The sequence below is a fragment of the Triturus cristatus genome, chromosome 6, assembly GCF_964204655.1.
Source record: "Triturus cristatus chromosome 6, aTriCri1.1, whole genome shotgun sequence".
In the NCBI taxonomy this organism is placed as follows: domain Eukaryota; kingdom Metazoa; phylum Chordata; class Amphibia; order Caudata; family Salamandridae; genus Triturus; species Triturus cristatus.
Window position 1 is genome coordinate 823020386 of NC_140589.1, and position 288358 is coordinate 823308743.

At 44.4% G+C, this 288358-nt stretch overlaps 1 protein-coding gene and 1 pseudogene across 1 annotated transcript; one reads left to right on the top strand and one right to left on the bottom strand.

The window, feature by feature from the left end:
* The first annotated feature begins 7846 nt into the window (after positions 1–7846).
* LOC146817928 (uncharacterized) lies at positions 7847–133864 on the top strand. The gene is made up of 18 exons (XM_085609711.1): positions 7847–8006; positions 70750–70877; positions 71025–71147; positions 90000–90165; positions 91692–91790; positions 93741–93871; positions 94828–94974; positions 99003–99089; positions 100213–100288; positions 111293–111345; positions 115890–115964; positions 121376–121465; positions 127105–127173; positions 127512–127580; positions 129108–129194; positions 131953–132039; positions 132757–132834; positions 133721–133864. The coding sequence occupies exons 1-18, from the start codon at positions 7847–7849 to the stop codon at positions 133862–133864; spliced, it is 1869 nt and encodes a 622-aa protein (XP_085465837.1).
* A 109239-nt stretch (positions 133865–243103) lies between these two features.
* LOC146817929 (endogenous retrovirus group FC1 Env polyprotein-like) lies at positions 243104–247249 on the bottom strand (annotated as a pseudogene).
* Positions 247250–288358: the final 41109 nt, after the last annotated feature.

A 288358-nucleotide genomic window follows, 5' to 3' on the forward strand; every position in this document is an offset into this window, starting at 1 on the left:
TCACTTCCCTGTTTGCTTGCGGCCACGGCGTGGTGATTGTCCTGTGCCTGATGGCAAGGGATGTGAGGAAGACTGAAATTCATGCCCCTGAAAAGGTGGACTGTTGTCCGACTTTACCTCCTCTCTGAGACCCATCGGTGCAACGGTCTTGTCTAGCACCGCTTTGACTTGAGGAAACGCAATGGAAGATACCAGTTCCACAATTGGGTACTTAGAGTGCGAGTCTACCACCACCACAGTGCTTCATCCATTGGGGAAACTCCAAATATCAATGCTGACTTTTTTCCAGGGCTCTAGGCTCAGTTCTTGTGTGAGAGCGGGTGCTGGTAGTTGATCTCCACTCGTTATAGTGCATGAGTGGCAGTTGTGCACTGCCAGGTCAATGAGGGCATCCATTCCAGGGAACCATACCTTTCTGTGGAACTGGGCTTTATTCTTCACCATGCCTTGGTGCCCTAGGTGAGACAGAGTGATTACCCTGCTCCACAGACCTTTCAGGACTACAATCATTTGGCCCTGTAGTAGTAATCCATGCTGGCCTTAACTGAGTTTGTGCCGCACCCTCCAAAGCTTTTGTCTTTTGACTGGACATCTGTGGTTAGTGATCTGGATCCATCGAGTAAATGCCGTTATTTACTCTGGACCAGTGCTTCTTTGGCCCTTTCCAGAGTCCCTTCTTGGCTTGTCACTTTCATAATCTCAAGGGTTAACGCCATAGGGCAGGCATCCTGTATGATCATCCGGACAAACTCCTTGGTCCGCTCTTCCTCCTGGATTGAACGCGGGGCAGAGGAAGGTGTGACAAGTAGTCGGCTGGGTTGTTAGCGCCTGGGTGGTAAACGATGTCAAACTTGTAGGCCTGTAGCTGTACCGACCATAGCTCGATCCTTGGGGGAGCTAGCCGGGTAGTGCCCATGAACAGAGGAAGAAGAGGCTTATGATCCGTCACTACTCTAAACTCCTGTCCACAGAGCTAGAGTTGGAGATGCTGACAGGCCTACCTGATTGCCAGAGTTTGCCGCCCGATATGTGCGTATCACATTTCAATTTTTAACAGGGCTCTACTGGCGTATACTGTTGGTGTTCACTCTCTTTTAGTGCCTTCGTATGCTATTGGTGTCCACTCTCTGTCAGTGCATTCATGCATGAGCACGGCCCCAAGGCCAACAGGGCTAGCCTCAACAGTTAGCTCTGTCTTCTTCTTTAGGTGGAAGTAAGCCATGGTGGTCTTGTCCATGAGGGCATCCTGGATTGCTTTGAAGGCTTTATCTTTCATGTGGTTCAAGTTCCAGGACACCCTGGTGTGTGTGAGTGCCCATAGGGGTTTGGACAGGGAGGCAAAGTTGGGGATAAAGTGTCTGCAGTACGTGACCATTCTGAGGAAGCTGTGGACTTCCGTCGAGTTTCTGAGGGTGGGTGCTGTTTGGATGGCCAGGGCTTTCTTCAGATCCACTTCTCCTAGTAGAATATGTATCCGAAGAACTCAATGGAGTCTTGATAGAAAGAAAATTTGTGCTTGTTCAAAGTCAAACCCTGTCTGATAGTTGTTGCAGCGTGTCTCTTAGGCAAATGTGATGCCCTTCCAGGCTGTTCAAGGATATGAGGATGTCATCACTTAAGTTGATGACCCCTAGCAGTCCGGACAGGGTCTCCTTGATCGCCTTCTGGAAGACTTCCAGCATGGACGTCACGCCGAAGCTCAGACTCTTGTACCTCTGAGGCCTATTTGCATAGAGAAGGTCATGATGTACCTACTCTCAGGGGCTAGTTCCAGCTAATGGTATCCGGAGTTAAGGTCGAGTTTAGAGAATCACTTGGCTCGGTTAAGGTTGGCCACGATGTCGTCCATCATGGGCATCATATGGCACTCCCTCTAGATGGCCTGGTTCAGGAGTCGCATGTGCACGAAGAGCCTTATCGCTCCTGGCTGCTTCAATTTGAGAGCTATGACCAGAGGCGACATTCAGGGAGTTTGGCCGGTGACCTTTTCAATGATCCCAAGGTCTTTCAGCGCTTGCAGTTCTCGTTCAACTTGAGCCCTCAGATGGAATGAGACTTTCCGGTGTCGTAGGTCAGTGGGTTTAACTGACGTGTCAATGTGTAGCAGGATCTGTTGGTGCTTTAGCTTGCCTAGCCCTTGGAAGAGCTGAAAGAATTCCGTCAGATTGGAGTCGGCATGAGACTTGTGTATTTGGCCTTGAAGATACCTTATTACAGCTCCATGGCCCCCATCTGGGACTCACCAGGATCACCGGGTTGGGCCAAAGATATTCTAGCCAGACCACTGAAAAAGGCAGGCCTAACCAGATGGAATCACATTTTGCCTGAAGCACAATTAATAAGCTGGGATACTTGTAATCAGCTAACGAACCAACAGATATCTAGATTCAAGTATATTCAAATACAAAGCTGGTGTCAAGACCCTATCACTGTGATAGGAAAACAGAACGATCTGGAAGATGCATTTATAAAAGAAGTAACTATTAAAAAAGAGCTGGCTTTGATTTATTGGCTGATGGTTGAATTGGAAGATGGAGCTTTCACTCTCCCAACAGAACTATGGGGAAGATGCTTGCCGGGGCCGTCGCTGGAAAATATGTGGCAAGTATCAATGTCTATGCTTTTTAAAACTGTTAAATCTGCGCATCTAAGAAGAAATCACCTTTTCTCCATCCATAGAGCCTATTGGACACCACAGAGGCTGTCTAAGTTTGGAAGAGGAGGTGATGTGGCATGCCCTAAGTGTGGGAGCCTGAAAGAGGATGATGTTCACATGTTCCTAGAATGCCCTGAGATCCAGGTATTTTGGAAAGACGTGAGTAGTGCTCTGTCCAAGATGCTAGACATCAACATTAAGGTAAGCATCTCGATGGTCATCTTCGGATGTGTGGATTCCTTGGAAAAGGTCACGGTTAATAATTCTAAGCTGTTCTTCTATGCCATGTTACTGGCTCGCAGAGAGATTTGTAAGCAATGGCTAGCTGTTTTCCTTCCTAAATTCTCTGACTGGGTGCTTTCCATTAAATACGTGGCTGGGCTGGATATGAGAGCTTTTAAGAATCACCATTTCTGGTCTCCCGCGTTGGAGTGGTGTGAGCAGCAAACTCTTTCTAATATCCGATGATTACGCCTGCTAAGCCTCGTCCGGCTATCTTGGCATTTCTCCATTTGATGCTTCCTATTCAGCGCTCAGACGCTTGGGGGAATGCGGTGGAGTGAAAAGCGAGAAGGCGAGGTGGATTGCGATGCTCCCAAAAACCCGGGCCATAAAACGATAGAGCTGAGCATCCTCTCCTCCCCTTCCTATTTCCGGTTTTTCCAGCACAGAGGGCCGTGGCTATGTCTAGTTAGGTGTGCAAATGGAATCTGGTTATCTTTTCTTGAGGCATATGAGGATAAAAATAAATAAATAAATAAATAAATGGGGCAGGATCATCTTTGACTGGAACATATAGATTAACTAATGTTAACCTCAGTTGATTAATCGGACAGTCTACCCAGCACCATTGTCCTTCCGTATCTGACTGCCATTTATGAATCCTTACTAAAGCTTTCTTATTTATATAAATTTCCACTGTGCTGCCCCCACAGGAGTGAAATATTCGTATTCAGCCCATATTTTAATGTAGAACTTGGGTAACCTATTAAGAGGAATATGAGTTGCTTGCAAAACAAATCACTGCAGGTTTATAGCTTTTTATGCAAGTTTTGACTGCCCATTTGTCAGTCATAAAGCTTTATTCGATACATTGCAAAAATGACTATAAAAGCACATGTAGTCTGTAGACTACATAACATCACCATATAAAATAATTACAGGCTACAATAATACAACTGAGCCATCTGGATAATTAAAACATCATGCTTTTCCTTACTTGAAAACATTTAAGAAGGTAGGTAGCAGTAAAAAAACAAATATCTACTTCATACATATTAAAAAGCAATTTTATTGAATCGTGCACGGTACGTACACCATATTTTACAAAAATAGGTTTTAAAAAATGTGTTTGTAAATGATGGAACAATTTACATATTGCCATCACAGGGGCAGGGACCAACAGGATGTAATTTAGAGGAGGGGAAGGCTACCAGATTATGTACAATACCCAACCTTAATCTGGGCAGTACAAACCGGTGAGATGCTCTAGTTACATTACTGAGATAGATTTGATAGCCATCACCATCCACAAATTTGCTATAAAATATACGAGTAACTAATTGACCAGTACTTTCCTTCCGTTTCTCCCCCTGGTAGGTCATAAATATATTCTTCATCTCAGATTTTGACAAAACTGAGGCAGCATAACAATCCCCAATAATATCTATACCATAGATATCTCGGAAACTGGAAACTGCCCATTTATTTCCTAGCATTGTTTAATACATTAGCGTTAAGCAAAAACAACTCACCTTTCTACTCCTTTAAGAACAGAGAGACTGCCCCTCCCTAAGAGTCCTAATTTCTAACCAACTAAAATGATTAAAACCCTCCCCTCCTTGGCTATAGCAGGATTTCCACCCATCTTCCACTTCACGCACTCCCCAAACCCTCCTTCGACCTGTAGGCCACCAACCCCATGACTAGGTGCTGTTTCCTCCCAGATCCACCCAGCCCCACTTCCTCCGTCTTGTTACTTTTCTTCCGTCAGCCAGCTAATCTATTTGGCCTAGATATAAACTCAATCAATGCAACAAGTGCCAAAAATCAAACCCGCAGATTAATTAATTAATTAATTAATTCACTTTATTAAAAGGCGATCATGGACATGGTAGTCAGCTGACCCCAGCAGTCCACCATTCCTGTGATGGTCACCAATTAGAGTAAGTTACTGAATGTGCATAGGAGATTCGTAGCTGGGTGACTGATACCCAGTTATGTTGTACAGATTCTGCTGTCTCCTTTCACTTAGATATGTTTGAAACATTGAAAGTTAAAATGTCTTAGTGCAGCCTAAAACAGGATTGCTGAAGACCCTCTTACTCTGTCAGTTTTCACATTTATACTGCAGAGGCTTTTCTTTTGAAAGTATCCCACACATAGAAACTTTCAAAATTAAAAAATTAAAGGCACCTGCGAAATGAAAGTAAAACATCAACATAGTAAAGGGCGGGCCTATAGCACGCCACTGAATGGAATATTTAAGTATGTTTGTGACCGCCATGTTCAGGAATAAGAATGTTGCACTTTAGGCAACACCTCAAAGTGGGATGACGTAATTTACAGCTGCCTAGCCAAGCTTTGGATGCATTTTTTGTTTGTAAAAAGTCATCCATATAAAAAGCATCCATTTCTCTTGTCCTATACCCAAACACATCAGCGTTTTTCAACATTTAGTTGCAGTCATTTATAAAGTGTATGCCAATAAAAAATTGTGACTGCACATAGAAGGAGCAGCAAGCACATAGTAAATGATTGAAAGACATCGATGTAGTGACCGGCTGGTCACGTTCTAGTCTTTGTAAAATATGTGTTTTCACCCACCACTCCTTGAGGACTGGCTTTAACACTTACCCCACACCCATTCATCACAGGTGTCACTGGTCAGGTGACCCTGCAAATAAAAGGGGCTGGGGGCACGTGCCCTGAACCAGTTTCAGACAGTATACTACTGTGTCTGCGTGGTGATTATAACTGCATGGGGGCCAAGGGCCCCGACCCTTACATTGGCGACGAGCGGGTTGCACCCATGTGCAGCAGCGGCCCTGATACTTAGTGAGGGGGGAGTGTAGCCCGCGTAGAAGGCACCCCCCTGCCAGCGGTCATAAGCAACATCTGGTTACCCGCTAGGCATGTAGTGAGGCCTGGGTATACTGAGACTACAGGCGAAGTGGAGAAGCCGGGCACATGTAGCAGCCCCTACCCTGTCTGTGGTGGAGGCCCATTGTGGATTAGCACAGCGTAGAGGAGCACTGCCCGCCGGTGAGCAGGCCACATCGGGCATGAGGGGCACCCCCTGATGCATGAAGACAGTGGCCGGAAAGTGGACTGTTCACAGCGAGGAAGTCAGAAGGGCATCACCGGGCAGACAGAGCAGCGAGTGATGCCACGCAGGTGATGGTAGTGTGAATCAGGCCCATGGCCGTGTCACCGCATGAGTATCACCTCCCTCAAATTCACCAAGACTGTGCCTACAAAATAAGGCAAGGCCCGCAGCGGGAGTAAAGCTGCAGCAGCCTGGAGAAGAACCGGTGCCGCAGCAGAAAATAACGCAGCCCCCAGGGAGAAATTGACTTCTGCAACCAGGGAAGAACAGGGGAGCAGCCGTTCCCCCGAGAATAGATGCATCGCCCTGTCGTCACTCACCCAGTCCTGGTGAGAGGACAGCCGGCCTGAGGAGGTGTGGATGCCCTGTGGGTGAGGAGAACAGCTTCCCTGCAGCGCATGCTGGAGGAACACTGGTGGAGGTGATGTGGCAGGCGAGAGGTGTCCCCATGTCTGACCCTGGTGCCACGGAGCTGCACCAGTGTGGAAGCCCAGCACCTGTCTCTGCGGTGGCCCACAGGTGAGAGGAGGGTCTACAGAAATACCCATTGCTGGACTCACCGTCATCTGAGGAGTTGTGTGAAGCCCAGCCCCAGTGGAACACCTGTTATGCCGCCTCACAACCGGCAATTCCAATGCACCAGAAGGCCTGAAGCGTTTTTCAGCCTATTCCGACCCCAGTGAGGAAGAGAGTGGCATCGCACTAGGACCTGGGAGCAGAGCTGCAAGAGCATGCGGTCTGAATGAAGGCCCCCGAAGGATTTAAACTGCCCAGGCTGAGAGAGATGTGGTGGGACGAGATTAGGTCCCAAGAAGACTGGTTTTAGCACTGCCATACTCCAAGGCAGTGGGTAGAGAAAACAACGAACCGAATAATAGCTAAGCAACTGGACCTCGAGGGGAAAAACAGATGGGGCTTATGAAGAGGACTGCTGTGGAAGAGAAAAGGCCCACAGCACTTCGAAGGCTGCCTGGCACATGGTTGAAGCCGGTGGCAGCACCCAGGAGGATGGATTGTGAAGGGGTGAGGGACAATTTATCCCAAGGTAGGGAGCCCCAGGAAGCTCAATGCTGCCAGCCAACGAAGCTGCCATGAGTCCACTGATGCCAAGAAGCCGCCAGGCAGCATGTCCACAAAGGACAGAAGAATGTGCACTACAAGCACACCCCCAGTGGTTGTCAGAGGCCACTGCAATAGACGAGATAGGGTTGCGCCCCCCAAGTGAAGACTGAGCACGCAGGGCGCCAACAGGGGGGTTCTCCTGAACTAGACTGAGAGCATGAAGGAGAGTGGTGCATCCGGGGCCACATCTAGAAAGCGGAAATAACAGGCAGGAGCCTGGGAGTGAAAGAGCCCTATGAGGTAGAGGAACCGTGGCGTCACACAGTATGACTGGCCTGTGAAGCCTGCCTAAGTGGAGACAGAAGCGAGCACCACGATGGCGCAACCTCAACGCCCATGCACGACGTCGTCAAGTTAAGAAAGGAAAGAATGTGCTGCGACGACAATGCCTTGAGGTGCAAGGAGTGAATCCTCAAGTGAAGAAGAGACCTGCGAGAGATCACGAAGAGGAGACCTGTGAGAGGTCCACGAAGAAGAGACATGTGAGAGGTCCACAAAGAGGAGACCTGTGAGAGGTCCATGAAGAGGAGACCTGTGAGAGGACTACGAAGAGAGGACCTGTGAGAGGGCTACAAAGGAAAGAAGTTTCTGGTCTTACCTTTAGGACAGGATGTGACCAGGGAGGTACCGGTGAAAGGAAGATCACTGCAAGAGGCCTGGTCGGGAGAGAGAGAGTGGTGCAGAAAGTCAGTCCTAGGGGTATGGCGTGACCAGGAAGGTCCAAGTGAAGTGCACGTCACATGGAGACACCTGGTCTGAAGGAAGAAAGGTTTGTCAAGACTGAACAAGGCTACATCTGGAAAAGGAAGAGGAGACAAAGGGAAGAAAAGATGGAAGAGGAGAAGAAAACTGTGGCACGAAGCCACAGCACTACAGAGTGGAGGAAAAGAAGAGAATGGTGTATGGTATACACCTGGCACACCGAGATTACAGTCTAAGACCTGTGAGTTTTATCGCAATCAAGTGCATTCCTAAGAAAATCCAAGGAGCACTGGACATCTAGAGTGGACAATGTGCCTAGGAAACACCCAGAGGTTAATGAGGCATATTTGGCACCATGGGAGGCTGGTCGCTCCGGAACCAGCTGTGGGCGCTGTTGAACCTGAGCAATCTTGACCATTGGACAAGCCACCCTTGGGATTGCACATGAGGATCGGACGTGGCCCTGTTGGGCGTTCTTCAGTGACCACTTGACAATGCCTATTAGAGGCCTGCACAGCCCAGGCAGTCCTGTGGAAATCCAGGGGCAAGGGCCTCAAGGAATTCCGTGAGAGGGGAGTCCTGCCAAGAGAGATGTATCTGCAGCCGCTCTACAACAAGTAACAGGAAGTAACTAAAGCATGCATGGAGACTGGGTTACCCCAAAGACTGTCCTGTAGATGCCTGTGCTCCAGAGTCTGGATGGCAGGAGTACACCGACCCTGGAAACAACTACCCTTGAGGTGGAGCAAGTGACTTGAAGGTGGGACTGATGGCGTTTTCCCCATTGCCCTATAGTGTGGCATGGGAGGTATACTGCGCAGCCCACACAGCCCGTGGAAGCCCGGTGAAGAGGACCTCAGGGGACTCACATGAGAGGGGAAACCTGGTAAGAGAAGAGAATCTTGGTGAGAGAGGGAAGCCGGAAGTTGCTCCAGCATCGGGCAGCTGGAAGCACTGCAGCATCTGAGGAAGAATCTTTAACAGTCGCCGTGACGTTGTCTGTCATTGGAGGCTTGCTATCCATGTAGCCAGGGCTCCTTTGAAGATGTGTCAGTGACAGACTTCACTATTGCTCCACATGCACCCTCATAGCGAACATTGTAAATAGACTTCCACACAGTGAGACTAGGTGGGACAGGACCCACAGTGCCCAGGAAGACTGTGACAACTTAGATTCGCGAGCGAAAAATCTGGACTTTATTTACACTTCCATTCGTGCCCAGAGTAGTCTGGTTAAAATGATGCCTGGTGCTCCCAGCTGCACCTGTCCATTAATCCTGTCCTGCACGCAATCTGAATAGACTTAGTGGAGTTTTGTTTTGCTGTTTTTTTCTCTCCCACAGGTTGGACTTGTTGTCCCACTTTTAATAAAGTTTGGGAGGGATGTAGTGACCGGCTGGTCACCTTCTAGTCTTTGTAAAATATATGTTTCCATCTGCCACTCTTTGAGGGTTGGATTCAACACTCACCCCACACCCGTCCATCACAGGTGTCACCGGTCAGGTGATCATGCCAATAAAAGTGGCCGGGCGCTCGTCCCTGGGCCAGTTCCAGATAGTATACCACTGTAACTGCGTGGTTGTTGTAACTGCATGGGGGCCTAGGGCCCTGACCCTTACAATCCTATGCTGCGAAACCACGTCAGGTAAGTCTCACTAACAGAAATAAACCCCAGTTTGGGGTAGGATTTCTGGAAAGGCATTGTGGCAAACCCTCAAACCACTGGTTTACTTAAGCCGCATTTCAATTTTTACACATAAACATGGTGCTTGTCTTCTCCTTTCTTAAAATTCAGTGCCATTGTAGCAACAAAGCTTTGGCAATCCCAATAGGTGTTATGACTCCACTGACATGAAAATATGACTGCCCTCCTCCCATCTGTGCTGCTGACAAAAAAAAACGTGTACACCTGAAAGTTCAAACTCAAGCAGCTGGATAAATAAACAAAAATGTTCACAGCTGTGTGAAGGGCAAGCACGTTTTTGTGGAAGCACACAACTTCCACCCAATTGAAACACGTACTTCTGACTTCCATCTTGTGGGCGGAGCCAAAGCTTCTCTCCTGGTGATTCTCACATAATTGTCTGGGGATAGCTGCACTGAGAAGCCAGGCCATAAAAATAGTATTTGAAACAGATATCGAACGTCAAGCAGAGCACAGTATAATCGAAAATGCTTAAAAGCCAGCAAACTGAGAGAGATCCGGCTCTGCACTGGCAAGAGGGTCAGCCTCCTCCCAATGAGGAGTGGATCAGGGAGATGGACCACTGAACAGCAATGGAAAAGCTGGTATAAAAAGTGCGGGGAGCACAAAAGGAATGAGATAAGATCTGTACGCCTTGGCCTCAGAGGGGCAGGGGCTTTAGACAACTATATAAAATGGCCCTAGTGGAACAAAGTTATAAAGAATGGAGTGGGGTGGCTGGGGATACGGCACAGAAGCAAACATTGATTTGTCGATTGGCAGCATGTGAGTGAGCAATTATTATGTTACTTATGACCAATAGGATCAGAGCTTGCTGGCATGCTATGTATTGTATTTTGAACTTTAAAAAATCATTAAATAGAGTTATGAAAAAAAGAACCAGCAAACAGATCAGTGATGGCATTCAGCATTTTGGACAGGTACAGCAGGAAGGATGGGATTGCACAGCGCCTATTGCATGCCCATTCAAAACCTTTTTGAAGAGATTGTGCCTGTGTGCCTGTCTGGAGCATGATTACTTAGGCAGTGGCTGCTCCAATTAAATAACATATGCAAAAGAAAAATTGATGGACGGAATGCTGGACAATATAAACATTCACCCCCAGTCACAAGGATGTGGGTTCAATTCACACCACCTAAGTTCAGACACTGTCATATGCAAATCAGTCTTGACTCCTTTCCTCAAGGGAACAGTCCAGCCCGAAATGCCAAGCCAGATCTTCCTTGGACTAGAAACAAGCATCCTGGGACCGGTTTAAGGGTAACACCCCTCATCAGCTAGGCTAGCTTGAATCCAGTGGCAAAGTTAGAAAGGGACCCAGGTCTGGGCATACCCTGCCCAATTGGGCGAACAAAGCAAACACAAGAAGATGATGGACGGATCATTGAAACTTTTCAGACACTCACCCCCAGTCACAGATCTAAATAGACACAAATGATACAGGGGAGAGACATAGGGAACGACAATACTAGTATATGACCAAAAAATTTGGACAGGGCTCCTGTAAATGAAAGACGGGCAAGAGAGAACGTGAGAAATGGAGGAAGAAGTGACAAATCAATTTAATGTGAAATATTTATTGCGCAAAGTAAGTTGCTTTTCATTTAGTTAAATGGACTAAATTAGTTTCATTTTATTTTAGGAATTAATTTTATTCTTTTATCAAATGTGTTGTCATCTCCTTATGTGCACCTTGATCCTTTTATTGCAGGACGTGCATTGTGTTATAAATAAATAATGAGTGGGGAAGAAAAGGGAAAAGTATATAAGGGAAGATTTTGTGTGACATAGACAGGAAGGGAAATGGAAAAGACTCTTTCTTTTGATAATTTTCTCATATGGGTGTGACATTTTGGGGATGCAGTGTCTTTTGGTTAGAAGAGAATTAACATGCACATAAAATAAAGGTCGATTATGCCACATTCTCACAATAGAGTGGATGTCAGGACTAAAAACGTTCACCTTAATCGGAATCTAGTGGAATTGCTTCTTGTGAGAAGTTGGCCTGGTATATGCTGGTCACTAGTTAAAGTGGCCAACTTGCACCAGTACAATTCGACTCTTATGGTAGATAGGTTTAAGACCTTTTAAAGAAAGCTATCCTAGTGGTAGCTGTGGAGAGCAGCCTTCAGGCTAAGTCTTTAAAGGAATGTAAAGCAGCTTGTTTTACCTTATAATCTCTTGACTCACTAAATGAAAGGACACCACACAGGTATATATATAAAATATATATGTATTTATTTCTAACACACTCTACTAATCTCTTTATGAGATTAGAAGTCAAGGACATATGCACAAATCAACATTTCACAACAAGTTAAGCACAAATATGACTGGGGCCCTCGGGGCGTACCAGACCATATACTAAAAAAGAGGTTTAGGAATATCGACTTGCAAGGGAACAAGGCCTAGGGCCTGTAGAAGCGCTGGGGCCTCACTAATCCACCCAAGGCAGTTAAGTAAAGGACCCACGGGAGACGCATGCAGTGTGAGAACACAGCCGCGGACCCCAATAGACTTCAATGGAGCAAGTCGCGGTTGGAATTTTAAAGTTTTAGGATACTTTGGGAGAGTCTACAAGCAAGTCACTTACAAGGTAAGTAGTTCTAGAGCCAACACCCACAGGAGCACCGTAGTGCTGAAGTTACCTCACCCAGGGATGCCGGGTGCATAGGTGTCTTATGGTGTCGGGTCACAACGTCGTTTTCTTTGGGAGCCAAAGAAGATTTGCTGCTTGTGAAGACAGGAGAAATAATCAGTGGAATCCAAGGCTGGATTCAGAAGAAAGAAGATCTGAAAGCAGAGGAGACAGTGTTCAAAGTCACTTGCCAGTGACCCGGGGACAGGAAGCTGGATGCCCACAGTAGTCGGGTGATTTCAGGTGATCACAGGTTTCTTGACTCTTCAGACACGAGGTCCAGGAGGCATCAACGACAACCAGGAGCTGGATTCAGCATGTCCCACAAAGTCTGCAGCTTACTGAGGTGTCGGCAACCGGATTGGAGCCAACAAGCCTTGGCAACAGCAAGTTTTGTGGAAAGGGAAGAAAGTCAGCGGTGCAGACCAGCAAGGTCTGAGGGACTCACCCAGCAAGGGTAAGTCAGGGCAGGCCTGGAGCAACCGGGGAAGCTCTTTGGTTCTGTAGAAAAGTCTTCTGGAGACCGACAAGCCAACCGGCAAGGGATCGCAAAGACGCCTCGGGAGGATTCACTCACCAGGAGCCCACGGTCACTCGGGACAAGGTAGGCCTCTGATCTTCAGAGGAAATCTTGCTGGAGGCTTAGGCCACACGTGGTCCAAAGCACATGTTCGTAGAACGTCGTGAAGGGGTTGCACTTGACAATAGTGCATGGTACCCGGGTATTGCTGTTCCTCGTCACTCATGGGGTCCGCTTGCCTCAGCTTCGCTGGGGACTCACGATAGCCTTGGAGAAGTCAGGAAATCTACTTCTGGGGCTGCAGGGACTTCGGACTCCAGCGGGAACGGGAAAGTTTGCAACTACTGATGCAAAGTTTTGGTGCCTGCCAAGCAGGGGAGTCACTCCTTGACTCCAAGGGAGATTCTTCAGTCTTCCAAAGGTAGTGGAACATCAAAGGTCCAGGATTCTTCTTCAGAGCGTCGTCCAGGGATATCTAGTTTGCAATGGCAAGGGTTCCCTAACTTATACTAGAAGGAAGGGAGGGACTAGCTCTAAAACCACTCCTATGGGAGGGTCAGGGGAGTGGGTGGCTACACCCACTTCCCTTTGTCCAGTTTCACGCCAGAGCAGGGGCTGGTAGCGCCTGAACCGGTTTGAGCTGGCATATGCACAGAGGAGCCTACTGCTCCCCCAGTGCAGGACTTCAAAGCACTCTAGGAGTGCACCCACCCAGCCCCAATACACTAAATCCTGTCTGGAAGGTGGTTACACCTCTCTGTGACAGGATGCCTATTGCTGGGCCTCCCCCACTGCGAGTTTCGGTCAGCAGCAGGAGGGCAGCCCAGTGTCTATGCTGGTGGCATCCATTTTGTGATGCCAGGGCTCTTCAGGATTCTACCGTGTTTCCACAGTGGGTACATGTCTATCCCGCTAGAAGGGTGGGATCATACTCCCACACCAGTTAAAAGCCAAAGAAGCGGAGATAAAAATATTGCCCTATCAACAACAGGGTGCTAACATGCAAAATCGCATGTTAGCACCCTTTTTCACTGCGCTTCCCTTTGCATCTCTAATGAGATGCAAAGTGGGCGTTCCAGAGCAAAATAACGCTAAGCAACATTTCTCCTATTATCAAGCTTCATGCTAACCCTGTTAGATACAAAAAAAGCAGCGCTAACCACGCTGCTTTTTTACGTCTGCTAATTTTAAGACTTAGCCATGTAATCCAATGGGAGGTGGATTACATGGCTAAGTCCACCATGGTCTATCAACAAAGATATCCCTATCCTTGTAGTTTAATCGCTGCATTACCAGCGATAACCTCCCAAAATGCAGATATCGCTGGATTTTTTATCGCCTAGGTGGTTAGCGTTGTTAATAACGCGATAACCAGGCGATATTATCCAGCGATAGCGGGCGTTAAAAAAATTAACGCTAAGCGCCCTTAGCGTTAATTTTTCCTGTTCCTTGTTAATATGCCCCTTAGCTCTTAGAGTACCAAAGCGACAAGAAATTTCAGCAGCAGAGAATGCCAGAGTGACAAATGAAAGGAGAGTGGGAAGGCAGTGAGCACACTTGAAAGAGGAGGAAAGACGAGAGGAGAAAGAGAAATAGAGGGGAATGCCAAAATAGACACAAGTGATACATGGGAGAAGCATAGGGACGAACAATACAAGTACATGACCAAGAAATTTGGAGAGAGCTCCAGTAAATGAAAGACGGGCAAGAGAGAAAGTAAGAAATGGAGAAAGAAGGGACAAACCAATTTAATTTGAAATATTTATTATGCAATGTAAGCTGATTTTCATGTACTTAAATGGACTAAATTAGTTTCACTTTATTTTAGGATTTTTTTTCTTTTATTAAATGTGTTGTCATCTCCTCATGTGCACCTTGAACCATTTATCGTAGGGCGTGTACGTATTATAAATAAATAAAGAGTGGGGAAGAAAAGGGAAGGGTATATCAATAGAAGACTTCGTGTGACATTGACAGGAAGGGAAATGGAAAGGACTTTTTCTTTTGCAAATTTTCACACTGGGTGCGACATTTTGGGAATGAAGTGTCTTTTAATTTCAAGGCAATTAACATGCACAGAAGATGCAGTGAGATAATACCACCTTCTCAGAATGGAGGCTGCTTCGAAGAGGGGATCTCAGGAGTTCAAACAATCGCCTTAATCAGAATCTAGAGAAATGACCTCTAACCTTGGGCAATTAAGTTAGATTTATTCAAGAGTTTTCTAAAATGTTTCATGTGTCCTTTCAGTCACTTCAGACTGCTTGACTGAGGAAAATACTATTTAGTGATGGGATGTGATTGGAATCAAATCAGGCAGGATCACTGACCAATTTCCTTAAGGTGCTATATTGACTCTGAAAAATCATCCTTTCTCAACTGAAAGTATCCACGTGTATCACAGTATATGTTAAGTAAACAGAGTGTGCCTGATAATGGAACGGACGAACAGAAGGACTGAGCCAAGCCAGTGAAGACCACATTGTTATAGGCATATAACACATTTGTGAATAAACTGAATGGGGAAGAAAAGGGACAGGTATATCAGTGGAAGACTTGGAGTGAGGTAGACAGGAAAGGAAATGTGAAGGACAATGTGAGTCAAAGTGGAGGTAGGAACATAAGTGAATTAGTAATTTCTGATCGTTCCAACAAAGCAAAGAAACCGTGTCATAGCATACAGGAAGATGTCAGATGATAGGCAGAAAGGGCAGGTTCACATCTCTTTCTATCTGCCTTTTCCTCAACCACCTTTTTATTTACAGATTTGAAAATATGAATTATTATAACATGGTTTTCAATTCCCTTTACTTATGTTAATTGTCTCTCATTGGTGAGACATTTTGGTGATGCAGTATCTTGGAATTAACATGCACAGAAGATAAAGTGAGATAATGCCCCCCTCTCTGATTGGAGGCTGCTTCGAAGAAGGGATATCAGTCCCAATGATCACCTTAATCAGGGATCTGAAGTGACTACCTCTAACCTTGTGCAAACAAGTTAGATTTATTGTGGAGTTTTATTAAATGCTTCAAGTTGCCTTTCAGTTCCTTTAGACTGTTTGACAGAGGACTATACACTTTTCTGATGAGGAGAATGAAGGCTAATCAGACAGGGTCACTGACCACTTCATTTCAAGCCCTATATTGAGTCTGCAAGAGCATTCAGTCGCAACTAAAAGTATTCATAGGTATCACAGAATTTATGTAAACAGGTGGGGGCTGGTAATGTTATGGAGGAACAGCATGATAGGGCCAGGCCATAGAATACAAGAGCATATAACACATTGTGGTAATGTTGTAACTTTACTTGCTGAGGACAGAGGTTGATGATTTTCACCTTGGTTCATTATCAGCATGTGTCTTTTTAAGCAGTGTTAAAAACAGAGGTGCAGATTTACAATAACTGGCGCATTCCTGCATATTTGCAGGGATGCGCCAGTTATTTTGCGTGACTCAAAAAACCCCTTGCGCCACCATGGATGCGCCGCATTCACAATGTGGCGCACCATGGCGCACGGATAGACAGATACATGACGCTTCTGTTGCCGTAAGGGTGACGCAGTGCTGTAGTTGTGTCGCAAGTGCGACACAACTCCAGCACTGCTCAGGGGTGCCCTATACCTTGTATGCTGCATCACTCCTTACGCCTGCTTCAAGCAGGCGTAAAGATTTTTATGCAGCTGGGATGTAAAAGTGACTCAGTGAAATCTTGTAGATTTCACTGCGTCACTTTTACGGGGCTTTCTTGCGACGGAACACCCACCCTGCATACATTATACCTGACGCAGGTATAATGTAGCGCAGGGCTTTACAACGTGACGCATCTCACTAGATGCATCACGTTGTAAATATGTTGCATTGTTTACGACGCCACTGCGTCACAAAAGTGATGCAACGGTGGCGTAAAACTGTCGCAAGGGGCTTGTAAATCTGCCCCAGAGCCTGTAGTCTAGTCTCGGAAGTCTTGCTTTCTTCACGATAGTGGGAGAAGGAACAGTGCAATTGATCTTTGAATAAACTTTTACATAATAGGAGGCTGGTCTCTTATGTAATTTTCAAAGCATATGGGCCAACAGAATTCACTGAAATGACGATAAGAGACATTTTGAAATAACTGTGCCTTACACAAGTAACCTATAGAAATAAAACAGAATTAAAATCTATCTCCATTTTTTTTCTCGAAACTAGGGAGAGGCCAATTGGCCCACAGTATCCATTGGAATTATACAAATCTCAATGTATTGTATTGTAATTGTATTGTAATTGCATTTATATAGTGCTTACTACCCCTGACGAGGTGTTGAAGCACTTTTTCGGCGAGTAGCATGTTACTCCAAAACCCATAAATGGTTAGTGGGGAATTAGTATAGTGAAATATGAAAGTAATCTGAGTGGTGGATATGTTAATCAGTTATGTGGATTGAGAAGGATAGTGGAGGGACAGAAGAGGGAAAAAGGTTTGCATTTATATAACACTTGCTACTCCTGATGGGGTGTTGTAGCGCTTTTTCGGCGAGTAGCACGCTACTCTGGAACCCATAAAGGATTAGCGGAGATTTAATATAGTGAATTATGAAAGCAATTTGAGTGATAGATATGTTAGTCAAGGAAATAATGGGCATGACCTCATCAGCCATGTCATGCGAAGTTACCACCTGCTCCTCAGTGTGCTTGAATTTAGCTGTTACTACTTCTGCTCAGGAGGGGGTGAGTTTAGTTTCTTTGCTGGCTCTTCTCTTTAGGGCAGAAACATTGCTACTTGGAGACCATCTATTCTTGTCGGTCTTGAGTAAATCCTTATCCACATTGTTTTGCAGGGTTTGGTGTGAAGTATCCACCTTCTTGTGAGAGACAGAAATCTTTGTGGATGAGGATAGACAAGTTTTGAATACAGTATCCTTTTTGAGAGACTCATCCTATCCACAGAGGTGGCGGCCTCACCCACATGGAGAAAGGGCTACTTTCTGGACTTTTGGATACTTTTTTGAATTTGGCGAGCTTGTTTAGTGGTCTGAAAGAGAGACATTTGCATCTTTTACCCAAGTTTCTGAATTAGCTTTTTTCTTCTATATTCATAATCACATTATTACCCAATTATAGATGAAGTCGACAGGATCGGTGGAGACTGGGATATGGGCAGCATCGATGTTTGCTGCAATAGATCTATCCAGCCTGCTGCTTAGTAAAAGGACACAGCAGTGATTGATTCTCTGATGGATGGTTCTCCATCCCCTGGGCTGAACACTAGACTTTTCATTCAAGTTCATGTCATGACTTAAGACTTTTTTCTCAATCCCGCTGAAGAAGGGAATCTATTCCTCTTTTTGAGGATCTACAAAAAAGACCACGGAAGAGACTTATAGATTGACAAATGCAAAGAGTTTAGGGACACAAATTAAAAGAGTGACACTGTGAGTATGCTAAAAAGAGGAGAAAAGAATAGGGGAAAAAGAGGGAAGGAGAGGGAGACTGGACAACAAAATGGACAAAGACAATAGAGATAGAGAAGGGTAATAGAGGTGCATGAGGAAGACATTTGGAGAGGGTTAAAGTAAATAGTACAAAGGCAAGAGTTAAAGTGAGAGATTGGGAAATATGACACATTACATATGTGAAAATATTGTGTCTTGTGAACTGATTTTCAGGACATGAAAATAGACTTAATTAGTTTTAATTTCTTTAGCAATTCTATTTTTCTTTTGTCAAATGTGTTGTCATCTCTTATGAGTACTTTGACGGTCTGTTTGAAGGGCATGTATGCATTATAAATTACAAGTGAGGATGAAAATGAAATGGTATCCCAAGGGAAGAAAGCAAATGAACAGTTTCAGAGTACACTGGGATATATCAAAAGAAAGAGGCTAGAAAAGGGGTGTTTGACCTCTCCTCATTTCCTCTCCCATCACCACGATCATTTCTTTCATAGATGGACATATTGAAAAAAGGAATTGTCAGAATGTGGTTTTCAATTCCTGTTTTACTTATGTGATTTTTCTCATGAGTGTGACATTTTGGGGATAGGATGTCTTTTCATAAGAAGGGGTTTTAACATGCACAGCGGCTAAGATGAGATAATGCTGGCACTGCTTCAAAAAGGGGATATCAGGAGTCCAAATGATTGCCTTAATCAAAATCTAAAGTAATGTAACTTTGAGCAAACAAGTACAGATCTATTGAGGAATTTTGTAGAGCACTGTGTTTCTTTTTGATTACTTCAGAGTGTTTGAGGAGAATACAGATGAGGTTGGAGTGTAATCAGGGAGAATCAATGAACTGTTCCCAACCGGTTGTATGTTGGTTGCTAGATAACCAAGGGTAGGGGAAGTCTGCATTTCTGTCCAGGAATTTCTCAGTGAGTTTGCATCACCCACAAATGCACATGTTAATGGGTGGTTGCCAAGTCCTCTGCAACCCATCTTCCACTGCAATAAAGTTGAGTTTTTCCCTGCCAATGCCTGGTGTAAATTTCTTTACAGAATGGCAAGAGCACACTTAAAAAATTGGTGGAGGTGCAGTTGAAGGAACTATTTACATTGAAAAAATATTTTCCCCATGAAGTAAAACCAAAAAAGGGTAAGAAATCTAATTTGCATTTCTGATGTTTGTGCACAGGCAACATGCACTGCGATATGTGTACATTTTAGAAGCATATGGTTGAACAGAATGTATTGAACTAAAGAATTAGATCTTGTTAAGGTCAAGAAAAAATGCAGATAACCTCATCAGCTATGTCATAGTCACCACTTGCCTCAGTGTGTCTAATCTAAGCAGTGTGAAAATGTCCACTTAGGGTGATGAGTATATTAAATAGAAGTCATAGAGGAGAGAGACAAAAGGGGCGAACATGCTGAAAATGTTAGTGTGATATGTTTAAGGGCAAGCTAGATAGCTTAGTAGGGGAAGGAGAGGATAGTGAGATAGGGAGCAAGTTTAGTAAAGTTGAGAAAAGAAAAAACAATCTAAATCTATCACCACTTCTGCTACAGTGATGCTGAATATTGAATTCTATTAGTTGCTACTGAGCCTCGGTATCCACTAAATCTCCTCTGGCCTCATAGCTCTTTTCTTGTTAATATCAAATGCGCTGAGAGCTCTACTCTTTATAAAACCCATAGCTCTCTTTAAAAAAACTCACTTACTCCCAACAGTTGATTTAACATTGTTTAGAGTGCCTCAAAAATCCTTCTTGGCTAACACAGGTGTTTATGGATTTGCCCTGAGTCACCAAGAGCAGGGCTGGGGAGTTTGAGCTGTGTGACTGCCTGCTGGCAGAGAGAGGCCAGTGCCAACTGAGCAGCTTTTTGTTCATAGTTTTAACACACCCAAATGTGTGCATACTCTTTGCCAGGCAGCACCCTCTCCGAAGAGTGCTTACCAAGGGAAGCCATCATTGGACTTCCCCCCCTGGACTGGGTTTGTACCTCTGAAAACATGAGTGGGTCTACAGACGAGTATAAGGCCTACTGCGCTAGGATGAAGTATTCCCATTCTGTTCATTATCAACCATGGGATCCCACCTCATATCCAACGCTCACCCCACAAAATCAAATGTGAGATGCAAGCATTAAATACTAAATTATTTGTCATTTTTTGTAAAATGTATACCTTTGAGACTGTTATCTAATCATGGTGTTTTTTGTAAAATTGTGGTTGTATAATACTTTGTGTTTGACTAAGCTTCCTCTCAAATATTTTAAAAGGAGTTCCCTGTATTTACATAAGCACATTTAAGATTAGAAGTACTAATTTCAATAAATTATATGTAGGTAATAAAACTTTACTTTGGTAACTACTGTATTTGTGGCATCTTTCTAATATCAAATATAAATGTAGCCATTCAGTCAAATGAGAAGAGAAGGGGACTCAAAACCAAAGTTGAGTGTTAGTTAATGGTATGGCTGGACAAGGCCCCATCCCAGTTTACTCCTTATGTATTAAGTCTTTATTAATTATACTGATACACAAATGTGTTAACCAGCACTATAACCGGACTGTCTGCATTGTGAAAAATGTGCACTTTAGGAATTTGGGTATTTATGAAATGCAAAAAATATATATATATCCACAGCACCAACCCATTTTGGTGTCTATCATTCTATTTCCCCCACGCAACACTTACCCAGCAATGGAGAACTCTGGAAGGTGTAGTTTCCAAGATGCTACATCAGGTGTGCGAGCACATGACCTGGGGTGAAGGGTGCCCCCACCAATGGGAGAATTGCAGGACATCTTAAAGGCGGGGTTGGGACCTTGACCTGGAAGCAGCGGCATCTGAGGAAGGCAATAAATGCCGAAATGCATAATGCCAAGCTGTCCATTAAACTGCTTCCTGACAGATTCCCCGAGTGGCCTTCGTTTCTTCCTGCATGGAGGGATTTTGGTGAAAAAAATAAAATAAAGAATATATATATATATATATATATATATATATATATATATATATATATTACCTACTGGCGGTCGCCAGTAGGTAGTTATAGTTAGGACCCCTTTTCCATAGGAAATCCGCAACATTCTATTTTGAATAACTTTGGCGCCGGTCGACGAATCCTCGCGAATTTCTCAAAATAGGTGGGGCGCTACGCTCCGCTCCTACCCTGAAAGTCTCGGGGGGATTCGTCAAGCGGGGGCTGAGATAAAAGGGGGGTCCCAAAACGCGTTTTTCCCATGCATTTTTCCATAGGACCTTTAGACAGGGCTACAGCCCGAACGGCTGAACAGAATTACATGAAATTTGGCAGAGAGGTAGTCCTCAGGTCAAGGAAGTGCCTTTTGTAGGTTTGGTGTAAATCTGTTCAGTAGATTCTGAGAAAATAGCCTTTAAATCAATATATATATCTGAGCCAGCTTACGGTACGCTTACCGTAAGCTTACCGTACGCGTACGGTGGCGTGCGCGAGCGCGATTCTGATTGGCTCTTAGATCTTAGTAAACATTCGAATCGGCCGAAACCAGGAAGCGGCGGCCGCCATTTTGTGTGTTTCACTCAGAAAAAAAAGAGTGATAACAAGAAAAGGGGGCAAGGAGGAGAGTTACAGACCCCCTTACATTTGTGAGGGGGTCAAAGAAGGACAGAAAAGTACAAAGAAAACATTTAGTGATTTTAAAAAAAATCACGGGGTACGCGTACGGTAAGCTCACCGTACGCGTACGGTAAAAAAAAAATAAAAAAAGAAATGAAATGCAGATTTAAGTGTTTAGATATTAGGGGGCTCTAAAAAGAGCCGTTGTGTTTATGAAGTGATTTTTTATTGGTACCTACAAGTAAGTACCGATGCAGAGTCTAAGGTTCAAGAGGAAGACTCTGTTCCCTTCATCATTGAAGTGCACACCATCTCCTCTATAAATGTCTTGCATGTCGTAACGCAAGTTATTGTGGTAAATGGAACCCATACCATAGTCACGGAGGAAAGCAGAAACAGATTTGTTGACGTGCTTTCTTGCTTTGTCAATTTGCGGACAGAAATGATTGGACCAGTTCCATTTTTGCCTTTGGCATATGTTGGAAAACACAAAGGCAGTTTTAGGGAAAAGAGAAAACAGTTGTGCAAAGGTGTCCTTCATAAGCATTTCCAGACCTACCCCAGTCAAAGTGCCTAGGTCATTGCCACCACAGTGCACTATTATGAGGTCAGGGTGTTGGATTTGCATGAAGGATTTCACCAATGGCATCAATTGGTGCCACTTTAACCCTCTCTGACCAATCCATTTAATGTCTACATTTGGTAAAGCAAGGTCTCTCACCATATCTGTTTTCTCTGCAAACTTTTCACTCCAGAAGACATAGCTGTGCCCTACAATCCACACTGTGAACATCTTTAAAGGAGATCTGGATGCACTCAGGAGGTGTAATTCAGTAGAATGGTAAAAAGAAATGAAAAACAGTTTGGAAATGGAGGCATACATATTTTTTTATAAAAAAAAAGAACTGATTGGCTGTTTCATACCATTATACACTAAAAACTAGGCTGTATGTGTAAATTTATAGAAGCATGTTTTGTATTGGTACAGAAAAATGTGTTACCAAAGAACAGTACTATGGATTTGCTGTAAGGTTTGAAAAGTCAAGCACTCTTGCTCTGTGGAATTGAAACATTGTTTGGCGAACTTCTGACCTAACTCCACACAGCAGTGTTCCATGAGCTGTTGCTATGGTAGCAGGCAGAAGTCAAGTTGGGGGAAGGGTACTAGGCAGAAGTCAAGTTGGGGGAAGGGTACTTTTGGAAAAGGGTTGGTTTTCAACCAATAGAAATGTGTGATTACATTTGAAAAAAAGGGGGAAGCACTGAGATTTGAAACTTACATGTATATGTGTGGAATAATAGAGGGAAACTTTGCCATTATCTGGTTCTGCTGAGAGGAGAGAGGTGTAGAGAACAGAGATCCTGGCTCTGATAATCTGCTGTTTGAGTGCCACATTTCTTTCACAACTAACTAATTTTAAAGGTGAGGTTAGAGTTTGAGAGGAGATGTATATGGTAAATTAAGAAATGAATAATAGAAATGTAATTCTTTTTGTTGAAGTTGCGTTTATTATTTTCTGTTTTGGGAGAAATTTAAATGTGAGGAACATGTAAAATAATATGGACTATGTTTTCACGATAAATTAAGGTGTATTGGTATAAAAAAAGAATAGTTTAAGGGTTTGAGGTTGGACTCAGTAATGCAAATACATTCAGCATCACTAAGGCTGGTTGCCCTTGGTGGAATGTAGGCAGTCACCCAGGTTACACATGTTGGGAAATATAGGCAGAGATTTATTGTGTACAACTCTGGTAATTTTATATTTGCATTAGTAGGAAAAAGGGGGAGCGATTTTTTGGTGCAGAAGCAGACTCTTAGCACACACCCAGCTCCTTTCCATGTATAATCATGCACAGTATTTACAAGCGAGTGGGGTTTTGAGGTTTCAGTCTGTAATGCAAATACATTCAGCATCACTAAGGCTGGTTGCCCTTGCTGGAGTGTAGGCAGTCACCCAGGATAGACATGGTGGTGGTCTGAAAAAGCAGTTTGGACATGTGCATTTAAAAAAATCTGAAAAGTGGATTCATAATGTGTCAGTCTGTAAAAGTGATTTTCACTTGCCAACAAAAAAGAGCAGTAAGTGTGCATTCAAATTGGCGAAGAAATTTCGTTTTGTGACTAATGTGAAAACATGACTCTGTGTGCAAATAGGAATTACAGGCAGAGATTTATTGCGTTTTGCTCTGGTGATTTCACAGTTGCATTAGTAGGAAAAAGGGGGAGCGATTTTTTGGTGCAGAAGCAGACTCTTAGCACACACCCAGCTCCTTTCCATGTATAATCATGCACAGTATTTACAAGCGAGTGGGGTTTTGAGGTTTCAGTCTGTAATGCAAATACATTCAGCATCACTAAGGCTGGTTGCCCTTGCTGGAGTGTAGGCAGTCACCCAGGATAGACATGGTGGTGGTCTGAAAAAGCAGTTTGGACATGTGCATTTAAAAAAATCTGAAAAGTGGATTCATAATGTGTCAGTCTGTAAAAGTGATTTTCACTTGCCAACAAAAAAGAGCAGTAAGTGTGCATTCAAATTGGCAAAGAAATTTCGTTTTGTGACTAATGTGAAAACATGACTCTGTGTGCAAATAGGAATTACAGGCAGAGATTTATTGCGTTTTGCTCTGGTGATTTCACAGTTGCATTAGTAGGAAAAAGGGGGAGCGATTTTTTTGGTGCAGAAGCAGACTCTTAGCACACACCCAGCTCCTTTCCATGTATAATCATGCACAGTATTTACAAGCGAGTGGGGTTTTGAGGTTTCAGTCTGTAATGCAAATACATTTAGCATCACTAAGGCTGGTTGCCCTTGCTGGAGTGTAGGCAGTCACCCAGGATACACATGGTGGTGGTCTGAAAAAGCAGTTTGGACATGTGCATTTAAAAAAATCTGAAAAGTGGATTCATAATGTGTCAGTCTGTAAAAGTGATTTTCACTTGCCAACAAAAAAGAGCAGTAAGTGTGCATTCAAATTGGCAAAGAAATTTCGTTTTGTGACTAATGTGAAAACATGACTGTGTGCAAATAGGAATTACAGGCAGAGATTTTTTGCGTTTTGCTCTGGTGATTTCACAGTTGCATTAGTAGGAAAAAGGGGGAGCGATTTTTTTGGTGCAGAAGCAGACTCTTAGCACACACCCAGCTCCTTTCCATGTATAATCATGCACAGTATTTACAAGCGAGTGGGGTTTTGAGGTTTCAGTCTGTAATGCAAATAAATTCAGCATCACTAAGGCTGGTTGCCCTTGCTGGAGTGTAGGCAGTCACCCAGGATACACATGTTGGGAAATATAGGCAGAGATTTATTGTGTACAACTCTGGTAATTTTATATTTGCATTAGTAGGAAAAAGGGGGAGCGATTTTTTTGGTGCAGAAGCAGAGTCTTAGCACACACCCAGCTCCTTTCCATGTATAATCATGCACAGTATTTACAAGCGAGTGGGGTTTTGAGGTTTCAGTCTGTAATGCAAATACATTCAGCATCACTAAGGCTGGTTGCCCTTGCTGGAGTGTAGGCAGTCACCGAGGATACACATGGTGGTGGTGGTCTGAAAAAGCAGTCTGGACATGGGCTTTTAAAAAAATCTGAAAAGTGGATTCATAATGTGTCAGTCTGTAAAAGTGATTTTCACTTGCCAAAAAAAAAGAGCAGTACGTGTGCATTCAAATTGGCAAAGAAATTTCGTTTTGTGACTAATGTGAAAACATGACTCTGTGTGCAAATAGGAATTACAGGCAGAGATTTATTGCGTTTTGCTCTGGTGATTTCACAGTTGCATTAGTAGGAAAAAGGGGGAGCGATTTTTTTGGTGCAGAAGCAGACTCTTAGCACACACCCAGCTCCTTTCCATGTATAATCATGCACAGTATTTACAAGCGAGTGGGGTTTTGAGGTTTCAGTCTGTAATGCAAATACATTCAGCATCACTAAGGCTGGTTGCCCTTGCTGGAGTGTAGGCAGTCACCCAGGTTACACATGGTTTGTGGTCTGAAAAAGCAGTCTGGACATGGGCTTTTAAAAAAATCTGAAAAGTGGATTCATAATGTGTCAGTCTGTAAAAGTGATTTTCACTTGCCAAAAAAAAAGAGCAGTAAGTGTGTTTTCAAATTGGCAAAGAAATTACGTTTTGTGACTATTGTGAAAAGAAATGTAGTAATATATTTAAATAAAATAAAGGAATTTTTTTTTAGTTTTTTTCAGGTATTGCTGAAGAGCAGTGAACAAAATTTAAGATGCCTACAAAATCCAGAGTTCAAAAAACGCACAAAAAAAACCTATATTTGAAGACAACTAGAGGACCAAAGTTAGTAGAAGATGCTCATGTTGGGAAAAAGAAAAAATCTTCTGGTAAGCAGAAAAAACTATTTCTAAAAAATATATTCAAAAGAATGAAAAATGTACAACATGTCTGTACTGGAAAGAATGTTAAGAAAAGAAAAGGAGAGGAAAAAATTGAGAATTTAGTTAATGCAAATATACCTTCTGCAACTGAAAAGATTTATATAAATAGAAAAACAGCGTTTAAAGAGATACGTAGAAAAATGTTTCAGAGAAGAGTTATGTCCAATTTGATGAAGGATGTGAAGAAATATAAGAAAAAGACAAAGTTTTATAAAAGAAAAAAAGAAATTGAAGCCATTGCAGCAAAGGCATTAGAATTAAAAAGGAAACTATTCATTTTAATTTTGAATAGGATGCGTACATTAGACAAAATGGTTAATGTACTGAAATCACATAGCAAAAGGAAAAGAGTAGTGAACAGAACAAACTTTTGTAAAGTGTTTTTAGGAAAGTGGATGCATAGTTCAAGTAGTGAACCTTTTTTTAATGAAGAGAGCTATTTTCAAAGTAATAGTTTGCTGCATGCAGTTGACACCAGAGGTCGTTCTTACGAAGTAAAAAATGGTTGCATAATGGAGAAGGTGTGGTAAATAATTTAATTACCGAGACTTAATTTGATACAGAAACATAATAAAATAGCTCAGTAAATAAGAGGCAGAATCCGTGGTATTAGAGGTTCGGAATGGGCTTTATTCCAATGGTCGATTATAATCGGTTGCTCCAGGTTCCATTACCACGAAGGTTCAGGAAGTGAAGTACATACGTTATTGACAATCAATTACTTTTATACAATAGGCATTACAGTGAGGCCAATACAAGAGGCGTAACAATTGATAGCAAAGATAACATTTCACATGCGTAGCAAAAATAGGCGTAACTGGGAGTGATTTAAAGAACGTCATCAGATGTGATGTCATAAGAGGGCGGTTACATGAAAGAATTTCGCAATGTCAGCAGAAATACTTGACAGAAATGCGCGCGCAGCAGCATGACGTGTGATTGACGTGCATCTAGGGGGTGGAGGGGACTTGACATTTAGCTCTACATGTGGCGACAGAAGTCTGGAGGGTCAAGTCAACCTAATCCCAAATCATATCTAACATCCTATGTTTAAAGAACTATGTTATCCAAAAGAGAGGCCTCTTAGAATAGAATCTTATTCTATACTGACTATACTGACTGTTAGTGCGTGTACAAGCGTCTAAGTGTCTACACTAGATGCGAGGGCAGGAATCTTCCATAGTAACAGGGCTATGAATTACTTGCATGAAGACAGAGAAACCGGGCCTTTGCTCGGTAGCTGGAAGAATGTTTACTTAAACTACTAGACAGGAATGCATTGGGCAGGGATCGGAGCAGATAATTTCGAAGGCGAAATACAGTTCTTGGCAGGCAGCAAGCTGATGTCAGGCTTCGTGAGCCGCGCAGGGAATGAGACAAAGTTCATGGTCACAGATGCAGGCTCGGACTGGAGCTTCAGAGACAGAAAGCAAGAAAAGCTTGATGACAGAATCAGGGCCTACTTGCCTGGACTGTAAAAATGACATAAGTGAACCATATAAAGGCGGTGGCCTTTTGTACTTAGGAGTGAAATATCCGGCCCATTCATGGCGGATCTGAAAGAGGACATGTTAACGGTGGACGCACATGTATTTGCGTCTTCATAACTGGAACTGGAGGGAACATACATGTACTTGTAACATGCACATAGAACCGTTGGGGTCCAAGATAGGGGACATAACTGACCAGAAAAATCCATATTTCCACATTCCCTCCTTGTCCCCTACTTGCCCGTCAAGAGACATCAATCTTCATCAATCCATTGATCTGTTCGTATAGCATCATTTGTTCTTCTTTCTTCTTCCGGGATTTTGAACGAAAATCTTGATGTGGAATGCACGATGTGGCACACAGACCACAGATCGCTGGTCCACATTGCAGGCATAAGCAGCAACTGAATAGTATGAGAAGGCCAATACCTAGGAAGGATAGAACTCTCCATCCCCAGGCTGATAACACGCTCCAAAACCAACCGGACCAAGTCCAGGTGCCTGGATTCTGGTGTATCTGGCTTACAATCTTATGGAGGCGGGTTATGGCTTTATATACAGATGGCGAATTTTCTGGTATGAAAATGCAACAGCTTGATCCGATGACCCTACAAGCTCCGCCCCTATCAGCCAGGATGACGTCAAGGACAAGACGATTTTGAAGCACAACAATCCGCATAGCAGACTGCTCTTCTGTTAAATTGCCTAAGGCGGAAATAGTTTCGTTCACTACTGCTTCAAGGGTTCTAGTTAATCTACATATCAGCTTACTATTAGTAACTGTACCTATATAGGGAAAGAGACCTTTATTGAAATCTGTGTATTTTTCCCATGCTGTTTCAGTGTAATCGACTATTGGGAGATCTCTCCTTTCTCTATTGTGTACTAAATGAGTATTTCTGTGATAATCAGGAGGAGCTAGGAAAACAGGTGGCAAAAGAAATCCAATGTAGCAGGTACCATCCCAATCTAGAGGCAAACGTACATATGCCGTCTGACCACATATGAAATAGGAATGGCGGGAAGCTCTAAATGTAGACTTGCCTTGATCACTAAATTCTATTACAATGGTGCATCTACTATGGCCCATATGTATGGAACCATTCTTTCTCACACATAATTCACCTTTTAATGAAAATACTGACATGGCGGGCAAACTTGGATTAGCTTCGGATTCGACATTCAAGATCAGGAGATTAAGCGTAAAATTACCTAATCCATATACTTCATTTTCTAGATCAGTTCCTGTTCTCTGGGGAAGTCCCTCCTTGTTGGGGTGGCAGACTTTAAGTAAAACTAAGTTCAGATTTCCCCATACCCAGTTATCTTGATAAACTGCAGAATTCGAATCTAGGGAATTGATTAAGCTAAACCATGCTCCACAGGAGCCGTTGTGTGTGAACGGATATGGATAGAGAGGTAGAATTCCTTTATAGTTCTGATAGGGAGGGAGTCGGCCACATATCCAACAATTTGTAGCATTGCTAACCTGATGGGAATGATGTAACATACTGATAAACGTGTTATTGCGCAGCGCAAATCTATATGACAATTCATGCGGAGGTAATTCACTAAAAGAATGTTCAGCAGTAACATTATAAACATGTCTAGAAATAGGATAATATATGTGCAACAATATACTTGCAGTAATTATTAAAAGACTTAAGGAAAATAAAATTAATAACGTCACTGTACAATGACTACGCAGTGATTTACAGTACGCCTGTCGTTTCAACATTTTTCGGGTGTTTTCTCTATTCAGGTCCAAGGGATACATGTCAGAGACAATTCAACCGCTTCACCTTGGAGAGGACTTAAACAATCAAATTGCTCGACTGATTGGGCCTGAGCTTTAGTTTATAATGTTCGGAATTACTTTTTTCCACAAAAGGAAGTTTTGAGTCAATGGGTGAAGACACACGAGGTGTGGTATTCACATCTGATTGTAGTCCATGAAATTTCTTGATATGACTTGAGTGAATCCAGCCTTTTCTGCCCTCGATCTTCACGGCTGTCCTTGTGGTGAGCAACACCAGCTGAGGCAACCTCCACCTAGGATCCAGCTGAGTCTTTCGATCAAAGTTCCTCACTAAAACGAGATCCCCCGGAATTACGTCATGGGGTTTCACCTCAGTGTTGTCAGGAAAAGCTGCAGCTACCTTTGAACGACAAGATTGTAGTGCAGACATCAAGGAAGCCAAATAATCTGTCAGCATATTACAGTCAATATCAGTTATTTTACGTGGTATAGGCGTCCCCCACATATTTGGTGGTCTGCCGAAGATCACTTCATACGGGGATAGCCCTGTTCGAGAGTGTGCTACCATTCTCATGTAAAAGAGTGCAACTGGTAAGGCTACTATCCAGTCGACACCTTTCTCTCTGCATATTTTGGACAATCTGATTTTCTAAGTTTGATTATGTCGTTCCACGAGACCTGCTGCCTCGGGGTGTCGGACACAATGAAACTTCCACTGATATCCTAACAAAAGTGAAACGTGTTTCATTAGTTCGGATGAGAACGGCTGGCCGTTATCTGAGTGAACAACACGTGGTAAACCGTATCGTGGGAAGAATTCTCGAACTAACTGTTTGGCAGTAGTCGGGGCAGTGTAATCTGAAACCGGGTATGCCTCCGTCCAACGGGAAAGAGCACAAACAACTACGAGAACATATTTTAATCCTCGACATCGTTCCATCTGGATATAATCCATCTGGAGGACTTCAAAAGGGTGATCAGGAGGCTGAAATCCACCCTGTTCTACGGGAACGCTTTTTCCTGGGTTGAACTGGCAACAGATCATACAGGTACGAACTTTTTGTTTGGCTGCTGCTCGTAAATGTTTATTAAACCAAATGTGTTGAATGCTATCTAGCATAGCTTTTTCTCCTAGATGTGCGGGACTATGGACAGTGTTAATAATGACTTGGACCATTGAATCAGGAAGGAACCACACAGACTTTTCCTTCATCATCCATCCTTGATCCGTTTGGATCCCTCCTAATTCAGTCCATCTCTTTACTTCTTCTGGTGTAGCATGTGTCTGTATATCAATTACGTCAAGAGTAGGATCTTTAACCGTCATACAATGTGCTGGCGTCGGGACTATTGTCTTTGTCATGTCGGATGTTTGAGTTTGAGCAGTCTGTTTAGCTGTTCTGTCAGCTAAATCATTGCCTTGAGAAATGATATCAGTAACTTTCGTATGAGCTTTACATTTCATAATCGATATTGCAGTGGGTAGATGTATTGCATCTAATAAAGCATGAATGAGGGGTCCGTGCTGAATGTGGGCACCGTGAGAAGTTAAATAACCTCTCTCTCGCCACAGCACGCCGAAGTCATGTACAACTCCGAATGCATAACGTGAATCAGTGTATATGTTGACTTTTTTATTTGTGGCTTGAATACAGGCTTGTGTCAGAGCGACGAGCTCTGCGGCTTGAGCGGACAAGGTATTTATGCAATTTGTTTCAATAATTTCAGTGTCTGTTGTGACTGCATAAGCGGCCACTAGTTCTCCTGTACCTTTTCTCATACATGAACCATCTACATACAACGTCAGGTCTGGGTCTGACAATGGAACATCGGTTAAATCTTGTCTGGGTTTCGTCGTGATTGTAATAACTTCAATACAGTCATGAGCTAGTGGGTCTGTTCCATTTACAGGTAAAAGTGTGGCAGGATTCAATGTGTTACAACGTCTGATTTCTATATGTGGCTGAAACAATGTGAGTTCGTACCCTGTAAGTCTTGCTATAGTCAAATGTTGTGTTTGCGTTCGATTCACAAGAACCTCCACTGCATGTGGTACTTGTACTGTCAATGGATGTCCTAATACTATGGCATCGCTTTGTCTGATTGCTAAAGCTGTCGCTGCCACTGATTTCAGGCACGCAGGCAGAGCCTGAGCTACGGGATCTAATGTACTAGAAAAATAAGCACATGGTTTGTGTGATCCTGCTTGTTCCTGTGTGAGTACTGACAAAGCAGTACCTTCGCGTTCTGTAACAAAGAGTGTAAACTGTTTACTGTAACATGGTGTTGCTAAAACAGGTGCTTGGCATAGAGCTTTCTTTAAGCTTTCAAAAGCTTGTGTATGTTCCTGAGTCCAAGGGAGAACAGTCGATGTGGCTGCCTCCTGTGTTGTCAACTGAATGAGTGGTTTTGCTAGAAATGCATACTGAGGGATCCACTGCCTACAATATGAAGTGAGGCCTATAAAAGCCCGCACCTCCTTTTGTGTCTTGGGTATTGGCATGTTAGCTATTAACTGAATGCGGTCGGGTGTAAGCTGCCTTCCCTCCTTGGACAGCGAGTGTCCAAGATAAACAACTCGCTGGACACAGAATTGCAGCTTAGAAGGGGACACCTTGTGCCCCTTTTCGGCTAGAAATCGTAAAACTGTCAGTGATGCTTTCTCACATTCGGGTTCGCTTCTCGCGGTGATCAGCAGATCATCGACATATTGAAGCAAAGCAGTGTTGACTGGCATGTGTATACTGTCGAGTTCTCGTTTCAGTGCTTGGCTATAGATGCTGGGGCTTTCTGTAAATCCTTGAGGTGCGCGTGAGAATTTGAAGCTACGTCCATTTAAACTAAATCCGAACAAATATTGGCTTTCCGGATCTATTGGGACGCTGAAAAAGGCATTTTTGAGATCAATTACAGTGAAGAATGTTGCTTCGGAATCAATAGCTGTCAGTAATGACGAGATATCTGGAACCACAGGGAATTGTGGCACAATGCATTTGTTCAATTCGCGCAGATCAATAACCAATCGATATACTGGCGGGGCCTTCGGATCTGTTCGTTTAAGAATCGGAATTATCGGTGAATTACATATATTGGAGTCGGTCTCCACAACCACTCCTTGGCTAATAAGCTCGTCAATGATTTGCAGTAAAGCCATTACAGCATCTGGGGGTAACTTGTATTGTCGCATTCGTGGTAGTACCACTCCTGCCTTTAGTGTAACTCGATATGGTGTAATATTCATGCAACCAACATCAGTAGGGCCTTGTGCCCATAGATGTGTAGGTAAAGTCTGCAGTCGGGGATCCATGTCTCTAGACACATAATGACCTTTGAAATCACGTAAAAACATTCTTACTCCTTCTGGAGAACAACATATTATAGCTCCTAGAGCTTTCAGTGTTTTTATTCCTAACAAGTTTTCTGGACATGATTTAGTAAGCAATAAATCTGTAGTTCGGGTCAAAGGTCCTATCGTAAGTGGAAGAGGCTGTGATACTTCATTAACAATATGTTTTCCTGAAAAACCAAGGGAAATATTCTGTGAGCCTGAGAGGGGTACCCCTGGAACTTCACTACGTTTTATAGTTGTTCGACTTGCCCCTGTATCGAGTAAAAATTTTCTGTCTTGACCTAATAATTCACTATGTACATAAGGTCCTTCTTGATCTACAGGGACCTCGATAAGGGGTAAGTCAACTTCCCTCTCTAGGCTGGTTCATGCGTATCGTTGGTAATCAGGGTAGTCATACTGTGCGGTCTGGTACAGCTGTCGTGTCGTGGTTTGTGTGGCAGCAGCAGGCAACGCTGGTGCGGCTGGCACAAACTGTATAGACTGTTGTGGAGCTGGCATGGACTGTGCATGCTGCGGGGCTCCTTGTTCATTCTGATCCTGTCTAGGTGGTCGTGGTCTTTCTTTTGTATTACCTATGGCGATATTATGTTTCAAAACTGGACAATCGTGTACGTAATGACCTGGCTTTTTACAATAGTTGCATATCCCTTTTATAGGTCCTGTTGAATCACCGGAATGTGTCGTACCCTTTTTATGTCCTTCAGCTGGAACTGTCTGGGAGACTAGCATTTTCATTTTCGTGTCTTTCATGCGTCTTTGTTCATGATCTTGTTCTTCTCTAATTCTATTGTGATGATACTGTAACATTTGTAACATTTGTGATGGGGTGTTACCTTGCCAGGTACTCTCGAATTTTAATACTCTATTCTTCACTTGGGGCAAGGAATTTTCAACTAATTTTGTCACAAACAGATGTGGGTATGACTCGCTACTTGCTTTTATACCACTATTTATACCAAAACATTTTTCGAATCGGGCATAGAAATCACTAGTGTCTTCATCTTGCTTTTGTTTACAGGCTGAGATTGCACCCCAGTCTTCCTTTTTCGTGGTTAATAAACGTGGCAGTACCTGTACTAGTAAACCTGGTAGTGCTTTAGTTTTGTCCCCAAGCCCCGAACCTGGACCTCGGGCCTTTTCTTCATTTTCTAATGCTGTCCAATCTATCTTTTGGTCTCCCACTTCCCACTCTTTTTCCTTGAGTTTTTCATAAATGCCAGCAGGCATCAATACCTTTAATATGGTCATAATGTCGGGATAGGTATACTCTCCCATGAGTAACATGTCTTTAATTTCTCGGTGGAAACCCGCTGGGTCTTTGTCATGACTGGGTACCACTTTCTTCATTTCCAACAATTCTATTTTCGATATTGGCGTATATACATATACACGTTTAAACTCATTGTCCTCACCCTTTATTGGGTGCACTTCTCGTAAGGGATTCTGTCTGTCCATGTAATACGTGGTTCTTTCCTTGATGGGCAGTGAGACATGTTCTGGGCATATAAAAAGAATGTACTGCTTTCTTGATTCTAGTATTTCTTTAATTAACTTAGTACCTGAACCTCTCCATCTATTCGTGAGTAATTCAGTCAATATATCAGGTAAGGGACCAGGATCTGAATGTTGGCTTTTATATAGTATAAGAAGTTGTTGAATCATATAAATCCCAGCTAAACGCTGTTCATCTGGGGTGAGATTCAAAAATGTGTGTGCTACTGTATCATCATCATACTTTCCGGGACTGTCAATCCAATGAACGGCTGACCTGGCTAATTCTTGTTCATCCATAGAATCAAGAAAATGATAACCCCTTCGTTCTCGCAGTAATTTGTCAGCGACTTGGAACGAATGCTCGGGGGACCTCATATTTATTTTAGGTGTTTGAAAATTCCTGTTATTTTCTAGACATATCGGACGTATCGGGTCAGTAAGACATCTAGTATTATTACAAGATCTTCCTCTACCTACATAGGCTATAGTTTCTGACTGTCCTGTGGGCAGTCTTGATCCTTCTTCCTCACTTTGCTCGAACTGGTCTACCGCTAATCTTTCTTCGTGTAAGCGTTCTATTTCTTTACGGATCTTTCGGCACATGGCTATTATACAATTTTGCTTATCATGTCTCCCTTCTGATATATTCTGGCTCCATCTGGTAAGAATTTGCATTGCTTCCGGGTCTACCCCCGGTCGGTCTTGATTTCTGATCACACAATTTATGAGGAAACGTGACAGTTCCCCCTGTATCTCCACTTTCTGGTATTCCATAGCTCTGTTAATACTTTCAGAATCTCGTCCTGTTTGGACAAATGATATATATTATCTAGATGCATAGTCATTCCTGGTAACTTCCCTAAATACACCGCGGCTCGTCTGATACGTAATGATGCCAGGGTCATTTCGTCCTCTTTTCCGGGCACAGGGTCATATCTACAATCTATAAGAAGTTCCTTAAGCGTACGGGCATTTATGAGTTTGGGGGTACGTGAATGTGCTGACTCTTGAAAAGTAAGTTTATTTATTCTGGGTGGCGTAGAAAAAATATTGGTAGCACCTCCGGTAGCCCCGTCTGGGGTATCGGGTGTGAAAGGATTCGTTGAACGTGATACAGCAACTATAGGTGTGGACACAGCTATGGAAGTAGCTGTAGGAGCAGATGTGGAAACAGATGTGCTTGCCGGAACTTGTGTCGGAATTTGGTGCTGTAGAGATACAGATACAGGATCTTGGCGTTGAACCTCCCCGGCCAACGGTCTATGTGGGGCGGGGTTAGCATACTCGGGAGCTGCGTCATCTAAATATGAGGAAAGAAAAACATCTTCTGCGGTTCTAGGATGCCCCTTGGGATGTACTTTTATTGGAAATAATGGGGGTGGCAAGTCTTTTGGTATCCCCGCAGTAGCCTTAGGTAATCCTTCGGCCAGAAGGGGATACATACCTTTCATAAGGGCATGTCTTTGTCTGTCTACTTGTTCTGATTTCACTCGTGCACCTTCTTCAATTAATAGATTTTCTCGGACTTCACTTGAATTCTCTTTACTCTTCTCTTCCTGTCTACGTGCTTTTTCTGTACGTCTATACGATTCTTTATGCCATAACTCAATGGCGTCTTTCTGTGATTGTCTAGCTTTCTTTTTCCATAATTCTTCCTCTACTTTCACGATGCACTCTGCATCCCAGGTCCCAGCTGCGGGCCACCTCTGACTTTCTGGTAATTCCTTAGTGTAGTCTACCCATAAGTCAAGAAATAATATAGCATCTAGGCCATGTTTATGATACATGAAGTACCCTGGAGTGTCCCTAGGAGGAATAGGAACAGCTTCTTCGAGTACCCCTTTTCTAGTTGTGATCTGTCTTAATTTCGAAAAGAGCGGCATATTGAGAACTGATCTGATACTTGATTTTGAACAAACTTAATACAATAAACACGATAATGAACAGTCATTCATACCACAATATGCAGAACGTATTAACACATTTAACATTTAACATTTAAATGAGCAAACAATGATGATGACGATCTTAGAAAGACATAATCACTTAAACATAATACTCGGCATTATCTGAATTATTCTGAATTTATATACTTGATATACTAGATATACTGCTAAACAGTACAGATACACTGCTGAAACAGTGCAGACCGGATTTGTGTACCCAAACCCGTCTGGACCGGCACAACTTATGTGCACGCCAGAACGCCTCCCCAGTAATGGTACTCACCGGGTAGCTCGGAACGGAAGGCCTCGGAAACTGAACTGAACTTGAACCGGACTGGACTCGACTCGACTCGAAAACTTCGGACACCGGACTCGACTTGGGACTTCGGAAACTGGTGGGCCTCTGTATACCTCGGATCTTGCTCTCTCAGCTAGGCTCTGGTCGGGATACTTCGCACTTCTCACCGCCTCGTCTGGGTGTTGATCGCAGCCTCAGTCGCCCCCGCTTGACCGGAGGGAGATACAGGAAATCCTGCTGGTACGCGTTATTGTCCGTCCAGCTGTGGCAGGAGACCGGGCCTGCAACGCACCGCCGGCGCGTGAGATGAGAAAGTGTCCCTGTTCGGGCGCCATTCATGTGGTAAATAATTTAATTACCGAGACTTAATTTGATACAGAAACATAATAAAATAGCTCAGTAAATAAGAGGCAGAATCCGTGGTATTAGAGGTTCGGAATGGGCTTTATTCCAATGGTCGATTATAATCGGTTGCTCCAGGTTCCATTACCACGAAGGTTCAGGAAGTGAAGTACATACGTTATTGACAATCAATTACTTTTATACAATAGGCATTACAGTGAGGCCAATACAAGAGGCGTAACAATTGATAGCAAAGATAACATTTCACATGCGTAGCAAAAATAGGCGTAACTGGGAGTGATTTAAAGAACGTCATCAGATGTGATGTCATAAGAGGGCGGTTACATGAAAGAATTTCGCAATGTCAGCAGAAATACTTGACAGAAATGCGCGCGCAGCAGCATGACGTGTGATTGACGTGCATCTAGGGGGTGGAGGGGACTTGACATTTAGCTCTACATGTGGCGACAGAAGTCTGGAGGGTCAAGTCAACCTAATCCCAAATCATATCTAACATCCTATGTTTAAAGAACTATGTTATCCAAAAGAGAGGTCTCTTAGAATAGAATCTTATTCTATACTGACTATACTGACTGTTAGTGCGTGTACAAGCGTCTAAGTGTCTACACTAGATGCGAGGGCAGGAATCTTCCATAGTAACAGGGCTATGAATTACTTGCATGAAGACAGAGAAACCGGGCCTTTGCTCGGTAGCTGGAAGAATGTTTACTTAAACTACTAGACAGGAATGCATTGGGCAGGGATCGGAGCAGATAATTTCGAAGGCGAAATACAGTTCTTGGCAGGCAGCAAGCTGATGTCAGGCTTCGTGAGCCGCGCAGGGAATGAGACAAAGTTCATGGTCACAGATGCAGGCTCGGACTGGAGCTTCAGAGACAGAAAGCAAGAAAAGCTTGATGACAGAATCAGGGCCTACTTGCCTGGACTGTAAAAATGACATAAGTGAACCATATAAAGGCGGTGGCCTTTTGTACTTAGGAGTGAAATATCCGGCCCATTCATGGCGGATCTGAAAGAGGACATGTTAACGGTGGACGCACATGTATTTGCGTCTTCATAACTGGAACTGGAGGGAACATACATGTACTTGTAACATGCACATAGAACCGTTGGGGTCCAAGATAGGGGACATAACTGACCAGAAAAATCCATATTTCCACAAAGGAGATAATGGTTCCAAGAGATGAGGTACAAGTGATGGCAGATGAGGCTATGGGGAGACGTCCTAAAGCCCCAGTGTACACTTGGAATTGTAGTAGTATTTGCACTGTGCGTCAGGAATCTATTGACAAATTTCGTGAGTTTCTAAGAGAATATAGTAAAAAAAGTATAAAACAGAAGATTAAGGTGCTTCAAAGTCTGGATCCATGCAGAGTGAGAGAGAATACTGGTTTGCAGGGTCATTCTCTGGCTTGTCTATCTAGAAAAGTGTGTAATAGTGTTTTCCATCATTTTAGGATGCTGGCTGTTCATCATACTGAAATGAGAAAGTTTGTGAGACGGTTGTATTTTGCCAAAAGTCCAGCAATAAAGTTAAATGAATTGAATAGGGCTCTGTTCCGAGGAACGGTATCAGATGTAGAGAAGGTTGTTGATGAAATTCAGTTTTGTTACTTTGGTCCTGAACAAAACAGTGCAGAGAAGGACACAGTAAATGAGGAAGAAGTGGAAGAGAATGTAGAACCCTCTGTAAGTAAGACATTTAATGATCACATAACAAAATTTGCAATAATCTGTAATGAAAGACCAAATTTTACTTGTATTTGTTGCCGCAGAACTCATTATAGAAAACAAACTAGGAATGTTGATCTCTACAGAAAGAGTGAAAATGAAGATAATTATAAGTGGAAGGATTTTGCCACATATATATTTTTTGAAAATTGTTTTGATTTGGGTGAAGATCAGCGTATTTGTAAATACTGTTACAACACGTTAGAGGAAAATAGAATGCCGACCAGAGCTGTACATAATAATTTAGAATTGGATGCTATTCCTGCTGAACTTTCTGAATTAAATACATATGAGTCTATACTCATTCAATGTGTTCATCCGTTCCAGACCATAGTACGTATGGAGCCCAAAACTGGTAAATTACCTCCTTCAGATTTACTGAGAGGTTTAAAAGGTAGAGTGGTGTATTTGCCCTTGGATTTGAAAAAAAATATGGAAACTATTGATGCGGATACTTTGGAAACTGAACCATTAGTTATTCTGGTTAATGGTGTACCTACACAGAATAAGAAGATTTGGCAGGAGCTGGTAGATGTGCGGAAAGTACAAAGAGCAAATTTGTATTTGAAAAGGAATAACAAATGGTATGAATCAATTTATATAGAAGAAGAAGAAGAAGAAGATTTACAAGAAGACACAGAAACACCAACTGGACAAATTGAAAAAGTGGACAAGTCAAAGGAAGAAGAAATTTATGAACATTTTAGCATACATCCTCTTCATTCAAAAGAAGTTATGGGAGACAATATTGATCTCTTTCAGATGAAGAAAGCAAAAGGAACTCCCGTGAGTGTATGGGAGGAGAGCTTGGAAGCTCGATGTTTTCCCCAGCTGTTTCCTAAAGGAAAAGGAGGACGATACGATGAACGTCCGGAACAGATTCCAGCTTCTGAGTATCGGACTACAAGACTATATGCTGAAGATCCCAGATTTCGACAAAGTATTCCTTATTTGTTCCATCTTTTATTTGAAAGCGACTTGTCTGCACTGTCTTATGCAGTAAATCACATTTTAAAAAGTGGAGTACATTTACAAAATGTGTCTGCTAAGGATTTTATGGAGAAAGTGCAGCACCGAGATGATCATTTGGAAACACAACTGATCAATCTGATGGCTTGTCAGCGTGGGACAAATGAATATTGGTACCGACGCCATGGTGAATTAAAATGCATGTTAAGGAATTTAGGAACACCAACATGGTTCCTTACCCTAAGCTGTGCCGAGTACGCTTGGGATGATTTACTGGATTTTCTACGAGAGGCAAATTCAAACATTAAAAACATCGAATACAAGACAGCAGGAGAACTGTGCTCATTGGATCCGGTTAATGTTTGCAGATATTTCAATCATAGATTTGAGGCTATGATGTCCTTCATCTGCAATAAAAAAAATCCACCTCTTGGAGAAGTAGTAGATTTCTTTTGGAGAAAAGAGTACCAGGCAAGAGGTGCTCCTCATATTCATATGCTGTTGTGGATCAAGGATGCCCCAAAGTTTGGAACAGATACTGATGAAGCAGTGTTATCTTACATTGAAGAATATGCAACATGTGCTATACCAAAAAGCACAGAAGAGAAAAAGTTAAAGGAGCAAGTTTTACGTTTCCAAAGTCATCGGTGTGGAAAATACTGTCGACGGAAATACAAGAGCAAAGATAAATACTACACTAAATGTCGATTTGGATTTCCTAGACCTGTTCTTTCAAATGGAAGAGTCAACAGTTTTATGTCAGCTGTGAGACATACTATCACAAGAAAATCACCTAAGAATACCTACAACCTAAAAAGAAAAGAAGAATCAAAAAATATAAATGACTACAACCCAGTCATTTTATCCATGTGGAACGCTAACATGGATATACAGTATCTAGCTGACAATTCCATTGCTGTTGCTCGATATGTAACGTCTTACATTACGAAATCAGAAAAAACAGAATTGAAGGAAATGTGGGAAGAGATTTCTCACGAGAAGACTGTCAGTAAGAAGCTGTACAGTTTCAGTTTGAAGATGTTATCGCATCGAGAAATTGGATCCTACGAATGTTCAGATAGGTTATCTTCTGCAAGTCTCTACTCGAAGTCAAGAAGAATAATTTGGGCAAGTTTAGGCCTTGCAGCAATGAGAAATCGGGTACTAAAATCTGTTGGAGAAATTGAATATTTGGCCGAGAATGACCCAGAAAGTACAGATATTTTGAAATCAAACATGTTGGACACATATTATCCCAAGAGAAGTCAACATCTGGAGAACATGTGTGTCTATGAAGTGCTGCAGAACTACATTTATTCACGGAAAGCCGCAGAAGACATCAACAATGGAAAATATAAAGTCGTTGGTGAGGAAGGATGTTTGGTGAAGCAAACAAAAGGAAGTTTGATAAATCACAGGAAGCTGAGTTGCGACACTACTGACAAGAAGGAATTTTACTACTTGGCTCTTTTACAGTTGTTTAAACCATGGCGTACAGAGGATGAACTACTGGGAGAATTTCAAAGCTATGAAGATTCTTTTAATGCTTGCAAAGACAGCATACAATGCAGTACATTCTCAAGTTATCTGCAAATGTTAAATGAAGAAATTGAACAGGAAACTACAATTGCAGCAGAAGTAGCTAGAGACAGTTCTCAGAACAGCCAAAGTTCAGGAACACTCAGTCAAGATCCCCTAGGACAACCAATCGTTGAAAATGAAGCATCAATAGCCATGAATGAAGTGGAAACGGCTATGAATCAAGCTCAAGAAGAATTTATAGACTTACAAAATTTGGAAAGACAACTGAACGAAGAGCAGCAACAAATTTATGAAGAGATCAGAAACAAAATTGATCACGGATTTCTACATGAAAAAAAAGAGTGCTCATGCACATCATTTCATCCAATCAGGATATATGTAAGCGGACAAGCTGGAACTGGAAAAAGTTTCCTTATAAAAGTCATCAGAAGCTACCTACAGCAAAAAACGGATTCTACTTTGTCTTGTGTGGTTACTGCTCCAACTGGGTTAGCAGCATATAACATAAAAGGAATCACTTTACATCGTTTGCTAATGTTACCAGTGGAGCATGAGAACAAAATACAATACAACAAGCTAACTGGAGAAGCATCCTTGGAAGTTTCAAGAGTATTGAAGAAGATGCAAGTTCTCATTATTGATGAGGTGAGCATGGTATCAAACTTAATGCTTGCCTTTGTGCATTTAAGAATGCAGCAAATTTTGAAGACAGACTATGACATGTTATTTGGTGGAAAACACGTCATAGTTTTTGGAGATCTTTTGCAACTTACTCCAGTTAAAGGACAACCAGTGTTTAATACTGTCACACATGAAGACACGAAGAAGTCATTGGGAAGCATCGGAAATACAAATATTTGGTCCTTCTTTGAGTACAAGGAACTTACTACTAATATGAGGCAAGCAAGCGATGAAGAATATGGAAGTATTCTGAAAGATATCAGAATTGGACTACTCACAGAAGTTGGCAAAAAAGCATTACAGAGTCGGCTGCTACATAATTTATTTCCAAAGGAAGAAATAGTTGCAGAGAAGATATACAAGAACATTGCAGAAAACAAAAGTGTCATCTGCTTAATGCCAACTCTACGTGAATGCTCAATATTCAATGAGGAGCTTTTGAAATTGGAAAAGGAAGAGATCAGGAAATTGGAAGCAGTGGACAAAATTGAGGATGGAAGAATTACTGTCACAGTAACAGGCACACTGAAAAATAAATTGGATTCACTAGAGAAGAACATCTCCAAAACAGCTGGATTAGAAAAAAATCTATATGTTTGCATGAACTGTAGAGTATTTTTAAGGAGAAATTTGGATGTTGAAAAAGGTTTAGTTAATGGAGCTATGGGAAGAGTTGTGGGTTTTATTAATTATCAGAAAAAAGATGGAATTGAATGTTTAAAAATAAAATTTGATCAGATAGAAGAAGTTAAAGACATTTGTCGTTGTACAGTTCGTTTCATGCTTGTGAAAGACTTATATGTACGTAGGAAGCAGTTTCCGTTTTCGCTAGCATATGCTGTAACTATTCACAAGTCTCAAGGATTGACTGTAGATTGTGCATTTGTGAACATTGGTTCAACTGTGTTCAAAGAAGGTATGGCATATGTTGCTTTGTCACGAGTGAAAACATTATCAGGTTTATTCATGATAGACTTTGATGACTCAAAAGTTAGTGCTGATACAAATTGTGTAAAGGAGTATAATAGATTAAGAAGAAGCTATGCTCCTCATTTAGGTCAGTATCCTGTGTTGGAGAAACGTGTAGTTTCTCGTAAAAGGAGAAATGAGAATATCTGTGATGACGATGTAGAGAGGAGGAAAAAAAAGAGGAGTGATGTAATTGCAAGCAAAAAGAGTAAGGAAAAAGAAGAACAGGTTGTAGGATGTCATTTTGAAAATAGCTCTGGTGTCAACTGCTACGCAAATGTAGTGCTGAATGTTGCATTTTATCTGGAAAGTTTGCAAGAGCAGATAATAGTAAATCAGGGAAAAAGATTCTGTTCTGAGCTGAGTCTCCTTTTTCAAAAGCTGAGTAATGATAAAACTCAAATAGAAAGTGCTACTAAAATTAGAAAACTTTTAGATGTATGTTCAGGACGAACACAGTTTTCTCAAAATGAACAGCAAGATGCACACGAATTTCTGATGTTTTTTCTTGAGGTACTGGAAGAAGAAGAAGTTGCAATTGATATTTTATTTGGTCTCTCTTATAAATGGGAACATAGTTGTGAAAACTGTTATAATATATGTGGCTCTAATGTTGATAATGAAAGGTTTATTTATTTGACATTGCCAGAGAGTAAAACAGTCACTTTTGCTAAATTAGTTAAAGATGCTAATCATAGCATGCAATGCGGTGAGTGTCAATCTGACATGTTTTCAACATTAATTTTAAAGGAATACGGACAGTATGTAATTTTAATGATGCAACGATGTAGAGCTGATGGTTCAAAATTGGATACTTTAATAAAGAAGTTTACAGGACAGCAATTATCAATTTCAGGAAAAACTTTTGTAACTGTTGCAATAATTTTCCATGAAGGACCTACTGTTACTTCTGGACATTACACAGTTTATCTTAAATGTGAAAAAGGCTGGACACTGTGTAATGATTCCCAATTGGTTTTCAAGCAACGTTTGCCTTTTGATTTAGCAAATTCCTATCTAATCTTCCTGAAACCTAAATTTTAGAGAGACTTGGCAAGATCTGGACAAAACCATTTTACAATTTTATTGGATTACCATTGGAATTTTCAAAAAAAATGATTTTACATATCATTTGGCCTAATGGAAAGGTAACCAATTGTAATGTGGACTTTTTTAATTTTTAATGAAACTTTGGAAAACCAAAAATTTTGAGAAAATCGGTAACATCTGCACAATTTAAATTTTGGAATGTTATTGGAGTGCCATTGGAAATTTTTTCAAAAAAGATTTTTAAAATTACTATATGGTCATGCGGAAAAGTAACCAATTCTACTGTGGACTTAATAAATCTTTCGGGAACCAAAATGTTACAGAGAATCGGTGAGATCTGTACAAATTAAACTTTAGTATTTTATTGGATTACCATTGGAAATTTAATCAAAATTTTTTTTTTAAATTACTATTTGGCCTAAAGGAAATGGAATCAGATGTATTGTGGAGTTATTTGAGATATAATATTGTGATTATACTTCTGAAACAAAAATATCAGACGGTATTTTAAAGAAATAAGTATTGTTTTTAGATGATATTTTTTTAGAATATTATGCATTTCTGTAATGTTAAGTTTAAGTGAGAAGAGATTCTGGGCTTTTTTAATACAATCTTTGAGATTGTTATTTTTTTTTTGCCCGCTGTTAAATGATGAATGCAATTGCTTTCACAATTTATAGTGAAATGCAATATATTCTGAAAACAGCAAAAAATAAGGCAAAAATATTTTTTGATAAATATGTAAATATGTGTACTGTATTATAAAATGTTTTAAAAAATATTAATACTTTTTTCTTTTTTTTCATTTGAGATGTCATCAGTGATGTCATGAGTGATGTCACTGACCATGTCATGAGTGATGTAATATGTGACGTCATCAGCAGTGCATTGCGGGCGCGCGAGTTATAGTTAGCTGAACTAACTATAACGGGGGAATTTCATTGGTTTTTTACGAGTAAAATGTCCAGCTAACTATAACATGTGTGAAACCTATGGTTTTTTCACTGAATTTCTAAGGTTTTTTAAATGCTAATTCCTAACTATAACGTGTGTGAAACCCATGGTTTTTTCACTGAATTTCTAAGGTTTTTTAAATGCTAATTCCTAACTATAACGTGTGTGAAACCCATGGTTTTTTCAGTGAATATATATATATATATATATATATATATATATATATATATATATATATATATATACATATACATATATATACATATATATATATATATTCACCACAGCACTCCCATGAAAGGAAAGAGGTCGCACTCTTTCCTTTCATGGGAGTGCTGTGGTGAATATTGGCAGTTGGTCCAACCGCGAGGTAACGCACCCGTCGAGCAGCGCCTGAAGCCAGGAACCATTGGGCCATTTTGGATATATATATATTACCTACTGGCGGTCGCCAGTAGGTAGTTATAGTTAGGACCGTGTTTCCATAGGAAATCTCAAAATTCTATTTTGAATAACTTTGGTTGACGAATCCTCGCGAAATTTTCAAAACTAATGGGGCGCTCCGCTCAGCTCCTACCCTGAAAGTTTCGGGGGGATTCGTCAAGCGGGGGCCGAGAAAAAAGGGGGGTCCCAAAACGCATTTTCCCCATGCATTTTTCCATAGGGACTTTAGTCGCAGCTACAGCCCAAACGGCTGAACAGAATTATGAGAAATTTGGCAGAGAGGTAGCCATAAGGTCCATGAAGTGCTTTTTGCAGGTTTGGTGTAAATCTGTTCAGTATTTCCTGAGAAATTAGCATTTAAATCAATATATATATCTGTACGCGCGTACCGTGTGCGCACTAAGCAAGTCCTGTGCGCGCACCTTGACGTGCGCGAGCGCACTTCTGATTGGTTGTTAGATGTCAGTAAACATTCGAATCGGTGGAAATCAGGAAGCGGCGGCCGCCATTTTGTCTCTCGCATAAAGAGGGGGTGATAAACAAAGGGGGAGAACGTGAAAAGGGGGCAGAGTGGGGAGATATTGACCCACTAGGCATTGTAAGGGGGTCACAGTAGGACCTTGTAGGGCAAAAAAAAGATTTATATTTTGAAAAAAAATATCGCCGAGTGCGCGCACCCGAAATTTTTTTAAAAACAAAACAATAATAAAAATTCGCAAAAAAGTAAAAAGATATAAGGTGGCTCTAAAAAGAGCCCTTGTGTTTATTGTGTGTTTTTCGGTACCTACAAGTAAGTACCGATGCAGTCTAAAGATCAAGAGGAAGACTCTGTTGCCTTCATCAGTGAAGTGTACACCATCTCCTCTATAAATGTCTTGCATGTTGTAACGCAAGTTGTTGTGGTATATAGAACCCATACCATAGTCTCTGAGGAAAGCAGAAATAGATTTGTTGACGTGCTTCCTTGCTTTGTCAATCTGCGGACAAAATTGGTTGGACCAGTTCCACTTTTGCCTTTGGCATATATTAGAATATACAAAGGCAGTTTGTGGAAAAAGCGACATCAATTGCACAAAGGTGTCCTTAATAAGCATTTCCAGACCTACCCCAGTTAAAGTGCCTAGGTCATTACCACCACAGTGCACAATAATAAGGTTAGGCTGTGGGAGATGTAGAAAGGTTTTCACCAAAGGCATTAATTGGTGCCACTTTAACCCTCTCTGACCAATCTATTTAATGTGTACATTTGGCAAAGCAAGGTCTCTCACCATACCTCTTTTTCTGCAAATTTTTCACTCCAGAAGACATAGCTGTGACCTACAATCCACACTGTGAACATCTTCAAAGGAGATCTGGATGCACTCAGGAGGTGTCTTTCAGTAGAAAGGCAATAAGAAATGAAAGACAGTTGAAAAATGGGGGCACACATACTTTTTTTTATAAAAAGAACTCATTGGCTGTTTCAAACCATTCTACACTAAAAACTAGGCTGTATGTTTAAATTTTAAAAAGCATGTTTTGTATTGGTTCAGAAAAATGTGTGAGCAAAGAACATTAGTTTGGATTTGCTGTTAGGTTTGAAAAGTCAAGCACTCTTGCTCTTTGGAAATGAAACATTGTCTGCTGAACTTCTGACCTCTCTGCTCACACCTGTGTTCAATGACCTGTTGCTATGGTAGCAGGCAGAAGTCAAGTTGGGGGAAGGGTACATTTGGAAAGGGGTTGAAGTTTTCAACCAATAGAAATGTGTGATTTCATTTGAAAAAAAGTGGGAAGCACTGAGATTGGAAATTAACATGTATATGTGTGAAAAAAGAGAGGGAAACATTGCCATTTACTGGTTCTGCAGAGAGGAGAGAGGTGTAGAGCTCTGATATTCTGACTCTGATAGTCTGCTGTTTGAGTGGCACATTTCTTAAACAACTAACTAATTTTAAAGGTGAGTTATGAGTTTGAGAGGGAAAGTATGTGGTGATTTTTGAGATAAATATTAGAATTGTGAATCTTCTTCAAAAGTTATGTTTTACATTTTGAGGTTTGGGAGATATTTAACTGTCTTGAACTTGTAAGATATTAAGGACTATGTTTTCACTATAAGTTAATGTGTACTGGTAACAATGAGGAATACTGTTTTGTGCCTACCATCAAACCATGAGTCTGTGTGCAGAGAAGAATTATTGACAGAGATTTAATTTGCGTTGCTGTTGAAAAGTAAGACTTGCAGTTGAAAGAAAAGGACAGCTTGTTTTTAATTGTGATGGTTAGGATTTAGCAGAAATCACTTTGAAGGAAAAGAGAGGAAAATGGCAGCAGATTTGAAAAAAGCATTAGTTCTGTAAGGATTGCAGACCCAGGAAAGGGGCAGCCTGTGCTTTGTGCCTACCAACACAGCATGAGTCTGTGTGCATATAGGAATTGTGGCCAGAGATGTATTTTGTGTTGCAGTTGTTTTGTAAAACATGCACTTGCAGGAAAGGAACAGCTGGTTTTCTTCAAATGTGGTGGTTAGCACTCAGCAGAAATCACTTAATCGCAAATTGGAGGTAAAAGCTAAAACATTTGAAACCAACAGGGTAGATTTCCCTTTCAAAATAGCAAAGGCACATGTAGATGCCATATGTTCAAAACTGAAAATAACCCTTAGCACACATGCACTGTTACATATATCTCTGCAGTCTTCATGCAGTTCTGGAAGTCTCTTTGCTCATCTGTCTTGCACCAGACAATACACAGTCTTCAGAAACACACTCTTGGCACACACGCAGCAGCTTCTCCAACACTCTCATGTGTAGTACTCAGCTCTGTGTGCTGTTTCAGATAGCACTGCGTAATGCAAACACATTCAACGTCACCAAGGCCTCATTTAAATTGATCTAGTCTAATCACTCACCCTGTAACACATGGTCATGGTCTTAAGGAGCTGTTAGGACATGTGCTGTTTTCTGCTTCTGTAAATGATAAGGGAAATGTGTCAGGCAGTAACAGTAATTTGGTACTATTCAGGGACACTGTTTTGTTCCAAAAAACATAGCATGAGTCTGTGTGCGCACAGGAATTGTGGGCAGAGATTTAATTTGTGAAGATGTTGTTCAGTAAGAAATGCAGTCCCAGGAAAGGGGCAGCGTGTGTTATGTGCCTAAAATGATGGCATGACTCTGTGTGCACACAGGAATTGTGGGCAGAGATTTAATTTATGAAGTTGTTGTTCAGTAAGAAATGCAGTCCCAGGAAAGGGGCAGCCTGTGTTATGTGCCTAAAATGATGGCATGAGTCTGTGCGCGCACAGGAATTGTGGGCAGAGATTTAATTTGTGAAGATGTTGTTCAGTAAGAATTGCAGTCCCAGGAAAGGGGCAGCCTGTTGTGTTTACACAAATTATCCCTTAGCACACATGCACTGTTACATACATCCCTGCAGTCTTCATGCTGTTCTGGAAGTCTCTTTGCTCATCTGTCTTGCACCAGACAATACACAGTCTTCAGAAACACACTCTTGGCACACACGCAGCAGCTTCTCCAACACTCTCATGTGTAGTACTCAGCTCTGTGTGCTGTTTCAGATAGCACTGTGTAATGCAAACACATTCAACGTCACCAAGGCCTCATTTAAATTGATCTAGTCTAATCACTCACCCTGTAACACATGGTCATGGTCTTAAGGAGCTGTTAGGACATGTGCTGTTTTCTGCTTCTGTAAATGATAAGGGAAATGTGTCAGGCTGTAACAGTAATTTGGTACTATTCAGGGACACTGTTTTGTTCCAAAAAACATAGCATGAGTCTGTGTGTGCACAGGAATTGTGGGCAGAGATTTAATTTGTGAAGATGTTGTTCAGTAAGAAATGCAGTCCCAGGAAAGGGTCAGCCTGTTGTGTTTACACAAATTATCCCTTAGCACACATGCACTGTTACATAACATACATCCCTGCAGTCTTCATGCAGTTCTGGAAGTCTCTTTGCTCATCTGTCTTGCACCAGACAATACACAGTCTTCAGAAACACACTCTTGGCACACACGCAGCAGCTTCTCCAACACTCTCATGTGTAGTACTCAGCTCTGTGTGCTGTTTCAGATAGCACTGTGTAATGCAAACACATTCAACGTCACCAAGGCCTCATTTAAATTGATCTAGTCTAATCACTCACCCTGTAACACATGGTCATGGTCTTAAGGAGCTGTTAGGACATGTGCTGTTTTCTGCTTCTGTAAATGATAAGGGAAATGTGTCAGGCTGTAACAGTAATTTGGTACTATTCAGGGACACTGTTTTGTTCCAAAAAACATAGCATGAGTCTGTGTGCGCACAGGAATTGTGGGCAGAGATTTAGTTTGTGAAGTTGTTGTTCAGTAAGAATTGCAGTCCCAGGAAAGGGGCAGCCTGTTGTGTTTACACAAATTATCCCTTAGCACACATGCACTGTTACGTACATCCCTGCAGTCTTCATGCAGTTCTGGAAATCTCCTTGCTCATGTCTCTTGCAGCTGACAATACATAGTCTGCAGAAACACACTCTTGGGACACACGCAGCAGCTTCTCCAACACTCCCATGCGTACTACTCAGGTCTGTGTGTAATGCAAACACATTCAACGTCACCAAGGCCTCATTTTCTTTGCTCTACTCTAAACACTCACCCAGGTTGCAGATGCTTATGGTATGAAGTAGCTGTTAGGAAATGTGCTCTTTTCTGCCTCTGTGATCTACAAGGAAAATGTGTAAGGCTGTAACAGCAATTATCACTTGATCTACCAGAGTAGTAAATGTGCTTTGAATTTGCAAATCAAATTCTGTTTTCTGGTTAGAAGCACACCATGAGGCTGTGTGCGCACAGGAATTGTGGCCACAGATATAATTTGTTTTGCAGTTGTTCTGTAAAACATGCACTTGCAGGAAAGGGGCAGCTTGTTTTTATTCAACTGTGGTGGTTAGCACTGTGCACAAATTAGTAAATCAGAAATGAGAGGCAAATGGAAAAACATTTGAAATTAATGAAAAGTAAAAAAAAATATTTTAATGAATTATAATTACAAAAAGGATTTTTTTTTAAGTTTCTTGCAGGTATTGCTGAGCAACAGTGAAAAAATAAAAAAATGCCTTTAAGGACAAGAAAGAGGAAAGAAAAGCAACAACAAGTATATCTGGACAAAACTGGGGAAAAAAAAATAGGAGGAGAAGCTGGTGATGGCAAAAAGAAAAAGTCTACTGGTAAGCAGAGCAGAGATTTCTTAAAAAAGATTTTCAAAAAACAAAAAAATGGCAAAAATAACTGTAAAACAAACAGTGTTTTATGTACAAAGCAACAACACAGTCAACAGCAAAAAAAAAAAAGCTAATGTACAATCAGAAGTATGACAAACTGATTTAACACGAAAATTAGATTTTAAAAACATTCGTCGAAAAATATTTCAGAGAAGAGTGATGTTAAATTTGCTAAAGGATGTGAAAAAATATAAGAAAAAAACAAAATTTATTAAGAAATTTTTTTTATAGAAAATATTGTAAGTAAGGCTTTGGAAATAAAAAGAAAACTTTTTATTCTAATTTTGAATAGGATGCGTAGATTAGATAAATTACTGAATGCAATGAAGTCACAAAGCAAAAGGAAAAGAGAAGTGAAAAAAGTAACTTTTGTAAAGTGTTCTTGGGAGAATGGAAACACAGTTCAAGTACTGAACCATTTTTTAATGAAGAGAGTTATCTTCAAAGTAATAGTTTGTTGCATGCAGTTGACACCAATGGTAGAGCATATGAAGTTAAGGATGGTTGTGTGATGGAAAAAGAGAAAATGGTCCCAAGAAATGAGGAAGAAGTAATGGCTGCTGAGGCTATGGGGAGACGTCCAAAAGCCCCAGTGTACACTTTGAACTGTAGTAGTATTTGTACTGTGCGTCAGGAATCTATTGATAAATTACGTGACTTTCTAAGAGAATATAGTAAAAAGAGTGTAAAACAGAAGATGAAGGTGCTTCAAACACTAGATCCATGCAGAGTGAGAGAAAATACTGGTTTGCAGGGACATTCTCTGGCTTGTCTATCTAGAAAAGTGTGTAAAAGTGTTTTTCATCATTTTAGGATGCTGGCTGTTCATCATACTGAAATGAGAAAGTTTGTGAGAACATTGTATTTTGCTAAAAGTCCAGCAGTAAAGTTAAATGAGTTAAATAATGCTCTGTTCCGTGGATCTGTATCAGATGTAGTGAAGGTTACTGATGAGATTCAGTTTTGTTACTTTGGTCCAGAACAAGAAAGTGCAGAAAAGGACACAGTAAATGAGGAAAATGAGGAACAGAATGTAGAACTCATTATTACTAAAAATTTTGAGGATGAAATGACAAAATTTACTATCACCTCTAATGAAAGACCAAATATTACTTGTATTTGTTGCCGCAGAAGTCACTATAAAATTCAAACAAGGAATGTTGATCTGTATAAAAGAAGTGAAAATGAAGATAATTATAAGTGGAAGGATTTTGCAACATATATATTTCTTGAAAATTGTTTTGAATTGGGTGAAGATCAGCGTATTTGTAAATACTGTTATAACAAGTTAGAAGAAAATAGAATGCCGACCAGAGCTGTACATAATAATTTAGAATTGGATGCTATTCCTGCCGAACTTTCTGAATTAAATACATATGAGTCTATACTCATTCAATGTGTTCATCCGTTCCAGACCATAGTACGTATGGAGCCCAAAACTGGTAAATTACCTCCTTCTGATTTACTGAGAGGTTTAAAAGGAAGAGTGGTGTATTTGCCCTTGGATTTGACAAAAAATATGGAAACTATTGATGCAGATACTTTGGAAACTGAACCATTAGTAATTCTGGTTAATGGTGTACCTACAAAGAATAAGAAGATTTGGCAGGAGCTGGTGGATGTACGAAAAGTACAAAGAGCAAATTTGTATTTGAAAGAAAAAAAAAATGGTATGAATCAATTTATATAGATGAAGAAGAAGAAGATTTACAAGAAGACACAGAAACACCAACTGGTCAAATTGAAAAAGTGGACAAGTCAAAGGAAGGAGAAATTTATGAACATTTTAGCATACATCCTCTTCATTCAAAAGAAGTTATGGGAGACACTATTGATCTGTTTCAGATGAAGAAAGCAAAAGGAACTCCCGTGAGTGTATGGGAGAAGAGCTTGGAAGCTCGATGTTTTCCTCAGCTGTTTCCTACAGGAAAAGGTGTACGATACGATGAACGCCCAGAACAGATTCCTGCTTCTGAGTATCGGACTACAAGATTATATGCAGAAGATCCAAGATTTCGTCAAAGTATTCCTTATTTGTTCCATCTTTTATTTGAAAGTGACTTGTCTGCATTATCTTATGCAGTAAATCACATTTTAAAAAGTGGAGTACATTTACAAAATGTGTCTGCTAAGGATTTTATGGAGAAAGTGCAGCACCGAGATGATCATTTGGAAACACAACTGATCAATCTGATGGCTTTTCAGCGTGGGACAAATGAATATTGGTACCGACGCCATGGTGAATTAAAATGCATGTTACGGAATTTAGGAACTCCTACATGGTTTCTAACCCTAAGCTGTGCCGAGTACGCTTGGGATGATTTACTGGATTTTCTACGAGAGGCAAATTCAAACATTAAAAACATTGAATACAAGACAGCAAGAGAACTGTGCTCATTGGATCCAGTTAATGTTTGCAGATATTTCAATCATAGATTTGAGGCTATGCTGTCCTTCATCTGCAATAAAAAAAATCCACCTCTTGGAGAAGTAGTGGATTTCTTTTGGAGAAAAGAGTACCAGGCAAGAGGTGCTCCTCATATTCATATGCTGTTGTGGATCAAGGATGCCCCAAAGTTTGGAACAGATACTGATGAAGCAGTGTTATCTTTCATTGAAGAATATGCAACATGTGCTATACCTAAAAGCACAGAAGAGAAAAAGTTAAAAGAACAAGTTTTACGTTTCCAAAGTCATCGGTGTGGAAAATACTGTCGAAGGAAGTACAAGACCAAAGATAAATTCTACACAAAGTGTCGATTTGGATTTCCTAGACCTGTTCTTTCAAAAGGAAGAGTCAACAGTTTTATGTCAGTTGTGCGACATACTATAACCAGAAAATCTCCCAAAAATACCTACAACCTAAAAAGAAAAGAAGGGTCAAAATTTATAAATGACTTCAACCCAGTCATTTTATCCATGTGGAATGCTAACATGGATATTCAGTATGTGGCAGACAATTCTATTGCTGTTGCTCGGTATGTGACATCTTACATCACTAAATCTGAGAAAACAGAATTGAAGGAAATGTGGGAAGAGATTTCTCACGAGAAGACTGTCAGTAAGAAGCTGTACAGTTTCAGTTTAAAGATGTTATCGCATCGAGAAATTGGATCCTACGAATGCTCAGATAGGTTATCATCTGCAAGTCTTTACTCGAAATCCAGAAGAATAATTTGAGTAAGCTTAGGCTTTGCAGGAATGAGAAATCGGGTACTGAAATCTGTTGGAGAAATTGAATATTTGGCCGAGAATGACCCAGAAAGTACAGATATTTTGAAATCAAACATGTTGGACACATATTACCCAAAGAGAAGTCATCATCTTGAGAACATGTGTCTCTATGAAGTGCTGCAGAACTACATTTTTTCACGGAAAGCCACAGAAGACATCAACAATGGAAAATATAAAGCCATTGGTGAGGAAGGATGTTTGGTGAAGCAAACAAAAGGAAGTTTGATAAATCACAGGAAGCTCAGTTGCGAAACTACTGACAAAAAGGAATTTTACTACTTGGCTCTTTTACAGCTGTTTAAACCATGGCGTTCAGAGGACGAACTACTGGGAGAATTTCAAAGCTATGAATATTCTTTTAATGCTAGCAAAGACAGCATAGAATGCAGTACTTTCACAACTTATGTCCAAATGTTAAATGAAGAAAATGAACAGGAAGCAAAAATTGCAGCTGAAGTAGCTAGAGACAGTTCTCAAGACAGCCAAAGTTCAGGAACACTTAGTCAAGATCCCCTAGGACAACCAATCATAGAAAATGAAGCTGCAGTAGCCATGACTGAAGTAGAAACGGCTATGAATCAAGCACAGGAAGATTCAATCGACTTACTAAATCTGGAACAACAACTGAATGAAGAACAAAAAGAAATTTATGAAGAAGTCACCAAAAAAATTGATCATGGATTACTACATGAAAAGAAAGAGTGCTCATGCACATCATTTGAACCAATCAGGATGTATGTGAGTGGACAAGCTGGAACTGGTAAAAGTTTCTTAATAAAAGTCATCAGAAGCTACCTACAGCAAAAAACAGCTTCAAATTTGTCTTGTGTGGTAACTGCTCCAACTGGGTTAGCAGCCTATAACATAAAAGGAATTACCTTACATCGCTTGCTAATGTTACCAGTGGAGCATGAGAACAAAATAGAATACCCCAAGCTAACTGGAGAAGCATGCCTCGAAGTTTCAAGAGTGTTGAAGAAGATGCAAGTTCTCATTATTGATGAGGTGAGCATGGTTTCAAATTTAATGCTTGCCTTTGTGCATTTAAGAATGCAACAAATTCTTAAGAGCGACTATGACGTGTTATTTGGAGGTAAACACGTCATAGTTTTTGGGGATCTTCTGCAGCTCACTCCAGTTAAAGGACAACCAGTGTTTAATACTGTGACACATGAAGACACGAAGAAGTCATTAGGAAGCATTGGTAATGCGAATATTTGGTCGTTCTTTGAGTACAAAGAACTCACTACCAATATGAGGCAAGCAAACGATGAAGATTACGCAAGTATTCTGAAAGATATCAGAATTGGACTACTCACAGAAGTTGGCAAAAAAGCATTACAGAGTCGGTTGCTACATAATTTATTTCCAAATGAAGAAATAGTTGCAGAGAAAATATACCAGAACATTGCAGAAAAAAATACTGTAATCTGCTTAATGCCAACACTACGTGAGTGCTCAATATTCAATGAGGAACTTTTGAAATTGGAAAAGGAAGAGATTAAGAAAATGGAAGCAGAGGACAAAATTCAGCATGAAAGAATTACTTTTACATTAACAGGCAAACTGAAAAATAAATTGGATTCACTAGAGAAGAACATTTCCAAAACAGCTGGATTAGAAAAAAATCTATATGTTTGCATGAATTGTCGAGTGATTTTAAGGAGAAATTTGGATGTAGAAAAAGGTTTAGTGAATGGAGCTATGGGAAGAGTTGTGGGTTTTATTAATTATCAGAAAAAAGAAGGAATTGAATGTTTAAAAATAAAATTTGATCAGATAGAAGAAGTTAAAGACATTTGTCGTTGTTCAGTTCGTTTCATGCTTGTGAAAGACTTATATGTGCGTAGGAAGCAATTTCCGTTTTCTCTAGCATATGCTGTAACTATTCACAAGTCTCAAGGATTGACTGTAGATAGTGCTTTTGTAAACATTGGTTCTACTGTGTTCAAAGAAGGTATGGCATATGTTGCTTTGTCACGAGTGAAAACATTATCTGGTTTATTTATGATAGACTTTGATGACTCAAAAGTTAGTGCTGATACAAACTGTGTAAAGGAGTATAATAGATTAAGAAGAACCTATGCTCCTCATTTAGGTCAGTATCCTGTGATTGAAAAACATGTTGTTTGTCGGAAAAGGAGATTTGAGAATATCTGTAATGTGGATGAACAGAACAAAAAAAAAAGGACAGTGATGTGATAGCAAGGAAAAAGAAAAAGGACAGTGTTGAAGAGGTTGTTGGTTGCCATTTTGAAAATAGCTCTGGTGTCAACTGCTATGCAAATGTAGTGCTGAATGTTGTATTTTATCTTAAAAAGTTGCTAGAACAGATAATAGTAAATCATGGAAAAAGATTGTGTTCTCTGCTGAGTCTCCTTTATGAGAAGCTGAGTACTGATAAAACTGAAATAGAAAGTGCTACTGATGTTAGAAATCTTTTAGATGTATGTTGTGGTTCTACACAGTTTAAAGAAAATGTCCAGCAAGATGCACAGGAATTCTTAATATATATTTTGAGTGTACTAGAAGATGAAGGAGTAGAAGTAGAAAACTTATTTGGTGTCTCTTACAAATGGGAACATTGCTGTGAAAACTGTATGAACACATGTAGTAGTAATGTTGATTCAGAAAGGTTCATATTTTTACCATTACCACAAAGTAAATCAGTGACTTTTAGTAAATTAGTTAAAGATGCCAATCACAACATGGAATGTTCTGACTGTAAATCAGACATGTTTTCCACATTATTTTTACAGAAATATGGTCAGTATGTAATTTTAATGATGCAACGTTGTAGAGCTGATGGTTCAAAATTGGAAATTTTAATAAAGAAGTTTACAGGACAGCAATTATCAATTTCTGGAAAAACTTTTGTTACAGTTGCAATAATTTTTCATGAAGGACCTACTGTAACTTCTGGGCATTACACAGTTTATCTTAAATGTGAAAAAGGCTGGACACTGTGTAATGATTCCCAATTGATTTTCAAGCAACGTTTGCCTTATGATTTACCCAATTCTTATTTAATTTTTCTGAAACCTAAATTTTGAAAACTAAAAACTGCATCTGAACAAAGCATTTTTTGTAATTTTAAAGGATTATAATTGAAGATATCACTTAAAAAGGATTTTAAAATTACTATTTGGCCTAAAGGAAAAGTAATAAAAACAATTGTGGACTCCTTTGACAGAAATTATTTTGGCATGTGTGCTTTTGCGACAAGGTTTAAAGACGGTTTGTCTAGAAAATTTTTATTCATCTAGAGAAGTACTTGTAATATATATGTAAAATTTCTAACAAGGTATATTTTAGTGAGGAAAGTTTTAGGGCTTTTTTTAAGCAATCTTTCAGATTGTTTTTTTTTTGCCCGCTGTTAAATGATGAATACAATTGTTTTCACTATTTTAAGTGAAAAATAAAAAATTCTGAAAACAGCAAAAAAAGGGCAAAAAATTGCTTTGTAAAATATGTAAAAACATGTAATGCTTTTTGTAATGTATGATTGAATATTAATACTTTTTTTCTTTTTTTGCAGAACTGGAAAGAAAAAATTAAAAAAAAATTCTGTTCCCTTGCAAAATACTTAAAATTTTTTTTTATAAAAAAGTTATTTTTTTAAAAAAATAAGTGACAAATATTAGTATTACTCAATCCTCCCTTTTCATGCTTCCATTTCTTCACCTCTTTTTGTACATTAAATTTAAAAAAAAATAAAAAAATGTTTTTAAAAAACCTTGGGTGAGCGCAGGGTGCGCGCACCCCAAAAAAATTTTTTAAAAAAAATCCCCCCAAAAATTTTTTGGGGTTAAGTTTATAAGTGGCTCTTAAAAGAGCCCTTGAGTTAATGGAGGGAAATAGGAAGAGAAAAACGAAAAAAAAGAAAAAACATCTATGGCCTACTGCAGTCATGGGCATCAAATTTTCTCTGAATGAGATCAAGACTGGTCTCACACACAGAAATAAGTTTACCGCAATCAGTGCAGCGTGTGGACAACCTCACAAAACAAGGTGGTCCAAAAAGAGGTGTGGAAGAAGGCAAAGGCACCACTGCAGAAGAAGTGCTCGGCTGAGCTGCCGAAGATGTGCTCGGCTGAGCTGCTGCAGATGTCGTCGGTTGAGCAGGTGGAGGGTTTGCTCCAGAAGCTCGACGAAAAGTCACTGGATGCATTTTGTCAACATGCCTCAACATAGTGTGAATGCTAAAAGAATACTTCTTGTTAGGATTCCCACGTGACAAGACTTTTTGACAAAGTACACATGTAACTTTAGGTGCATTTACCTTTTCTTGTCCCTCTGGAAAAGTGAAAAACTGCCATATAAAGCTGTCTTTCTGCTTCCTGCTCCTCTGCCTCTCAAGAGTGTCCTGGTCACTGTCTGAAGATGGTTGCTGTTCAGCCATTGTCTCTCAACAACAGAATAGCTCCTTCTCCAAAGGAATCAGAACTAATAATGAGGGGAGTAGGTGTGGTTTGGGAAGAATCTGGAACTGAAAGTACTTCAAACCAATCAAAAGTGATGATTCTTGATCACATGACTTGCCATGAGGGGATTGGGTGTGGTGTTGAAACAATCAGAAACTGAAAGTAATGATAACCAATAAGAAGTGTTGTTTTATTATGCATATACCCGAGGTGCGCGCACTGCGCAAGCTCCGGGCGCGCACCTCGTGATTACGTATGCGCGAACGCGTAGGTGTGCATGTGCATACGTCATATGCGCGTACGTAGCGCGCATACGTTGAACACGCGTATACGCGACCGTTATTGCGCGTAATTTTAGCGTATGCGGAAGTAAACCGCGTGGAGCACGTAGGACGCACGCACGCATGCGTACGTACGTACGCATACGTACTGGGTGCGCGCTCCCAGCGCGCACTATGACGTATATATGCGTACGTAAATAACGTACGACGGTATTCATAAAAAACTTACGAAATTGTACTAGGAGCGCGCTCAGAGCGCGCACTCCAAGAATTTATATTAAAAAAAAAGTGGAGAAAAATTAATTGCAAAAATTAAAAAAAATGTTCAACTTTATCCTAATTGAAATTTTTTAAAAAAAAGCAAAAACAAATAAAAAGATACAGATAATATATAAATGAATACATAGGAATTTTATTTTTAATATAATTTTTTTTTTTAATTAAATAATTAAAAAATTAGCATTTAAAAAACCGTACAAATTAACTGAAAAAACCAAAGGTTTCACACACGTTATAGTTAGGAATTAGCATTTAAAAAACCTTGCAAATTCACTGAAAAAACCATAGGTTTCACACATGTCATAGTTAGCTGGACATTTCACTCGTGAAAAACCAATGAAATTCCCCCGTTATAGTTAGTTCAGCTAACTATAACTCGCGCCCCCGCAATGCACTGCTGATGACGTCACATATTACATCACTCATGACATGGTCAGTGACATCACTCATGACATCACTGATGACATCTCAAATGACATCACTTATGACATCATCCTTGTGACAGAGTGGCAGACCTCCTCTCACCCTAATATAACCTTTGATACAAACATTCAAAAATAGAGACTAAAATGTTCAAAAAAATGGACATACCAATACCAGTTACAACAACCTCTTCAGTAATTCTAAGATCCACATACACATCCACACATTCACCAACAGTCCTGTACAGTCACTCATACATGTACTCACTCATCATATGTACTCATACACCTATACATCCTGTTACACAATGCCTCACATCCACAGAGTTACTGACACACATAGTCACTCATGAAAATAAAGAAACAAACATACATTTACTTGCATATACAGTTATACACACACCACCACACTTACTTCTACGGGAACTTACACATACTTAGTCTTTTAAACAATCACTTATAGAAACACATACTTATTCAAACAGGAACTCTTTCAATCTCTCACTCTCACATATACTCAGTTATATACACCAATAGTCACATATACTAGTTTAAAACATATGTAGTTACTCATAGAGACACTATTGAGACAGTCATTCACTCACTAACACACCCATGCACACACTCATCCACTCATACAGACCTGCAGACATGCTGTCTTCAACACATACAAACAGTGAGTCACTCATTCATGCACCTATGCACTACGTAATACCCCCCACCGAACCATACACACACTCACACTGATACTAAAAAAACCAACTAATAACCTATATAAACACCCATGTAGCTACTCACCAACCCATGCAGCCACTTATACACAAAGTGAGAGACTGATAAAGATATTTACATATTTAAACATTACTCACTAAGCCATGTATTCACTAAGATACACTTAATCAGTCAGTTATACAATCAATTTTTCAAAAACAAATCATCCATTTAGACTCTTATATACCCATTTAATCTTCCATCGACCTTGAGATATACATATATAAAACATATTTAATTTTCAGAAAAACACACATTCACTGGATGATGTCATCAGTGATGTCATTTGAGATGTCATCAGTGATGTCATGAGTGATGGTACTGACCATGTCATGAGTGATGTAATATGTGACGTCATCAGCAGTGCATTGCGGGGGCGCGAGTTATAGTTAGCTGAACTAACTATAACGGGGGAGTTTCATTGGTTTTTCACGAGTGAAATGTCCAGCTAACTATAACATGTGTGAAACCTATGGTTTTTTCAGTGAATATATATATATATATATATATATATATATATATATATATATATATATACACATATATATATATATACACATATATATATATGTATACAGCACCGATCCTGTTAACAGCAAAATAACAGGCGCTGACTCCGTGGAGATTTGACACGGGAATTTTAATCCAAACAAAAAGCCTTGACACGTTTCGACGGCAAGCCGCCTTGCTCACAACATCGGGGGCCATGAGATTACATTGTTATATACAAAAAGTCACTCAGCAGGTTGTCACAGCAACCATGTTTTAGAATGGACATTGAAGTTGAACACGATTAAGTGAAATAACATAAAGAAATTAACAAAACTGTTATAGAGTTCTTCCATATATGCACAGGTAGTGTAACAAAAACAATTATTTCTTTTTTGAAAAAAGCAATAACTCATTGCAATACACTGAGAAGAAAGACTTCACATCAGTCTGTACGTCAAAGCCACAACAATCGATGTATATACAAATTCAGACAAAGCGCATCAGTATTGAGTAGTGCGATATCTCGAATTGTGGTTGCCTCGGTGATGGCACTTAATTGGTAACTCTGCGATCAGAAATACCAAAGCTTAAAATGTAAATAGATAATTATTCTGACAAAATCCGTACATGTAGCCTTGGTTTAAAGAATGATCTTAAAGTATGTGATCGAGGCTAAATTATTGCCAGTACACAAAACTGATATTCTAAAGGGCCCTCAATGCGTGCTGTGCTACAATAACTGCAAGCCATAGTGGACTTTCTACAGTGCCTATGAGGGACACGAAGGTACAGCTGCAGTGGGCTTTTGAAGTGATTCACCAATACAAATAAACTAAAAAACGGTGTAGGTACCCAACTCAAAAATAGATAAACAAATTAGCAATAGATCATATGATGCGGGTTGCCCTAGTGACAAAACTTAAATCAAAGTGTAATGTTCCATAGACCCGGGAGTGTCTAGTGAGAGAGGGGGAAAAGACAGCAGTTGCTTATATATGTACTGATAGTGCTTCATCAGCATTCATCCCAAACGGAATCTTTTTTTTTTTTAAACTCTTTTTATTGACTTTATGCAAGATATACAGTGTGGGTACAGTTCCATCAAAACACTGACAGCGTGAACAACAGGACAAATCATACAATATAAAGAAGGATGAGAGGAGGAGGTTATGGTGAGGGGGGACCCTCGCCCTCAGGCTCATCTGGAGGGGTACATATGTAACCACGGTACGCCCAAACGGAATCTTGACGTTCATCAGGAGGATGTATCTAGATTCCAGCCTCCTGAGTGCCAGTTGTCCATTGCCTCCCCGTAGGTTCCTGGGAACAGTATCAATCACGAAATACGATAGGTCTTTCGCATTTGCACCGTGGCACAGATTGATGTGTCTAGCAACTGGGTAACTGGGGTCATCATTGGTGATCGCCCTGAGGTGTTTTAAAATTCTTACATGTACGGGCTGTATGGTACTCCCCACGTACTTTTTATTGCAGGTGCATTGAAGAATATACACTGCAAAATCACTTTTGCAAGTGTAACTCACTCGAATTCCGAAAGGTGTTTGTCTGAAAGGTGTTTCTACCATCTTGGTGTTGACGCCATGACAGCATGCTTTGCATTTAGAACACCTTTGGAAGCTCCTATGTGTCCTCAACCAGTCAGTGCCTTTTTTGATCACAGGTGAGTTGCATACTAATTCATTACGCATTGATTTTGCTCTCCTGAAAGATATAGGAGGGACTCTGGCGATGTTAGAGCCAATAACAGGATCGCTTCTAACGATCTGCCAATTTTTATAGAGTATTTTGCTGCGATTAGTGTGGTATGCGTTGTAGCCAGTGATGAGTTGTGGGGTACCTTCTAGAGTGGTCTTATTCTTCCTTTTGCTGTTGGTCTGACCAAACAACAAGTCTTCTCTCTTAATGTGTGAGGTCTTATTTTGGGCTATCCTAAGTGTTTCTAAACTATAACCATGTGATTCAAGGCTCAAGCAAAGGTCATTAGTGGCTCCCCTCCGACTCTCTGCAGTGCTGCAGTTGATCTTCATTCGAAGGCACTCAGCATAGGGAATGCTTTCCTTGAATTTAGTAGGGTGGAAACTACTAGCATGTAAAATGGAGTTGCCTTAAATAGGATTTCTGTATGTTCTAGAGTGCAGCTTCTCATTTTCCACAAATATCTCCAAATCAAGAAAATGTATAGTATCTATGCTGGTGTTGCAGGTGAATGATAGATTCAAATTGTTGGTATTTAGCTCTGATGCAAATCTGCACACCGATTCCTTAGACCCCTGTCAGAGAAAAAACAGGTCATCAATATACCTAACATACAGAATGACATTTTCAGACATTTCCCTACTGAAAATAGTCATGAGTAATAGCTCCTCCCACCAGCCAATATGCAGATTCGCAAAGCTGGGGGCAAAGCAGGTACCCATGGCTGTGCCTTGCAGTTGCTTATACGTAAGTTGATTAAAAATAAAGTTGTTATTGTCAAGGGAGAGGAGTTGGCCGAACGGCTAGAGCGCTTGACCTCGGACCTGGGGAACTGGGTTCGAGTCTTGGTTATGACGCTGAACATCCTATGATTCTGGGCAAATCACTTAATCTCCCTGTGCCTAACAAAATATGAATGTGTCCTCATGTAACGTAACTGGTGCTATGTAAAGCGTTCTTATACCTGATTGGATACGGGTCAAGTTTGCGCTATATAAAACTCTGCAAAAAAAAAAAAGGCACCATTCAGCCGTTCGGAGTAACATTTGTGTATGCTGGTATAGATGCATCGGTCTTTTGCCTAGATAGTATGCTAGGGCTTTTAAACCATCCCTATGCCTGATACTCGTATAGAGTGCATTAACATCAAGCATTATCCGGGTCTGGTGGCGCAGTGGACTAATGCATCCACTGTAGGGGCCTGTGTTTGACCTCATGGTCACAGGTTCTAATCCCGGCGGTTCCACTCAGCTTTTCATCCATCTGAGGTCGATAAAATGAGTACCATTGAGTTGGGTAAGAATATACATCTGTTATTCAGCGCCTTGAGACCCTTGGGTGATACGTGCGCTTTACAAATACACATGTTATGTTATGAGAACATATTGATTATTCCATGCAACATTGTAGATCTTTTTCAGTAAGCCTCCCATATCCCTGATATATGAGGGGAGTTCACAAACATATTGTTGTAGAAAGAAGTCTATATATCTAGAAGTGTTCTTGAATAGTCTCCCTATGGCAGCAATTATCGGTCTTCCAGGGGGATTACTTGCAGACTTATGTATCTTAGGTATAAGATACAATTGCGGTGTAATGGGATAATCAGTTTTCAAAAAGTCCAGTTCTTGCTTGGAAATCAGTCCTACACCTCTCCATTCATAAAGTACAGTATGACATTTTTCTTTTATTCCTTGTATACTCGTAGGGCTTATTCGACAATAGCACTCTCTTTCTTGAAGTTATTTTTGTGCCTCTTTGTTGTACATATCCAATGGCCAGAGTACCACGTTGCCCCCTTTGTCGGACCACCGCACTACAATATCCTGCCGTTCTTTAATTTGGTTAATTAAATTCGTATATTGTGATCTGCGATTATAGTCACTTCGTGTAAAGTCTTTGCTGGATTGGATTGCCAATTTTTTGAGATCTTTAATCACATTTTCTGCGACGATATCTAGCCCATCTCTTGGGATGATGGGTAGAAACACAGATTTCGGCTTATAGGGGGTACACATGCTGCCATAGATATCAATGCCCATTGTTGATGCTAACTGTGTGGGTGAAATTCTGATTGTTTGTTCACCATGTTGTAGTTCATTCATATCTTGAAGAAGAGTCTTATCCTCATCTGATGGACTTGTAGTGGTGTGGCTCAATTCCCCATTCTCTTTGGTGTTCTTCGTAACATTGTAAAAGTATTTTTGCAACTTAAGTTTCCTGACAAATTGGAAAATGTCTACGCGGGTCTGGACATAAAGTTAGTTTTCGTACAGAATGTAAGACCCAAGTATAACATCTTCTGTTCATCTTTATCTAAAGCCATGTTAGTAAGATTGATAACTGTGTTGTCAATGTCTCTGTTTGTTGTTACTTCCTTCGTGTTCGGCTGACTGTTTGTTTTGCCCCTATATTTATATTGTCCGCCCCAGCGGAAATCTTTGCAGGAGTTCTCTCTCCATTCATGATTCTACCGCCATGACATATGGTGGTGTACTTTTATGGGAGGAAGTTTTCTTCAAATGGAGTTAAGGTAGCCCAAAAAGATTAATGTTATCCATTACTCTTGATTTAAGGCGAGGAGTCTTAAACTATGGGAAGTAAGGCTTCCAATATAATTGATCTGAAGTTAATATACTGCTACTAAAAGCATTGCTCGGGCAGTCAAGCTTGCAAATATAATTTCCCATGGAGCCAGGCTGTTAGTTAAATTTTAAAGTTTAAATTCAGAGGAGAAGGGGCTCTAGGTGCTACTCGCACACAAATCACACAACCCAAAAATGTAGATATCACACACACACACAGACACACTCACTCTCTCTCTCTCTCTCTCTCTCTCGCTCTCTCTCACTCTCTATCTCTTGCTCTCACTAGTGGGTAGTGAGGGAGCTAAGCCTTCCCATTCAGGGATGAAGGCAAAATGCTAAGCACCCCATAACTATTGGTCAGCTGGCACTAACCGTTAGTTGTGCAGTTGTCTGGACATGGGGACAGTATTATTCCCATTGGGATGAGGGCAAACTTTCAGCAGAGCCCCTGGATTAGAGTGATAAGTATTTATTGAGCACTTTCCCTTTCCCTTTCCCTCTGCCTCGCCCCCTCTCCCTTTTCTATCATTCACACGAAGTAAAACATTTTTTAGATGGTTTCTTTTATTTTTGTATTAATGTTAGTTTGGCTAGCTGTATTTACTTTCTAGGAGTGATGGACTGTGTCTTGGGTGGAGGGCGGGGTAGCATGACCAGAGAGTGGGGTGAAACAGCACCCGACACTTCATAAATCGAAATGTGTTCCTAAATGTATCGGCTGTTGTATTTCATTCAGACTGTTTTGTTTTCAGTTTTCTGTAGACCCTGACTGGTCCACCTGTCTTCTCCAGGCACCCACAGACGAATCCCTTTCATATTATTTCGAGATGCCTTGGGTGAGTCAGTGTCAATTTATTGTTTAGAATATGAGCATTTTATAGTTGGAAAGGGGAGTCAGTGCTTATCTCCTGTTCCTTGGTAGAAACAGCCCACTCTTTGTGGTATCTATATGGTCCTGATATTCTCCCTGGTTCAGTGGTATTCCTTTGAATTAGGGGATTGATTGATGAGGTTGTTGTTTTGGCAGTCACTTCTAGATAGTTTTATGTCTGATATTGGCTTTTTTTTCAAGAAGAACTAGGGGCCTCATTTATGAGGCTTTGCCGTAGGGCAGCACAGCAGGCCTTCCTGCTGCGTTGCCCTAAGCATAAGAAAAGGGCAGGAATGCACCGTATCTATCAGATACTGAGCATTCCTGCCCTTTTCCCCAGCACCGACGCGTGATGGGCTGCCGTGCACCAACGCAGGCACCTTTGCACCACGGTGCAAGAGTGCCTGCGTTGCGGAGATGATTATTTTTGTGCAGTAAGGGAAACCTTCATGCACATAAACAATCACAAGAGGCTTTTTCCTCTTCTATGTGTGCTGCATTCTACAGCAAACATAGAAAAAGGGGAATCGAGGAGAAATAAAGATATTTCTCCTAGTTGTGCCTCCCTTATGCCTCCCGGATTAAGTTTTTGGCGCTGGCTCAGATTTGCGATTTCTCATAAATCTGGGCGAGTGTCAAAAAGCCATGGGTGTTGCTGGGAATGCCCCCAGCAACACCCATTGCACGCCCATTTAACGCAAAAAAGTGCATTAAAGGGAACAATATTTATGATGCAGCATTAAGCCAAAAGAAGTGCCTTAGTGCTGCCTCGTAAATATGGAGCAGGCTCCTGCGCCATGGAACGTCACAAAAAGTGACGTTCCAGCGGCGCAAGGGGCATCATAAATGAGGCCCTAGATTCTTGATGCAGAATCTGTTTTACCTCCTCAAAGGTACCCGTGCACGTTTATCTCACCTTCTCATTGTCAGTAACATGATTCACCTGTGTTAAACAGACATTGCTGGTAGAGCAGACCAACTTTCTGTCCCACTTGGATGTTTTATTTTTGGTTACTCATAAACATCTCTCTAGGCCTGGTAGCTTCTCTACGACGGTGAAGAGTTTGGGTCCACCTAGGCATGGTTGATTGTGTTTGGTAGTTGACGGTTGTATTTTAATAGTGTGTCTGATTTGGGGTCTGGCAGGGCATGTTTGATTCTCTGAAATTTGAGGGGCGATTTTCTGGTTGGCCCCGTAGTTTGTCTCACTGTGCTCTAATGTGCCTCCTTCACCTGGTCACCTATCTGGGGCTAGATTATGTGGGATTGTTCAGTCAATGTATAGGATTACGCCTTATAAGTTTTAATAGTTGGCTTGAATCGCATTGGGAGCCATTGCCGATTCCAGAGTATGGGAAATATCTTCTCAAAGCATCGAATGAGGTGCAGAAAAAGGATTAAATTCGTAGTTTAGACGAGTGAAAGGAGCAGTAGTAACACGCTAATGCCAGATTGTGAGCTATGTAACAGTTAATTAGAAACAACAAAAACTGGTTTTTTTCCCTCACGTTTCATTTGCAGAGATTCTGCTGCGGCCGTCGATCCTACAAGCTCCGTGATGGAAGTAAGGGGTCATCCTACAAGCTTTCTAAAAAATGTTGCTATGTGAAATGTATTGAGTTTGATTATCCTATGAACAGTTGTGCAAACCTATAATCTGTTTGTGAGGCCCAATAACACTGATGCTTTCAGACATTTACATTTTAGTCCAAAATTAAGACTCCTGTCCCTTCTTCAGAAACAATATTCAATGGCTGTAGAGGCCAGTGGTCAGCTTAATTGAGACAACTGGTCAGGATGATACAATCAGCCTCCCCTCTCCCTTAGTATACCATTATAGAAACTGTCAATATAAAGTATATTTTAAAAGAAACTGAGAAGCAATAAACAGAATGACAGCTTGCAAAATGGAACCTCCACACATTTTATAAAGACAAAGAAAGGAATCACCAACATACGCTATTTTATTTTATTGTCCTTCTCCGCCTATCAAGGAAAAGGAATTTAATCATAACTGGATAAACCAAGTGAATTAACAATGCTTAAATAGAGAAACCTCCCGTAGTCTTAACCTGTGCAAAAGGGTAATTTTCCCTGCTGGGTGGTAGTGATAGAGATCAGGGTGAATATATTATCCTTACTTCCACGGATAGAGTAATTTCACAGTTACACGCACATACACTCATCACACACTAGGGCCCATTTCACTAACATACGCTCAAATACTCTACCAGCACTGAACCTGTGGAAAGAAAACTCCTAAACACCCTGCATCTATATCGAGGTCGATAAGACCTGGTTATTGTAACTGCCCTGAAACATAATCTAAACAATCTATACCATAATAATCAAAACATAGTACTCAATAATTGACAAGAAATAATAACCAACACCGTATTCAAAAGTATGGTACTTTATCTAAATTAGTCAAAGAAAGTAAATCAGAATAAATCATTTTTCTCATAGTTACCTATTCTAGCTAAATGTCAGAACGGGTCAGGACAAGTCTCTCGGTAAAGTCTCTCAAGACGCAGTCCTCTCAGCAACGATCCTCATCAACGCAGATTCGGTACGCGGCAAAGGCAAATGGCAAGTGGCAAAAGCCCTCTCTAGGCTAACAATTCTTATAGTAAATCGAACAAAGGAAAGATTCATAAAAAATTATAACGTCCGCTGAACCGCTGAGCAGAGCGAGAAGGAAAGGATGTAACATCGCTACATTCGAAAATCTCCGCTCAGGAAAAATCACAAAATAAACAAAACGGAACAGGAACCAAGAAACACAACTGTATCTTGTGAATTCCACATTTCCTCGGCAATGAGATCATGGTTCAGAGTCTTTCTTTAAAGCTCCTTTGTTTCCCAAGGCTGCCAAGGACGTTTCATTTCACTTGGAGATCACCCAAAACTGCTGCTGTCCTCACGGAAAGTTTTAACCAGGCAAGCAAGGACTGTGGTCAGCTGACTTCAGGACCATATCCAGCAGGGATCTCTCTCGTCACAGTTTTCTACTCGAGGCCAGGCTTAACATATCGGCCATTTTTGTTTAGGCCACCATAGGCCACAATAGACCATCTTAATTAAAAGAGACAAAAACAACGTTACCACAGCATAGTGATTAAACAGTGTTAACCCCACTAATACCCTTATGTGTATGTAATTATCTAGCTCTTGCAACATAGAAAAGCATTAATTCGAAAAGCGTTTTGTGCTCAAAATAAACAGCACATAGCAACGTTTAAACAGGAAAACATGCACATAATTGTTAAACAGCACACCTATGCGTACCCACGTGTAATTCTCTCTTGTTAAAACAAACGGATTGATTAATATAAACACTTACACAAGACAAATAATTAATAAATTAATAATTAATAAATTAATATAACAAATAGACATGCCAAAGCTTCAAAACCCAGTTAATTTTCAAACAGAAAACTCTGCTCTAGCAGTAGTCAATGGCAATGTCTTGAGAGGGGTTCACGGGGCCCCATGTCGGGTGTAAGACTGAAAGTCCCTGGTGCAGTAACCATGTGTCATCCTTTTTTTCGTTTTGTCTGACCCTGTATGAATTCCTGTGCAGGAGGCTTGTGTCACAAGTTCACTGAGAGGTGCTCTACAGGAGTTTGGATGTTGCTCACTACCACAGTGCTAAACTCTGTTATGTGACTGTGGTACAGTCAAAGTAGTCCTTCTTTTCTCATCGGTGATTACTGTTTCTGCGACCCGACTGTGACAGGTATAGCAGTTGGGGATAGCTAATAATTGTGTGGTACAGCTCTTTTTAACTGTACGCCAGCGGGGAAAGCGCCTACAAGCTCTCCATATGTAAATCATAAACGGGCTCACTGATTGGGTCCCCTGATTTACGATTGTATGTGGTAAACCTGAGTTGTCCATGGGTACATAAGGGGTAGGGAATCTCTAAATTGGGGTTTGCCTTGGCTGTATGTAGTCCTTAAAGCTGTAGGGTGAACAACAGGGTTTACTGTTGGAGCTGCTGGCTACCTTTTTCTCTCCTTCCCCTCCTTGCACTCCACTTTCTTCCCCACTCCACCATCTCCCATGTTCCCCCAATTCATGTTCAGACAACTCTGCTTTGTATCGATATGAACAGATGGATACCAGCAGTAATAATGTGTCAAAACTATACTGAGTCAAAGTCCATGTCAGCTATTACTCTGTATGTACCTGCATTTTTGAAAACAATAAAACTATTTACACAAAAACATAAGCAGCAATTTGTCAGAAGACAGAGCATGACATTTAACCTCTGTCTTTGAAGCACAGCAGATGTGACAAGATAAATATAGAATTGAAAAGCAACTTTCTCGCGACCCACCAAAAACCGTCTCACAACCCACCAGTGGGTCGCGACCCAGAGTTCGGGAAACGCTATTCTGGGAACGTTTATCTAGGTACTGGTGACCTAAATCCTCTCCTGCATGATCCATCTTGTAAGCTTTCTGTTGGCCAGTCTATCTGTGTTACAGTATCATCATGTCACAACTTCTCAGTAATATATGTTCTCCTCACTTACCTGGCTGTTTGACTGGATTTCTTCCAGACTCCCCATCCTCTGATTTTAGAATTTGTTGCTTTGCCTTAAGGCCCTTTTCGTTTAGGGTTTAGCCTGTAGTGTGGCATGCCTTGTACATTGCAAATTAATATAGCTCTTACACTACAAGCTGTACATCAAATCTATCTTCCCTTCTCTTCTTAGCAGTTGAAAGTTCTTCAAGCAGCAATATGGATTTAGTGAAAATCTAAGCAAAATATTCAGTGTCTGTGAGCCATGGCTGGGCAAGGCAGGGGAAATCATGACCTGATGAACAGAGAGGAATATCCTTGAATATCAGAGCAATGCTTTTTTGTTTTTCTCAAACAAGCTCATGATTCAGAAGTTTGTTTGCGGAAAACAAAAGGTGCCTGATTGACATTCACTTGGTGCCTGATTGACATTCAGTTGTGACTAGTACATCAGTGCACTGGCAGATGCACTGTAGAAAGAGATCCCTGGCAATCAATTTGGGGATTTATAAATATGTTGGGCTATCTCCACTGGGGTAAGGGGCCAAGTTGAAAGACTCCACCAACTGGACAGCTGGCAGGTTTCCTGTCAAGACTGTACCCTTACTAGATTTCAGATTCAACCTTGCATTTGGGGTGATTTGACAGCGTGAGTGGGTTTGATTGTTGACATTTTTAAGAACCCAGACAGTCTGACTTCAATATTCAGCATGTCCATTTTTTCTAAAATTTGCCACAGTTCCTAAGATAAAGTATCTGAAGGAAATGGACAGACCCACCATCCTGAGAGTTCTAGATTATTGTGCTGCGTGCTACCCGGATAAAACTGCAACTGCATGCTGTGGATATTTGGAGCGTTCTGCGATAGTAAGTCTGCCCATAGGAATGCAGCCCTGTCCTAAATCCTCCCTAAGTTAGAGGGTGAGGGGTGGCAGTGGGGCCACAGAGACACTGGGCTTCTTAACACTTGGGAGCAGAAGTGATGTGTAAAGCCATATTTCTTTCCTATCTCAGCTCGTAGGGGAGCAATTGGTAGCAGTCATGGAGACCCTTCTCCTCATCCTCCGGCGTGAGACTGTTCTGTTTGAGACAAGTGTCTGCATCTTGAGAGCAACCACAAAGTTGCTGCAGCAACCGGTAAGTTGCCTGAAGCAAATTATAAAATGTAAAGATAGTCAAAAGTGTCTAGCAACATTTGTTTTCTAGCATGTACTTAAGAGAATGTAGACATATAAACAAATATAAGCATGTTTCTAGTATAATTCTTGGTTCTTCAACTGTAGTACTTTATTGGGAAATAGAGAAACTCCAAGCAATTCTGTCTACCCCACAAGCCCATTGTCCACATTACATTTAGATGACAAACACAATTTTCATAAATTTCCAATAAAATACTTGGTAGTGTTGGTCTTCACATTGGTCCATGCTTCAAGTAAAAGTCCCACAGAAAGTGCCAAAATCAACCTTTATAAACCCTTCTGCTCCCTGGGCTAGATCTCAGGTTCATTTCTCATTGAACAGCTTGTCAGAATTAAACTTTTGTACTTGATAGTAAGAACATAACCATTGTCAACGAATTGTAACAACATTCCTTACCAGTAATAATTAGTATTCCTATATTTAGTGTCCGGCTATAAACAGTTTTAAGGAGCAGTGCTTACTTTTTGAAAAAAAGAACAAGTGCCAGGGGGTATAAAGATAGAATATCGACGGGAAAATATCGACTAGCATTAATATCGTTGTAAGAATATCGACTGTGAAAAATATCGTAATAGAAAATATCTTTGTAAAAAATATCGTTTCTTGAGAATGACAAAAATATCGTCAAGAAAAAATATCGATGAACAGAATATCGTTGATCAAAATGTCGTTTTATATAATATCGACAGAAAAATATAAGTTGTTATAAAATTTCTAAAAAAATATGTATTATGTTTTTTAAAAACTTACAAAACTCCTACTAGTAATAATATGTGTTAAAAAATATTTTCTACAAAAGAATTGTTAAAATTTTAGTAGCGGGTTATTGGTATTATAGGGGATAAGGGTGGGTAGTAATTTAAAATTTTGTTTTTAAAAAAATTATAAAATATAAAAATATTAGAAAATAATTAAGAAATCGAAATTTTAATTAGAAATTTCAATTTGTTCACGAAATTAAATTTGTAATTAAATTTTAAAATTCCAAAAAAAAAGTTTTAGGAGCGGGTTATTGGTATTATAGGGGATAAGGGTGGGTAGTAATTTAAAATTTGGTTTTTACAAAATTTCTAAAATATAAAAATATTAGAAAATAATTAAGAAATCGAAATTTTAATTAGAAATTTCGAATTGTTCACCAAATTAAATTTGTAATTAAATTTTAAACTTCGAAAAAAAATTTTAGGAGCGGGTTTTTGGTATTATAGGGGATTAGGGTGGGTAGTAAATTAAAAATGTCTTGTTTTAAAAGTGTATAAAATATTAATAAATTAGAAATTTATCATGAAATCAAAATTTAACTTCGAAATTTTAAATTTTACATGAAATTTATTTTTTAATATTAATAAAAATATTAAATTAATATTGAAGAAGCGTTATTTTGGTATTATAGGGTAATAGGGTATACAAAATAATTTAGATAGAAAAATTTATATTGTTTACTAACCTGCACATTTCCTGACTTATGTTGGATTGGAGTTAGAATAGTAATTTGTTATGGTTTACTATCCAGCACTTTCCCTGACTTATGTTGGATTGGAATTAGAATAGTAATTTATTATGGTTTACTATCCAGCACTTTCCCTGACTTATGTTATGTTTGGAGTTAGAATAGTAAATTATTATGGTTTACTATCCAGCACTTTCTCTGACTTATGTTGGATTGGAGTTTGAATAGTAATTTATTATGGTTTACTATCCAGCACTCTCTCTGACTTATGTTATGTTTGGAGTTAGAATAGTAATTTATTATGGTTTACTATCCAGCACTTTCCCTGACTTATGTTGGATTGGAGTTTGAATAGTAATTTATTATGGTTTACTATCCAGCACTTTCCCTGAGTTATGTTATGTTTGGAGTTAGAATAGTAATTTATTATGGTTTACTATCCAGCAGTTTCCCTGACTTATGTTGGATTGGAGTTTGAATAGTAATTTATTATGGTTTACTATCCAGCACTTTCCCTGAGTTATGTTATGTTTGGAGTTAGAATAGTAATTTATTATGGTTTACTATCCAGCACTTTCCCTGACTTATGTTATGTTTGGAGTTAGAATAGTAATTTATTATGGTTTACTATCCAGCACTTTCCCTGACTTATGTTGGATTGGAGTTTGAATAGTAAATTATTATGGTTTACAATCCAGCACTTTCCCTGACTTATGTTGGATTGGAGTTAGAATAGTAAATTATTATGGTTTACAATCCAGCACTTTCCCTGACTTATGTTGGATTGGAGTTAGAATAGTAATTTATTATGGTTTACTATCCAGCACTCTCCCTGACTTATGTTATGTTTGGAGTTAGAATAGTAATTTATTATGGTTTACTATCCAGCACTTTCCCTGACTTATGTTGGATTGGAGTTAGAATAATAATTTATTATGGTTTACTATCCAGCACTTTCCCTGAGTTATGTTATGTTTGGAGTTAGAATAGTAATTTATTATGGTTTACTATCCAGCACTTTCCCTGAGTTATGTTGGATTGGAGTTAGAATAGTAAATTATTATGGTTTACAATCCAGCACCTTCCCTGACTTAAGTTGGATTGGAGTTAGATTAGTAAATTATTATGGTTTACAATCCAGCACTTTCCTTGACTTATGTTTTGTTTGGAGTTAGAATAGTTAATTATAATGGTTTACTATCCACCATTTACCCTGACTTACGTAGGATTGGAGTTAGAATAGTTAATTATTATGGTTTATTATCCAGCATTATCTATTTACTATTTTTAATAAGAATAATATATGTCATGTTTTAATATTCATTTCAACAATATAAATTAAAAACATTTTTATAACATTTTTACATACATATGACAAGTTTCTAAATTAAGAAATAAAAATGTTTAGATCTTTTTTTTTATTCATAGTTTAATTTGTTACTGCAAAGATTTTGAACATTTTATAAAACATTTAACATAATTTTTTTTTTTTTTTTTTTTTTTTTGAAAATTTTATTGAACAATAAATCAATTACAAGCATGGGCCTACAACCACCAGGGCCGGCCGCTAGATTCAGCAGGATCATACAGATGTTAAGGCAGTAGTCGACTCCCGGGGCCCAGCCCCGTACATGGCTCCGGATAGTCCTAAGGAAGCAGGATACCTAGGTTTAACATAAATAACAAATAAAAACAAAAGGCGAGGCGTAAGGGCAAAAGATATGGGTCAGGCTACATCCGGGGGACTCTACTTAGACCTTCAAATAGCTATCAGGAGAAAGGAGTACTGATAGGTCGGGGGGGGGTCACGGGAGAGGAACGTCTATATTCGGTTATTCCAAAAGTCGCAAGGAACCATCAAGGGTCAGGGGGACAAAGCAATATCGGTGTCCACTAGGGGGGGAATACAGATACCCCCACGATACGCGTTCCATTGCCCCCAGATTCTACCCCATGCCCCCGGTTTACCACGAGCCACATACACCGTCTTCTCCCTGAACATGCACCAGTCCATGTTCTCCTTCCATACGGACACGGTGGGAGGCCGCTGGGAACCCCAAAGCTGCGCTATATCTCTCTTGGCAATCATGTTCCCCAGGGCCGCCCACCGAGTCTGAGCCGCGTTATAATCATTGGGCTCCCACACATTCAGGACACAGCGACGCACCTCCGGCAGCAGCGCAACCCCGGTGACTTGTCCCATGACCACGTGCACCCGGCGCCAGTATTCCGCCACCTCGCGACACTCCCAAAGGATATGGAGAAAGGTGGCTCTGAGTCCACATCCCCGCTTACAGAGCCCGTCTTCAGAAAATCCCATCGAGACCAAACGGGGACCCGTCACATACACCCGGTGGAGAATCTTGAGTTGGACCAGGCGGAGACGGGCTGGAATGGCCACTTCCTTGGGGGACGACAGTGCGGACTGCCAGTCCTCGTCGTCCAGTTCCACCCCATCCCCCGTCCACGCCTCCCGGAGGCGCACCAAGAGGTCAGCCCGATTATTGATAAGTTTTTTATAAATTAATGAGATAGTACTGTCGGGGACATGACCATCGAGTATGCGGTCCTCGAGGGGCGAAGAAGCCGGGATCTTGGTCCCCTCCCCAAAAACAGAGAGCAGGGCGTGCCGAATCTGGGCGTAGCGGAAGAACTCCCTTTCCGTAAGTTCGTATTCGCTCTGGAGCGCCGCGAATGTTTTAACCGCACCCTTAATCCATAAGTCTCCCACTCTACTAATACCAATCGTGTCCCAACGTTCAAACCCCTTCGTTGTCCAGAGGCTTCCCAGGCGGTCGGAGGCAAACAGAGGAGTGGCACATGTTAATCGCTCACTCCAGCCCAAGGCTACATTGGCCGCCTTCCAGATCCGTACCGCAATCTTAGTAGGGCCCGTAAGGGTCCGTCCAGCCGAGCTGGAGTAAAGTGCCCTGTTATAGTTTCCGCCGGGAAGCAGGAATTTATCCATCTCATACGCCGGATTCAAGCCAGGCGCATACGTGGCATGGTTAATGGCCGATAGCTGTGAGGCCCAATAATACCTGCGAATGTCGGGAAGCGCGATGCCCCCGTCGTACCAGGGGAGAGTAAGCTTTGCCAGAGCGATACGCGCCCGTCCGTCCCACACCAGTCTTCTCTGCAGGCTCTCCTCCTCCCGAAAGTAGGACACAGGAATAACATCGAAGGAGTTCTGAAGTGCATAGAGGAATCTGGGAAGGGACATCATTTTAAACAGTGCTGCCCGACCCAGCGGGGACAAGGGCAGCTTACACCACCGAGCCGTGTCCTCCCTCAGACGCCGAAGTGGAAGCAGGAGATTCTGCTCATAGCGAGCCACCGGGTCCATCGAGACGTATATTCCCAAGTATTTAAAGCCGGACAGAGATAATTGGATCGGAAGCCGAGGCGGCAAGAGAGGAGGGTCACCGGAGATAGGATAGACACAGGATTTAGACCAGTTGATCGTTAGACCCGAATTTCTCCCAAAGGAAGTCAGAACATCAAAGAGAACATTAAGCGACTGCCGCGGCGAGGTGAGATACAGGAGAATATCGTCCGCATACAACGAGACCCGATCCTCGAAGCCCGGGGCCCACCGGATCCCTCTGATCGAGGGCTCCCAGCGGAGCCAAGCGGCGAGCGGCTCCAAGGCAAGAGCAAAGAGCAGAGGGGACAACGGGCACCCCTGCCTCGTACCCCTACCGAGAGCGAAGGGCCGAGAGACCCGCCCATTAACTACCACCTGAGCCATGGGTCCCGTGTAAAGAAGCTTCACCCAGCCAAGAAATCCCTCCCCAAAGCCGAATTTGGTCAAGACAGCCCAGAGGAATGGCCACTCGATGGTATCAAAGGCCATCGTGGCGTCTAAAGAAACCAGCACGGCTGGTTCGGAGAGGTACTCCGCCCTGGCGAGGGCGCCGTGAAGACGCCGCAAGTTAAGAGCGGTGTTACGGTGAGGGATGAAGCCGCATTGATCAGGATGAATCAAATCGCAAATGACGCTCAACAAACGATTGGCAAGGACTTTAGCCAGGATTTTAGGCTCTGCATTTAGCAGTGAAATAGGCCTGTAGGAGGCACAGCGATCTCGTGGCTTACCGTCCTTGGGGATCACGACTATCGTAGCCAGACGCTGGTCGTCAGGAAGGGAGCCTGCCTCAAGGGACTCCTGAAACATACGACGGAGGAAGGGCGCGAGTTTATCCGGGCGCAACTTATATAATTCAATAGGCAGCCCGTTGGGACCCATCGCCTTGCCCGAACGAAGGGACCGAATCGCAGTTGCAATTTCATCTACAGACAAGGGGGCGTCCAGCTGCTCACGGTCTTCGGCGGACAGGCCGGGCAAAGCAATATCCCTAAGCAGAAGGCAAGAGTCTTCTTCATCCCTATCAGTCACCGGGGAGTACACGGCCCGGAGGTGGTCAGCGAAACATTCCACAATCTCACCAGGCTCAGTCACACACACTCCATCCGAGACACACAGCACCGGGACCACACGATTCACTCTCTCCTTCTTATCCAGCCACGCAATCAACTTTCCCGCCTTGTCCCCGGCCTCATACAATCGACCCTGCTGCTCCCTATACATCGTTTTGGCAGCGTCAGTGACAAGAGACCTGTATTCAAACTGTTTCAGGCTGAGGGCATGGAGCCCGTCCGGAGTGACACCCGTCTCCAAGGCCGACTCCAGCCCCGAAATGTCAGTCTCCAACTTCACCACTGCCTCACTCTTGAGCTTCTTAGCCACCACTATCTGGGAGAGGGCGTGTCCGCGGATTACGGTTTTAAAGGCTTCCCACAAGGACATTGCGGACGACACCGACCCCTCGTTTTCAAGGAAGTATTGGTCCATAGCCTTAACCAGGCTGTCGCGAGTCATAGGGTCTCGCAGGTACCACGGGTTGATAGGAGCAATCCGCCCTGCTGACCGCGGCTCGGTGTCAAAGAGCAGCCACAGCGGGGAATGATCGGAAATACCCCGCGCTAGGTGCCTAACCTCTCGAATCCGACCAGTCTGTGCCGCGGGCATAAGGAAATAGTCTAACCTAGAAAGACTCCCATGCGCCCCAGAGTGAAAGGTGTACTGACATTGGGTCGGATGCATTAATCTCCAACTATCCACCAGGCCGAAGGTCTCCAGCAGGCCACCAAGCCATGCCTGGGCAGCGGGGAGGGCCCTGGGTGGGTGACGATTCAGGTCACCCGAAACCACCGAATTAAAGTCCCCGCCCATAAACAAAAGACCTTCCGGAAGTTCAAGCAGCATTCGACCCAAGTCAGCGAAGGTGGAGTTCTGGAGGCCCGGGGGGACGTAAACTGAGACCAGGGAAAGGGGCTGCCCCTCCCACCTCCCAGTCAGACACACATAGCGCCCTCTGTCATCCGAGATTACCCTAGTGATATCCAACGGAAGTGAGGATCGCAGGAGAATGCCCGCCCCCCTGGAACCAGTTGTGAAACCAGAATGGGCCACGAGGCGGTATCCCCCCTGTTCATTGCATGGCAAACATTGCCAACCAGATGCGTCTCCTGGATAAACACCACATCAGGAGTCAAACGACGCAAATACTGCAGTACTACCCCCCGTTTGATACGATCCCCCAACCCATTGACGTTCCATGACATCAGTCTCAACCCGTCCCCCCCCATCCCCTCCAATAGATCAAAGGCCCCCCAGTCAGTAGCACAGTTCCCGAATCTGGATAAAAATCAATACCTCGCTCTACGAACAAAAAACACACAGCAAAACAACCCCTCCCTCCCCCCAACCCCCCCCCCAAATCCAACTCCCCCCACCCTGCACCCCTGCGGGCCAGAAAACCCCCCCAACTTGCAGTGTGCCTGTCGCCCTACTAACCCCATTATACGAAAAGACCCCGGAGGAGGAAAGGGACCCGTCCCCGCCCGCCCCCCACACAGGTCCTAGTGAAACAAAATGAACAAAAGAAGTAAAACCCAGCTGAACAATGCAAAATGGCAAAATCAAGGACCAAAAGTCACTCCAAAGGGGACCCGTCACCTTCGGCGCCTGCAGAGGGCCCGGGACGGTCACCTCTGTCCGGCAGCGAGTCCAGCCAGTCACTCACGGCCCCAGGAGAGTCAAAAAAGGCAGTCCGATCCTCATGTTCCACTCGGAGTTTTGCAGGGTAGAGCATAGAGTACTTTAGGGCCAGTTCACGGAGACGACGCTTCACCCCCTGGAATCCCATCCGCTGTTTCTGAACAAGTTGGGTAAAGTCCGGATAAAAGTTAATGGATGAGTTCTCATGACGAACCGGGCCGTGGACCCGTGAGGCCTGCAGAATCGCATCTCGGTCTCTATAGTGGAACAGTTTGGCCACGATAGGCCTCGGGGGGGCCCCCGGCCGTGGCCGACCGCCCGGAACTCGATGGGCCCGCTCCACAGCAAAGAACTTACTTAGGCCTGCAGGGGCCAACTGTTGGAGGATGAGGTCCTCGACCAGGAGGTCAACCGGGCGGCTGTCGGAGGACTCCGGTACGCCTATGACACGGATGTTGTTGCGTCGGGCCCGTCCCTCGAAGTCCTCCAGCCGCCGGGCCATCCGATCGTTGACCGCCTTAATGTCACCAAGCGCGGCCTGCAGGTCCGACACATCCGTACCAAGGGTGGAGGTCCGCACATCGAGAGCCTGAACCCTCTCGTTAGTTTTGGAGAGATCTGCCCGAATTAGGGTGACATCAATTGCCACCGTGTCGATTTTACGGGCCAGGGCCTCGTATTGCGTGGCGATGGTTTCCCTGATGCCATCAATGGCGCCCATGATGTCCTGCAGGGAAAGCTCCGGAGAGACGGTCGTGCCACCACCGACGGCATCCGGGGGGGGGGCGGTCGCTCCAGGGGACCCTCTGCCCTGAGTGTAGCGGTCCATGTTGTTGGCCTGGACCGGTCCCCCGCGGAGGGAGGCCTTAGTCTTACGCCCCTCGGGGCCCCCCTTGCCCCCATGTGGTCACGGACACCGAAGGGGACCGCCGATCAAGAGTCGTAGGGGCACCGGCACCGCAGACCAGCGCCTCACCAGAGACCACAATATAGCGGTGCGGGGGGACCCAAGGCAATGGGCACACTAGTGGCAGGTGGAGACAAGGCCTCGCGCAGAGGCCAAGGAAACACCCCGCCACATCAAGTGCATTCGCAGGCCAGCCCCTCGAAGTCCGAAAGTGAAACCGAAAGTGGTAAAGCGGCCACTGGCACCGCACTGCAGCCGCTGTTGTTCAATTACGACACGGCTCCACGGTTCACCTTCGCCCCGGGCACCTCCGTCGGGTGGGTCCCAAAAGTTCGAACAACGACAACTCAGGATTCCCAGGTCCGATTCGAGTTCTGAAAAGAGATACGTGCTCAGCCGGTCTTCATCTGCCAGATTCCATAAACCACATCAGGATATTCTCAGGATATATTCCGAGGAGCAGCAAGGGTCCGGGGAGCCCTGTGCTCACGCGACCATCTTGGATGCGCGCTAGGCTCCTCCTCCCATAATTTTTGTTAACAAATTATATTGCAGTTTTGTACATAAATACAGTTTCAATTATGCATACATTAGTATATTACATTTTAATATTTTTTATTAAAATTTAATATATTACATATTTTTTATGATATTGATTTTATCACGATATGTACATAACATAAATTTACATTTTTTAACATCTGAGAAAAATATTTAACAATGAAAAACATTTTTTAATATACAATAAACAATTCATACATAATTCTATTGAACATATTAATGTATATTTTACAATATTCATTTGTTTTTTAAGAATAAAAAGTAAATTATTACTAAACATGGTAAATTTATATTTAAAGGATGGATTTAGCTATTAGGTCTAAGTATGCTAGACCTTCTATACTTGGGTACAGTCTAGTTTTTTGCTGGAGATATTCGTACATATTTAATGTTTGTTTACTTAGTTTAGGGCCAATTTTAGAAAGGGATTGCTCTATTCTGAGTTCTTGGTAGCTTTGTTCTTTTTTAATGCTTTGGATTAGTTTGTGAAGTGTTGGTTGACTTCTTCCTAAAGTGGCTTGGAAGGCATTATGCCATCCTTCAACTGCGTTGTTAGTTTTAGCTTTCTGTGCTATTGTACTAGCATACACATTCCACCATGGAATTTGAAATTTAGGTTGTCTACGGTGGCCTGAACGATGTAATCTTCCAACCCAGGTATCTTCAAAATAGTCTAAGAAGGGAGTTAGTATTTTCTCATTGGTGCGGTAGAAAGGGCTGTCAATTAATAAATTGTAGTAGTTAGCTACTTCTGTTGTTGGTACATATGCCAATGCAATCAACTTTTTTATTTGATAAGCAAAGTGACTGTTTGTAGAATATTCAATGCTTAAGGTAGATTTTTGTAAGTGCCTCCATATACTTTGGTTGTAGTGATAATAACAACCTTGTATTGAGGTATGGGGATATATCTTAAGGATAGCTTGAATCATGGCTATTTCAAAGTCAATTATAATTCTTTGAGGATAGTAATTATCTGTTAATTCTTTGATCTTTGTTAAAAGTTCAACGTAGGTAGTATTTGTTTTGTTTAGCAGCAGAGTATAAATTAGAGGGATATTTGTATCTTGGTATTCCCCATGGATGGTGTAAAGTTGATAGAAAGGTTTGGGACAAACTTTAAAAGTCCCGTCCATCATCCATGTTTCACATGATTTAAGTTTTTGCAAATTACTATTAGTAGCAAAAAGTAAAACTCGTTTGTCATGACTCTGGTTGTCATACATTAGGAATTTATCCTCATTATGTGTAATGGTATATTCAGGATATATTTTTATATCCTTAAAACTTTGTGGCGTTGGTGGAGTTGGATCTGAAGCACGTTTAGTTTTTGAAATTAATCTTTTTAAGTTGGGAATAGAAGGTAGCTGTCCTGTCACATGTTCTGGCACTTTGCTTAAAACATTTTTCAAAATACTAGTGCTTGTTTCTTGTGATCCTTTACTAGCATCTTTCAATGTTTCCAGTGCTTCTCTAACTTCCACTTCTGTTACATTTGGTGGGTGGTTATGCTCACGTACATTTACCACATTGTTATCAACAGTTGTTGCTCTACCATAGCATGCACTTGCGTAATATTTGCTACATTTCCAATGGGTCTTATTCGCTTTTACTCTTTCTTGGGTGTAGGTGTAACCCATGTAGTTCAGCATTAGTTTCCCTTTTTGCGAAGTAATGAAAGTAGCTCCAGTTGCCATGTCTAAGGTAGATCTGTGGAAAATATATATATGTATTTTTAAGAACATTGAAGACTATTTACAGAGATGTGTATAAGAGCAGGAAAAAGCGTGAACATATACTTACTATGTGGCTTCACTGGTAATTGTTTTATTCTTATTTCTCTTTCTGAATTTTCTTCTTTTTAAGTTCTGTAGTAGTGTTAAAGAATAATTGAAAGACATGATTTAGTGTTATAGGTGTTTGATTTTACTTTCAGAATTGTTATACATACAGTGACTATACTTACTTGATGTAGTAGAAGATGTTGGTAGTGTAGTTGTAGATAGGTAAATAATTTTGTAGAGTCTGTTGAAAAAATAATCATTGTGTTACTTATAGTATTTGGATGATAGTAGTTGTTAACATATGAAGTAAATAGTACATTTACTTAGCAAGTTTAAATAATTTTTATCAGCTATCTAAGTAGACATGGATAAGGTAGTTTATAAATGTTTTTACATCTAATTTTTTGGTCGTTGTTGATAAGTTCAACATGTTTTGTTTTCACTCTAAAGAAGAACAGTTTTTAAATTAGGGAGTTTATCTACTTTTTGCTAAGTTCGAATGAAAAAAGCAATGGGATTTTACTTACTTGAAGTGTAGTATGACGTTTTGTAGTTGTAGTCGTAGGTTTGTATTCTCTTCTCTCAGCAAGGTAACCGTTTTTCTCCAAGTTTGTGCCGAAAATGGTAAATTACGTTAAGTGTATAATTGTTTTTATATTAGTGAGTTAATTAATGGTAGCTTTTGATTGGTTCAATTAGTGAAATTTCAAAATCATTGGTCGAGAACGTAATTTCGAATTAGAAAACCGTTTTTTTCGTAAGAGTTTGTTGCATCACTATTTGTTTGTTAAAGTACATTGTAAAAAGTTGTATATGTGCTTTTTTGTTTTATATGTAAATAGTTTATATGTAGAAAATAATGAAATGTGTTTCACATTTAGGCCATCGGAGTGTATGATAGTATCAGTAAATGTAATTTTTTTTAACATATATTATATATTTTTATATCAATAAGTATTAGGAAAACTAAATAATTATATGTGTGAATAGTTTTGTAAAGTAAAATAGTAAAAACAAGTGAGTAAAATAAAAGAATCGTGCATATCGAGTTGGTAATAAAAAGACGATATTTTTTGTATATTTCTATAAGCAGATAGGTCGTCGATGTTAGTGTAGTCGATATAAATGTCTAAGGTAATGATATTTAAAATAAAGTCGATAATGTAGTAGTCGATATTTATGTTGTAGATATTAGTGTGAACGATATTAGGGTTGTCGATAAAAAAAAATCGATATTTGTGTGAATTCTTGTTTAAGTATAGGATGACGATATTAATGTAAGCGATATTTTAGTGACGATATTTATTTCTGACGATATTTATGTTAACGATATTCCATCATGGAACCGTGCCAGGGCACATGCCTATTGTAATTATTTATGTATATTGAATTAGTAAACAACTGTTGCTGTGTTCATCTTTAAATTAGATAAACTGCTCCATCATGTGGCAGACTGTCTTAAGTGCCGGTGTTGACGATTGTCGGTGCCAAGCACCAGAAGCCACCGACTCAATTTAAGCACCAATATGATCAGTTTAGGGCCACAGCATTTCGTGGACGGTTATACTGTGCCATTGAGTTACAATATGTCTTTGGTAATGTAGCTACGTAGTACCTTACTGCGCATACTGCCAGTGGAGACCTATCATTAGCAGAAACAGCTTCTCCAGTGCTGGTAGGAGCTTCACACAGGGGGCTTGTAACCCCAGCAGCACTCACACAGCCCGCTGAAGGTGACACTACCCAGTAACTCTCCACAAAACTGGTTTCACAGCGGAAGTCAGATTTCTTTCTTGTGTCACGCAAGCAAGTTCACCATACTCGTCTTTGTCAGGTATCAAGTGCACGATTACAACCATGACATTTTGATATAGGGAAAGGTCTCTGTGCTGCCACGGAGGAATGGCAAGGAGAGGGGTTTCCAACCAGTAGCTCAGGTGCTACAGGTAGCTCACTAGCACCCACAAAGTAGCTCTCAGAGGTGAAGCAAAGCCCAGGATCTCATTCAGAGAGAGAGTCTGTGCATATCAAAGACAGCACTGCTCAACCCAAGACCCTTAGAATGACAGCCACCCAAACCAATGGAAGGCCTTATGAGAACATTCAAACACATACTAAACACATATTGTGTTGTCTATGGGGTATGCCACGCAACCACCTATATCCACTCTAAGTCTACCATTTATCTATTTTCTGCAAACCCCCCTACCTTCTCTTTGAACACTGAGGCGCGACCCTTTTAACATAGAGACAAACCAAAAACCCAGCAGTAACTGCTAGAGTGATTTCTGCCATCCTTCACGTGATAGGATACCTTACTGCAAAACAAACCCTCCTCCAGTTCTCAAACTCTACATTGGACTCATGGATCACTTTGACCAGCATCCCCTTCCAAGATCTGCAACATGAGAAGTAGCGATCCTGACCCTAGTCTTAATCGCGTGTCCAGGATCGAAAGAAGTCCCCAGAATTAGTCATTGCATTGTCTTGTAGGTTACATCGTATTCCTAGATTTTCTGGCAGGCAGCTATTTTAGGGTCCCCTGCCTTAAAGCACAGTACACTGAAGCTTAGATTTGCCAAGGTTGTGTCTGCTTTTCAATGGTAAGCAAATCATTGCAATGCTTTTTGTTGCTTTATACGCCACATGAATGCCTGTACAAAGTTATTAAATAGTGCTCATCGCTACAATGCGGTTAATCCATGCACACATATACATACTAACCTCCTAATAATAGCCACCTATTAAGATTTTGGGCTACAGAGGCTATCTACCTTCTATCTTCTGACACACCCCATTATTCGAGGTTTACTATTGATGAATCTTGAGTTGCATGGTCTACTATTTGCTGCGGTAGGCATCTAGTAAACCACTTGAAACACGGTTGATGCTGCTTCCAATTCGCTGTAAAGTACACAGCCTATGCGTTTCTTCTTCTGTTAATACAAATACTTGGGGGCAGATTTATGTTCCCTGGCGCATCCCTGCAAATCAGCATGGATGCGCCAGGGAAGATGCGTCACGAAAGTTTACCCTTGCGCCACAATAGATGCGCCGCATTTACAATGCGTATGGGTAGGAAGTGCCTTCAAGGGGTTTGTTGAAAACTTAATTGTGTAACTTGTTTATAGGATAAATATATACCTATAACTGAGATCAATCTTATCTTTTAGATTCCAAAAGGTTATACACCATGCAATAGTCATATGTATAAGGATCTCTATTTACATTAATTTCAAAACAGTTATACAATCAGAATACAGAGAAATGAAAAAATGGACAAAAGGTGTGTGAGGAACAAAATTCATTTATATCAGTGAATGGTGATAAGGGTACATAAAAATGAGACAGTTGTATATCAAAGGGGAGACATGATTATACATCCAGTTATTACTCCACTATACAGTATATCAAACACTTTTTCAAAGATATATAACCAATTATCTAGAAAGAAGTGTGACAGTCGACGTTTCGGTCTTCATACGTGAGTTTGTGAGACCATCTTCAGGACAAGAAGTTTAAAAGTTGACCCCTATAAGTTAAAAAGTATATAATGAATATAAAGACTATACAAAACACACACCTAAGCCAGAAAAATAACAATTTGAGTAATCGACGTCTAAAGAAAAATCAATTATGACATTTCACAAATGTTGTATCAGTCAATTAAACATCCAGTGATTGTAAGACATACTACAATGATGAAACACTTTAGTCAAAGTAGAATGATCAATTATGTTAAGGCTCCATCTTACTAAATTATACTGCACTTTAACCATGATCGTTTAAACCATAAATTCATGTCGTTTCATTTCATAAACAGAAAGAGCTAAATATTCATTCTGTATCTTCACTAATAGTGGCATGTTCAGATAACATATTATAAGGAGAAAATTTGATTCGTCCTTTCCTTAAAACTAAATAAATTTTGGGTTATTTATAATTGCCTGCGGCCATGTTTGAATCGAATCGCGACAAAGTTTTGTAATAAGGAGGAAATCAATCATAATTACACTTAAAACGGTGAAATTATTCACGTTGTAATGTGAAAAGCTGTTATTAAATCACCGTAATACTCAATAACGGTCCAATATGTATTTTAACCAAGAGAAACATCTTTCAACTAATGCACGTAATCGAAGTAATTTTACCTCGTAATGTTTGATTTGATTATGAAATTCGCGGATATCTTCCTTTCTTTGTATCGAGATTTAAATTATAACCTCTCGGTGGGCGCTATATAAAGAAAGATCATATCGTAAATCTTCAATACTTTGGAGCAACTTAACGTGTATCTTAGCCAAAAATAATTAAAAGTGTATCAAAGTACCTTTTAGATTTGAGGATATTTGAAAAGCAAAACTGTCAAAGTTTTAGCGGTACTGTGTGGTTTCACCGGCAGAGAACGGCATTCGTGTATTTAAAAACTGCAAGAGGGAAATGACAGCGTTTAGTCTGTTGTTGTTACAGTTGTTAATAACCGCATACAAAGTAAGTGAAAGAGATATCTACCAACCTAGTAGTGGTCTTACTGTTGGTTCAGATACAATGTGAATGGCGCTGTATTCGCTTGCTGCGTGAATCGAGCACTGGGAATTGTTGCCACAATTGGGGGGCGTTTTACTTAAATCCCACGGAAATTACTGTAAAGGAAAATGGGTAGTTTTAAGTTAAATTGTACTACCTTGGGGGCATTGATGGCAGAAGCCAAACGAAAAAATATCAACTAACCTGGCGTGAGCACAGCAGTCATCTCAATTGAATCGCGGCATGTAGCATAGGATTTGCCGAGATCGGTTGGTCTTAAATATACGTGTTGCAGCGGTATAGAGATAGGACTTGAAATTAGGTCACATGGTATGTAGGTAACGAAAACGTGTCGGCCATGTTGGAATGGGGTAAAAGCATCATGCTATTCAGATTTTAAAGTAAATCGGCAGCAACGCTCGAATGTAGTATATCTGTCAAATTCTTTTAATGTATCGATGATATACTAATTATATTCTGTTTTCACCTATTCGATCCCTGTAATCGAAGTATATGGGATAAAATATTTGGATAAAGGTCAATTCTGTTGTATGTGTCCTAGACTTATTTGTGTCACGAAGTAGGCTCTCCAATAATATACCATATACCTTCGTGACACAAATAAGTCTAGGACACATACAACAGAATTGACCTTTATCCAAATATTTTATCCCATATACTTCGATTACAGGGATCGAATAGGTGAAAACAGAATATAATTAGTATATCATCGATACATTAAAAGAATTTGACAGATATACTACATTCGAGCGTTGCTGCCGATTTACTTTAAAATCTGAATAGCATGATGCTTTTACCCCATTCCAACATGGCCGACACGTTTTCGTTACCTACATACCATGTGACCTAATTTCAAGTCCTATCTCTATACCGCTGCAACACGTATATTTAAGACCAACCGATCTCGGCAAATCCTATGCTACATGCCGCGATTCAATTGAGATGACTGCTGTGCTCACGCCAGGTTAGTTGATATTTTTTCGTTTGGCTTCTGCCATCAATGCCCCCAAGGTAGTACAATTTAACTTAAAACTACCCATTTTCCTTTACAGTAATTTCCGTGGGATTTAAGTAAAACGCCCCCCAATTGTGGCAACAATTCCCAGTGCTCGATTCACGCAGCAAGCGAATACAGCGCCATTCACATTGTATCTGAACCAACAGTAAGACCACTACTAGGTTGGTAGATATCTCTTTCACTTACTTTGTATGCGGTTATTAACAACTGTAACAACAACAGACTAAACGCTGTCATTTCCCTCTTGCAGTTTTTAAATACACGAATGCCGTTCTCTGCCGGTGAAACCACACAGTACCGCTAAAACTTTGACAGTTTTGCTTTTCAAATATCCTCAAATCTAAAAGGTACTTTGATACACTTTTAATTATTTTTGGCTAAGATACACGTTAAGTTGCTCCAAAGTATTGAAGATTTACGATATGATCTTTCTTTATATAGCGCCCACCGAGAGGTTATAATTTAAATCTCGATACAAAGAAAGGAAGATATCCGCGAATTTCATAATCAAATCAAACATTACGAGGTAAAATTACTTCGATTACGTGCATTAGTTGAAAGATGTTTCTCTTGGTTAAAATACATATTGGACCGTTATTGAGTATTACGGTGATTTAATAACAGCTTTTCACATTACAACGTGAATAATTTCACCGTTTTAAGTGTAATTATGATTGATTTCCTCCTTATTACAAAACTTTGTCGCGATTCGATTCAAACATGGCCGCAGGCAATTATAAACAACCCAAAATTTATTTAGTTTTAAGGAAAGGACGAATCAAATTTTCTCCTTATAATATGTTATCTGAACATGCCACTATTAGTGAAGATACAGAATGAATATTTAGCTCTTTCTGTTTATGAAATGAAACGACATGAATTTATGGTTTAAACGATCATGGTTAAAGTGCAGTATAATTTAGTAAGATGGAGCCTTAACATAATTGATCATTCTACTTTGACTAAAGTGTTTCATCATTGTAGTATGTCTTACAATCACTGGATGTTTAATTGACTGATACAACATTTGTGAAATGTCATAATTGATTTTTCTTTAGACGTCGATTACTCAAATTGTTATTTTTCTGGCTTAGGTGTGTGTTTTGTATAGTCTTTATATTCATTATATACTTTTTAACTTATAGGGGTCAACTTTTAAACTTCTTGTCCTGAAGATGGTCTCACAAACTCACGTATGAAGACCGAAACGTCGACTGTCACACTTCTTTCTAGATAATTGGTTATATATCTTTGAAAAAGTGTTTGATATACTGTATAGTGGAGTAATAACTGGATGTATAATCATGTCTCCCCTTTGATATACAACTGTCTCATTTTTATGTACCCTTATCACCATTCACTGATATAAATGAATTTTGTTCCTCACACACCTTTTGTCCATTTTTTCATTTCTCTGTATTCTGATTGTATAACTGTTTTGAAATTAATGTAAATAGAGATCCTTATACATATGACTATTGCATGGTGTATAACCTTTTGGAATCTAAAAGATAAGATTGATCTCAGTTATAGGTATATATTTATCCTATAAACAAGTTACACAATTAAGTTTTCAACAAACCCCTTGAAGGCACTTCCTACCCATACATATTATCTGCCCAAGCCCTCAAGGGTATATTGGGTTATCCACTACACAGATTGCATTTACAATGCAGCGCATCGTGGCGCAAGGATAAACAGATGCGTGACGCATCTGATGGCACAAGGTTGGCGCATTGCTGGAGTTGCGTCGCAAGCGCGACGCAGCTCCAGCAAGGCTCGGGGGTGCCCTATTGTTACAATGCTGCGTCTATCCTTACGCCTGCTTTGAGCAGGCGCAGGGTTTTGACGCAGCATGGCCGGAAAAGTGACTGAGTGAAATCTTGTAGATTTCACTCAGCCACTTTTCGGAGGCGTTCCTGCGTCGGAACGCCCCCCCTGTGCAGGTACGCCCACATGTTGCGCAAGCTTTACAACGTGACGCATCTCCCTAAATGCGTCACGTTGTAAATGGGGCGCAACATAGCACAGGGTTTACGCCGCCGCTGCGTCACAAAAGTGACGCAACGGCGGCGTAAAAGTGGCGCAAGTCCGTTATAAATCTGCCCCTTGAACTTTAAAAAAATCGGACTATGTGTTTTGTGAGTCATTAATTTACTGTTCAAATTGTACTTCCTCGTTGACTCCCATTGAGACATTGTTGCATGAGGTTGTACTCATCCAGGTCTTAACTGAGGTTATGTGTTTCTCCTGTTGTTTGTTAATGCAGTAGGCATCAGGAGCGGGTATTTTAGGCACCACAATTGTTCCTAGACAACACCTATTTCCCTGAAATCTGGTTCACATTTTACAGTTCACTGCTGTATAGCCTATGGTCTTCAGGTATACAACTAGGGATTGTTTTTTGAAAGCATAGTCTGTGTTTATTGATAACTTATTTTGCATCCTCATGTTTAGCTGAGAGAGTTTTCAGAACTTCAGATATTCGGCTGCAGAGTGTTAGTTCAGCTTGGCAACACACTGCCCAATCTGGTGCTCCGGGACATCTTTACATTTTTCGAGCTGCGGACAGTCTCCCATACTGTTTTGGCTTGGTGCTTAAAAGAACTAATTCGACAGCAAGGTAAGTCACCATGCACTTGAGAAACACTTTTACATCAGAAGACTGAGCTAAGGGAGGGGGCAGATGGATTAGAATAGGTTCCCCCTGTGACACTGTTGATGCAAAGACCACACTATTAAAGGTGCAAGGTATTCAAAGCACAGTTGGGTAGTGACACCTCCAGATTTGGGTCTCTGGAATGGGACAACACAGCACTGTTTGAAAGACTACAAGATATCAGCCTCTTTAGTTCTGACAGTTAATATTAGAAACTGAGGGCCTTATTTATGAGAGGTGTTGCATTGCTGCGACAAAGCAGTGATGCAACACTTTTCAGTGCGCCCTCCTTGTGACACCATGGGTGCACTGCATTTACAATATGGCGCATCTTATCGCAAGGAGTTACAGATACGTCAGTATTAATGACCTATCTGTAGGCGCAAAAGTGGCGCATTGCTGGGGTGTGTCTGAAAACAGACGCAACTCCAGCAATATGTCGTTTCACATGGGGTAAGCCCCATTTGAAAGGGCCTGTGTCACCCTTACGCCTGCCATGAAGCAGTCATAGGTTTTGACGCATTGGCGTCCGAGAAGTGGCGCAGTGAAATCTAATAGATTTCACTGCGCCACACCTCTTACCCTTTCCTGCGGGGGAATGCCCACCCTGCATACATTATACCTGACGCAGGTATAATGTAGCACTGGGGTTTACAAAGTGCCGCATCTGCCTAGATGCGTCATTTCTTAAATATGGAGCAACGTGGTGCATTATTTGCACCACCGCAGCGTCACAAACAGTGATACAACGGTGGCGTTAATGTGTCGCAAGGGCTCATAAATAAGGCCCAAAGGTTTTAACAGCAGACAGATTGCTGAGTCTATTAGCCTGTCCACAGCCTGCCTCCCTGGAATGTAGAGTCCAATGATGGTCCTCAGCTTTGCATTCAGTACTTTTCTTTGCCTGTCTCACTCAGACATGTTTAATGAAGTTGCTGTTCTATATAACTTCCACTGGAATTTACCCCTTACATTATGTAGTCTTTATGCAATATAATGTAGTTACTCTTTAGCCCTATGCCCTTCAGTCTTATATTGTGACCTTTTATTTTGGGGAAATTAAATGAATGCTTGGAATAGAGAATTTATGGGCAACAAAGTGTGGCATCTTGTGCCTGGAACATCAGTAACCAGATACTGCTGTGAAATCACTGAATCAAAAGAGCCTCCTTTTAGACGTTGACTCTCGTGGGTTCCATGGTCATTTTCCACTATTGCCTACAGGCAAAACCTCCTGGCTCTCAGAAAGGAACGTACTCTCTTAAATCTGTGCATGCCACCTGTGTCAGTTCATAGCACACCCCAAGGCTCATGCCTCTATATTGTGCCACCACTGGGCTACGGTCTGTCTGTGTGCTGCCTGTGTCAGATCGAAGGACAACACAGGGCTCCCGCTCTGCTGTGCAAGCTGTGTCAGTTCAAAGGCATCACAGGGCTCCCACTTCTGTTGCAACCCATCTGAGTTGTATTCTTTTGTTGTCATCTCATAGAGGCTGTAATGAAGAGTTCAGAGGGTTTCATCCTTCAACACTTTCTACCTGTAATGGAGAAAGCAAGAACCTTCCCTCAGCGCTTGCAATTCAGTAGAGGTAAGTGTAAGCCTGTATGAGGCAGCTCCTCTGATGAGACTGGGTGGAGGGAAAGAAAGGAATGCCCATTACAAGAATTCTGCTCAATTTTATGAAGACACCAAGGGGCATATTTACAAGGGAATGTCGAAACGTGCCGTTAAGCACAAAATGCTAACCCCACGCTCCGCCATTCCGAAAACACAGGGATGCACCGTATTTACAAAGATATGGCGCACCTCTATGTTTTCTAGTGCTGGGGATAAATTAAGCTACCTAGCGCCAACGCAGGTACCCTTGCACCATTGTGCAAGGGTGCCTGCGTTGAGGAAATTATTGTTTATCTGGAGGAAGGCCCTTCCTGCACATAAACAATCACAAATGGAGATTTGTAATTTCTATGTGTGTTGCATTGTACAGCACACATAGAAGTTGCACATTGATTTTTTTTTATGGTATTCATGGTGTTTTGCTGTTTCTAACTGTGCTGCACAATGCAGCATACATAGAAACAGCAAAAATGAGGAGACATTAAGCATGTCTCTTTGTTTTGCCATGTTAAGGTCATGTTTCCCCTGGTCTCAATTTTGGCGCTGCCTCCTATTTACGCCACCCTTGTATATAGGTACAGCGTTAAAATCAATGGGCGTTGCAACAGAATGCCCACCACAACACTCATTATCCACCCCTTTCATGCTAAGTGTAGCATGAAAGGAGACCTTCTTTACAAGGCGGCTTTGAGCCACTGTAAATAAGGCAAAACGCCTCTCCTCATAGGAACGTCAGAAAAAGTGACGTTCCTGTGGCAATAGGGGCTTGTAAATATGCCCCCAGGTGTATTGCTACATAATTGTATGCACCATTATAATGAACAACTGCAGAGTTTGGCCAAGAATGTTTCCAGCATCTTCTGGATTGTGAAATCATCTCTTAAGAAACGATTTGTGTGTTTTCTTCATAAAATGAACAGATTTAAAAAATTGTATGTTAAATTGTAGCGCTCTGTGTTATTCTGAGTAACATACAAATAGTAACACGTTGATGCATTAGAATGTGTCAAGGCATTAAAAGCATCCCCCGCCCTCCCCTTTAATTTCATGAACCTGGAACATGTTTTGTGGAGAGAAAGTCATTGGTGGCAGGTTTTGGGCTGTGCATGCCAAGTGAGTGAGTGCTGGAATGAAGGATCCTGGTACATGTTGGAGACTGAAAAAAATGGTGCAAATGTTAGAATGTGCATGTCATTGTCCTTTTCTGCACTGCAAATGTTATGGACCTTTTATGTCCCTATCTGGTTTGTAAATGCATTATCTCACTCCACTAGCATATTATTGTATTTATACAGCTCTTACTGTACCCCTTGCAAGGCCTATAGTGTTTTTCCTGATTGATGTTATTTATGAAGGGCTCAGAGACGATCATGCCAATTGAAATGCAGAACAAGACAAGGTTATGCACTTGCTAACAGCATATTAAAGGGCCATGGCCGATCGGCTTTCCTGGCAGAGTTGGGGTCTCCTCAGCACTAGCGATAACAGGTCTCCTCAGCAACAGAGATGGATGTATGACGTAACAAGACGAGTCATTACAACGCGTGCAGTTACATCGCAATCGTTACAACGACTGCGATGTTACTACGCTATGCCATTACAACGCAAGTCTTTACATCGACTTGCGCTAGATGGCGTGCTAACATTAGAAAAGCGTAATTTACTATTCCAACTCCAGTCCACTTAACAGTAGGGAAGGTGTTGGGATAGTAAACTACACTATTTGTTATGTTAGCACGCCATCTAGCGCAAGTCGATGTAAAGACTTGCGTTGTAATGGCATCGCGTGGTTACATCGCGTTCGTTGTAACAACCACGATGTAACAGCATCGCGGTGTACTGACTGCGATGTTAACGATGTTTCCCAACAGGGATATCATAAATGCACAAATGAACAAAACAGATTTGTATTTCCCCGCAGCCCTTGAAGCCTTGGCTTCGGCATTCGTCCAGAGCACAGAAGCTGAACACGTGCCCCACTATGTGCATGGCTTTGCTCTGTGCAAGGCCTATCTTGATGCACCATGCAAGACCGCGGAAGAAACGTGCCGGGTAGGTTTGTAAATCTGTAAGTACTTTTGGGGAAGACAAAAAATGTCTCTTGAGTCACCATTCCCACATACATCAGCATATATGACAATGTACCAAATACAATATGTTATTTATCGCCATTAATTATTGGAGGGAGGCATGAGCCACTAGAGCTGGAACCTTGAATGGACCATGATGCCAATGCTCTCAGAATGGCAGTACATGGCATACTGCTGCCAGTGGGTGTGCATACATGGCGCTTCACTGAACAAAACAGCAGGACTGGGCTGCCCCCTCCAGGGACCAAGATTCCTTAGCATGGGGATGGTTACTGTCTTTAGTGTGCCAGTGAGGTATACACATTGGACTTGAACTTAAATGCCACCCAGAAAACTACATGTGGCTGAGATTAAGTCAAGCCTTCCACTGATCATTTTTTGGTTTTACCCCAGTGAGATGGCATAAGTGCCAAGGGTGCAGAAGGTGGAGATGCTGTAGCTCACTGCCATGGGCCTCATGCTTGACCACACTACTGAGTCCCAGTCAGCTTGAAATGGGTCTTGGTTGGCATCCATTCCTGTACTGAAGGGACGTAGCAGCTTGAAATGGCTGATTTACTAGAATGCAAGGATATATATCCCAGCATGAGATAAAATCAAGTTACATTAGTCTTATGAGTATGGGACAAGTTAATTGCCATAAAGTGAATGCTACACGGTGTAAGTTAGACAGGGAATGGCGACTTCTCCAGTTCGGTGGGTTATACAACAGTAAAATCGTTCCTTTTACATTTTCACCATGGTAACAACTGCCTGCTACAGACATATGCTTAAAATGTTTCCAATATTGTGACTTTTTTTTATGTCAATACATAAATATTCGTCACCACCACATGCAATTTTTCACCCAATAAAAGGGTGTCCCCTTATTTCAGGCATACCAGAGGCATGTAATGAAGTCTGTGTTACTTCCTATAGATCCGTGAGCAGGTGCTTCTGACAATGGGCCCAATTGCAACTTTGCTTCCTCCAGACCAGTTGGCCCTGGAAATGCCTTGCATGATCCGAGAAGTATTATACCTGCAAGCAAGCCTGACACAAGAGAAAACCTATCGCCTGATGAAGGTATGTCTTTATATCTGGAGCATAGTTATGCCTCCTAAAAATATACTGTATGTCTGTATGAATCATATTCATAAAATATTGTAGAGAATCACAATCATAAGGTGATGTGAAGTAGGAGGGTGCTGTATTTTGATTTGCCACTCTGCTCTCTTTAGCCTTTGACCCATTTGACCACCATAGGGCACGGATTCTCCGGGTGTCTCTTTTAATGTCTCGGATATCATAGTTTGGCCCTCATTGCAGCTTTGTGGTGTTTCACTCACAGATGTAATCTTCAATTGCCAGCTAAAACCCCAGGCAAAAAAAGCATGTACAGTAATTCTAATCCACACATGTAATTCCTCCAAAATGTGTAATCCTCGTTCTTTCCTCATACTGGAATTGCCACAAAATAATATGGATTATTAGGGGCAGCTCGTAATGAGGTCCTTAGTAGTACTTAAGGAATCTAGGAAGTCACCGAAATTATTGCATCTTGTGCAATATTTTCAAGCTGTTTTAAGAAACCATCTAAGAGACTGCCTTGCTAAGGGTCGTTTCACAATTGGATGGAAATTTGTGAATTTAGGAAATTCCTTCTGTCAAAAAGACAACATTTTAAATCAAGTTCATTCAGTTGTTGCTTTTTTCAGAAAGTCTGACCTCTGCCTCACTAAGAGTTACAATCATACTTGTTCACAATATATTCTGTACAACTTATTTTTCCTTTTTGTTTAGATTCCTCATTGAGAGAGAAATAATAACCAACTGGTTTTATTGTTGCTGTTGATAAGTGATTAGTTATAAGAATATATAGCCCATAAGAATTATAATCCTGAACCTCCCCCCCTAAAAATCAAGACTGCTTCTTCCACTTAGCTTTCAATATCTGCTTTGTTTTTCATGAGAGTATATAATTTGAAAAAAGGTTTTGCTATTTTTTAATGTTTGTCTTAGTATGTTTTCTTCACAGCTACATTTCAACTGCTCCTCACATGTGCCCCTCAAATGCCCTATACATAAGTTTGAAAGCTTGCAAACCTTTCCCTACAGACACTGCAACATCCCTGAGTACACTGAACATCTCTCCCAATTGTGAGCAGTCTTCTGACCGCCTGCTCTCGGAACAGTCTTTTTAACTTTACCCTCTGAGAATTCTGATCCTTTGCACACTTCTCTTGAGAATCAGTTACACATCTAATTCAATCAAGCTTCTGACCTTTTCACACAGATTATTCTAATCACATACTCCATGAGGATTCTTTTAACCTGCCCCCCTCAGAAAATTCTGAACACTTACTCCTTTCTGATGATCCTGATGGATTTTCTCCCTTAAGGTGGATCACTGACAGAATATCGATGCTGAAAATATCGACCTGACAAAATATCGAGGTCAAAATATCGAATACAAAAATATCGAATTCCTATCTTCAAACAGATAAGTACAAAAATATAGACTCAAAAATATCGTTGTAAAAAATATAGTTAGTCAAAATATCGAATTTTTTAAATGTCTTAAAAGTAATTAAAAATTAATAAATTAATAAATATAATTGACTAGAACATACTTACAAATACTTAAATAACCTTAAAATTAATAAATAATTAATGTAAGTAAAAAAAAATAAACATACATTTTTATTTTTTAATACATATATATATATATTAACGTAATATTAAGTTAAAAATATTCAATATTTTTACCGTAGGATAGCGGGAGGGTAAAATTTACTATTACCACTCCAGAGAGTGCAACAGTAGGGAAAGCGTTGGATAGCGTAGGGGTAACAATTACTATTCCCACTCCAAAGATTGCAACAGTAGGGAAAGCGTTGGATAGCATAGGGGTAACAATTACTATTCCCACTCCAGAGAGTGCAACAGTAGGGAAAGAATTGGATAGCGGGAGGGGTAAAAATGACTATTCCCACTCCAGAGAGTGCAACAGTAGGGAAAGCATTGGAGAGCGTAGGGGTAACAATTACTATTCCCACTCCAGAGAGTGCAACAGTAGGGAAAGCGTTGGATAGTGGGAGGGGTAAAAATGACTATTCCCACTCCAGAGAGTGCAACAGTAGGGAAAGCATTGGAGAGCGTAGGGGTAACAATTACTATTCCCACTCCAGAGAGTGCAATAGTAGGGAAAGCTTTGGATAGCGTAGGGGTACAAATTACTATTCCCATTCCAGTGAGTGCAACAGTAGGGAAAGCGTTGGATAGCGTAGGGGTGAAAATTACAATTTCCACTCCAGAGAGTGCAACAGTAGGGAAAGCGTTGGATAGCGTAGGGGTAACAATTACTTTTCCCACTCCAGTGAGTGCAACAGTAGGGAAAGCGTTGGATAGCGTAGGGGTAAAAATTACTATTCCCACTCCAGTGAGTGCAACAGTAGGGAAAGCGTTGGATAGCGCAGGGGTAAAAATTACTAATTCCACTCCAGCGAGTGCAACAGTAGTGAAAGCGTTGGATAGCGTAGGGGTAAAAATTACTATTCCCACTCCAGAGAGTGCAACAGTAGGGAAAGCGTTTGATAGCGGGAGAGTAAAAATTACTATTCCCACTCCAGTGAGTGCAACAGTAGGGAAAGTAATGATTTAATATATTAATAAAAATAAATTAAATATCAATACAAATAAAATATGAATTAAAATCAATTTCCAATTACATATTATTTTATATTTAATCAATTATAAATACAATTAAATATTAATTATTAAAAAACAATTACCTATTCATCATTAATTAACACCTAATTCATTTTCAATAACAAAAATTAATTAATAATAAAGATATATACCAATTAATAATTAATTAACAGTAAATTAATTATCAATACACAAAAATAATGTTAATATGTAATTAATTACAATTAAATTACTTCCCACGCTATTCCCCTATAAACACTCAACCCGCTACGAAAAATACATTAATAAAATTACCATAATTATCAATTAATCAATTAATAAAAATTAATTACCAATTAATAAAAAATAATTACCAATTAAAAATTAATTAACACCCAATTCCCCTATAAACCCAGAACCCGCTATGGAATTAAATTACACAAATATTAAATAACATAAAATACATTACTTAAAAAAAATTAAACATACATTACAAAAATAATATGCACTTTAAACACATATACTAACATACAAAACACTTTAAAAAAATCTATATCATTAAATATTCGATATATTTTAATGCCTATATTTTATACTTCGATATTTTGACAATCGATATTACTTACCTTCAATTCGATATTTTAACCACTATATTATGTCCATTCGATATTTTGTCCTTTCTATATTCTTACTTAACATACAAAACACTTAAAAAAAATCGATATTATTAAATATTCGATATATTTTAATGCCTATATTTTATACTTCGATATTTTGACGATCGATATTACTTACCTTCAATTCGATATTTTTAACCACTATATTATGTCCATTCGATATTTTGTCCATTCTATATTCTTACCTCGATATTATGTCCATTCGGTGTTATTTTTTCGATATTATGTCTAGTTACCCCTTAAGGTATCCTATCACCTCCGACCTTCAAAGATCTCAATGAGCTTTCCCTGAGATCATGCTAACCTCCACATATAATTCCTCATCAGTACCCCCACCAAGGACTTTATGCATATGTCTCCCTACAAGGAGATTATTAATTCCCACCTGAGAATGTCAATCACCTAATCCTTTGAGAGTGTGGATAATCTCTACCACAAGGATCTAGAACACCTCAGTCCCCTTGACCACTGTGAACTCCCTTTCTGAAGTTGGAGCTTGATCCTTCTGTCTACTTCCTAAAGTAGTGCTTCTCAGTTAGTGGAATGGGACATGCATCTAGTGCTGCCAGCAGACGGCTATGTTTGATTTGCATAGTGGGGTAAGATTTGTCATTTGTGATTCATAAACATGTAATCAGGTTGCAAGTGGATGTGGTAAATGAAACTGGTACCAAATGGATGAAACGTTTGAGAGACCCCATTACTAAAGGCTTCCGTCATCTTAATTCCATGTTCCTTTCCATGCAGCCCCTGGAACAGTTCCTACGAGCTGGAGTCGCCAAAGCCTGCAAGGAGGTTTCTTTACCGGAAGTGTTGACAGCACTGAACAATGTGGTAAGGGACTTTATTTAGGAGAAACTTCTGCCAAGAAATCATCTTATCTAAATATTATAGATAATCACTTTGGGGCAAAATTCCTGGTTTGGTAGCGAAGATGAAAAGCTAGGCCTGACCATTCTCTGGCAGCTCTTGGTAGAGGACTGCGAAAGCCCCCACCCGGTCCCCATAGCATGGTGCCAAGCATGTCACCCATTGGCTTTAGACCACATCGCTATAAATGTCACCCACTGTCTCCAAAGGGGATGGAGAAATTCACCAATGATTTCCATGGGATGTGATTGATATCATCACTCGTTATCATGGCAAAGAACTCAGAATGTTAGCCACAAGCTCTCCAGCAGGGGACTTAGCATATCATTCATTTGTTCTGCATCCGGAATTGACAATATTATTGATCTCCATTCACTGGGTAAATTAAACCAAATGGCTTTACTGCAAGAGGGCTGACAATGATGCCAACTACCTTTATACCAGTGGGTGCAAGAGTGACCAACAATCTCTAAAAGGGGCGCAGCATGTCAACATGTCTCCACTGCTAAGTATTCTGAATGCCATTAAAATTCTTAATTTTCTTTTTGGCACCAAAAATGTATTCTATATTACCTTTTCTTAAATATAGAACACAACCTTGTCTCAAGGTAAGTTACAGTCTCACCCCTGGAATGGGGGGGATAACTGACTGGACCTAGAATTACTGGGTCTTTTACCAGGTGTTTATTCCTGATTCCTGATTTTGTGTAAAGAAAAAAAAAAGACATTTTCCATCTGCCCGCAGCTCATTACACTGCAGCAACAAAGACCGGCCGAATGTCATGGGGACCTGAAAAATGAAAAGGCCTTTTAGAGTCTGTTTACTTTCGATAGCTACTACTACTACTACATGCTAGCCCAAGCTGGCACCTACTGCTGGCTGGTTTTTGGTTTAGTTAGGGAATATTTAGGTTGATAAGGAGCAATTTGGGCCCCTGAAAGAGATGTGAGTTTGGAAGGAGGGTCTTCACTACAAACAGCTCAGCGTGCTGGGGTTCAGTGATCCTCTTGCTGGGCATCTTATGGCAAGTGGGCTGTAAATGAACATGACCCTCTTCACTAAACATTGTCTCCTTTTCCTTGGCAGATCTCTGCCCCAGAACCTCTGTCCATTGATGGTCAAGCAGCACAACAGAAAGCAAAGGAGCTACTCCTCCTGATTGGTGAGTACCAAGGGGCATATTGTCAAGGGCCGGCGATAAATATCGCATAGCGCGCTTAGCGCTTGCATATTTATCGCCGTCTATCTCTGGCATTTATCGCCCGGTTAGCGCGTTATCAACAACGCGCATCGCCGAGGCGATTAAAATTCCAGAGATAGTGGGGATATCGCAGTTTTCCATGGTGGGAAACTGTGATATCCTAGATGATAGGGCCTGTGGGTTTAGCCACACAATCCACCCCCCATGTTAGGTATGCCTTAGTCAGGAATTTAACAGACGTTAAATTCCTGCGTTAAGGCATACTTAACGTGATTTTGAATATCGCTAACCCTCGTTGTCAATATGACGAAGCTGGGTTCGCGATATTTTCCCAAGAGAGTCTTGTCAGGCACGCCTCCTTTGCATCTCATTAGCGATGCGATGGGAGGCGTGCTGACAAGGGGCGCTATTGCCAGTAAACTGTCGCTAACAGCTGTTAGTGACAGCTTGCTGATAGGGCGATAAAAATATCACCGCTTTAGCGGCAAAAAGTACCGCTAAAGTGGCGATATTGCCCTTGATGATATGCCCCCAAGTCCTCAAACCTTGGGCGTGTATGCACTGTCATTTTCCTGTCTTTTTGACCATCACTGTTTGAATGTTCACCAGAGGCGGCCACGCCATGTCACGCCATCTAAGCAGATGTGTCACTTTGTAAACACCTGCGCTACATTATACCTGCATCAGGTATAAATGTATGCAGGGTGGGTGTTTCCAGCAAAAAAGCCTCGTAGAAATGTCGCAGTGAAATCTATGAGATTTCACTGCGACACCTCTAGGATGCCACTGCGTCAAATCCTTACGCCTACTTAACAGCAAGCGTAAGACTGACCACAGGCCTATTTACATGGGGCTTGCCCCATGTGAAAGAACACATTGCTGGATTTTTGCCTGTTTTCAGACACACCCCAGCAATGTTGCACTTTTGCCCCTACAGATACGCCAGGAATACTGACATAGCTGTAAAACTTTGCTACATGGAGCGCTGTACAGTAAATACGGGACATCCATGGTGTCACAAGGAGGGCTCACTGAAAAGTGTTGCATTGCTGTCTTCATGCAGCGATGCAAACACTTTTCATAAATGAGGCCCTTTGTTTCTTTCTATTGCCCAGACTGCCCATTTAGTGTTCTTAGAACTGTAGAATTTGCTTTTGGAGTGGGAACTGGCCAAGGTACGGCCATAGACTAGGCAGGAATTCATCTAGATCCGTCTACAAGAAACTAACAGGATGTTTTTCAGCTCACAAACAGTTGGTAAAAAGATTCTTGTTGGCCTAAGTCCATAATTTGTTAAAGTGAGAGGTTTGCTCTATAATGAACCCTAGGTTCTTAACTTTGCTAACTATCAATATCATTTTTATGAGAACATATGCTGTGTGTGTGTCTGCTCTAGTTGCTGTGAGATTCCATAGAGAATGACCTCTGGTTTACAAATTGATGTCCAATTCACCCAATGGCATGACTAGCAATAAATGTCCTTGTTTTTCCAGTAACTTGATAGGACCTGTTAGACCTGTCTGCTTCTGAGAGTCCCCTCACACCATGATTTATTTTGTTCCCCCGTGCCTCCTAAAATTTGTCGCTTTTTATTTGTCTACCAGGACCTTTTTGTGTGTTGTCCCATGGGGTTAGATGCTCCTTGACGCTCAGTTGCTCACCAAGTTCCTGGCACCTATGTACAAGGCGCCTGACGGAACCGGTGGCATTACACACTGAGGTTGTCAACCCTAAAATGGTGGACACCATTGTCCCCTATGAGAGTGACTCCCATTGGAGTCCTTCTGACCTCTGACCCTTTGGAGGTTTTGGCGCACTTTGTGTAGCCTGCAAACCTGACAGGAATCCCCTCAGAAGTTACAAGTACACAAAATGGCTGCCTTAGGAAGCCCAGTATGGTGGCTCCTAATGACCAAAAAGACACCTTGGAAGGGCCATGTCATTGACACAGCCAGGGAAGGTTCTAGAACCTTCTGGCTCGTGCTGGCACCCCAGGGCACTGGCTATAAAAGGCCCAGTCCCTGGCGGCCATGATGAGAAAAAGTGGAGAAGAGAAGAAACATAGAAGAGGACCTGACACCAGATTGACACCTGCCCTGTTCCCCCCCCTGAGGCAGCTGATAGCGCAGGCAGAAGTACAGCCGAGGTTGTTGGCGTGGACCCTGACTGGCGTTCCAGTCAGAAGCGCGAGCAGTGACCTCTCGCCTTCAGCGCCTGGCCAGCGAGTGCCCAATTGCCCCTCAGAGACTTTGGTCATAGTTAGAGCCTCCCCGCCTCCCCCAGTGGTGAGATCGCGACTGCGACCCTTGACAGGGCCCCTTCAACTTAAGTGCCTCCTGGCGGGCGTTCGGACGTCTCCGAACCCACCGCCGTCGAAGCGCTGATCGTGGACAGAAGGTGAGGTGCTGCGCTGGGGCGGGGAAAGGCTGGCCTTCATTTGGGCGAGAGTACCGTCTCTGCCCTGCCCGAGTGACTTGGGGACTGTTGTTGTGGGCGGGAGCCCCCCCCCCCGTGAGTGAGATCGGAGGGAGGATCGCGGAGCCCCTGGAACCCCCCTTCGCCCTTGGGAGAAGGGCCATACTGACTGGAGCGCTTACCGGCGCAGCTAAAGTGAGGTGGGACCGTCTCTTCCCCTGAAGTTGCCGCATTGTTCCGGGACTAAGGTGCGGCTCCAATTTTGAACTGTGCGCGCAGGTAGTTTGACCCCTCCGGCAGCCCGTTCAACGGTCTGAGGACTCGTGAACTGAAGCCGCCTTCGGAGACCCCGCCTGCGTTGACAGAAGCGCACAGACTCCTCCGGCCGCAGTAGTATTAAACCGGCTGGCCGCGGAGTGTAATTGCCGCAGTCATTGTATGTCTTTATCTTCCAGATACACGCGCAATATGCTTAAGTGCAACTAAAGGATTATCACGAGTATCTTGTGCCCAGAGAGCCCGAACCCGTGAACACTTCAAAAACTGTAAGAGCGCGCATTCCGCATTAAATGGCAATCTAAATGTGTTTACCCTGAAAGTGATTAATTGGTGGCAGCGATACCAGTATGACCCTGAGATATTTATGTGAAACGATCGGTATCTAACTTGCTATGCAACTGTGATGTTTTGCTGATATTTATTCCAGTCATTGCTGATATTTATTCCAAATGTATTGAATCCTGATATTTATCCAGTATATTTATTTATTAGAGTCCAACCATTTATTCCTACGCAACCAGTACACAGCTAATCAAACCCATGTAAGAAAGGTGAATGTGATTAACTAATTGAACTTCTTCCAACCCAGAGAACTTTTACATAAACGAAACATATTTTTCTATAACAGTGGTGTGGTGTCCTTCTTTTTATGTGGTGTGCAGGGAGTTATTATTTGGTCATAGCCGGCTTAACACAACAGCCTTCTACCGCCTTGTCACTCGAGCCAAGCTACCCCCCTTTGTGCTGGGCTTGCCCATCGCAGGTCCAACATAAAATTGGTGGCAGCGGTTGGGATTACGAGCCGTGCTGTTGTGAACCTCATAATAATTCAGTGTGCATCACAGGTACACACCCGGAGTATTCTCCCAGCGGCCTTCTAATTCTGTGATTTTGTTTTTTTTTAATTCTTTCCTGGAGGTGGGTGGAGGTGATCCTCAGAGAAAGTTCCTATCTTCATAACCTACTTCGGGGTGGTGGTCCACACTTTCAACTGACAAAAATGGAATTCAAAATGTCAGAGCTGGAGACCTATAGTGTGGCACAGCTCAGGGAGTTCTGTCAGGAAAGGGGAGTGTTCGTTAGGCGAGGAACCAAGAGAGAGGAGCTCCGTACTAGTCTGCGAGCCTGGGTGGAAGCACACATGGAGGGAACGGTAGAGGAGGAGGAATCAGACAGGGAAACTGTCATGGAGATGATTACAGAATGTCCCCTGGGGGTGGGTGCGATGTCTATCAGCCCCAAGGTAGCCTCACGGGAGGGCAGTAGTGTGTCATCAAGAGGGTTATCAGAAACCGAGTTAGCCGACAGGAGAGAGGAAAGACAGTTAAGGTGGGAGTTGGCCAAGCTGGAGATGGAAGGGAGGAGGATGGAACATGAGTTCAAGTTACGAGAACTCGACCTCAAGACCATTAACAATACTCCGGGGGGTGTCGAGTCCAAGGAAATTGCCAGGGAGCCCAGGCCCCATTTACCAAAGGACGTAGTCGCCAGTTATTCCGCTGGGGACGACATAGCCAAGTGGCTGGCAGCCTATGAGGTCTCCTTAAGAGCCCATGGGATCCATGAGAAGCACTGGGGTGGTGGATTATACCGGTACATGCCTCCGACAGGAAGGGATGCCCTATTGGCCCTAGACCGGGAGGAACAGGTAGACTACCCCGCCATGAAGGTGGCGCTCATTAGGAAGTTTGGGTTGACCCCGGAGAAATACCGGCAAAGGTTTAGGGGTAGCCACAAGCTGAGCTCACAAAATTGGGTTGACTTCCTGGATTTTGCCAAGAAAGCCCTGGAAGGGTGGGTCCAAGGTAGTGAGGTGGAGGACTATCAAGGGTTGTATGACTTAATCCTCAAGGAGCATCTACTCGAGAAATGCCTTCCCGAGCTGAGGCAACACCTGGTAGACAGCACACTTACTTGCCCCCGTAAGCTTGCTGAGGAGGCGGACATTTGGGCAAGTACCCGAGTGTCCACGAAGGGGACTGGAGGAGATTCTCAGAAGTCCGGACAGGGCACTCCCCTAAGGAAAGAGGGGGGAGATAACAAGAAACAGGAGTTCTCCAAAGGCCCCCAAAATAACTTTAAGGGGAAAAACACCTTTTCCAACTCTAAGGCTAACCCGCAGAAGAACCCTAACCCTGGCCAGAGTCAGCAGCCAAGGGTTGTTCATTGCTTTGAGTGCGGTGGTATTGGACATTACAAAGGAGACCCGAAATGCCCAAAGAGACCACCCCCTCCCGCTGGAGGAAAGGCCCCGGGAGTCGCTAGTGTAGCGCTCGGGGAGGAGATGCCCTTAAGTGAGGGAAGGGAGTGGGCGGGAGTCACCTTAGTGTCCCTGGGTGACCGGGAGATGGTTCCAAAGATCCAGGTGCCCTCGAATACTACCAAGTATGGGCAGTGGGTCACCATCAATGGCCATAGAGGGGAAGCTCTGAGAGATACAGGAGCCAGTATGACTATGGTAAGGAGTCATCTGGTGTCCTCGGAGCAGGTGGTTCCGGGCGTATTTCATCCAGCCGCACTGGCTGACGGCAGAATGGGCCACTATCCTGTGGCCGAGGTTCCCTTTGAGTGGGGAGGGGTTGCAGGTCCACTTCGAGTCGCCGTAAGCCCCGCCGTGCCAGTCGATTGTTTGCGGGGCAATGATATGGAGCACAATGCTTGGAAGGAGGTGGAATACCGGACTCATTCGGAGATGCTGGGTATACCTGATTGGGCCTGTGTGAGTACCAGGTCGGCGACTGCTCGGGAGGAGAAGCCGCAGGGGTCGGAGTCTGGAACAATGGCCCACCCCGTAGCTGCTGATGAGGGAGCATGCCGAGGACAGGAGGAGCCTGCCTCGACGTCCGTGCCCCGTGAGACGGATAGGCCACCTACGGAGGTGGACCCGGAGTCCACGGAGGAGGACATGGTTCCGTTGGAGAACTTACCTATCCCCGCTGATTGGCGAGTGGAGGGAGGTCCGTCCAGGGAGGAACTGAGCAGGGGACAAAGGGAATGTCCCACCCTCAAGGGTCTGAGGCAACAGGCTGAAGCCCAAGCAGCGGGTAACGAGTCTGGGAACTATTGTATTTACTGGGAGGATGGCCTCCTCTACAGTGAACCCAGGGCGCCAGTGCACGGATTGTCACGGGCCCTGGTAGTCCCACAGTGTTACCGAGCCTTCCTATTAGAGTTGGCTCATGAGACTCCCTTGGCAGGACACTTGGGTCAGGACAAGACCTTTGCCAGGCTTGTCCCCCACTTTTATTGGCCTCGAATGAGGGTGGCGTCCGACGCATATTGTCGGTCGTGTGTGTCATGCCAAGCCAGTGGGAAAACAGGGACGAAGCTGAAGGCTCCCCTGGAACCACCTCCCGTCGTTGGCACCCCCTTTGAAAGGGTGGGCATCGACATTGCTGGGCCCTTAGATCCACCGACAACATCCGGTCACAGGTTTATCCTGGTACTGGTGGATCATGCCACAAGGTATCCAGAGGCAATTCCTCTGAGAACCATCACTGCACCGGTGGTGGCAAAGGCCCTGATGGGGATCTTTACCCGAGTGGGTTTCCCCAAGGAAGTTGTGTCTGATAGGGGGACCAACTTCATGTCAGCATACATGCGGGCAATGTGGAAGGAGTGTGGAGTGACCTACCGGTTCACCACTCCTTATCACCCACAGGCCAATGGCCTTGTGGAAAGGTCCAACAAGACGTTGAAGGGTATGATCAGAAGTCTACCCGAAAGCCTGCGGAGGAAATGGGACGTCCTCCTACCCTGCTTACTTTTTTCCTACAGGGAAGTGCCACAGAAGGGAGTGGGCTTTAGCCCCTTCGAGCTTCTGTATGGGCACCCTGTACGTGGACCTCTCAGCCTGGTGAGGGACTCATGGGAAAAGTCTCCCCGGAAAGTTCCCCAGGACGTGGTGAGCTATATGCTGGCCTTCCGGAGCCAAATGGCTAAGTTGTGGAAGCAAGCTTCTGACAACTTGGAAGCCAGCCAGGCAGTGATGAAAGCGTGGTATGACCACAACGCTCACCCAGTGGAGCTGGAGCCTGGACAGAAGGTGTGGGTGATGGAACCGGGAGAGCTAAGCGCTCTTCAGAACCATTGGACAGGCCCATATGAGGTATTGGAAAAGATGGGCAAGTCTACCTACCTGGTGGACGTCAAGACCCCATGGCATCCACGTCGGGTGCTGCATGCCAATCGCCTCAAGCCCCACTATGAGAGGCCCGAAGTCATGTTGATCCTGGTGACTGATGGATCGGAGGAAGAGGACACTGAGCCTCTCCCCGACCTGTTGGCGTCTCAAGAAAAGGATGGGTCATTGGAGGGAGTGAAACTCTCACCATCCCTAACTCCGGAGCAGCAGGAGGAATGCCGCCAGGTCCTGGGGTCATTCTCTCCTCTGTTCTCCCTTGTCCCGGGTAAGACCCATCTGTGTGTTCATGACGTGGACACCGGCGACAGCCCACCTGTGAAGTCTAAGTCTTACCGGCTGTCGGACAAGGTGAAGGCCAGCATCCGAAGTGAAGTAGCTAAGATGCTGGAGCTCGGAGTTATTGAACGTTCAAATAGCCCTTGGTCTAGCCCGGTGGTTTTAGTTCCTAAAGCTGCACCACCTGGCACCACGCCAGAATTGCGATTCTGCGTGGACTATCGAGGACTTAATTTGGTCACGAAGACCGATGCTCATCCGATCCCTCGGGCGGATGAACTAATTGACCGGTTGGGAGCTGCCCAATATCTGAGTACCATTGACCTCACAGCAGGGTACTGGCAGATTCCTATAACTGGTGGAGCGAGGGAAAGGTCAGCCTTCTCCACACCTGATGGACACTACCAGTTCTGTGTGATGCCCTTTGGGCTCAAGAACGCTCCTGCAACCTTCCAGCGGCTGGTGAACATGATCCTCACTGGGAAGGAATCCTTCTCTGCTGCTTACCTTGACGACATTGCTGTCTTCAGTAGCAGTTGGGAGGATCACTTGCAGCACCTGCAAGACGTTCTCCAGGCCCTGGAACAAGCTGGTCTGACGATCAAGGCCAGCAAGTGTCAGATTGGGCAGGGGTTGGTGGTGTACTTAGGTCACTTGGTGGGCCGGGAAACGGTGCAACCCCTTCAGGCAAAGATTGAGGCAATCGTGGCCTGGGAACCCCCCAAGACCCAGACTGAGGTCCGAGCCTTCCTGGGCCTCACAGGTTACTACAGACGGTTCGTGAAGGGGTATGGCACTATCGTGGCTCCCCTTACTGAACTCACGGCCAAGAAGCAACCCAGGAGAGTCATCTGGACCGAGGCTTGCCAACGAGCCTTCGACACTCTGAAACAGGCATTGTGCAACGCTCCAGTTTTGAAAGCTCCAGACTTCTCGAAGGAATTCATTGTCCAGACAGACGCATCCGACATTGGCATTGGGGCGGTGCTATCGCAACTCAATGAAGAGGGTCTGGATCAGCCCATGATCTTCCTTTCACGGAGACTACTTCCCCGGGAACAGAGATGGAGTACCATTGAGCGGGAAGCCTTTGCGGTGGTCTGGGCACTGAAGAAGCTGCGACCATACCTGTTTGGTTCGCACTTCCTGGTTCAGACAGACCACCGACCCCTTCGTTGGCTCATGCAGATGAAGGGGGAAAACCCAAAACTGTTGAGGTGGTCTATCTCCCTACAGGGAATGGACTTTCGGGTGGAACATCGGCCCGGAGCTGACCACGCCAATGCAGACGGTCTCTCCAGGTATTTCCGCCTTAGTGTTGAGGACTCCCAAGGGGTTGGGTAGCTCTCCCCACTTTCAGCTGGGGGGGACGCGTGTTAGACCTGTCTGCTTCTGAGAGTCCCCTCACACCATGATTTATTTTGTTCCCCCGTGCCTCCTAAAATTTGTCGCTTTTTATTTGTCTACCAGGACCTTTTTGTGGGTTGTCCCATGGGGTTAGATGCTCCTTGACGCTCAGTTGCTCACCAAGTTCCTGGCACCTATGTACAAGGCGCCTGACGGAACCGGTGGCATTACACACTGAGGTTGTCAACCCTAAAATGGTGGACACCATTGTCCCCTATGAGAGTGACTCCCATTGGAGTCCTTCTGACCTCTGACCCTTTGGAGGTTTTGGCGCACTTTGTGTAACCTGCAAACCTGACAGGAATCCCCTCAGAAGTTACAAGTACACAAAATGGCTGCCTTAGGAAGCCCAGTATGGTGGCTCCTAATGACCAAAAAGATACCTTGGAAGGGCCATGTCATTGACACAGCCAGGGAAGGTTCTAGAACCTTCTGGCTCGTGCTGGCACCCCAGGGCACTGGCTATAAAAGGCCCAGTCCCTGGCGGCCATGATGAGAAAAAGTGGAGAAGGGAAGAAACATAGAAGAGGACTTGACACCAGATTGACACCTGCCCTGTTCCCCCCCCTGAGGCAGCTGATAGCGCAGGCAGAAGTACAGCCGAGGTTGTTGGCGTGGACCCTGACTGGCGTTCCAGTCAGAAGCGCGAGCAGTGACCTCTCGCCTTCAGCGCCTGGCCAGCGAGTGCCCAATTGCCCCTCAGAGACTTTGGACATAGTTAGAGCCTCCCCGCCTCCCCCAGTGGTGTGATCGCGACTGCGACCCTTGACAGGGCCCCTTCAACTTAAGTGCCTCCTGGCGGGCGTTCGGACGTCTCTGAACCCACCGCCGTCGAAGCGCTGATCGTGGACAGAAGGTGAGGTGCTGCGCTGGGGCGGGGAAAGGCTGGCCTTCATTTGGGCGAGAGTACCGTCTCTGACCTGCCCGAGTGACTTGGGGACTGTTGTTGTGGGCGGGAGCCCCCCCGTGAGTGAGATCGGAGGGTGGATCGCGGAGCCCCTGGAACCCCCCTTCGCCCTTGGGAGAAGGGCCATACTGACTGGAGCGCTTACCGGCGCAGCTAAAGTGAGGTGGGACCGTCTCTTCCCCTGAAGTTGCCGCATTGTTCCGGGAGTGAGGTGCGGCTCCAATTTTGAACTGTGCGCGCAGGTAGTTTGACCCCTCCGGCAGCCCGTTCAACGGTCTGAGGACTCGTGAACTGAAGCCGCTTTCGGAGACCCGGCCTGCGTTGACAGAAGTGCACAGACTCCTCCGGCCGCAGTAGTATTAAACCGGCTGGCCGCGGAGTGTAATTGCCGCAGTCATTGTATGTATTTATCTTCCAGATACACGCGCAATATGCTTAAGTGCAACTAAAGGATTATCACGAGTATCTTGTGCCCAGAGAGCCCGAACCCGTGAACACTTCAAAAACTGTAAGAGCGCGCATTCCGCATTAAATGGCAATCTAAATGTGTTTACCCTGAAAGTGATTAATTGGTGGCAGCGATACCAGTATGACCCTGAGATATTTATGTGAAACGATCGGTATCTAACTTGCTATGCAACTGTGATGTTTTGCTGATATTTATTCCAGTCATTGCTGATATTTATTCCAAATGTATTGAATCCTGATATTTATCCAGTATATTTATTTATTAGAGTCCAACCATTTATTCCTACGCAACCAGTACACAGCTAATCAAACCCATGTAAGAAAGGTGAATGTGATTAACTAATTGAACTTCTTCCAACCCAGAGAACTTTTACATAAACTAAACGTATTTTTCTATAACAGTGGTGTGGTGTCCTTCTTTTTATGTGGTGTGCAGGGAGTTATTATTTGGTCATAGCCGGCTTAACACAACAGCCTTCTACCGCCTTGTCACTCGAGCCAAGCTACCCCCCTTTGTGCTGGGCTTGCCCATCGCAGGTCCAACAGGACCATTATGATCCTCCTTTTCCCTTCTGGAGGACTGCTTATCATGCTACCAAACTCTAGCTGTAGGTTTGGGTCGGTCATCAATTTAAAAAGCTATGCTTGCTATTTATAGTATTCGGACAGGATGATTTGAGGCATGATCTCTTAAGTTAGACAAGGGGGGAGATAGAAGACATTTCTCCAAATGTATCCTCCATTTCTGTGTCAACCTTTTCCTGTTGCACTGCTACAGCGCAGACCAGGGTTCTGCTACAAATGCCTGCTGTATCCTAATAATGAGTGAAAGAAACAAATCACAAAGTAAAAATACCAAAGTTGCATTTCCTTTTAGTAAGAAATATTTCCTTGTAGTGTTCACTGACTGAACAGTCTTCATAGGTTGTTTTACATTTAACCTTATAATCGGAGATGACCTGAAAATAAAAAAGATAAAAGTTCCAACGGATGTTCCTTTAGATCAAGGGTCTGTCATCTGATTAGAAAATTGACGTTTGTCTATTATCTTTTTCCCCCCAAACTTTAGAGACACATCAGATCACACCATCGAACGCAGGCGATCAAGTGCTTGACATTCAAGTAAGTACTGTGATAATGTCTCTCCACTGAGCTTTTTCCATGTGTTAACATATAAGGGAAGAGGTTGCCATTTACAACACACTTGTTATGGCCTGCAATTGAGAAGCTATTTTATTTGTTCAGAGTTCTAAGGGGCATATTATCAAGGTCCGGCGTTAAAATTATCGCCTCTTTATCGGCAGAAAACTGCCGCTAAAGCGGCGATAATGGGCTTGATAATATGCCCTTGAGAATTCCCATAGAAGCCCATGTTCTGGTGTGAACATGGGCTTCTATTGGAATTCTCTGCGGCATATTATCAAGCCCATTATCGCTGCTTTAGCGGCAGTTTCCTACCACTAAAGCGGTGATAATTTTAACGCCGTTCTTGATAATATGCCCCTAATTTCTTAAATGATCACTTTAGCAGTGCTTAATTTGTAAAATAACAAGTGCCAGGGCTCTCGTCAGAAGGCCACAGCAGCTTGCATCACACATTGCCCCTGTCACTCTGCCAATGATAGTAACAACACAACTACCAACCATCCCACTCGTGCAAGTGTGACAATTCTGACTATTTCAGGCCTCCAAAGCTATAAGAATGGCTTGGGCGGCAGGAAATAGTCATTTTTATGTATATTAAATTGTTGCTGTGCTCATCTCTAAATTAGCCAGACAGCGCCACCTTGTGGCAGACTGTCACAAGAGCCGGTGTTGACAATGTAATGCCAGTGCCAAGCACCAAAAACAGCTGGCTCGTTTTAAGCAGTGGAACCCAACGCAGCGGTTCCTGTTGTATGAAGAGGCATTGCCTCCTTGGGGACCATGCTACGGTGGCATAACACGTGGTGACAGAATAATCACTTCCGGCACACTCTGGCAAGCTATCATATGTCAGCCCCATCCATATGTGTGATTCCTTTGTTGTAATCTCTGACCCATGGAGATTTTACTCAGTCTTTCATTCTTTTTTACGCCTTTTACAAAGATTATCTTGTAATTTCTGAACCGCATACCTCTTTTTATACATATTCTTAAGTACATTGGTCTGAATGGCCCTTCTCATAAGGATTGAAATGCACCATTCTTTGAACTGGGTCTGAATGACCCTTTTAACAATAATTACTGAATAAAATACCAATGGGCATGGTTAACATTAGGTAACAAATTGGAGCAGCAGCACACTTAGGCGAACAGACAAGAGGAGGGTGAAGGGCCAGAAATGTTTTCTCTTTGCCTCGCCAATGTGCAGGCATTTATGAACGGTTGACTGATTCATCCTAGAAAACATTAATGTCACATAATTGTTAAGCAGCAGAAGGGCTGTAATGAGGAGAGCTGCAGAATGGTTAGGTAAGTTTAAATACCCGCAACCGAGCCACACGTTTATCCAGTGCTTAATTTGACCCGGTGGTTTCCGGTGCTCACCACTGGCACTTCATTGGTTTTTGGTGCTTGGCACCGACACTTAATTGTGAACACTGCACGTATGACAGTCTGCCACGTGGTGGCGCTGCTCATCTAATTTGTAAATGAGCAGAACAACGGTTGTTTATGAATAAAGTATAGATAAAAAATTACTAATACCTGCCTCCCCAGCCATTCCATTAGCTTTGGGGACCTGGAATAATCTGAAATTAAGCACTGCGTTTATCCAGTTTCTTATGCATCATGATGCAAAACTAATAAGCCCTCACCAATTTGGACCCGTTGGGGAATGGGCAATGCAGACCCCTAGCCTAATTGCGAATGCCATCATGGTTGGTAGCAGGGTATATTTTATTATGTGGCGGTCAAATAGCACAAGATTGATGCTAAGCTCTGCATTGGAACATTGGTCACAGGCCCAACTCAGTAGGCCTGGTTATAACTGAAAATGACGATCAGACCCTTGGTTTTGGCAATGCCTGTTAAAACTTGTATGTATTGTTCATAGCGCTGCGTGCTGCTTTGCTATATGACATTGCAGTCTTGGTTCCTGATCAGGAGGCAATGTTGGGTGTCGCTCTTTTCTGATTCCGGCCCCTGCCACCTGGCACAGACTGCTAGGACAGCTTCATCTGTCAGGTCAGCCGTTAGAGGTCACAGAAGCAGCTCAAGACTGGGCAGATCTACAACTGATGAGTTAATTTGATTCCCTGCATGTAGGATTCTGTTATGTGGCAGGCACCAGAATTGTGTTGTGCTATATAAAATGTTAAGTCATGCTAATAAATGTGTGTTGCGCTGTATTGCCATTATTAGTATGGCATAATATAACATAGCACAAACTGGTGTTGGTATTTAGGATACATCCATCTAGGGGCGCTTACGCTTTAGGGTGCAGTAAAAGACAAAAGACTGGATTCTCTGCATGATCTCCCTTGCACCTTTGGTAAGCACCAATAGAGGGCGCTGACTACTGCTGCTGCTTGCTTGATGGGGTCATAAATTGCCTACCAGTATTATGGAAAATTCCCCATGGGCCCAACAAGCATGTGCGCCCTCATTGCGTGCCCACAGTGCACTTTGGTATTACAGAAAGGGATGCAGACGCTTGTGCAGTTCGTTCTGTAATACAGATTTGCAGTGCCAGGCCTATAGTCGAGGGCGTGCCCTCATTTGCATAGGGGTGTGGCCCCATGCAAATGAGGGAGTCCCTTTGCCCCTGTGTTATAGAATTGGGCGCAGAGGCAAAGAAGCTGTCAGTGCGCCCCTGATAGCTCCTCTCTGAAGGGGGAAAAGGGGGTCCTATGGACCCCACCAGACAACACCTTGTATGCAGGTGCAGTCACTCAGTGCACCCGCCTGAAAGGGGATCTCCCACCCCTCTTAAAAGTACAGGTGGGTTGCCGCCTGCACAGTGGAACACAGAGTAGCTGCTTCAAGGTCACGCCGTTTTTCATTTGAATGCTCAGCCCCCAGGGCAGCACGACTTTGCGGCTGCCCGAGGGGCAGCGCATTCAATGTAATAGGGCACACTTTCCCTGTTTGCGCCCAGTGCACATGTTTTAAGGTACGATATGGCGCAAACAGGGAAATTGCGCCCTATGTGTAATAGGGCCCTGGTGTAACCCATTATGCTTCCTTAATTTCCTATCTGAGGGGGGCATCTCCCCTACACTGCTACTGTTTCTCTCAAGTTGATATTGTTATTGGTCCTGCCTCCTTCATGGCGCATTGTTACTCACCGCTTACATCAGAAGGCCATTATTACCTATGCTACCTAAGTGTTCAGGCCACTGTCACCTCTCCTGCTTATCTCGTTGTGGGTTTATGATGGACAACATGAAGCTCTATTTACTAGCCTTTGGATGCCTAATTGTATCCTTGTGCTGCTTTTAAAAATGTTTTCTTCCTGCTCCCTTTACCATCAGTTTGTCAGTCTGATGCTTTCTTCAAAAAGTTACCTGGTACGGCTAGAGTTAAAAAAATTATGGTGGGGCGCGATGGCCTTATACTAACCATAAGGGTCAGGGGCATGACCGATGTGGCACTTCTCTGCTGGAAATCAGATCCTGGTTGTCCACGAGCAGGAAAGGGAAGGACTTCCCTTACTGCCCAGTGGAACACGATCCAACCCATCCTGGAGCTACTCTCATCAGCATGAGAGTAGCTCCAGGATTGGTTGGAGCAGGCTAACCCAGCGCTCATTTTAAGGCTAGGGTCCCGTGACAGCAATCTCCAGGCTGTTTCACAGCCTTTGGATTGCTGGCATGTCGGGTTGGCCGTCGGAAGACAGCTAGCCAATCCGACATGCACACTGTAGACCAGTGCTGTAATCCTGCATTTGCAGGATTCAGCCCGCCCCCACCCTCGCACTGTACACAGAGGGAGACGGTGCGGTGGCAAATAAATAAAATGGCATTGACATTCCATTTTATTTATTTGTGTTGTCCTGCTGCACTGGCATTAGGCGGGGCGCCGCTCCTCCGCTCTTCAGGAGGAGGTGCCAAGACTGCACCAGTTTTATATATACAAGTGATCCTTGACTTACAGGTTTATCTCCCTTGCTTTTCTTTAAACACTATAAATTGCTGCCCAAGTAGCCTTTTTTATTTGGGCTGGTTTGACACTGCAGCTGTGACTTTTTAAAATTATTTCTTCAAAATACACAGAGTGGGCTTTAGTTCCGTCTAGAGGAACCTTTCTATGTCACCTAATGCTACTGGCTGTTCTTATCATTCTGTCTCCTATGGAGTGTTTGCACTGGAATGCATCATTTACCTCTAAAAAGCTCACTGAATCATGACACGATTTTCTCAGAAATGCATTGAAAATATGCATGCTTTGAAAAATATTTTAGTCATGAATAAAAATGCAAGTGACTTTGTCATTGCTAGTTATCTTCACTGACACAACTGCTTTCTTATTGGCTGGAAAATCAAACACTGCTGTTCCTAATTACTACTTCGACAATCCATAGTCTGTAATCAACTTACTATCTAGGTAGAGTATATTTGATATTCTATAACAGTTAAGAGAATATGCGTTGCTGTCTTCTGAAAAGGAGTGTGGATAATTATGGTGGTCCCTGTATTGGGTCTCAGGGCCTTGACTGATGCCCTTTTTTGGTATCCTCACAGAAACCACTGGAACCTGTAAGGGGTGAAATGCAAAAGAACAGGTTTCTTGGACCTTACCGTTGCCTAACTGAGAGGGTAAGTGAAAGGAGATGTGAGTGAATGGGGGATGCAAGTAATGAACACATTATCAGTATTGTCTTCTGCCAGTGGTTTCACTATAAACTCATCATCATCCTTTAACCTGGCTCACACTCGGTGATAGAACAGCCTAGTCTGCAAAGTGGGTTTCTGTGCACCATCAACATATCTTCGATACCTCTGCATCCTTAGTCCATCCTCCTATCCACTGGCTCATGTCCTGCTGATAACACCTCCATCCTTCCTACCCTTATGGGCCTGCCTAATATTAACATCAAGCTCCTCCCTCTTGGTGGGCAATATCCACCTTTCCTTGGTCTTTCCCTTCATATCTGGATCAAAAGCATGGTTCCTTTCTCCCCATCCTCCCCTTTTCTACCCTGCCTTGTCCCCTCACTTCCCCATCTAAACTGAGGTCGAGTAGAACACATTAAACAATTTGCAATGATTAGTGATGGTCACTCCACTGTTTGTTTATTTTATTTTTATTTTTATATTGAATGTTTTATATAGCGCGGACAAGACCCTTGCGGGTATCAGAGCGCTTTACAACAAATAAAGGAAATAGAGGAAATAGACATATACATACAAAATATTATTGGTTATATTAGTACAAGCAATGGTAACTGTTCTAGCATAGCAAATATCTACAAGCCTGCATCTAATAGTTCCAGTGAATTTGGCCAGGAGAATCAATTTCACTTCATTTTTAAAGGATGCTGCGTGAGGGTTCTGTCTTGTTTTTGGGGGTAAGGCATTCCAAATCCTAGGGGCCATTCCTGAGAAGTAGCGGTTATACGTTTTCTTCTTGGTAAATCGTTGTGGTTTAAGTAGAAGGTTACAAGAACTCCTGTTGGTTCTGTTACCACCCAATAGTACTAATTTCTCTGCAAGGTATCGTGGGGTTTTGTGATGCAGTGCCTTGTGTGTCATACAGGCAATTTTCAAATGGATTCTGGCATCCAAGGGTAGCCAGTTAAGGGCACGCAGGTCCGGGGAGATGTGAAAGTTTCTTTTGGAGCCTGTGATTAGTCTGGCAGCTGCGTTGATTGATGCTCTTAGTGGGGCTGTCGTTGATCTGGGCAGGCCGCAGAGAGCGACACTCCCATATTCCACTCTGGGGATTACTAGAGTTTGGACTGCCTGTTTAAAGTCATTTGCGGGTATGAAGGGTTTCAGTCTTCTTAAGGTGTTCATCTGAAAGTTTGCTCCTTTAGTTGCTGCGCTGATGTGCTTCTGCATATTTAGCTTATTATCCAGAGTTATGCCTAGCGATTTGGCAGAATCGATCATGAGCGGTTGGCCGTCGAGTGCTGTTAAGTGCTTCATCCATTCCATGATGGTGGTTGTTTGGCTGGGGGCACTATTAGGAGGAATTCTGTTTTTAGGGTGTTTAATTTTAAGTGGCTATTTGCCAGCCAGCTCTGCGTTTTTTGGAGCGTTGAGTTGAGGGACTTGATGTCCTCAAGTGAGTGGACCTTAATGTAGAGTTGTGTGTCGTCTGCATACATGTGGTATTGGGCCGTTGATGAGTTGAGAAGCTCGTGAGTGGTTCCATAAACAAGTTGAAGAGTTTCGGGGAGAGGAAAGATCCTTAGGGTACTCCTAAAGTGACTGGAGTGGGTATGGATAAAGATTGATTGGTCTTGAATCTTTGTGTTCTGTTTTGAAGGAAGGAAGTGAATCCGTTGAGAACCGTTCCCGATAGTCCCATTCTATGTTTCAGGAGGTCTAATAAATTGTCGTGTTGGACGGTGTCGAAGGCAGAGAATAGGTCCGGCAGGATTAGTAAACATATGCAGAAACAATGGTTCTGTCGGAGTATAAACGAACTAACTTAATAGGTGCTGAATACACTTTTGATTATCAAGGACACACACAAACCCAAAGAAACAAGACAGAATCCAAGTCACTTGATAGAATGATATTAATTGATGTATCGAGAGCACCAAAATATTTACAGGGTAAACCAACCAAAAAACACATTTATAGTGAAACAATTAGTGAAACAGTGATACTTTGCACAAAACACATCACATATAACGAATATGTACAATGGACAATACATAAAAATAATCAACAAACAAGGTCCTATTTACAATACATAAGCCACTTAAGAGTTCAAATTTCCTTGTTGTCTAAGTGGATTTGCATGTGACGCATAGGACATGTAACGTCGACGTTTCGACCCGAAGATAATTGTGCCAATTAATACGCATCAAGGTGGGTCTTCATCAGGACAAACGAGGTTGGGGACCTGGGGAACCTACTTAGTTATGAGGAAAATGATTCCTGTTGTCACTAATGCAGATGGCCAACATCAAATGTGGAAATGATATTTAATTCCTCTGGGACGGGGATATTTGATTTGGAAGGGAGAGTGGTGCTGTCTCTACAATCGCCACGTATTTGAGTCCGTAAATGGACAACTTGCTCCGTCAACGGCTCAGCTGCAACCTCGTTTGTCCTGATGAAGACCCACCTTGATGCGTATTAATTGGCACAATTATCTTCGGGTCGAAACGTCGACGTTACATGTCCTATGCGTCACATGCAAATCCACTTAGACAACAAGGAAATTTGAACTCTTAAGTGGCTTATGTATTGTAAATAGGACCTTGTTTGTTGATTATTTTTATGTATTGTCCATTGTACATATTCGTTATATGTGATGTGTTTTGTGCAAAGTATCACTGTTTCACTAATTGTTTCACTATAAATGTGTTTTTTGGTTGGTTTACCCTGTAAATATTTTGGTGCTCTCGATACATCAATTAATATCATTCTATCAAGTGACTTGGATTCTGTCTTGTTTCTTTGGGTTTGTGTGTGTCCTTGATAATCAAAAGTGTATTCAGCACCTATTAAGTTAGTTCGTTTATACTCCGACAGAACCATTGTTTCTGCATATACTATCACACCCAGGTTCTGAGGGTTACTGGGTTGCCCCATTATCGTTAAGGAGGATTAGTAAACAGGCTTTCTTTTGGTCCAATATTTTTAATGTGTTGTCTATTATGTGGGTCATGGCAGATTCGGTACTGTGCCCTGATCAAAAGCCAGATTGCAATTTATCGAGCAGGTTGAAGTGATCAATGTAGTAGGTAAGTTGCGTGTGAACACATTTTTCTAATAATTTGGCCAGTGGACGGATGTTGGATATAGGGCGATAGTTAATTTAGGTCTACAATATTTACAAATGGTAGTGGTGGTCTTATTGGTAGCACATCACTCTCTATGTGCATTATCCATTAGTTCACAGTATTGGTGCCCCTCAACGTTAGAGATCTACACCCCACTACCTAAGGTGTCAGCCCTCTGTGGCCCAAATGAACTCAGTGGTAATATCAAAACATATACATAAACCTCGGCACTCTAATCAATTTGACATTAATTCATAAAAACTTTTCAATGTAGGTCAATTTGAACCACCAGCAAACAAAAAGTGTTTTACTTGCTGTTCAATTTAACATACATATGGAACATACAGATTAAATCTGTATGTTCCATATGTATATTAAATTGAACAGCAAGTAAAAAACTTTTTGTTTGCTGGTGTTTCAAATTGACTTACATTGAAAAGTTTTTATGAGTTATTTAGGTCTGCTGGGTCAGCCGATGGTTTCTTTAATATGGGGGAAACTTGACCAGCTTTGAGGATATCTGTGATGGTTCCTTGTAGCAAAGAGGTGTTTATAATCCTGGTCCATAGAGGCACTAATGTCGGTATGAAGTCTTTCAGGAGTGGGTCCGAGAAGTGATTGGAGGGATTTAAAGCTGTGAGCGTTTTTAGAATCGTTTCTTCGCTGTAGAGGTTGAAGGAGGACCAGTCAGCATTGTTTTTGAGGTCGAGCTTTGCGGAACAACTAAGCGGGTTCCTGAGGGGGGTCCTTGAGGCAATCATGTGAGGGTCGGTGAGGGCTAGGTCATTAAGTAGGTCTGTCTATATGTTTTCAGTTTTTGTTGAGAAATAGGACGCGAATGCCTCGCAGTTGGGAAGTGTTTCTGGATTAACTTGAGGCAAGTGGGAGACACCCTTAGAACCCTTGTTGCAAGCTAGAGCTGCATAATTTATAAAACAGTACTGATTGAAAGTAGATAGTAATAGACCTACAATCTTATTAAAAACAGAAACTTGACCATTCAGTTTACTAACACGTTTTTCATTCCTGATGATAGCTATGAGTTATTTCAGCCAATCACAGTGAGTTAGAATCTCAGCCGAATTCCATCTTCCCAGAATGTAAATTTCCTCAAGTGCTAAATATATTGAAAAACCAGAAAATCATTGCCTTCAGTTGTTTGTCTTGACTGATACATGAAAGATCATGCAGCCTGTCCAGTGCCAGCAATAGGATGAAATCATACTGTGTACTAATGTTTTCTAATGGTCGACAAGCTACTTAAAACTAAAGTGATAGATTGGAATATGTCCAGAGCACATGTAACACGTCACAATCAGGTTCTCAGAGTTGTCAAGCACTTCAAGTTGGGACTTAGGCCTACAGAGCAAAGTCTGGAGAGTGACCAGTCATTGTCGGACTTGCCATTTATATCACCTGGCATTTCCCCAGGGGGTCGGTGCAATTGGAGACAAGCATTAGAAGGACCATACCACTTAGTTCACTCTCTAGCTCCATGGGGTTTATCGCAGCAGGCACTGCGAGGGGCATAAGAAGAGATAATGCAATCAGGGAAAGAGGAGTGTTGTATGCCATGAATGGCCCCTAGAAGGATGTCAGGTGCCCTGCCCAGGCACCTACAGGAGATGTGTAGTGTTCCAAATTCATTTATTCTCCTTATCTTCTAAACCTTAAGAAACACAAAGGAAAGGTTGTGCTATAATTATTATCCCCCAGCAGAAGGACATGGCTCTTTAAACTACACTGTTCTGACATTTTAAGCTGAATGAAGGTCATAATAATTGTGAGGCAATCGCAAACATGTGCAAAATTAGACATAACTACAATTTTAAATGTTTATGATTTACAAGTAAGACAGACAGACAATAGATTAGAAGCTTATCTGATAAAACTTGGGCTTGCTTTCTTGGGTAAATTGATATCTAGCATGCCTTCTTCCCAAGTTTGAAATTGAAGAGATGCTAGTCCTTCCACTTGTATACAAAGTAGTACTATATATACACAACTCCACATTCATGTACTTAAAATGCATATACGTTTAATTATACAAGAATGGTAGATATTACGAGTGGTCAATATTTTTCTATATATAATTATCTTATCAGAATTATGGCTGTCAATACTTTTTGCAATATTAAAATCTTGATAGTCTAACAAATAATCAAATACAGAGATCTATGATTTGGGGGCAGAAAGGAAGAGTGGGTCTATTAGTGGACACTGCACTTTTTCTTGTCTAACATCCTTTTTTTGGATTCTTCACAGCTTCCCATATTGCCTTCCAGAAGCAACATGAGACAAAGGAGTTTGTCACTGAATAATAACCCAACACGACAAATTGCTGGGAGAGGATGGGTAAGTCAAAAGGTGTATTTTAATTGTATTGGAGTGTTTCAGTTCTCGTCTACATGTTATTTGTAGTTCTCTAACACAGTATCCTTTATAAGTATAATCTCATCACCCACCTTTGCTTGTAATCTATAATCAAACTGCCCTGTCTCTAACATTCCTGACCAAACCATAGCACTTCTAAAGTTCAGTCCATCTGCTTAGCATCCTCACTTGTTGCATTGACATTACTTCAAACCCACTAGCACTTTTAAGCCACCGTTACTGGCAGTATTTACACTTTCCTCTTCTTTCCTTTTGTGTTTGGATTAGAAGCCACACATATTTTCGCTACCCCAATTCTTTCTCTCTTTATTTGATCCCTTGCGTCCTCAGTGTACCAAAGAAGAGTATATAGGTCCAGTAAACGTACACTTCACCATTGACGATTGTGGAGCATGATAAGGGTTTTCACACCTGGTACATCTCTCCAGGCCCAAAGACCTGTGGCTACATCTGTATGGGCCCCGAGGATCACAGAGATGAAGCAGGTGTATCAAACACCTTCCCAAGGGCTACTGCATCAACAGTGTCAGTACATAAAACTGTAGTCAGGCCATAGACCTAGCAAGGACTTTGTGGGTGGGCTCTTCACCACCCTAAAGTCAAAACACACACACACACAAACGCACACACACACACACACACACCTTGTGCGTCTTAGATGATACATAGGTTATATGTCATGAGACATTGTTTGTCTGGCTAGTTTTACCAGATGCAATTTTTTGTCATTTGTATGCACGTGCTCATCATACTCCTTATGAGATTGCATAGGGTAGATAACTTTGCCATTTAAAAAACCTTTTGTATTGTGTTTGGTGCTGAGAGCCCTAGATGGTAATGCATAATTCAGAGGAATAGATGTCTATCTAACTTTAGGAGCAGCAACCTAAATGTTTTGTGCACCCTGGAGGAATGTTTGTGTTGTCTGTATTCCTTAGTATAATCAATCAACAAGAGTTTTTAGTGAATCACCAAAAATATATTTTCTATGCCTATGCATTGTATAAAATACTGAAGAATGTACATTCGGCCTTCTTCAACTGCATAGGTAAACTAATGATTGAAATAATTAGAATTCTCTATGGAATGCTGAAACTATCTCAGCTACTCCAAAGCCATAGAAGTGCCACTTTAACTTCTGTCCCTGTCCGAGTGCTAGATTCAGGGAAAGGCTGAAGCAGAGACAGGAAGCCAACCAATCACTCAATCAATCAGTGAATTTATAAAGCGCACTACATACCCGTGAGGGTCTCAAGGTTCTGAGGGGAGGGGGTGCTGCTACTGCTCGAAGAGCAAGGTCTTGAAGAGCTTCCTGAAAGTGAGCAGGTCCTGGGTCTGCCGCAGGTGGGTGGTGAGGGTGTTCCAGGTCTTAGCGGCGAGGAAGGAGAAGGATCTGCCGCAGGACGTTGTTCATTGGATGCGCGGGACGGCGGAGAGGGCGAGGCTGGCGGAGAGGAGCTGGCGGGCGGGGGTGTAGAAGTTGAGTCTGTTGTTCAGGTAGGCTGGTCCGGTGTTGTGGAGTGCTTTGTGTGTGTGGGTGAGAAGCTTGAAGGTGATCCTCTTGTTGACGGGGAGCCAGTGCAGGTCTCTTAGGTGGGAGGTGTTGCGGCTGCGTCGAGGGATGTTGAGGATCAGGCGGGCGGAAGCGTTCTGCATGCGTTGCAGCCGTTGTAGGTGTTTTGCCGGGATTCCTGCGTAGAGTGCGTTGCCGTAGTCCAGCCTGCTGCTGACGAGGGCTTGGATCACCGTTCTTCTTGTTTCGGTCGGGATCCACTTGTACATCCTGCGAAGCATGCGGAGGGTGTTGTAGCAGGAGGAGGAGACGGCGTTGACCTGCTTCGACATGGAGAGGGAGGAGTTGAGGATGAATCCTAGGTTGCATGTGTGGTCCGTGGGTGTCGGTGCTGTTCCCAGTGCGGTCGGCCACCAGGAGTCGTCCCAGGCAGAGGGGATGAGGCCAAGGATGAGGACTTCCGTCTTGTCCGAGTTCAGTTTCAGGTGGGTGCTCCTCATCCACTCGGCGACAGTCTTCATTCCCTCGTGGAGGTTGGTTTTGGCAGTGTGCGGGTCCTTGGTGAGGGAGAGGATTAGCTGGGTGTCGTCGGTGTAGGAGATGATGTTCAGGTCGTGCTGGCGGGCCACTGGTGTGAGGGGGGCAATGTAGACGTTGAACATGGTCGGGCTGAGGGATGAGCCCTGTGGTACGCCGCAGATGAGGTCAGTGGCTTCGGATCGAAAGGGTGGGAGGCGGACTCTCTGGGTTCTGCCGGAGAGGAAGGACGTGGTCCAGTCCAGGGCCTTCTCCTGGATTCCGGCTTCTTGGAGGCGTGTTCTTAGTGTGCGGTGGCAGACCGTGTTGAAGGCGGCTGACAGGTCCAGGAGGATGAGGGCTCAAGTTACGCTGTTGTCTAGTTGGCGCCGGATGTCGTCTGTAGCGGCGATGAGGGCTGTCTCGGTGCTGTGGTTTGAATCCGGACTGGGATGGGTCTAGGATGTTGTTGTGCTTGAGGTGGCGGGTCAGCTGTAAGGTGGCGATTTTCTCAATGACCTTCGCCGGGAAAGTGAGCAGGGAGATGGGACGGAAGTTCTTGAGGTCCTTGGGGTCTACCTTGGGCTTCTTGAGGAGGGCGTTGATTTCGGCATGCTGCCAGCTTTCCGGGAATGTCGCTGTGTCGAATGAGATGTTGATGACCTTCCGTAGTTGGGGTGCGATGGTTGCATCTGCTTTGTTGAAAACATGGCGCGGGCAGGGGTCTGACGGAGATCCCGAGTGGATGGAGTTCATGACCTTGCGTGTCTCGTCGTCGTTGACGTGGGACCAGGAGGTCAGTTGGTTGGTGCAGGTGGCGTTCGGGGTGGAGTCTGTCGTGGTCGGAGCGGACGGGGTGTTGAAGCTGTCGTGGATGTCGGCGATCTTGCGATGGAAGAAGGTGGCCAGTGAGTCGCACAGATCTTGCGAGGGCGGGATGTCGTTGATGTTGGCGCTGGAGTTGGAGAGTTCTTTCACTATGTTAAAAAGCTCTTTGCTGTTGTGTGTGTTGTTATCCAGGTGGGTTTTGAAGGAAGATCTCTTGGCTGTTCTTATGAGGTGGTGATGTCTGCGGATGGTGTCCTTGTGGGCTGCGTGGCTGTCTGGTGTGCAGTCGTGGAGTCATTTTTTCTCCAGCTTCCGGCACGTACGTTTGGAGGTCTGGAGTTCTTCGGTGAACAAGGCGGCTTTCTTGCTGTGGTGGTTGATGTAGGGTTTCTTTAGCGGGGCGAGGGTGTTGGCACAGTCTTCGATCCACTGTCTGAGGTTACGGGCAGCGGCGTCTGGATCGGTGGGGTCGATGGGTGGGTTCTGGGCGAGGGTGGAGGTCAGCTGGTCCTCGGTGACTTTGCTCCAGCAGCGGCGAGGCAGCTGTTGGGTGCGGTGGTGCGTGGTTGGTTTCTTGAAGGTGAAGTGGATGTAGCGGTGGTCGGTCCAGTGGAGTTCGGTGGTGTTGTTCAAGGCGACGTGGGAGCTTGTGGAGAAGACGGGGTAGAGCGTGTGGCCGGCGGCGTGGGTGGGTTTGGTGACGAGTTGTCGGAGGCCGAGGTTGTCGATCAGGGTGGCAGGGTTGGCGTCGTTGCTGTTCTCGAGATGGAAGTTCAGGTCCCCGAGGAGGATGTAGTCCGTGGAGGCGAGTGCGTGGGTGCTGGCGAGGTCGGCGATGGAGTCACTGAACAGGGCCTGGGGTCCGGGAGGTCTGTAGACGAGTGTTCCTCTGAGGATCGTGTTGGGATCGGTGTGGATCCGCAAGTGGAGGTGTTCGACGGAGTTGAGGGAATCGTCTGCGAGGGTGTGGACCTGGAGGGTGGCCTTGTGGACGATGGCTATTCCTCCTCCGATTCAGTTGGTCCGGTCTCTGCGGGAAATCTTGTAGCCGTCTGGGATGGCTATGGCGATGTCCGGTGCCGAGGAGTCGTTCCACCAGGTCTCGGTCAGGAAGGCAACGTCTGGGGCGGAGGTGTCGAGCAGGTCCCAGAGCTCGACGGCGTGTTTGCGTGCGGAGCGGGTGTTGAGGAGTATGCATTGAAGGTGGTTGGGTCCGGTCCTAGGAGGCTTGGTGGTTCTGTCGCAGGTGAAGTTGCAGGCATGGCAGAAGAAGGGTCCGTGGGTGCGTTTCGGGGCAGCCTGGAAGCAGCGGTGGTCTCGGCCGGTGTTGAGAGCGTGGAGGGTGTTGGCGTCGTATCGGAGTCTGGCATTGTGGAGTACGCGGGGTCCAGGAGTTCTGGCGCTGGGCGCGGTCCAGGCGCAGACGGGCTTGCCTTTGGCGCGCCTTCGGCACACAATCGGCGCAACCGCTACGTGCGTCCGCTGCACGTCCGAGCAGCGGCCGCCATATAAGGAGTGGAGGGAGGGAGGAGCAGCTGGGAGGCGGGAGCAGGGCGGCGAGGGGGCGTGGCCTCAGGGGCAGCGACGAGGAAGGAGTGGGACGATAGAGAGAGAAAAGTGGGGTTGGGGGGGCCGACTAGAGTGAAAAGGGGCAAGAAAGAAGGCACAAACAATACAAATAACAGTGAAACCAGAATGCGGAAGACAAGGAATCGAACAGAGCGCAGGGTCTGGCCCAGGTCACGGCGGTGATCCGAGGCAGGCAGCGGGCGTAAACACGCACAACACAGGAGCAGGCACTTAGCTGGTGGAGCTGTCCGGCAGCAGGGAGTGACCTGACCTGCAAGCAGGGTCAGGGGTCACACCATTGTATTTGGCTTGTTGGCCTTCCTGTAGGGGTGAGATTGATGGCCTTGATGCTAATAGACTGATTCCTCTCATGCTCCTCACTGGTAAGAACTATTAATTGCTCTTTCTCATTATGCCCCTCAAATAAATGGTGGACAATTAACGAAGGTGGCTGCCCTAAGACCATGGTATTAACTAGTGTTAACACCCTAACCAGAGAGCAATGGTAGTTCATACCACACAGTCAGTTCTAGAAGAGACCTCTGGAACATTTTATTAATTCATCAGTGAACACAAACACTTGGGCAGTTAGCCCAGAGAGTGACAGTCACAAAAATGTCTAAAGATGAATGAGTGTGGTACCCATAGATGGCACACGTTGCATACCCGAGCCGATATGTAGGAAAACTTGCCTCACTTTGCACATCTGGCTAACCACATCCTTTCAATGCCAAAATATATACAACTCTTGTCTTGAATCATCATATGCATCTAGTATTCACATTTCTTTTAATTAAATATGAGCCTGTCTACTTGTTTAGCTCATAGCAATGTGATTATGTGTCAAGGCAATTTTTCCCTTTTAGAGGTATTATTTGGCCACCGGCAAAGACTTCATGTATTTAATCTATACTCAGAGATTGTGTGTAGGCCAGCAATCCAACCACAATACTTTAACACTGGGGTATTCAAAGCTTGCAGATCTAGCAAATGTATGACTTTACAGGCAAGTAACATGGAAACAAAGAGTATCTGATCACACACCTCCTTAAACTTGGGTGTTATTGAAAAGTTTGATGAGGATCTTTTGTTGTGGCCATAGAGGGGGTGTTGGTATGGACCGTAAGGGTACTTTGGAGAAGGTTTCACCTCATGCCATTTTTTACCTTTAAAGCTGCCGTGCCGGCCTGCCACAGAGACAATGAGACAGAGCAGAAGCCTCGTGCCTTATTCTGGCGGAAGGGTAAGTAAGACAATCTCAAAAGCCAACAGGTGTGTGTGAGTATTTCCTTTGCTCCATTACATTTTTATCTTGTTGACTTCTAGCAATGAATCATCTACAAAACCAGTCTCAGCTCTTGCCCCCTTCTATAGCTAAACTGCTTAACTAAAGTGTCATTTGCTGTCCCACATGATTTACTAGAAACTAGGTGGGTGGAAACAAAGATATTGTGATCACCTCCCTACTTAAACTTCGGTGTTGCTGAAAAGTTTGATGATTTTCTCTTGTTGTGGTTACGCATGGGGTTTTGCTATGGATTTGGAGTGGACTTTTACCTTATTCCATTTCTTACCTTACAGCAGCTATGCTGGCCCGCCACGGAGCTAATGAGAGACAGCAGAAGCGTTGTATCTTATTTTTGCGAAAGGGTAAGTGAGATATGATATTATCAAAGACCTCCGGATGTTTGAATATTTCCTTTTCCACAATTCATTTTATCTTGTTGATTCCTAGCAATGGATCATCTACAAAGGCAGCCTCAGCCCTAATCCCCTATCCCCTACTTTAAACTGTACAGTCTCCTCTTTTCGCCATTGTCTTACCTGACTGCCTTATCCTTACACTGTTTTACACAACAGGAACCACATCAAAGGTCCCTCATCTTTTTCTTTTTCCCCCTCCAGACTCTTCCTTCTCCTCCTTCACATCCCCTTCCTGCACCCATGCCGCTGTCAAACCATAAAAAATGTTTAGGATGATTTTGCAGCTACTCTACCATTGACTCAATGATTGCATTTCTGCAGAATGCATATTTCTAGATCAAAGTGTCCACGACTTTCCCTGACATTTAGACTATTCATAAGCCATTACCAATGAAATGTCCTCCCTTTTGGCCTGCAGTCTGCTAAATAACATTTAAAATACAATTCTGTCAATAGTGATTTCACAGTTGACATAGCAAGGGCACCATACCCTTCAATCGAATGGGGATGATGATTCCATTTCAGTGCAAACTCATGTTTGAGATGTGCAGACCACTCAGCATTTCCCCTGTGATGTTACCAAAGCCCCTTATGGCTATTTTGGCCTTATTACAATTGGCATGTTATGCATTTTTTAATTCACAAGATTATTTTGGGTTAGTCAACTTGAAAAGCATACCAAACAGATAAATATTTACTGAAATTGTAAGTGAAATACTGGATTATGCAGTTTAATTGTCAGCAGTAAAGTGAAGAAAATAGACTTTTGTTGGAATATTTGGATTAGAGTAAAAAAGAAAATTTCCATTAAAGGGAGGAATTGTTGTAGCAGTTCTCTTCAAGATGCAGCTAAGAATTTTCACTGGTTGGAATTAGAATGTTTAGGGTTTTTGACCTCTGCTTGACCTTTTTCCCCTGCATTAGACTGCATGAAATTTGGCATTCAGGATCATAGTTGGTAACGCTAATTGAGTGCTTATAGTTGTGCAGGTGGTTCATGGACTTCAAAGTGTAAGTAAAATTAAAAAATTCCTTTTAAATGGAAAGTAGCTGCGGTCTGTGCAGGTAACAACAGTCGCGCTGGGTAATTTGGGATTTCGATGGACGATGCAGAGGGAAAAATAATTATTTATTTAATGTTCCCTCTGTATCGTCCCTCGAAATCCCCCCTTACCCGGCCCCACCGCTGTTACCTGCAGGGACCGTGGCTGATGGAAAGGTTGGCTAAACCATAACATAATGACTTATATAGAGACAGAGAGTGGGTGTCAGGATGTCACCTCATGACTGGAAGATAATCAGACCATGAGAACATTGCAAATTGCTAACTGTTTGTGACAATTTTTCTATTTAGTCAAGATAATGTTATGGACTGTAGACTGTTAATGGAGGAGAGGGGTCGTGGGCTAGTGTTAGGTGCTGTAAACATCTGGACTCGGTCTTGCTTAATGTACTTTTTTGTTATCTTCACAGCTACCAGATTGGCCTGCCGCCTTTAGATCCAGACCTGGGAGTGCACCGGTGATCACACTCATGCATCACATTGCTGGGAGAGAAATGGTAAGGGAGAGGGGGCTCTTAGTGGACTGAGTTTGAATGATGCCTTTGAATGTTTACTAGGGATGAAGAAATGCCTTCTGTTGTAGTCATCCAGTATGGCGTCTCATACGTATTTACAATTTATTGTGCCTGATTGGTCAAAAGCATGTGTAATTTCACACCACCAACACCAGCGCCATTTTGCAGCAACCAGCATTTTACCAAGGATGTGGCATTATGCCATGGATGACTACAAGCTGCGAAGAAATACAGCTGTTATGCAAGGCCCTGGATTTTATCATGGGAGTGCAATAGGGTTCTCTCATGAAAACCCACAATTTGGCAAGAATTACCACCATTGTGTCTGTGCCACCACTTTAGTAGGGTTGGAATGGGCAACATGCCATGGGTGCCCACAGGTTCCCAAGAATTACCACTGTTAAGGTGGGCAGCCTTTTACCACAGATGGACAATAGTTATCATTAGCATTGTGTGTCAGGGCCAGCATTGTACCATGGTGGGCAGTGAGCACAACACTCAGACACTCCTCATGCAAGCATGCAGATTTTCAGATATACATGCATGCACAGACACACAGTCAAGCACTCGTGCACACACAAAAATAAAAGCAACTTTGTTTTTTAAACGTACGTTCTGCTGGGTGCTGCTATCCTTACTTCTGGTGCTAATGCTTTCCCTCTCAAAGCTGGCTCTTGTTCCTATTAAGGTAAATATGATATTATCCTGGGAGGAGGGTTGGGTGGATAGGAGCTCCCTGGGTGCATACAGAGGCAGATGTGTGTATCCAACAGGAGTGCCTGAGGGAGAAAATAACATGAAATCCCGTGGGTGGGGAAGGAAATGGAGCAAGCAGGATTTATTTTGGAGGAGGCAAAGCAGTGCTTAATTTGAGCCTGTGGTTTCTGGTGCTCAGCACCACCAGCACTCAATCATCTACACCAGCGCATTTCATGAGCATCAGTTAAGGACACATTCTTTTATGGGGAGATTAAGTGATTTGGCCAGAATCACAGGAGGTTGAGCCGACACTGATTGTCATGTTTGAAGTGCCCTTGGCTGCTTCTTCATCTAACAGATACTGACTGATCATGAGGGATCCTCCAGGAGGGCACGAGGAGAAGAACAATTGTATTGGAGACTGTGATACATGTGAGCATGTTCAGTGGAGAGGGAACCTCTGACTGCTGCTGCACTGCAGACATGGCTGGAAGGTGGTCATTCGGTGCCCTCTGCGTATGTTTTGTTTGCAGATTAAGGGGGAGATTTACAAACATTTTACGCCGTGTTGTACGTCGGCGCAAAATCTTTTTTTTCTGATTTACTTTCTAGCACTAAACTTGTTTAGCGCTGGAAATACCATGAAAGTAACGCGAACATTACTTAGCGCCAAGGGGGCACACCATGGGTGGTGCATGGGCGTTCCCATGCAATCACCCAAGGTTTCTGATGCTAAACCCTATTTACTAAATAAAGAGGGGAGAGAACTTAGCATCAGAAAACTGCGCCCATTTGAAGTAGGCACAAGGAAGGAGAAATGCTCTCATTTCTCCTTCCTTTTTTGACTTTGTAGGTGGTCTGCACTTTACAGCACACATACAAAGAGGGAAAAGGGTTAAAGTTAATCTAAGCATGGCATTTTGTACTGTAAGGCTATCCTTCCAGTATGAAACCTATGCTAGACTCACATGGACACCCTCGCACTATGGCGCAAAGGGGTCTCCGTGGCGTACGGCTGCTGACTTCAGCACTGGCAGGGAAAGGGGAGGAGAGTGCCATATTTCTGTAAATATGGCGCTCTCCTCCTCTCTCCTTTTCACGCAGCGCAGCATTTGTGGATGCTGCATTGTGTTAAGGAACAGCAATGAGGTGCAAAGGTGAACAATGGTGTTGGATGGTGTGGAGTTCTCCTCAAACAGTGGGCATTAGTTAAAGTGAGTGAATCTACCAGTGGCGGCTCCTCCGCTAAAGCGGAAGTGCATCTCCCCATTGCTTTTAAGCAGTGTCACTAAAGGAAAAATAAAATGATAATGACCCTAAGTTATTATCATTTTATGTTTTCCTTGTTGCTGCAGCTTTGCACGCAGGACAGAGCGTGGTTGCTCTGGTGACAGAGCACGGGAGGGGAGCAGTGGTTTGCACTCCCTAAAGTGCCCTCTGGGGCCGGCCAAATATTCATGCACACCTTGCATGTTCTCCATGCAGGCTACATTACAGCCCGCATGAAGAACATGTCCAGCCTCCCATTCTCTGGCTGAGCGCTGATTCACGGTGCTCAGACCAATCACAACACTGCATTGCAGCATTATGATTGGCTATCGGGAGGCTGGGAGCCGGGTGCATCGTGCTTCCTGCCCTGGAAGCGGGGAAGAGGACCTAGAGAAGGCGGTGGTGACAGTGGGCAGCAGCGGCAGACAGGTAAGTGTATACGTTTTGTTTTATTTCATTCCCTCTTCCTCCCCCCCCACTACCCGACCCCCCACCGCCTTCAAATACCAGCTGCCTCTGGAATCTACATAGGATATTATTGTTAGAGTCATAGTGTCATAGGTAAATATTATTTCATCTGCTAACCATATGATGTCATAGATGCTGCATTGATTACTTTGTGGCCGTCGTCCTACTTAGACCAAGTTACTTGGAAATTCTGATCCAGTGATAGGAGAGGGATAATTTGTGGTTAACCAGAGGGTGTGGTTATAGTTAATGAAAATAAGCCTTGGACTGAGTAATTCCTTACACACTTTTTGTGAATTTGCAGATGTCACTCTTGCCATCAGGAGAGAGAATGAGACAGAGTGGCTCACTGATTTTGAGCTTCATACATTGCAATAATGGAAGGGACTGGGTAAGTGACAGAATGTCAGTAGAGGAGGGATTAGGCATACAATTTTGTGTTTCCTTTGTCCTCCATGCTTGCTTTTTTGCTATATGTGCTTTTTGAATTTACAGCTTATATCAGAGGGAAAATCATATGATTTTGCTTATGTAAATCAGGATACTTTTACTGAGATGAAAGAACTTTTAGACAAACAAGTGAACCACGTAGTGTATGTCTAAAAGTCCTCCACCGGGATAGCCACCCATGGACAACTTTGCCTATAGAACTAGAAGAGTGACAAAATGCTTGCTCTTCAAAATTAAAAAACAATCATGAATCTAGTTTCATTAGAAAAAAAGAAAAGTAAACATGCAACGCAGTGGCGTAGCAAGGGGGGGTGCTGTGGCGGTCCCGGGTGGCATGGGTTTTGGGGGCGGCAGCTCCCCTGCTCTTACATGAGTCATTGCCAGCACTTCAGTGCAGCCGCAGGGCGGCAAAGGCAGCGACCACCACAGGCGGCAAAGTGCCTTGCTATTCCACTGATGTAACGTCTTTGAAAAAGATAACCAGTTCAGTTGTACATGAAGAAACTCTGATTAACTATGAGATGTGATTGATCCATTGGATCCAGGGTTGAAGAGGGAGGGAACTTTCATCATGGGGGTTAGGGATCATGGGTGTTGGTAATGGAAGTGGGCATTGGACTAGGTTTTGCCTGATGGACCTTTCTTGGTACCTTCACAGCACCCACCCCTCACCACTTCAGAGGAAACTTTGATGCAGAGAACCAATCTCAATTCTGATACTACAGAGAGCGAAAGGGTAAGTGAAAGGGAGAATCAGTGAGCGGAAGTTAAACCATATATTCTAGTGCTTTCTAGTGAGGAATAACTTTTAATGGCCTCCTGCACTGGATTTTATAAACAGATATCAGTCATTTCAATGTAATTATAAACAATGAAAACCAGTAAATAACGTAATTTTTCCATCACAAACATTTAAATCAACATTTAATGCAATTTAAAGTAAATAACATTTACATTGCTTACAGATACAATGCCTAATTGTTTTAAAATCTACAAAGCGAACTTTTTTTAAAGTGAAGCATGCTTCAGAGAACTTGCCTGACATGTTCTTTAGCTTTGCAAGTGATGTGGCAATATGCATCCTGTAGAGATAGCAAAAGAAATAACCTGGTTGCACGGCTGCCTTGAAACGCTCTGACTATATCCCATGATGAACCCTACAACCCTATGACCTACTTAGATACATCCATCTATAGGACACATGCAAAACAAGCGATATTTCACTCCTCATACACCAATGCAGCACTCACATACACAGCTTACTCTTGGGGGACTTAATGGCCCAGATAAGACAGTCTACACAGGGCTCCAGAGAAAGAGTTGGTTTTCCCATAGTGCTTAGGGTACTAAGGCCTGTACTCCATGACTGCCAACAAGCATTAGGCATGCCATGTACTGGTCATAGATGTCACTAGTCACCAATGATAAAAGGCACTCAGATGGAGTACATAAATAGAGGAATGAGTATGTGGGTGGTTGTAGAGTGAAATGCACGGATGGATGGCTAGATGAAAGGAAATGCACATGAATGGATGAAGAGGGAGGGGATGTGTGTGTGGCGATGGTTCTTAGACTGGATTTTGCCTGATGTTCTTTTTTTTCTCTGTATTGTGTCTTCACAGGAGCAATCACACCAGGACACGCTGGAAACGAGAGAGAACACAAGTCTTGTACCTTATGATATTGGACGTCAAAGGGTGAGAATGAGGGTTCTGTTGTGGGTCATACCATGCCAGGGATTGTCAGTTATGTGTGCAACAGACTAGTGATGTTGTAGGCAGATGAGAATACAATGCTGAAAAGGATCAGCATGTTTAAAGGAACTTTGGTTTGCTGAATCTCACAAGTCAACCCAGATATCCACTGGTGCCATTTCAGACCTACATTTATGACAGAATTCAGATTTGTTCTAATAAGAAAATAAATATTTTATTAGTCTTCATGCTAGGAGATGTCTTCAGCTTTTGCTGTCACGTGCTGTGCAAGACTTTAATGCATTAATGAATTCCCTAACAGAGAAGAAGTCTTAGTTGTTGGTGTGATTGCATATGACTTAGGAGAGAAAATAATGATCATGAATCTAAATGTTCATTTCAAAAGGTGAAAAATCAGCCAATCAGGTATAAACATATTGAAAAACTGAGAGTGCCTTGGAGGGGCGCTTTCATTGCACTCGAGGGAGAATTCCCATTTACCATTTTATAGTGTGTAGGATTGTTGTCAGTTTGAATGTGATCTTGCATTTTGGTGGTGACAGCTTGTCCCAGCAATTAATTCCTTCATTTCTTCAGTTGGCAACCACTGACCTCTCCAGTGAAGCATTCATAGGAACGCATCAATATGTGCTACAAATTCTGCAGGCACTGGACGTGTTTAGTCACCCCATACAATCTAGAGTGGATTCTGGAATGTACCTCACTTTATACAGTCTAAAGTGGATCCTGAAACATATCTCACATCATACAATGTAAAGGTCTAGAATGTATCTCACTTCATACAATCTAAAGGGGATTCTGGAATTGGTCACACTACACACAATCTAAAGTAGATTCTGAAAGCAGTATGACACTGGAGAATCTATAATCCTTTTTCAAACTAGGCAGAGCAAACCATGGAGATTACTGACTGGTGAAAATAGAAGGATCTTTTGTGGTGGGCAGAGAGGTGATGTGAGTGTGGAGAGTGGTGCAATATTTCGACTGCATACCCGTAATACTTGTGTCTGCTTCTTCACAGCTGCCACTGTGGCATGACACCCCTGAAATGTTTCAGAGCAGCCCTATAATTGTGCTTCAGATTGATCCCTCTTCTGGAAGAGAAATGGTAGGTGAAAGGAAATATCAATGGATAGGCCTAAACCATACCATGAGTATTCATTTAGCCTCTTGCACAGGCTCTGTTGTCCTTCAGAAATGGTGTCTAAAATCCATCCTCATCTTGCACCACCTACTCCTCCTTCTATGTAACTTATATGTCCAATTCCTAAACTAAAATGGCTGCCTGACAGGTTTTTAACGCACCTCTCATCAAATTGATGTTTGCTCCATCCTTCCAAGCCCTGTCTGGATAGCTCATCTTTACACCATAGTTCTCTCCTTAGAGCTCTCCTTCTTCCTCTTCTTTCCCATCATACCACATCATAGCCAGAATTACTGTCTTTGCCAGTGCATGTTGGCACTCGTGTCCAAATTACAGATTGATTGTGAAACCATATTTAACATAAGCATTGTTTATACCTCATTTTAAAAGCTTAATAGAACACTTTTCTAATCTAAATCCATTAATAATCTCTGCACTATTTGTGTTAATTATGCAATAAACGACAGAACAAAATGACTTTGTTTTAAACATAGTAGATGCATAGTGAAACTATAATTACCTTATGTATTGTTTATACATCGTTTTAATAGTAATAGACAGCTTAACTGATATGAATCCAAAACCTTTTTTTTAAACAAATAAGCTATTTCTGCATTATTTGTGATAATCTTGCAATCATTTACATAACAAAATGGTTTTGTCTCAAGCGTAGTAATTTTACATTTGAAAAATAGACAGGATGCATGCTTTTACTCAATTAGAAAGGTAGTATGGAATGAAAAATTTCCTAGCTATCGTAACGGAAAGTTTCAATTCTATTAAGGACTCGGAGGTGAGGATTATGCCTTCTTTCTTCACTTTATTTATACAGCAGCACTGAAAGAACTAACAAAGTCTACGTTTCCCATGAACCATAGGGAAAAAAGTAGTCATTCACAATGTGTTAACAACCAATCAAAGAAAGGACAGCGTCCAATCAGGGCCTCTCAGGCTCCATATAGTCCTTTGTTAGTGTCCTGATCTTCTCTTTCGGAGCCCAAAGACAGCTAAACCATTGTCTTCAGGAGTCCTGTTTGTGGGTATCTGAACCTGCAACAAACGAGGAAGCATTACCAGAGGAAACTACAACCCTAGGTATCATTTATGTAAGGAAATAATACGGAATAGTCAATCATTTCCATCAATACATAAGAACAGCAAAGCACAACCTCCTCTGACATAGGAATGAAGGAAAAAGAACATACCTACTTCCATACGGGGAGGGACCTCATCCAAGAGCATAGGGCGCGATAATCCTCGCCTCCGAGTCCTTAATAGAATTGAAACTTTCCGTTACGATAGCTAGGAAATTTTTCATTCTATGTCAGGACTGGAGGCGAGGATTATGCTTGTTTAAAGCTTGCCCACAACCAGATGAGCCATATTTAGGATTGGCTTGAAGTAAAAACGCTTAAAGGTGGAATCTGAGGACCAGTCCGCCGCATTGAGGATATCCTCCATGCGGGCACCCAGACCAAACGCCTTAGATGCCATGGCTCCTCTTGTAGAATGCGCACCAAAGTGTCTGAGGCTAATGCCCGCTTCTTGCATCACCCAACGAACCCATCCGGCGATGGTGGGTGAGGAAACCGCTTTAAAGGGTTTCCGGAGCGCAATGAGAAGCTGACGCTCTCCCGGAGGACGGTACTCCTCTGTCACCTCCACATATGCCTTGAGGCAGCGAACCACGCAAAGCTTCGGAGAATCCGAAAATTCTGGGTAAGAGATGACTCTCGTATGGCACTTTGTACGGCGTAAAAGGGTAAACGTCACTCCATCCGGAGTGAACATCCGACCAGAGATATCCAGTGCTCGCACATCAGACACTCGACGGCAAGACACCAGGCACAGGAGCATTGCCAGTTTCGCTGACAACTCCTTACGGGATAGAAACCTATTGGGTTGCCATGAAAGGAAGAGATTCAAGACCTGATTAACATCCCATAAAGCCGAATACCGCGGTTCCGGTGGTAAGGAGAGTCGAATACCCCTTAAGAGTCTGCAAACCAAAGGGTGCTCCCCCAAAGGAGAGCCACCAACCGGGGCATGACCCGAGGAAATCGCCGACCTGAAAGTGTTAATAGATCGATAGGCCAATACGTTTGACGCCAAGTGCGCCAAGAAATTCAGCACATGGACCATGTCCGCGCCCACGGGATCATAACCCCTTCGCAAACACCAACGGGACCATCTGCTCCATGCGGACTTGTATCTTTTAACTGTACTGTCCGCCCAGGCTTTGGAGATGAGCTCCTCTGCTGCTCGCGAAAGGCCCGGGGTTTGCCATCTACTCCTGAAATCCTCCACGCCATGAGCCACAGCGAGTTCGTGGACACTAGAGGATGAGGAGTGCCGTACGGATCCTTGAGAAGATCCGGAAAGCGGGGGAGTAGGATTGGAAAATCGCATGAAAGTTCTAGAAGAACTGGGAACCACACTTGAGACCTCCAAAGAGGGGTGATTAGAACCAATTCCCCTTGCTGCCTGTGGACTTGAGCCGTTGACCGGGTGATCATCGCGAAAGGAGGGAACGCATAGCCTCGATCTTTGCTCCAATCTTGGAGAAACGCATCCGTGGCCACTGCCTGAGGATCGGGCCTCCAGCTCAAAAAATCTCGGGAGCTGGTGGTCTAGTCGGGATGCAAACAGATCCAACGTAAACGGACCCCAAAGGTCGCTGAGGGACGCAAAGACCAAGTGGTCCAGCTTCCAAAGGCTGGAGTCTCAGAAGTGGTGTGAGTGGAAATCTGCCTCCACATTGTCGCGTCCCGGCAGATACTCCGCCGTGACCGACACCTGACTGTCCAGGCAATATTGCCAGAAGCTCGCCGCTAGGTCCGAGAGAGGTTTCGACTTGGTGCCTCCAAGATGGTTGATGTAACGGACTGCCGAAACGTTGTCCATTTTTAAGAGTACACACGATTGTACTGAGTCTCTCGGCCAACATCTCACGGCAAATGAGCCGGCCAGAAGCTCGAGACAATTTATATGTAACCTCTGTTCGTCGGGAGACCACAAGCCCCCCGTGGAAAGGTCTCCGCAACGTGCGCCCCAACCAAGTCTGCTGGCGTCCGATTCGATAACCAAATCTGGAAAGAAACCGAAGATCGCTCTTCCGTTCCATGCCTCCATGTGCGTTAGCCACCATTGAATCTCACTCCGAGCTTCGTCGGATAAGCTGATCTTGTGGGAATACGGATACCCTTTCCGAAGAAAATACGCCTTGAGGCGTTGAAGGGCCCTGTAGTGGAGCGGACCCAGAAAGATAGCCTGGATAGAAGCTGACAGGAGCCCCACTACTCGAGCCAGCTGGCGAAGGGACACACGCTGTTTGGTCAGAACTCGACGCAACTCGTGGCAAATCTTTGCAAGCTTTCTGGTTGGCAGGCTTAGAGTGGAGGAAATGGAGTCGATGACGAACCCCAAGAAGGTTACGGACTGTGCCGGCTGAAGGAGGGATTTTTTCCCATTGATCACAAATCCGAGATCCTGAAGCAGAGTCACTGTCATCTGAAGTTGATCCGTCAAAAGACGGGGACAGGACGTCATCAAGAGGAGGTCGTCTAGATAAACGATCAACCTGACCACTCGAGCCCTCAGAAACTCCACCGCCGGTTTGTGCACCTTGGTGAAGCACCAGGGTGTAGAAGAGAGCCCAAAAGGAAGAGAAGTGAATTCGTAAACCTGATGACGCCAAGCAAACTGAAGAAACCGGCAATGCGGTTGAAAAATTGGGATTACCAGATAAGCGTCTTTCAGGTCCAAGCGGACCATCCAATCTTGAGGGCGGAGAACATCTTGCAGGAGGTGAATACCCTCCATCTTGAAATGGCGGTAAACCAACCACCCGTTGAACTCGCTGAGATTTATGACAGGGCGCTTGCCACCGTCGGTCTTGTTGACCAAAAAGATGTTGCTGAGGTATCCGCACGGGTGGGGCGTTGTAAGCGAGATGGCGCCTTTGTGAAGAAGGGAAGCCACTTCCTCGTCCACCAGATTTGCATCGTGAGTCGAAAACTGAATGGGTCGTGGAGGAACATGTTGTACTGGGTTCCCGAAGACCTCTATATGGAACCCCCTCACCGTCTGAAGTACCCAAGCGTCGCGGGTGATAGATAACCATGCCCCGTAACAGCTGGCCAGTCGCCCCCCTATGTTTTGTGGGGAAGAAGGGAGAACACTCACCAGAGTTTGCGTTAGACGCTCCTCCCCTGAATCCTCTGCCTTTGCCACGGCGTCCTCTTGTGGAGTAGAAATTCCCAAATTTTGACTGGTCTTGGTACTGTCCGGAGCCTCTTTGGTTGGCTTGATGATTCTGCCGACCAGTCGAGCGGCCCCTCCCTCGACCGGCCCCTCGAAAAAACTCGAGGAAACACTTTTTTGATGGTGGATTGTGCCCTGTCTAATGAGGTAAAAGTGTTGACATATTTACCCAGCTCTTTAATGAAGGGTTCCCCAAACAGTCCCCCTTGGGCAATGGCACCCGCCTCCGAATCTGCCAGGTCTCCGAGTTTCAGATCAATTTTAATAAGGAGGGACCTACGCCGTTCGGTGGATAGGGCGCAGTTAGCGTTGCCCAAAAATATCACTACCCGCTGAGCCCAGCCGGATAGCGTCTCGGGTGAAATCATGAAGCCCGAAGCTTTGGCTTCTTCAGCCATGTCCAGTATTTTCGTCCCGAAGACATCCAAGAGTTTATCTTGGCACGCTCTCCAAGATCTGTTGATGCCCTTTTTGGGATCTCTAATAAATTTCTGCAAAAACGTGGACATTCTAGGGTCAATTTCTGGGGTAAGGGCCACTTTTCCCTCTAGGGAAGGTCGGGGACATTCAGCTCGAAGACAATTGCGAGCTTCTTTCTCAAGCGGGCGTCTGATATGTTCTGCGACATACGTCGCGACTTTCTCGGCTGGGACCCAGCCCGAAGAGCGTGGGTGCACAATATCGTTAGGGTCCAACATGTCTGAAGGCGATGGAGGTGGTTGCGAGTCAGAGGGCACTGAAGGGACCTGAGGGACCTGAGAGGGCCGGGACGGGAGCCAATGTCTGGACGGACTGGAATCAGGGTCCCCTGAAGGACCTGGCAAACCTGATGAGAGAGCAGGAGTTAGAGACAGGGGGTCCCATGTACCTCTAACAGGTTGGCTATCAATAAAAGCCTGCTTTAGGTGTTCAAAAGCGTCCACGTCCACCCCCGGAGCGCAAGAGCGTTTAGGAGGGGGTAGGGCCAGGATTATCCTGGGAACTAGAGGATGGTGCAGGTTGCAGAGCAGCTCTACGCTCCAGACGCAAGAACGCCTGTTCTATTTTTTGCGTAAGCCTGTCTTCTAAAGGGGAAATGGCTTGGTCCACTGCCCTATAGATAGAGGTGTCAACCGCCTCATAGAACGCTTCACCCCATGGCATGTCCGCCAGGGGGTCCTCTTCCTCCTCAAGGTAATCCTCGTAATACTCCATTACGAGTGAGGTAGAGCAATCTTAAACCTTTGTGCTGCAACAGCAAAGTGTTAACAAAAGCTGGGTGTCAGCTTAAAATATTCTCTGGTGGCAGAAACCACAATTTTTTACAGGGTGACTGGCCCTAAGGGGACAAAAGCTGGTGAAAATCTGATTTAAATAACTGTAGTAGAAACTGGGCTGGTAATGTCCCCTTAACAAAGGCCTAATGGCCGGTACAGACCTCCCAAGGAGGCGTCAGCGCTACCCAGCAATACTGGACCCGAATCCCTTTATTGTTTTCTCAGCAGGGAAACGAGCGTAAATGAAAGGAAAACAGCCGCGAGCGAAGCGACTGGCTCACGGGCCTGATACAGACCGTTAAAGGCGTATTTCCCAGCACCAGGGCCCCTGAGTGAACAAAACGCGCGCGCGTCTCTGGAAAGACGGTTGGAAACGCCAGTGACGCGTCGTGCTTGCCACAGCCTCCCGCGCCCCCAGGCGGCGGGAGGTCCGGAGCGTGCACCAGCTAAACCACCGCGTAGGAGTGAGAGAGACACTCACTCCCGCGGTGCAAACAAAACCAAACACACGCAATAAGCGCTACATTTCAAAAATTAACACAGCGCGTCACACCAAGAAATTTCGAACTCAGAACGTCTGACAGCATAATCGCGGCGCTCGCAAAAAACGGCAGCTTCGTCTGCAAATAACCAACGCGCTTTAAATTCAACAGGAAATAGTAAAAGATTAGTATAACAAAACCCCCCAAACAGAATAAGAATCTGAGGAGACTTAACTGGCTGCGCAGCAGCGAAGAAAGAGAAGATCAGGAAGAAAGGACTATATGGAGCCTGAGAGGCCCTGATTGGACGCTGTCCCTTTCTTTGATTGGTTGTTAACACATTGTGAATGACTACTTTTTTCCCTATGGTTCATGGGAAACGTAGTCTTTGTTAGTTCTTTCAACGCTGCTGTATAAATAAAGTGAAGAAAGAAGGCATAATCCTTGCCTCCAGTCCTGACATAGAATCAGTTTGCCTCCTGTTTTGTCGATGTGCATATATCATTCGCTCAAAACTGCATAAAAGAAACAAAAATGGTGTGAACTTATTTGACCTAGACTTTCTGGAATTGCCCCATTGCAAACATTTTGTTGTATGGTCATGGCTCTTTAGCACTTTGTGACATTAGAAAGACAAGCCGTTGAAGCCTGACCGTGGGTATTACTGCCCACCCCTCCCAGGCTTTTCCTCCCTTATCACTTTGTCATTTTCTCAAAGCTGTCAAGATTCAGACTTGACCAGCTACTCAATCCCAGGTTTCTTATTTTTGGATTCTGTGACTTATAGTCCTGGTTTTATGTTGCTAAACAGGACTAAAAGCCCCAAAATGCAATGAAAAAACCCAGACTAAAGCAGCTAGAGCTAGTCACATATGTAACTGGGGAGCTTGGCCCAGCTGAGAAGTAAATGCCATCTCCATTTTGCCATGTCTAATCTCCTACAGCATGAACATTGATCCCAAGGTGGGTATTTTTTAACCGAAAATTATTAACACTTGTTTTGTTTCATAATTTTGAAAGTACTAAAGGCCAAATGAATCATTACCGCATGTACGCATTAAAATGCAGATAATGTAATTGTTTAACACAGTTCATGAATCACGTTTGCTATTTGGTGCATGATTACTTTGTGTTTTGTGTTCAAGTTATCTAAAAAGGTAAAACGTTTTTCTGTTTCATTAACCTTAAAAGAAATGTATATTTATATATGTCTGTCTTTTCCTTTTCCAGGTGACTGTGCTTATCTCCTAAAACCTGCTGGTTGTCTGCACAAGTATGCAGTACAATGAGAAATGTTTATGCTTTTTTGGAAATAATTTAGTTGAGTTACATATTAGAGAATGAAAATGTTGAAGAATACTGTAGAATAAAAATGATGTTTTAGAGATGCGTATGGGAGTCTAATAATTCTGTTGATGTTTAGATGTGTTTTTGGAAATTTGTGCCTCAGATTGCGCCTGACATTTACTGGATCCTGTAAGGGGAATGAGGGCTGGGCAAAGTTTGTTGTCCCAACTAAGGGCTTCATTACGATGTCGGTCGGAGTTGCCTCCAACCGACACCGTTGCGGTCTCAGGACCAACCGACCTCCTGTCGGCAGTCCCGACACTGTAATTACAATGCACCCACACATATGCGGTCGCATAATCCCATTTCTCTATGGGAGTTTGTGCTACAGCCATAAACCAGCCATAGCACAAGCACCCATAGAGAAATGGCAGAATCTGTTCATCCCTGCACTGCGTGGCAGGGATTAATAGGGGAGGGCACCATAGGTGCCCCCTAGGCCCCCAACCGGAAGCCGCAGGGGGCCCTGCTAGGGGCCTTCAATGTCACTTTTCGACAGACTTTCCATGCCAGAAAGCCCGATATGGAAAGCCTGTCAGAAACCAACATCGTAATCCCTACGGCGGAAACGCCATCCATAAGGAGTAGGGGAATACCTCCAACTGTCCAATGGGCTCCTTGAGCCCATCGTAATCCAGCCGGAATGACCGCCCGGTTTCACTTTCAACCGTCTGCATCGTAATGCAGCGATTGAACCTGAAACCGCGAATAGAGTCAGAAAGACTCCGACCTTTCAATCTTTGTAAATAGTTATGTCAGGAGATTTGTAAAGCGCCTGGTTACTCCAATAGTATGGTTTATTTTTTCAAATTTTTCACTGGAAACTCTGAACAGGATTTAAAAAGCTTATAGCATGTGGTCCTGCTTAAAATTAATATTGAGAACTAACTGCAGGTACTTAAAAGCACATAACAGTTAGAAATGAAGGAAAGTGCTTGCCACCTTCCATCTGACTAAGAACTGGAACAAATTCTCCAGCCATTTTGTCCTGTGCAACAACCTGCGGGGCATATTAGTCAAGCTTGCATGTTCATGTGCTCTTATAGATAAGCAGGGATGGGGAGAGGCAACACAGGGAATTCAGGGGGACAGGAATGTAAGCGGGACGCAACACATTGGAAGAAATAAAGAAATCACGTATCCACTGAAGAACTCAGGAAGAAAAAAAGTAGGTCCTTGAGCCATTGAAAGATGTAAGATATCCAGTCAAAAGAATGGTAAGGCAGCTATGCTCTAGAGGAGTGCTACACACAGAAAAACAGAATGCTGTCAAATAAGAAGCAAGCAAACAAGATTGACAAGAAAGCCAACAAATGTGAAGCAATTGATGTTTGGGGAAGTTCTCATTTAAGCTAACAGATTAGCCAAAAGATAGCAAAATCTTTTTTTTTCTCTTTAAAACAGGAAAAAAGTGAAGTTCAAGAACCTGTATGCCAGGGATTGTCAGTTATGTGTGCAACAGACTAGTGATGTTGTAGGCAGATGCGATTGAAATGCTGAGAAGGATCAGCATGTTTAAAGGAACTTTGGTTTGCTGAATCTCACAAGTCAACCCAGATATCCACTGGTGCCATTTCAGACCTACATTTATGACAGAATTCAGATTTGTTCTAATAGGAAAATAAATATTTTATTAGTCTTCATGCTAGGAGATGTCTTCAGCTCTTGCTGTCACGTGTTGTGTAAGACTTTAATGCATTAATGAATTCCCTAACAGAGAAGAAGTCTTAGTTGTTGGTGTGATTGCATATGACTTAGGAGAGAAAATAATGATCATGAATCTAAATGTTCATTTCAAAAGGTGAAAAATCAGCCAATCAGGTATAAACATATTGAAAAACTGAGAGTGCCTTGGAGGGGCGCTTTCATTGCACTCGAGGGAGAAGTCCCATTTACCATTTTATAGTGTGTAGGATTGTTGTCAGTTTGAATGTGATCTTGCATTTGGATGGTGACAGCTTGTCCCAGCAATTAATTCCTTCATTTCTTCAGTTGGCAACCACTGACCTCTCCAGTGAAGCATTCATAGGAATGCATCAATATGTGCTACAAATTCTGCAGGCACTGGACATGTTTACTTCACCCCATACAATCTAGAGTGGATTCTGGAATGTACCTCACTTTATACAGTCTAAAGTGGATCCTGAAACATATCACACATCGTACAATGTAAAGGTCTAGAATGTATCTCACTTCATACAATCTAAAGGGGATTCTGGAATTGGTCACACTACACACAATCTAAAGTAGATTCTGAAAGTAGTATGACACTGGAGAATCTATAATCCTTTTTCAAACTAGGCAGAGCAAACCATGGAGATTACTGACTGGTGAAAATAGAAGGATCTTTTGTGGTGGGCAGAGAGGTGATGTGAGTGTGGAAAGTGGTGCAATATTTCGACTGCATACCCGTAATACTTGTGTCTGCTTCTTCACAGCTGCCACTGTGGCATGACACCCCTGAAATGTTTCAGAGCAGCCCTATAATTGTGCTCCAGATTGATCCCTCTTCTGGAAGAGAAATGGTAGGTGAAAGGAAATATCAATGGATAGGCCTGAACCATACCATGAGTATTCATTTGGCCTCTTGCACAGGCTCTGTTGTCCTTCAGAAATGGTGTCTAAAATCCATCCTCATCTTGCACCACCTACTCCTCCTTCTATGTAACTTATATGTCCAATTCCTAAACTAAAATGGCTGCCTGACAGGTTATTAACACACCTCTTGTCAAATTGATGTTTGCTCCATCCTTCCAAGCCCTGTCTGGATAGCTCATCTTTACACCATAGTTCTCTCCTTAGAGCTCTCCTTCTTCCTCTTCTTTCCCATCATACCACATCATAGCCAGAATTACTGTCTTTGCCAGTGCATGTTGGCACTCGTGTCCAAATTACAGATTGATTGTGAAACCATATTTAACATAAGCATTGTTTATACCTCATTTTAAAAGCTTAATAGAACACTTTTCTAATCTAAATCCATTAATGATCTCTGCACTATTTGTGTTAATTATGCAATAAACGACAGAACAAAATGACTTTGTTTTAAACATAGTAGATGCATAGCGAAACTATAATTACCTTATGTATTGTTTATATATCGTTTTAATAGTAATAGACAGCTTAACTGATATGAATCCCAAACCTTTTTTTAAACAAATAAGCTATTTCTGCATTATTTGTGATAATCTTGCAATCATTTACATAACAAAATGGTTTTGTCTCAAGCGTAGTAATTTTACATTTGAAAAATAGACAGGATGCATGCTTTTACTCAATTAGAAAGGTAGTATGGAATGAAAAATTTCCTAGCTATCGTAACAAAAAGTTTCAATTCTATTAAGGACTCGGAGGTGAGGATTATGCCTTCTTTCTTCACTCTATTTATACAGCAGCACTGAAAGAATTAACAAAGACTACGTTTCCCATGAACCATAGGGAAAAAAGTAGTCATTCACAATGTGTTAACCAATCAAAGAAAGGGACAGAGTCCAATCAGGGCCTCTCAGGCTCCATAAAGTCCTTTGTTAGTGTCCTGATCTTCTCTTTCGGAGCCCAAAGACAGCCAAACCATTGTCTTCAGGAGTCCTGTTTGTGGGTATCTGAACCTGCAACAAACGAGGAAGCATTACCAGAGGAAACTACAACCCTAGGTATCATTTCTGTAAGGGAATAACACGGAATAGTCAATCATTTCCATCAATACATAAGAACAGCAAAGCACAACCTCCTCTGACATAGGAATGAAGGAAAAAGAACATACCTACTTCCATACGGGGAGGGATCTCTTCCAACAGCATAGGGCGGGATAATCCTCGCCTCCGAGTCCTTAATAGAATTGAAACTTTCCGTTACGATAGCTAGGAAATTTTTCATTCTATGTCAGGACTGGAGGCAAGGATTATGCTTGTTTAAAGCTTGCCCACAACCAGATGAGCCATATTTAGGATTGGCTTGAAGTAAAAACGCTTGAAGGTGGAATCTGAGGACCAGTCCGCCGCATTGAGGATATCCTCCAAGCGGGCACCCAGACCAAACGCCTTAGATGCCATGGCTCCTCTTGTAGAATGCGCACCAAAGTGTCTGAGGCTAATGCCCGCTTCTTGCATCACCCAACGAACCCATCCGGCGATGGTGGGTGAGGAAACCGCCTTAAAGGGTTTCCGGAGCGCAATGAGAAGCTGATGCTCTCCCGGAGGACGGTACTCCTCTGTCATCTCCTCATATGCCTTGAGGCAGCGAACCACGCAAAGCTTCGGAGAATCCAAAAATTCTGGGTAAGAGATGACTCTCGTATGGCACTTTGTACGGCGTAAAAGGGTAAACGTCACTCCATCCGGAGTGAACATCCGACCAGAGATATCCAGTGCTCGCACATCAGACACTCGACGGCAAGACACCAGGCACAGGAGCATTGCCAGTTTCGCTGACAACTCCTTACGGGATAGAAACCTATTGGGTTGCCATGAAAGGAAAAGATTCAAGACCTGATTAACATCCCATAAAGCCGAATACCGCGGTTCCGGTGGTAGGGAGAGTCGAATACCCCTTAAGAGTCTGCAAACCAAAGGGTGCTCCCCCAAAGGAGAGCCACCAACCGGGGCATGACCCGAGGAAATCGCCGACCTGAAAGTGTTAATAGACCGATAGGCCAATCCGTTCGACGCCAAGTGCGCCAAGAAATTCACAACATGGACCACGTCCGCGCCCACAGGATCGAAACCCCTTCGCAAACACCAACGGGACCATCTGCTCCATGCGGACTTGTATCTTTTAACTGTACTGTCCGCCCAGGCTTTGGAGATGAGCTCCTCAGCTGCTCGCGAAAGGCCCGGGGTTTGCCATCTACTCCTGAAATCCTCCATGCCATGAGCCACAGCGAGTTCGTGGACACTAGAGGATGAGGAGTGCCGTACGGATCCTTGAGAAGATCCGGAAAGCGGGGGAGTAGGATTGGAAAATCCCATGAAAGTTCCAGAAGAACTGGGAACCACACTTGAGACCTCCAAAGAGGGGTTATTAGAACCAATTCCCCTTGCTGCCTGTGGACTTGAGCCGTTGACCGGGTGATCATCGCGAAAGGAGGGAACGCATAGCCTCGATCTTTGCTCCAATCTTGGAGAAACGCATCCGTGGCCAGTGCCTGAGGATCGGGCCTCCAGCTCAAAAATCTCGGGAGCTGGTGGTCTAGTCGGGATGCAAACAGATACACCGTAAACGGACCCCAAAGGTCGCTGAGGGATGCAAAGACCAAGTGGTCCAGCTTCCAAAGGCTGGAGTCTCGGAAGTGGCGTGAGTGGAAATCTGCCTCCACATTGTCGCGTCCCGGCAGATACTCCGCCGTGACCGACACCTGACTGTCCAGGCAATATTGCCAGAAGCTCGCCGCTAGGTCCGAGAGAGCTATCGACTTGGTGCCTCCAAGATGGTTGATGGAAAGGACTGCTGAAATGTTGTCCATTTTTAAGAGTACACACGACTGTACTGAGTCTTTCGTCCAACATCTCACGGCAATGAGCCGGCCAGAAGCTCGAGACACTTTATATGTAACCTCTGTTCGTCGGGAGACCACAAGCCCCCCGTGGAAAGGTCTCCGCAACGTGCGCCCCAACCAAGTCTGCTGGCGTCCGATTCGATAACCAAATCTGGAACGGAACCGATCGCTCTTCCGTTCTATGCCTCCATGTGCGTTAGCTACCATTGAATCTCACTCGGAGCTTCGTCGGATGAGCTGATCTTGTGGGAATACGGATACCCTTTCCGAAGAAAATACGCCTTGAGGCGTTGAAGGGCCCTGTAGTGGAGCGGACCCAGAAAGATAGCCTGGATAGAAGCTGACAGGAGCCCCACTACTCGAGCCAGCTGGCGAAGGGACACACGCTGTTTGGTCAGAACTCGACGCAACTTGTGGCAAATCTTTGCAAGCTTTCTGGTTGGCAGGCTTAGAGTGGAGGAAATGGAGTTGATGACGAACCCCAAGAAGGTTATGGACTGTGCCGGCTGAAGGAGGGATTTTTTCCCATTGATCACAAATCCGAGATCCTGAAGCAGAGTCACTGCTGAAGTTGATCCGTCAAAAGACGGGGACAGGACGTCATCAAGAGGAGGTCGTCTAGATAAACGATCAACCTGACCCCTCGAGCCCTCAGAAACTCCACCGCCGGTTTGAGCACCTTGGTGAAGCACCAGGGTGTGGAAGAGAGCCCGAAAGGAAGAGAAGTGAATTCGTAAACCTGATGACGCCAAGCAAACTGAAGAAACCGGCAATGCGGTTGAAAAATTGGGATTACCAGATAAGCGTCTTTCAGGTCCAAGCGGACCATCCAATCTTGAGGGCGGAGAACATCTCGCAGGAGGTGAATACCCTCCATCTTGAAATGGCGGTAAACCAACCACCCGTTGAACTCGCTGAGATTTATGACGGGGCGCTTGCCACCGTCGGTCTTGTCGACCAAAAAGATGTTGCTGAGGAACCCGCACGGGTGGGGCGTTGTAAGCGAGATGGCGCCTTTGTGAAGAAGGGAAGCCACTTCCTCCTCCACCAGATTTGCATCGTGAGTCGAAAACTGAATAGGTCGTGGAGGAACATGTTGTACTGGGTTCCCGAAGACCTCTATATGGAACCCCCTCACCGTCTGAAGTACCCAAGCGTCGCGGGTGATAGATAACCATGCCCCGTAACAGCTGGCCAGTCGCCCCCCTATGTTTTGTGGGGAAGAAGGGAGAACACTCACAAGAGTTTGCGTTAGACGCTCCTCCCCTGAATCCTCTGACTTTGCCACGGCGTCCTCTTGTGGGGTAGAAATTCCCAAATTTTGACTGGTCTTGGTACTGTCCGGAGCCTCTTTGGTTGGCTTGATGATTCTGCCGACCAGTCGAGCGGCCCCTCCCTCGACCGCCCCCTCGAAAAAACTCGAGGAAACACTTTTTTGATGGTGGATTGTGCCCTGTCTAATGAGGTAAAAGTGTTGACATATTTACCCAGCTCTTTAATGAAGGGTTCCCCAAACAGTCCCCCTTGGGCAATGGCACCCGCCTCCGAATCTGCCAGGTCTCCGAGTTTCGGATCAATTTTAATAAGGAGGGACCTACGCCGTTCGGTGGATAGGGCGCAGTTAGCGTTGCCCAAAAATATCACTACCCGCTGAGCCCAGCCGGATAGCGTCTCGGGTGAAATCATGAAGCCCGAAGCTTTGGCTACTTCAGCCATGTCCAGTATTTTCGTCCCGAGGACATCCAAGAGTTTATCTTGGCACGCTCTCCAAGATCTGTTGATGCCCTTTTTGGGATCTCTAATAAATTTCTGCAAAAACGTGGACATTCTAGGGTCAATTTCTGGGGTAAGGGCCACTTTTCCCTCTAGGGAAGGACGGGGACATTCAGCTCGAAGACAATTGCGAGCTTCTTTCTCAAGCCGGCGTCTGATATGTTCTGCGACATACGTCGCGACTTTCTCGGCTGGGACCCAGTCCGAAGAGCGTGGGTGCACAATATCGTTAGGGTCCAACATGTCTGAAGGCGTTGGAGGTGGTTGCGAGTCAGAGGGCACTGAAGGGACCTGAGGGACCTGAGTGGGCTGGGACGGGAGCCAATGTCTGGACGGACTGGAATCAGGGTCCCCTGAAGGACCTGGCAAACCTGATGAGAGAGCAGGAGTTAGAGACAGGGGGTCCCCTGTACCTCTAACAGGTTGGCTATCAATAAAAGCCTGCTTTAGGTGTTCAAAAGCGTCCACGTCCACCCCCGGAGCGCAAGAGCGTTTAGGAGGGGGTAGGGCCAGGATTATCCTGGGAACTAGAAGATGGTGCAGGTTGCAGAGCAGCTCTACGCTCCAGACGCAAGAACGCCTGTTCTATTTTTTGCGTAAGCCTGTCTTCTAAAGGGGAAATGGCTTGGTGCACTGCCCTATAGATAGAGGTGTCAACCGCCTCATAGAACGCTTCACCCCATGGCATGTCCGCCAGGGGGTCCTCTTCCTCCTCAAGGTAATCCTCGTAATACTCCATTACGAGTGAGGTAGAGCAATCTTAAACCTTTGTGCTGCAACAGCAAAGTGTTAACAAAAGCTGGGTGTCAGCTTAAAATATTCTCTGGTGGCAGAAACCACAATTTTTTACAGGGTGACTGGCCCTAAGGGGACAAAAGCTGGTGAAAATCTGATTTAAATAACTGTAGTAGAAACTGGGCTGGTAATGTCCCCTTAACAAAGGCCTAATGGCCGGTACAGACCTCCCAAGGAGGCGTCAGCGCTACCCAGCAATACTGGACCCGAATCCCTTTATTGTTTTCTCAGCAGGGAAACGAGCGTAAATGAAAGGAAAACAGCCGCGAGCGAAGCGACTGGCTCGCGGGCCTGATACAGACCGTTAAAGGCGTATTTCCCAGCACCAGGGCCCCTGAGTGAACAAAACGCGCGCGCGTCTCTGGAAAGACGGTTGGAAACGCCAGTGACGCGTCGTGCTTGCCACAGCCTCCCGCGCCCCCAGGCGGCGGGAGGTCCGGAGCGTGCACCAGCTAAACCACCGCGTAGGAGTGAGAGAGACACTTGCTCCCGCGGTGCAAACAAAACCAAACACACGCAATAAGCGCTACATTTCAAAAATTAACACAGCGCGTCACACCAAGAAATTTCGAACTCAGAACATCTGACAGCATAATCGCGGCGCTCGCAAAAAACGGCAGCTTCGTCTGCAAATAACCAACGCGCTTTAAATACAACAGGAAATAGTAAAAGATTAGTATAACAAAACCCCCCTAACAGAATAAGAATCTGAGGATACTTAACTGGCTGCGCAGCAGCGAAGAAAGAGAAGATCAGGACACTAACAAAGGACTATACGGAGCCTGAGAGGCCCTGATTGGACGCTGTTCCTTTCTTTGATTGGTTGTTAACACATTGTGAATGACTACTGTTTTCCCTATGGTTCATGGGAAACGTAGTCTTTGTTAGTTCTTTCAACGCTGCTGTATAAATAAAGTGAAGAAAGAAGGCATAATCCTCGCCTCCAGTCCTGACATAGAATCAGTTTGCCTCCTGTTTTGTCGATGTGCATATATCATTCGCTCAAAACTGCATAAAAGAAACAAAAATGGTGTGAACTTATTTGACCCATTGCAAACATTTTGTTGTATGGTCATGGCTCTTTAGCACTTGGTGACATTAGAAAGACAAGCCGTTGAAGCCTGACCGTGGGTATTACTGCCCACCCCTCCCAGGCTTTTCCTCCCTTATCACTTTGTCATTTTCTCAAAGCTGTCAAGATTCAGACTTGACCAGCTACTCAATCCCAGGTTTCTTATTTTAGGATTCTGTGACTTATAGTCCTGGTTTTATGTTGCTAAACAGGACTAAAAGCCCCAAAATGCAATGAAAAAACCCAGACTAAAGCAGCTAGTCACATATGTAACTGGGGAGCTTGGCCCAGCTGAGAAGTAAATGCCATCTCCATTTTGCCATGTCTAATCTCCTACAGCATGAACATTGGTCCCAAGGGGAGTATTTTTCAACCGAAAATTATTAACACTTGTTTCATAATTTTGAAAGTACTAAAGGCCAAATGAATCATTAACGCATGTACGCATTAAAATGCAGATAATGTAATTGTTTAATACAGTTCATGAATCACGTTTGCTATTTGGTGCATGATTACTTTGTGTTTTGTGTTCAAGTTATCTAAAAAGGTAAAACGTTTTTCTGTTTCATTAACCTTAAAAGAAATGTATATTTATATATGTCTGTCTTCTCCTTTTCCAGGTGACTGTGCTTATCTCCTAAAACCTGCTGGTTGTCTGCACAAGTATGCAGTACAATGAGAAATGTTTATGCTTTTTTAGAAATAATTTAGTTGAGTTACATATTAGAGAATGAAAATGTTGAAGAATACTGTAGAATAAAAATGATGTTTTAGAGATGCGTATGGGAGTCTAATAATTCTGTTGATGTTTAGATGTGTTTTTGGAAATTTGTGCCTCAGATTGCGCCTGACATTTACTGGATCCTGTAAGGGGAATGAGGGCTGGGCAAAGTTTGTTGTCCCAACTAAGGGCTTCATTACGATGTCGGTCGGAGTTGCCTCCAACCGACACTGTTGCGGTCTCAGGACCAACCGACCTCCTGTCGGCAGTCCCGACACTGTAATTACAATGCGCCCGCACATATGCGGTCGCATAATCCCATTTCTCTATGGGAGTTTGTGCTACAGCCATAAACCAGCCATAGCACAAGCACCCATAGAGAAATGGCAGAATCTGTTCATCCCTGCACTGCGTGGCAGGGATTAATAGGGGGGGGCACCATAGGTGCCCCCTAGGCCCCCAACCGGAAGCCGCAGGGGGCCCTGCTAGGGGCCTTCAATGTCACTTTCCGACAGACTTTCCATGCCAGAAAGCCCGATATGGAAAGCCTGTAAGAAACCAACATCGTAATCCCTACGGCGGAAACGCCATCCATAAGAAGTAGGGGAATACCTCCAACTGTCCAATGGGCTCCTTGAGCCCATCGTAATCCAGCCGGAATGACCGCCCGGTTTCACTTTCAACCGTCTGCATCGTAATGCAGCGATTGAACCTGAAACCGCGAATAGAGTCAGAAAGACTCCGACCTTTCAATCTTTGTAAATAGTTATGTCAGGAGATTTGTAAAGCGCCTGGTTACTCCAATAGTATGGTTTATTTTTTCAAATTTGTCACTGGAAACTCTGAACAGGATTTAAAAAGCTTATAGCATGTGGTCCTGCTTAAAATTAATATTGAGAACTAACTGCAGGTACTTAAAAGCACATAACAGTTAGAAATGAAGGAAAGTGCTTGCCACCTTCCATCTGACTAAGAACTGGAACAAATTCTCCAGCCATTTTGTACTGTGCAACACTCTGCGGGGCATATTAGTCAAGCTTGCATGTTCATGTGCTCTTATAGATAAGCAGGGATGGGGAGAGGCAACACAGGGAATTCAGGGGGACAGGAATGTAAGCGGGACGCAACACATTGGAAGAAATAAAGAAATCACGTATCCACTGAAGAACTCAGGAAGAAAAAAAGTAGGTCCTTGAGCCATTGAAAGATGTAAGATATCCAGTCAAAAGAATGGTAAGGCAGCTATGCTCTAGAGGAGTGCTACACATAGAAAAACAGAATGCTGTCAAATAAGAAGCAAGCAAACAAGATTGACAAGAAAGCCAACAAATGTGAAGCAATTGATGTTTGGGGAAGTTCTCATTTAAGCTAACAGATTAGCCAAAAGATAGCAAAATCTTTTTTTTTCTCTTTAAAACAGGAAAAAAGTGCAGTTCAAGAACCTGTATGTGTTTTTAACAAAAAAGTGCATCAATAAAATGTTTGCTGCGCTGAAATCATTATCTTTTCAACTTTCAGGAAAAGTTTTATTTACCACTTTTGCATTTTTCTAAGTGGTAGCCCATGAAACCCCTAGGTGAGTCTGGAAAGTTCTGAAAACTAGACAAAATGTTCGATTCTGCAGCAGGTCATTTGTGCAGATCGCTCAAGGTTTTCCCAAAGAAACTAACTGTTGCAATAAAAAATCATGAAAAAATTGAAATAGCTGATTTTTTTTATCTGTACGTTTTTTTCCTGATGCCTGATTCATAAAAGTAATCTGCCATTTATATCAATAAGATCGTTCTGGCAGGTACATATAGTATTTTTTGATTGTTCAAACAACTATGATACCCAGAGCCAACAACTAATCTGCAGATTACAATAATTTCATTGTTTATCGATCATACTGCATTTTATATGGCAAAATCTAATGAATTAAAAATGGGTATGAAGAAACCCTATGCATGTTTTAATGCAAATTTCTAGTTTAAAAAAAAAAGTTAAGTAAGATGCCTATCACAATGGATGGTGGGGGGGTTGGAAGCAGAGCCTGGCCTGGCATTGTGCTACCCCCACGCAAGCTTGCTGCTACTCCTCCTTGCCATCCATTGTCCAAGTCCATGCCCCTGCTCCCTCATTAAAGCCCTGTGTGGCCGTTCTGCCACTGGCCTTCCAGCCTTCTCTGAAAAGTTAGCTTGCTGTCCCATCCACTTCCTCCCTATCCTCAGTTGTCTGAATGCATGCACTAGCCTCCTCCCTCCAGCCATGCATGGTCTGATGTGCTGCCACTTCCCTCTATTTAGCATGATGTCCCAGTCCACTCCTCCTGCCCTCCATTTCCCAATTCCGTGCCCCATCATTGACCTCCTGCTTAGCCTCTGTGCTTAGCTTGCTGCCCCTACTCTCCATCCCACTGCCCTCCGATGTCTGTGTGCATGCCTCTGCTCCATCCTTTTTGCCCACCATGTTCCAAGGACCTGCCCCGCCTATCTACTCTGAGTGTTCTATTGAGCTGCCACTCCCCTCCCACCTGCCTAGCATTGTCAGATGACTACAACCTGTCCCTGCCACCTCCAACCTGCCTGTCCACGTTCCATGCCCCTATCCCCTTCCTCCTGTCCTCCATGGTCCATTTTACTACCACACCCTTCTGCTCTCCCTGGTGTGTTGTGCTGCAACTGCTCCTCCTGCCTGCCCCGCGTGGTCTGTTATGAGGCCCGTTCCCCTGAACTCTCTAGTCTGTGCCCATCTCCTACCCTTCCCTTCTATCCTCCATGGTCCTTTGTGCATGCCCCTGCCCCCTCCTTCTTGCCCACCATGGCCATTGTGCTGCCACTAACCCTCCCGCTTGCCATGCATGGTCTTCTGTGCTGCCACAGCCCCTACCACCTTCCTTGTGTGCTCAGTTAGCTAACCCTGACCTCCTCCCACCTTCCCTCCATGGTCTGTGTGTATGCCATTATAGTCTCACTGTTGCCCTCCATGGTGTGTTGTGCTTCTAGTGCCCATCCTGCCTGACCTCCATGGTCAGCTTGCTACTCCTGCCCTGCCCCCTTGCCCCCTGCACTCTGTTTTCCATGTGCAGACCCCTATGTCCTCCTTCCTGGCTTGTCTGTTCCATTGTAATGCCCCTGATCCTTCCCTCCTGCCCTTTATGGTCTGTTATGCTGCAGCTTTCTCTCTTGTCTGTCCATTATGGTCAGCTTGCTGCCATTGCCTCTTTCCCCTCTGTTCCCTGTTGTCAATGTGCATGGTCCTGTCCCCTACCAATTACTTTTCATGGATTGTTGTGCTGCACTGCCGTCCCGCATGCCCTTTGTGGTGTATTGTGCTGCCGCAAACCCTGATGCCTGTTGTGGAAGGTCAGTTTGGTGCACCTGCCCATGTCCCTCCTGTCTTCTGTTGTCGAGTCCATGTCCCTACCCCAATTCCTCCTGCCTTCCATGATCTAATGTACCATACTTGCTAACATTTTGAACTTGGTAAGAGGGAGATTTTGAAAACAAATACTGGGGAATTGATTTTCCCCATTGACTTACATTGAAAAAGAGCAGATTGTAGACAGGAGACAGATAAAATAAAGCCCATTTGGCTTAAAAATTTTTGGCGTTTCCTGGCTGATTCGGGTCTGCTGGCATGTAAGGTTGTACGGCCACTGCCTCTTCCTTCTGCCCACAATGGTCTATTATATCGCCACAGCCTCTCTTGCCAGTCCTGCATTGTTGGTTTGTAACCCCTGTCCCTCTTTCCACTGCCCTCCATAGTTTGTTGTGCTGCCACTGCCCTTCCTGCCTGCCCAGTGTGGTCAAATTGTTGCCTTTGCACCCTCCTACCTGCGTTCAATTTTCCAAGTCCGTGCCCCTGACCTCTGCCTCTCAACAGTATCCTAATGAACAACTAGATTGCTAACATTCTATATTTATTACAAAAGTGTGGCACGCCTGACGTCATCTTGATGTAATCAAAACTGTAACACCTTTAGAAAATATAGAAATGAGAGGGGCTTATTTGCATCTGAATTATGGTTAGTGCTCTAAAAAACTAAAATGAGGACATATTTTCTGAGTTCTCAAATAGCGACAAAGCACTTTAAAATTATTTATCTTTATGTTTTTTTATCCGGTTGACCACCTGAATAAATGTTACACTTAGGGAAGAGGATGTGGTGTTACTTCCAGAGCTGCAAACTTTGCAAATGGGGAACCAGGTTGGAGTTTTTTGCTTCAGCTCGACATTCTGTGAATCTGGTCAAATAACTTAATCTCCCCATGCCTATAACCAAAATTAATTTGTCCATGTGTGAAGCACTCCAATACCTGACCAGTCTGCACTACATAAAACTGCAAAAAAAGAAAAAAAGAAAAAATGTTTTCCACACTTATGTCATTGGGCTATACATGGGCAACATCTGGGTGATAATTGTGCTACATTTGGGCTCCTTGTTCTCTGGTGGCCATCTTGGGAGACTTCAATTCAATTCAATAAACATTATTCAATCTGATTTAGAAACATAGATCATAAAAGTTTACATAAAAACAGTAAATCCTCTTTCTTAATACAATATAATGAGAATTCATTAAAGCCAGTAGGTAAACTCAGGTGTTACAAAACCCGGCTCAGAGCAACTTCAGTTTAACAGAATAGTAAAGTTCAATGTTTCGCAAGATCAATCTCAAGTACTTCATGCAAAATACGCAATAAGGGTTCCAAGTAAGATGCAACGACCAGTGTGCACTATAAAAAACTGCAAAAAAACAACAACAACAAAAATGTTTTGCACACTTCTGTCATTGGGCTCTACGTGGGCTACATCTGGGTGATATTTGTGCTCCATTTGGGCTCTTTTTTCTCTGGTGGCCATCTTGTGTGACTTGTTTGTTATGAAGTTTCCTAATTTTCTTATTTACTGCAGTCTCCTCAGTAGGAAATGCTTCCAGTTTTTACTTTGAGTCCATCAAGAAGTCATTCAGATGTGTTTGCCACAAATTCAGAATGTTAGCACTCTAGTTGCTCATTAGATCACTGTAGTAAAGCTACTTCTCACCAGGGAGTTAACTGGAAGTCTGTTGCTGGTATTGAAAGTGCATATTTCAGTCTGCATGTCAGAATTTTTATAATTGAATAGAAGAGGATTTGAGAAGTCACTCAAAATGTGCCCTCATTTTTCTTTCTGCAGCACTAATCATAATTTCTATTGCAAAATGAACCCCCTCATTTTGCTCCTTTTTAAATTAAATGTTTTAAGTGTTACTAGTTTATTCCAATCAAGATGGCTTCAGGTGTACCATACTTTTGTCATAAATAACACTGTAAGCGCTCTGGTTGTTCTTTAGAACACTCTGGGAAGCTGCTGTAGAACTGACAGTCTCTGCCCTTGTTAGATGTACATATTTTACTGAGAATGTCAGACTTCATACTCACATGACTGAGAAAGATAATGTGAACTTACAGAAAATATGCTCTCATTTTAGCTTCTGGAGCACCTTCCAAACCTCTGTGGGAAAAGCATGGGAAAATAGTTTTCTCTCAAACATGATTCATGATATCCCTGCAAAAGGCTTTTTCACAGGGTAAAATCACCTTAGAACACACCACAATTGCTAAAATGAGTATGGTACCATGAACAAATGATTTATAATGTAACTAAAGTCTGTTATCACCCTTTTTACGTTCTCCTTTTGGTGACCCTCAAAACCTTCCATTCACTACAATGCATTTTAATGGGGTGCTATCATGTATATTGGACCCAAAATGGCTGCCAACACTTCTTGGATGAAGTGCTGACAGCCAATCAGATCTCACGATAAGATGTGTGGTTAGGCTCCACCCAGATATTTAAATTTCTTTTTCCTTTAATAGCTAAAAAACTATTGAATAGATTTACACAATTTAAAGCAAAGAGTGCACTCTGGACCAAGAGCTACCTTTCCACCAAATGTGGTGTAATTCCGTTGAGCAGTTCGGGCTGTAGCCGCGACAAAAGTTTCCTGCAGAAATTAACATGGAGAAAACACGTTTTGCGACCTTCCTTTTTTCTCAGCCCCCGCTGAACGCATCACCCCGAAACTCTCAAGATAGGAGCTGACCGGAGCGCCTCATTAGTTTTGAACATTTTGCGAAGATTCGTCAAACGGCGCCAATGATATTGGCAAAAAAAAACGTTTTCTGACTAGAAACAAGGTCCTTACTATAACTACCTACTGGTTACCAACAGTACATAATAAATGTTATTTTAGATATTGTTGTAAAGAATATCGATTGAGAAAATGTAACTGTATGTAATATTGTTTGTAAGTGTTATTTTGTATGGAATGTATTGCAGTGTGTTTGATAATATGAAATTTGTGTTTTTTTTAGTTTTTATGTCTAAAAATAACAGATGTATATATTTCTTAGCAGCTGGATATTGGGTTTTTCGGGAATAACGGTGGGGAGGTTATTAAAAAGTGGACAATTTAATTTAAATTACATGCTTATTATTTTAATGAAATGGAAATTAGTATAATACAAATTTACATTTCCTTTGTTTCATTAATAATTTTAGTTAGTTTAAATAATTTTGAATATATATGAATTATAGTAAATGAAAAATATTTAATTGTGCATTTAAAATAAATGATACAATTATAACACATTTATGAAAATGTAAAATATATCAATCATGTATTTAATAATGCGAAATAAATTCCTCTTGTTTAATTGAAAATTTTACTTTAGGACTTTAAACAAATGTATATTTTTTAATTAAAATTAAAATATTTAATATATTTATTTTGTGAATGATAATGCAAATATAAATACATTTTAGTACAAATGTTATTCTTATATTTACAGGTATTTGAAATGTTTTCAAAATGGTGTTAAATTATAATATGATAAAATAATATGTACTATTATGATATATACATTCATAATTTGTTGTGTGTTATTGGCTTATTTAGGCAAAATTTGTTTACCAAAAATCAATATTCAGACTTTATTATGTTTAATATTTAAATAAATTCTGTTGCTGGGAATATATTGCATACAAATGATTACATTTAATTTATTTAAAATATATATATATATATATTTGGTAAAATCTTTATGACTGTTAATTTTGGAGCACAATTTATTTGAATGTTAAAATATTAGGAACGGTAGTAATTGTTTAAAAAAAATATTAATTGTTAATAGTGAGAAGAATAATCTATTATATGTAACTGTTTCATTGTGAAAATATAGGTTTATATTTTGGGTTAGTGTGTTTTTGTTGCAAGTTTTATTTTATAGTTTAAAAAGTATGTGTGAGTATGGAGTATTGATTGTGTATATAACATTTTTAGAGCATATCAATTTGCATAACATCTTTTATATTGTAGTGCATATAGTAAATGTGCCCCCCTTTAGTGTCCAACACTTTGCTCAGAATAGGTTACTGTTGAGTGGGAATAGTACATTTCACCCCTTTAGTATCTAACACCTCACCAAATTGATATAAATTGGAGTAAGAATAGTAAATGTTAGCCTGTTAGTGTCCAAAACCTTCCCAAATTTGGTTTCGATTGGAGTGGGAATAGTAAATGTCACCCCTTTAGGGCTTGATTATGAGTTTGGCAGTGTGAGATCGAGCCGACACGCCACTGCCCTGCTCCCAGACCGCCAAACAAGGCCGCAGCCCGCCCACCAGATTACGAGTGAAATCATGGTCTGGCGGGCGAGCAGCTTTGCGGTCCCGTGGAGGTGCAGTTTAAACATGCATATGTGAGCCTTAATGCTGCACCTTTGTGGGACCGACAAAGCACATTCCAGCACGGCATGTACCTTGAAGTCCATTCAGTGCTAGAACTGGGGGTGCATGCACACAGGGGGACACTACATGTAGCCCCCTACATTCACCAACTTGCATGGGGTAAGGGCGTCCCTGTAGGGCCCCCTTTGTTTCATGACCGCCAGCAGTTTCATGAAGTAACACTGGCAGTCCTAAAACTGCCAATATGCATGGTGTTGCCTCAGTGGCACCGTCAGCATATTGTGAGCCCCTGACCGCTGCCCCACCGCAAGGGACTGCGGTTCCCCGGTGGTTGCGGTGGTCCAATGGCAGTCAGACCGCCAAAGTTGTAATACCACCATACCACTGTGAGTTATTCAAGCCCTTAGTGTCCAACACCTCTAAACTGGTATAGATTGAAGTGGGAATAATAAATGTCACCCCTTTAGTGTCCAACACCTTCCTCAAATTGGTTTCAATTGGCGTGGGAACAGTAAATGTATCCCGTTTAGTGTCCAACATCTTCCCCAAATTGGCATACATTGGAGTGGGAATAGTAATTATCACCCATTTATTGTCCAACACCTCCCCCAAATTGGTTTAGATTGAAGTGGGTATAGTAAAGGTGTCCCTTTCTGTGTCCAACACCTTCAAAATGGTTGATGTTGAAGTGAGATTATTTAATTTTATAATTTTAGTTTGAAATCCTTTGTTTTAATTCTATTTGTATATAGTAGAAATAGTTTATGTAATTTAATTACTATTGTTGGTGGTTAGAAATGTAATAAAAAATCGTTTTATGTTTATGATAAATGTTAATTACATATTTTTATAGAATAATGATGTACCACATTCTTATAATTTAATTTAGGTTTTCAAAGTTTATTTAAGGTACATTTGAACATTTGTAAACAGATATGTTCCAAATTAGAAAACAAATTAGATATAGATAAAACAAATTCCCAAACATTTTTATTAAACAAAACAATCAGATTTAAATAGGATTTTATTTTGCACTTTTTTCCATTATTTAACTTTTTTAAACAGTTCTTAAATAGTTTCATATACGTAGTTGCGAAATTATTTTAACATCTTTTTTCAGTAGATATTAAATAATTGTATATATTTTATAATGGTATTTATTTTATATTTTACATTTTTGTTACATTTTAGAATTTTTTTTACATGTTTCACATGTTTAATACATTTTTACATGTTTTAATATATTTATTCATCATTATTACATATTCAATTCTATGAGAAGATAGTCTTTTTTTAAAGTTTCATTTAGCGACCATTTTTTTATACTGCTACGGGATCCAGGTCACAGTAAGGTGCTGCTGTTCGTCAGAGCAGGTAAGTCCTTTTACATTTTTTTGGGGGTTTTGAGGGTATTGGGTGTAGGGGTGAGGTCTAGTGGTTATTATGTAGTTTGTGTGTTTTTGGACATTATGGGCCTGATTACGATGTTGGTCGGAAACTAAACCACTGACTCTGTTCCGACTGACTAGCGATAGGCAGTTCCTCCCAGCCGATTATGATGTTTCTGAACAACGTTGACTTCAATGGGAGCCTGTGTTCCGACCAACAATACAGGCTCCTATTGGGAAAATGGGTGTCTGCGGAAAACCTTTAACCCTGTCACAGGCACCCCATGGTGCCTGCCACACTGTGCATGGTTTTACAAGGGGGTCCCTTGGGTACTCCCTCAACCCTAAACCAGAAGACTCAGGATGAAGGGGGGCCTGCTAGGGGCCCCCAAAGTCAGTTTCCTTTTTGTGTCGGACAGACCGAGTCAGAAAGGCTGCCGGAATCAGACATGGTAATCAATCGGAAAAGCTGTCCATGGAGCTGTATGAATCGGCTGCCGACCGACTTGGATTCTCCAAATGCCGTTCAGTACTGATTCGGAATGACCGAACGGTAACCCTTCCGACCGCAAGCATCGTAATCGGTTGGTCAGAAATGTTTCCAACTGAGTTGGGCGGATGGTTTCTGACACAGTCTAGGAGATTCCGACTGTCGGTCGGAGGCTTTCGTAATCAGGCCCTTAGTTGTATTAATAGTAGTGTCTTTCACTATTGTGTAATTTGAGGCTTTCATACACTGCTTTAGTAACTTATTGTTATGTTATATTGTGTTATGTTATTTATTTGATATACTTTTATTTCATTTATATTTTACATCTCAGAACTTTTTTACATGTTTTTACCGCTGAGTCCGGGAAGGTTTTCCCCACCGTATTACGATGCAACTGCTGCTACAGGAGCGGTCACTGCTATGGTGGAGCACATATCCTCGAATATGTCACTGCAAATGCATACAAAACTCACATTAAACATGTGAATTGTATATACACATGCATGACATATGTGGGTCATGCCGTACCCCATTGCTGGAGTCTGGCGGAAAGTGCACAGTCCGTTCAATTGGGATACATACCGCGCACAGACTTACCTGGATTCTGGTACCCACAGCATCGGTGTCATCAGGGTTCAACTGCTCAGGTATAGGGGGATCCTGCAGGAAGGGAATCACAGCAGAGACTGCTGGGAAGAAGCAGATTTGGGTGACTATGCACCCCAAATCCTTTGTTTCCAATGACTTGAGGCAGCTGGTTGGACCACCACAGTTGGGTCGGAAACCCACATCGTAATCCAGACAGCGGTCAGAGATCTCTGTACTGCCCTATGGATGCTGTTTTTCTCCAACTGCCATCTTGGCAGTCAGAGAAAGGCTGTCGGAGTCTGCAGTCTTTCAGCAGTCAGTCGAAGTACACGATGCATGCATAGTAATCCGCTTTCGACCAGACCGCAGCGGTCTCACCGGTATCGTAATTAGGCTCATAGTCTTTTTTTAGTTTAATTTAAGACCATTTCTAATACTGCTGCAATCTATTTTGTAGTCTATTTGCGTTACTTTGTGTATATTTTCCTGGATCCAGGTCGCAGTAAGGTGTTGCTGCTCATCGGAGAAGGCAAGTCCTTTTTAAAGTTTTAGTTTAAGGGTAATGGAATTTAGAGGGGCGGTCTAGTGACTGATTAGTTATACTATAGTTTGTGTTTTTTGTACAGTTAAGTGCTGTTAGACCTGTCAGCCCTTTGGGTGGTCCCTCCTCATCATTATTTATTTTGTCCCACTTTTGCCTCAAACCCTGTTTGAATTTTTCCTTTTTGGGAACCACCAGACTTTTTCGTGTTGCTGCAGATTCAGGGAGCCATTTTAGCTACCCCTGAAACTTCTGTCTGGAGGCCTGGAGCACAAAATGGTGGCCACCTGTGACATCACCAGCATCCACTGGAACCTGCTAGCACCTTCCAGAACATTCCAGAACCCTGTGACAGTTGGAGGCGGTTTAGAATGTTGGGAAGCTAAGAGAGAGAGTTGGCAGTTGGAGCTGGCAGTTGGCACCTGACTGGTGAAGAGTGAGCAGCAAAAACGTGAAGGAGGAAGGAGTGAAGCAGCAGGGGTGGAAACTTGTGCCTGGAGTGGGGTCCATAAACCCACCCTTGATACTAGTCCCTACTGACGGAGCCCAGCCTAGAGCCCTGTGTGGGAAGAAGTCAGAAAAACCATCCTGAGGACCTGGACAGCAGGAACAGGCCTTAGAAACAAGAGAACAGCAAGATCCTGACCTGGAAGCTGGTTTCCCTGAAGTCCGACGTCGAGTAGCCTAAGACCTGGAGCCCGAGGTGGAGAAGCGGCGCTGACTGGAAAAGCAGACGTCGTACCCGGAGCCGCCAGAGGTCGAGAGAGGGCGCCGCCAGAGGTCGTGAGGAATACCAGAGGTCGAGGAGGAAGTCACCCGAGGTCGAGTGAGCGGCGTCATCGGAGGAGTGAAGTCCGCCCTCCGGAGTCGTCGGAGACCGAGGTGAAGGGTAACGGAGGTCGGGAGTGAGGATCGCACTCCGGAGTCGCCGGAACCTGTGAGAATCGTGCCGGAGGTCGGGAGTGGAGGTCGCGCTCCGGAGCCGCCGGAAGTCGACATCGAGGCAAGGCCGGCCGACGTCATCGAAGCCGAGGTCGCCATCGGACCGGAGCCGCCCGAAGTCGACATCGAGTAAGACTGCCCGACGCCATCGAATCGGAGGTCGAGATCGAACCGAGGCCGCTGACATCGAGACCGGATCCGCCTGCCAGCGTCGTCAAAGAACTGACATTGTGCCGAGGCCGCCGACATCGAACCGGAACCGCCTCACGGCATCGATACGACTCCAGCGGCGTCGGAGCATCAGAAAAAGGGCAGTAAGTGGAGTAGAGGGCGCCTAAGGCCCTGTGGAGACCTGAGAGACTGCTCTAAGGGGCTAGGGAGGTGCTGGAACCAACCTGACTGTGCCAGGGGTGAACTGGGACTAATCTAGAGAAGTTGTGTGGAGAGAGAGCCAGGTCTCTGGTATTTTCCCCCTTTATCTACCTCAGTTTAGGCCTCAGCCTTGACCAAGCCAGGGAGTAGACACCCCCAAGCCTTCCACATCCCCACAAGCTGTGCCTGGGCCAAATTAGCCCTTAGGAATTCAAAAGTGATCTGATTCCATGAGTGTCACTGTCAGCTTTTAAGTATTTATTAGGGGCACTGTATTTATTGTATTTAACCTATTTATTGTTCCACTGTATTTATTGGTCCACAGTATTTATTGTTGCACAATATTTATTGGTTTACAGTATTTATTGCCTCAGAATATTTAATTGCCTGTCTGTATTGCACTTTTATTTATGCCTTCAGTATTTATGATCACCCCTATTTATTGAATCATTAAGCCAGTATTTATTTGTCCTGCACTTTCTAAAAAGTTTGTATATTGTGATTGTTATTTATTTTCTCCAATCAGCAACTAAGAGAAAAAGCAGATAAAGAAAGTTATTTTCATAATTTTTACGGTGTAGAGTCGTTTTTGGAACGGATGCACGCATGGTTATTGTTTGGGTATGTTGTATGCTTAGCACGGAGCCTGATTCCTGACCACTCGAGCCAAGCTACCACAGTGTGTCCGGAAGACCACCACCACCCCTTCTAGTGTGGGAGTGGGTTTCCAACATAAATTGGTGTTCAGTGGTGGGATAGAGCTGTGCCTACGTATACTCAACAATAACTGTGGGTAGTCCATAGGCCTACACCGGGAGTTTTCTCAAAGCGGCCTTCCTAATTGTGGGTTTTTGTTTTTTCCAAATTTACTCTGGTGGTGGGAGGAGGTATTATTAAAGGTACCCCCCTGCATAGTTACTGCACAAAACCTGTCCTCTAACCTGAGTGGGCGAGATGGAGTTTGTACTAGAAAATCTAGAAACGTACACTGTGGCCCAACTCAGGGAGTTTTGCCAGCGGGAGGGGGTGTACTGTCCCCCAGGAGCAAAGAAGGGTGCACTCCAAACCAGCTTAAGGGCTTGGGGGGAGGCACGCCGAGAAAGCAAGGCTGAGGAGGAAGACAGGGATGGAGAGCCTGACACCGAGGGGGCTGAGATGTACCAACCTGAGGTGGGGAACCTGTCAGCAGGGCCCAGAACCATTTCTAGGAAGGTCAGCAGTGCCTCTAGCGGTGGCTTGTCTGAAGTGGAGCTAACAGACCGGAGGGAGAAAAGACAGCTCACATGGGACTTAGCAAGGCTGGAAAAGGAGAAGGAGGAGCAGAGGATGGCCCATGAATTACGACTGAAAGAAATAGATCTTCAGATCCTGAGAATCGGGGCACAACCTGTTCCTAATGGTGGCAGCCAAACCCAAGAGATCACCAGGGAACCTAAACCCTACCTACCAAAGGACATAGTAGCTAGCTATGGGGTGGGTGATGATATCGCCAAGTGGCTAGCGGCCTATGAGGTCTCGTTGAGGGCCCATGGGGTTCCAGAGAAGTACTGGGGAGGGGGATTGTACAAGTACATGCCTCCAGCTGGTAGGGATGCATTATTGGCCCTCGAGGAGGATGAGCAGACCCACTACCCCACCATGAAACTGGCGCTCATCAGAAAGTTTGGACTAACACCTGAAAAGTACAGACAGAAGTTCAGGGGTAGTCACAAACTGGGCACACAGAATTGGGTGGACTTCCTGGACTATGCAAAGAAGGCACTGGAAGGTTGGATTCAGGGCAGTGAAGTGAGGAACTACGAGGGGTTGTTTGACCTAGTACTGAAGGAACACCTGCTCGAGAAATGTTTCCCTGAACTGCGGCAACACCTGGTGGATAGCAAGCTGACCAGTCCCCGGAAGCTTGCTGAGGAGGCGGACATTTGGGCTAGTACCCGGGTGTCCACAAGGGGGACTGGAGGGGATACTCAAAAGGCCGGACAGGGCGCCCCCCAGAAGAAAGAGGGAGGGGAAAAGAAAAAGGAGTTCTCCAAAGGCCCCCAAAATAACTTCCAAGGGAACGGAACAGGATTCACCCCTAGGGCTAACCCACCCAGAAACCCTAATCCTGGCCAGAGTCAGCAGCCAAGGGTTGTCCATTGCTATGAGTGCGGTGGCGTTGGACACTATAAAGGAGATCCGAAGTGCTTGAAACGACCACCCCCTCCCACTGGAGGAAAGACCCCCGGAGTAGCTAGTGTAGTGCTCGGGGAGGAGATGCCCTTAACTAAGGGAAGGGAGTGGGCGGGTGTCACTTTAGTGTCCCTGGGAGAACGGGAGATGGTTCCTAAGATCCAGGTGCCCGCAAATACCGCAAAGTATGGGCAATGGGTCACCATCAACGGCCAAAGAGGGGAGGCTCTGAGAGACACAGGAGCCAGTATGACTATGGTACGTAGCCAACTGGTGTCTCCAGAGCAGGTAATTCCCGATGTACTCCACCCAGCCGCGATGGCTGACGGCAGAACAGGCCACTATCCAGTGGCCGAGGTTCCCTTTGAATGGGGGGGGGTTGCAGGTTCACTTCGAGTTGCTGTAAGCCCTGCCGTGCCAGTTGATTGTCTGCTGGGGAATGACATGGAGCACAACGCTTGGAAGGAGGTGGAATACCGGACTCACACCGAGATGCTGGGTACACCTGATTGGGCCTGTGTTAGCACAAGGTCCGCGACTACCCGAAGAGGGAGTTCATTTCGGCTGGAGCCTGGAACAAAGGCCCAGCCAGCTGCCAGTCAAGGGAAGAACCGAGGACAGGAGGAGCCTGCCTCGGCGTCCCCACCCCGTAGGACGGATAGGCCACCGGAGGTGGTGGACCAGGAGTCTGCGGTGGGGGACGTTACCAACCTGGAGGACCTACCCATCCCGGCCGAGTGGCACGTGGAGGGAGGCCCGTCCAGGGAGGAATTCTGCCAGGGCCAGAGGGAGTGCCCTACCCTTGAGGGGCTAAGGCGTCAGGCCGAAGCCCAGGCAGCAGGGAACGTTGAAGGGAACTACAGTGTTTACTGGGAGGATGGCCTCCTCTACAGTGAACCCAAGGCACCCCTACATGGATCGTCACGAGCCTTGGTAGTTCCTCAACGTTATCGAGCCTTCCTTCTGGAGTTGGCTCACGAGATACCATTGGCAGGACACCTGGGGCAAGACAAGACCTTCGCCCGTCTTGTCCCACACTTTTATTGGCCTCAGATGAAAGTGTCGTCCGATACCTACTGCCGGACATGTGTGTCTTGCCAAGCCAGTGGGAAAACAGGGGTGAAGCTGAAAGCTCCCCTGGAACCACTTCCTGTCGTTAGCACCCCCTTTGAAAGGGTGGGCATCGACATTGTGGGTCCGTTAGATCCACCAACTACAGCTGGTCACAGGTTTATCCTGGTTCTGGTGGATCATGCCACACGGTACCCAGAGGCAATACCTCTGAGGACCATAACAGCACCTGTTGTGGCTAGGGCCCTGATGGGAATCTTTACCCGAGTGGGTTTTCCCAAGGAAGTTGTGTCCGACAGGGGGACCAACTTCATGTCAGCGTACATGCGGGCCATGTGGAAGGAGTGTGGAGTGACCTACCGGTTCACAACTCCTTACCACCCCCAGACCAATGGTCTGGTGGAGAGGTTTAACAAAACCTTGAAGGGCATGATCAGAAGTCTGCCTGAAAGCCTGCGGAGGAAATGGGACGTCCTCCTACCCTGTTTACTTTTTTCCTACAGGGAAGTGCCACAGAAGGGAGTGGGCTTCAGCCCCTTCGAGCTTCTGTATGGGCACCCTGTACGTGGACCTCTCAACCTGGTGAGAGACGGATGGGAAAGAACTCCCAGAAAGCTTCCCCAGGATATGGTGAGCTACATGCTGGCCTTCCGGAGCCAAATGGCTAAGTTGTGGAAGCAAGCTTCTGACAACTTGGAAGCCAGCCAAGCAGTGATGAAGGCGTGGTATGACCACAATGCTCACCCGGTGGAGTTGGAGCCTGGCCAGAAGGTGTGGGTGATCGAACCAGGAGAGCTTAGTGCCCTCCAGGATCGCTGGTCAGGACCCTTTGAGGTGTTGGAGAAGAAGGGTAAGGCTACCTACTTGGTGGACCTGAAGACCCCTCGTCAGCCCCTGCGGGTGCTGCATGCTAACCGCCTCAAACCCCACCACGAGAGGCCCGAAGTCATCTTGATGATGGTGACTGACGGAGGAGAGGACGTGGAAAGCGAGCCTCTCCCTGATTTGTTTGCGTCTCAAGAGAAGGATGGGTCGGTGGAGGGAGTGATTCTCTCCCCATCTCTAACTCCTGAACAGCAGGAGGACTGTCGCCAGGTCCTGGGGCAGTACTCCTCGTTGTTCTCCCTTGTCCCGGGTAGGACTCACCTGTGCGTCCATGACGTGGACACAGGAGACAGCCCACCTGTGAAGTCCAAGATCTACCGGATGTCAGACAAGGTGAAGGCCAGCATTCATAGTGAAGTCACTAAGATGCTGGAGCTAGGAGTGATCGAACCTACTAGCAGCCCCTGGTCCAGTCCGGTGGTGTTAGTACCAAAAGCTGCACCACCGGGTGCCCAACCAGAACTGAGGTTCTGTGTGGATTATCGGGGACTGAATTCAGTGACCAAAACTGATGCTCATCCGATCCCTAGGGCGGATGAATTGATTGACCGGCTGGGAGCTGCCCAATATCTAAGTACCTTTGACCTTACTTCAGGGTACTGGCAGATCTCTTTGACTGATGGAGCAAGGGAAAGGTCAGCCTTCTCCACGCCCAATGGCCACTACCAGTTCTGTGTGATGCCCTTTGGGCTCAAGAACGCACCTGCCACGTTTCAGCGCCTGGTAAACCAGATCCTCACCGGAATGGAGAGTTTCTCTGCTGCTTATCTGGATGACATAGCCGTCTTCAGTAACAGCTGGGAGGATCACTTGCGTCACCTGCAAGCTGTTCTCCAGGCCCTGAGACAAGCTGGATTGACGATCAAGGCCAGCAAGTGCCAGATCGGGCAGGGGTCGGTAGTGTACTTTGGACACTTGGTGGGTAGGGGAGCGGTGCAACCCCTCCAGGCGAAGATCGAGGCCATCATGGCCTGGGAACCCCCCAAGACACAGACTGAGGTCCAAGCATTTTTGGGCCTCACGGGATACTACCGCCGCTTCGTGAAGGGGTACGGTACCATCGTAACCCCCCTCACGGAGCTCACGTCCAAGAAACAACCTCGACGGGTAGTCTGGACGGAGGCTTGTCAGCAAGCCTTTGAGAGATTGAAGAAAGCCATGTGCGAGGCCCCGGTCTTAAGGGCCCCAGACTTTTCCAAGGAGTTCATTGTCCAGACAGATGCATCAGAACATGGCATTGGGGCAGTGTTATCGCAGCTCAACGAAGAGGGTCTGGATCAACCCGTGGTCTTCCTATCCCGGAGACTACTTCCCAGGGAACAGAAGTGGAGTGCAATAGAGCGTGAAGCCTTTGCAGTGGTATGGGCTCTGAAGAAGTTGCGGCCATACCTGTTTGGCTCGCACTTCCTAGTTCAGACCGACCACAGACCCCTTCGTTGGCTGATGCAAATGAAGGGGGAGAATCCCAAGTTGTTGAGGTGGTCTATTTCCCTACAGGGGATGGACTTTCAGGTGGAACATCGGCCTGGAGTGGACCACGCCAATGCAGACGGTCTCTCAAGGTATTTCCGCCTTAGTGATGAGAACTCCCAAGGGGTTGGGTAGCTCTCCCCACTTTCAGCTGGGGGGGACGCGTGTTAGACCTGTCAGCCCTTTGGGTGGTCCCTCCTCATCATTATTTATTTTGTCCCACTTTTGCCTCAAACCCTGTTTGAATTTTTCCTTTTTGGGAACCACCAGACTTTTTCGTGTTGCTGCAGATTCAGGGAGCCATTTTAGCTACCCCTGAAACTTCTGTCTGGAGGCCTGGAGCACAAAATGGTGGCCACCTGTGACATCACCAGCATCCACTGGAACCTGCTAGCACCTTCCAGAACATTCCAGAACCCTGTGACAGTTGGAGGCGGTTTAGAATGTTGGGAAGCTAAGAGAGAGAGTTGGCAGTTGGAGCTGGCAGTTGGCACCTGACTGGTGAAGAGTGAGCAGCAAAAACGTGAAGGAGGAAGGAGTGAAGCAGCAGGGGTGGAAACTTGTGCCTGGAGTGGGATCCATAAACCCACCCTTGATACTAGTCCCTACTGACGGAGCCCAGCCTAGAGCCCTGTGTGGGAAGAAGTCAGAAAAACCATCCTGAGGACCTGGACAGCAGGAACAGGCCTTAGAAACAAGAGAACAGCAAGATCCTGACCTGGAAGCTGGTTTCCCTGAAGTCCGACGTCGAGTAGCCTAAGACCTGGAGCCCGAGGTGGAGAAGCGGCGCTGACTGGAAAAGCAGACGTCGTACCCGGAGCCGCCAGAGGTCGAGAGAGGGCGCCGCCAGAGGTCGTGAGGAATACCAGAGGTCGAGGAGGAAGTCACCCGAGGTCGAGTGAGCGGCATCATCGGAGGAGTGAAGTCCGCCCTCCGGAGTCGTCGGAGACCGAGGTGAAGGGTAACGGAGGTCGGGAGTGAGGATCGCACTCCGGAGTCGCCGGAACCTGTGAGAATCGTGCCGGAGGTCGGGAGTGGAGGTCGCACTCCGGAGCCGCCGGAAGTCGACATCGAGGCAAGGCCGGCGACGTCATCGAAGCCGAGGTCGCCATCGGACCGGAGCCGCCCGAAGTCGACATCGAGTAAGACTGCCCGACGCCATCGAATCGGAGGTCGAGATCGAACCGAGGCCGCTGACATCGAGACCGGATCCGCCTGCCGGTGTCGTCAAAGAACTGACATTGTGCCGAGGCCGCCGACATCGAACCGGAACCGCCTCACGGCATCGATACGACTCCAGCGGCGTCGGAGCATCAGAAAAAGGGCAGTAAGTGGAGTAGAGGGCGCCTAAGGCCCTGTGGTGACCTGAGAGACTGCTCTAAGGGGCTAGGGAGGTGCTGGAACCAACCTGACTGTGCCAGGGGTGAACTGGGACTAATCTAGAGAAGTTGTGTGGAGAGAAAGCCAGGTCTCTGGTATTTTCCCCCTTTATCTACCTCAGTTTAGGCCTCAGCCTTGACCAAGCCAGGGAGTAGACACCCCCAAGCCTTCCACATCCCCACAAGCTGTGCCTGGGCCAAATCAGCCCTTAGGAATTCAAAAGTGATCTGATTCCATGAGTGTCACTGTCAGCTTTTAAGTATTTATTAGGGGCACTGTATTTATTGTATTTAACCTATTTATTGTTCCACTGTATTTATTGGTCCACAGTATTTATTGTTGCACAATATTTATTGGTTTACAGTATTTATTGCCTCAGAATATTTAATTGCCTGTCTGTATTGCACTTTTATTTATGCCTTCAGTATTTATGATCACCCCTATTTATTGAATCATTAAGCCAGTATTTATTTGTCCTGCACTTTCTAAAAAGTTTGTATATTGTGATTGTTATTTATTTTCTCCAATCAGCAACTAAGAGAAAAAGCAGATAAAGAAAGTTATTTTCATAATTTTTACGGTGTAGAGTCGTTTTTGGAACGGATGCACGCATGGTTATTGTTTGGGTATGTTGTATGCTTAGCACGGAGCCTGATTCCTGACCACTCGAGCCAAGCTACCACAGTGTGTCCGGAAGACCACCACCACCCCTTCTAGTGTGGGAGTGGGTTTCCAACAAGGGCCAATTTCGATGTCGGGCTAAATTGCTTCTGTCCGACACCGACTTGGTCCTGGGACCGACTGACACCCGGTCGGCGGTCTTGACCGCCTAATTAGGAGGAGACCGAACACTGTCCGGTCGCTTTCCTACATTTCATTATGGGAGCATGCATTAAGGCCGGCTATAATACATGCTCCCATAGGGAAATGGGAGGTGTGGTTCATCCCTGCACCCTGTGGCAGGTACCTCAGGGTGCCTTCCACGGTACGCAGGGATCAACAGGGGTGCCATAGGAGCTCCTTTGGCTCCCAACCGGATGCCACACCCTCAATGGGGCCCTGCTGGGGCCCCCAAACACGCTTTCTGACATGGTTTTCATGTTGTTGTAAACAACAAGAGAGTGAGGGAAGAACACAGTGATGGCCACTCTCAATCCCCCAGGTAAATGTAATCAAATCAACGAAAGAGTGTGCCTTGAGTCTGTCGATAGAGCACTACTGTAGAATCCAAATAGGTTTCTTTATAAAGCCCTCACTCGCCAACATGGTTGGTGACATGCTTCATCATCGGGCCCCACCGGGAGAGGCCAAATGCCACCCCGGTGTGCTTCGATTCCAGAATTACTGCGGAGCTGGTAATGTGAGTGTGGTGAGTGGTGAGAGTGATAGTTGAAAATGTCTTGTTTGTGTCAAAAAATAAACTTTATTGGAAGCCAAATAGACATATATAAAAACAGAGTGTAGGATGTATGGAGAGGAACCAAGCTTATTTTGGGGTGTAGTATATCTCTACACCATGGGTCTCGGGAGGGGGGTGGAAGCTACAGTGGCACACCGCCCGCTATGCTTGGCACCCGCTTGGCACCTAAGCGAACCCTCTGAAACCGAACCGGTTTCAGAGGGTTCGCTTAGGTGCCATAGCGGGCGGTGTGCCACTGTAGCTTCCACCCCCCTCCCGAGACCCATGGTGTAGAGATTTACTACACCCCAAAATAAACTCGGTTCCACTCCATTGCGGGAGACACAATTTTTCATTTTTTTCACACTTATAACCTCAGGTTAGGGTGGGCCTTAGCGTGCCCATACCGCCGAGGTTTCACGTCCTTCCCTGGTCCTGACGAATGTCTGTTTAAACTTAACACATAGGCAGAAACATGTTGACCACACTGTAAGGGACTTGGCTGAACAATCTATTCAGTCCATACGTCCTACACTCTATTTTTATATATGTCTGTTTGACTTCCAATAAAGTTTATTTATTGACACAAACAAGACATTTTTAACTATCACTCTCACCACTCACCACACTCACATTACCAGCTCCGCAGTAATTCTGGCGTCGAAGCATACCGGGGTGGCATTTGGCCTCTCCCGGTGGGGCCCGATGATGAAGCATGTCACCAACCAGGTTGGTGAGTAAGGGCTTTATAAAGAAACCTATTTGGATTCTACAGTAGTGCTCTATCGACACACTCAAGGCACACTCTTTCGTTGATTTGATTATGGTTTTCATGTCGGACAGGCCATAATGGAAACCATGCATCGTAACCCCAAGGACGGAAATACCCGCCCTTTGGGATTACGAGCCGATTCCGACTGGCCGACGGGCTAATTGAGCCCGTCGGAATCCAGCTGGAATGACCGGCCGGTTTCAATTCCGACCACCTGCATCTTTATCAGCCGGTCGGAATTAAAACCGATGACGGCAGTCGGAAAACATCCAACCTATGGTCGGAGGCTTTCCGACCGTTATCGTAATAGGTCCCTAAGTTGTATTAATTGCAGAGTTTTTCAATAATGTGAAGTTTTGGGTCTTTAGTAATGTATTGTAAACTTATATTGTGTTATTTTTCTTTTGGTGATGAAGTGTAATGTGTACGTAATTTTAGGAATGTAATGTGTTTTGCAGGTGGGTTTTTTTGTTTACATGTTTTTGTCTATGAACATGTCCTATTACCCCTGGGATCAACCATTTTTTTTTAAGGAAATCACTTTTGGGTTATAATATTTTTAATTTTGATTTCCTTTATTTCGGGTTTCCAGGAGCGTTCTTTTTCTAACACATTTTTGTATGTTTCCTAGATACTTTGGTTATTTCGAGGGATCTCTATTGGATATGTTTTATTTTTGCATTTTTGATGGCTTTTTGGAAAATCTTTTTTTCCATTTTTGGTGGATTATTATTTTTGACTATGTGGGTAGAGAGATAGATGTGCAGTAAGCCATATTTATTTTATTTGTTTTTCAGTGGGAAAGTTTATAATTTATTTAGTTTGTTTAAATATTATGTAACTGTCATTTGGAAATGTGTGGCTCATGTGTTGTATTTATTTTATGTGATGGAATCAAATTGTTCTTCAAGCTTTCTGGTTGGTGAAGTTTAGATTTTACTTATAAATGATTTGTATATTATTTTATTATCTTAGTCTTCTTTAACATTGGATTTGTATTTAATGTTCAGACTGATGTGATAAAATATTATCTTTATTATTTATAGAAAAAACGATTTGTAATGATAGGTAATATCATGCTATACTCTTTTAGGAGTTTTGTAGGTTAGTATTTATTTTATAATATGTTTTTGGCTATCATTTCTAAGTAATCTACTCCTTTGTTGATTATGAAGACTTTTATTCATAGTTGTTGGTAGCTTTTCTATTTTTGTAATGCTTCTATAAAATTTATAGACGGTAGGTTGGGTTCTGCCAAGAGTCAGTTGGAAGGTATTGTGCCCTGCTTCCGCTGCATTGTTTGTTTTAGCTTCCTGTGCCAAGGTGCTGTCATAGACCGTCCACCATGCTATATGAAATTTGCGTTGGTGTCTGTATCCAGAGCAATACTTTTATTGTAATGCTTTTATAAATTTATAAAAGGTATGTTGGAATCTGTCAAGTGTGGATTGAAGGTACTGTGCCATGTTTCCACTGCGTTGTTTGTTTTGGCTTCCTTTGCTTAGGTGCTGTCATGGACCTTCCACCATGGAATATGGAATTTGGGTTGGCATCTGTGTCCAGAGTGATGCAGCCTGTCAACCCTGGTGTCTTCAAAATAATATATTAGCAGGGTTAGGTTGTCTTGGCTTTGTTGGTAGAAAGGGCTTCTATTAGTAAATTGCAGAGGTTAGCTACCTCTGTGACAGGGACCTAGGTTAATGCTATAATTCTTTTTATTTCAAAGGCAAATTGGCTATTTCTAGCATATTCTACACTTAGGGCCTTATTATGAGTTTGCCGATCCCTGTACCATGATACACGCGGTCTGAACGCAGTGGGCTTGGCAGTCTGATCACCATATTACGAGTTGTAAGGATTGGCTTTGTGAAGACCAGGCCTGAACTGCTGACACCGCCAGCCAACTCCGACAACGGCAGCTGCGGAATGGGCAGATGAGGCTGTGGGAGATTCAGGCCGCCAGTGAAACTGACAGCCCATTTATGAGTTGCTTTACAGCCGGCGTAACAATGGCGGTCCAACCACCGCATCTGAGATGGCAGAAAGAAAGTAATTTAAGTCCAAAAGTCACCTGTACTCACCTCTACTCGTCTTCTACCATCATGAAGCCTATTGGACATGTCCTGCCGCTGTTCTACCTGCTCGCAGACATTAAAAACCTGCTCCATTGTGGACACAATCGGCGGTAAGTCATACAATTACAGTTTCCATAGACTCCTCTGCAAAATAATGCCCCGCCTTGGACCACACAAGAAAGTTGGGGCCCCTATGTAATTTGCACATATACAGGGACCCTGTCTGGTGTTGTTTCATAACAATAATCAGAAATAAATCTGTAGGATGCCCTCCTAGGCCAAAACACTGGTACTGCACAGGCACACTGTACATAAATAGACATGTGATTGCAAATTAAATTCAGTGATAGTGATGTCTGCATTATTTTGTGTTCCATAACAGCACCTTCTTAAAATATCACACCTATCAATGTCTGTCATACACTTCTTTTGCCCTTTATCACTTGTCTGCCATGTCCCAACTGATCTTCATGGTTCATGCAGATGTCGTACGTTGGTAAAGTGAGATGAAAATTACTACAACTACCATGAGGCCCTGTCACTCCAACTCTAACCAAGATGCAGGACTCTTTTTGCCCCTTCTTACTTGTCTGGCTTTGTAACTACTGATCTTCATTGTTCATGCAGCTTACCATTTCTCAATTGTTGGAAAGTGAGATTGAAGTGACTACAACTACCATGAGACCTTGTCACTCCAATTCTAATCAAGCTGCTAGATTCCTTTTGCTCCTTCTCTCTTGTCTGCCATGTCACTACTGATATTCACATATCATGCAGCTTACCGTTTGTCAAGTGTTGGTAAAGTGACGTTGAAGTGACCACAACTAACATGAGGCCCTCTCACTACAACTCTAACCAAGATGCTATAGTGGACACATTCCCTTTGCACACATCCCAAGTCCTGTTTTAATGTCAAAGAAGCATCTGTACGGATGTGTCATTAAAGTTAAACACACCTTGCCTGCTACAACTCTGTGTTGGACTCTCACCCATCACCCACATGAAAAGACAATTTTCAGTCAATGGAAATCAGTGTGAGAAGCATCCTAAAGTCACAATGGAAACCCTCTCAACAGGATAGCTATGCCTATATCAGGGGAACCCTGTAAAGCAGGGGCCCTGGGGCACAGTACAATTTGCACATGTCTGAAAAACATACTGGACCTGGGAATTGAAGCATATCATGGACAGCCAATAGCATAACCAAGTGCCATGCATGTGTAGGCAATGGGTAAGTGCAACTTAAGAAAGCAAACAAAGCACTAACAACATGTGGCACACATCTAGATGAAGTAGCCGTAAGTTACACACTGCAAAATGGACACATGTCCATGCAGAACGCACAAAGGTATGAAAAGTTGACACCCTCTATGTTGGATACAAAAATATCAATCAATAAATCAATCAATCAGGGAATTATAATGAGCGCTACTCACCGGTGAGTGTTTTAAGGCACTGAGGGGAGAAAGGCAGCTCCGAGTCAGGCAAAGAGCCAGGTCTCGAGGGCCTTCCTGAAGATGTGCAGAGAGGGGGAGCGCCTGATGTTGATCTGGAGCTTGTTCCAGTTGTTTGCTGTGATTTAGGAAAAGGCTCTTCCACCCACTCTGGCTCTGTGGATGCGTGGTGTTTCAGCGAGGGCGAGGTTGGCGGATCGGAGGTTTCTCGGGTATGTGGAATGAGGTATTGGGGTCCGGTGTTGTGGAGGGATTTGTAGGTGTGGGTGAGTAGTTTGAAGGTTATTCTCTTCTCGACGGGGAGCCAGTGGAGGTCTTGCAGGTGTTGAGTGATGTGTTCATGTCTTAGTATGCCGAAGATGAGTCTTGCCACGGTGTTCTGTATGCTCTGGAGCTTGCGGAGCAGGGATTTGTTGGTTCCGGCATAGAGGGAGTTTCCGTAGTACAGTCTGCTTGTTATGAGTGCGTGAGTGATGGTCTTTCTGGACTCAGGGGGGATCCATTTGAAGGTCTTGCGGAGGATACACAGGGTGTAGAAGCAGGTGGACGTTCTTCTCAGTGACTTTAGTCGTGAAAGGGAGAAGAGAGATGGGTCAATAGTTTTTTAGGTCTGTTGCGTCTGCAGAGGGCTTTTTGAGGAGAAGCTTGACTTCTGTGTGCTTCCAGTCATCGGGGAATGTGCCGCATTTGAAGATGGTGTTGATGGTGCGTCATAGTTCGGGTGCTATGGCGGCGGTGGCTCTGTGGAAGATGTGCAGAGGGCAGTGGTCCGTGGGGGCTCCTGAGTGAATGCTTTTCATGGTCGTAGCGGTGTCTTCGGTGGTGACCGGGATCTAGGTGGAGATGATAGGTTGGCTGTCATTGCTGGGGGGAAGGAGTGGGTTCGGTGTCTGGTGTCTGTTCGTTGAAGTTGTCATAGAGGGACTTGGTTTTCAGATGGAAGTAGGATCCAAGTCTTTTGCAAAGGTCCTGGGAGGGTGTGACGTCCGTGGCTTCGCTGGGGGTTTGTGAATTCCTGAATGATGCTGAAAAGTTCCTTTGAGTTGCTTGGGTTAGCGAGGATTTTGTTCTTGATGAAGGTTCTTTTGGTGGGGCTGATGAGTTGGTGGTATTCTGTCATGGCGTTCTTCTAGGTGGTTCGGTGGTCCATGGTTTTGCTGTTTCTCCATAGCTTTTCGAGACGTCTGTAGGTGCATCTGGATTCATGGAGGTCAGTGGTGAACCAGGTGGCCTTCATGGGGCCCTGTCTGTCAGAGTTGCGGTGGGGGGCAAGCTTGTCTGCGCAGTTGGTGATCCATCTGTGAAGTTCTTTGACTGCAGAGTTGACGTCGATCGAGGTGGCAGGGGGATCGTGGTTGAGGATGGAGTTGAGGTGCTCCTCTGTGATTTTGCTCCAGTTCCATCACAGAGGGCGTGGAGTAGGTTGGTGAGCGGTGGCTTTGTCGAAAGAGAAGTGTACATAGTGGTGGTCCATTCAGGGGGGGTTGCGTGGTGTGGCTGAAGTGGATGTTGTTACCTCCTGCGAAGATGAGGTCAAGGGTGTGTCCTGCCTTGTGGGTGGGGGTGGTGACGAGCTATTTCAGTCCGATGTTGGTGAAGTTGTCCAGGAGGGCATTGGAGTTGGGGTTGCTGAAGTTGTCGAGGTGGAAGTTGAGGTCTCCGAGCAGTATGTAGTCCATGGAGGCGATGGTTGGGGTGCGATGAGGTCGGCGATGGTAGTGGTGAACGCAGTTCGAGGTCCGGGAGATCTGTGGGCGAGGGTGCCGCGTACGATTGTTCTGGGGCTGGTCTACATCTGGAAATTGAGGTGTTCTGTGGGGGACAGGGAGTTGTTTGTGCTGGAAGTGGTGACTCGAAGGGAGTTCTTGTGTGTGATGGCGAGTCCTCCTCCTGGGTGGTTGTGGGGGTCCTTCCTCTTGATCTTGTATCCGTTGGGGATGGTGGTGGCGATGTTGAGGGTGGAGGTGGGGTTGGTCCGGGTTTCCGTGAAGAAGGCATCGTCTGGTGAGAGGGTGTCGAGGAGGTCACAGATTTCTACTGTGTGCCTGTGTAGAGATCGCACATTGAGGAGGATGCGCCTCAATACTTCGGGAGTGCTGGAGTCCGGCGGGAGGCAGCTGCCGTGGAAGTGCGGAGGTTGGTGAAGGTTTGTTGGCAGTGTCAGCAGGAGAACTGGCCACGGGTGGTGGTACGCATAGACAGCTGGCAGTTGTTGTTCATTCCGGGGTTGAGTGCATGGAGGGCAGCTGAGTCATAGTGGTGGGTGGTCGGAGAACCAGGGCCCCTGGCGCTGGTCGCAGTTGGCTAGCGGACGGGTGCAGAAGGGCTTGCCTTTGGCACACCATCAGTGCGCCCGTTGTGCACGGACGCAAAGCGGCCACCATGAAATAGGGAACAGGGAGGGAAACGCAGCTGGGAGGTTGGAGTGGGAACCAGCAGGGGGGAGGGGCCACGGGGGCAGCAGCGGTGGGATAAAGGGTAGCGAAAAAGGGCACCGAAAACAGGCGCAGAGGGAACGGAGGACAACAAGAGACCAGAAAAACAGGCACAATAACAGTGAAAACAGACAAAAGACAGGCACAAATACAGTAAACACAAAATACAGTAAACAGACAAAAAGACAGTCAGACAGAGAAGGCAGCCGAGCGGACCAGCAGAAGAGCAAGGCTTTCCCACTGGACCACCAGGATTAAGGCGCAGGCAGGAGCCTCCGGGTGTGGGAGGGCCTCGAACACCTACCTGGAAAAGAGGTATAGGGGGCAGCGCAGTGGCACACTGATAGAGCTGCTGGGGTGAAGAGCAGAGTTCCCTGATCAGGAGGTCAGAGGATTGCCAAACATTTAACTGCAACACATCAAACACATATCCAACCTACATCATAGGGAAAAGTGCAGCCTAAATGACGTCGACAGTCGCCAGGTCAAGCTGAAATACTTACCATATGACATGTCACCCAATGCAATGTCTGCCCAATTCGGATGTCAACCCACATAGACATCCATCCAATATATCCCCTTGTCCTGTGTAACTCCAGCACTGGCTCTATAGTCACATCATACTACACATCATACTAACGACTTTACCTGGATTAGCAATCAGGGATGAAACAAACACAACTGTACTCACACATCACTAGCTATACAAGAACATTAAATAGTTAGAAAGGTAATGACAGGACCAATGTCTTAAAAACTAGGAAATGTTTTATTGCATGGATTGAAAACAAAGGTAAATGGCCTGTCCATTTTGTCATTCATGCCACAGCAGAAGGCTGTGCCACCAAACTTGCCTTTACTGACACTGCTATGGAACTTCCTCACAAAGGGACAACTATTGGCATAGAAGGCAACTAGAAGATGGCACTTGGGAAGGAGGGGGCAGAGGTTTAGGGAGGGGTGGGTTTGTCCTTGGGAGGGGGCTTCTTGAGTTTGGGGTTCTGGGCTGGGTTTACCTTTAGGAGGGTTTTTCTTTTCTTTTTTGGGGTGGGTTTCAAGGGATTGGGGAGGCTGTTTTTCAGGGGTGGAGTGGAAAGTGGATGGGATGGGATAGGTATATTATTGGGAGGGTTTTACTTTTGCCTTGGGCTAGGTTCAGGAGGGTGGGGAGGCTGATTTTCAGGGGTGGTGTGGGAAGTGGAAGGGATGGGTTTGGATGTGGGATAGGTTTTTGGGACTTTGGGAGGGGTGCAGGTTTCAGAAGGGTAGGGCAAGGACAAACATGACAGAATCATGGAGAAAATGGGTAGAATGTTCAGTATTGAGTTTAGTTTGAGAGGGAGTGGAAGTGTGAGGTATGCCTGCCGTCTGCACTGTGTGTTGTATTGGTGTCTGTTGTGTGGGTTACTGTGAGCGTTTGCATTTTTTGGGTGGGAGTGATGTGGATGTGCTGGTTGTTGTGGAGGGGTCTGTGGGTGGGGGTGTGGTGTATGTGGAAATGCTGGATGTTGTGGAGGGGTCTGTGGGTGGGGGTGCAGTGTTCGTGGGAATGCTGGGTGCTGTGGAGGGGTCTGTGGCTTTTGGTGCATTGTCTGATGGAATGTTGGGTGTTGTGGAGGGGTCTGTCGGTGTGATTGTGGTGTCTGTGAGTATGAGTGTGTCTGTGAGGGCTCTGTTTGTGTTGCTGTGGTACCTGCGGGTATGTGGGGGTTACAGGGGTGGTTAGTGTCTGCTGTGTGCATATATGTTTGAACTTTTGGGACGTCTTGTGCTTAAGTGTGGTGCTTGTGTCTGATGAAGTGTGTGTATACTTAGGTGTATGTGCTTGTGCTAGGAATAGGGGATTTGAATGGGGAAGGGGCTGGAGGGGGGTGGAAGGGTGGGATGGGTGTAGGGCTGCTGTGAGGGTGGAGGCCAGAGCCCGTAAAGATATTTGTATGGAAGACATGGCAGTGTGAATGCCTTCCAGGTAGGTAACCATCTGGGTCAGCGTGTTGCCTTGCTCCTGGATGGCATTCAGAACTGCAGTCTGACCCATAGAGATGCTCCTCAGGAGGTCAATAGCCTCAGGGCAGCAGGGCTGGCAGGGGGTGAGGTGCCTAGAATGCAGGAGACTGTTCACCCCTTGCAGGAGCGGGAACGGCCAACTTGTGGGGGGGACAGCAGAGAGGGTGGCAAAGGAACTGGGTGTAGTGGACAAGGATGAAGGAGGAAATTATCCAGTTAGGTTCACCACTACTCTGGAATATCAACCAGAGGATGACTCAAGAGATGCTGTCTTCCGGGTAACTCTACCCACCCTCCTGGTCACTGGGTCCCTCTGTGTCGGACGTCTCATGCCTGGAACTGCTGTGACCAGCTGTGTCCCCACTGAGGTTGGCCCCTTCTTCTCCGCTTACCCTTGATGTATCAGAAATGACATATACCATGGGTTTATTGCAACTGGGTTTCCACACCTGACCATCACAAATCCACACAAAACATTGAAGAAGTCCACATATCACATCAGCTTCATGGTTTGCTCCAAAGACTTCACATTTAGCATGAGCACATGCATGCAAGCTAATTAACCTACAAACAGTTGGGTCCATTCACGTCATAACCCCAGACAGGCCCAAATACATTGATGGAATTGTCTACACTCCATCCTATGTCCATACTAGGATAGTTGATCACATTCCATACTTTGGCACTTGTTGTATACCATTGTAAAAAGATGTAACCAAATAGGATGGATCCAAGTGTGAGATTTACACAATGCTCACACAAGGCCCAGAGTCAAACAAATCTAACTATTACTCATAACAGATTATTATGTAATGAAGGTCAAGTTGAACACCAATGTACCATCAATTACTGTTGTGTCAGACATGTCACATGCAAACGCCCATTGCACACGGATGACACTTTGGACTCCATATTACATCATATGACCACTACCTGAAAAGTCAAATGAATGCTGGACACATGTAGTTTAGCTATGTATCACATTTAGCAGAAAACGTTCCCTGAAAACATTGAGGTCCTAACATTTGGGAGATAAATACTCTGAATTCACACAGCACAACACTCCATATAGCCATATGAAATCCCCAATCCTTCTTGGTACAGGTGATGATGCTAGTCATAGATTGTATATCCTCAAGTCAATAAATCTTTAAAGATTTTGGGTGTCCATGAACATCTATGATTTGCAGGCACATCACACCACTCTATGGTATTGAATACTCAGATTGCCTTGTAAGGATCAGTCTACACACCCACATATCTACATCTCACTCCCTCATGTATGTCACCAGTCAGTGAATGAGTGTATAGAAACACTATTGCAGATGAACCATCAACTGGCAAATGCACACTGGCCAACATGTAGGCATTAATGCTGATGGTACCAGTGATGTTTGCACTCTCATTTCACTGTATAACCAGTACTTCCCAATGGGAAACGTTGTACAGCCACTGCATGTACTGTGACATCTATGTCATGTCTCATGCAACAGGTCCACCATCAAATCAGAGACAGTAGTGAGGGTACATCACTCCTCATACAAGCAAAATAAGTCATCTGGTGGGAAAATGATAACCCATATTTACTGGGAACAAGAGAGGATTTCTCACTTTACTCAGCCAGGCTTCTGCTCAAAAGGAGAGAACTGGATGTGGACAGAACTCTGATACCTTCCAGGTCAGAAAGACAAAAGCCACAGGACAGCAGCATGCACCTACTACCACACTTACGCTAACAATGCCTCATCTTTTATGTGGCACATGGGCCACCACCAATGTGGCTGGTGAAAAGCCTGTCTGTAACACTCAAATATGGCATTATGGCATGTATGACTCTGGCCAAGACTCACCCCCTTGCCGCTGCTGTTGATTCCTCAACTACCCATCAAAGTCTGAGTAGGCCACCCCCAGTATGCAGGCCATCAGGGGGTATCAGGGTCTGGGTCTGGCACGTGCCCCTTCCACGTTGAGAAGACTTCCACAGCTGGACCTCCATGAGCTTCTGGGCCCAGCAGTGCAGTCCTTTCACCTCTTTCTGCAGTGGGCTTTATGTCAGTTATATCCAACCAGGGTCCACACCTTTCAGGCAATGACTCTCCAAATGCCCTTCTTCTGATGGGCGCTGACCTGTATGGATGCACTAGATGTAGAAACAGATGGTAACTGGAAGTTTGAGGATAACTTTCAGCTTGATACACATTTTGTTGACATCTAGCACAAGCCTTGATCATATTACATGTATCCATGTCACATGTCTAGCACAACTAAAGCATGGATACGCACTTTTGAGGTCATCCGATGACTAACCTCAACCCTGGTCATGACCTACACTGATTGAGGCAGTCCACTAACATCTTATAGGCTAGGCCCATCCTACATTGAATGTGATGTGAGGTACCATTAAACAGAACACACAATTTGTACCTTCTGAAAGGTAAACTACCTGTGCATGACTGTCCGGACACCTTTCCTGCCAGGCCCATTGCATTGATGCATATGGTCCATAGAGACTAGTACCATAGTATACACAACATCCTAAGACTGAGGTCACAGTAAGGGCTGGTATGGGTTACACTGAGAGCTACCTCTCCGTGGGCTGTGTGGACATGTGGACTACATATTTAATTATCCTAGTAAGTCGTAATAAGTTTGTGTTTGCACTGCCATCACAGGACACCCCTTTTGCCATTTGAGGCACTGTAACAGGAATGACAATTCACGTACCATTGTATGTGTTGCGTGATAGGGAATATTGTAGCCAAGCAGATGATTCACATTTCTAAATCTATTCAAAAGTAACCCACTATATACACTGTTCATGTTTCGGATGTGCAATAGGCCTGTACAGTGGAAGCAAAACGTTTGGAAATGTGTCAAAAGACATGTGTGAGTAATGGGACTGTCATTGCACTATGTGGCACTGGAAAGAAGTATCAGGTAAGGGGATCAACTCAGTTACCATGTCTCATATTATCCATGTAACAGCTATCAGGGCTACTAGTGTGACGGATAACTCTTTTTGGGAACATCCACAGGTCTACAGGGACATTACTCAGTGCATCAGTTCTCCTGCCACAGTAACTCAGGCACAGGCCTGGCCATGGCCCAGACTGCCCACATATCAATGTCAAGCCTTGCTCTCTGCAGGCTGAGGCTACTTATCCCACATGAACCTCACATTTCCACCAATTTAATAAAGAAAAGTGAAACTTCTTCCCATTTCTTATGTGAACATATGGTTGTGTGGCACTCTAAAGGGGTCTGTGAGGTATAGTTACGTCCCAGACAACTGTTTTGCAAAGTCTGATGTGGCCTGTTGGATGGTACACTTGGCTAACATCATTCTTATAACAGTATACAGACATGGCTTATGGTGTGTGGACTATACATAACAATGCACATATACCATGATGTGATTTGTGAACTAATTGTAGCTACTATGAACTTGAGCCCTGCATAGAGATGTGCACGTAACGCAAGTAGAAATCCCCCTTATCACACATTATAATGGTGGCCTTCTCTCTAGAAAGTCCAGGGCCCCATAATCCATTACATGTGTGCCCTATGTAGGAGCCACACAATGTATGCAATCAACATAATGCTTACACTCTGACACTCAAAGTCACATTGTCCCCTATGGGAATAGAAAGGAAGCAGTGAAATTGAGTTTTTATATGTATTTGAGAAAATAATCTGTTCCTCTTGTGAGCCATAGAGCTGAGTATACTGAGGAAGGACCTCATCCGCCAGGGCATCCAGCCCCTCTAGAGTGAAGGTATGGGCCCTCTCCACTGCAGTGCATGCCATGATTGCAGCCTGAGGTGGCAAACAGCAGCTAAAATGGAGAAGGTGTTGATGGCAGCAGTGTTAGGAGGCAAGTGAGCTATTTTTCCAACCGCTGCTTAGATGTACGCCACATACTCGATACTATGGCTGTGTCCACCATGCATGCGACTGAATGGTGAGCCTCCGCTGACAGCGTACGTTCAACATGTCCTATTAGCGAGGTCAGGCATCCGCCATGTTAGCGGTTGGGGAAACTGGATTGGTGACAGTTAAGTGCATCAACATCACTACAAATGAGGGTAAATATGTTTACATTTGAAATGTTCTGTTCCCATGTCTTTTCCAGTACATAACTTCACCTGTGTGTGCATTACAGTGCACATAGGCAAAATGTGCACTACGCACTGTACACCGGGGTTGGTGGCAAGTCACATGCAATGTTATGCTACCCTCACTATAGTGGCAATTTACAATTTGAGAATTAATGATGCGCACAGTTCTTTTACAAACATGTGAAGGCCCCTTTGGAGATGACAGGTGGATTTTCAAGATTTGACAATGATGATAGTAAATATGTACTGCTTCATGAAGCATTGAAGTTCAGACACATGACTTTTGCCTTACTCTTCACATATGCTACTCTGCACATTGTGATCAAAATACATTTTTGTGTTACTCCCCACATAGGTACCCTGGGAGAGGGAGGAAATGCCATCCTCCAGTGTACCACCCATTTCCAGACCTACACACCATGGAAGAGTGACATGTCATCCAGAAGAACTGTTTGAATCAGCAAACAATCCTGGAATTATGTCGTCAATTGGAGCCTGACCTATCTCACATCAATAATCCCACATCATTATCCTTTTGCATTTTTTTGCCACAGGCTCATTTCAATTCACTGTCGCTATTTCACGTGGAATGTCACAACCTATTTTCAGTTGGGTACTCGCAGAGGTGCTATGGATTTGGTCACATCACACATGGAATTGGATCCATTGATTGCACCCATATTGCCCTAGTACCACAAAAAGCCAGCGAACAAGTGTACCGACACAGAAAGCACTTCCATTCTATCAATGTGCAAGCTGTCTGCTTATCAAATTTGTACATCTCAAACATCTGTGCCCAGTTCCCAGGATCTGAACATGATGTCTTCGTACTGTGGAACAACACCATGCCCCAGCTGATGTCACAACTACTACTGGAGAGGGCCTCGCTTTTAGATAATTGTGATATGTCCTAAGTTTGTGTGGGTAATGTCAGGCAGTGTGATTTGAAAGTGTTTCAATTAATGTTGGACTTCTGTCTATATTTTATCTAGGAGACTCAAAGTATCCCAACATGATTTTTGGCCCCACTGAGGAATCTTATAACTCGAGGAGGAAACACGCTACAATGAGGCCCATGGAAAAACACAGTGGCCAATGGAGCAGGTTTTTGGGCTCCTGAAAGCCAGATTCATAGGTCTGAACAAGGCTGGGGTAGCCCTCCTCTACTCACCTAGGAAGGTGTGTAAGATCACCGTGGCCTGCTGCATACTCCAATACATTGCCCTGCAACAGAAAATACCTTATATCGAAGGAGTTGACTTGCATCAATATCTCATCCGAAACTACTTCCCCTGAGTGGGAGTATGGTGTGAGCCGTGATTACGGACTAATCTTGCAACTCTTTATAGTGATGTGCTGAGTAGGATGATAATGCTACATACTAGGAATATATGGGTCTGGAAATATCTGGAAATAGGTGTTTGCTTTGTAAGTGTAGGTTTGTTCAGCTATAAATGTTGTCTTGGACTGTGTTCTCTAGAAGTTCACAATGTGATGTGTGTCATGTATGTTTTCGTAGTTAATCTCTCTGTAGTGGTCTGTTTTAGGTACTTTCATCATGTCATCTTCATTTAGACATTTCATGGTTGTGACATTAGTAGGTATATATTGCTGTCCAGACGTACGAAGTGGACATGGATTGGTCCTGGGAATGTCTGTAACAGAGTTTGGGTGTACAAAGCCAGTACCAAGACAGCTTGCACTGCGATAGGATGGAAGTTACCTGGCTTCCATTGGACTTGTTCCTTGTGGTGTGTTGGTCCTAATGCATTATGTGTGCCATCATGTGCTCATACACAGTGTTGTGTTGTGTCCACTTTGTGCTATCCTGCCTTCACAATGGATAATTCCTTAATGTGTATGAACTGGATGTAGCTGTTGATGTGTCTCCTCATTGTAGGACAAAGTGCTTGTGGCACATCACTGAAATTTGTTTGTGACAACCAGATGCAATCAACACTGAATTAGAATTACCCTGTGGTCAGAAACATTTGTACTGACATGTGCCTGTTTATTTATTTGATGTAGGATTCATTTTGTCAGGTAGGCAATATGGCTCCAGCTGATGATGTAGACCTAATTTATGTTGCCTATTGTGTAGGATTTTGTCAGTTGTATCCCCTCCTTTCATTTTGTTAAAGTCTGCAACTGAGTGTGTGATCACTTACACAGAATAACTGAGACATGTTTTACAAACTATGTTTCTGACATCATGTCAGTCTATGATTTGAACAGTAAAATAGAGATGTTCTCAGACCAGTCACATGTATGTATGTGTTGTTATGATATGGTAATGATCCTGACTTGGACATTGTTTACATACAACATATCCCTGATTCCAGAAGTCCCTCGTTTTGACATTGTAAAGTTAACATGGTAGTATATTTCACATTGTTATATGTGACAATTACAACAGGAGACAATGATTTGGTGATGTGTGTTTTTAATGAAGTGAACAAGGATAAGATAAAGAAATTAATTTAAAATTACACAGTGCAAACAAAAGGTAAAGTCCTCAGTCATGGTGGAGGAAACCAAGTTAGTTGAGTCTAAATGGTCAAGAGTGCAAAGCCTAACATTATTCTATCAGATACGGAAAAGTGGGCAGGAATAGTCCAAAAAGTGAATGTGTAGTACGCACAGGAGGACATTAGGTGCAAGGTTTCTTCCTGGTGGTGGTGGGTGTCTTACCATCCTGAGCTCCGGGATTTTTGGGTGGCTGTCCCCTCTTTTTGCCACGGAGGGATCTGAAGCTGCTGAGACAGAGGTGTGTGCAGGCGTGGGCTTCTCTGACAGGGCCTTCATTCCTGTGACTGCGGCAAATGTTGACGGCCTGGATTTTCTTTGACCACATGAAGGGGTAGATGCAGGTGGAAAAGCCAGGTAGAGGGTGTTGTTGATGTCCCACAGCACCCCAAACAGGGAGGTCATGTTGATGTTCATGCCGCTCACCTCAGTGTGGATGCCAGCCACCTTGGTGTGTATGTTGGCAACCTCTTATGGCGGGTAACCTCCTGGTATGTATCTCTCTTCAGCTCCTTGATTTCACAGATTTTAGTCAATACCTGGCCCATGCCACTTTGGGAGGTCTGGTAGACTCCCAGGACTTGGGTGATGGCAACCTGGGTGTCGGTGTCCCCAGTGGGTTCACTCTGCGGGCCCACAGTTACCCTCCCACTATGCCTACCCCTATGACTCTGTGCCCTTAGCACAGACTCCACCCTCCCACTGGGTTCTGGTTCCTCTGTGACTGGAGTGGTGATAGTTCGCTCAGAATACTGGACTGGGGGGCACAGGATGGGACTCACTGTGCTAGGTGCACAGGTTGGGGGCAGTGGTTTACTATGTTGTTGCAGCAGTGGTGAGAGGTGTTGTGAACACAGTGATCCCCACTGTTAGTGTCTGCCTAGGCTGGTCAGATGGGCCGGGATCGTCATCCATGTCCATCTCTTCAGGAGCGTTGACATCACTGAGGGTTTCGTCCTGGGGTGGAGAGAAACTCTGTTCGGTTTCCAACCTCCGTGCAGGTACAGTGGTGGATCGACCTGTTGAGAAATAAAGAACATTATTAATGGTGTAAGTGAAGTAGCTACATCCATGTAGTTTGTGTCAAAGTAAATGGGGACCTTGAATGAAACAAAATAGATAGAGATGAGTATTGTCATCTATTTTGTCTAAGTTGGTTACTAGACATTTGTAGACATTAAATAGATTTAGTAGATTTCATCAGCTTATCAGATGTGCAGACATGTGGCATTTTGGCTTTAGGGATAGACATGACATGTCCAAACTTCTTCTACAAACATAGTGTATTTGTCCATTCCAAGGCCTAGTTGTGTCTAATACAGAAAAACAACCAGCTTTTTTTTTTTAGACTTTTTTTAGAGTTTTTTTAGAGTTTTATATAGCGCGAACTAGACCCGAGAGATCGGGTATCAGAACGCTTTACATGAGCACCAGTTTCGTTACAGATGGATTAATTTTTGTTAGCACAGCTTGGTTGTATATTTATCATTGCTCATCATGCGAGAAGTGCAGAGTCAAGGGGTCACCTGCCACTGCTCATCAGCTGTGATTCCTTAATGGCTCACATACATTAGGGGTGTACCGCTGTTATGGTGTCACTCATGCCATCAATAGTTTCATTTGATGAGACCAGGATACCATCAAGAAAAGCATTCAGACGTATAACTGAGCGGAGCATTGTTTGTACATTGCACAGTCCATGACTAGTGAAGGTCAGTGACATGGCAAACAAGTGAGAAGGGGCAAAAGGAATCTAGCATCTTGGTTAGAGTTCCAGTCACAGGGCCTCATGGTAGTAGTAGCCACTTCAATCTCACTTTATCAAGACTTGACAAATGGTAACCTGCACGAAAGCTGAACATCAGTTGTAATATGGCAGACAAGTAAGAAGGGACAAAAGGAGTCTAGCATCTTTGTTAGAGGTGGAATGAGAGGGCCTCATGGTAGTTGCAGTCACTTCAATCTCACTTTAGCAACACTTGACAAAGGTAAGCTGCATGATGAGCGAAGATCAGTTGCAATATGGCAAACAAGTGAGAAGGGGCCAACGGAGTCTAGCATCTAGGTTAGATTGGAGTGACAGGGCCTCAAGGAAGTTGTAGTCACTTCAAAGTCACTTGAGCAACACTTGAGAAATGGTAAACTGAGTGACAAGTGAGAAGGGGCAAAAGGAGTCTAGCATCTAGGTTAGAGTGGAGTGACAGGGCCTCAAGGAAGTTGTAGTCACTTCAAAGTCACTTGAGCAACACTTGAGAAATGGTAAACTGAGTGACAAGTGAGAAGGGGCAAAAGGAGTCTAGCATCTTGGTTAGGGTTGCAGTGACAGGACATCATGGTAATTGTAGTCACATCAATGTCACTTGAGCAACACTTGAGAAATGGAAAGCTGCACAACTAGTGAAGTTCAGTAGTAACATGGCAGACAAGTGAGAAGGGACAATAACATCAAAGCAATACTCCTGTCCGACCTATATCTGTTTATCTGGTGGTCTGCAGAGGGCTCAAATCGGCCTGTCCACCAATAATCAATCTTTCCATACATGAATATGCAAAAATATTTTAGTTTTTATTCATCTATTTCTTTTTTGATTTTTATAATTATAGCATTTACTCATTTTGGTATTCACAGAAGGCACTTACTCATTTCGGTATTCACAGAAGTTAGGAGTCCTAACTTTACTACTCCTAAACTGAGAAAAATACTAACTTTAAGACTTTCAGTATTCACAGAAGGCATTTAGGAGTCTTAAAGTTAGGACTCCTAACTTCTGTGAATACCGAAATGAGTAAGTGCCTTCTGTGAATACCAAAATGGTAGTAAGTTTAGGGTTTTTTCTTAAGTTAGTTCTGTGAATCGGGCCCCAAGTGTTTTGAGACCCTTTGGTACAAAACATTTCTGCAAGGATAACATCCCTCACACACTCTCCCCAACTGAAAGCTCTGACATTGTTTTAGAAGGGAACAGGGCTCATAACATATCTAGACAAACATTGGAAGCTTATCATTTACTGAATGCAAATAAAGGGGAGTGAATGAGGTAGTAAATGTTTTAGAGCGATGCAACTTATTGTTCTTTATCCCTTTTTGGTTTATTCTTCATGAGCTCATAGAAGGGGGAGGGGGAGGAAGTTGGGGGGATTTAGAAAAATTACAACAGTTGACACCAAAGTAAAAGACATTGCCAGAAATTGTGAAACTAATTACTTTACTAAAAATTAATTTACTGAAGAACATATGGAGTCATTTTCTGTTCACGCAAAAACATGATTTTTGATGAAAATCACTGAACCTTGACCTTAACAAATACCTCAACATGGCCTAAAATGTATTGTTTTCAAATAATGCATCTTTCAACTATTTATGACTTGTGGATGTGGATCTTCACGTTTCAACCTAAAATACCAGTTGACTCATTCTGATGCTCCTAATAGGCCAAAATACAAGGATGAGTAAAAGTCTCTGAAAATGACTTATTTGGTCACTTTGAGAACTTAAAAAGTATTCATTCACTATGGGGTGTGAAACAAACAACATTTGGAGTCATATAATCTTCATATGAAAATGTAAAATGTTTTATGAAAATTGTAGCTCACGGATCATAAGAAATTCCTCAAAATAGCTCAGATATGTTTGTTTTCAAATGCTGCCACATTTGACTAGTTATGACTTTTGGATACAGATCACCACTGTTGCTGGTGAACTGATGATTTTTTAAGTCATTTGTATGCTCCAAATAGGCCAAAACACAAAAATATAAACTTGAGTAAAATCTATGCAAATGATTAATTTCGCCACTTTGAGGCCTTGACCTCTTTTGTGCAGCCAATGGCCGCACTATCACCCTAGTGCATTTGTCAGCCATTGGCCGGCACTGGGGAGGCATGAAAAGAATCCACGGGTGCTTGCACCAGATAATTCCTTTTTTTTCTTCAAAGAGAGAGGGTGAAGCTAACTGCTTCTGCTTCAGCTCTTGCCCCCCCACCCATCTCTGACAACAGTGCACCTCATCACAAATTCCCACTGGAGGCAGAGGAGCCAACAGGTGAGTGCTGTCTCTGCGGTTTAGTGGGGATTATGGAGGCCGTGGTGCCTCCCCAATTTTCAGGGAGGAATTATTGGAAAGGGGGAGAGTCTCCCTCTTCCAACGATGCCTTCCTGAAATGGTTTCCTGGTTGTGGATCTGGGTCATGTCACGATCCACAGCCAGGAAGCCCACTAGGTATCCATGGATCTGTGTTTGGAGGGGTCAGCCCTGGTGGTGAACAGTCCGAAAACCCCATGGGTACACATTTCTTGTACAAAAAGTGCGTTCCCCCTGGGTGGCACGATCGCACTTCCATGGTAAGTGGAAAACATAAACTAAAAATAATTGCAATTGTTAGGGGGTTGACCCTCCTGTCATACAGGCCGAACCCCTTTTGTCCTGATTCGTTTTGGAAATTTGTTTTTTCCCCTTGGGGCTGATCAAAGCCCTCAGGGGAAACAACATATTAAAAAAAACAGCAAAACAGAAGAAATGTAGGTAGGGGCTCCGCCCTTAGTCCATGAGTCGACTCTCTTTAGGGGCCTTATATTTATGGTTTTAGAAATTTGCTTTTTTTGCAGCATCATTTAGCCAACATTGATGCATAATTTAGAGCTCTCCTGCTGTATACATCCAGTGACCCTGTGATAGCAATGTGAGTTTTCACAAGGAGCACGCCTGTGCAAAACTTTGCTGGGCTACTATGTGAATGTGTGCTTCTTGAGATCAAAGGTAGATTTTTGGCTTCAGGAAATTACTTTTATATTGGTAATGGCCAAGCAGCTCCCCCAACAATAAAGTTTTGCCTAAGCCATGACAAAAATATGCTGTGGTATTAAGTATGCGGCAAGCTGAAGTTATACTGGTTTTTAGTGTCTTTAGAGAATCTACAGCTGGATTGCAAAAGATGAGTGTTTAATTGTTTAGTTAATGTTGCACAAATCTCAAAAGTGCTCATACCCACTGATATAGAACAATACTTCTGCTTTCTACATAGGACAGAGTTCCAGAAGGAAACTTTTAGCCTGTCAGCAGCCAACAGAAATGACTTCTTGGTGGATGACTGCTGTCCAGGCCATTACTCGAGTTATGGAGGACAGCTCTGAGGCAGGATCAGAAACTGAAGGAGAGAAAAATGGAGCAGAATCTGGCAGCGATTTTTCGGTCGGTGAACTTTCATTCAATGACTCGTCTTCCATCGATTCAAAGGAACATGATAATGACAGTTGTGATATCCCTTCACAAGCACAGAGCAATTATAGCTGGGTAGACCAACCCAGAGAGCAGGCTTGTGCAGCAGCAAACACAGACGGAGTGCTCTCTTGGCAGCCCCCCAATTTAGTGCAGCCCCAAATTCCCCCATTCAATGGAGATACTGTATGTTAAGTTGATACCACAATTTTTTTGCCAATTGACTACATCGATCTTTTGGATGTTGACTCCCTTGAGGAAATTGTGCAGCAAACAAAATTGTGTGCAGAACAATTTGAGGGAGTACGGAGGTACACTTGAGCCCCATTCTAGGGCACTCCAACAAACTATCACTTCATTTGAGAAGTTGAAGACATTTTTCGGCCTTTACGCCCAAAAGGGGGGTTAGTGCACAAACCAAACTTGCAGTTCTACTGGTCTACTCGCACAGTTTGGGTATCATCCATCTTTACACTATACATGAGCAGAGACTGTTCTTTGCTATTGCAGCTAATGCTGCATTTCAATGATAATTCTGCTGCATTGCCATCCAGATCATCCAGAACATGACAGGTTGTTCAAAAGTCAGACTGTTGTGGAACATTTTATTGGCAGGTTTCCAGAGATTTATACTCCTGAAATGAGTCCTTGATCCTGTACAATGGCCGGCTGCTGTTCAGGCAGCAAATTCTGAACAAAAGAACTCACTATGGCATCAAGTTGTACATGCTGTGTGCGACAGCACTACTGGCTATGTATACAGCTTGAGATAGTATACAAGTAAGGTCTCCACTCTAAACCCTATAAGTTGCCCTCCTATGCTAGGAGTTACAGGAAAGATTGCATGGGAGCTTGTCCAGCCACACTTTCATGAATGTTATAATCTTTATGTGAACAAATTCTATACAGGAGTATAGCTGTTGGGTGAGCTTTACAAAGCAGGCAGTGTGGCATGCACTACAGTTTGCTGTTGCTGCAAAGGATTCCTGCAGGAGCTTTTTTGAAAAATTTCAAAAATCCTAAAGCACTATGTTGCATTCAAATGGACTGCTCGCTGTGCAGTTCTCTGATAGGCATGATTTGTATGTGCTCACTACAATTCATGATGAGTGCACTTCCCCATCATGATTTGGAGTCAGATGGCCAAAGTTCACAAGCCCACCTGTATACTTGATTACATGTACACGGGCGAAGTGGATAAGAATGACCAGGTTCTTCAGACATACAATGTGAGTCATAAAACTTGCACTTGGTATAATAAGCTGTTTACCCAACTGATCCAGATGGCGACATACAATGTGTATGTTGTTTCTTGTCAGTCCACCTCAGGAAGACCCATGTCTTTCTTGATTTTCAGTTAAAAGTCATCGAAAGTCATACTGCAGTCTCCACTTCATATGCTGTGGAGGACATGGTAATGCTGCAGGATCAACACTTTGCCGACCACATTTCTGGAAGAGCTAGAAAGACTCTTCCATGTCATTGTTACAGAGTCTGCTCTGGGCAGGAGAGTCGTTTTTACTGTTCCCAGTGCCCATCTCAGCCAGCCCTGTGTGTTTTCCTGCTGGATGCTGTACCATACAAAAGTGAAGTATTGGGAAATTGACTGAGGTGGAGCCGCTGTAACATATACCTTTCAATGGCTGTGCATGGATACATACCTTCCATGGGCCACTACTTCACTAGGCAGCAGCCGTAGAATTGCTTCTACTTGAGGAAAACATGGACTTGCTTAAGGCCTGCTCGACATCTTTATCAGCTGTCAGAACATGGTAAGTGCTCTGTTCACGGTATGACACATGCATTATAGTCGCCACCCTGCACATAACATGGATGGAATATAAGCCAAGTTGTTATGGAGTACCCTGTGTGGCATAAACGGAAAGTCTTTTGCTGTTTTTTGAAGTGATCTTTAGGGAACTTAGGCATCATGTTTGCCTTAGTTTTAAAGGCAGATATGCTCACTCAGTTTGACGACTGTCGGCCTTTCAAGGCAGACTTGAACACCCCTAATATGCATCCATAAACTGAATGAGTTGGATTTAGCACTGTAAGTGAGCTTCAGGTAGTGCGCAATAGAAGGCGTTAGTAAAGATTCACTTTATAGGATTAGTCAAAACTTTGAGGAGACATGAACAGGTAGGAAAAGGTTAGGCTACGTGTATCGCATAGGTAGAAGGCAGATAGTCAAGGTAGTGCAGATATATATGCCCTCACTTCATCTTCACCAAAGGACTCAATCCCATCAGCGCTGCACTCATCTTGATACTGAATCACTCCCTCACTCAACTAAGCAGATGGCTCCAAACCACACAAAATACAGCAGCCAGCCTCCCACTCAACCTCCCACCATGCACACAACCTGGATCTCAAACAGCTTCACTGGCATCCCATCCACAGCTCTTCAAACTACTGACACACATTCAAACACTTACACAGCACTGGTCCAGCAAACCTCAAAACCACCTCATATTTCAGAAACCTTCCAGACACCTTTGCTCAGCTGGACTTATACTTGCACATATTCCATGCATACGCAGCATTAGAATAGGCATAATAATTTATCCTACCTTTCTCCGAAAGGCTGGAATGAGCTGGAATGACCTGTCGCTACATATTTGTGCCACCTCTAAAATTATTGCTCAACACTTGGCTCTTTAACCAGGTGAGTCCATGGATCAGCCCTGCCTGCTCCGGCGTTGGGAAAAGGATACCCTCCGGGTTGATTTTGCACTTTACAAACCCACAGTACATAACAGAGAACTCTGCACCCAACGTTACATGTTTGGGTGACATATGTGTCCAGCTTGCTATATTGATCCTCTGTTGGAACATAGTAGATGTTCAGTTTGCCATACGACAAGTGCATTACTGTCACAGCACTGCCATTAATGGTGGATGGGACATATGCCAAGTTCTCAGTAACGCTCCTCGTACTTTAGGACCTGCTCTATAGTGAACTTAGAATGTGGGACTTGAAAGGTAGTCTCGGACACTCCCCAACTTGCATCCTCAAACTGGAAGGACTTGGATTTAGCACATTGAGTGTGCTAAAGGCGCATGAAAGACACGTCTTCCTGAGCTTCATGTGGCTGTCACTAGAAAAATGTTTGGTATTGCCCGGAATATCAAGGGAGGTGGATACTTGACGTGAGGAAATATGATTTTTTATGATCAATTATGTCCCCTATCTTAGACCCCAACGGCTCCATGTACGTGCTACAAGTACATGTATGTTCCCTCCAATTCCAGCTATGAAGACGCAAATACATGTGCGTCCAACGTTAACTTGTCCTCTTTCAGATCCGCCATGAATGGGTCGGATATTCCGTTCCTAAATATGATTGGCCACCGACTTTATATGGTACACTTTTCACGTTTTACAGTTCAGGCGAGTAGGCCCTGAATTCTGTCATCAAGTCTTTTTCCTGCCTTCTGCTTCTGAAAGCTCCAGCCTGAGCCTGCATCTGTATCCATGAACTTTGTCCTACTCCCTGCGCGGCTAACGGTGCCTGACTCGGCCTGTTGCCTGCCAAAAACTGTATTTCACCTTCAAGTTATCTGCTCCGCTCCTCATCCAATGCATTCCTGCCTAGTAGTTTTAGGTAAACATCCTTCCAGCTACAGAGCAAAGGGCCCGGCCTTACTGTCTCCGTGCAAGTAATTCATAGCCTCCGTTTCCATGGTAGGCCCATGCCCCCTCGCATCTCATGTAGACACATAGACGCTTGTACACGCACTAGCAGTCAGTATAGAATAGATTCTGTCCGAGAGACCTTTCCTTTTAGATAATACAGTTCCTTAAACACAAGATATTAGATATGATTTGGGATTAGGTTGATCTGACCCCCCAGACTTCTGTCTCCTCATGTAGGGCTAAATGTCAAGTTTCCTTCACCCTCTAGTTACACGTCAATCACACGTCATGCGGCTGCGCGCGCATCTCTGCCATGTATTTCTGCTGACATTGCAGGATTCTCTTATGGATCCACCCACCTGTGACATCATCTTAAATGACGTTTCTAGTATACGCCTTTATGCACGCCTATTGTAACGCCTTTTTCATTACGTATGTGTATTCTTATCTTTCTTATCAGCTGTTACGCCTCCTGCATCTGTCTTTACTGTAATGCATTTACTATATATATAATTACTTGTCAATAATGTATTGCCTATCCCTTCCTGAACCTTCGTGGTGATGGAATTCGATTGTCTGGTTCGAACCATAACCATAATTCCTTTGTAAGGAATAAATTCCCTTTTATAACCTCAAATACCACGGATTCTGCCTCTTATTTTTACTGAGTTATTCTTATTGAATTTTACCGCATAAATTAAGTCTAGGTAATTTAAATTTACCACATAATTGGCGCCCGAACAGGGACACCTTCCCCATCTCACGCGCTGGAGGTGCGTTGCAGGCCCGGTCTCCTGCCACAGCCGGACGGACAACTACGCGTACCCGCAGGATTTCCTGTATCTCCCTCCGACCAAGCGGGGGTGACTGAGGCTGCGATCAACACCCAGACGAGGCGGTGAGAAGTGCGAAGAATCCCGACCAGAGCCTAGCTGAGAGAGCAAGATCCGAGGTATACAGAGGCCCACCAGGTTCCGAAGTTCCGAAGTTCCGTGTCGAGTCGAGTCCAGTCCGATCCAGTCCAGTTCAGTTCCGAGGCCTTCCGTTCCGTGCTTCCCGGTGAGTACCGTTGCTGGGGACGCATTTAGACGTGCACATTAGTTTGTGCCGGTCAAGACGGGTTTGGGTACACAGATCCGGTCTGCACTGTTTCAGCAGTGTATCTGTACTGTTTAGCAGTATATCCAGTATATTTAATATTATGTCCGTAACTAGTTTTATTCTAATTATCGTTGTTCGTGTTAAATGTTAAATGTTATAATATGTTTTAAAAATGTCGTGGTATGAATGATTGTTAAATTTTCATTATTGTGTTTTATCGTACTAATTGTATTCAAGTCCAAGTGTTTACGTTCGAGTAAGAATTAAGTAGCAAGGTTTAAAGATGCCGTTCTTTTCAAAATTAAGACAGATAAAAACTAGAAAAGGGATACTCGAAGAAGCTGTTCCCATTCCACCTAGAGACACTCCAGGGTACTTTATGTACCATAAACATGGCCTAGATGCCGTATTATATCTTGATCTATGGGTCGACTACACCAAGGATTTAGCAGAGAACCAGAGATGGCCCGCTGCTGGGACATGGGATGCAGATTGCATCATGAGAGTAGAAGAAGAATTATGGAAAAAGAAAGCCAGACAGTCACAGAAAGATGCCATTGAATTATGGCGTAAAGAATCGCACAGACACGCAGAGAAAGCGTTCAGAAAAGAAGAGAAAAGTAGAGAGAATTCAGACAAAGCCCGAGAAGACATATTAATTGAGGAAGGTATCCGAGTAAAAACAGAACAAGTAGACAGGCAACGAAACACTCTTATGAATGGTATGTATCCTCTTCTGGCCGAGGGTTTACCTAAGGCCACCCTGGAGGTACCAAAAGATCTGCCACCTCCATTACTTCCGATTAAAATACATCCCAAGACCGCAAAATATATTTTCCTTTCTTCCTATTTAAACGATGCAGCCCCCGATTATGTTAATATAGCGCATCAACGCGCATCACCGGTTGACAACGCTCAACACCAAGACCATCAGCCCCCACTACCACAGCAACAAACACCCCCTCACATTCCAATCGTTCCGCCGGTCTCTACAGCCCTTCCGGCATCTACACTCTCTACCTTACATTCAACAAATCCTTTTGGGCCTGGCACCTCAGGAGGTGCGACAGGAGGTGCGACAGGAGGTTTTTCCACGCCACCGCCAGGAAATAAATTGACTTTTAGAGATTTAGCATACCAACGTACACCTCAAACAGCAAATTCCGATATATTTAAGGAACCTCTTGCAGATTGTAGATATGATCCAGTGCCCGGTAAAAAGGACAGAATGTTGCTGTCATCACTACGTATACGACGAGCTTCAATGTATTTAATGACACTACCAGGAATGGTTGCTCATCTAGACAATATATATCGCTTTGTCCAAACAGGGCAAGGCCCTGAAAGTATTGACGAGGCCATGGAATACCAGAAAGTGGATATACAGAAGCTATTGTTACGCTTCTTCATAAACTGCTTGATCAGAAACAGAGATAGGCCTGAGGTAGATCCGGATGAAATGCAAGTACTTACCAAATGGGGTCAGAATATAGCAGACAGTAGACACGATAAACAGAAGAGTATAGAAGTTATGTGCCGAAAGATCCGAAAAGAAGTAGAACGAATACATGAAAACAGATTAGGGGCAGACAAAACTGAATCAGAGGGAGAAGAGGAGGAAGAGTCAGAAATGACCGCAGGACAATTAGAATCACCAACTAGAGAAACGATAGCTTATGTAGGTAAGGGAAGATCTTTTAACAATACCAAATACTTTAATGATCCAATACGTCCGATACGTCCAGAATGTAACAGAAATTTTCAAGCCACTATGTTAAATACAAGGTCCCCTGAACACTTATTCCAGGCTACTGATAAATTACTCCGAGAACGAAGGGGGTACCATGTGCTCAATTCTATGGATGAACAAGAATTAGCCAGGTCAGCAGTACAATGGGCTGACAGTTCTGAGAAATACAGTGATGATGCGCTAGCACACACGTTTCTGAATCTTACCCCAGACGAACAGCGTTTAGCTGGTATATACATGATACAACACCTCCTTATATTGTATAAAAGCCAACACTCCGATCCTGGTCCCCTACCTGATATCCTGATAGAATTACTCATGAATAAATGGAGAGGTTCGGGTACTGATTTAATTAAGGAAATTCTAGAATATCGGCACCAATACAGTGTCTTCGTATGCCCAGAACATGATTCAGCTCCCACCATGGAAAGAAAAACGTATTACATAGACAGACAGAATCCCTTACGTGAAGTGCACCCAATTAAAAATACAGACGATTCTTTTTCACGCGTGTTTGTGTACACGCCCATAACTAAAATAGAATTATTGGAAATGAAAAAATTAGTACCCAGCCATGACAAAGACCCAGCAGGTTTCCACCGTGAAATAAAGGACATGTTACTCATGGGTGACTATACCTATCCTGACATTATGAAAATATTAAAAGTATTATTGCCTGCCGGTATTTACGAGAAACTTAAAGAAAAGGAATGGGAGGTGGGAGACCAAAAGATTGACTGGACAGCATTAGAAAATGAAGAAAAGGGTCGAACTGCAGGCCGAGGGCTTGGGGAAAAAATTACAGCATTGCCAGGATTATTAGTGCAAGTATTGCCACGTTTATTAACTACGAAAAAGGAAGACTGGGGTGCAATTTCAGCCTGTAAACAAAAACCCGATGAAGACACTAGTGATTTTTATTCCCGATTTGAAAAATGTTTTGGTATTAATAGTGGTCTAAAAGCAAATAGCGAGTCGTATCCACATCTGTTTGTGACAAAACTAGTCGAAAATTCCCTGCCCCAAGTTAAGAACAGAGTATTAAAAGTAGAAAGCACTTGGCAAGGTAATACCCCTTCACAGATGTTACAAATGTTACAGTATCACCAGAATAGAATCAGAGAAGAACAAGAACATGAACAAAGACGTATGAAAGACACAAAAATGAAAATGCTTGTTGCACAGACAGTTCCAGATGACAGTCATAAAAAGGGTGCGGCACAGTCCAGTAATTCAGCGGTTCCTGTAAAAGGGACATGCAACTATTGTAAACAGCCAGGTCATTATATAAACGATTGTACGGTTCTGAAACACAATATCTCTACAGGTAAAACAAAGGAGAGACCACGTGCACCTAGACAGGATCAGATCCAACAACAAGTACCTCAGCATGTACAGCCTATGCCAGTTCCACAACAGACCGTAGCAGTATCACAGCCACAGCCTGTTGCTGCAACACAAAACACGACACAACAGATGTACCAATATGCACAAAGTGATTATCCCGATTATCAGCGATACACATGAAATAGCCTAGAGAAGGAAGTTGGCTTACCCCTTATCGAGGTTCCTGTAGATCAGGAAGGTCCTTATGTACATAGTCAAATATTAGGGAAAGACAGAAAGTTTTTACTTGATACAGGGGCAAGCAGAACTACTATAAGTCATGACGAAGTCCCAGGGGCACCCCTCTCAGGCTCACAGAATATTTCCCTTGGTTTTTCAGGAAAGCCTATCATTAACGAAGTATCGCAACCTCTTCCACTTACAGTTGGTCCATTGACACGAACTACAGATTTATTGCTTACAAAATCATGTCCAGAAAACTTATTAGGTATAAAGACGCTGAAAGCTCTAGGAGCTGTAATATGTTGTTCTCCGGAAGGAGTACGACTATTTTTGCGTGACTTTAAAGGTCACTACATGTCAAGAGACATGGATCACCGGTTACAGAATCTACCTGCACATTTATGGGCACAAGGCCCCACTGATGTAGGTTGCATGCACATTACACCATATCGAGTCACACTCAAAGCAGGAGTGGTACTACCACGAATGCGACAATACAAGCTACCTCCAGATGCTGTAGTGGCTTTGCTGCAAATCATTGACGAGCTCATTGCACAAGGAGTGGTTGTGGAAACTGACTCCAATGTATGTAATTCTCCGATAATTCCGATTCTTAAACGAACTGATCCAAAAGCACCGCCAGTATATCGATTAGTTATTGATCTGCGCGAATTGAATAAATGCATTGTACCACAATACCCCGTGGTCCCAGATATCTCTTCATTACTAACAGCCATTGATTCCGAAGCAACGTTCTTCACTGTAATTGACCTCAAGAACGCCTTCTTTAGCGTCCCAATAGATCCGGAAAGCCAATATTTGTTCGGATTTTGTTTAAATGGACGAAGTTTTAAATTCGCACGCGCACCTCAAGGATTCACAGAAAGCCCCAGCATCTATAGCCAAGCACTGAAAAAACAACTTGACAGTATTCACATGCCAGTTAACACTGCCCTGCTTCAGTATGTCGATGATCTGCTGATCACCGCCCGAAGCGAACCTGAATGTGAAAAAGCATCACTGACGGTTTTGCATTTCCTAGCCGACAAGGGGCACAAGGTGTCCCCTTCAAAGCTGCAATTCTGTGTCCAGCAAGTTGTGTACCTTGGGCACTTGCTGTCCAAGGGGGGAAGACAGCTTACACCTGACCGCATCCAGTTAATTGTTAACATGCCACCACCCAAGACACAAAAGGAGGTACGGGCCTTCATAGGCCTCACTTCGTACTGCAGGCAGTGGATTCCCCAATATGCATTTCTAGCAAAACCACTCATTCAGTTGACAACACAGGAGGCAGCGACATCGACTGTCCTCCCTTGGACTCAAGAACATACACAAGCTTTTGAAAGTTTAAAGAAAGCCTTATGCCAAGCACCTGTTTTAGCAACACCATGTTACAGTAAACCTTTTACACTTTTTGTTACAGAACGCGAAGGTACTGCCTTGTCAGTACTCACTCAGGAACAAGCAGGATCACACAAACCATGTGCTTACTTTTCTAGCACGTTAGATCCCGTGGCTCAGGCTCTTCCTGCGTGCCTGAAATCAGTCGCAGCAACAGCTTTGGCGATCAGACAAAGCGATGCCATAGTATTAGGACATCAATTGACAGTACAAGTACCACACGCAGTAGAGGTTCTCTTGAACCGGACACAAACACAACACTTGACTATAGCAAGACTGACGGGTTACGAACTAACATTGTTCCAGCCACACATAGAAATCAGACGTTGTAGTACATTAAATCCTGCCACACTTTTGCCATTAAGTGGAACAGACCCATTAGCACATGATTGTATTGAAGTCATTACTATTACGACGAAACCGAGACAAGACTTGACAGATATTCCATTATCAGATCCAGACCTGACATTGTATGTAGATGGTTCATGCATGAGAACAAGTACAGGAGAGTTAGTGGCCGCTTATGCAGTCACAACAGACACTGAAGTAATTGAAACTAATTGTATTGATACCCTGTCAGCTCAAGCAGCAGAGCTCATCGCTCTGACACAAGCCTGTATTCAAGCCAAAAGTAAGAAAGTTAACATATACACAGATTCACGTTATGCATTCGGAGTTGTCCATGACTTCGGAGTGCTTTGGCGAGAGAGAGGTTATTTAACTTCTCATGGTGCCAACATTCAACACGGTCCCCTCATTCAAGCTCTATTAGATGCAATTCATCTACCTACTGCAATATCGATTATGAAGTGCAAGGCCCATACGAAAGTGACTGACATTATTTCCCAGGGTAACGACTTAGCAGATCGAACAGCTAAACAGACCGCTCAGAATCGGACTCACGCAACTGACATGACAAAGGCAATAGTACAGACATCCACACACTGCATGACAGTTAAGGATCCCGCCCTTGATGTAATTGACATACAGACACATGCTACACCAGAAGAAATTAAGAAATGGACTGAACTAGGAGGGATCCAAACAGATCAGGGATGGATGACGAAGGGAAAATCTATATGGTTTCTCCCCGACTCCATGGTTCCAGTTATCATTAACACAATACATAGCCCAGCACACCTAGGAGAGAAAGCTATGCTAGATAGTATCCAACACATTTGGTTCAACAAATACTTGCGAGCAGCAGCCAAACAGAAAGTACGTACCTGCATGATATGTTGTCAGTTCAATCCCGGTAAAAGCATTCCTGTAGAGCAAGGTGGATTCCAACCTCCCGATCACCCTTTTGAAGCACTCCAGATGGATTATATCCAGATGGAACGATGTCGAGGATTCAAATATGTTCTCGTAGTTGTATGTGCTCTTTCCCGTTGGACAGAGGCATATCCCGTCTCAGATTACACTGCCCCGACTACTGCCAAACAGTTAGTTCGAGAATTCTTCCCACGGTATGGTTTGCCCCGTATCGTATACTCAGATAACGGCCAGCCATTCTCATCCGAGCTAATGAAACACATTTCACTCCTGTTAGGCTATCAATGGAAATTCCACTGTGTTCGGCATCCCGAGGCAGCAGGTCTCGTGGAACGCCATAATCAGACTCTGAAAATTAGACTTTCCAAAATCTGTAGAGAGAAAGGTGTCGACTGGATAGTAGCCTTACCAGTTGCGCTCTTTTACATGAGAATGGTAGCACATTCTCGAACAGGGCTATCCCCGTACGAGGTGGTCTTCGGTAGGCCACCAAATATGTGGGGGACGCCTATACCTCGAAAAATAACAGATGTTGATTGTAATATGCTGACAGATTACCTTGCTTCCTTGATGTCTGCACTACAATCTTGCCGTTCACAGGTAGCTGCAGCCTTTCCCGACAACACTGAGGTGAAGCCCCATGAAGTGGTTCCTGGGGACCATGTTTTCGTAAGAAATTTCGACAGGAGGAGCCCGCTGGAGCCTCGTTGGCAGACGCCAAAACTGGTTCTTCTCACGACAAGGACAGCAGTGAAAATTGAGGGTCGCAAGGGTTGGTTACACTCGAGCCATATCAAGAAATTTCATGGACCACTTTCTAACCTGAACTCTCCGCCCTGCATTTCCTCACAGACTGACTCAAAACTCCCCCTAGTTGAGAACACAGAACAACAAAATTATAAACTGAAACTAAGGTCTAGCAAGTCAGACAATTTGATTGTTTAAGTCCTCTCCAAGGTGAATCGGTTAAATTCGTCTCTGACATGCATCCTCTAGACCGAAATAGAGAGAGAAATAGACAGAAACAGCTCAAGAAACATGCATACTGTAAATCACTTCGTAGTCACTGTGTAGTAACATTATTGATTATGGTTTTTCTAAGTCTTCTGATTATTGCTGCAAGTATACTGTTGCACATATACTATCCTGTTTTCAAGCGTGCTTTCAATGCTACTTCCGAACACTCTTTTAGCGAATTACCTCCGCATGAGTTGTCCTACAGATTTGCGCTGCGCAACAACACATTTATTAGTATGTTACATCATTCCCATCAGACCAGCAATGCTACAAATTGTTGGCTATGTGGCCGACTCCCTCCCTATCAGAAATACAAGGGAGTTCTGCCCCTCTTTCCGTACCCATTTACACACAATGGCTCCTGTGGAGCATGGTTTAGTTTGATTAATACTTTAGATTCAAATGCTGTAGTTTACCAGGACAACTGGGTATGGGGAAACCTGAACCTAGTTTTACTTAAAGTCTGCTACCCTAACAAGGAGGGACTTCCCAAAAGAACAGGAACTGATCTAGAAAATGAAGTATATGGATTAGGTAACTTTACACTTAACCTCATGATTCTGAATGTTGAATCTGAAGCTACACCAGTCTCGCCAGCTATGTCAGTATTTCCAGTTAAAGGTGAATTATGTGTAAGAAAGAATGGTTCAGTACACATGGGTCATAGTAAATGTACAACTGTGATCGAATTCAGTGATCAAGGCAAGTCTACATTTAGAGCTTCTCGTCATTCCTACTTCATATGTGGTCAGACCGCATATATACGTTTACCTCTAGATTGGGATGGTACCTGTTACATTGCATTCCTTCTGCCACCTGTTTTCCTAGCCCCTCCTGATTACCATAGGAATACCCATTTAGTACACAATAGATCCCGAAGAGATCTCCCGATTGTCGACTACACTGAAACGGCATGGGAGCAATACACAGATTTCAATAAAGGTTTCTTTCCCTACATAGGCACTGTCACTAATAGTAAGCTGATACGTAGATTAACTAGAACCCTTGAAGCAGTAGTGAATGAAACTACTTCCGCCCTAGGTAACTTAACAGAGGAGCAGTCTGCGATGCGGATTGTTGTTCTTCAAAATCGTCTTGTCCTTGACGTCATCCTGGCCGATAGGGGCGGAGCTTGTAGGGTCATCGGATCAAGTTGCTGTGTTTTCATCCCAGAAAACGCGCCTTCAGTATATAAAGCCATAACTCGCCTTCATAAGATTGTAAGCCAGATACACCAGAGTCCAGGCACCTGGACTTGGTCCGGTTGGTTCTGGAGCGTGTTGTCAGTCTGGGGATGGAGGATCCTATCCTTCCTAGGTATTGGCCTTCTAATAATATTCAGTTGTTGCTTATGTCTACAATGTGGGCCAGCGATTTGTGGTCTGTGTGCCACATCGTGTATTCCACATTCAAGTTTTCATTCAAGACCTCGTAAGAAGAAAGAAGAACAGATGATGTTATATGAACAAATTGATGGATTAATGAAGATCGATATTTCATGAAGGGTCCGTAGGGGACAAGGAGGGAATGAGGAAATATGAATTTTTATGATCAATTATGTCCCCTATCTTAGACCCCAACGGCTCCATGTACGTGCTACAAGTACATGTATGTTCCCTCCAATTCCAGCTATGAAGACGCAAATACATGTGCGTCCAACGTTAACTTGTCCTCTTTCAGATCCGCCATGAATGGGTCGGATATTCCGTTCCTAAGTATGATTGGCCACCGACTTTATATGGTACACTTTTCACGTTTTACAGTTCAGGCGAGTAGGCCCTGAATTCTGTCATCAAGTCTTTTTCCTGCCTTCTGCTTCTGAAAGCTCCAGCCTGAGCCTGCATCTGTATCCATGAACTTTGTCCTACTCCCTGCGCGGCTAACGGTGCCTGACTCGGCCTGTTGCCTGCCAAAAACTGTATTTCACCTTCAAGTTATCTGCTCCGCTCCTCATCCAATGCATTCCTGCCTAGTAGTTTTAGGTAAACATCCTTCCAGCTACAGAGCAAAGGGCCCGGCCTTACTGTCTCCGTGCAAGTAATTCATAGCCTCCGTTTCCATGGTAGGCCCATGCCCCCTCGCATCTCATGTAGACACATAGACGCTTGTACACGCACTAGCAGTCAGTATAGAATAGATTCTGTCCGAGAGACCTTTCCTTTTAGATAATACAGTTCCTTAAACACAAGATATTAGATATGATTTGGGATTAGGTTGATCTGACCCCCCAGACTTCTGTCTCCTCATGTAGGGCTAAATGTCAAGTTTCCTTCACCCTCTAGTTACACGTCAATCACACGTCATGCGGCTGCGCGCGCATCTCTGCCATGTATTTCTGCTGACATTGCAGGATTCTCTTATGGATCCACCCACCTGTGACATCATCTTAAATGACGTTTCTAGTATACGCCTTTATGCACGCCTATTGTAACGCCTTTTTCATTACGTATGTGTATTCTTATCTTTCTTATCAGCTGTTACGCCTCCTGCATCTGTCTTTACTGTAATGCATTTACTATATATATAATTACTTGTCAATAATGTATTGCCTATCCCTTCCTGAACCTTCGTGGTGATGGAATTCGATTGCCTGGTTCGATTTGTAAGGAATAAATTCCCTTTTATAACCTCAAATACCACGGATTCAGCCTCTTATTTTTACTGAGTTATTCTTATTGAATTTTACCGCATAAATTAAGTCTAGGTAATTTAAATTTACCACAGACGGGCAGTGAAAACGTAGTCAAACTTTTTTAGCATTTGCGAAGGTTGTGGAGGCTCCAACCGTCAACATGTCTGGACATAAGATTTTATAGAGGTTTGCTTGTGGTGTGTTTGTACGCTAGTTGCTAAATGACTGGGTGAGAGTTTTTTTTTTTAATACAGATTTTATTTCTCAAAATATCACATATGACGCAGATCTCTGTACCCCAGAGACAACTACTGCATGTAAAATACAAAAATTGAATTTGAACATTTTTTAAATAAAATTCAAGAGAATATGAAAGGCAATACAAATAAAATAAAATCCTCAGAACAACCACTCCCCCCACCCCCCTGCGCACTGTCCTCTTATTCTAGAGCAACTTATCACTGACTCAAACTGCCAGTGATCAACATAAGAACCCATCCTCCACGAAACAATTTCCTGCCTAGGAATTGCAGGCAGATCACAGGTAGATACAAAGAGCAGGGGAAACTAGCAGTAGGGGATATGGAAGTCACACTGGGTCTCGGCTCCGGTCCCCCGTGGCAGCTCAAACTCCAGGCCTCGGTAGTCCGCCCAGCACCTCCAGATCTTAAATGCTTCCGGGGACAACCCCTGGCCTCAAATATCGGGATCTCCAAGCCCATACAGAAATCTATGCCGTTTTTCCAGGCCAAGACCAAGGTGACAGCTGCCGCCCTCCAGGCTCTAGCTATGTCCCTCTTCGCCAGAGTGAAACCCAGGAGCATGAGAAGACACTTATAAACATTGCCCCGATCCCTTCCATCACATGTAAGAGGAATAGCTTCGTCGAATTAGGGAGCTCCCACACCAGCACTTCAGAAAGACAGGCCAGCACCCCCCTCCAGAATTTTGCTAGTGCAGTGCAATGCCATACAGTGTGCAGCAGGGTCCCATCCTCATGCTTGCATTGGAGACACACCGGGGAAGCCACCAAGCCCGCCCTCGCAGAGAAGTCAGAGCCTCTGTCCAGTCCTCCTCTTCTATCTGACCCACATCGCCCTCCCAGGCCTCCCTTAAAGCCTGCAGTGAAGGGGAACAGTGTGTAACTACGGATTGGTAGATTTGGTAAATCTTATGGTCCAGGAGGTCCCCCATAAATACCTTGGCCTCTACCGGGCTGAACTCCGGCAGCGAGTCCAGACCCTCCAGACTGGGGAAGATAGCATGCCTGAATTGTAAGTATTTAAAAAATGGAGTCTTCGGCATCTGAAATTCTTTCTGGATATCTTTAAAGGATTTTAATACTGGACCCCGCATGACGTCACCGAACGTGGAGATCCCAATACTGTCCCAGTCGCGGAACCCAGCTAGAGTCGCCAATTGCGGAAATCGGCCATTCTGCCATAGTGGGGTCTCCCGAGTTAATCTGTTCCACCAGCCCATCCTCCATAGCACCTGCCTCCAGATCTAAAATACTATCCGCGTGGCAGATGGTAGGGAGCGTCTCAACGGAGCAGAATAAAGAATAGTGTGTAGAGTGTGGTCGCCCATGCAGCGCCGCTCCACTGCATAAGCTGGGTCTGCCCTGTCCCCGTACCACCACTCATTTAAAACAAGCAGATGTGATGCAACATAGTAAGACCAAATGTCAGAAGTTGCCAGCTCCCGCAGTACGTGGATAGAAAGCAAGTCCAGATCGCCACCCTAACCGCCCCACCATCCCAGAGGAACTGACCCAAGGCAGAGTACACTTGACGAAACCACCACGGGGTAATCGGATAGGGATTATTCTGCAGTTGATACAGTAGGCGGGGGAGCGACACCATCTTAAAAAAAGCTGACCGGCCGTAAATGGACAGGGGCATATAGGACCAGGTCTTAATATCCTCCCCCAGTTCTTCCCCCGTAAGTGGCCACTCCAGCTCTTCCCGATCTTCATCAGAGAGCGCCTTAGGCGGGAGGTTGTCTAAAAAATGACCGATAACTTCCGCTGATAGGCATTCCATGGGGGCGTACAATTGAGCATAATACTCCGCAAAACTACTAGCGATGGCCGACGCGTCTGACAAGGGTAACCCATCCAGCCCTGCAACACCTGGAAGAGCCTGGGGGTCAAGTGAACCCTGACATAATCTATGCAGCATCTTACCGGATTTGTCACCCCACTGATAGATCCTGCTATGGGTAGCCAACCATGCCTGGTGAGCCTCATCTAAAAGGATATGAGAATATTCCTGCTGTGCCAGCAGCAAATGGCGATGAGACTGCCTCTCCCCCTCATCCCCACTTTGCGCTTCCAGCCCACGGATAGCAGCCTCTGCACGAACCAGGGTCTCTCTATGCAATTTTTGGGATGCTACACAAAAGAGATATCCACCCCCCGAATAGTGGGTTTCATAGCCTCCCAAAGTGTCCCAGCCCCCTGAACCGAACCCACGTTAATGGCCAGATATTGATAAATGGCATCCTCCATCCGTTCCCTATAGTCCTCCTTCTGGAGGTTCCAGGCCGATTGGCACCACCGGAACGGCCCATGGGCCCCCTGGCCCATATAGTAAGGGCCACTGGTGAGTGATCGGAGAGTCCCCGTGGGAGAGTGTCCGCCGCCACCACCCTGCGGGCGAAGACCCATGGAATAAATAAGTAATCAAGGCGGGAGAAGGAGTCTTGAACATCCGAAAGATAGGTGTAGCCCTGTGTAGTACCATGCAACCTACGCCAGGGGTCGACCCAATCTAGGCTCGTCACTAAGGAATACAATTGAGTAGGGTGTCGGACCTCCAGTTGACCCCCCGACCTCCATCGATCCCTGGCCATATCCATCACATCGTTCCAGTCGCTGCCTACAACCGCTAGGCTCTCGGGTATATGCCCACAGGGTCATAATTTTCTCCGCCTGCCCCCAGGAAAGTGGCAGGGGGGGCATAGACGCTCCCCAAGACTAAGGAATCTCCACCCACCGTGCTCTGCACGAACAGGTATCTGCCCTGCATGTCCCCACAAGTCTTGACATGTGTGTATGCAACTCTGCGATTAATTAGGATAGCGACCCCCCGGGATCCCCTCACAAACCCAGAGTGGAAGACATGAGTAAATCCGAAGCACTGGAAACATAACGCCTTAGTCCCCATGAGGTGTGTCTCCTGCAACAACAATATGTCTGCGTGAGCGTGCTTGGTTGTCTTCAGAATAGCCCCCCCGTTTGATCTTGTCGAGTGACCCCCAACATTCCAGCTGAGGACCTGGAGGAGACCAGAGGCCTCCCGTGTGCTGCCAGACATTCCTACCCTGTACATGTCCCATATAGTTCAATGGCATTATCAATAATCCTCCGTACATTGTGACAGACTCCGGAAAACTAGTAGACAGTGCAGCGACCCAACAAACCCCACTCCAAAACACAACCCAACAATTTCCCCCCACCCTGTACTTCAAGAACGGTGAAGTACGTGTCGCTGTAGGAAGAGCAGGCTGACCCCAACAGGAGATCCCACCCCTCACCCGCCAATGGATCCTCAGTTCACATCCCATTGTCTGCTGGCCCTCTCTCCTTCTGTAGAGCCCCACAGAGAGACTGGCCTTCGTATGTGCTTCTCCGGTCAATACAAGTAGTTCAAATCTAAGACATGGTCATCCTGTACTTCGTCCGCCGATACATGCTGTCGGGATGTGGACCCCTCACGTGCTGAGGTACCAGCAGACTGGGAACGATGCCTGGACTTGGAGCGCCTGCCACCCCTCCCCCTCGGCTTGAGTTGATTCCGGACAGTCCAGCTCGAGGAGGAGACTGACTCCCTTCCTGGTGGCTAGTGAGGATGGAGCAGCACCGTCCCATCCGTCCATAGGAACACCTCCTCCGGTGAATCAAAGAACTGGGTGCGAGACCGATATACCACCCGCAGCCTGGCTGGATAAAGCAAGGCGTAGGGGAGCTTGAGCTTGCGGAGGTGGGCCTTGGCAGCCAGAAAAGACTGCCGCCGGTGCTGTACTTGTTTCTTGTAAACCGGGAAAATCAGGATGCGCAAATTGTCGAACAGCAACGGGTCCTTAGCCCGGGCCTGTTTCAGGATAGCGTCCCTGTCATGGTAATTAAGAAGCTGGGCGGGCTCCCAGAGGGGTCTTCTGCATCAAGGCCTATGTGCACGCTCCACCACAAAGCATTTTGATAGCTCCCTAAGGGGGAGCCAGCCCTCAAGCCAGTCTGTAAGGAACCGCTCCATGTTACCATTCTCGCAGCCCTCCGGGAAGCCAACGAAACGTTGCGCCGTGCCCTCCCTTCAGCATCCTCCACCCTCGATGCCAGGCCCCATTGGATAGTCTCAAGGGATGATACCCTTTGCTGCAACGTACTGACCACATCCTCCACTCCCGAGATCCTCGTCTCCATCTCCGTGATGCGGGCAACTGCGTCCCTCAGGTCCTGACGTAGGAGCATTACATCGGAGCTGACCGCCCCGATCTTGGCTTCTAGAGTGTCCCTGGATTGAGTAATAGTGGCCAGGAGGGCTGCATTATCTGGCACAGTGTTCTGAGATCCCCCGGGCGCCACCGCTGGGGTTCCGTGACCCGGGAATTTATCAATTGTGCTCTTTTGGTCGAGCCGCTGCCGAGCTTGTCTTTCGTCATGATGGCTCACTCACCGCCGCCAACCCCGGCCGATAGGACACCTCAATGGATGGGCGCACCACTATCTTGGAGGAGGCCGGAGTCTCACATCCGACCACACCCAGACAGAGGCAGGCCGCACCTCAGGCTCTCCCCCTTCCTGCCGGCCTCACGGGACTCCCCGGAGGCACCTCTGATGCATGGTCCCCCCCCCTGGGGCCCAACAAGACCGCCTAACCCCTGAAAGACAAATTCCTGAAGAGAAGAGGGGGGAAGGAGACGCCGGGGCCCTAGAGATGGATTTGGGGGCGCTGACCTCAATCAGGCCGCACACTCAGGCGGCGCACCCCACTACACCTCCACCTCACGGCCCGATTCAGCCGCTGAACCCCTCGGCCCTCCTCGCCAACAGCCCCGATACCAGGAGGCCTCCCACCCCCTGCAGGGCCCTCTGCGTTGTCTGGCCGACCGCCGGCCAATGTAGCTTTATAGCCGGTGGGGGATGGGGGGAGAAAGCACAACGATCAGTTCCGGCCCTGTTAACATGCTGGTGAGCCGTCTCTCAAGGTCTCCCCCCTCCTGCTGCAGGCCACACTGGACCCCTGGAATGCGGCTATATTGCAGGGCCCACCCCCGGTGGCCGGACAAGACCGCCGAACCCCCAACAGACCCAAACTCAGAGGGGGGGACGGACATGAGAGGTGCAGGCCGCCGGTAGGCTACGCTTCCAGACAGCGCAGCGGTACTCACATGCCCCCGCCAGCCACAGAGACAGGAGAGGCTCCGGGAATCCCCCTCAACCCCAGGAACCGTCTGTGTTGCTGCCGAGGCGAAGAAGTAGTGCCAAGATGGCCTCACCACTGCGACCCGATCTGGCCGCCGAGCTACTCCGCACCCCTGCCAGATATCATGAGGCCAGGGGGCCACCAAGTCTCAGGGTAGGAGCCTCGTTCCGCAGGCACTGGCTGGGACCCCTGCAGTTGCCAGCGCGAGGCTCACCCCCTCTGCAGCCGCCGCAGCGTCACATCAACTCGGCCAGGGAATCAGACAACAACCCGACTCAGCACGAGGCCGCGCCACCTGTAGGCCGCTTCCCGCTCCGACTGCTGCACTGCCGTCTGCTGACCTCCCGCAATGTCAAGGCTGGCCCAGGGGTAAGTCGTCGGTGTTCGATTGCAGCGGGGGAGATCAGGGACCTAATTTAAAGCCGGAGAAGCAGGATAATGTGAGGATAAATGTGAGGCTGGACGGAGCGCGCTCAGCCCACGTCCGCCATGATGGCTTGCCAAGCCACGCTCCCCGTGAGAGGTTGTTTTTAATGGGGATTCCGTCCTGTGGTATATGAATGTGATGGGCCCTTGACTAGGAGCTATATGTTAATGTGAGGGCACTGATCTGTTGAACTGGGCCAGTGGCTGGCAGTACGAAAGTTTTTTCTGTGGTGTGTGAATGGCTTGTGAATGGACCATAAAGAGGTTGGTACCTTGATGCAGCTTTACGGCTCACCTTCAGTAGTCTTGGTTGCAATATTCAAATACTATGATTAGTATTTGTTCTTTGAAGCTAGCAAGTCTGGAGGTGCCTACACCAACCAGTGTAAGCGGCGGATTACATTTTAAACCTTAGTGCCAGATTGATACCTGCAGGAGTAAGTATAGTCAATTGCAATGGGTACGGAGTATCCTTAATGCCAAGATAATGGTCCACTCACCCGATTTATATGTGGACGGACCATTGGTGTAATCATGGCAGAGAGTAATCCATCTCTGGCATAGTTACACCTCTCTCACAGCCTAATTGAATAAGGTGCGTCAGAGGCTGATCTCTATGTCCATACACCTAATTTAGATGGACGGACATACAGGACAGTTTTGACTGCCCGTCACCACGTGGAAAGCCCTGTTGATAAGGGGCAGTGAAAAATGTCTAACACCTCCCTCGGTGTGGCAGGTAACTCCCATTGCGAGAGAGGCATTTGTTTTTATTTCTCAAAAAGAAAATCTGGCTTCATGACTTAGTTTTTGAAAATTAAATAAATGTTTGACAGACTACTCCGTGATCTTGATGGAGCCATGTGTCAAACGTAAAAAAGTATTGACAGGAGCCGCCATATTAACGGCTCCTGCCAATATTGTTTAAATGACCACCACCTTGGCGGTCATTTAAACAATATTGGCGACGGGATTGGGATGAATTGTGATTACAGCTGGGCACCTCAGCAAGGCAGAAATTGGTCAGATCACCGTGTTCTCAGCCTGACCATTTTTGTGTTGACGTTTGGATGGATTCTGCATTTTACAGTCCTGTATCGTGAGGAGTGGCTACGGAGGGAGTCCACAGATTTGCAGAGAAGTGGGCAAGACGCACAAATTTAGCACATTTTTGGACAGCCACAGTGTTGTACATGCACCAAACGTATAGGAGCGTCCTTTAGATGGACGCAGTCTGTCTTCAGTGGTAGCCGGGTCACGTGTGTGCCCAGCCAACCAGAAGTGATGTCGACGTCATCACGGGGGGAGTTGCACTGGGTTGTAGTTTAAGCCCGCGCTGCTGGTGTTAGCGGACGTGGGCCTCTGGGTTCAATAAACGAGAGTTGTAACGCACCCTGCATCAGTCTTTCATTTCTCGTTACAACAAATGGCGACGAGGTGAAGCATTCCCAGAGGCCCACGAGCGATCCCTGACGTGCGGATCGCGTCCCTATTTCGCCGGAGGCGGTCGTCCAGTTCTCCGCCTCCTCCCCCTACGAGCGGACGCGCTCACCTTCACGCCAGCTGTCCTGCACTACCATCTCCCGGCTGTGAAGCAGTGTCCATCATTCCTGAGTGCCCCGGTGCTGCAGGGGGGCGCGCTTCTCCCAGGCGGGGCCGCACCCATTGACACGTGCGTCCCTGCTGCGTGCTACACGTGCTCTGTGTGAGAGCCCTCTGCCACGCCGGAGTGCCTGCAGCGGCCATCGGACCACCTTCCAGCCCGTCTGGTGTGACCCTGATGCTTGTCGTGCCCTGCACCTGCTGCCTGCCTACACGCCCCTCCAACTCGCCACGTGAGCCACGGCGCGCCTTGCTCCTGCTCCTTGCCTGCACTTCTGCTGGGGGCTTCGCGTCGAGGATCTCTGCGCCTGCGCAGCCTGCTCCTGATTGCCCCGAAGGTCCTGTGTGTCGCGTCCTGGTGTCGGCCGGTGGGTGCACCGCGCCTGAGTGGCGGCTGGCTTGTCAAGCCGCGACCGAGTTGCTGCAGGTGTCCGCGCGTCCAGGCTGTGTCCGTCTTCCTGTGTGCTGAGGGTGTGCCCTTCCACGATGGCACAAAGTAACAACATCTGCGTTCCACCCCTCTTCCTCGATGAGCCGGGTAAGCCCTGCATGAAATGGAAGAGTTGCTTGCGGGCCTTTGAGAACTATATCGTGTCGATCGATGGGAAGGCGTTCGAGGCAGATCGGAAACAAGCGCTTCTGTTCGGATTGCTGGGGAAGGCTGGCCAGGAGGTATTCGACAGTTTGCCGGAGTACAAGAACCCGCCAGGGGTGCTTGATGCGCTAGATGTCTACCAGGAGGCCGTCAAACGTCTCGAGCGGAAGTATGCAGTGGAAAGCAACATAATGGTGGGTCGTCACAAGTTTGCGCTGAGGAAGCAGGCAGAAGGTGAGACCGTCGAGGAGTACATCGCCTGTTTGCGTGTTCTGGCGCAGGACTGTGGCTTTGAGGACAGAGTTGATACGTAAATCCGTGATCAGGTGGTGTTCTACTGTCACTCCAAAAAGGTGCAGGAGCGTCTACTGTCGTGCAGGAACCAAACCATCGGTGAGGTGACGGACATTGCTAAAGGTATTGAGCGATCGCTTCTTTCTACCAAGGAATTAGCGTGTAGTAGCCCTAGCTCTAACGTGTTCTACGTGCAGGACAGGAAGAGGTCGGACCATAAGACTGTGGACAAGGCAGGGCCTGCTAAGGCTAGCGATCGCAAGCCGTTGTGCTGCTTTAGATGTGGCTCGCACGAACACTTAGCTGATAGTAAATCGTGCCCTGCGCTAGGCAAGCCCTGCTCGAAGTGTAAAAAAGTGGGTCACTTCGCCGCGGTCTGTAAAGCGCGCAGCTACGTGCGCAATGTGAAAGTGAGCTCAGTGAGTGAGGACGATATGGAGATGTGTGCGAACATTGTCTTATCCATTGAGATGGAGGAGGGCCGCGTGAAGGGTCCCATAGGGACGGTGCTGATTGGGGCGGTGGAGCTGCCTTTTACTGCTGATTCTGGTTCACCCATTACGATAATTTCTGACACAGTGTTTTTTGAACGGTGGGGTGGTGGCGTACAGTTGTGTGAGACTGACGTAAACCCGAAGGCGTTTGGCGAGCAGGACATTGAGATGCTGGGTTACTTCCAAGATACCCTCACCTTTAAGGGGAGGGTGATTTCCACGAAGGTATACGTGGCTGAGAAGGGCAGGAATTTGGTGGGATGGAAGGATCTGGCGAAATTGGGGGTGATGTTGGTTCCAGGAGCGGATGATCCCATAGTCCTGCATGATGATTGGGTTGGCTACGTGCAGGTGGATGAGGACCTGGAGGAGGACCAGGGAGGTTTGCCGGAAGTGTTAGCCAAGTTCGGCGGAGTGTTTAGGAATGAAGTGGGGCGTGTGAGAGGGTTCGTGCATAACATCCAGTTGAAGGAGGGTGCCACACCAGTAAAGCACAAAGTTAGGACCGTGCCCTTGTCTGTGAGGTGCGAACTGAAAGCCGTCTTGGACAAACTCAAACAGGAAGGTGTGATTGAGGAGGCCGGTGCGTCAGAGTGGGTTTCTGCCATTGTGGTTTCCAAGAAGAAAAAGACGGGAGACATCCGTCTCTGTGTTGATCTCCGATCCCTGACTAAAAACATACTGATAAATTGTCATCCTCTCCCCAACATCCAAGAGATCTTGTCGTCTACGTCTGGGTCCCGGTACTTTACTATAATTGACCTAAAATCAGCCTACCACCAAGTCTGCCTGACCAGGGAGTCCCGTAGCCCTACCACCTTTATTACTCCATTCGGTGCTTACCGTTATGTCAGGTTGCCCTTCGGACTGGCCTCAGCCTCGGGGGTTTTTCAGAAGTTGATGGACTTGCTGTTCCGCGAGATGCGGGGGGTCGAGGCGTTTCAAGACGACATCCTGCTCCACACAAGGGGCAGACGGGAGCACTTGGCGCTGCTGAGCGCAGTGTTGGAAGTCCTAGGTGCCAAGGGGATGACGGTCTCCAAAGACAAGTGCAAATTCATGCAGGACAAGATTGAATACTTGGGGCACGTGCTGTCCCAGGACGGCATAGCACCGAAAGACGACTTGGTCCAGGCGATCGAAATGCTCCGCGTCCAGAGGACAAAGACGCGCTACGATCCTTCCTTGGTCTCAGCGAGAACTATTCCAAGTTCGTTCAGGGGTAAGCTGACAAGGTCGAGCCGCTGCGGCAGCTTCTACGGAAGAACGTAAAGTACATTTGGTCTGGGGCGCAAGATGCTGCATTCGAATCTATCAAAACAGCCATTGCCACGGCTCCGGTTCTACGACCCTATGACAAGGATTTGCGCAATGTGGTCACCGTCGACGCCAGCGCCAAGGGCATTGGGGCTGTCTTCTGTCAGTTTCAAGGGCGCAAGGAGAACACCATCGCCTTCATTTCTCGCACGTTCAGCGACGCGGAGAAGAGCTACAGCACCATTGAAAGGGAAACTCTGGCGTGTGCATGGGCGGTGGAAAAGCTGAAGAACTATCTGTGGGGCAAAGTCTTTGAGATCGTCACTGACCATAAGCCCCTGGTCTACATGATGGATGGGGAAGGCCGCGGAAACGGAAAAGCGAGCTCGAGGCTTCTGCGACTGCTCTCCAGATTGCAGGAATATCACTTTACGATACGACATATCAAGGGTGGCCTCAACTATAGGGCAGACTGCTTGTCCAGGCTGCCGGTGAGCGGTGCGGAGAAGACGTCCCTGGATGACACCGAGTGTGTGGTGGCGCTGGTGGATGCGACCGTGATGTGCAGTGGCTCCATCACCGAGAACGAATGGCTGCGTTGTCAGGGGGAAGACTCCGTCCTTTTGACAGTAATGGAATACCTGACTACCAAGTGGCCTCCTATCCGGAACTTGCAGCCCAATCTGAGGAATTTCCAGCAGGTGAGCGAAGAACTCTCCATCGACAATGGATTCCTGAAGCGCCTCGACTTGTTTGTTCCGCCGGCAGGGCTGCGCGGGAAATTGATCAAGGTAGCGCACAAGGGGCATCCGGGAAGCAGCGCGACCAAGAAGATCCTCAAAATGTACTATTGGTGGCCGGGAATGTCCAGTGAGGTGTGCGAGTACATCAACAGGTGCGAGCAGTGCTTGAAGGCGGATAAGCACTGGAAGACCAGTAAAGGCGAACTACAGATGGTTGAAGTCCCGGCGGGCCCCTGGAGCAAGCTGGCAATAGACTTTGCGGGCCCGTTCTCTATGCTGCCTGAAGAGTGCCGTCATCTGATTGTCCTCACGGACTACTATTCTAAATGGGTGCATTTCCAGTTCGTCCAGGCGGTCGCCACGCACCGTGTTATAAGGGTTCTGAAGGACGTGTTTGCGTCGGAAGGACAACCGAAAATCCTAGTCTCCGACAACGGGACCCAGTTAGTCTCAAAGCAAATGACGGACTTCCTGTCCGCCCTAGGCATCAAGCAAGAGAAAACACCCCTGTATAGTCCCAAGAGTAACGGCCAGGTCGAGAGAATGAACAGGTTTCTGAAGGAGGGCGTTCAACAAGCCGTAGCCTCCAATCTGGACGTGAGGGAGTTCCTGACGGAGAAAATTTGCACGTACCACAACACTCCGAATGGGGTCACAGGGCACACTCCGTTTTTCCTCATGAGGGGGAGAAGATGCACCAACGAACTTACGCCCAAGTACAATAGATGGTACAGTGTGAGTGAGGACACCCAGGGTATACGAGATGAGATGCTGGGAGTGAGAGAGAGAATTGTATCCAGGCAAGAGTGTTCCAAGAAGTACGCTGATGCGACAAATAAGGCGAAGGTGAAGGCCATTGAACAGGGAGATTGGGTCCTAGTACGGAAGCCGCACAAGGTGGTGAAGGGAGAGTCTGTGTTTGGTCCGCCGGTGCGTGTGCGAGAGGCGACCCCTGGTGCGGTGTGCTTGGAAGACCGGGGTTGGCGCAACAAGGATGATGTGGTCAAACTGAAGAAGGGCCAGGCGGAAATATTGTTGAGAGGGAGTTCGGAGAGCAATGAATGTGGGGGCGACAGTGTCCCAGAGTGGCGAGGAGAAGAGCGTGCCAACATGGGGGCATGTTGTGGAGAAGGAGGTAGGGATGAGCCCATACAGCTCCCGGGTGGGCAGGAACGCGACGACGCGGGGCGCAGTGTCAGCAGCACTAGTGCTGAAGGACATTCCCCACCCTACGCCGATAGTAGACCAAGGCGGGAGGCAAGGAGGCCAAGGCGCTATGATGAATATGTTATGGATTGAATATTGTTCTTATGTTTGTGGAAAAAAAGGAGATGTTGTACATGCACCAAACGTATAGGAGCGTCCTTTAGATGGACGCAGTCTGTCTTCAGTGGTAGCCGGGTCACGTGTGTGCCCAGCCAACCAGAAGTGATGTCGACGTCATCACGGGGGGAGTTGCACTGGGTTGTAGTTTAAGCCCGTGCTGCTGGTGTTAGCGGACGTGGGCCTCTGGGTTCAATAAACGAGAGTTGTAACGCACCCTGCATCAGTCTTTCATTTCTCGTTACAACACACAGTGTCACACAGTTGGCAGCCCTCGAGTTTGTTTGGCCACGCGTTCACTGCACACTCACCTATCATTATAGCCAGTTCAGCGCTATAAGCATAGAGGGTGAGTGACGCACTTATTCTTACTGCAGCCTAGTGATCACACGCTTGTGTTGATCTGCATCATATCAACATCACACTCTTCTCTCATTGCACAACATGTGGGGGGAGCCTAAAATTGTTTTGTGGAGTCGAGTGCAGGACTCAACGAGGGAGTCCTGGTTCGAACGAAGTCAGGGGACATATTGGAAGTGGAGGATCGGATTTCTTCTCCCAACAACGAAACGGTGATGTGCATAGATTTGAGATTATTTGTGTATATATTTATGATATCAGTGATATTCACTCCCTTTGAGATAGATTATGAGTTACAATCATAATCTAGCACCTTAAGCTATGCCCTGCCATCAAACAGCTGAATGCAAACTGTATGGTACAAGTTAGTATGCTAACTGTTTTTCCCAGTCTTTCACAATCCTCATTTTGGCCAAAAAGTTTGTTTGGGTAGAATTAAACTGTTATAATTAAAGTTAAAGCTAACCCCTATGTTACATTCTGTATCAAGATGTTGTGCTTCTCCAGACCAAGCACTCTTAAAAAATGCTCACCAGTATGGATGACATGTGAATCCAACACCTTGAAGTCCCCTTTGCCTTATATAACATAACATTTTCTATACACCGATTTACACACGTACGATCCATTGTCTCTGTATGTGTGTGATGTAAGGTGCTCTTAAACCCTACACTTGTATGAGAGATGCTATAAAACAAATGAAATACATGTGACAGAGGGGCTATTGAGAGAAGAGAGGCACTCTTGGAGAGTGACAGTGAGGGATTCATAAAAGAGCCCCAAAAAGATTGTTGTATTGGTGCATAGTAAGGTCATCATTTACTATGCTTTAAAAGCAAATTCAATTCAATATATAATGACAAATGTGTTGCAGAATGCACCATTTTCCCCCAAATTTCCTTGGTGGGAGAGTCCCCCAAAGTTTGCCTTGCAGTGGCCAGGCTCACTCACTGCACTTAGTACTGGTCTGACAACATTTGCCAGGGCTGCTTTGGGTTTCCAGTCTGGCCCTGGCAGGAGCCTCATACTGCGAAATAGAACCAAATACTGAAAAGTTAGTTGCCGAGATGCAGCACTAACCATCCAATTAAAAGTTTTTGATTTTGCTAATTCTTTCTATATAAAATATTAAAATCTTTAGTGATTCGAGTATTTGTTTGGTGTGCACATGTGTGTGTTTACTTTTTTCAAACTACTGATTTAATGTTTGAAATTTAAATCGTACAAATTGTTTGGGGGTCCTTGGCATCCAATAGTGACTCAATAGGGGTCCTCAGGAGTCAAAAGTTTGGGAACCGATACTCTATACTGTAAAATGCGTGTTAATTCAGCACAAATATATTCTACTTTGAAAGTTCACAACACATTTTCTAAATTACATGTACAGTCTATAGTGGGGTTAATCTAAACTAAACACAATTAAACAACCATTAATCAATTAATTGAGCATGGTTTTACATGATTCATTAGACTGAAAGCATCTGAGCAGGCCTCATTCATTGTTTTCATTTTTCATGCACCAAAAATGCCACTTTTAAAATGCAGTTTGTGTCTGAAACTCAAAGCAGTTTTAGTCATTTAGTAATGCCTAAATCTATAGGTGAAATCTGAGCTCCATCAACATTCAGCAACTATGCTCATGTGTGTGGCACAAATTTAAGTGCAGAACGGAAGCAAGCACTTTTGCTGCATTGTCTGGAGGCAGAAGCAGTGGCGGCTGGTGAAATTTGAAAGTGGGGGGGTGTAAAAGTATTGTCATACTGCACTGCTGCGAGCGAGTGATCCCGGACAACCCAAGGGGGAATCGGGGGGTTTTCCCCCCGAGAACATTAAGAAAAAAGAGCGACAAATGGTGCATTTTCAAGCAAATTTGAGAAAGCAAGGTTAAGAAAGCAATTGTGAAAGTGCAGTTATTACATTAATAAAGAGATGTCATATAACATAAGTAGCTGCTTATTCCGTATAACCACAGAGCTTCATAAGAGACTTCGAGATACAATGCATTGCTGAGTAATATCAAAGGAAGCATTTTTTTATTAGCCACAGTGCTGCACCAAGACTCCAAGAGGCAATATGGAAACATGAAAAACATCAAGGTGCTGAAAAATAGCCTTGAACATAAGCTTTGCAGCCCAGGACATGAGCTCAGCAGCACCCACATGTTTAACGGGCATACCTGCCTCGCCCAGGGAACTGGAAACCAAACACAGGGGAGTATTACATGTCTAACATGCCAGAAACCAGCTCCCCACCTTCAGTCTTCATGCTGAACAAATCAAACATTCACCCCCAGTCACAGATCTCGGTTAAATCCATTTTTTTTTGCATGCCACGCCATTCCAGGTTAAACCCAGCCATATGCAACTCAGTCTTGATGCTGCTCCCAATGGGAACAGTCCAGCCCAAACTGCCAGTCCCGGTCTTCCCTGGACATGAAACAAGCACCCTAGAACCAGTTTCGGGGTATCATCCCTCATCAGCCAGGCTAGCTTGCATCTGGTGGGGGTAGTGAACACGGGACCCACGTCTGGGCATACCCGTCCCACTTAGGGCAAACATAGCAAACTGGCAGTTTGTGCTGGACTGTTCCCATGAGGAGCAGGTTCAAGACTGATATGCATATGACTGGGTCCAAACTAGGGTGGCATGGTGAGCAAAAGAACAATAGATTACTCCCAGCTGTCTTGACTGGGGTGAGTAGTTGAAAGGTTTCAGCACTCCGTCCATCATCTTGTGTTTATTACAGGAATCGCGGCACTTGGTCTCTCTCTCTCGTCTTCCCTGTCTCCTCTTCTCTCTTCCCCTATCCTTCTAACTCTCTCTTTCTTTATGCTCCTCTCCTGCTCTATCTTCATCTTCTATTCTTCCTCTATCACTTCTGTCTCTCCCCTCTCTTCCTCCTTCCTCTTTCGTTCTTTCTCTCTGTTTCTCCACCTCCCATTATTTACCTATCTTGCTCTTGCTTACTCTCTCTGCTTCCTTACTCTAGTCGGCCCCTTTCTCCTTTCTTTGTGGTTTGTCTTTTATTTTCATTCTGTCTCTCCCTGTCATTCTTTCCATATATTTCCTCTCCTCCAAGTGTTCACACTTTTTCTCCTCCCCTCTTCCACTACTTTTCTCTCTCTCCCTCCGCACGCTCTATTCTCTCCCTTATGTTTCTCTTGTCATTCTCTCACCCCTCCTGCATACTCCTCCCACCCTTTAATCACTACTCAGTTGGCACCTTATCTTCTTGGACACAGCACTCTTACTCCATAAACTGAAGACCCAGCACTGTCTCAGAGCCTTAAACAACACATGCTTTTGAATTAATGGTATTTATTTTATCAAAAGTATGAAAGGCGGAGTTGGATAACAGCATGTAAACGGAGACAGTTTCAAAGTAGAAGATTCAAAGAGTAATACAAACGTAATGTACATTTGATAAAGGAATTATGCGGATTCAAATATGAAAACACAATTACAATCTTCATGTGAGAGTTTACAAAGATCTCTTAGCATAATAAAGAAAATGGACTAAATCATGGCTATAGATTTCTGTGCACAAAATAAATATGTAAATACGCGGCCTGTATGCCGACAGGTGTACTGTCCACCTGCTGTTGACACATCAATATTGGTTTTAGTATCAACACACCTTATAGTAGCTGAAGGGGAGATTTGGTGGCAGGCTCCGCCAGTGTTACCTGAGAATGCACAATAAAACGCACACTGTCTCATATTAACAAAGTAAAACAAGGGTGGAACACTGCTGTGATCTAACCGCACATATTGTGTGTGTGTGTGTGTGTGTGTATGTGTGTGTGTGTGTGTGTGTGTGTGTGTGTGTGAAGACAAGTGTCACTGCATGCCATACACGCGGAGGCATGAACAAAGGCACACAATGCCCTTCTCATTCGTGTTTGTTACTCGAGCTAATTGCTTAACAGAGGTATGGTGTGCAAAAAAATCCGAACCGCCTGCAGCTTGACAATATCCCTGTTGGTTAATGTACGGTTGCGTCACCAGACTGTACCAAGGACCTTCCGCAATGTTCACCTCTAAACTTTCCACTCTTCGCCATGAAAAAAAACAGTAAAGTTTCTCTAGGTCATAACAGAGATTAGGATACAATGGTTCGCAACACAAATTCCAAAAAAACACACAGTGGGAGCCACAGGCTGGAAGCTTCTGGCCGCTATAATGCAGCAGTGCACACTTCAGCTGGACAGCTCTAGGCAACCACAGTTTGGGGCAGAAAGGAGACGGAGGCGCTCGAAGGTTAAGTGGTTTGTCCCGGATCACACAATTTGTGGAAAATGAAATAAGGGCTCGTCTTCTAATTCAGCAGTAGATTATGACACCTGCTACAAAATTAAAGAGGTTCTTAGACCACAAAATACATTTGAAACCCATCTCGCAGCCACATGTTGCTTATACATCACATGAGTAAGTTTTCAGTCCTATTTTGCTTCACTGGTTATTTACTTTTTTGTCAACATCTATGCGGCCCTCAGCCAATCCCCATAAAATACATTTTGGCCCATTTACGATGGTTCCCGAGTGCTCTTTGTTTTGACTGCGCGTTAACATTCATGAATCTCCCTTTCCTGCCCATGGTTATTCCTTAATTAATTAGGAGCATTGACACTCGTGTACCTCCACCTTCTAATATTTAAATAAAAATACCCGACATTTCAATACTTTCCCTGACGTAGTGCTGTTTTTTGTCCCAGAAACCTATCTAGTTCCCGGTGTTGACAATTATTGCAACCTCCCTTTCCACAAAACGAAAAGGTCACACTGACTGAATATGCAAAGCCTAGCACATGGAGAAGAATGTTATTTTTTTTTTTGCAGTTTAACATAACAGGAACACGACCCAAAAGTATTGGAGCGCTTCACATGAGCACGAGTTTTATTACACAAGGTCACATTTATTCACCTTTAATGCACGTGGACTTCAAGTGATTTTCCCGTAAAAGAAAACATTTGAATCTCTTTTGCTCAATAAGGGCCTTTCAGGTCCAAAAGAGGAATGGCCTCAAACGCCACGCACGGGAATCGAGTGTATATGCTATATGCCAATACAACTGTATATTTTACATTAAAGATGTAGGGAAACATCTGTAAAATTGAATACTCACATATATAAATCAAAATTATCTGAACGCTACATTTTGATAGACACTGCTCCTTTTTAGGTCTCGCTGAGACAGCGAAAGCTGTCTCTTTGAGACATTTTGTAAGTGGGCTTTCAAAAGTGCTACTCACATGGTTTTGCTGGCCTAGGTCTTGAGTGCACGATGGCGTGCACGTGCACAGCTGCTCCTTGCATTCCCCCCTCCCTTCTCACCCAGCCCTTTGATGCTCTGCTCGATTACTTTCACTTTAGCCGCTTTGACCCTTGCATTCCCCCCTCCCTTCTCACCCAGCCCTTTGATGCTCTGCTCCATTGCTTTCACTTTCGCCGCTTTGATGTTTGGATAAAATAAGGATTAAGCTACTTTGCAGGCACTGATGTTAAGCACAACGCTATGTTACACTGCGGTTACTTCACGGATTGGAGACAACTTTATGTAATGGGCTAATGCTTTCGGAGAGAATATTAAGGAAGAGTGACCACGGAACTGCTCATTGCCTACATCAGATTTGGGTGCATCTGAATAAAGCAGGTGAGGTTACTTTAATATGGGGGCTGGGGTTATGTTACATTTGCAAGCCACTTAAGAGTCCACTCTCTGACCCAGACAGTTCCTCTCGCCATCCTTCTGTAGTATTCTGTTCTGAAAGATAACATTTCACAAGTCTGAAAATGCACTTTTGAAGCAAGATTTTAACAGGTATCTCCTATGATATAATCAATATTCATCAATCATTTACAAAGCTCAATACACAGCTACTAAACAAGCTGTAACTACTTGTTAGGATTTGATTCGTGCGGAACAGACTACAAAAAAAATATGTATTATTCTTTTGGGAAAGAAATAAAGCCATTTGGATTATACGGCCATAAACCAAATTGTCTGTCCATGCTGAAATCAAATGAGCCTTAATTATCCAACTCAAAGATGTCCTTTTATCAACTTCATTTGGGTTGACAGTCAGCATTTAAACTTACGAACTACAGGTTATACACAGATCTCCGCCATTGATGTTCAGCTCACTGAGCCCGCTTTTTTAACAACTTCTTGTTCAAAGCAGAAACACTATGAATAACATTCATTGGTTGCATCTGGTGAGAAACAAACAATCCTCTGCAACAGTGCTGGGTGAGAAAATAAAGTTGACCTCACAAAGTATGCATTACCTTCACATACCTTGAAAAAACCCTCTAATAAGCGCCGACAAACTTTACATAAATGGCACCTTAATTTCATTTTTTCATTAAAACAAATTCCACAACTAAAAAACTAGCATCAGCTACCTAGCAACACCTTCTTAACGCTTGAAGAGGTAGGTTGTTTATATCATCGGGGGTGAGGGGGGTCCACATATATGAAAAGATATTACCTGCTGTCACATGCAAACCTATTAAGCTGCAGCAATCTGAAAACTGTGGCAGCAATTTTACTAATTTAGATCCACCGATTGAGAGGCCTCCATACCCAGAGTGAATGCCAAAAGGTGACTATCGCAAGGATACATTACTCTTGCAAAAAAGCTGTAACCGTATAAAATACACTAAAAGTATATGGGATAACTTATTCCTAAGAATGACTATGAAACGATCAGAGAAGCGACTAAAAACCCCTCTGCAACTCTTCAAACACTTTAATTTTCATTAAAACAAATTCCACAACTAAAAACTAGCATCAGCTACCTAGCAACACCTTCTTAAAGCTTGAAGAGGTAGGTTGTTTATATCATCGGGGGTGAGGGGGGTCCACATATATGAAACCTGCTGTCACATGCAAACCTATTAAGCTGCAGCAATCTGAAAACTGTGGTAGCAATTTTACTAATTTAGATCCACCGATTGAGAGGCCGCCATACCCAGAGTGAATGACAAAAGGTGACTATCACAAGGATACATTACTCTTGCATAAAAGCTGTAACCGTATAAAATACACTAAAAGTATATGGGATAACTTATTCCTAAGAATGACTATGAAACGATCAGAGAAGCGACTAAAAACCCCTCTGCAACTCTTCAAACACTTAAATAACTTAAGCCCAGAGCTGCCGTCACAGTACCACAAGCACCAAAAACATTTCAAGGGCAAGGTAAGCAAAAAACAGTCTTTAATAATAATAATAATAATAATAATACAGAATTTTATAAAGCGCGAACAGTTACCTCTCCAGGAGGTGTCCCGGCGCTGGACGCAAGCAGAAAAAGCAGCTACCGCAGTGCAGAACAGTAAATTAACGAGGTTGGGAGAAGAGCCAGGTTTTCAGCATTGATTTAAAGCACGATTCAGAGGGGGCCTGCTGGAGCTCCGGAGGGAGTGAGTTCCAAAGACTTGCTACATTGGCAGAAAACGTTCTGCCACCCAGCCGGGCCCTTCTTATTCGCGGGACTACAAGCTGGGTCCGGAGGTTGGAGCGAAGAGAACGGGCCTGCGTATATCTTGGTAGTCGGGCCCTCAGGTAAGTGGGGCATGAGCCAAACAAGGATCTAAAAGCTAGCGTGAGAGCCTTGAATTTAATCCTGTGTGCCACAGGTAGCCAGTGAAGTGATCGAAGATGCGGAGAGACAGAATGCTTAAATGGAATATGCATTAACAGTCTCGCAGCCGCATTCTGGACCACTTGCAAGCGTTGAATTAAGTATTTGGGCAGTCCCAAAAACAGGCCATTCGCGTAATCCAATCTAGATGTGACTGTCGCATGGATTACCATTTTCCTGCAATGTGTCGGCAAAAGTTGCAGGATTTTGCGAAGATTCCTGAGTTTACCCAAGCAACAGCCCATCAGCTGTTGGGTGTGGGAAACAAAGGATAGATTGTTGTCCCAGCGCACTCCCAGATTTTTTGCAGAAGTGCTGGGAGAAGGGGGGGAGCCCATTGCTGCCGGCCACCACAGCTCAGAGGGGGGCGGGGCGCCTTTGCCAAAATGCAGCATTTCTGTTTTGTCCACATTAAGCTTCAATTTATTAGTGTTCATCCAGCGCGCCACATCCTGGAGGCAGCCTTTAAAATTTGACAAGGCAGCCTCAGACCCCTCTGCATATGGATACACAAGCTGAGTATCATCAGCATAAGATACTACCTTGACCTCCCAATTGGCGATCAGAGTGAAGAGAGGCGCCATATAGATATTAAATAGAAGTGGGCTAAGCGCCGAGCCCTGAGGTACGCCGCAACCTAACTGCTTAGGTGTAGAAGAAACAGTCCCCAAAGCGACCTTCTGGGTTCGCTGGGACAGGTAGGAGTGTAGCCAGGCCAGCGCTTGATCCTGTATGCCCACTTCCGACAGTCTCATCAACAACCTTGCGTGATCAACGGTGTCAAAAGCCGCCGAAAGATCCAGGAGCACCAGCAAAGCTGAGTCTCCCGAATCTAACGACCATCTTATTGATTCTGCCACCTCGATCAGAGCTGTCTCGGTGCTAAAACCTGGTCTAAAACCAGACTGGGTCTCGTGCAGAATCTTGTTGTCCTCTATGTATTTACTGAGTTGCCGCTGGACAACTTTCTCCAGCATCTTGCCCGGGGCAGCCAGAAGGGAGATAGGGCGTAGGTTGGTGAGATCCATAGAATCTCCATTAGGCTTTTTCTTTAAAGGGAGGAGGGTAGCATGTTTCCATTTGTCTGGGAAGACCCCCGATGTAATGGATGTATTCCAGATCTGTTGTAAGGACGGGGCCACAAAATCCGCCATTGTGCGCCACAATTTGGGAGGGCAGGGGTCATCCGGCGAGCCTGACTTGCAGCACCTTAATTCATGTAAAACCGCGGGCAGAGTTACAGGTTGAAAACAGGTCAGCGGACCGCTTATCAGCAGTTTAGCCGATTCTTCTGTTTTCTCAGTAGCTACCACTGGGCCAAATGAATCATAGACACTCTTAATCTTCTGGTCAAAAAAATCCGAGATTTTATTACAGATAGTGACCGAAGGCGGAATCTCCCTTTCAATGCATCTAGGCTTGAAGAAGGACTGAACCACCTTGAAGACTTCCTTGCTGGAATGTTCTGCCTGTTCAATGGACGCAGCAAAAAATTGTTTTTTTGCCTTTCGGACAGCCTTCTTAAATTTATGGGAGGCCATCTTATAATGAGATCTCTCCAGAGTCCCATAGTTTACCCTCCACCGCCTCTCTAAACGTTTACATATAGCCTTCTCCGTTCTAAGATCCTGTGAGAACCATGGGGCAGAGGGGGAGTCTCTTTTGGACAGCGCGCGTTTCGCTGGAGCAATGGATGAAATCATATTTTCAATCCAGTAATGAAGCCGCTGCGCGTCAGAATTAGCATTCAGTGTTAACGTGGGCATGTTTTGCACTAAGACTGGGCCCATAACGGACGGGACCAGCTTCGACCATTGTCTTTTCATAAAAACACGTTTGCTTGGCGTAGGTCTGTCAGCTGTCAAATTTATTGAAAAAGGTAAAAGCAGATGGTCAGACCAAAGTAGTGGCTGAGGATCTTCCAGCAACACCCCTTCAATATTCGAGAGGATGAGATCGAGTGTGTGACCCGCCCTGTGTGTGGGTCCCTTATTAATTAGGCTCAGATTTGCGGCCGTCAGGGTGGCCCTTAATATCTCTGCTTGGGCACAAACTGTTCTGTCCATATGGATGTTGAAATCCCCTACTACAAGGAAGTGGGGATGGAGGAAGGAGCTCTGCACTATTACGTCCAGCAGGTCAGTAAGATTAGAGTCATTCCCCCCAGGTGGGCGGTAGATTACTAGACCTGCTAAGGATGTTTGAGAGCCCACCTGAATACAGAAGTGGAGCCCCTCCACGCCCGCGATCAGCATAGGGGCCGAGGATGTTAGTGTGAACTGATCTTTAATTATAGCAGCTACCCCACCACCTCTTTTTCCACCCTGACGGTTGGCGAGGCACATTGTGTATCCCGGGGGCACTGCTAAGGCTATAGCCGTCACGTTATCCTCACTAAGCCACGTTTCAGTTAGGAATAAAACATCCCAATCATGGCCTTCCAGTAGCAGCCAGATATCATTGGCATGCTTCGAAAGGGATCTACAATTCAGCAACCCTGCTCTAAGACTTCCGTTGCTAAGCGGTCTGGACTTGCGGATCCCCTTCACCTCATTCTCCCATACACCGAGGTATTTTCCACACGTCCCGCAAGTGTAATCGAGGGGGAGGGAGCCTGGGTCAAACCTGTGCAAGTGGCAGTTAACATCCGTGTTAAGCCTCCACAGATCATCTCGAGACCATACGATCCTTTCCCTGTCGGTTCCATCTCGAGCAGCGTGCCTGGCCCTGGTCGCACACTGGTCGCGGACGGGCGCAGACGGGCTTGCCTTTGGCGCGCCTTCGGCGCGCCGCCGGCGCGCCCGCTGCGCGCGTCCGCTGCGCGTTAGCCAGGGCATCGCTTTTAAACGTGAGAAGAGGCAGCAACTAGAGCGCTGACTGCCGTGTACCGGAAGTAGAAGCCTCCCTCCACATCAATCGGGACAACACCCGTGGTGGAACGGGGAGGAGCGACCGGTCACGGCAATCAGGCTGTAAGCTAAGTGCAAATAGCAATGTATAAGGTGCGTTCAATGTGCAAACAAGCGTTTTAAAAAACGTAGCTGTGCCAATAGCTGAAGGGAAACACAATTACTGTAAAATAACGGTAGCAGGTACAAGTTATTTAAAAATAAAAGCTTCGCACAAAACACACATTAAAACCGATTAAAAGTACAGGCTCTGTCAGCTAACAGGACAAGGCAGTGTTGTCTCTCTGCGCGCGTCCGCTGCGCGTTAGCCAGGGCATCGCTTTTAAACGTGAGAAGAGGCAGCAACTAGAGCGCTGACTGCCGTGTACCGGAAGTAGAAGCCTCCCTCCACATCAATCGGGACAACACCCGTGGTGGAACGGGGAGGAGCGACCGGTCACGGCAATCAGGCTGTAAGCTAAGTGCAAATAGCAATGTATAAGGTGCGTTCAATGTGCAAACAAGCGTTTTAAAAAACGTAGCTGTGCCAATAGCTGAAGGGAAACACAATTACTGTAAAATAACGGTAGCAGGTACAAGTTATTTAAAAATAAAAGCTTCGCACAAAACACACATTAAAACCGATTAAAAGTACAGGCTCTGTCAGCTAACAGGACAAGGCAGTGTTGTCTCTCTGCGCGCGTCCCACACAAAAAATAAGCACTCCAACAATACTTTTGTATTATTTCGATTCTTTTTGTCTCTGCCCTATCTCTTGGCTGCGTCCTTACTCTCTCCCATCGTCTCTCTCCACCTCTTTGCTACATGTTCTCTCGTAATGTTTTCATTTTCCCCAACTCTCCTCTTTACTGTCTCTAATTCTTTTTTTGCTCCTTTTCTGTCTCTGTCCCTTCTCTCCTCTTTCTCTCCCCACCTGTCCCTTCTCTAACCCCACTCCTCTTCCTCTGCCCGCCCCCATCCCTCTCTCTCGCAGTACTGCAGCATAGGCAGCACCAGGTCTCTGATGCCTTCTCAGTGTTGGCCCTGGGGGTGGAGGAGGTAAGTCAGCCCCCCAAGTGAATCCCATTATCAACAGATAGTGAACCTCTATTTACCATAATCTACAGCGGCTGGCGAGTTACTAGGTGGACGGCGTCTCCGTAGTCACGGAACCGACACTAAAATTTAGTGTGTACTCCCCCCGGCCCTGTATGCAGCACAGCCCAAGAGGGTGTGCTTTTTAGCTACGGTACCACACTTTTTTAGGGTGCTGTATGCGTGCCCACCACTTAATCTCTTATAGACATTGGGCACCACCAAAGAGGTGTAGGTAGCCGCAATAATTTCCCGGTCCTGATGAATTGCCATTTATTATATGCAAAGGCAAGAAACATGTTGACCTATTGATCACGTTAGCACATACACTCACATAACTACTGGTGTTATATGTGCGGATTATACATTTTTTAACCAGGATGGTGACCACACTGTATTAAAATTATTTAGTGGATCACCTACCCCTGTTTTAATCTCTTCACTTTAACCTCATATGCACCTACACTCACTTATGTCTTAAAATTGTTTCCCCCCCACACACACATCACTCACCGGCGTTGGAATAAAAGATCTCCGCTAGGAAGGCCCTATTAGGTGCCTGATCGGGCATTGCACCCGCCGGCCCGATAAGGAGCAAAGACCCGGTGATGAAGCAAGACACCCGCTTGTTGGGTGTGTGAGGGTCTTCTTTTCCAAATAAGGAGTTACTTTCACTCCTGCTATTCACTTCAGTTCCCTGTTACCACCTTGGTACCCCTTAGTTATTCTGTCACACCTTGCATTCACGTCAGGAACTGCATACCTTCTGTTTTCACAACCTCTATTTACCAACAAGTACGGAGCGGTCTCGGGTGACGGCTGATGCGAACAGTGATCTGCTCTCGGCCCCGGCAGGGCCTGTGGGGTGGGGGCGTTACCTTACACTAGGAGATGAAGTAAAAGTGATATCCTCCCCTCCCCCCCACTCCACCACTGTCTCTCCTCACCCTTCACCTCTCTCTCTCCTCCACTTCTGATTCCCTTGCAACTCGGTCTCTCCTTACCCTCCACCTCGGTCTCTCCTTACCCTCCACCTCGGTCTCTCCTTACCCTCCACCTTGGTCTCTCCTCACCCTCCACCTCGGTCTCACCTCACTCTCCACCTCGGTCTCTCCTCACCCTCCACCTCAGTCTCTCCTCACCCTCCACCTCCGTCTCTCCTCACCCTCCACCTCCGTCTCACCTCACCCTCCACCTCGGTCTCTCCTGACCCTCCACCTCCGTCTCTCCTCACCCTCCACCTCCGTCTCTCCTCACCCTCCAACTCTGTTTCTCCTCACCCTCCACCTCACCCTCCACGTGTCTCTCCTCACCCTCCACCTCACCCTCCTCACCCTCCACGTGTCTCTCCTCACCCTCCACGTCTCTCCTCACCCTCCATGTGTCTCTCCTCACCCTCCACACATGTCTCTCCTCACCCTCCACATGTCTCTCCTCACCCTCCACACGTCTCTCCTCACCCTCCACACGTGTCTCTCCTCACCCTCCACACGTGTCTCTCCTCACCCTCCACACGTGTCTCTCCTCACCCTCCACACGTCTCTCCTCACCCTCCACACGTGTCTCTCCTCACCCTGCACATGTGTCTCCCCTCACCCTCCACACGTGTCTCTGCTCACCCTCCACACGGGTCTCTGCTCACCCTCCACGTGTCTCTCCTCACCCTCCACACGTCTCTCCTCACCCTCCACACGTCTCTCCTCACCCTCCACACGTCTCTCCTCACCCTCCACACGTCTCTCTCCTCACCCTCCACCTCACCCTCCACACGTGTCTCTCCTCACCCTCCGTGTCTCTCCTCACCCTCCACGTGTCTCTCCTCACCCTCCACGTGTCTCTCCTCACCCTCCACGTGTCTCTCCTCACCCTCCACATGTCTCTTCTCACCCTCCACACGTGTCTCTCCTCACCCTCCACACATGTCTCTCCTCACCCTCCACATGTGTCTCTCCTCACCCTCCACACGTGTCTCTCCTCACCCTCCACGTCTCTCCTCACCCTTCACACATGTCTCTCCTCACCCTCCACACGTGTCTCCTCACGTGTCTCCTGCTCACCCTCCACATGTGTCTCCTCCTCACCCTCCACAGGTGTCTCCTCCTCACCCTCCACACGTGTCTCTCCTCACCCTCCACACGTGTCTCTCCTCACCCTCCACACGTGTCTCTCCTCACCCTTCACACGTGTCTCTCCTCACCCTACACGTGTCTCTCCTCACCCTACACGTGTCTCTCCTCACCCTCCACGTGTCTCTCCTCACCCTCCATGTGTCTCTGCTGCACGCCTCACACTGCTGCACGCCTCACACTGCTGCACGCCACACACTGCTGCACGCCTCAAACTGCTGCACGCCTCACACTGCTGCACGCCACACACTGCTGCATGCCGCTGCACGCCACACACTGCTGCACGCCTCACACTGCTGCACGCCACACACTGCCACACACTGCTGCACGCCGCACACTGCTGCACGCCGCACACTGCTACATGCCGCACACTGCTGCACGCCGCACACTGCTGCACGCCACACACTGCTACACGAAATATTGCTGCACGCCACACACTGCTGCACGGCACACACTGATGCAACCGGCACACTGCTGCACGCCACACACTGCTGCACACTGCTGCATTACTCACTGCTGCATTCTGCACGACACTGCTGCACGCAGCACACTGCTGCACGCCGCACACTGCTGCACGCCGCTGCACGCCACAGTGCTGCATGCCTCACACTGCTACACGAAACACTGCTGCACACCGCACACTGCTGCACGCCGCACACTGCTGCACGCAGCACACTGCTGCACGCCGCACACTGCTGCACGCTGCTGCATGTCACAGTGCTGCATGCCTCACACTGCTACACGAAACACTGCTGCAGGCCACACACTGCTGCACGCCGCACACTGCTGCACACCGCACACTGCTGCACGCCACACACTGCTGCATGCCGCACACTGCTGCACGCCGCACACTGCTGCACGCCGCACACTGCTGCACTCCACACACTGCTTTTATGCAAGTTTATGCTACTGACATTGTAAATGACAATGCCTTTTATTTGTTTTAAAACCAAAACATAAATAAAAGGCATTGTAATTTTACAATGCCAATAGCTCAAACTCTTATAAATGCGAGACCTATTGCATTGCAAATGCTTGTTCTAATAATCAGCCAGATGACAGTTAATTAAAACTGTACTCGGATCGTTTTTTGCAGTTGACTTGCTGTGGTAATGAAGTGACACAGGAGGTTAGACTCACACAAAAAAAATCAAATACGATCGCTGTCATGACAGAGCCCCTGTGCGGTAAAATAACCCTTTTTCAGCCCCCCGTTTTCACCACTTTGTTACAGGCCAATAAACGTTTGTATCTTAGTCTGATGAGTGGGCAGAGAAAAGGGCAGTGTGCGGTGTGGTGCGGGCACCTGTGTGAGGGACGTGTGGTCTTGTGAATGCCCAAACGTAATGGGATCACAAACAAGCATTTACCGTGGCTTCAGAGTGCTCACACAAAGGTGCATATATTGTATTTGCATTCAAACATTCAACCCAGTCCATGGGCTTTGCCAATTGGGGGGCTTTGCATAAAGAAGTGGTTTCTGTTCTGAATGCATATAGGCGATTTAAACTTGAATGTAACAGCATGTTGATTGGTTGTTGTTGTCAAATATAAAATAGCCCCTCGCCTCGCGCATTCTAAAGAAAGCTCTTCCTCAGGGCCAGTGATACACCAAATAGTCAATGGCTGTTATTGAGAGTGAAGTCAACTCTATGCATATTTTAAAGAAGTGTTAATAATATGCTATTCACAAGTGTCCTTGTCATGCCAGACTTAAAAGTAGCAGTGCCCTCTGCAAACCTGGCGAGAAGAACCTACGATTCTGGTATCGCGCAGAGGAACATTGCCCGTAGGTTGAATGGCCCCTAGGAAGAGGGCACCCACGGACCTACATTACGCTCATGTGCAGAAAGGGTTAGGCTCCTAGAGGTGAACATTCACATTACAGGCATGATCTGCATCACTCGGGGGTTACGCGCGGGGAGGGGGTTTTATTTAATTAATAAAAGAACTTACCAGGCATCTCCTCGGGTCCCGCGTCGCACCACGTCTCCTCTACAACGTGGTGGAAGTAACTTCTCCCAGCTCTCTTCTTTTTGCCAATTAGGAGACTGGGGGGCCGGGCGGCTGAACCTTGTTTACTCTGTCCTGGCATTTGATAGGGCATGGGGCGACTTTGCGCAAAACACATCACCGCCCGAGCAGGAGCCTATCTTCAAACTCCTGCACTACACTGGGCATGCACAGCATACCGTTATGGTTTGTGAATGTGAGTGAGGAGCAACGCTCCTCTCTCATATGCGCAGACCATCTTCTGAAATCCTGCTCGTCTCTGCCTGCGTGCGCTGTGCGTGACATGCGCACTTTCACCAGTGAAGCGCACAGGCGGGCCCAGAAATGTAAACAGACGAATTGCAAGCTGTCAATTCGTCTGCTTACATTCCTGTTCACCTGTTGCCTGATTCTTTTGTGGGGCGCTGCCCCAACGCCCCTATGGACCAGCCGCCCCTGGGCAGAAGGACAAGATGTGTTGGAAAACCTACTGAAATTGGGTCAAGCTGAAATGCATGATTTGAATGAATTTGAGATAGCGATGACCAGGATAGACTGTTATTACCTACCAAGAGTTAGTACAATTCTTGAGAGGTATCATTTTTGGTTGAGGAGTCAAGGGTTGGAAGAGTCCCGGTAGGATTTTGTCACGAGTTTGAGGAAACTCGCCTCCACTTGCAAGTTTGGAGGCTCATTTGAAGAGAGGATTAGAGACCGTTTTTTGTTGTTGTTTTTTTACGTTGCAATAGAGGCAAGATACGTGAGGAGTTGTCGATGAAAGATGAGCCACCTCTGGAAGAAGTTTAAATTCTTGCAAAACGTGTGGAACATATGTTGAACTGCGTGGGTGAAACTCAGGGTAGAAAAAGAAGTGAAAAATTCAGAAAAGGAAACAGTGTCAGAGTTATGTGCAGTGAAAACGCTAAAGAATTTTCCAAAGAAGGTGGAGACGGAAGTGTAAGAACATAAGAAGCCCAAACCAGATTTCAAGGGGATGTGTTTTAGGTGTGGGTTTGATTGGCAACGGGTTAATGATAAGTCTTGTCTAGCCTGATCACAGTCGTGCAATTACTGTGGCGTTAATGGTCATTTTAGCAAGTGTTGTAGGAACAAGGGAAGGAAAACATTTAAGAATAAGGAGAACAGGAGTCAGGAGGTAAGTCAAGAAATTGTATTACAAATAAAGGAGGAGTGTAGATTGTTTCCCTCAGAGGTAATAACCATTGATAAAGTACAAGTACCCATAACATTTGACTGGTGTTCATGTATTTCCATCATATTCAAGCAAACTTTCTTGAACAAGTTTCCTCAAGGGAAAGTTTTATCAGACATGGATGTGAAACTGGTGGGTATGGTGGTATGATTATTGAGATGTTGGGTTACTTTCAGGCTGATATTGGGATTGGTAGGAGATGTATCAGTGGAAAGTATACATCTCATGTCAAGGGGATGATTTGTGGGTTGGGCTCACCAAAAGGAATTCGGTGTGATGTTGAATTCAAAAACAGTAAGTTTGTCAAAGAATTTGGAGAGTTATTTTTAGGTAAACTGGGTAAATTGCGTGGATATAAGCCCATGATAAGGTTGAGGGTGAATGCGAAACCAATTGTAGCTAAGGTCAGGAAGATTCCCATGAATATACAATCTGCCATGGAGAAAGAATTAGAAAGACTATGTTTGAGTGGGGTGATTGAACTGGCTGAGGCAACAGAATGGTTGGCCACCATAGTAGTGGCATTCAAGGGTAAGCGAGATTTGCGTATTTGTGTGGACCTGAGGGCTCTCAACAGGGAGGTGGTGGTTGATAAATTCCCTTTGCCTAATATTGAAGAGATTGTCACAACTTTCTCTGGAGCGAACGTTGTCACGACTTTAGATTTAGTCTCTGCATATCACCAGGTGGAACTTGACAAGGACTCTCACCATATCTCGCCTATACACCATTTGGTGTATATAGCTTCAAGAGAATGCCGTTTGGTTTGATTTCGGGTGCTGTAGTGTTCCAGAGGGTAATAATGAACATCTTGAAAGGAGTACCTGGAGTGAAGTGCTATCAGGATGACATTCTGATTTTTGAATCTACAAATGTAGATCATGATCACAGAGTGAGGGAGGTGTTACACCGACTGCAAGAAGTAGGTCTCACCCTCAAAGCTTAAAAATGTAAATTTGGGGTCAGTGAAGTCGGCTACTTGGGCTATAAAGTCTCTGGGTCCGGGATCAAGCCACGTACTGAGCTGGTTGAAACCATAAATTCCTTAGAAGAAGGCACACAGCTGTCAGATGACACAACACACGCTAGGCTCTCAATTCGGGGAACTAAACATAATTTTCTGGAATGTCAGGGGGCTCCTGAACAAAATCAAAAGTGGTGCAGTGCTCCGGCTTGCAAAACGGTGTGAAGCAGATATATTTCTACCTCAGGAGGAACATCTCCTGGGAACAAAACTCCATGCCTTACTAGATTCGGCTATACTACAGTGTACCACTCTGGGTTTGCTCGTGGCTCTAGAGGCACGGCGGTCCTCATACACCGCCAAGTGCCACATTGCATCTCCAAACACTGGCTAGACCCTGGGGGAATATATGCAGTTATTACTGGTACAGTGGCTGGGGAGCCGCTAACCGTGGGGAGTATATATGCCCCACCTCCTATGGGACAAACATTCTCGTACAAGGTCACACAGCTGTGGAGTGAGCTGCCAGAGGGATTGACCATCTTAGAGGGGGATTGGAACGATGTGATGTTGCCCCAAAATTGCTGGTGGACCAGGAAACAAGAACCCCCTCTTCAATAAATCCAAATTGCACTCCCTTGCCATTACACTCACGTGGTCGGACACATGGCGGGCTTTCCATCCCTCGATGAGGGGGTTCACGTACACATCTGAAGTACATGATACATTGTCATGACTGGACTACATATTTCTCCCCCACAGCTATATTCACAGGGTGGCACACACATCCATCCTCCCCCGGGGGCTCTCGGATCATTCGCCGGTTTGGATTAAGCTGCGCCTAAAAACCCAACGTACCCCTTACCGCTGGCGTATGTCCCCTTGGCACCTCAGGGATCCTAATTATCAAGACATCCTTCAAAAGGCCATATCTGATCACATCCTGCATAATTCCGACACAGTCCCGTCCAGAATAGTTTTGTGGGAGGCCCTTAAGCCCTCGATCAGAGGAATTGACATAAGCTTCCGTACCGGGGAAAAGCATGAACGACTTGCCTAAAAACTAGACCTTGAAGATCACCAGCGTTTATTGGAGACGGAGGAGGTGGTGGGGAACTCTCCGGGATCGTGTCGGGACCTCCTCCTCATTCAGCAACAGATACATCAACTTCTCACTAACGAGGCACAGGAGACCTGGTTGGAGGCACAACATAGGATATATCAGTGGGGTGATAAATCAAGCAGAATGCTTCACCGGCTATATCAAGCCAAGATGGCCCCTATCCCTGTGCCCACACTGTGAGATGCAAACGATGAGTTATGCCCTTCGTCTGAATCGGTGGTACAGGTCTTCGTGTCATTTTACGCCTCGCTGTACCAGAAGCGGGAGCTGATCTCAGAGGACATTATCGATGATTTTTTGTCAGATATCCCTCCCCGCTAACTTTCCGACCAAGAAAGGGACCGATTAGACGAGCTAAGAGCAGTACTGATTAATACCTGCCCCGGTAAAGCGCCTGGTCCCAATGGATTTCCCACCGACTTTTTGTGCTCACACATGACAACATTAGGCCCCCACTTCCTAGCCGCACTACAAGAAGCTTGCAAGCAATGCATGTTGCCTACAGACTCGTGACATGTGGAAATAGTAGTATTTTTAAGCCAGGCCGCCCCCGGAAAACCTGGCTTCATATTGCCCTATTTTGTTGCTCAATTTTGAGCCTAAATTGCTTGCCCCTGGCAGTATGGGTCCATCAAGATCCGCTGATTAGAGGGTTTGAATGGTCACAAGAATACTCAGACAGAATCGCGCTCTATGTGAACGGCGCCCTATTTTTACAGATCCATGGACCCCTGGACCCCGTATCCTTCAGATTCTCTGAGTGCTCGGAGAGACTACAGGGTTGGGGACTAACCCCTCCAAATCCACGCTTTCCAAGTATGTGGAGATCAGAAACGCCAGACCTGGGCTGCACAATTATCCCGGGCTACAGATGGGTTTAAATACTTGGGAGTATACATATCACTTTGTCCTACGATTTCGTGGACTCAAAACATCTCTCCTCTGCTCCCTGCGGTCCATAGTGAAACGGCAGTATGGTCTCAGTTGCCCCTATCATTATAAGGGCGCTCAGCCATTTTTAAAATGGTATCTCTCCCCCGATTATTATATCGACTGCAAAATTTCCCATATGACATCCCCCATTCTTGGTTCACACAATTAAATGCAATACTAAATGCGTTTCTGTGGCAGGGCAGTGCAATCCGGGTGGTGCTTCACACCTGTACACAATTGACATACTGTGGTGGCATTGCGACGGCAGATATCCATTCATACTACTCCGCATCCCATCTCCTAGTCATTAATGAATGGTGGTATGGGTCCCAGTCAGACCCAGCCTATGGAGTAGAGAGGATGGCAATGAAGGACACCCAACTGCAGAAACTCCTATATAGTCTGATAAAACTGGATACTCTCCCACTGGCCAGCAAAACTGTCATACAGCTATGGAGACACACAGTGAAGACCATGGATTGGAAGGGGAAACTGACGCAAATAACCCCCACTTTGGCAGGGAACCTACATACATTGCGTCTCGACCTTACTGGGCTTCCGTAAATGGCATATCATTAGAATATCCACCTTAGGCATTATTATGCAGGGTTGCATCCTCAAATCCTTTCAGCAACTACAAACTGAGTTTCACCTACATAAATCCCAGTTCCACCATTACCTACAATTGCGACATGCTCTTAACCCTCACATTCGACACTTGAAGTCCCTTCCAGAATTTCACCCACTAGAAGGTCGGTTACTGATGGGGTACCTAGGGGCGCATAAAATTAAGCAAATATATCAGACTCTAAACACGCATACTTGCACTACAGTACTAAAAACTAGAGCTGCCTGGGAAATAGACATGCCGACCCTGACCGACAATGACTGGACCGAGGCCCTAGCTAGTCCCCAACACGGGGCTGTCTCTTCGAGACTCCGCCTTATACAATTTAAATATCTCCACCGTATATACGATACAAGATCCAGACTGTGGAAGATGGGAGTTATCCTGTCCGTCCAGTGCCTCCACTGGACAAAAAAGAAGGGTTCATTTATCCATACAGTATGGAGTTTTGAGGTAATACAACCATTCTGGAAGAGGGTGGTGTCCTGCCTGGGCAGGGTCCTAGCCTGGACCATTCCATTTGATCCCAGACTATTGCTCCTTCAAAGCACAGACGAGATTGGAGGAATTCATTACAAACAGCACCTCTTTTTCCTGGGCCTTACCCTGGCCAAAAGGGACATTGCCCAGAAGTGGAAGGCGTCAGCCCTACCGGGGCTAGGAAAGTGGAAAAAGGCCTTAGAGGAATGTATGAGTGCTGAAATGGTCATTTTCAAGCATGGGTTCCCCACAGAAGCATAGGAAGATTTGGTTCTGCTGGGTGACATATCGAGGGATTACCTTGCCCCCCTGCCAGATACGGACCCCCCATAAGCCCTTAAGAGACACAATGCAATACAGTTGTACATCAGAGACAGATAATTCTAATCGCTCTCATTTGACATATCTTAGGATCATGCAATTTCGAACTGTTAGCTGGCCTCGGTGTGGTGTATTAATTACCTGGCCTGGTGTTCTCCAGGCCAAGTTTATATCGAAAACTAAATTCAGGTACTCTACGTCTGTTTCATTATATACATTGTACTTGTCGGGCTATGCCCATATTGTACCTATAAAAACGAATATAAATTTTGTTGTAAAAAAAAAAGTTCTTGGAAAAGCTGAAGAGTAAGGAAGAGCTGTCATCTTTTCTTGGCATAGTGGAATATTATAGCAAATTCATCAACATGTAAATTTGATACTTGTATAGTGCACTACTCACCCGCAAGGGTCTCAAGGCGCTTGTACGAATACCGCTGTGGAACCCATCCTGGCTTTCCCTGTGAGGCGTCCACTCCTGGGCACCCCCAAGGTGGAGGCCAGGCATCCTTAGCGTTGTGGGGGCCGTTGTGGAGATTAAGCAAGCTATTGCCCAGAGTTGCAGAGTGGGACTCCATGATTGGAATAGGCACCGAGGCGAGAATTATCAGGTCCGTAAAATTTTTTAGCCCAAGACCCGCCGAGGCGGGGAATTGAACCCTGGTCCCGGGCTAGACCTCTGCATCAGGGTCTGCCGCTCTAATCATTGAGCCACACTTCTCCACTCAAAGAGTCAAAGACTCCTAGCAAGACATTTAATATGAGGAAGTTAATGAAGAAGAGAATAGAATTTCTTTGGGATTTGGAGTGTGCAGATGAATTTACAAGGGTAAAGAATGAACTGTGTGATGCTCCTGCATTACGAGAATATGATCCAATGTATGACACCAAGGTTGGGTGTGATGCTAGTGCAAAGTGCTTAGGAGCTCTCCTCATTCAGACAAAGGATGGTAAAGAAAATCTGATAGCTTGTGTTTCTAGCACTTTGAAAGGCGCAGAATGTAATGATTCCGGTATTGAGAGGAAATCACTTGCTGTGTATTGGTTGGTCAAGAGATTCAGGCAGTTTTTGTGGGTATTAAGTTTGTTGCTCGGACAGATCATAAACCTTCGGTGGAAGTGGTTGCAAAGAAGGGGCTGGATTCTATCTTGACATGCATCAGGAGATGGATTGGGGGACTTCAAGATTTTTGTTTATTCGGCATGGCACAGGCACCCTTGCACCATGCCGAACTGGCGGTCATTTATAAAGCATCCCCAGAAACCTCTGTCACAGCGGTTCCTGTTAATGCATTTTTCTGTTTTTATTTTCAAAAAGAATATCCTGAAGGTTGGATTTTCTTTTTGAAAATAAAAAATGCAATGCTTCTCTCGCCATGGGATTCCTCTTTCATGGCAAGGGTAGCATTTAGCAATTTTCACTGGCCCTTACCGCCAGGGTTTTCCAGGGAGTGACAGGCAGTGAAAACCGACCTGTCATTCCAACCCATCTAAATTAAGTGGGCAGAGTGACAAGTCAACCTTGTTCTGCCACAGTGGAGACGGTGTGTCTACGTCGTGGCCAAACTTTAGGTCTGCCCGCATATTATTCTGGCGAGCGGACCACTATGTTAGTGGAAAGGGATCTCCATTGCTGTTGCCTTCCCACCAACATATAAATCGGGTCCTAAATTTAAAAAATGGAAGGCAAAAATCTTAAGCTGGGCAAAGCAGTTGGCTGTAGACGAGGAGGGCTCCCAAAGGTCAGATAGAGGTCAGACAAGGTCCCATTGAAGCTGTAATCCAAATATAGCGCCATGGGAAGGTCCCTGGCTGACCGGATAATTTTGGCACCTGCACCCAGTCAAAATTTCTTCGTTTACATTCAGCCACTTTTTAGGATCATATCACTCCAATAGGCCAAAGGCTGCAGTCTCAAGCCGAAAAGAGCTCCAGCAGGCTAAATACCATCTCTGTGAGGATCCGCTGCAGAGTATTTGCATTCACAAAAAAGTTTGAATGGGGTGAAACCTGAACCTTCAGCCCAGTGACACCCCACCTTGTTTGGATTAGCTTGTCAGTTTTGTTCCAGTTGTCTGTAGGCCTTTGGAGCCAAAACATTTCTAAGTCCCAAGTTTTCAGAGGTAGTTGGAGAATTCCAGCCAGACACAGCTAAGGGTGTCATGCCCTCATAAACATCACTTGGAGGTAAGGACTCACTACAGTAGAGACTACCAGCAGGATCCATGGGGTGTCAAATTCGAGCCAATCGGTTAGACAGTTGCAGAAAAGGCCTCATGTAGCTTAATGTGTTCTTGTAGCTTGAATAGGAGAGCAGCCTAATGACCCTTGTCCACTTCTTTGTCCTGGGTGCAAGAGAAAGCAGGTCTGGTCCTTCTAGACTTTTCTCAAGTCACAGACAGCAGGTAAAATCCTCCTCTGATCTTACTCAGATTCAGTAGTGTTCTGTGTAGGGTAATGGGGATGCCACATTTATGCCTGCCACCAGTTTCTGAGTGACTCCTGGGTCCTTCCTAATCAATAGGATAAAGGTTCCTAGGGATTATCCTACCCACATTTGTACATTGCCTGTGTGTCCTACTGCAAAGAATACCACAGTGCCTCTCTCTCTCCCTAAATATTACTCCCTCTGCATCCTCTGCAAGACCTTCAAGTGGATCCCCCCCGAATGCAGAAAGACCATCACCCAGGCACTCATAACCAGCAGACTGGCCTACGGTAACACCCTCTACACCGGAATCAACAAATTCCTGCTACACAAGCTCCAAACCATCCAGAACACCGCAGCCAGACTCGTCCTCTGAACCCCATGACATGAGCACATGTCCCAGCACCTACAAGACCTCCACTGGCTTCCCATCGAGAAGACAGTATGCTTCAAGCTACTCACCCACGCGTACAAATCCCTCCACAACATCGGACCCAAATACCTCAACGGAAGAGTCTCCTTCCACGTACCCAAAAGTAACCTCTGCTCCGCCGACCACGCCATGGCGAAGACCCCACGCATAGGCAGAACCAGAGCAAGTGGAAGAGCCATCTCCTATGTCACAGCAAAGGCCTGGAACAAGCTCCAAGTCAACATCAGACACTCCCCCACGCTGCACACCTTCAGGAAGAGCCTCAAAACCTGGCTCTTCGACTGATCTGGAGCTGCACCCCTCCCACCCCCCAGTGCCTTGGTACCCTCACGGGTGAGTAGCGCGCTTTAAAAACCCCTGATTGATTTAGTGATTAATCGATTGATCTGGGGGTTGAAGATATGGAGGTGATCCTCTTCCTGATTTTGTCCCTGACAACTTGTCACCTTCAATTGTTGAATGTTATTGTGTTGGTGAAGTGGTGCTTTTTTCTTAAGCACTGTTGTGCAACTTTTGTTTGTTTTTGTCATTTATTCTTGGTTTGCAATGTTTGGCAGTGTTATTTGGCTGTTTCCGCTGTGTGTTGAATTATGTCCTACTCGTCCCTTTTAATGAGTATTCACTGACTTTAAATTGGCAGCTTCATAAGCTAGCATGGTGTTTCTTCCTGCTGCTTGACTTCAGGATGTCCACTACATTGAGTTGAAAGGACGTCCACAGAATGACTGACTTTAAGATGGCCACCCCACTGTTTTCAAAAATGATTAAACACAACAGTAGCAGCCCGACTAACTCAGAACAAAGTGCAATAAAGTTTGTGTGTACAACAACGGTAGAAGAAAATAAAAACTATTTCAAAATCAATACAGAAAAATCATATACAAAGAATATAAAGGGCCCACACAAAGATTCAAAGTTATAAAAAATTGTTAGTGTAAATAAGTTTTATATATAACAAAAACACAACATAAACATTACAGTACATACGTTCTTGCTGCTCAATATATTACACACAAAATTACTTTAGAAAAGTAAATAGTGTATTACAAATGAAAAGAAAATGGCATAGAGACCACAGCTTTTTGGATTAGTCCATAGATGAAAATGCAAAACTGTACATTTTAATCCCTTCCCAAATGCCAAATAGCGTCTACAGCATTTTGACCCCCAAGCTTCGAAGGGTCATCCTCAGGACAGATTAAAGTTTTATGAGCAAAGCAAAAGAATCTGAAAAAGTATACAGAGGGCACCTTTAGTGAAAGATAAGGAAATAGAAAACCAAAATCTGCAATAATGACCATGTAACTTACGTCAAGACCATCAATAAAACGGAGTCCAGAATCAATCCTTCCAGAAATAAATCAAAACCAAGTCACCTATATTGGACGAATAACCGATGCTAAGATGAAAATCCATGCACCAGGTGAGCCAATCTCAGCTAAATAAAATGGTGGGCGACCAAGTAGACAACACCCGTGTTAAAAGAAAGCTGTATATATGCACACATGCGGGGAACCACCACAGGGTCACTTCAGTCTTGTCAACTAGCTTTAATTATGTCATGTTTCATAGTCTTGTGGCCTGTCGGGAAAAAATCCTTTAAGCAGCTCAAATCATTTAATCACCACATCTGCAACAAAAGGGAGTACAAAAAGGTTTATTGTACATGCCAGGCTATTTCAGCTGGGAGAGTGATGTGCTATGAGCGAAGCACAAGTCAGTCTCAACTAACATACACTTTGGGTCTACTTCTTATAATATTAATTTTGGCCTAGATCCATATTTAATACAATGTTCACAATAGAAAAAGCTTCCTGCTTTTCCATTATGTCCCACCCAGATTACATACATTTATTTAAAGAACAGCTCTTTCCTGTTGTTTGTGACTTCTCATGCCAAACTAACAGACTACAATGGAAAACATTCTTGCTGCTCTGAATTTCCTGTTACATATCCTGGGCAGGGCGTTCTCAGCTCAAATACAATGAAGAGGAAAAAACACTTAAACCAAACCGCATTGAGACCTTTTTTGAAAGCAGGCTGTAGGTTATTTCCAGATACAATTGTGCAACTTTAACATGCACGTTTAAACAGCATTATAGATTTTTTCTGTCTTTACATAATATTTCACAGTGTGTGGGCACGTACAGATAAAACTGAATGATTAGGTCCTAAATCTAAATTAGCGTTTTGATTCCTTTCATTCCCCTCTCTAGTCGATTCTTCGACTACTTCTTCACTACCCCTGTGCATTTCTTCCAATTCTATATTTTGTATCTCTTTATTTCTCCTTATAGGGAACATACCTCCCACTTTAGCTGTAACCCTCTTGCAACATGCTAAGGTAACCTGAAATACTAGGCACATCAATAGCAACAGAACTATTATAGGTATTAAGGCCTTAGACAACCCCGACATCCAGGACGGCACCCAATCAAACCAGTCAGTGAACCACTCATCTGGAGCACCCCCCTCTTTCTTCATCTGTGCATGCAAATTATGCAAAGTCAATATGGCCTGAGTTAGATTTCCTTTATCTTCATCATTCGCGGTATGAAAGTACAGCATACTGAATTACGTTTTTTACAAACTCCTCCTTCGATTGCTGTCATTAAGTCCCAAACATATCTGTTTTCCATCACCATAAGTCTGATTGAACGAAGCTCTTCTTTAATTGCATTAAAGCCCTCTTCAGTAGCATTTATGGCTTTCATCAGCTCCCAGCGGGTGATCTGAACCTAGCGAGCAGTTCCTTTTGCTTGAAACAAAGGTATCAGACTTCCAAAAAATGTTTGGGCGTCACTGAACAACCTATACTCTTTGGGCACATCCTGCCACACTGAAGTTCCAAAGTACTCAGCCATCCTTTTTCTTCTGTGATGATGCAGCAGAGTTGATGCTTTACTCATGGAATGCCAATGCAAATTTTGTATTTCTTGTGCTGGTATTACCATAGATGGAGTATGAAGAGTCACCAGAGAGCAGATTTCGCTCCAGTCGGGGGGTAATTGAGTGTATATTCGCGCTCCACACTGCCAGTAAAAATCCATAAGGCTGGAGGTACCGCCCTGCATATCGGCATTGTAAATAGTTGAACTGCAATTGAGATTCCATCCCACTTTAACAATCCCATTTCCCTGAAAGCAAAGAGAAAGTCCCATTAGTTTCACAGCCAACTTAGGATGACGTTTAGTTCCAGTCCATGTATATCTCTGTATGTTTTCATCCCATACTTACTGACATGATGCTTTTATATCATCAAATCTCAAATGATTTTTTGTTTCTGTGCCATTCCATAAAGATATGGCCCTACATGAAAACATAGCTCCAGTAAACCATTTATTATTGGCAAATACTGATGCTTCAATACTTAATATTGGCCTGGCTGCGCAATCTGGGGGCAGTGGTTTGGCAGAATAATTATTACAGGTGGATGGTGGATTAGATCTCCCTAGAATACCTCGTTCCAATACGGCTTCCTCCCTATTTGCATAACTATATTTCTGCCCTGCTCCTTTCATTCTGGATATCTCTTTCATTATCTCTGTTTTATCTGTAAACATTTTCAAAATTTCCGGGGTTTGTATCAAATCTGGTTGTATTAACTCTGGCTGTCATAGGACTAACATGCGTTGGCTGTAACTGTGCTTTTATCCTACACAAGAAAAGATGCAATAAACACTTTGTCATATTAACAGGCACTTCTTTAGGATACACTAAAGGTGGTGTTTCTTTGGCATGGCGAATAAGAGAACATACATAACAACTATCATTTTGTGTATTGGTACCTATATCATGCATGCTTTTATACCACAATTTATCGAAAAGAGAATCATGCAGAGGATGTATATCTGTTTCATTGAAAACAGCTCTACGAAAGCGTAATACTTCTTCCCTATGGGTGGGATCTTTTGCATCTACATAACACATAATACAATAGCAAATTATCAGAGTAATAATCATAACCACTGGACTCATTATTATACTATGAAAAATATCATTTAACCGTCTCTTCATTGTATAATTTGTTCTTGGACCATTGCCTCCTCCACTGCTTGTGGGAGTGAGGCCAAAAATTGAATAATGTCCGTTACGTGCACCCAGTTCATCATCCCCTCCACTTTTAGTGCTGTTGGCATGCTCTGTGTTACTTGGTAGGGGCCTAGAAACTTGGGATCCTTTCATGTTCTCACAAAGTTGTGCACGAAGACCCAGGAACCGATGCTGATGGCTGTAGACAAGGGCAGGGGTGGTTCAGTACTATTGGCCTGTTGCAGCTGAACCTGTTTAGAATAAACCTGTTCAGCTTTTGTTAAGGCAGACATGTATGCATTCACTTCTTGACAAACACTTTCTGATGCAGACTTAGTATCAGAATGAATCATTTGATTCTGTTTAAAAGAATTAGAATGCCTGCCTGTTACAACTTGGTGAGGGGTCAAATGATGATCTTTTGAAGGGGCATTTCTCAATGCATACAGAGCATGGGGAAGGCAGTAAAGCTAACTCTTTTTCAGTATCTCACACATTTTTGACACTTTGCTTTTCAATAAGCCATTCATCCTCTCAACAATTCCATTACTCTATGGGTGGTAAACTGAGGTAAACTGGCGTTCCACTCCTAATAGTGTAGTAATTTGCTGAAATACTGTGTTAGCAAAGTGTTTTCCATTATCGCTGCGTATCGCCGCCGGAACCCCCCACCTAGGTATGACCTCTCTCACCAGGAATTTGGCTGCCTGGTCAGCATCACACCTGGAGCAGGGTCCTGCTTCAATCCATTGCGAAAATGGACACACCACTACTAACACATACCTATATCCATTACATTTTTGTTTCATATCTACAAAATCTATGTGTAACTCTATGAAAGGACCTATTGGTCTTGGAATGGAGGATGAAGGCATTTTTGGTGACCTTTTATTAGAGTACTGATAACACACATGAAACGAAGCTAGAAATACATCAACTAATGATCCTAGATTAGGAATAAACCAGCTTTTATTTAATTCATCCATCATTACTCTTTTAGAATTGTGTCTTGGTAAATGAAGTTGTCGAAGGGCTGTTATAAGTAGTGACTGAGGCATTATAACTTTACCTGAAGTTGCTGATCTTTGGGTGATCCAAGGAGTATAGTTGTGGGAGGCAGCAACTTAACTTATTACGCTGGTTTGGGCCGCGAAGTGCAGCCGGCCCAGGGGTTTGTGCTCCAGTCTCGGCACCATCCAGCCTGCACCGTGCTCAGTTTCAGGGATGCCGATATTGTGGCCCCAACTCCACTTGCCGTTTTTTAGTGCCCACAAGCCGCCGCTGGACTGTCTCACAATAGTAGCTGGTCCTCCACTGTTCTCGCAGTGACCCCACCCTGCATCAAGATCTCTCGTCACAAACATTAAGAGGCCCGCATTCAGCAACCAGCAGCCTCCATCTTGATAGTTACGGCCCTTCAGTGGGGCATTTTCCCTCATGATCCTGCTGCTTCCTGTGGCGGTTTTTGCCTAATTTTGCTCTCCTCGGCTGCCGCTCCCCACCACAAACAGGTCTATTTCAGCTCCATCCTTTAGCACCGCTGGATTGCATATTTATTGAATTGTTTTCTCTCGGTCGGTAAAGTTACACTAAAGTGCGGCCATCTTGTCTTGGGCTCACTAGCGCTCCTCCCAATTTTCTAATGCTGTTCCATAGATAGATAGATAGATAGATAGATAGAGAGAGAGAGAGAGAGAGAGAGAGAGAGAGAGAGGGTGTAGCCAAGAGGTGAGAGGGGCCCACTGCTCATATAAATTAAAAGTTAGCTTTAATCTGGATTCTCAAATGCCCTTGGTTGGTTAAAAGTTGCTTTTCCGGACATATAGAACTTTCCACATTAAAGGGAAACTTTAAACAGTGGTTTTCGTCTTTACTTTTTTATTTATATTAAATGGCACCTAGCCAGTGGGTTGTTGGACAGTGCAGCATTTTATAGGATCTTTCTATCTTCCTTTAGGAAATGATGCCCATAGCTTATATGATTCTATAGGAAGAAGCTGCTGGTTTGGCCCACTCCGTGTATTTACAATGGCAGAAACAATGACCTGCTTCTCCAACAGCACCTTCATTGATAGCCAAGTGTATTTCAAACCCCCTCTCTCCTTTCCAATGAAGGGGACACAGGGCTTAGGCTGCTTCAAGAACCATTCTTTATAAATAATTGAACCAGATTCTTAAGTGGAAACCACAGCATCCAATTTATATTCTCTCCAGGTTGAAGAAATAAAGATAAAATATTACTTTAAAAAAGCCCAATATTTTTTTCAAACACAACAGAAACGCGTCTTATGCTGTCTAAAAAGATTTGTAGCATAGCACAAAACAATCCCATAAATATAAAAGCCTCAGCAGTCCTTCTTTATTCCATAACCTTTTCAATATTTATGATATTTGGAAATTACCAAATCAGCAGGAAGCATTAAGGAGGCATATAAAATAGTAGTAGCGGGCCAAACCCTTTTTATGCAGCTATGTGATCTTCTACCTGTCAAATCAGTTGCAACTTCCAGCTTCCATTCTTCTGTCAGACCTGCATTTGAAGCATTCACACTCTCTGGCAAATGTGCTCCCTGGATCTAATTTTTAACAGCAGATACTTTCAAAACTGGTTGCACCACCATGTTAACAAGCACAAAACACCAGATGATTGCCTGGCGATATGCAAGCAAAAGATATTAAATGTTTTTCACAATCCTGATAAGATAGAGAGGACACAAGATGGAACAATAGAAACACACCACCCACCCCATTTGTCACATATAGCACCCTCATTCAGATAGTCCTTTATAAGATACCAAAGAAAATAAAAAAGCCCACTTAGCCACATGTGCACACAGACGCAAATCTCTGTCCTCCAACCACTCATCAACCTATGGAAATATATCCTAAACTCTACAAATATTGTTGAACTTGATCCACAACCTGCTTTACGTACACACCCAGCCATTTGCTCCATGAAGATGTACACCTCTTATTTGTTTCTGGTGCCTTATACCCTGTGAAGTGTTCTGAAAGAACAGATGTGGCCCAGCATTTCCTGAAATCATATTTGGGTATTTCGGTAGTGGACCGTGCTACATTTATTTCATTTTCTTCTTGCGTTACATTGCTTGGTGCTTCGAACAGAGGCACAGATTTACAACCACTATGCACCAGGTTTGTGTCACAAAAGTGACGCAAACTAGCATAAGGTTTGTATTTATCTTTACTTTCCAGCACTTGTTTTGCACACGAAAGTAGCCCCGGGGCTTTAAGTGGGCCGGGTCTCACTGATGCTGAGCACCCGCAGTTTTTTAAAGAGGGGCTCGAAACGGGTCTCTATCGGGCTCCGTTTTGTGCCCTGGCACAGGCGGTCCTTTTTTTCCGACTGCAGTGACAGCAGCACACTGATGTGCACGTGCTCACACTGCTCACTTCTCACTAGTGGAGAAGTTACGGCATGACGTCATGCCAGGTAAGCATTGTAGGGGAAGGGAAATCCAAAGTCAAAGATTACTTTATTTCGAACACAAAGTCATAAAAGTAGACACAGCATGGTAAAAGAGCACATTTTAAAAACAGATATAAAATAGATAATATGGTATGATTCAATATAAAAATAAGAACAAGTTACAGAGATAGGAATAACAATCAGTACAGTCGATGGGAACAAGAAGGTCAAGCAAAAAAACATGTGAATCAATTTGGTAATCATAAGTAACTACCATACTAAAGTGCATAAAAGTTAATCCAGTTCACAACAATGACCATCACATCAAACATTTGGTCCTTTTCAGCCATAAGGCATGCCAGTATCTAGATAAACCAAAAACCACAAGTCTGCTTGTGTCCGTGCTTAGCAATCTAAGCACCTCCAGATAGTGGCCATAGCCAACAATTTTACAAAGTGGAAAAATCCACTTGGCCCTCAGCAATTTATATATCGGGCAGAAAAATAGCAGATTAATAATAGATTCAGCACTAGCATTACAAGCAGGACATTGATCATTATTCTCAGAGTCTGACCTCCAGTTTTTGCAAAACGTTTTAAGCGGGAGTGTTTTATAGCGGAACTGAAAAAACAACTTCCGAGCCAAGGGAGGGACAATTAAATCCAATGAATCTTCAAAGCGAGGTACACATTTAAAGTTAAAAAAATTGGTGGTCAAGCTACCCTTGGCTTCAAGTGCAATTTGTAGGGATGTTGCTTCCCAATACCGTTCCTTCAGCACAGCTCTCGAGATGGTAACCATACTTCCTGGGTCAAACCAGTACCCCATCATTCCAAGCCTCTCTAGGAGAGCCCTCAAAGCTCTAAACAAGGGGACAGATTTAATAATAGGAAATTTCATAAGCTCGCAAAGTAGCTCCCGGAATGGGCGCAATTCCTCCACAGTCCACAGTCTGTGCCAAAACATCAAGTGCTTATAACTAATTTTATGGGCCAGCTGTCTGTGTGCCAAGTCAAAATAAAGGGGGACTAGAGGCGTGCTTACAGGAAGATTAGTCAAAGATCTAAGAAAACGATTTTCAACAAATGATAAAGGAGCAGTTATACCAGAGCCCCAAAGTTCTGCTCCATAAAGTGCACCCCCCAAGATTTTCATATTATAAATTTCCAATGCTGGCGCTAACTGCCTTGTAAAAGTATTTTTGTGTATGTTTGCCAGATTTGCGGTTTGAAGGATAAGTTGCAACTTTACCTTATCAATGTGTTGATCCCACCTCAATGTGGGAGTTAAACGAATGCCCAGATAATCAAAAAATTCCACACACTCTAGCTTGCTACTGCCAGCGAGGACCTGTCTTTTGTTTCGTTTGTCCTTACCCTTCCTAAAAATCATGCATTTTGTTTTAGTTTCATTTAACACCAGGCCTCGTTCCTCGCAAAACAGAATAAAATCATTTAAAAGCTGCTGGAGACCTTGGGGAGATTTTGCAATTAAAAGAGTGTTGTCAGCGAAGAGGAGGGCTGGAACTCTTCGGCTGCCCACCTTCGGAGCGTCGCACCCGTCCCTATCTAGCCACTTTATAACGTCATTAATAAAAATAATAAAAAGAGTAGGGGCAAGAACACATCCCTGTCTCACACCACAGTTCACAGGGAAGGTGTCCGTAACTTGGTTGTTCTCGCCCCATCTGACCTGTGCTGTATTAGATGCGTGGAGTCTAATTAAAATGTCTAAAAGATTAAGTGGCATATCTAATTCTTTCAGAACCCTCCATAGTTTTGCCAGGGGAACTAGATCAGAGGCAGACCACAGGTATACGAAGGCCACATAGAGTTCCCCTCCCTTGATATACACTTCCTTCCAATATAAGCATAGCAAACGGAAGGTTTGGTCCAGGGTACTAATTTTGGCACGAAATCCTGTCTGAAGGTCACTCAAGATTTCAGACTCTGTGGTCCAGTCCTGGAGTCGAGCTAGTATCTGCTTGCAAAAGATCTTTTGTGAGGAGTCAATAAGACTTATCGGCCTAAAGCTTGAGGGCTTTGTTCTGTCCCGTTTTTTGTAAATCGGGACGATCTCGGCATTTTTCCATGAAATAGGTATAGGAATGGAATTTGATAGTATGTTTATATACCGACCCCATAGGGCCACATCCTCCTTATAAAGATCATTAGGGATTCGATCAGGCCCTGGCGCACGGGCTAGGGTACAAGAAGCAACTGCAACTCGAGTCTCCTCTAGCGAGATGTGAAGATCAGTTACATCCAGGGCCTCATCAATCAGACTTACGTCTTGACCTACAAGTGCCTTGTCCCTAGATTCGTATAGGGTGCAAAAGTGGGCTTCCCAGACCTCCGGTTGAACCGTAAATTCCAGATGGCACTTATTATCCTTTAACCAGTATGCTGCCAGACTCCAGAACTTTTTCGAGTCCCTCGCTAGCAAAGCACTCCTTAAAGATGACCAAACATGGGCCTCCCACTCCTTTTTAGCTTCTTCGATGGCTATACTTAGCGCGGCAAAGCATTATATCAGGGCGAGATTTTTGCTTTACTGCCTTTAATAATTCCTGCTTTGACAGCCTACATGCCTTTGTATACCACGCTCCCTGCTTATTTTGTGCATAATGGGGATTTATTCTCTCTCTCGTGTGCGACTTCCCCTGGCTACCCAATAGATCCCGGATTTCTCTATAGAGGAGATCATGACTCGTGCCTATCACATCATCGACCTGCTCCATGGTTGATCTAGCGGCTTTCCCAAGGAACGCGGAGACCTTCCCCTTTACTGCACCCAAGACCTCCGGATGGGCATCAACCCAGTTCCACTTGATTCTCCTCTGATTATTAGCAACTGACAGGAGCCCAATATCCAGGCAACCCCGGTCTACGGTCCACCTGGATGCTTGATTTGTAAGGGTAAGAGCGAGGGCGTTATGGTCGCTATCGGCCCTTATGACCACTGCCATGTCCAATACAAGATTCCAATAATTTAAGGATACAAGGCAGTAGTCAATTCTGCTTTCCTGAGCAGTCCTAATAAAGGTAGGGTCCCCTTTTGCATCTGATAGGATCCTGCCATTGGTAGCCCTGAGGTCATGTTGCAGTGTAAGTGCCAACAGCTGCGCTCCTCTTGCACTCCACCTAACCGGGGGCAAATCTAGTTGAGGAACCTGTCATTCACTCTCCCATTCATCAGTTAAATCGGGGGGAATTGAGACCAAAGGCTTGAATGTACAATTAAAATCCCCACAAACCAATAGTTGAGATTTATGGGAATATTGGGTTAGTGCAATGTCAAGAATGCGCAGAGTATTTGTTTCAACCATACCTTTCTGTACCCTCTTATAGACATTAAAAATTATAGTTCTAATGTCAATATTGGTGCTAACTTCAAGGGCTAATATGTCTTCAGACTCTACCTGCAGCTGTCTAGCTTTGCACCCAAGTCCAATGTTCACCCAGACTGCTAGACCTCCTGAGGGTCTCCCTCTCTCTTTTCTAGTGGCATCTTTGGCGTAAGTTGTAGAGCCAGTTCGATATGGGCAAGAAAGACTCCATGTTTCTTGAAATAGAATGATATCGAAGGAGTCTATAAATGAACACCAATCTAGGTCTGCCATTAGCTTATTAATCCCTGCCACATTCCAAACCAGAACCTTAAAGGGGGGTGACTGCGAGATTGCTGCTATCCGAACCTCGGGGCTAATTTGTCCCCCTAAAGGCAAGCCCACCCCGGTCCCAGATTCAGCAATGGGAGCACAATCAATATTAGTAACTGCATCTGGTTCCGGGACACAAACTAGGGAAGAAGAATTTGTGACTGGGGATCCAGATTCACTGGAGCTATTGCCCACGCAAGTGCTTTGGGAGATTTGCTTTAGGGGACTGTGAGGGGCATGATTATCCATGTGTGAAAGCATTTTCGATCCCTGAGGTCAACTAAACCTATTCCCATCAGCCCTATTCAATAAGAGGGACTTGCAAGGGGCCCCCACCAGCTCAGTAAGACACATAGCTTCCCGTGGGGTGCAGATGGGGATCAAGGAAATTGTAGGTAAATCATCACGTAGAGGTCTATACCTAATGGTTATGCTGGAGTTCTTGGGAGGGATCTTACGGGCCTCCATGGAGAGCAAACTAGTGTTAATGGAGGCATCATGAAAAGTAACCTCAATCATGTCCCGGGTGGTGTTTGGCATAGATAATCTTCTAGCCATTCTAATATCTTCCCTGATTATTGAATAGCATTGGCGTGTATGTCTAAACCAGTGTGTGATCTTGTTTATAAGGGACTCCTGATTTTCGGAGATTCTACCATTATGTTTGGGAACTTCCATAAGGAATATCCAGGTGGGGCTTTCCTCCACTTGTGGTCTCACATAGACACCATCCCTCACAAACCCCCTTGGAGGTCCCCACCCCTGAGCCTGGTAAAGACCTGGGGTGCCTTTCCGCTTGACAGCTTCTGATGAGAGTCACCCGTAGGGAGCATTGGGTTTAACAATCTAGTATAGATAGGGTCTGTGGCAAGGGAAATCATTTAAAGAGTTATTATCTCTCTGGATTTCCCTTCTCTTTTTGAAACTCAGGAGCAGCAACATTGTCGTGGTGTCACCAGGGCTTTAGTGGGAAGCTTTTTCAATATTATATACAAGCCTGAGTTACTGCTTATTTATCTTATGCAACTAACAATCATTGACAAAGGCAATAGTCCTGACTTGTTGTAGATATGATGTTACTTGTATCATATATCTGGATGCAGTGACAGAAACAGCAAACTACAAGTCGGTCGGCACACTTTGCTAAGCACAGATTTTTAGCTTAAGTGTTTTTAAGCCATGCCCTTAATTATATTCGCTACGCCCCTTTGAGAGAACCTTCAGTTTTTTCATCCCACTTAAAGCCCTGAGTAGCCCTAATGTAACGTAAAGTAGCACTATGTGCTAATTTGTGCTATGTACATCTTTGCTTTGCTTTGCATCAAGGGGCCATACCATAGATAGTACATGGCCATTCCCATGCAGCCACCCTTGGATTTTTATGGAAAGTCCTACCTTCTACAAAGATAGACAGGACAGGAGAGTATTTTCTCCAAACTCCCATGGATACAATCTTTCTGCCACTCCCAACAATCAGTGAACTGCCGCGGTGTCGCAATCTTGGTTAAGAGGGGAATGTCCTGTGAAATAAAATCAGTCTTAACAGATCAAACAGGAAGATGGATTATAGCCCAGTTGGACTTCGGAGGGGAAAAATTGACTTGTTCTTCCTTTTATGGTCCCAACGTGGATGATCCCTCTTTTCTGGTCAAACAACAGGATAATCTTATTTCAGTACCCCCCCCCCCCCTTTGATCGTGGGAGGTGACTTTAATGTGCGGTTGGACCCGGTTAAGGACAGGTCTAATCAGAGTCATACTATCGGCACTCCAAGATCTCGAAGGGTTATGAAAAGCCTCCTATTAAATATCAATATGGTGGATGTTTGGAGATCCAAGATGGGTAGTGTTCAGGGTTTCACCTTTTATAGTAAAAAGTATCGTCATTCGGCCAGGATAGATTATGTACTGATAAATAAGGAGGCTCTGGACAGGATCCTCAATATCTCCATCCTTCTGAGTCATCTTTCAGACCACGCACCCTTACTTCTGCAATATTCCATGAGTAACACACGCCCGCAATCAAGGTGGACTCTGAATTGAGTATTTCTCTCAGATCCAGGGATCATCCAGGCAGCTAAAGAGGCTACAACTGAATTTTTTGTTTTTAATATTGATTCTGCCCCAATTGACCAGGTTTGGGAGGCATATAAAGCTAATCTGAGAGGGGTGCTGGGTAGTCAAATTGGAATAAAAAATAAAAAATAAATCCGGGAATTACAGTCATTAGAGCTAAGAATATCTGCCCTTGAAAAAGAAAGGAACTGTATTAACCCTGAGAGGACTAGGGATATGGATAAGTTAGAGAAAGAACTTGAGGATGCTCGACAGAATCTCAGGATTTTTTTAGACAAGAAATGTAAGGGCCAGTGGCGTGTACGGAATATGGAGAATTTTGAATATGGGGAAAGAGCCGGAGCACTACTGGCCTGGAAAGCTAGATTAGATCGGGCAAAAAACGATATAAATGAACTCATTATAGACAGTAGTGGTACTAAATCTAGCATACAAGTAGAAATGCCGGAATGCCTTAGGTCTCTTTTCTCAAAGTTGTATAGTTGTATAGTGAAGACATTACTCCCTCCACTGAATCAATTAGCTCATGGTTAAAGGATAGGTCCTTACCTATGTTAACAGAAGCCGCCAAAGGGCGCTTAGAAGCACCTATCTCTATTGAGGAGATAAGAGCCCAAATCAAGAGGGCAAAAAATAAGAAAGCGGCAGGTCTTGATTCTCTCCCTAATGAGGTCTATAAATTGTTAGTAGAAGAACTCCTCCCAATTCTCCATACACTCTTTAATGCAGTTTATAGTACCTCCGGGGTGGTCCCTAGATCATGGAAAGAAGCCATAAAAGTTTTAATATTGAAACCAGGAAAGAATCCTCTGGCGGCAGATTCTTATCGTCCAATCTCTCTGCTGAATGCCGACTATAAAATCTTTGTGGGCATTTTAGCAGAGAGATTGGCAAAGCTGGCACCAAATCTAATAAATATAGATCAGAAGGGTTTTATGGTCGGGAGAACTATCCAGGAACAAACCCAAATTCTGATTGGGAATATTGACTTGGCAGAGATCAGAGGTGACCCCTTGGCGGTAGTGGCCTTAGATGCCGCTAAGGCCTTTGATCGAGTATGTTGGAGCTTCCTATGGGGAGCGTTAGAGACAGCAGGTATAGGCCCGATATTTATTCAGACTCTAAAAAATTGTTATGCTGGGGCATCGGCGAAAATTTTACTAAATGGTTCCCTGATCCCCAGCTTTGAAATAAGGAGAGGAACAAGGCAGGGATGTCCTTTGTCCCCTCTCTTGTTCAATAGCGCAAATGATTAGGCTCGATAAAGATATAAGTCCATTTGTATCACAGGATTATGAAAGTAAAATTGCACTTTACGCCGATGATATTATTATCTACACCAGTGACCCCAATATAGCAATTCCCCGGATTGAGATATTGCTGCAAGAGTTCGGTGCATTGTCAGGATACTTAGCAAATCCGGATAAAACAGAAATTATGTGTTGGAACACTACATATAGCTTAGGTTCTGAGAGTGGGGAGTTTAAATATCTCGGAATAAAAATAGTGAAAGACCTGAAGAAAATACCTCTCCTAAATATAGCCAAAATTGAAAAGGACATAGATTATCTCTTTGCTAGGTGGAAGAACCTTCCTATGACGATATATGGAAGAGTAAACCTAGTAAAGATGTCAGTTCTTCCAAAATTGACTTATCTCTTCAATACGATCCCCCTCACTTTTCCATCAAAAATTATTAGTAAAATTCAGGGCAAAATAGGAAGTTACATATGGGCGCAGAAGAGTGCAAGACTTTCGTGGAAAAAACTAAGAAGAAAGCTTCTGAAGGGCGGCCTGGCCCTACCAGATATTAATTGGTATCTAATCGCATTCCAGTTCAAGGGCACTAGGATGCTATTAACAACCCCGGTAGAATTTAGATGGGGCAGGCTATTGGGGGAAATGATTTCAGCGGAGGGGGATTTTGGACAAAGTGGGTTTCTGTATAAATTCGGGGCCCCCAGATTCTTTAAACGTGTACGCCTTAAAGTTCTAAAAACTGCTTTATTAAACTGGTACAAAATAAGGCGAACTCTGGGTATAGGCTATTACTCCCAATTTGCACCAATTTGGGATTCACCAGGGACCCCAGAGTGTATGAAGGACGGCCTTGCTATCCCTATAAGAAAGGCGGGTTTGGGGAGATGGTCCGACCTGGTGGACTCAGAGGAGGTACTCTCATGGGAGCTGCTAGAGGCCAAGATTGGCTCCACCCTTTCGAGGTTCAAATACCTTCAGTTAAGATCATGGCATGAGGCAGAAGTGAGTGAAATCAAAGGGAATTGGGACATGGAGCATCTATTTCAGGATCCTCACGTAAGGAAAAAAGAAATATCCCAATGGTATATAAATCTGCTTGAGGCGGAGGATAGAGAGATCCCGCCCCAAGCATCGGTGTGGAGCCCTCTCCTTCAAGTCCACCCCATCGAAGCAAGTTATGAATCTTCCTTTAAGTTACTCTATAGATACATAAGGCCTGCTAGGCTGAAAAAAACCCATTTTTTTGTGCTGAATAGGCTTTATTATACTCCCGCCAGAATTGCTAGGTTTGCCCCGGTCCCGACTCCACATTGCCCCAGATGTAAATATGACAAAGCGGATGATATACATATGTTTTTTGAATGTATAGAATTGTGTTCATTTTGGAGGAATGTGGGGGATATTTTGACTCTCATTTTTGATATAGAATTGGAAGTTGATGTCAACCTTGTATTCTTTGGTTCAAACGACTCTATAAAGGAAGCACTGTCCCAATTAGAAAAGGGATTACTATTATATCTAATTATTTTGGCTAGGAGAGAGATATGCCTAAGGTGGAAGGATCCGACTCCTCCCAATAGAGAAGACTGGGTAAAAGCCGCGCTGAATATGGCTTGTTTGAATCAGGAAGACAAGACAGACGTAGACGAAAACATCTGGTCCCCCCTATTAGTGTGGGGAGGTCGCTTGCAACTGATTAATCGCCAGTGCCATGAAGGCTGAATCCTGGTCCAATGATTACACCTATCCTCAACAGCGTGGGGAAGCCCAAGGGGGCAGCGACTAAGGCAGTGAGTCGAAGGGCGCCCAGTTTCTTAATTCTCGGCTTGTAAAATCTGCCTAGGTTTAAAGGTGAGATGAGGACAAAAAAAAAGAAGAAAAAAAAAAGATAGACAGGACTTTGTGAAAAACATGTACACCTTTTTGGGGCAGACATAACATTTGAGAAAGGTTTTCTTTTTTCCAAACTTATCTAACTTTACATGTGTGCATAAAAACGTGGTAAATGTTAAACAATACCTTCGGATAAACTATGCACTTGAACGGTGTCCTTCCAGAATAAAACCTAACCTAGACATCATGCACTCACCCTTGCATTATGGTGCAAGATTGTATGCATTACACAGGCAGCCAAAAGTGCTACGGGGGAGAGAGATACAGCACCATCTCTTTGTGGTCATGTTGCTGTTCTGCTCCCTCACATAAACGCATCACAGCAACTATGGTTGCTGAGCTGTGTCACATCTTTCTACACTTCCCTCATGATGTTACATAAAAACCTCAAACCCTTACAGATTGTGTTATAGCACCCAGGCAGGAGCAGGCATTCTCATGTGATGCTACAGCCTAATTGTAGGCAGTGGTGGAAGATTTATGTTGTTCTCACAAAGGCAAGAAACACAAAAAATAATTCATCATGTAGTTATTCTCCATTGTAGTGCCTATTTCTCCAAGTTTCAATTTCATAATAACTACCTCAGGCTTTAACAAGACATGAATTTGCTGTTTAGATTCTCCTTAACCAAAGCCAGCTATCTGGAGTCAGTAGCATCAGGGGTGAAATCCATTAATAAATTGCATTACTCACTGGAAAGAGCTTTGTGAATCTGGCCAGAGATACGAACCAGAATCATTCATCCCTTTCAGTTGCCTAGGAGATTCGGATAGTCCGCGTTGCAGCATACCACGCCAGTGAGTGATGGTCACAAGGCCTGCCAGCTCCGCCTTTCCTAAACCCATGAAACTGCAGAATGCGTTTTTTTTCATGACATGAGGTCACAAATACAAATCATTCCATAATTTCTAATTATGTATGAGATCATTGTTCAGTAACGGCTTATAATTAAAATGGTTACCAATTTGGACGTTGATCGTCTAATATGGGCATGAAATGATCTCGTTATTTCAGAGGTTTGAAATCCATGCTGCTTTTTCAGAAAAAGAATGCTTTTTGATTAGCCTAGTTTTGTTGTTCTCGCTGGGTGATGCCCTCCAGTAATATCCTATGGCACACTGGCTAAACCAATATATTTTCTTCTTTTCCATGTGCATTGATGCTGAAAAATAGCAACCTTCGACTCTGCACTTCATTTTTTTTCATTTCCTCATCACCTGCACAAAATATTTTTAAAACAAATCACAAAAACTGATAAGGCAATACCTTCCAAGTGAACCAGAGAACTATTTGCTGGGCACTTTTATTAGTAAAAAACAGATTGTTTCTGCGCTAAAGCATACTCTTGTCACATCAATAGCTTTCTGTAAAACAATAATCATCGCTGGACATCGTGTCCCGTGTTTACATGCATGAAGACTTAAGTGGCCCTCGACAGTCTCCTTCTAAGTATCACATATGAGGCTGGGTGTGGTTAATAAAGTTTATGACGCAGTGCATTCAGCTAACGCTTGCACACTGAAGAATACAAATGTGCACAACAGAGCTTTGTGTGAGGCGTGGTCATTTGCATGCTCCCGGGCTGGGGAGGATGCTACAGCTGGCGACGAGGTAGGGTACCTGTAACCCGAAGAAACGAAAGTGCTCTCCCTGAGAGTTTACCAAGGTTCAGCAAACTGCACGTGCATTCCACGTGCGCCTCAGTCGAAGTGAAGCGGTTGACGGTTGGCAAATGTGGAGTCAAAGCGCCACTCAAGCAAGTACAAGGCTTTTAAAGAAGATGGAGGCCCCACGGAAAGTTCGGTCACAGTCAGCCAGGAACCTGCTGGTAAGGCAGAAAGAAGCGGGTCTGCACTGCAACAAACCACAGAGCCAGCATACATATAGTACAATAGCAAGAAAGGCAATGACAACCTGGTACAGAGAAGCACAGAAGGCCGCGATAGCCAGGTGCACAAGTACACCAAAAGCAGCAGCATCCAGGAGCTAAGAATCGCTAAAGGCAGTGAAAACCAGGTATGATGCAGAAGGTTGAGAATGGTGACAACCATGTACAGGAGACAAAACCATGACTTACAGCCACGAAGAAGCTGGCGCCTCACAAACTCTACATGGGCAAGATGACCCAGATGTCAGCACATGACCAAGGTGCCGGTCCAAGTGGGCAGCCAATATTAACTAAGGGGGCCCTGCTCTCAACAGCAGGAAGTTCCACAGTTGGTTATGATGCCGCCATGTTCTTGAAACCACCTCTTTCATTCAATACCGCCAAAAAGCAGAATATTGGCTCCAGATGGACTGCATGGATTGAAACATTTAATGATTTCATAGAAGCGGTAGAAGAAACAGATGACAAAAAGATCATCAAATACTCAAAGTACCTTACAGGTGATGGAGTGAAAGAAGCAATAAAGAAAATACAACAAGCTGATAAAACACCTTACCGTCAGATTAAGGTGGCATTATGAATCAAGTTCAATGCAAAGCCGAACGTCGACTATGAAAGGTACATTTTCAACCAAGCAAGACAGCAACCTGGTGAGAGAATGGATGAGTTTGTTGAGAGCCTTTATATGCTTAGAAAGCAATGCAAATTCAATGAATACAATTATGAAGAAGCCATGCGTCACAGAGTTATTGATGGATCCCTCTCCGACTCATTCCGATGACGCATGCTGAGGGAAACGTTCAGTTTTGAGAAAGTGCTCATGGTTGCAAGAGCGGAAGAATGTTTTGATCAGCAAACTGTCGACATGGAAGCTGGAACAACCCAAAATAAATCAGCATTGAGCATGAAAAGTAAGCAGAAACACAAGGCAGAGTCCAATCAAGTGATGTCTTTGAAGAAAAATAAAATGTTCTTCTGATGCAGATTCTCCTTTCCACTCAAAGGTAAATGTCTCACCATTGGACAAACATGCAAAGGCTGGGGGAAAGAAAACCATTTTGTAATGGTTTGCTAAGTGAAAGAGAAACCAAGTGTGTCACAAAGAGACAAGAAAATGTACAACAGAAAGTTCCAGAAGCATTATATCCACTCCCACAAGGCCAAACGGCAACATCGACTAAGGCAGGTGTACATGAAACAAAGTCGAAACAAGTTAGCAAATTGATTCTCCAATAGTACATTGACATCATCATCGAGTAACAATGAGGAAAATGGATGTGCGATGGCGATGTCAGTCACATATCAACGTGCAAATGTAGGATTGGTCGCTTGCAAGTAAAAACACAAGTCTGAAAAGAGTTGCCATATGAAGCACTAAAGTTCTTTTCGAGATTGTCCTAAAATCACACTCAAGGTGAATGAGTGCCCTACAACTTTCATTATAGACAGTGGTGCATCAATAAACATCATGCCGGCAGAAAAGCACAAAGGACTTTCTCCGATACCACATCTTACAGCATCAAGAACCAAGATATATACATTTTTTTTTGTTGAAACATTTTTTATTGTTTTCCAACTCAACAAGGCAACAATCATCTCACCATCCCCACCCGTCCAGGAAATACCACACATGTATCAGCATCCCCGACTCTCCTGAAGACGGCTCAACCTTCCCACCCGGTCCCCTCCCCCCCCTCCCCCACCCCCTGTCAGTGTGCCCCCGTCCCCTACCCCGTTCCCTCTTTCGACGTGCCCCCCTCCCTAGATAATAAAATACAGGAGCCCAGCCTCTCCCTAAACCAACAGAACCTTCCAGCTAGCCCAGCCAAAAGTGTAGGCGGTCAGAGCCCACCGTCTCGCCTCTTCTACTCCCCGCTCCCCACTACCTCCTGCCCGTCAGACCCGCTCTCCTCAGCCCCAGCCTCGGACATCAACCCCTGAAGTTCTACCACCAACGCTTCCCATGCCCGGGCCGTCGCCAGCGCCTTTTCGTCATCTCTCTGGAGGGCCAGTTGCACCCGGAGCGTGCCCTCGGCCCCCGCCCAACGCGCCAACGCCGATCTCCAGCGCAGGAAGTTAGGTCAACCAAGATATATACATGGGCATCTTCCACGCCCTTGCAGAGTAAGGGATCCTTTGTGGTGATCATGTAGCACAAGAAAACGACAGTGCAAGCGCAGACTTATGTACTCCCAGGTGCTTCGTCGAGTGCATGCTTATTAAGTTTTGGCACTGCTGCTGACATGGGACTGATTTATCTTAACTAAACCATAAATGCCTATTCTGAAATAGTAAGTCAGTTACCAACATTGTATCATGGACTTGGGAAACTTAAGAAATGAAGGTAGAGCTTCACAGTAATGAAGATGTTCGCTCCGTTGCACTGCTACACCGTCGCATTGCTTTTCACCCACAGGAAGCTATTGAGAAACAGCTTCAAACACTGATACAGCATGACATTATTGAGTGCTCTACTAGTCCGACACTGTGGGTATTTCCCATTGTGGTGGTGCCAAAAAAGGACAGTGGAGGCTCAGTGTGCATTTGTGTTGATATGCGACGGGCCAACAAAGCAATCAAAAGAGAAAGACATCCAGGTCCACACATTCTAGACATGATCACAAAGCTCAATGGCGCCAAAGACTTCTCCCACCTTGATCTGGACAAAGATTACCATCAACTTGAACTAGAAGAAAACGGTACTACCTTTTCAACAGATATTGGTTTGTTCAGATATAAAAGACTCAGCTTTGGTGTTTCCTCAGCTGCAGAAATCTTTCAAGATGTCATTGGTCGAGTAATCTAAACATGCTTTTAACTACAGTGATTATTCACTGGTGTTTGGGGCTACACGAAAGGCAAATTCCAAAGCACTCATACAAGTGAGACACTTGCTTGGGGATGAAGGTATCACACTGAATGCTGAGAAGTGTGAATTTCACAAAAAGAGACTGAAAATATTTGGGCATATTTTCTCTGAAAGAGGGATTACTCGTGACCCTGAAAAGGTACAGGCATTGTCATTTACTTGCCCTCCAGAAGATGTGATAATGCGGCTATCCTTCCTGGGCATGGCCAGTGAATACTCCAGGTATATTTCTGACTGTGCCACTGTGAGTGCCCCTCTAACTGAACTAACAAAGCAAGATGATTTTTTTGAATGGTCATCTGAATGTGACTAAAGTTTCGAGAAAATAAAACACAGAATTGAAAATGTAACTGAAATGGCTTACTTTAATCTGAAATTTCATACAGAAATGGTGGTGGATGCAAGCCTATGTGGTTGGGAGCGATCCTTGCCCAACATAATGGACAACCTGACGCTCAGAGACAGATTGCGGCCTATGCTAGTCGGAGTCTATCTGAGACTGAACATGCTTATTCACAACTGGAGAAAAAAAACTTAACTGTAGTAGGGGGCGTGTGAAGACGTCCATTTGTTTCAGTACGGAAAGCATTTCACCCTTGTCACAGATCATTAAGCGTTGCTCACGATTTTTGGAAATACAAAAACTAAGATGCCCCCTCACATTGTAAGGTAGGGGTTGTGTCTGCAAGAGTATTATTACATAATTGTGCACAAACCGGGGAAAAATCGAAACCCTGCAGACTGCTTTTCACTAGTGCTGCTGCAGCGTCATAGCACAACGACCAAAGGCCTACATAAATTTCATAGTAAAGTCAAGTGTGCCTACAGCACTTTCAAATAAACAAATTCTGACAGCTACCAATACTTATAAAGACATGCTTATGCACAAGGAAATCATTACACACAATCAGGGAGGTAGCATACTCGACCTCTTACAGATGATGTTGAATATAGAAATTCTAAAATGTTCGTGAAGAACTTTCTGTTACACATGATGGTGTCATACTGCTGGGGGTAAAACTAGTTATCCCTTAAAGCCTGAGACAGCAAGTGACTGAACTGGCACATGAAGGACTTTGTGTCAAGGTTACCAATGCACTCTTACCTGAATATTACTGGAATCTTACCTGTAAGGTGCTTGGTAGTGTTTTCGCAGAGACGCTATGGGCCAAACTCCCAGGAACCCTATCCTACAACCAGTGATTTATATTAATACACTAAAGGTTGATGATAGCAATCAGAGAGGAGGGCTGGATTCGGACGCCAATGGAGTTCCTGTCGTCGACCTGCAAGGCAACAAGAAGCACCCTTAGAAAAGTAGTTCTAAGAATTACTTTTAACTTTTATTCTATTCTAAAATTCAATTTATCTAATTTTAGCAATGTCATAAATCTCCTACCTACGAAATACAGGAGTGGGCTTCACGTCCTGGATGTCGTCGTGAGTTGAGTCAGGAAGTTTAGGATGTTGTCACTTGTGGGCGTGAGCTGTACAGTGGAGTTGAAGTTGTTAAAAGCCGCTTTAAAATATACAATGCTGTTTTAAACTACTTCACTACATTAACTTACTTTACTTGTGCCCACTTGTCAATCTCCTCACGAAATGCTAAAGAAAAAAGAAACAGAAGACACAAAACATGCATACAAATAACTTCTCTTTAGAAGTTGCGCTTTCTCTGAGTCCAAAATGACTTTTTTACCAAGACTTTAGAGTCCAAAAGCCTTTTCTTCAAACAGAAAAGTATTTCTAAAAATTGTTCTTTTACTTCTATTAATGCGCACTACTTGGTACCTTTCCTGCGATGGGCGCCTTTGAAATAAAAGAATTAACACTTAGCTTTTCTTCTTTCTTTCAGATAACGTTGTTCCGTTGTGCAGATCAAGATTGAAGATTCTGGAGGCCTTGATGAAATCAGGTAAGCGCAAATCCGAGAAGAGCTGCTGCCGTGATGAACACCGGGAAGGCTAAGCGCCTTCTAGAACTTGGGTGTGGCATTATATACTCATGCCAAACCCAAGTACGTCCGCCAAACCAAGCGCGTCTGTACATTCTCACGCTGTGTTCCAGGAATCAGTACAGCGGGTGAGAGCGAGCGTTTCAAAAACGCTTGTCTGGTATTTGTAGAGTCAGTTCCAAGAAATAACATACAAAGGTCATCAGCTCCAAGAAATAGCATACAACGTTCACCAGATTCTTGCAAGAGGAGAACTCTTGTTGCATTCATGAATCTAAGCAAGTCCACTAACAAGCATTGGTAATTTCCACCATTTAGGCAATAAGCATTGTTACTTTCAACCACCACAAGAGTATAGTTTACTTAACCACAGTGTTTCAGTATAATCACATTTTAATACATAACACACTTGGAGTGCAGGATGCATGGGACAGGGGTGGGTTTTCAATTGGGGAAAAAATGTGAATCATGAGAGACAAGGGACCTCATGAAGGACAGGGAGCCTTGTATGGTACTGACACCACGTCCGTGTTGAATATTGATAATGGTAGGATCATGACAGTACCCCCCTCGTAGAATCCCCCCTAAAACCATAGGAATAGGCTCTGGTTTATCAGGATACCTAGTATGGAAGAGTTTCAGAATTTTTGGAGCGTTTTGTAAATTATCCAGTGGTTCCCATGAACGTTCTTCAGGGCCATATCCTTCCAATCCACCAAATGAAACAATTTGCCCCTAATTCTTTTAGAATCGAGCACTGATTTTACTTCAAACTCTGGAGTTCCATCTACATCTATTGCTGGAGGAGGAGGTAGAAGTCTTGTCCTAGGGTTAAAAGGGTTCAATAATGAAACATGGAATACTGGATGAAAATGGTATTTTGACAGAAGGGTTAACTTAACACTAACTGGATTTATCACTTTTTCTATGACAAAGGGACCTATAAATTGTGGACAGAATGTTTTATGACACTTAATTTTTAAATGTTTAGTAGATAACAAAACCTTGTCTCCAATAGAATAAGATGATGGTTTTGAACGATGTTTATCCGCAAATTGTTTTTGGTTTTCTTTTGCTTGTGCTAAATGATACTGTGCCAGTTGTTGCACCAACACTAAATGATTTACATAATCAGTGACCGCTGGGATAACATTCGAAGGGTTGTCTAATCCTATGATGTCTTTGGGGTGGAAACCATGAGCACAGAAAAAAGGAGACACTCCAGTAGAGGAATGATCCATGTTGTTGTAAGCAAATTCCTTAGCCCATAAAATATCTGACCCTTCTTGTTCACAAGTGGCTAACATGCATCGCAAAAATTGCTCAATAGTTTGATTAGTGCATTTTGTTAGTCCATCTGTTTGAGGATGATGACTGGATGAAGTGCGCACTTCCATGTTCAATGATTTTCCCAAATGTTGCCAAAAATGAGAAATAAATTGGGAATCTCTATCTGAAATTACTATTTATGGTATTCCATGCAATTTCACAATTTCTTTTACAAAGACATGAGCCAATTCTAATGCTGAGGGAAGTTTTTTCAAGAGTATAAAATGAGCCTCACGTGTAAAATCATCTATGACAGTTAAAATTGTAGTGAAACCTGTCTTTGTGTGAGGTGAATCTACAATAAAATCAAGAGAAACCGTATGCCATGGTTGTGGTGGTAAAGGTATGGGTAAAAGCAAACCGCTAGGAGCATGATGTACTGGTTTATTTTGAGTACATTTAGTACAAGTGTCTACATAATGTTGGATATCTTTGAACATAGAAGGCCACCAAAATTTTCTTTTAATTAATTGATACATTTTGGCCACTCCAGGATGTACTGTCAATGTTGTATCATGATAAGTTTGTAAAATGCGATTTTGAATTGAATTGGTAGGGACATAAATTTGGTCACTCATACATAATAAGTCATCTTTCCATTGTAATAATGGATATTTTTTGTTCCATTCATCTTTTGTTTTTGTCTTTAGTTTAGTTTTTATGTCCAAAACTACATTAGTATCAATAAGTCCCACTTGAAAACATTCTGTAGGTATTATTGGATGAATTTTCTCTTGCTTTGTATTCAAATCATCACTTATACCGATACGTGATAAAGCATCCGCCTTATTATTTTCTTTTCCTGGTCGGTAAGTAATGATGAAGTTGTAGTCAATAAAAAATAAGGTCCAACGTAATTGACGGGCAGATAAAGCTTTGACAGATTTTAGAGTTTGCAAATTATGATGATCCGTATAGACAGTAACAGGGTGTCTGGCACCTAACAAGTAATGTCGCCATTCTTCGAACACTGCTTTTATAGCCAATAATTCTCTATCTGCTATGGAAAAATTCTGTTCTGTGGGAGAAAGATTTCTGGAGTAGTATGCAATGGGATGCATTTGGCCTCTGTTTTCGTGCCTTTGAGATAAAATACCTCCTAAGGCAAATTGCGAGGCGTCCGCTTCAACTATGAAGGGCTGAGTAGGATCTGGATGCATCAATATGGGAGCTGATGTAAACTGAGTTTTTAAATCATGAAAGGCTAGTTCAGCCTCTGGGTTCCATTCGCATATTGTGTGTTTTTTCTCAATAGTTTAGTAATCGGGGTGATTATCTTAGAAAAATTATCAATAAAACGCCTGTAAAAATTGGCGAATCCCAAAAAACTTTGGACCTGTTTTACTGTAGTAGGATTCGGCCAATTAATGATAGCTTGAATTTTCTTTGGATCCATTTCAATTCCGGAAGGACTAGTAACATAACCTAAGAATTCGACATTGGTGACATGAAACATGCTTTTCTCTAATTTCCCATATAACGAGTTTTGTAAAAGCTGTTGAAGAATGGCTTTTACTAGTTTGACATGTTCTGACATATTCTTTGAATAGATAAGTATATCGTTAATATATAAAACACAGCGTATGTCCAAAAAATCTCTCAGAACTTCATTTATAAAAAACTGGAATCCTGCCGGAGCATTACAGAGTCCGAAGGGCATGACTTGGTATTAGTATAATCCAAATTTGGCACAGAATGCCGTTTTCCATTCATCACCCTCTCGGACTCTTACAAGGTGGTATGCTCATGCAAATCCAGTTTCGTATAAATGGTTGCATCTTTGATCTGATCAAGTAAGGTTGGTATCAAAGGTAAAGGGTATCTATTTTTTATGGTTACATTGTTAATGGCGCGGTAATCAATGCACGGACGCAAATCCCCCCCTTTTTTAGGAATAAAGAAGAGAGGCGAAGAAACCAGGGATTTAGAGTGTCTTATAAAACCATTGGCCAAGTATTCATCAAGGTAATTACGCAAATGCTCATTCTCCTTTTCTGTAAGGGCATATATACGACTGCATGGTAAGGTTGCCCCAGGCATCCCTTTCTACTGATAAGAGGACAGATGTTAGCCTATCTTTAGCACCCTGATGGCCCCAGCATTCCTATGGAACCCTAAGGTGACACGCCTTTTTCACTGCCTTGACGCCTACTCAAATTCTGTTTAACGCAGTGATGCCTCTCAGCCTCCCTTAGTAGCTTATGCCCCTGCCGCTATAGTACTCTAATATTCTACCCATTCCTCAGAACTCTGGTGCCCCATAATAATCAGGAGACTGATGCACTATGGCATCCCCTTAGCACCTTAATCACTTTACCATACTACAATACCATGGCAAAATGTCAGCACCTTCATTTCTTGGCACTCATATTTTGCACCCCATAGCCATACCATCCACGGCCCTCTGATTGCCACATGTCCCTGTAAGCACCCTGATACCGGACTTCCCTTCTTCCAATGCTCCCTCCTTTCGGTCCCACGATGTCCCTTCCCTTAAAGCATCCTACAATGTTTCATCACCTTAATGCCATTTCCCTCTAGCGGCCTAATTGCCCACCCATTCTCAGGACTTTACTACCTCACCTCTTCAACAACCGGATGCCCACTACCCACATTATCCATTCTGATACCATCACCTGCATTCAGCATCCCGATGCTTTTTCCCCCTTAAGTACCATAATACCACCACCACCAAGCTTCAACACTCTGTGGGCCCTAAACTATGTACTGATGTCTCCTCGCTACTTACCCGTTGCTAAATGAGTCATCCTATCCTGTCCAGCCTATCAATAGCATAGTTATGACCCAGCCCGCCATCATCTGGCTCGTTGGGCTCCATGTCTTGCACCCATAACCACTCCTAGGTCATCACTCCCTGATTTGTTTTATAGATGCATGCAAGGCCAGACTGGGATGGCAAACCAAACCTGGCAATTGTGTACAACCTGCCTCTGGGGGGGGTGGGGGGGGCTGTTGGAGCGCTGCTGCGCTTTTGTTACAAGGGGCCAGTTTTGCAGCAGTGCTGCAAAACTGGCCCCCAGAAACTAAAACAGCCCTCTACCGGTACAAAACCGGCACCCACCTTTCCGGCCCACCTAGGAAATGCTGGTGCCCGCTCCAGCCAGTCCAGCCCTGAGTGCGTGCCTTTCTTTTGACATGCAAATAACATCAAGTATATGAAAATGTAAAATTGACCCTTTTCTGCACCTTACCGCCACTTCTCCACATTTAGCGGCCTGGTGTCCCTTACACATATATAAGTGGCAGTCTTTGGACAAAATAACGAGTTTTAAACCTGTGGGACATAAATATCTCCCAAAAAAAGTATTGGTACTACCAAAATATTGTGGGACAGAATATAGTTGGCAAGAATATCTGCTTTTTTTGGTATATAATATTGTTTTAAAAAATATTGTTTTTCCTATTGTTTTATTTAATATAGTTGTACCAAATATAGGTTTTTAATTAATTTGATCCTAACCACTCCTTCACTGGGCCAGGTCTTTGATCAGAGTGATTGATTCACTCCCCTCTTTCGCTGTGCTTGTGCCCACCCACATGCATCACACACCAGGAGTGCACAGAGTGCTGCACAGAGAGCTACAGGCATCGTGGTGGTTTGGCGGCCCTTTCTCCCTCTAAGACTGCTTTGTTTTTTTGCCACACACCGCTTTCCTTCACTTTGCCACCTCGAGTCCTGGCACGCTCAGTGGCCCGCATTAGGGGACCACATGACTTAGCTGAGGCGATACCGCTACAGTTATAGGCCGTTACAGGTGGGGCCGCTGCTGTTTTTGCTGTCCTGTCTGTCTGTCTGTCCACCATTACTGTATCTGCCTCGCTCGTTGAGACGGGCTGGTACGGGTGTACAGCAGGGCTGTAGGATGCCGGGGGCAGCGGTCAGCTCTTTTTGCTGCAAATATTTCTACAAAAACGTCCATAACTTCAAACTAGTGCTGCAATAATTCCTGCATCTCCTCTGTCACATGGAACTTTAAACTTCCAATTTCAGCTGTGTGGTGGAGGCGGCAGCTCCAGCATGACCGGGGGGAGGAGGTAAGTGGATCACCATAGTTGCTGCTTGATGCTGTTTTCTGAGTGCGATTGATGAGCGGCACTCTTGCTGTCCCTGCTGCTGTCTCTGTGTCTGATGGTCCCCCATGTATACCATTGACTACCACTGAGCCCCACCGACTATCTGCAGTTCCTGCGTTACTTAAACTGCTGGGTGAAAGGCAGGGCTGGGAAGAGGGATCTTGGCACCCTATAGGTTGCAGGGGGTGCAGGACTATTGTGAGGCTGTTGGAGGCGACCCTTTGGGGTGTGGTTACATATCTTGTGGGCCCAAGGAGGAGGCCACCCAGTCACACATTATTATGCTAGAGAATTAGCATTAGCGTTGAATTGCCCTGCGTTGTCTCTCTGCATCTCTGGGTGGAGGTCGGGTTAGCTCACCCTAGACCACCCCCTTGACATCAGCATTGTCAGATTCAGTATCCGGATTATAGTGCGCCATGTGTAAGTGCAAGGCAATGGGGAAGACTTTGCTTCCATATAGGGCCACAAGTCTTTATACACTGAAATGCCCACCTCCTTAACTCTGAAATCTGCCTACTTATTCCGGGACATCTTACTAGATTGTTCCGCCAAGAGTCTTTGACTTCAGGTCCCAGTAACTGCACCTGAGATTTGTGCTGTGGTTCACCGGTTACAGATTGTGAGAAAGTTGTTTGTTAGCTGGTATGGATTGGTGTACACCACAAATAATAAAGTCACTATCTTTTTAGGTTCAATCACATTGCATTTTATGCGTCTGGAAACGTTAAAGATCTCTCCTATACGGTGGGTGATGCTTATTGTATTGAAATACTTTATTATACAACATTGATTAATCTAAAAAACTAATTACAAATATTTTAAATTAAATCTTGTTAGGTCCAATCAAAGGTTTTAATAATTTAAACCTGAGCAGAACCCATAGTAGCTAAGGTTCAGTGCAAACAAACGATTTAGAAGTACCAAAACAGTTAAAAAGTTGAAAACACAGCACATTAAAGATCCCACACAAATTCCTAAAAAATATAGAAATAAATACAATAAGCAAAATTACAATAATCCAGTAATGGGAACAGAGATATTAATGTATAAAAATGATAAGTAGGGAAAGAGCCAAGAAGTGCAAAACGCCAATAGCAGTCAATGGTTGCGATAGTTAAGGGCCCAGGCACGATTGAGGCCAACCTCAATGGAGTGGGGGACGGATACTCCAAGTAGATTGGCCCCGCTAGGGCCTGGAAGTAGGAAAGTTCAAAAAGGTTTCTAAGTGAAAAGTGACTTTCATTTTTCTGAGGAAAAACGCTTCAGCATGCAGGGCAGACCTGAAATCAAATTCGACACAGTGGAACTGCCAGTCGGATACATTTCATGGCTGATCCCCTAATAGCTCTGGAGCTGTCAAGAAAACGTTTTTAAAAAGTTCCCAAATTTCTGTTGGTGCACAAACAACAACCTAGGTACACTTCCAAGGCCCCCAGTGCATCAGAGGGAGCTCTTAGAGACTCTCAGGGTGTCAGACAGAGAGCAACAGCAAAGTTCAGTACAGGTCCAGTTGCCACCTGTCAGCTGGCGTTCTTTATAGGTATGTCCAGTTTTTGTATATTTCTGGAGCCACCCAGGGGAACAACCTTATGTTACTTGAAAGACCTTCGCACAAGTCACAGATGCCAGGTTCAGCCCACCTTATATCCGTTCACAATCCCTGCGGTGTTTGAATAAGGTTGGGTGAGGGTTCAGCTTTGTAAGGTTCTCCAGCCTGTGGGTTCAAGAAACCCTTTGACACTCCTAGTTGCTCTGAACAATGGAGCAAAGGTTCCAGGCCCTACAGTAGTTCCTCTTGGGGTTAATGCAGATAGGCCCAAAAAACAATGTGTCAGGGCAAATCTAAGATGGCAACGTTCTTTGGCAACACTAAATTTGGGTTCCGAGGCTGGGGTCGTTAGCGAGAAGTGTACTATGATAATCCTAGTGTCCTTCCACAGAAGTCTGGTAGACAAAAGCAGGGTCCTTCGGCAACCAGGTGAGGGATGCACAAGGATAGTCGTGGCATCATGTTTGCTTTCTTTGAAGAGCACCATGTCAGGTAGCATTTGATACTGTGGTGGCAGACGTGATGCCCACAGCCCCCACCTTGAGGATTCTGCAGGACTCATTCCTGCAAATTCAGACGAACCCATTGTGTAGCTTTTGGGGAAAAAATGGCTTGTTCCTACCTCGTTGGCCACAGGCTAGGAGTTGGTAGATACTAATGCTAATTAGTCTTCTGAGAATTTAAGCAGATAAAAGGTCATTTTTTAATGTTGCAAAGTCATCCTGTGTCCCCTGTGAGCCTCCTTTTGTTGCTTACTAGTACCAGTGGTAACTGACTCTGACTGTCCCTGGGCTCTGTCTAACCAGGCCCAGGGCCAGTGTTATATTGAAAACAGAAGTGAAAACACACACATGCATTAGGGCACACTATATATTAGGATACACTTACAATTAGCATAACCTACTCTATAAGTCCCTAGTAGATAATAGGGCAGGGCGGTTAAAATTACCAAAGGTCCCTAGTATATAATAGGGCAGGGCAGTTTAGAGGCCAGAAGCCCTTTCTGCACTTGCTTGTGTGCACTGCTGAGGCCTGAGTTCATTTTAAAAGCAGCCCTGTGTTGCATCACTGCTTTTAAAAGTAAATTAACTGCAAACTCGACTTTGGTGGTAGGGGTACTTACAAAGTGATACTCTACAATATTTTGGCATATTGCGCACTCCCAGGGTCTCCCCTAGGTGTCCCAGGGGTGGGGGGGGGGGGGGGGGGTTTATGTAAATATGAGGAGGACCACTATAAAGGATGTTTTATATGCCCTGTAGATAGAGAAATTGCACATTTCACTTTCCCCATTGTAGTAAACGGCTGCCAAAATTCGACTTTGGTGCTATGAATACTGTAGAGTGAGGATTTACACTAGTTTTGCATATCCAGGACCCACAAGGTCTCCTGTAGGTGTCCCAGGGGTGGGGTCATGTAAATATAAGCAGGGCCCTTATAAACGATATTTTATATGCCATGATGATAGGGAAATTGCACATTGCAGTTTCCCCATTCTAGATGTGGTATGCCATTGCTGAATTTATCCTAAAATGTACAGACTTTCTTGTTTGTAAGCCAAAATCCAACCTTCCTGTAATCTTCCCTGATTGGTCAGAGTTAACAAGATTAGCCAGCCTGCTTTGATGAAATGATAAGTGGCTCACCCAGGGAGAGGCTATCTGGTGAAGAGGGCTCTACTACACAGGAATGCCAGAGCAGGTGGGAGGGGTTGTAAAGCATGACACATCAAAGGAGGACTAGGACAGGCAGGGAATGCCAGGTCCATCTACCCCATCCCCTTTGACCCAGCCAGAAGGGAGGCTGAAGGAAGGAATCTGCAGATGTGGGGGGGGGGGGGGGGTGGAGAGCTATGGAAATGAGCCATACTGAGAGTTGATTTAGTTAGCTATTCATGCTCCTCTGAGATTTCAGCCATGTTAAATTTTGGAGGAATAGTGCTTTCTGGGAAAAGATTATGCTACACTTTGGAGGAAGTGGTCATGCTCTGGGGTGTTGCCTTGAGCCTCATTGGACAGGAGTGCTCTCCTGCAGAACACTGAATAAATATGTGACAGGTGCAAAGCCTCTCAGATCTGCTGCTTGAAATTAAGATGTCATGCTGAAAACTTGATTTGCGCCATCAGGTACTACATTCTAACACTGTGCCTGCTGCATTATCTGAAACTACAGCCCAGTGGATGTACCTTGCATCTAAAGGATTAAAGAATGGACTCCCTGCAAGCTAAAGCTTAACAGAGCTCACCTGCATCATCACCACCAAGAGCCATTGCTTGGATGGCGTCCAGTGGACTTTTAAGGGTTTTGTCCAGGTGCGCCATGGAAATTGTGGTCCCAAACTTTCAAGGACCATCTTGGAGCTTCCAGATCCTTGGATTGTGTTTTGGACCCTCAAGTGGAACTTCAGGAAGAAGTTCCCGAAGTTTGGAGAAACTTTGGAAAAACAGCTCCATTGGGTGACCGACTCAACCGCGAGAGTCAAGCCGGCTAGCTTCAACCGCGACCCAGCTCGGATTCTAGATTCGTCCCGCAGAAGAGCTCTAGAGGTCCAACTTCCAGAGTTTGAACAGAAGCTCCCTGAAAGTCAAGCCGGCGAACCCTCACCGAATCCAGACGGGGGAAGAGCATCAAGCGGAAAAAGCTCCAGAAAGGTTTCTAAGTCCGAGGTCAGTGCCGCTCAGTGTATCCACACAGGGCTCTATCGAGTTCAGCCTCAGTCAAGTACTACCATATGTCCCAGAGTGGCGCAATAGGTTTCTAAGTGGTAGAAAGTGTTTATTCTTTAAAAATGTCACATCTCCGATTCCCTGCATTGGATTTTGGTCGTTTTGGTGTCCTTTTAAGGATACAAATATTTCATATTTTTATAAATTGGTGTTGGATTTATATTGTGGTGTGTCTTCATTATTTACTGCTGTGGTGTTTTTAAATGCATTACATACCTGTCTTCTAAGTTAAGCCTGCCTGCTCGCAGCCAAGCTACCCAGGGTTAATCACGGGAATAATTTACTGAGACCTGTACTAAGTCCTAGACCATGTTAGTGGCCTTATTGCCAGTGGTACATGCATATTCACCACTACTAATAACCCAGTATTATAAATCAGATATCACATTGAATTGGATTTTTAAGAACTAATAAACAGTAGTTTCATTAGTTTTCTAGCTGGTCCAATTCTGAAATACAGTATTAGTATATTAATCTTTACAAAGGGCAGCTAGGCCCGTCACAGTGAAACTACCTTTAAGGGCCTTGTCACTGTAGGGACATAGCAACATTTTTTTTTACATATCCCACTTTTTACAAAGGAGTGACTCACTAATATTTAAAAGGGAGGTTTTACCTGCTAAATGGTTATTTTAACAGATCACACTGCTTGGTTTACACTGCAGCAGTCAGGCTACAATGGGTGGTCTGAGTCCATGTTTTCATTTATCACTCTAGCGAATGGCACAATGAGTGCTACAGTCCACAGGTGACATTTAACTTCCCATGATATGGGTGCAGTTTCTATACCATGTATTATAGATTATTGTAGAGTTCAATAAGTCACTCATGCATTAGCCAGTTTCTATGCTTTAGGGGCTATTTCTGTATCCCTCTTGCCTCTTTCTGCTCCTCTGTTGGTTCTTTCTGCACTGCTCTGGCTTCTTCCTGTACGTCCGTTCCAAATTTATGTATCCCTCTTGCCTTTTTCTACACCCCTCTTCCCTCTTTATGCACCTCTCTTGCCTCAGTCTGCCCACCTGTTCCCTCTTTCTGCACCCCTTTTGCCTTTTTCTGCAACCTTTTTGCCTCTTTTTGCAGTTCTCTTGCCTCCTTCTGCACCTCACTTGCCTCTTTTTGCACCTCTGTTGGTTCTTTTAGACTGCTCTTGCTTCTTTCTGCACCTCTCTTGCAAATGTCTGCACTCCTCTTGTCTCTTTCTGCACCCCTTTGACCTGTTTCTGCACCTCTCTTGCCTCTGTTTGCACCTCTGTTCCCTCTTTCTGTACCTCATTTGCCTGTTCTTGCAACTGTCTTGCCTCTTTCTGCAGTTCTCTTGCCTCCTTCTGCACCTCTGTTGCTTCATTCTGCACTTTCCATACTTCTTTCGGAACTTGTCTTGCTTCTTTCTACACCCATGTTGTCTCTTTCTGCACTCCTCTTCCTGTACCTTACTTGCCTGTTTCTGTATCCCACTTGCTTCCTTCTGCACTTTTCTTGCTTCTTTATACACATCTGTTGCTTCTTTCAGCAATTCTCTTGCCTCTTTCTGCACTTCTCTTGCCTGTTTCTGCACCTCTCTTGCCTCTTTTTGCACCTCTCTTGGCTCTTTTTGCACCTCACTTGCTTCTTTCTGCACTTCTCTTGCCTCTTTCTGCACTACTGTTGCTTCATTCGGCACTTTCCATGCTTCTTTCTGCACCTGTCTTGCTTCTTTCTGCAACCCTGTTGTCTCTTTATGTCCCTCTGTTGCCTGTTTCTGCAACTCTCTTGCCTCTTTCTGCAGTTCTCTTGCCTCCTTCTGGACCTCTGTTGCTTTTTTCTGCACTTCTCTTGCCTCTTTCTGCACCCCTGTGGCTTCATTCTGCACTTTCCATCCTTCTTTCTGTACCTTTCTTGCCTGTTTCTGCATCTCACTTGCACTTTTCTTGCTTCTTTCTACACCTCTGTTGCTTCTTTCTGCACCTCTTTTCTCTTTCTGCACACCTCTTGCCTCTTTTTGCACCCCTGTTCCCTCTTTCTGCACATTTCCTGCCTGTTTCTGCACCTCTCTTGCCTCTTTCTGTACCTCTGTTGCTTCTTCATGCATTTCTCTTCCTTCTTTCTGCACCTCTCCTGCCTCTTTCTGTACCTCTCTTGCCTCTTTGTGCACCTCTGCTACATTTTTATGCACCCTCTTGCCTCTTTTTGCACCTCTGTTGGTTCTTTCTGCGCTGCTCTAGCTTCTATCTGTACCTCACTTGCCTCCTTCTGCACTTCTCTTGCTTCTTTCTACAGCTCTGTTGCTTCTTACAGCAATTCTCTCGCCTCTTTCTGCACTTCTCTTCCTTCTTTCTGCACCCTTCCTGCCTCTTTCTGTACCTCTCTTGCATCTTTCTGCACCTCTCTTGCCTCTTTCTGCACTTCACTTTCTTCTTTCTGCACATCTGAGTTATAGGTAGTTTTAATCCCCCTGCCCTATTATGTATTCGGGCCTTACAGAGGAGGTCATGCCAATCACAGGGGTACCCCAACCCATAGTGTACCCTAGTGTATGTAGGTGTTTTCACAGTATTCTAAGTGTCTTTCAGCATAGCACTGGCTCCGGGCCTGGTTAGTCAGAGTCAGTTACCACCAGTACCAGTCAGCAAAAAGTTGGGGGCACAGAATGACTTTGCAACAAGGCCTCTTTCTGCACCTCTGTTGGATCTTTCTGCTTATCTCTTGCTTCTTTCTGCACCTTTCTTTGTCTTTCTGGACCCAGCCAATTAGGAGGAGGCTCATGCCCCCCTCCCACTGGAGAGTGGCATAATAGGGGGTGTACCCACTCAAGGAAGAGACCCATTGGTCCCAACCTGCACACCCCTTTAACTCCCCTAAATTTAGTATTTAGGGGCGACCTTGATCCTTGCCTCCTCAGATTCGAGGAAGAAAGAAGGGCAGAGGAAGAAAGAAGGGCCAAAATGCCGTGCTGACCCTGGAAGAAGAGGGCACCAACTGCTTTGACCCCGGCCCTAACAGCCTGTCCCGACTTTGACCTGACTATAGAAAAGCCCAGGCGTGTCCAGCAGCACCCCCCCCCCCCTGAGCCCGGAGGATCTGCCCTGCACATCTTACACACTGCCTCCCCTGAGCACCAGATTTGCACCAATAAATACTCACCCACAGAATTCAGGCGGCTCTGCGATTTTGCACCAGTCTGCACCTGATGCCCACAGCCTGAGTTTGAGTGGCCCAAGACCACGAGGATGTCTCCCCATCAATCCTGACCTGGGATCTGGTGATCCCCGACCTCCCTCCAACTTCAAGCCAATGCCTGCAGCCTCAACCTGAAGGGTCCCCTTACAGGAGCTGGTAAGAAGAACCTCACACCAACAGACACCCCTGCAGCCAATGCCCCACGGCCTTGGGTGGACCAACCGACGGTGTCCAGGCATCCCCCAAGATCCCATATTACCTCTCCAGCTGGTGGTTGCCTTCAGGAAACTTGCCTGTGCGAACCTGCAGCATCTTTGCTGAACCAGAGATCGCCATTGGAATCCACAGGATGCTCGATGCCTCCTTGGCACTATGCACTCGCTTGCCCCTGTGCCGCTGGTGGTGCAGCTCCTGTGCTTCCTGTGGCAATTGTTGGCCCATGCAATGCTGATCTCTATCCCTGGAGCTTTGCTGCCACAGCCAAGTGGCCTGCTTGCAAGCATTCCCTGACAGAAGGCCCCCTTAGCCCCATTGGCTAACATCGGGCCCCTGCACTCTGCACCCAACCGCCCTAGTGCCGCTGGTGGTGCAATTTGAGTGCCTACCAGAACATTGGTTCTAACCCCCAAAAACTGTTCTTGCAAGTAATTTACTTACTTGCAAACCGATACCTGCAAACCGATAACCTTCTTTTCCCCATAGGAACCAATGTTGAGTGGGAATTTTTGTATGAAAAGAAAGTAACTGTGCTTTAGTTTAAGAATTGATGTACTTACCTGTAAGTGACTCCAGCCAGTGTGGGATATCTCAGCATATCACCTCAAGATCTAAAAGTAACAGAAAAATAATCAAAAGTAATCTCACTGTATTTTAAACTGTTTTAAAAGTAATACAAACCTGTAAACGATTCCAATACAATCCACAATTGCAGTTCTGTGTACAGCTTTGCATTTGAAAGTGTTCTTACTTATCTGTGCCAAGTCCTGCTTGGTTCTACAAAACAACATACAAGTATATCTTTTTATACATACCTAATTGGTCTGGAGTGAGTGCCATCAGTCTTGAGTGAGTAAATACTACAAATGCTTAACACACCCTCTGTAATGTATTGCAGGAAGTAAGGAGCCGAGTCCAGTTATATGGTTCTCTTTGGGGTTTATTCAAAAGTAAAACAGGGAACAAAAAAAGCACAAGTCTTCTTCTCTTCACTTCTTCTACTGGTGATTCAGCGTCCTCCGGTGGATTTTCTCGATCCAGGCGAGAGTAAGGAAGGGAATAAAAAACAAAAGGGACATAGGTCAGCGTTATGTCCACGTTCAACCTTGTCAGGAAAAGGGAGTGCAGGATAAACACCATAACTGGCCGAGCGGACAAGGGAAAGGATTGTGCCTTCACCCGTGATAACACAAATAATACATTCCAGGAAAACAGCAGAACATCGTGTGTGCCTCGTACATCTTTCTTTACTTAGGTAGAGGTGTGGCGCAGCGGGCAGGGCAACTGATTCCGGAGCACAGGGCTCACGGTTCGATCCCTGCTTCCAGCGGCAGCTCAGCTCAGCACCATGTGACTCTGGGCAATAGCTCACGTAATCTCCATGACGCCCCCAGCGCCTTGAGACCCGTAGTGGTGAGTAGTTTGCGTTTTACAAGTACCGGATTTACAGATTTATTTGTGTTTCCCTCCTTGAAGGACCAAGACCCTTCCCCTAACCCATCTCCCGCCTCCTCAAAACTGGGCACGCACCTGTGCAAGTCATGCTCGTCCTGGGACGTGGCTGGGTGCTAGGCGAGAGTGTTGGCCTTCTGGCATCTTTCTGGCCATTTCTGGTCAGGTATCCATGCTCCTCTGACTCCTCTCCGGGTCTTCCCTCCAGCAACTCCTCCCGCTTGGTCTTTCTCGGCTGGGACCGGGTGTTTTTCTTCTCTGCTGTTCTTTTCCTCGTCCTTCTCTGCCATTCCTCTGGATTCTTCTCTTCCTTCTTGTGCACGTCTCCTTTTGCGATCTAGTTGAGACCCGCTGTGGGTTGGGACTGATGTTTACGTCCTTTGCCCACGGATCCAGGAACAGCGAGGATTTAAAGGGACCGTAACATCCATAGTCAGGGTCGTCTAGTGATGGAAACAAAGAAGAGGTTTGAGCACAAAGAGGTTTGAGCACATACGGTATGGACCACTCCCCACTTATGTCATCTGGGCTTGTTGGAAGAGGTGCCTGACATAACCCTCCCCTAGATTCCTCCCGTTTGGGAAGAAAAGGGATGCGAGCCAAAAAGTTGGTGTTAGCATTGTGAACACCCTTCCTATGCCGTACTTCAAAAACAAAGGACTACAAGGACAGAAATCACCGTAACACTCAATGATTGTAGCACTTGTTCTCTCTGGAATAGTTTCCGGCTGATGAAAAAAACAGGGAATTCTAGACATCTGAGACAGTACAGCCCCTATACCCACCTCTGAGGCTTTTTTTGCAAGATGAATGGTTTACCAAAGTCTTAGGAGGTTAAGACAGGTCTACTGGTGATAGCTTTTTTAAGAATGTGAAATGCTTCTTGGAATCTGTCAGAGGGGTTTAAGAGGTCTTTCTTTGGAGCATTTTGTTTTAGAAGATCAGTAATGGCCCTGCGATCTCGGAATACTCGTATAAACCGTCTATAGTACCACAAGAGTCCTAGTAATGCTTGATTTTGGGAAAAGGGGTGTTTATAATCACTTTATTTGTTTCTTCTTGGTACCATTATGCAAGAGAAAACCCAGGTATTTCACCTTTTGGAACCCCATTTTAGACTTCTTTGCATTCACGTGTAGACCTGCTTTCTGTAACTCCTGGAATATTTGATGACAGTGTTCGAGATGTTGGTCCCAGGAAGGACTAAAGATAATGTCATCAAGATATCCTGAGGAGTATTCTTGATGGTTTCAGAGGACGTGATTCATTAGTCTTTGGAAGATGGCAGGTACCCCATGAAGACAAAAGGAAAGGACCGTAGATTCATATAACCCATCTGGGGTGGAAAAAGCTGTCTTCTCATGGTCTTTTTCACGTAATGGGACCTGCTAATATCCCTTGGTTAAATCAAGGGTAGATATGTATTGGACGTCCCCTAATTTTTCTATGAGTTCATCTATTCTTGGTAGGGAATAGGTATCACATTTTAAATTGGCATTTACTGCCCGAAAGTCGATACAATACCGGATTTATCCATCCGGGTTTGGGACCAATACGGTGGGAGAGGACCAGTTGCTTTGAGAAGGTTTTATGATCCCCATCTGTATCATACGGTTTACCTCTGAAGCAATTGCTCGTCTTGGGGCAGCTGGTATCCTGTAGGGTTTTTGTTTCACCACCTGTTCTGGAGGGGTTTTAATGAAGTGCTATATCAAGGAGGTCTTCCCGGGAAGATCGGAAAACAACAAAGAGAAGGGTTCTAGTACATTCAACAAAGCGGATTTCTGTTCTGGGGTTAGTGTCTCATTTACAACTAATTTCTTTAGAGGACAAGGGTTTGCAATGGGGTTTTGTGTGAGTTGGTTTGTTTTAGGGAGGGGACATAACCACTTCTTTAGGAGATTAATTAGGTAACTTTGTTGTTTTTGGGAGGAGATTTGAAGTCGGTAGGTTGTTTTTCCTATTTTAGCAACAACTTGGTATGGTCCCTTCCACTCTGTTTTGACCTTGGTTGTGGACAAGGGTTGGAGTACTAGGACCCAGTTGTTAACCTGCAAATTTCTCTATTTCTTCCCTTTGTCATCGACGGGGAACAATCAGTCTCTTTGGGGGATTTTGTATCTAAGCCTTTTCTTTTGACGTGTGGTGTCCCTCAGGGGTCATTACTGAGCCCTATGTTATTTAACATTTATGTAGTCCCCCTGGGCAGACTACATTTGGCTTCTCAACAGTTACGTACACACATGATACGCAAGTTTTGGTGTCAATCTCCAGCAATGTACCCAAGATTGAGCACCGTTTCAATAGCTGTTTGGGCAGTTGTTAATTGGATGAGTTAACGGCCTCAAGCTTAACTCGGAGAAAACCAAGATTCTTCTTTTCGTCAATGAAACTTCTTTTTAATATCAATCTTGGTGGCCTCAAACCCAGGGTGTTCCTCCCACTCCAGTATCTAAAGTTAGAAATTTGGGGGATGATCTTTGACTCCAGACTCTTTTGTCAACCAGATCAATAAACTCACTTCATCTTGTTTTCTTCAGTTGCAAACTCAGAAAAGTCCTCCCTTTGACTTAAAGAAATCAGTCGTCACCGCGCTGGCCTTGTCCTGGCTGGATTATTGTAATGCCCTATATGCAGGCATTCACCAATGGTCATTAAAGAAGCTTCATATTCTGCAGAATGCAGCAGCCTGCCTCCTCAAGAGAATCCCCAAGTCTGTTTCGGAGGCTTTAGTGGAGCTTCACTGGTTTCCCGGCAAAAAAAAGAGTGGCTTTTAAGTCACTCTGCTTGCCGCTTAAGTCTTTGCATGGTGTGGGCCCTGAGTAACTGAAGAAAAAATTATCCTGGTACATGCTGAGATGAAGCTTGCACTCTGCAGCCTCCAGAACTGTCAATGTTCCTAAAATTAAGAAAATGGCATGGGGTGGTATAAGTTTTGTTTACACCATCTGCCAAGTTTTCAACAATCTGCCTGGACATTTCAAGTGTCAATCAAACCTGTCCTGATTTAGGAAACATCTCAAATCCTGGCTGTTTTCTTGCCCCCTATGATATGGTCTTTTACATACTCCTTTAGTTCAGGACTGTATTTAGCAGACACCAGTGCCAAGACACCTTTGGGCATTTGCGTGTTATATACAATTATTCAATTCAATACTATGGAGTTCAAAAAGAATGTACTAACCAAGGCCCTATAACCTAGACAGACTTCTGCTGAGCATCCGCTACCATTTAACGAGGCTTTGACGGGCACCTTATTAGGGGCCTGAGCCAAACCTTGTTCTGGGCCCCTTGTCAGCTGACAAGTTGCCTGGACCCATTGCCTGGCTCCGGGCAACCAGGCTTTTCTTTTGCAGCAGCCTTCACCTGACAGGCTTGTTGTTAAGGCATCCTCTAGTCTGTCTAATCCTAACATGTTTCCCTCTACTCCTCTTGGCCGGGAATCTAAAGGTGTAGAGACTTCTGGCAAGAGCATTTTCTCTTTCATTAGCCTAGCCCTCTACTCGGTCAATGCCAGCAGCTTGTTTGGCCATTATTCCCATTTCCTTTTTGAATCGGCGACTCAAGTCCTCCCAGGTGTCCATGATGACCTTCGTCCTGTTCTGGAGGAGGTAATTCAAGATGGTCGTGATGTGGACAAGTTCACAATTTGTTGTGACTTGGACACCATAGACTCCACTGGATGCACTATCGGCACCAATGTTGCCATTTGCTATCATGAGTGGCTGTGTTCTACTTGGTTTTCTAGTGACGTACAGTACTCATTGATGCTCTTAAATGTAGTGTGCTTGTTCGGGCACAAGGCTGACTTCACTCTCATGAAATTTGAAGTGAACAGGGTTACGGCTCGCTTCTTGGGCTTCTCCGCCCCTCCTCACCAACTGCACCAGTTTCTGCGCTCCTTTCTCATTTTATTACATCCAGCCTGGCCTGTTCCCCTAGGTGACCCAACAATTTTGCAGTCGCAGCCGAGGTGCCTATCACCCACAAGGCCAAGGTGATAGTGCTGCCCAATCTGCTTCCCCATGAGGCAGCCCCTTCTGCCAAACCCCTTTAGCGTGCCCTTCACTGAGCATAGCCACCCAGTGGGAGGCAGAATCCAGTGATTATTTCCAGGTTGGCAGAAGATCACATTGGACAGGTGGGTACTGCAGATAGTTCTCAGGGGGTATGCTCTCCCATTCCTTTCTTCACCGCTTCATCTTCCACCGTCCCCTCAACAACTGACTGAGGAATATATCTCCATTTTAATGTAGGAAGTGCAAGCCCATTTGGCCAAAGGGGCTATTAAAGGGATGCTGGCACCAGAAGTAGGGTGTGGTTGTTATTCCAGCTGCTTTCTGGTGCCCAAGAAGGATTGAGGTCTTCGGCCTATATTAGACCGGTGCCTTCTTAATGCCTTTCTCTGAAAGGAGAAGTTCAAGAATTTCACCCTTGTCTTGTCTGCCCTTGACCCTGGAGACTGGATGGTGGCGATGGACCTGCAGGACGTCTGTTTTCATATTCCCTCCCAGTTTCCCATTGGTGCTACCTGTGGTTGATGGTGAGGCAGGAGCAGCTCCAGTTTGCTGTGCTCCCTTTTGGCTCACCAGTGGCCATTGGGTTTTCATGAAAGTGATGACAGCTCATCTTCAGAGGTCTGGGGTACCAGTCTTCCCTCTACCTCGACGACTGGCTGTTGAAGGCAGGCTCCCCCTGGGCAGTTGTCAGCCAACTCCAGACTACGGCGAACCTCCTGTCATCTTTAGAGTTCACTATCCACGTGCCAAAGTCACACCTGACTCCTCAGTTGCTCCCTTTCATCAGAGCCGCTGTGGACACGGTTCAGTTTTGTATCTTTTTGCCACAAAAGATTTCAGGACATTCAGGCCAAATATCTTTGGTACTCGGTCTTGGATTTCAGTGAGGTCTAGTCTGTGCTGATGGGACTTATGGCCTCTTGCATCATGCCGATTGAGCAGGCCAGGTGCCATATGCGGGCTTAGCAGTGGGATCTGAAATCCCAGTGGGCCCAGCATCAATGGGACCTTTCCGATCATGTTCATATTTCTGGAGGAGACTGCAAAAGATTTCGAGTGGTGGTTGCTGAACTGCTATTGGGTCAGCGGCAGACCCTGTTCCCTTTCCCACCCAGAGCTGACCATGGTGACCGATGCATTGCTTCTCGGGTGGGGTGGCCGTTTTGGAGAGATGGAGCTCAGAGGCCTTTGAGCTCTGGTGGAGTCCTGGCTCTACATCAGTCTTCTGGTGTGAAGGGCTTGGCGCTGAAAACCTTCCTGCCATCCATCAGAAGAAGACTGGTACAGGTGCTCGCAAACAACTCCAGTACCATGTGGTACTGCAACAAACAGTGTGGGAGAGGGTCACAGACCCAGTGCCTTAAGAAATGGCAGGACCACCCATGAATCTTCCTGGTGGTGATCCACTCGCCAGGGCAGATGAGCTTAGTCTTCGGCACCTGTTGCGTCATGAGTGGCAATTATACCTGGAGGTGGCGCCCCGCTCTCTTCCACAAATAGAGAGAACCGTGGCTCAGTCTTATAATATCAGTACTTCTGCACATCAGAGTTTCCAAGATGTCTCTTAGTCAGAGATGAGCTTCACCTCAAATAAAACTCAGGATTCCTGTATGCCATTCAGTCGATATTACTCCTGCCTCGAGTTATCAAGATCAGGACAGACTGGGCCCACGTCATCCTAGTGGCTCTGTATTGGCATGGTGGGTATAGTATCCAGAACTCCTGGGCTTAGGCATATGTCCGTTGATCAATTTGCCCCTCCGGAAGGATCTGCTGTTGCAGCAACACGATAGGGTTCTTCACCAGGACCTTTGCAATCTCCACCTTCATGCTTGGTGATTGAGTGGCAACAGCTCACCACATTTGACCTTCCTCCGGAGGTGGTTGATTTAATCCTGGCAGCCAAGCGTCCCTCGTCAAAAGCGGTATACGCCTGTCTTTCAGACAAATTTGTGGTTTGGTGCAGCACATTCTTCTTTAGTCCGGACATTCTGCTGTTTGTTCTGTCTTTTGTCTGGCAAGGCCTTGCTTTGTGCACAGTTAAGGGTTATATTTTGCCCTTCGAGCCTTCTTACGGTTGCCAGATCAGCCGTCACTGTTAAAATCACCAGTTGTAGTGCGATTTTTGAAAGGGTACAACATAGATTTCCCCGTCTCATTTTGTGATGCCCCAGTAGGACCTTGATCTGGTCCTGACTTAACTGATGCGCACTCGGTTCGAGCTGCTTCACATCTGTCCCTTATGGCTCCTTACCATCAAGAATTGTGTCCCTCATTGCCATCACTTTGGCATGATGAGTGAGTGAACCTCGGGCTCTTTTTGTTAATCCACCTTATACTACCTTCTTCCCAGACAAACTGGATCTGCAGACTCGGGCATCCTTCCTGCTGAAGG

Coding starts and splice junctions, on each gene's coding strand:
- LOC146817928 (XM_085609711.1), top strand. CDS start 7,847: ATGGAGACACCTGGTCTGAAGGAAGAAAGGTTTGTCAAGACTGAACAA. Junction 121,466..127,104: donor AAATTGCTGGGAGAGGATGG/GTAAGTCAAAAG, acceptor TTACCTTTAAAG/CTGCCGTGCCGGCCTGCCAC. Junction 129,195..131,952: donor ACATTGCTGGGAGAGAAATG/GTAAGGGAGAGG, acceptor GTGAATTTGCAG/ATGTCACTCTTGCCATCAGG.